Genomic DNA, 236,469 nt, shown 5'->3' with positions numbered 1-236,469 from the left:
AAAACAAGGGGTGAGACAATCTGGTTCTGATGCAGCTGTAGAAAACAACTCTCAGCCTTGTACATGTAACAAAAATAGTTCTTTTGGCGAGAGTTCACAAGCATTTCACATGATCAGCAGATGTTAACTTACAGTAATTTTCCACCACAACTTCAACATTTGATAGCAAATAACTCAGTTGTAGCTACTGTGTTTCCCGCATTGTACTCAAAGTGCAACACAATCTGACAATTTGTACTTTAAATACTGAAACTTATCAAAAATATCTAATATCTGATTACTCTATTTGCTCATGTAATGAGCAAATATGTTTTATGGTGAAAAACAAATATTTGAAGCTACAGAAGAGACAGTCACCCTACAGTCACAGTATCCTTTGATAGCAGTCTAACAAGACGAAAAATCGGCCAGTTCTTAGTTTTTCTTTATCAGGCGTTTTATTAATTTCAAACACAAAATGAAAATGAATCTAAAGTCACATTTCCTTTGGTCAGGTTTATTTTTCATGGTTTCTGATGAGAAACCAGAAACTAGACTCTTGTGTAGTGTATAAATCCTAGCCTGCATAAATCTATTTATGCAGGTCCCTAGCCTGGGGACCTGCATGAAGTCTACATTCTCCCTGTGCATGTCTGAGTTCTCTCCGTGTAGTCCAGCTTCCACCCACAGTCTAAAAACTACTCCACTAACAACATGTAAAATAAAAAAATAAAAAAATAAAGGTTTTGAAGCGTTATTCCGTGGTCAGATTTTTACTTCAACTAAAACTACTACTAGGTGGAAGAACAACAGCGCCTCTCTGGTGACTAAAGGTGTTGCAACAATTGCTGCGGTTGCCATGGCACAGCGTCAGCGGTTGCACTGAATCATGGGGATCGAAAGATAAAGGTTACGGTTTGGCGTCTGTGCTGTCGCTGTGTTTACGCGGATGATTAAAGGGAAATATATTTCAACGACCAGTCATTACAGCGTAGTTTCTGGGAGAGCGGAGAGAACATTTTCTGTTTTAATTACGGATAAGTCGGCTAAAGCTCGAACTAGCTTGCTACTCCTAGCTAACATTAGCGGTTTGAATCTACAATGAATCTGGTCCCAGCTATGAAGTTTGGTCGGAGCGAAACAGCAGAAAAATAGCGGAAATAAACGAGCAACAGGCAGGTGGGTACTACTAGCATCCCAGCGGTAAACGCAGCCTTCAGTTTTCACCTACCTGTTGAATGTAGGTGTATTTGTTTTAGTCCGGATACAAGGAGCAGCTCTGCCCCAACAAGCACTATTAGCTCTCTAAATAGGTTTACTAATGTTCTGCTGCTAATAATGTGTTATTTTTTTACTTCGTGTCTTTATGTAAATGTGTTTTATTTGATTTATTATACCTTTCTTGTAAGAAGGCCCCTTCAGTTATAGAGAAAATTTGTTTAGTTACTGTTACTTGGCATGGATTGTGTCAACAGTCCACCTGCCAATCACTCGAACTGCAATGATCCGATAATTTGGTGTCACGAAGAACTGTACTTAACTGCTGTTGTGTGTAAGATGATGCCTTTTAATTTTGTTTTGACCAATTTTTAAACACAAAAAGGGAATAAAAAGACAGCCCAGTATAATGGTTGTTAAAAAAGATAAAGGAAAGAAGAGGCTAAAAACAGCAGAAATGACCTGGATGTGACACATGGGGTGAGTGTAAAATCTCATTGTTATTTAAGAATATTGACTCTAGAGTGATTTCACATCTATTATGTTGCATATTGTATAAACATGCTTTATCATCAGAAAATCTGCTGGATAATAAGGCCTGTGCTTCATGTTGTAAACAAATAATTTCTTCTATTTATGTTTGTATGTTGCCATAGATACGTCTCTGTGCTTCTAAAGAACTAGAGAAGTGCATGACCTTTACATTTAATTAACACTGATTAGTTTTCCTAGGCACACATTATTAAGTGGTACATGTCAAGCAGTCATACAATTTGTACAGGTACACTTTATTCCACTAGAATTATATATTTTAAGATTTATTTTTCCTATTTATTTATTCATTACTGCATATGTTTTTTTTCTCTTTCTTTTTGTTTCTGCTTTAGAGCATTTTACCTAATATTCGTATTCTTTTTTTTAAATTTTTGTATTTGTATCTTTTTACTTTATGGTCACTTTGCTGTGGTTACACAATATTTTTCCTCTGTGGGATGAAAAACTTTTATTAAATAAAATATTATTCTATTCTATTCTATTTTATTCATTAATCTTGAATAAAATAATAGTTGGTGTTGGTCTCACTATTATAAAAAAATAGAGGGAAAATAGAAAATTGTCTGACTTGCATAACTATATTTGATGTCAATAAAATAATATGACTTAATGGGCTAAAATGTATTTTTTATTAAGTCTGACCTTGTTTTGTCTAAATTACTGCATGTAGGTACTTCCAGAAATTAATATTTACCTCTTAATTAACTCACTGAGGAGATGGGAGTAGTACAGTATTATTTGCTCCAAACATAGAGATGTTTATCCTTAAGCTTAATACAGTCTCATGGAAACTTTAATCTCATGTGTATTGTTGCTTAGTGATCAAGACACGTAATACTGAAAACACTAGTGAAACCAGTTGGCCTAGCAGTGCTTATTATAAACTTCAACTAAATGTAAGAGTGCGTAATTTAGTATTGCAATACAAGCGTTAAGGTTAGTTTTCCACTCTTATTTTTAACAAAGACTCTGCATCCTTTATTATTGCTACAGTTAAAATATTTCTAACAAAACGTTTTTGTTTTTTTTTCTCACTTAAGATTCAGCACACATTATCGAACAGACAGCATGGAAGAATCAGAAAAAGTCCCTGAAGCGATTGAGGACAACCGGATTCTAAGTCGCCAGTCCCGTCGGAGCACAAATAAAGAGTCTCGAGCATCATCGGGGCAGAGGCACAGAAAGAACCATCAGGGAAAAATTCACAGAGAAGACACGATGGTTGAAAGTGTCGGCAGCACATCAAAAACAGGAACCTGCCGATCCGATCCAGATCGAGACCGGATTTCAGATGGAGAGGGTCGGAGAAGTGACGGGTCACTATATTCTGAGGACTATGAGAACGCTACGCAGTCGGAACGCTCACTTTCACCTTTCTCCCAGTCACTCACTCCATCTCCAGTTCCACAGAGAGGGTGCCTGGCAAAGCAGATTTCTAGAAGTCCACTACACAAACTACGTACGTACATTGTTATTTTTTTCAATTTTGTATCCGTTAGTTGTCAGATACAGTACATTGTAAAACTATTGGAACACCATAATCTTTTAATGAAATTAAATTACACGCAGGTGGACTCTATTTACTAATTTGGGGACATTTAAGTGCAGATTGGTTGCACTCAATTTTATGTAGAGGTTTCAGAGTAGAGGAGGCTGAATAAAAATACAACAAATGTTTCAGAGTTTTCATTTTAAAAATGATGTAAAAGTTTTTTTTGTGTCCATTTTACAGTAATGCACTACTTTGTGTTGGCTTATTACATAAAATCCATCTAAGATTTGTTGAAGTCTGTGATTATAACGTGACAAAAATGTAGACTATGAAGACTTTTGCAAGACTCTTAAGTAAATAACACATACCAATTTATTCGTTTTTGTCCAGATGATGGCAGTGTAACCCCAATTTTAACATCTCAGTCTTCATCTGGAACAGAGCCAGTAATAAGTTGTTTTAATTGTAAATTAATGATTGTAATCATAATAATGCTGTTATTCAAGCCTCATTTGGACATTTAAAAAAAAATCTAAGTTCAAAGACGTTGCATTGATGAGTGGCGTTAAACTTCAACCAATTAGCATGCCTTTTATGTTGACAACCATCTGTTTGTTTTGTGTTTTTTGGCAGGTGGGGTTGGGCGCTGGAATGCATCTCGGCCACAGCGACCTGGAGGCCTTCCTGTCACACAGCACCACCGCAAGGGAAATCGGTCTCAAAGCAAAGAGTCTACACCGCCTAAAGACCTGGATCTGGTGACCAAGCGGATGCTTTCAGCCCGCCTACTGAAGATCAATGAATTGCGGAACTCTCTTGCTGAACTAAAGCAGCAGAATGATGAACTGAAGAAGGAAAATAGAACTCTCAGACAGGTAAACTTGCTTTCTGTTAAAGTTAACAGGTTTTTTTCTTAAGTAAATAATTTCATCGTGTAATAAGACTTCCTGTGACAGTGCCAATAAGTACCAGTAATCATAATGTTACATTTACAAGTTCATTTTTAAATCGTCCTTTTCTAACTTCAGCTTCAGGTACGTCAGGAGAAAGCCCTGCAGCGCTATGACGACACAGAAAGTGAGATTTCCCAGCTCCTGGCGCGCCACTCCAATGAGATCCATGTGCTACGGGAGCGACTGCGGCGCACTCAAGAGCGGGAACGGACAGCTGAGCGGCGGTTAAAGGAGAGCGAGGAGCAGTTGCATCGGAGCCAAGCCACGGTCACGCGACTAAAGAAGCTGGTGGACCAGCAAGAATTGGGGACCAGAGATAAGCTAAGTCGTAGCTTTGAAGAGGAGAAAACTCGGGCCCAAGAGGCACAACGTAAAGTCAAGGTAAATTCATCCATGGTTATTTTTTGTTAGATTTCTATTACTATCAAATAGTAACATATTTAAACTGCGCTGCAAACTGCACATAATGTATTAATGCATTCATGCCACTGTTCAAAGTTTCATTGTAATGTCAAGTTGGTTGCTTTGTTTTCTTTTGGCGAGGTTGGTGTGTAAAGTTTTTTTGTGTGTGTATTTCAAGGACTTGGAGCGCAGCATTGAGCTGAGCAACAACAGTTTTCAGAGGCAGTTTGCTGCAGAGAAGAAGAAGACTATGAATTCTCAGGAGGAGGTGAAGATTCTGCAGGAGGAGCTGGACCGACTGACCAGTAAACTCAAGGTACAGCATACAAGTATGCTTTATTCAGGTTCTTAAGCAGCCCTGAAGACTTTGAGCAAAGCTTTGTTGCATCTTGTGCACTGTGAGATTTTTTTTCTTCTTTGATCAGGAAAAGGAAAGAGAGCTAGATGCTAAAAATATTTACTCCAACCGTTTGGTAAAACCAGCATTACGGAAAGATGGTGAAAGTAGTACAAAGCAGAAACGTAAGTCACTGTTGCGCAAAAAGACAGATTAACAGAGGTGGTTTATGAGGGATTTCCTTTTAAATATGACCATCATTACATGATATCTGTTTTTATCTTGTTTAGTCACAGTACTTTACAGCACCAAGGCAGTACAAACTGAAGACAAAATGTCAAGTCAGGATTTCCCCTCTCCACCCCCTGCCATCAGTGACACCAATGAGTACAGCGGACAGTCAGCTGGCGAATACCTGTCTTTGAAGGTGCCTTGTTCATCCCTTACTTTTCTGTCAGGGTTACTGTTTGAGTGCAGTTATTTGGTTAAATTCACATCTTTCATTCTGTTTCTGACATTTTGTCATCCAGGATCTTAACAGGGTGGACAAACCAGCAGAGTCAAATAAGGTTTCTCAAAAAACCGATGAACACAAAACGAGAGGAAGGCATGAGGAGGAATTGGTGAGGGAACAGGAGACGCAGCAGAGAGAGGGACTCAACCAGGAGCTGAATGTCCTCAAAGAGAAGCTGAGCAGACTAAAAAATGGTAAAAAGAAACTAAACGGGAACAGGAACAGTCCACATATGTTGCTTTTATCTTTGCATAATCTATGTGAAATACTAAGTCATGGCTTTAATCTTAACCTGACACGTTATATCTGCAGACATAAAGAAAGAACAGGAAGAGGATGAGGATAGCAAGACGTCAAATTCCCTGTTCAGCCAGAAAGAAGAAGACAACTACTGGAAGCATGGCCACGTCCAGGAGGAGGTGGCGCGATGGAACAAAGAATCTACGTCCAGTCAGCAGGCGACAGAGGAAGCACGTCGAAAGAAAGAGCAGCTGTTGGCTAAGATGCGAGAAATAGATCGTCAAAACCAGGAAGCACAGGACTCTGTGTTCATTGAGTCACCTCTTTCTGAATCCAGAAAAATTAATAACGTCGCTTCTCCACATCCACCTGAGGATAGAAACCGTAACTTTTCGGTTTTCAACCACTCTGAGTCAGAGGAGACGAGATCGATGCTGGCTGGAGATAGAGAAGATGGAAGGAGGAGACAAAGTGTGGAGCATGGAGGTTTTACAGCTGGGAGGAGAGCATTGCGGCCCCATACCTCCAGTGATGACCTGGCATTTGGAAGGTACGCACCTTCGTTTGGACACTTAGCGTCCCGGGTTTCCCCTGGCTTCCCTCCAGCTCCGCCAAGCGACAGCAAAAACACTGCATTAGAAGCCATAGGACTTTTTAATGTTGGAATGATGGTAATGGAGAAGGAAACAGAAACGAAAACAGAGAAAGACAAGAAATCAAGCCTCATGGAGCAGCTGTTTGGTGCCCAGACCATTCCTGCTGGTGACAGTTTCAGTGCTTCCAATAAAATGAAGGTGCTTAATAGCCCTCCAACAACCAACGGGGTACGTTCAAGACGGGAAGGTTTACATCGCTTCAGCTCGGGTTCTTCTACACCTCCACCGTCTTCCAGTATCATCGACAAGGCTCTAAACGTTGCAGACAGTAAACCTGCCATCCGTGCCATCCCCTCCTTTGATGACGACATAGAGGAACTCACTTTATAAATAAATATTTCAGTGGCAGCCAGTGAGTGCATTCTTTAACCAGGATATAACTCAGGTTGAAATAATGATGAAGGGGAGTCTTTTGTTTCTCGTCAAATGATGCGCAAAACATTTTTCGTGCAGAACCAGCTCAAATACAACATGTCAAATATATTCACACTGTATTGACTGCCTACAGTGTCAATATAAGCAGTCAATAATGAAATATAACACTTCAACTTTGGGGTTACATATGGGATTTCCTTTTATTCTGTGTATTTACTGACATTATGAATTTTTAGTACACTTTTTCATCTTGGCAACCTGATATTTAGATCAGTTGTTTGGTTGAGGTGGGCCGGCCTTCACTCTGTCCCACTAGTGGATCTGAATGAGGTCTCCTAAACAAAATTATTTAATTTTATCATTATTATAATTATTATTATACATCTGTTCTATAGATGGATTTTTAGTCTTTTGATAGGTTAAAATATAAGAATATATATTTGAAATAGTTAGACAATCAGTATGTTTAGAGTGCTCATGAGCATCTATAAATGTTTTTAGTGTATTGGTGTTGTATGCCCAGCTGTAACAGAAACATTATGACTTGTGTTATGGCTTTCTTTATCCTGCACTGATTCCAAAGGCACAGACAACCAGCACTAACATTCTCATTTTGGGGGATTTTATTTTATTCGTTTGTATACTTAAAATTATTTTTGATCTTGCTATAATATAAACCTGTCAGGGACTACAGATGAAAATTAGCCTGTTGGCTAAATCTTGTCACATTTTCAGGGTCTGTCCATGGTAACGGATGTTCATATTTAAATAAATAAATAAAAATCCACCATTTATACAGCAACATTGCACACAAGTGTAAGCACTCTCAGCCTGTCTTTAATTTTAATTTAATTTTACTTCATTTGTCAGGTATTTATAGGCTATTTTTGTGAAATTGTTTATTCTTGTAGATTGTGATATATTTTTAAATAATTCCTGAACAATAAAAATGGCCTGACTTTTAATTTTGACATTGTTTTATTTATTCATTTTTTAAAGTTCATCCATAGGCTTTTGTTATATTACTTTACAATTTTGCCTGCTTATCGGACTGTGGCGCTCTTGGAACTTCATCCACGAAGCGGGAACCTGCGGTGTCTGGAGCGTCTCCGAGCAACCACGGCCTGACGCAACTATTCCCGCCCCTCTTCCGGTAGCTCCCGGATCGGATTCGGCTGCTCCAGTCAGAACAGCGGTTCTTGTGGGCTTCACCTCTGCAGTTAATGAGCCACTTATGCGATGACGAGCTGATATGCGGCTGCTCGGACTTTCAGACAAGGTAATTTCTGCACTTTTCGTATTGCGTTTGCATCTCTCAGTGTGGCAGAAAAGCAAAAAAAATAAAATAAAATAAAGAGTCAAGTTACTGCTCTCATATAAAATAGCCTTTGTGGAAATATTTTTTGGATCTTAGATTGGTGATGTTCCAATGTCTGCTGATGCACTAGACGTCAAATAGACGTTCAAAAAATAATCAAAATGAATTTTTATAATTTGTTAGTTTATTACCAAACTTTAAAATGAACAGTAAATTATGATTGTTATATATATGATGGAATTTGATTTACATACATCATGTAATACTGGTAGAGTTAAAGCAAAATATAAGTTTTTTTTTTGTGAATTGGCATTCCTCTGGAATTATGCTAAAACTGTTTCTCAAAGTAACAAAAATAACAATATATTTATTTCTAAACATTGGCATATTTGTCTCATTTATACAATTAGTACAATAAACTGAAAACACATATAATATCTATAAATTAAAGTGAGAGTCTCATGAAGTGTTTGTCATAGCAATGGTATAATTTGGTATACCATTGTTGTGGTAAGCTGACAATGGTATACCATGACAACCGTATACAATTGAGCTTGCCAATGCCGTTGGCATTGAGCTTTATAAAGAGCTTGCTTTTCTTATGTTTCTTTGAAAACATTCTCATGTTTTCATGTAGTATACGCTCTGAAATTTGAAACCTCTCGAGGACATAATAACAGGCAGGTTATGGAAAACATAACACGAAAGCCTGATTGGTTTCTGGCAGTGTTTGTTGTGTAGACATGACTGCAATGTTCCAGATACGGGAGCCAAACTTTACAAGCTGCTTAGTCAGGCCAGGTTTTTCCACAAAGTACAGTTAATAATATGGTAAAATAAATTTAAAACCAGAGTAACCAGTCTGATGGTTGATTATGACATTTGGCATAACAGTGGGTTTTCCAACCCATACACAGTATTTTATAATAAATCTGCAAAAAGGCTGTAATTTCTTACGGAGATCCCAATGTCTGTTCAAAAACTAGTAGAATTCAATAGATCATTTAAGATTTTTTTAAAAGTAATTTGAAACCTTTTGTTAGTATGAGCATGTTATGGACTATTTGGAAATCCTCCTTGCTCAGCACTTCCTGTTCAAATTTTTAATCAACTCATTAGCTTGCACTCACAGCCTTTACAAATGTTTCAAAAATGCATGCTTCCTGTTTTAGGACTCTTTTCTAACAGCGTTGTCTCAGGGGCCACATTGATTCCTGTCGAGACTAAGAAGCGGATCCATTTGTAGGTATTCATAAGTCAGCTGCTCTGCACAGTCAGAGGTCTAATCTGCCATGCAGGAAAGCCAAGTCGATCATTAGATACAAGGACAGTGACTTCACTGAAGGTTTGTTGTTAGAACATTTGAGACCACTTTGCAAGAAAACAAAAAAAGTGGGAGATCTGCTTTTGTGCTTTAATGTTTGCACCACAATGAAATGGGGAGTGTACATTGTTTGCTTCACTTAATTTTTGCTTTGGAGATAAATGACTGTAGCAATGCTATTCTCTTGTGTTGACTGTAGGATGCAGATTGCTCTGTAAAAAAGAATTGATCCTAAGATAGCCTTTTCCATTCTGATGATTATCGAAGTACTGATGTGTTTGATGAATCCGCTCAACCCTTTGCTGTAGGTTGTTTTTTATCTGCTATTCACAAAAACGTGTATTTGCAGTTCAGAGATTACTTTTGCATTTTAGATCGTAAAAACAATTCAGTCAGCAGCTATGAAACTTAAAAATTGAGCTTAAATTGAGCTTTCAGCATACAGAGTATGCATACGTATGTAGCTTTTACTGTTAATTTAGCCCCCCTAAAACCTAGATAATGGATGTATTTAAATATGACCAATTTAACAGATTCTGTTTGAGCTCTAATTAGCTAGTTTTTATGTGATCACATTGGTAAAAGCATTCACTGCCTTGTCCAATGCTAGTGCTAATAAGAAGACTTTATGCTTTAATGCTTGTTGGAAATACCAGGCAGCCCATAATGTACATACACTATTTTTCGACATGCTGTAAATTACTGCTGATTTACATTTCTTTGGGCTTTCTAAAAGTTATTAACAGAACCTCATCGTTTTCAGAAAAATGACTTTGAGAAACCAGAATTGTCTACAACAATAACGGAACGAAACATTAAATTGAATCTTTAGGCATCTTGTCTAGATCAGCAGCAAACTATGAAGAAATTAGAGATGATGCAGTTATTCCATTATCCTACATTAGATAACAGACCCCTTATTATGAGTTTGTGGATTTGTTTTTTTCTATCTTGCTGTATATGCCTGTAGGATTATATTACTTCTCTGACCACAGCATAATTGAGCTTTAACTGTTTCACTGTTGCATTAAAATCCCTTCAGGATCATCATCCCTACGTTTTAGACACGAGTGACTCTAAGGCCACCAGCCATAGCGCCCTAGTTCCCAGTAACCTGATAAGACTGGTTGATGCAATAAACATTGTGGACAGGAGGTGGAAAATTGCTGATTCATTAGAAGACTGTGTGGTTGCTTTGGAGATGACTTGTTTCTTGAAATTAAAATCCTGGTGGTCTGATACCCCAAGTGGACTTAGCCTTAGTTTATTCCTGTTATTAAGTAGCTGTTAGGCTTTAGGGTGATTAGCTCATCGGTTTTGTCTCCTGCCTGTGGCAGATAGTTGCCATTGGTTTTCAGAGTAAACGATGCATTTGTAATAAAACTCTAGCACCAATCAAGATGGTAGGGTTTTAGTTTTAACAGTTTATTGTGTTTTTTTTGTTGTTGTTTTTTTTGCATTCAGCAGACTGATGATGGACGCCACTTCGTCTCCACAGATCGTGGAGGAGGCAGAGTCTAGGAGCAGTGTAGATCTTCATGGAGATGACGATCTATTGACGCTAAAGGCTTTGACTGAAAAATTAAGACTGGAGACCAGGAGGCCATCTTATCTGGAGTGGAAAGCTCAACTGGAGGCAGAAAGCTTCAAAGATTCACAGACTGGAAAATTACAGGTTCAGGAGGACCGGGATGGGCAACCAGTCACGTACAAAGAGGCTGCATCAAACTCAGATAAAAGTCAGCGAAAGCCACCCTCAGGTGTGCTGAAGGGCTTTGAAAACATCGACGAAGCTCTCTCTTGGCTCAGAAAAGAACTGGTGAGCTGGTTTAATATTTTTGATCGTTGGACATTTTAGACATATTTGTTTTGATTCCACATTTCACAGAAGTACTGTGCAACATTTGAGATTCAAACGCAAACCTTTTCTTTTGCTACTTAGCCAATTAGAGGTTAACAAAGCTCACGCTGTCCAATTAGTGGCCAGAAAAATGCCATTCATGTCAGACAGTGTGATCGATTGTGAATCGGACAATAGAATTACAGATTTTTCTGCAAGTGTAATCATCTTTACTCTGCTCAATTACTCTGCATATTCAGCCACGGCTCATGAGCTCGGATCGAGCAAACAAAGAGGCACTTATGGAGGCCGACTTGCACAGTATGGGGCTGCAAACATATTGCGCAAGGACCCCAGCGGATTGTGATCTTTGTGCAGGAGGGAATGAGCAAAAAACGAGAAGTTTGTTTGTGGACGTCCCACCGTGAGCTTTCCTTTTAGATGCTGCTTCACAATAAGGACCACACACGGAGATCTGAGGTCAATAAAGTCCATATAAGCAATGAACATCTTGTTACATTTCAGTAAGTGCCCTAAAAGTGCCTTAAAGGAAGGCTTGTGCACTCTAAAACAGCTTTAATGCACTGTTGTGACAATGAAAACAACAGAAATGTCCAGTGTTCTGATAGAGTAATTGCTCTTGTCTCCTCTTGTTTAGACAGATATGCGCTTGCAAGACCAGCAGCTGGCCAGGCAGCTCATTCGACTCCGGAGCGACATCAACATGCTGAAGATCGAGCAGACGTGCCACCTGCACCGTCGCATGCTCAACGACGCCACCTTCGGCCTTGAGGAAAAGGACGAGCTGTCCGACCTGCTGTGCGAGTGCCCCGTCACCCCAGGGCTCGGGCTGTCGGACCCCCTGAGACTAATCGGGGTCACTAAGATGAACATTAACTCTCGAAGGTTCTCACTCTGCTAGGTCAAACTTTGTGAAAAGTGACTATAACAAATCCTTAAAAGCTTGCTGAGGACTAGGTTTGAGTCATGTAAGTCAACAGATAGTGTGTTTGCCATTAAAGTTCCTTGCAAAAGCATTGATGCCCCTTGACCTTTTACACATACACAAAATGCAGTGGGTGGAGAAACATGATTTGCATTAAAGTCATGGGAGATACTATGGAATTTATTAGTGATCTGTCCGACAGGGAGAATGTTGAGCAAAAACAGAAGTGGGCCCAATACAGAGCCTAGATGAATACAAGTGGAACCTGACATGATGGTGTTTATATGGACACCCAGGATTCTGTTTTCAAAAAGGTAATTTTTTAAAATAATTCAGAGGGCTCAACAATATAAAAATTAAAATTCTCCTTATTAGTCTTATTGTAATTTGTTGTCTTACTAGACGTAGCCTGTTTCTTGTAAATTTATTGATTTAATCATGTAATCAGCTAGAATAATTTCAATTATTTTGGGTAGGCATAGCTCTGGGAGGCTTTACTGTTGAGTTAGTGCTGCTATATATTCAGAAGTGAGCAAAATACAGGATAAGGAAGCTTTAATCAGGTGTCGTTAGTGCTTAAGTATTGATTCAAAAAACTGCAAACTGAAATACAGAAGTACAAAAGTACAGGTTGTTTTCATCTTTGATTTCTGGCTTTAAGCTATCTATTGATTTTTGAGTTACTAATCAGGATTTTGACTTACTAACTGGGATTTCCAGTCAGGAGACAGAGATGTTGCACAAAGCTGATGGGAAGTGATCAGAAATACAGTAAAGGACCTGAGACTGAGGCGAATAGTATCACATCAATTTCACAATGACGCTTATTCAAGAAAAACAGGGCTTACTTTTATCACAGGATTTTCAAAAATATATCATAAGCCTAGAGTTCATTTTTTAGCCAGTCCAGAAACTCTGATCTGTTTTCACAAACCTTAATTTATTCTGTTAAATTTCGGAGGGCTACATAAATTGCACCCTTTGTTCAGATAATCTTTGAATAACTGTCCTCTGTGCTTGCAGACTGAAAGCAGAATTAGGCAAGTGCAAAAGCAGCAACAAGTGGACACCATTCTCTAATCCTTGAATCTTTCTGTCCTAAAAGAGAATCCCATAAAGAATTTAGTAGGTGTAAAGATTTTCATGTATGACCGACACCTCTTTTTAAAGTTATTACTGCTAATAATACACCCGTTGTTTTAAAGAGAGACAACCAAATGTTTTAATATGTACTAGTGTCTGTGCAGTAAATGTTTAAGACCAATTCATCACTTGAAGTGAAGAATGTTTTCTTCACACTGCAGCTCTACCCACCAGCTGTCCTTTATGTTATTAATTTCATGCCTAAACAGATTCATTTGCATGATAAAATGGCAGCCTTGAAACTCATCACTATCTGCATGACAGCCATGAAATCTGACACAACACCCAAATAAAGAAAGACTGGATATTTTCTTTAAAAGTAGGTTAAATAAGTCTGTAATGATTTAAGCAGTTTCTACAAAATATGTCCTCTATTAAGTTTTCCCTGGCACTGATTTTTATGCTCCTGAAAGAGAAATGAATCCCACAGCTGCCGCCCGCTACCAGTAAAACAGCAGATGTGACACCACAGACAGAGTCACTTCTCACCAGGGCCAGGCTGCAAACTGTAGCGTGAACATGGCAGACAGAAACGCCACCGAGGTGAACCGCAGGGTGACATGGGCCAGATTCCCAGACTTCCTTCTCAGACTCACAGCGAGACTTTTGTGTGGGAGTGTTTTGGCACATCTCTCAGATATGAACTGCGAAGAAGAACTGCTTGGTGCCACGAACAGGAAAAAGAAGCTTGGTAATTTATATTTTGCCGACCACATTGGCTACCTTTTAGTTGCTGACTTGAATTATCTCAACTTTCCCTACTGAAAATATCTTTTGTTCATTTATTAGTGATTTACTTAAAGTCTTTGACAAGCAAAATAAAATGTTGCTGTTAAGTGGGGTGGACTTACAAACTTTATGTAAGAGGAAAATTTTAATCCGGTACTGGAATCATGTCCAAGAGTGGAAAAATAGCTTTAACATAGGAACGGTAATTTTAGAAAAACATTTTTTTTTTTTTTCCAGCCAGACAGTACACGTTATTTATGAACAGAAAAATAAGACTTTAACTTGTAGTTATTAGTCAATTGGTTTATCTTTTTTTAAAAGAGCTGCTGGTAACCAGTAACTTCAAAAGTAAGTTAAAAAAAAAAAAAAAAGCTAAAATATACATCAGGTGCTTTCTATCTGCTGCAGGTGGATTGAGCAGCTGTGAAAGTAAAAGTAAAAAATAATTGATATTTTCTTAACCAATAATTAAGACATTCTAGCAATGACTTGTTAGTTCAAAGATGTGACTGTATTCCAAACTTTAAGCTAATGCTGCCAAATCTGACTGTAAACTTTTCCAAAATTAGACATTTTTACCTGTTTTTGGAACAAGCTGAACCCATTTAATGGCTCCACAGGAAGAACACCCAGGCAGGTTCATACAGGCATAATAACAGGGGCTCTGGTCAGTACTAGAGGGGCAAACTCTAAAACAACACAATCTTCTCTTTTAATGGCTTCATCTGACAAGCTCTGCTATGTCGTAATTACTTGCTTCAAAGAGGTGCTCTGTTCATTCTAAAATTGGATTAAAGACGAGAAGTTACTGGAAACCAATTAGTGTTTCTTCCCATAATGTGAGAAAACATTTTGGTTGCACTGACGGCGTGTCATAATCATTTAGTCTCCTGCTGAAGCAAAGCAAATGAGGGACAATATCACTTGGTTCAAATAAAGTCATCCAGGAGAAGAAGCTCCGTTCTACAGTTCTGCTCTATTCCAATCCACATAACATGACCAAGGTAAAAAGAGTTGGGATCAAGTTAAAAGTTGTTAAGTGGGTGAAATCCTATGGAATTGGATGAGGAACAGGAAATGGAAACATGTTGAGAGGCATCAGAGAATGGAATGTGACTAAACCGAGCTTGTCGTGCCAATATCTCCATCCCCGAGACTCTAAAGTAATCCCCGACTGCGACAGCATTCAGCAGGACCACTTTGATGGAGCTGAATCAAGTTCCACGGCAGCTTAGGTGCATCCAAGCAAATGATCCGAGAATCATAATTAGATTGTAAAATCGTTCCCTGATGTAGGGAGTCAAACGCTGTTATTTCCACTTCAAACCGCACACTAAAACACCAGGACACAGTAATTAGGTGAGACACTGTCACACGTGTTTTTTTTATGCAACATCATGATGCTTGCAATTATGCAATACCAAAATATAAATCAATGTAATTGATTTGTTATGTAATAACCACAACTTGCTGCAGAACTGCTCTAAGAGTCACTAAGAACTTGCTGGCAGCAGTACTGCAGTGTTTAGGCACAACAACAAATTTAATGTAACACAAAAATGACCTGAATGTTGAAAACAATTTACATCAACCATCCATAAGCTGGCCTTGTCAAATAAAATACAGACCACACTGTGTGGCTTTAAAAGAATGTGACTGTTTTTACAGCATCTTCTAGGTCAGTTTGAATAAGGCAGAAACATATAAACTGAGTAAGCACTGATTAACAAAGTGTGAGGTAAAAGCAGAACTTACGACACTACACATAGCAAAATGTTACATCCTTACATCAAAACAAATGAAAAAAACCGAAGGTGGATGAAGCCGATTAATTTATGGTTAAATTAAGATACAAATCTCAGTCTTAACCTTCTAAAATGTGTGCACAGTCTACCGGTGGATTCTCCAGTCGCTGCTGCGCTGACTGGAGAGCTAAGCTTTATCACAGAGAGAAGTGGCAGATGCTGCCAATAAATGAGTACAAAACCAAAGATAAAGTTTAAAAATAACTCTGAGGTGAATCCAGCTGAAATGTAAAACAATAACTGCAAGTCCACTACAAGGTCTGCATAAGTGCGTAAGCCGACTCGACAGAAAGATTTTCCTTAAATGTGCAGGGCCAATAGAACGTCCTCTTGATAATTAGAGGAATAAACAAATAACCAAATCTTAGGTCAGTGCTATGGACCACCTTCATCTGATCCGCTTTAGTAAAGCCAACCGCCCGTCTGAGGCGTGGCCATGGTTTCACGTCAACAGGTCAGGGGGTCACCGCCTCCTGGTCCATACTGCAGCCAAGAGCTTCGATGTCGTTGCTGATGTCAGTAATCATACGGTCCCATTCGTCGCCCTCAGAGGCGTCCCGGCCCTCCTCCGACGCCGTGCTGTCGCCGCTTTCTCCCGCCGCTCCGTTGCCGTTGGTGGTGGAGTCGGAGGCAGAGCTGGCCGTGCGTTTGCAGCGGCCGAAGCTGTCCGTGATTATGCCGCGGCCGTCCTTCACTCCGATGGTCTCTAGGAAGTTTTCAAAGTGCTGGCTGTCCTTCTCGGGTATGAAGGGACGCAGGCCTTAACCGGAGGACAGAAATAATGCCAAACATCTCTTAGACATGAAAAAAATACAAAATGTTTATAAAGCATACAAAAAATGTGTAGGTTTTCTTGGTGCTTTATGTTCATGTCAAAACAAAATTGGCTTCTTCCATGTTCTTGAGTATATATTGGCCTATTAAATCATCATCAAATTGTAGTCTGATAAAACTTTGTGACGGTGAGATAAGGTGTTTGTACCAAGTAGGAGGAATTTCCTGCTGTCCCCGTAGAGCTGCCGCAGGTTGATGCAGAACTCGTGAATAGAGGAACCATTCCTGTATTCATGGAGCAGAGCTGCAAACTGCTGGATCTCCTGCGATGATAGCTTTGTTCGCAACTGTGCAGAAAAAAAACACAAGCCAGAAATCATTAACACATTAAAAAGTGTCTTAGAGAATGCCTTAGACATTTGTACTCCCTATGAGGCAAAGAAAATGATGAAATGCCATACTGTAGTCATGTAGTCCTGCAGAAGCTCTGCAGCAGTGGTGCTGAGTTCTCCTTCACTTGGGGCCTTTGTCTGAGGGGATACAGGGGTGGATGTAGATGGAGAACTTCCTTCTGTAGCCTGGAAAGGACTGAATAAATACACACCAATGTAAGCTGTAAGTGAACCAGTCTTTAAATTAAAAATGGTTGTGCCCAAATGTACATACAACGGGCTGGTTTCTCTCTCAAAAGCCTCCTTGACATCTACTTTGCTTGAAGAATCGTCTTTAAGATGACAAAATATTTACAACTTAAGGTTAGTGGCTTAATAAGAGCACAAAGCTTTGTGTAATTGATTATCAGTAAACAGCTTATGTAACATTATTTAGAGGGGTTGTGTTTCCTCACCACTGTACAAAGAAGGGTGTCTTGTAGGCGTTGTAGCTCCATCAAATATGGCTCTGTCTAGAAAGTCTATAGTTGATTCTGTGTAAACAATTTGAAAGACCTGGCTGAGCAAAAGACACAGTTCCTCCGCTGCTGCCTGCAAGAAAAAAGAAATATTAGAAATGTTCACTTCTGACCCTAATGAAATAAAAAATAACCCTGACAAATAAATACAAAGCGAGAAGCAGAATTCTGTTCATTCTTTGCCCCCCTGTTTTTTCCCCCGTTGGACATTTTTAAGCCAGTGAGGATGTAAAAAAATAGACTTATGAATGCGATTTTGATTTACAGGTTTGTATTTTTTTCCCCCCATATATCAGAAATTGCTGACATTGTCCCAAAACACCTTCAAAATTTGAGAGGAACTCTATGTAACTGTCATTAATTTTCGTTAACAGTGCAGGTGGCTTTAAAGTTGTCAGCAGCATCTTTGTTTACATTTCAGGAAACGTACCTTATTATCAACTGCTAGGACAAGAAGACAGCAGACCTCCACCAGCACAGCCCCGCTCTCTGACAGGGAGCTGAGAGTCTGAGATTTGTTTAGGTCGGGACATGAGCTGGGACAGGGAGAGCCTCCTGACTCTTGAGCTGAAAAAACAAAAACATAAAACCTTCAGTTCATCTGATTAAGAAAATATTGTTTATAGGCCAATACAAATTTAACTTCCTGTCAACAGAACTATTCCAGCTAAAACTGATAAACCCACATGATCAGGAATATTGATGTTAGGGTAGCAGTTATTGTGGGGCAAGTTTTGACCAAAGTGATGAAGTTCCTAAAGAAAATGTGCTTTGCACAATAAGACCAATAAAAACAGATTTGGGAAGTGCTTATGGTACCAAAAACGGATTTTTCTCACCTTCTTATTTGATCACGTAGTCTTCTGTCAATGATAGGGCATCAATCACATAGCATTTGTATGCATATAAGGACATTATAGATATCAGCGGTCAAAAATCACTTACCAGTCCATTTTAAGTTTTTGAAATAATATTTCAATATGGCAAATAATTTACTAGTGAGGGTAGAAGAATTACATAATGCCAACAGACCAGGGTCAAGAGGACACAAATGGTTTGTCACTTGGAATGTATGGTGAAAATAAAAGCTATCATAAAGGATTTTGAGATTTATTCACTTTTTAAAACTCACCATTATTTAAAAAAATAAATAATAATAATTTTATATATATATATATATATATATATATATATATATATATATATATTTATATATACACACATAGTGTGTGTGCAGAATTTTCTATGGCTGGAGCTGTTTAAAATATTATAACTTTAAAAAAATAAGTGAAAGTCACAAAAAAACTTTAACTATGCATTACTGCCATCTACTGGATAGATGTGCTGCCAGGAATTGTGTGTGTACTTTGACATACAGACAAATTCTATTGGTATTTCCATGGACAGTGTTATAGATCATCTCATACTGCTGCAACTTCAATGCATGGTGTTCTCCTTTTACCTGTTTTTATCACCACAAGGTGCAGAGAGTCGTCCCTGATGTATGAAACAGCAGCGATGTCGTGGATTGGCACTCTAAGGATGATGTCTTCTCCATCTCGCCAAACAAGTTTGATGTTGTACGCAGACAAGCTTACAACTGCGTCCTGATCAGATGTCAGCTGGCCCGCCAACTGATGGGATTTCTGAAAAATAGGAGGAGGAAAACATTACATCAGCAATTCTCAAAGTCCAGACTCTGATCTGCACTGGACCATAAGCCAATCGTGCTCCAGTCTTCAGGATCACGGTATCATCTGAAAACACAGATGATATTGTGGAAATGGACAAATAAAAGTGCAATAATCTTAACTCTCATGTTCACAGTGACAGAGCAAAACAAAAAGCCAGTTATTACTAAAAACTTCTAAAGCAAAACGAGAGAATAGGAACTGTCAGCTTTGTACTAGTAACCACCCAAATAAAGATCTAAGGAAATCATATTGATGGTCCAGGCTAACAATGTGCATATACTTACTCTTGCATTGTCAATGAGCTGCAGAACCTCTGTTCGACTCGATGGGTTCAAGTATCCTGGAACTGATGTCAGCTGCCCTAAATACTGACAGGACAGAACCGGTGAATATTTCACATTGAGAGTTTTTCCATGCTGGTTAAGATTCATCGCTACGACTAATGCCTCACTCAAGAAAAACCAACTTGTTAGATCACTTTAATATGTGTATGATCAAGAAACGAATACGTCAATAGCTAAACTCACTTTTACTTCCTTCTCAATGTAATCATTAAGCAGAATGTCAGGGTCAATGCGGTGGTCAGGCTGAGACAGGGAGAAGGTATGGAGGGCCCTGCGCTCCGTGGATTTCTCCTGAGCCTTCTTGTCTCTTCCCTTCTCTCCTTTCAGAAAGACCCGCTTGAACGGAGACACAATCCCCGGCTATAGAAAACAAAACAGAGAGGTGATGAGCAAAATAGATAAGCTGATGTGCATGTGCAAACATAGCAATGCTTTTACAAACATGCCCAAGTCGCATCATACATGCAGCAAAATAGGCCAAACTGTTCTATTTACGTCATATACCAAACTTACATAGCATAGCTCTCTATAATACTCCCACATAGTTTTAGTAGTCTGATTAAGTTATTGCTTAGATATACAAATAAATATACAAAGAGATGAAATAGTAAAGTGCTTTTGATGGCATTCCTGTTTCTCCTTACTGTTTTAACAAAAGGAACAATAATGATACTGAGAGTTTAGCTCAAATATAAACACATCAACATGTATAAATGTTGCATTTTGTAGAAGCGACAACAAAATCTGCTTGAAGATCTTGATATTTTAAGCCACCTCGTAAAAATCTATTCGGACCCTCAAGACTTTAAAAAAAAGCGTTACCTCACTCTCCATGATCCCACAAGCAAGCAGTCACACACACCTGTTCAATAGTAACTTTACAGCCCGGCAACGGGTGCAGCTACAATTACTAATCTATCCCCAGTTGGCCGATCTTACAAACTGACAGCTGCCAACTGACGAAAGGCACAGAGGCACCTGGGCGGTACGCATGAAGGGTGTGACCCCAAAAAAAGGAAGGAACGTGTCTTTGACTTCTACTCGCGCACAAGAACAGGAAAGGAACCGGCCACAACTTCCTGTGATGACACGCGATTTAAATGTTGTGACATTCATTTCTGCAGCAGACTGCTCGTGGTTTTTTGTTAGTTTGCTTTGCAGACAATGGCCAAAAAAAACAAAAAAACTCACTTGGTAAACCTTGTGCATTCACTCTTAAACCTACTAATATTCTGATGTCACAGCTTCTGCCCGACTCTTTCTGTAAGGACTTTGCAACCGAGTCTGTGCATAAGTCTGCAAAACCACGGACGGCATGCATTTCACTGTGCTAACCACACCAGTCACATCTCAAATATTAGTTACGTTCTAGATTTACAGAAGGGAAATGTAGAAACAAGATTTTCACATTCATGTCATGATTGGTGCTTTTTTCCTTATTATTTTTAGATTCAAGTTACATTTGTCAGACAAGTTACATATAAGCATCACTAGCATGCTGACTTTTGACTCTTCACGTAGATCGAAAAAGAGCCGCTCAATTTTCCTATTTGTTTTGTCACAGTAACTGTCATGTTTCTTGCCAGGTTGGTGAAAATAACACAAAAAGTTACATAAGACAAAAAACCTCCTCCAAGACAAAATTGTAAGATTGATTGCTGTGTCTCAAACCTCTAGTCCTACAAAATTCCAATATCTCCCATTATCTGTAATGTCCACCAGAAGCTTGGATGATTTTAAATCTCTTCTAAAACCTCATTTATTTTCCTAGTTTTTTAATTCTTGGGGGCTGGAGAATTAGGCTCCCTAATTCTATCCCTGCTTTTATTGCTTATTTTATTCTGGCTTTGTGTTCTTGTTTCTTTTGTTTCACTTTCTTTGCCTATTTTACAGATGAAGAACTTTGGTCACTTTATTGTGTGTGAGAGTGTTACACAAATAAAGACTGATTAATCAATGGATATTTTTAATCCACAACTCTCTTAGTCTGCCTGTAGGCTTTTCACTTTTTGAGTCGGGCATCATCACAAGAAATAAGGTGATGCTTTAAATATCTCGAAATGTTCCTGTTACACCCCTATCTATAAATATTTTCTGCAGTGTCTCCTGTACTTTTGACAAGCTTGAAGTAGAGCTACCTAATCTAGTTTTTAAGGTAGTATTTGTTTCAATTCACACTGAAAGGATCATTTGAAATATTTATTCAAAACTAATGAGACTTCCAAAATTGCCAGGAACTAAACATTGAATTTCTTTAAGATTAATGATACTTTCTCAACTAACCATATGTTGATGAACAAATCCCATTTGCAGTTCTGTTTGACAAAGCAAATATGTTTGAGTATAGCCTGAAAATAATTGTTTTAGCAGACAGATGACACTGATGATGTTTGGCTGCTTACAAAGTTATACTACAACACCATGGTAGTGCCATTGCATTATTTAACAGTATGCCACAGCTCAACACATTAACATTTTACGACTTCTGCCAGTGACATGTGATACAGCAGCCTTGGCAAGCAACTTTACTTGCTATTAACTTTTATATTTTCTTAACCGAGAGAACAGCAAGAGAGGAAGGCACTTTCAAGGAATATGTAAAGCAACACTTTTCAAGATTAACGACAGAGGCATGTAAATTCATGTCTTTGTATTATTCACTGAAAGCTAGACAGTGAATATATAGCTTTCAGCTGATACTGCTGATATGGTTGATTCAGCAGTAAAACATCTATATTTATAAATTGAGTTCTTTCACTTCTAAAATTCGGTTGGTAGCATTAGTTGAAAGAAATAGAAAAAGCTTCTACAGAAATAACATTTCTGTCAGTGTTTGGCGAAAATCATACATCAGCCATGATATTCCTCCAAATGAGATTTCAAACCTCAATGGTCCTGAATATATTTGCACTAGACCAAATATTGCATAACAAAATGAGTCAAGATAACTCTTGGTAAAATTAAAAGGAGCAATCTATCACGTCATTAAAGTGATTCTCTATCAGCACCATGCGGTAAAAATAGTAACTGCATTCGGTTGAGTTGCCCATGTACCAAAATAAACATTACAAAGAGGCATTAAACTCGTGCCATTAAGGATAAAAAATGTGATCACCGCTTTCTTCCAATGACAAACAATTATATAGTTGCTTGTTTGTTTTCTTCACCGTTTGTCCCATCCTGACATTTAAGAAAAAGACAGAAGGTACATTTGCAAATTAATTTACGTCTAGTATAGAAAGTAAATCCCACATCAGCTGGGAGTCATTGCATAGTATTGCAGGGTCCGTTTGTGAGGCGGAGATGGTAAATCTGCTCACTCTCTTGAACCAGAACAACTATCGAAAACAGTTTCTAGTACCAGCCGATGCCAAGCAAACGTGTTTTGTCTGTGTCTTAAACATAGGATACTGCGTTGAGGAATTACGATATGCACCTATTACATCAAGGAATAGGCTTATCTCTAATAATTAAATACAGTATTCTTAGCTATGCAATCATTCCTAAATGCTATTTTAAAAACTTGAAGCCGATAATTGCAGATGAGCAACAACTATAACGTGAAACAAAACAAAGTGAAGAGCGCCGACGTTTATAACATGGAAACCCACTGAAGAACAATCGTTCAAAAGTTTAATGCAGATCTGACTTGAAACAAAAACCTAACCCAAAGCACTAACCTCCACTAATCAGACACATTATTCAATATTCACGAGTATCCCCTCTTGTGAATAGCTTATTAAACATACTATCTACATGTTATTGTTGTAAAGTGGTGTGTTTGATTATGATTGCTTGTCAGCTAACACTAAACTTTTCTAATTAGCTAACAGTTAGCCTTACTCCCGGCAAGCTAACAAGTTAGCATGTAGTTAATGTGCAAAAAAAAAAAGTGCACCGCCACCCACCTTTTTTACTTTTTTCACATCTTCCTCCATCTCTAAGTTGTCTTCTTCATTCTCCCTTCAGCCCGGAGATCTATGTGAGACTGGGTAAGACCACAGGAGCTTTAAAACAGCACCTACCTAAGGGCGTTTAGCCTCCTAGGCTAATTTATTTTAGCACTGTGTATCTAAAGACATACCCAGTTAGGAGCTGATGGCAACTCGCCATCCCAGCTCCCCTCTTACGGCTTACCAGTTAGACAAAAACCCTGATTATCAGTGACTTTAAAGAAAAAAAAGACACGGCGCGTGCCTAGAGCAACTGCGGAAAAGGTCTGTTAAAAAGACAAACTCGATGGAACCAGCAAAAACTTTTCAATCGTGCCGCCATTTTGGGCGTTGAACTGTAGTCCAGCATGCTTTGCTTTGATCAAACCAAAACAGCCTGCTGGAGTTGTGCATTACTGAGATTACTGCACTTATACGGAGGACGAAAACGGCAAAAAAAAAAAAAAAAAAAAAATTACAAAACATTTTTAAAAATGGCATAAAAGATTTTAATATTTGTAAATTCACCACAAAATACCACATACCTGGCAATACCAGAAGGCAATTATGCTCTATTGCTTAATTTTATTAATTGCTTTAGTCATCAAAACAGAGAAAATAAACAATCAAATCATTAAACATAAACACAAAGTAATATAAAGGTGCAAGTTAAGTCAGTGCTAATTACATCTACTCTACTCTTTGTCTAATATAGTTTAAAGATTATATTCCAAGATAATAATTTCTGGAAGGAGATAGGCATGTGTTCTATATCAGTGGTTCCCAGTGCTTGGGTTTGGACCTGACTCATGAAAAATAAAGCAAAGAGATCTTCAAATTATATTGGGAAATCAATAAAAAAAATTATAGAAATGACAGTAAGTACAATATGTTTGCTATTGTGGTTAAATCTGACAAAAACAATTTTGTTAAATTAAATTTAAATTGCAGTTTCACAGGATAAACTTGTTTACATAATTAACACATCCATTTAAAATGTATTATTTTTCCCTATATTTATTTTTCCGTTATTTGCCAAGAACAATAATAGATGAATAGTTCTTATTTATTTATGTTTTCCCAGTATTTATCAGTTTTTTATTTGTTCATTTCCACTGATTGTTCTAATTTTCTTTTTTATAGTTACTCATTAAATTACTAGAATAATAAAAAGATTATTATTATTGATTATTTTTCCATCACACATTTTCTACCTATTTCAACACATTTAGTCTAATTTTGAAGAACTTGTCTCTTTTCTTTTCTTCTTAGTTTGGAATTGTGTAGACTCTGGCATGTAAAGTTGATTTCCAGCGACTTATTATAATTTCCACAAAAAAAAAACATCAGTGGGAATATTACTGTAAACATTTTAGAAGAGTGACTTGTGACTTACAGGCTATTATCCTTTATTGATAAATATTTTGTTATGTTTGCTGGGAAAATAGCAGAATGTGTAAATTCAGTTACATTTCATGTAGCTAATACATTATAATCATGCCATTCCTGTTGCTACCTTGACTGGTCAGAAAAAAGAGAGACTAATAGAAAATAAAAACACCACTGGTGTTGTCCACTTTCAAATACTATATTTATTTTTCTCTTCTGGGATGAACAGTCTGATATATGAATCTACAGTAAGGCTTAACATTACATTTTCAGCATAATATTTCTCTTTTCATCTAAAAACCAAAACATACAAAATAACTTTAGCACCATATGTTATTAATAATATTCATATTGTTCCCAAAAATAGGGTGTAAGTACAACACTGGACATCAGTTTTGCTTTTTTTTTTTCTTTTCAAAGAAATGGGGATTCATTAAAACAATTTACTTACATTTTATATTTAACAACAACAAAGAAATCCCTTTGTATATGTTTTTCTCTCACAACATAGGCTGCAATGTTTCCACAATCGTAAGACGCTACATTATGTAGCAGATTTAATGACAAAGTTTTGGAATACCCCAGAAAAATCATATACCCCTCAGGAGTATTCATGGAACACACCAACAAGCTAACACAATCAATAGGTTGGTTAAATATAAACACAGCCAAATTCCCAACACTTTTCAGAACAATTCCAAAAAATCAGCAGCAATATTAAGACATAGTTGCTCTGTCGGAATATCAAATTCATTTTTGAAGAAAATATTACAGCTGATTCTACAATTAGCAAAAGAATAAAAACAAAAATAGATACATACAGATAAAGGACATATAGGTGACAAGAATTTACAACACAGCAATCACGTTCTATATATATATATATATTAACCCAAAGTCCAATGGCAGATGTACACTTGTGCTCCTTTGCTTTTGCTGAAAGGATACACTTTGTCATCTGTTTCATTCTCTCAGAGCAAAAGAATTTAAATCCTAGTGCAGACAGATTTATTGCAAAATAAATCCCCACTGTATGCTGAACTCAATAGAATAAACATTATTCAAGCAGTAAGAAGTGTAGTCTTTTTTTTTTTTTGTGAAGGTTGAGAAATTAAAATGGCACCATTGAGAATTGAGTTCTGCTGTAAACTGTGTGGAGTTGAGGTGCTGGCTGCAGAGCATTCAAAGACTGCAATTTTGTGAGGGTGCAGGCTTTCTCGGTTTCACTGCAAGTGTATGCTCTCAGAAAGCCAAAAAGTGGACCCTGAAGTCCACCTTGGTAGCACCTTTTAAATGTGTGGTTTTTTTTCAGCACCAGGTTATTGACAAAAGATACAGAAGGAACAAAACAAACAAACAAAATCATAATTGCACTGATTTACTATCCCAACATCCTTCCCTTTTGTTAAAAACGATAGTTGTGACTTAAACCAGTCACAACTAGTGACACTACAATGGTCTGCTGCTACACATTAATGAGAAATCAAACTGACTTTTGAGCACTGACATGCTAAATGCTGAGGTTCACCTGACAATGAGACCTAAAATTCATGCTAGGAAGTGGAAGAAAATATGGGTATTTTAAAACAATATAGTAATCTACCTGTTTTATCATAAAAAAAATCCAACACAACACATTTTTTTTACACATTTTGTCATCAACCTCCTCCTATATGTACCACAGGCCTTGTTGTTTTGGCTGGAGGATGCTTTCACGAAACACCAAAAATGCTTGAAGTTCTCTTCTTGGCACAACAAAGTATTCATAACTGCAAGAAATAAGAAGATGTAAAGGCATCAACAAAAGTACTTAACAATCGTTGACCATATTGTTTTCAACATCGTGGCTGGTTTGTGTTGTAAATCGCCATCAAAAACAGTCCAAACGTTATGCTTCAGAGGCAAGTATAAGCTCACAGTTGCCATGTGCGAAATGGTCACAATACAGTGTCTTGCAAAGGTATTCATTCCACTTTTAATTTATGACTTTTGTCCCAACTGGAAACTTAGGAGTATTTAATGGGGATTTTATGAGACAAAGCAATTCAAAGTTGTTCATGTGAAATTCAAGGAAAATAATCTATTGTTTTCCAAATGATTGATGAATAAAGTAAGTAATTCAACTTAATATAATTTAATCTCAGTATAAATCCAAGACTTCTGTGAAGGTTTAAGAGATTTATTGGAAAAAAAACCCACAAAGAAAAGCCAATGAACAAAAGGCGCCATGGAGGCACACCTGAACTTGGTAGGTAAACAGAGCATTAGTCAGAGTGCAGCCCAAAAGCCCACGACCGCTAGAGGAGCTGCACAGATCAACAGCTTAGATGTGAGAATCTGTCAACAAGATAGATTCTGTTAGTCATCCACTTCACAAATCATTGCAGTTTTCTTCAGTTGGGGGAATTAACAAAGTGCTCTGGTTAAAAGAGACCAAATTTGACATGGTGGTGGCATCATCACACTGTGCGGATGTTTTCTGTGGCTGAAGCTCAATACAGGGCAACTGTGAAAGTGAATCTGTTAGAGCTTGCTGGGGTTTCTTACTCCAGTCCTCAAAATCTTCTATCCTGCAACATTTAGATGCATCCCTGCTTCTACACACGTGAATTAAATGAACGGCTTTTTACCAGAACTCGGCAGAGCTAGAAGATGGTGATGAGCCATTTGATTCAGGTGAGTTGGAGAAGGGAGAGGTGTAGGACCTGCAGGATGATAGATCTTGAGGACAAAGTACAGTCAGTGCTAAATAGTCTTGATCAAAGAAGGATTGAGTTAGGTTGGAATAATTACAGTGTAAACCAAAATAAAACTGAAAATCTGTGGCAAAACCTGAAAGTGGAAGCTCCCAGATGCGCGTCAGCCGGTCTAACTAAGTTTGAACTTTTTCACATGGGAGAATGAACAGACATATCAGTCTATTGTTAAAGTTGCCAAAAAGGCTTGCAGAGAAACAAATTGTCTAAAACAGACTGAATCTAAATATCTGAAGAACTTTTTAAAATTGTATTTGTAAATCATTTGAAATGCCATGTTTTCCTTCCATTTTACAATTACACAATACTTTCTGTCGGTCTATCAGATAAAAAAAAAATACAAATACAACTGAGTATATAGTTGGACTTGGGAAAATGTGAAATACTAGAAGAGGTATGGATACATTTGCACAACACTGTAAAAGTCAGCCCGTTTGTTCTTGTTAATCGTCTAGGTGAGTCTAGCATATGGGAAAAACAGAAGAAAGACGCTGGCATCACTGTTTGCGTGCCTGGTTGCCATGGCTGGGTTGAAGCACCCAAGGTAACAAGGCACAACAAGGACTGAGACGAACAAACTTGTTCATATGTTCTTGCTGTGTGCTGCGGCCATCAGGAGTTCTGGCATTGAAAAAGAAAAATCCTGACTGAGATCTCTGAAGAGGATTTTTTCATAAAGTCAGCTATGGTATAATATGTATCATCCTGAATCCTGTTTATTTTTTTCTTTACTGTGAATAAACATCCTTAACTTCCCTGTATCTACCTTAGCTCTTGAGACCTGTGTATATTTTAAAGATAATTGGAAAAATATAAAGAACAAATAAAACCCATATATTATCTGGCTAATCATTGGTTACAGAATGTGGCAGAACGGCGGTTGTTTGTTAGAAATACGTAAAATATACTATATGTTTCATAAAAATTTAGAGTTGTACATTTGCATTATAGTCTTTAAAATGATTTATTTTGCTGTTAATTTTATTTTAATGACACAGTTACACAAGCATAGATAATCTGCATTATACAACAAGCACCAGAAAATGAAATCCAGCCCAGTCTAACATAATCTTGTATGTGGAGCTATGTTAATACTGTTGTACAGCCCATCGCCATCCTTTATCGCCTTATCCCACCTAGACACAGACAGATAGGGGGGAAAATGAGTCACAGTGTATTTGCACCTGATTTGGACATGAGTCCACCTCTGGAAAAGGTCAGCAGTGTTTATTAAGGATGGACTGCCCGCCAGGCAGCCAACTACCACAAAATAGGGCCTTCCTCTAATTTAAAACAACAGTTCTTTTTGAAAGAAAAAGTGCAAACTGTAACTGAGAGGTATATTCCCAGCAGAAGAGGATGAAATATGCAAAGAAAATAAACAATGCAGACCGTAAAGGATATGCCTTGGGATGAGAACTGCATTGAGACACCCCTGAGTCAGCTTGGTCAGTTGTCTTGGTTGTTGGTCCTGAGGAACACCTCTATTGGCTATTTTTTTTTTTTTTATGTTTATTAATCACTCATCTACCTATTAACATGGCTGTTCCTCCACTAAGCAGAGAAACTACTCTAGTTGATATAATGAAAAAATGAAGAACTTAATTGTTTGCATACAGATGTGCATCAATCTGGTGTGCTGGCTGTTTGCTTCACCCTTGTACACCCAACAGTCCTCAATAATGCAGGGCTAAAGGGTGGAAGACCCCAGCCGCACATTGGAGCTTTTAGTCATGGCAGTGTACCTCATTGCAAGTTCTCATGTCAGGATCTCTGTTTGTTAAGCCTCAGCCCTGTTGTTCATTGACCAGAGAGTGTTTTGCAGGAGTGTGCCAAGGCCCTGAACAGTCAGGGAAGAGGGTGGAGCAGCAACCAAGGATGGAGTCAAACATTCGGCAATAGGACGGAACCGTGGGAAAAGTCTATGGACGGACAAGTGAACGCCCACAAACATATGATATCTAATCAGTCCCCTTACAGCATTCTGTCCTCATGTTCTTTTCCATCCCTGGCAAAAAAACCCCTCTTTGACCTTTATCCGGGACTTACAGGGCATCTGCTTTTTACAGTACAATGTTAGCAGGCACACAAGGCCACAGCTATGCCGAACGCCGGTAAGTCAGGAAACAGGGATCTCTGTGTTGTAAAGGGCTCTTGGGAAACCCCTGCTGGGTTTCATCAATACTGTGGTAAAATCATGCCAAACACTACAATGTAAAAGAAAACAAAAAAACACATCATAAATTCAAATGATTCATTGAGTTTATAAATGAAGTGAATTATGAAATGAATTCATTATTATGAATTTTTCAGTAGCCCTCTGCGGAAATTTTAGTCAAGCTCCTTTAACTTAGAAGGCATGGTATTATGTAGACATATATACATACTTTTTCATATATTTCTTTTCTTTTTTTGAGATAGAGGGAGGGTTGTGGTTGTCCCTGGGGGTATCAATAGTGATTCTTAATTGTAATTAAGAACGAAAATTATAACGTTTCTTAACGTTATAATTGCTGCACAGCATGCCAGTAAGATGGCACAGTTTCGCACAGACCCATTCATCTGGGGGTTGGGGTTAGGAACGAGGGGCAGTTAAATTACAAAGACAGTACTTTAAGATTTGGTTTGGCTTTGTTTCAACATGTCAGCTAGTACCAGAGCAGTCACACAGGGTACATACGGTTATTACCTCTTTTAAGGGCACACAGTTGGTGAGGAGTGTACCGTTTAACGCGATAGAATTGAGCTATGTCAAAACAGAAGGTTCTGGAAAATATAAAATGTTCTCAGTTACCATAAATGACGACAATAAAGTTTGATGGCACATAAATATCTCGGATGTGTGTTTTTTAAAGAAGTCTTTGCACCTGTCACTTGATTACTAGAACTACATAAAGAGCATTTTATAACAAAATAGGGAGGTTATACTTTCCAGTATTCAAACGGGAATGGTGGAGGATTCTCTGAAGGATGTCTTTGTACGGCACGCAAACATTTGCATATTAAAATGCATTTATGCCTTTTCACTCTTAATTAACTACCTAAAGACTATCTAAAAAGTCTTTGGAATGCTTATAATGTGTTGTGTGGTAATTAAATTGGAAAATGTGCTTCTTTTCTACAACTTTTTATTTCTAAATGGTTTATTCAAGATTTTGTGCTGATGCTTTGAGTCACACAAGGCAATTTGTTACTGCTCCCTTCCCACTAGAGGGCAGTCTACATTGTAGAAAAATTTTGCTTGCAAAACAAATTGAAGGTCAGTGTGCTTATGAATTTAAACGCATTTTGAATCTAAATAAAAAAAAAAAATACAGTTCACGTGAACAAAAAGGAAAAAATAAAACATATAACAAAGAAGATCTCAGAATTACCTCTTGAAGTATCACCCATGTTGTTTTTAAGCATATTTTATTAATAGGCTAAGGACTTAGTAAACATTATGTGTTTCATATATTTCAGTGAGTTACAAAGAAAATGGCAGTAAATTTAGGGGTATGCAAAGATCTGGCCCCTCTGAGACTCTCCTCCATCATTCCCATAAGGTTTTGCACCAGTCCCATGTCAGAGAGACACACAATATGCCCTTCACAAATATCCACAGGTTGAGTCACCAACACAGTATAACACATAAACACATTTCATAATGAAACATTCATATGTTATCTACACACTCATTTAGAAGCCTCCTATATCAGTATAGAGAGATTTATCTGAGACATATATATCTATATATGTATTATATTTATCAAATAGTATACTGTAACTTTTTCTCTCTGTACTATGTGTGTTTTTTTTTCTCCAAAAATAATTCTGCAACGTTTGTCTGTCAGGTTTTTGGTTGACAAAAAATATGTCCTGGAAAACTGGAAAACTTTCAGATTATCGAGGAGTGATGAAGAGAGCCCGAGAACACATGGAAAGATGCAACATCTGAGGAGAAACAAAATGCGTGTGCATCATCCTGTGTAAAAGGTGAGGATAGAATCATGAACAGGGCCTTCAGAGGGAGGATTCATACTGTAGAAGTTCATAGAGAAGTGGACCATCCCTATACCTGATGCCCGCCGCATTGGGGCTAATAAACTGCAGCACGTTTATGGTCCTGCGCAGTCGCCTATCAACAAAGTGTGCGTCCCAGGCTGGATAGCGTTTTCTGGGCATGTCTATTTTAATAAGCGGGCCCTCAGGCGGGATGGGCCTGCCTGCTGAGTCTACAGGTTCTGTAGACCTCACTTGGAAAACCGGAAGGCATGTGTCTGTAGCTGTTTCGTCTAACCCCATTTGTTCTCCTGCCACGCCTCGTGTAGGGGTAGCCTGGGAGCCTCGAGGCCCAGGTGTGGGAGCCATTGGCTCAGCTTCAGGTGGTAACGGGAGGCCCCATAACAGCTCAGCACAGCAGGAGGAAGCCAACATCCTCATTCGGGGGCCCATGGGGTGTAGGACCCCATAATAGAGAATCATGCAGGCCACACCTGAGGCAAAGCACAGGAAGACGCCACAGATGGCAAAAGAGGCATAGGCGTCAGTGGTGGCTGGGTCGCGGTATGCATACCAAAGTGAGGTCAGGATGGCATTCTCCAGCAACACAACGGTGTAGTAGACCACCATTCTGTACCGCGTCCGGCCCTCACGTACATTGAACCAACAGAAGACATAGACCACGCCCACCACCATGTTAAACAGTACTTCTTCCCATTTGGACATGCAAAAGTCAGTGCCGCCATGGATGACCCAAAAAGCCATGGCGCACCAATGGAGCACCACAAAAATGCCAAAGTAGATGTGGAAAACTGAGGCAAAAAGGGCAAAGGAGAGCACCCGTGAAGAGATGGTGAAAAGGCGCCAGAACAGATGCACCAGGGCACCTCGGTAACTCATGCTTTTCTTGTCATCACGCGAATCGCGGAGGAGCTTGTGGTAAGAGGCTAGCACCCAGGCCAAGGACGTTAGGGAGGACATGGCAGAAAGACCTGAAAGATACACACCCACACACAAGATCAAAACCAGAGAATCACCAATCAAAAAGAGACACACATAAGGACAAATTATATTTGTTAAACATCATAAATAAAAATAAAAAAATAAAAAAAACTTATGTGTATCTCTAAAAGGCTTATAGGTCTTTTAATTTTCAAATTAAAGATTTGGAGCTTTAGCTTTTGAATCTTTGAAGTCTAAAACTTTGCTGCTTTGGTTTAGTGTTCTGTCACATACTTTATTTTTTAATTGTATGACTACCAAAAGAATTCACCTACTGTGAACCTACAAGTCTGAAAACAGTTAAAAGTTTTAACTGTCTTATGGTTTCAAACTGCATTGGTTGTTCTTCCACTCTGAGAAAACAGATTTTATTTTGGCCAAAGCAATCCGTCACATCTTTGAAAGCACTGTTATTACTGAGATCATCACACATCATCCAGTCAACACAATCTCTATTTAGTGGACCAGTTCGGTTTTTCTGTGACATCTATAACGGTGAAGTCAGCAGAATGTCTGAGGAACAACCCTTTGAATGAAAAATGATTGAGGATTTACTGCAGAGCAGCGATATAGAACATTACAGCAAATGTCATGAAGGCATAGGCACCCAATCCACTACGGGTACCACATGCTATGATTGAGTTGCTTTTCTCTGGGAACAGCATTGAATGAGGAGACTGGAGTTGTAAAACCAGGTTCAACGTTGATGAAAGTTGGAAACTAGATAGAACACAGTGTAATTAAAGAGAAACACAGAGAACACATAATCATCTTTTGTCTTGGTTATAAAAGCATCACAGCTCTAAATGGAAACTAAAACTCATATTAGATATATTGTACAAACAAAAAAACATAGCTTGATTTACACAAATATAAAGTTTAAGAGTAATCATAAAATACACGTACACTGCAGCCACTCAGCCTTGTTGCTCTGGATCATGATGCAGAGCTGCAGCACCAACTGAGGGGCGCTCTCTAAGAAGGTCTCCAGCAGTCGCAGCATGTTGACATCAGCATACTCGTACATCATAGCCCAATAAAAGCGCCTCTGGTTCTCCTTCTGCCGGTGACTTTGTATCCCAAGATACATAGTGCGAATGTACCTAAAAAGAAAGAAATGGTCTAAAATTAGGCTTCTGTGCTTTTTAACCACAAACACTTTCCAAAATTACCACATAACCGAGCGCCATAAGTGGTGTGATATACTTTCTATGAGCACTTGTCTGAGTTTTCCCGTCTTTGGGAGGTATTCCTAGCAACAAGTTCAACATATAGTAGTAAAATTCACGTATGTTAACAGGAATTTAATTACATCGGAAGAATATGTAACAAAGAGAATTACTCCTTTATGACAAAATTGATGTTAATTATCACAAGATGCTCTAATAAAGATTTATTAAAGGTAGAAAAAGAAGAAAAATAAAAATGTCATTGTAAACAGTTGAGAAAATAGGGAAAAATAAATAGTGTGTATGTGTCCATGTATATTTCTTTAAAATGATTTTGATCCTACGATTAAAGGCAGTTCACCCAAATATCTGTGGCATTTGATAAAATCACGAGTTTCAAATTTGATAAAACTAATTAAAATAATAATATAATTGATCTGATAGTTATTACATATTTTGTAATCTCATGCAGGCCTATCAACGTGGTTTAAATGAAAACTTCTTTGTATTCTTCAAACAGTGACTGTTCAGACTGCTTTCTTGAGACTGTAAAAGACTGAAACATAAATGGCTGAAGTTGGCCAAAAATATTTTAGAGCTACTTGTGCAACTAAAAAAAACCCAATAAGCTTAATTTCCCTGTTCTGTCCTGTGAATAAAAAGGCAAACCAGCAAATTAATTTTCTTTTTCTTCCACAATACTCTCATTTTAGAACAGCAGTGAGGGGAAAAAAACACTTAGAAGCTAATTAAAACCTCAGTCACATCCTTTCAGTATTCATAAACTTGTTTCAGGATTAACAGCCACCTTGTGTATTATCTATTTTACCACCTTTTGATGTTTAATTGAGAGGTCATGAAGCAGAGTGCACACAGCTAATAGTATCACACTACTGGTGTAATTAAAATCCAACAATTTCTTCTTTTTATGTTAGAAGATAATCACAAAGCTTGTTGTGTGTGGCTAACAATCAGTTTAATGTATTGTGCGTGGTTAAAGCTAATTAAGATTATTATCCTCTTTGGGTGTGGAGTAAACTTTAAATTGAAGGATTCAAAAAGCGCCACATCCAGGGAATTAAAATTGAAACAGAAATGCAGCAGCGTCATGGCAAGCTCAACCCCCAATGTATCAAGCACATTTTTAGCTTCTCAAACACAGTGACAAAACTCTGGATGTGCAGAGAAAAAAATAAATTAAAATCAGAGTGACAGCTCTCATGCTTTGTAGTTATCTTAGCACTGACTTCAGCTAATGCACATTGGTTTGTAGCTGCAGGGTTTATGTGCCTGAGCTGGTAGAGTAGCCAAATAAATCCAACTCTTGATGTGAAGGCAGTCAACCGATGACAATAGAGCAGCAAGGACAGAAATAGGCCAGAAAGCAGCAGTCCACCTTTAAATTGGCAGAGGATCTAAATTCTGCACCTAAAGGCGAGACACAAGTTCCCCATGGGAACTAAAAGAAAGCCAAAATGCTTATGAGTGGTTTAATTCTATACATCTTCAGATATTAGATTTCTATTAGATGAAGAGTGTAGGACACCGAAGCGCTCTTTATTTTCCCCTCTGTCACAAAATATTTATAGCATTTTCCTGCATAAATAGGAAACCTTTTACATGTTTTGGGGGCAACCAGCTTCCAGAAATGTTAGTAATAACCAAGTGAATCAATCAACTTGTGCACACGGTAACATAAAACTGGAGTAACAAAAATGGGTATGGCACAAAGAATACCCACAATTCTCAAGTTTTGCCTGCCAATGCAGGATATGATTTTCACGAAGACTTTTCAACAAATCTCTTTGCTCCTCAATCAATATTTCAAATAAGGCCATTAAGAATGGATTGACGTTTCATATGGAATGAAATTTAAGAGCAATGTCCTGTCTTAGGAAAGCTGATATGATGAAGAACGCAGCAGGACAAGATGGAAAAAAAAAATGTTTTTTGGGGATCAATAGTTTCAGGCAATTTAAGATGCACCAATTTGTTCAGAGGTGAAATCTGGCATTCCAAGACATTTTCAGACAGATTGGTAAATGTAAAATGGAACAAGAGAACTCCATTTCCCCACCAATGTCCTGCCATAAACAAAATCTTTGTTTATACCAAGGAATTTCAGAGACCTTTCCATGAACTCTCACTGCTCTGTAAGGTTTCTAGTAAAACCAGTGTATCTTCACAACTTCCAAAGCTGTATTACTTTAAAAAAAAAAAAACTATTCCTCAGCCATGTTTGTAGCTCTTTTTGTCATGAATTGGTGGTGAGAGGTGGTGAGGCAGACGCTGTAGACCCAGGTAAGATGAATAAATGATTTTAATAACGAAAACACAGTCCAAGCAACGGGCAGCACGGCCGAGCGGAAGCCAGGGCTCGACGCCGGTAGCCACCGTTAACACGAATGGACAACTCGAAGGACTGAACGCACATTAGACAAGGACCCGACGGAGACGCAGAGACACAGGTGACACTAAATACACACGGGGTAATTAGGGAACGAGAAACACCTGGGGGTAATCGAGGGGAGAACAGGACAACACGGAGACACAGAGACACCGAAAACTCGAAATTAACACACAGAAAACACAGAACATGACACTTTTAAGCAGATATGACTTACAGATTCTACATGAATGAAGGTCTCTCTGTGGATCTACAAGGAAAAGCCAATTAGGAGTTCATTCCTTCTAATGACTTTCAGGATGTTTATTCTGGAAACGTTTTGCACAGCCTGTAATCTTTCTTACTGAAAAATCGTACTATGACTTTATTAAAACGAGTTACTCCATGTTTCATGTGCTTTTTCATCTACCTTAAAATTAAACCAAGGAGGACTCTGGCTAGTTGTACAAGAGCCTTATATGAAAACCGGCTTTAAGTGAAATGTACATTGCAAAACAGAATGTGCTGACACATTCAAACCTCATGTTATTCATTTTTAAAACGAAACCACTGGTTACGAGGTTGTCCTTTTACAGTATTCTTCTCTAATCATTAAAACCATTATAAGGCACTTTACTCACAAACCAGGCACAAATTATCTATGCCCTTTAAGGTTTTTATATAAAGCCCTGGTGTCACACAAAAATACAAAACTAAATAAAGTACAAGAATACAATTCGTAGAAAATTCCTTGATGTGCAGCTTTACATCTGCTCTGTGTATTTGTACAGTCTCCACTTAACCTTGCAAAGCTACCTATCAATCTTATCAGTCTGTGGATTCACATTAGAGTGGCTGGTTGAATAAGGCTCTATTTATTTTGTCATTTCAGTTCATTCCCAATTTCTTCTCAGCTTCAAGAAATTTTCACTTGGCTGATGACAGTTTACGTGGCCAGCGCTATCCAGTAAACTTCAGTGACAAAAGAAATAGCAACGTCTGAGTATGACGTTATTGTAGAATTACTGCACAGGTCTCTTTAGACATTTTTTTGACAGATGCACAATAAAACAATGTATCATTTAAGGTTGTCCCAGGGTTTGCTAGCCATGTTTCAGGTTAGCAACTGGAAATAACTCACTTGGCATACAGTCAGATCAGCTTTAGAGGTTAAACTGCTGGAACTGGAGCTGCTGTACTGACACATCTGCAGGAAAATTGTTTTTCAAGACTTTCAGCTGTTCAACCAAAGGTGCAGATACATACTAAAAATGTCAGGGAACATAAGAACAGCTAATTGTTTACTGGATCTTTTTTTTTTGCTGTGGGTTTACTATAGAATTTTATACTATCTGAGCAGTGTTGCTTCTTTTTTGTTCTCACATACACAAACACTGAAAAGGAATGGATGTCTTCTATTTGTTTTGCCTGTTGGATTACACATTTCACAGTTATTAATATAACTTCCACTGCACTGTTTGTGTGACATTTCACTCAATAAAAGAAACTACAGGAAGTCTTTATGGTTGCATTATGAGCTGCCTGCACCGAGTCACCAATAGGCTATGTGGTTTTGCTATCAATTAACCACATTGTAAAACCATATTGTAAAACACTGACAAACTTAGTGTCATGAGTGTTTTTGAAGTTAGTGCACAAAATGACTGCATTGATTAGAGAGTGCATGAATGAGGAGTTTTGGTGTTGTCTAGATCAGCAGTCTTCACAAATACCATCCACTTAATGCACGGTTATGAAAACAGGTATACCATGCAATGAGGTTGCAAAAATCAAACAGTGATTACATGACTTTCCGTTTAATGACTGCACTTTTGTCATTGCTAATACCAGTGGCTCTTTTTACATCGGATTTATTGCATAGACATGAGTTTTTCAGATGCGTGTACACCCACTTAAACAAGTCGATTAAATTCATTTCAGTCTGCCAGCAGAATGTTTACCCTGAGGGCGCTATGTTGGGCTCAACACACACTTGCAGAGCTAAATTTACATCCAGTCACTTTGAAATTACATTGCACACCACAGGATGTGATAGGCCATGGTTTCTGATAAGCACAACAATGAGATAATAAGACTAATGGAGTTTTATTTCCTTTTAGGAGAGCACAGACGTATGGAAAGGAAGTTGCCAAAGGAAGATTGGTAGAATCAGACAGCCTCTCCATTTTTTTGATGTGTCTAGTTTTTTAGACCCGAGACATACTGTACATTAGGGGAACATGTGTTTCCTGAAATCAAAAGCCATGCCTGGTGTGAGCTTTTTGTATCATAGCATATGCCTGAGCCCATGCACCTGGGTCACTGCTCACTAATCATGGATGGTCAGGCTGAAAAAGTAACAAAATCTGCATATTGATTTGTCTACACTTTTATACAGTGTAATAGGCATCAATGGTTGCAATCCCCAAATCACTTCTGACTAAAAACAACTCAAACACCCATTATACATCAACCAAGATACCTCTTGATGAATCCCAAGATTTTAGAGAAAATATTCTGTGGACGGAACAAAACAACCTTGGAACTGCTGACATGTCCTTCCCATTGCAAGTGGCATAAAGCTAAAACAGCATTTTATAAAAGAACTTCATACTGAACATGTCAAAAATGGTGGTGGTAATGTGATGGTTTGGATCTGCTGTAGCATTTAGATTGGTCCTAAAACATCCAAATTATTTAGAATGGCTACAACTGTTTCTTTCTCCAAATTGTGTTAAGGAAAGGCCCCTGGCTGCAGTCTGTAGCAGTACTGGAATGTGGGTGTTTTGCTTATGTGTGCTGGATACTGGAGTTGTCTTCAACTGTGGTCAATGGTTGTCTCTTTTTGATGCACAATTTCAAACCATTAATATTGGTGCAATCAGTATTACATCCTCGTTTTTAGGCTTTGAATCTGAGAAGATGACACCCAGGGTTTAATGATGAGTTGACAAAAAAACAAAATCACAACAGTTTTTTTCAGGCGTTAAATGCTCTTTGTGAAGTTGGCCATGTTTACCATCTGCTGCCATTTTCTGCAAAAAAAGAGTTTGAGGAAACATTCAGATAGCTATGCAAACTTTGACTTTGGTTAGCCAGATTGATTTTCCTATATCTCATGTAGTCACATTGACATGTGCTGCGTGGTGGAGCAGTCATAATTAGGACAAGTTATTTTCCCACAGCATTTGCACTCTTGAACTCCTATTTATTATTTTATTTACAGTTTAATCTCACCGTACTTGACATTTTGAGTATTTTTTGCGGTTTTCCTTTTTCTCTGTACCGAAAATATAATTGCTTGAAGTAGCAGTTCAGTAGTCCAAATCTCCCAGTAAAATAGTTCCCTAGAATAAGGTCCAGAACAGAGACCAGTCTTGAAATAAATGGAAAAAGAGGATGATAAAAAGTCTTCACAAAGTAATGTACAAATAAATACAATTCTACTTGAAATTTTATTAATTTTAATTACATTAAAACAAAACTCATGTCCATGTACATAGATATGACATATTTTGTTTGTTGTTATGATCAGGAACATATTTAGTTTGCTCTTTTTTATTCTTTGCGAATTTGTTGTGTATTTTGTGATATGCAATAAATATGAAAGTTTATTCTAAATAAACATATAAAATTAAATAATACTGTCCTGTTTGGAGAAAAAATAATTGCTTGGATTAATGGAATAAACAAAAAAAATTGGCTGGTAGATTAATGAATAAATAGTTCCACATAGCGGTGTTAATGTGTCCATTTTGTGCCTGATAAAACATTATGCTTACAGGTTCCTGATTTCAAAACAAAGTAAATAAATAAATAAAAGACTGGGATGGTTAAACATTAAGGGTTTTGGGGCTGTCAGAAAAATCTGAGCTCACTCCATCACATTTCAACACTGCGCCGCTTTTCTTAACAAGGATATCACACACATCCCGGGATTGTGATGTACACTGTTAAAGCTCCCACTGTGAATTTTCAGATGTAGTAACACAAATAGCTTCAGAAAAAAACAAGCACACACACAGACACACACACACACACACACACACACGAGTACAGACAACACACATGAATGCTCAAGCATACTTGTCAGCGCTGAAGGTAATAAGGGATTTCCCTCCTGTTCCAAAAACACATCTGTCAGATGAAACTCTCTCTGTGTTCAATTCCTCTCCTTCCACACACTCACGCAGACACGCACTCCACTTACGCTGTGGTTTTTGATGCTTTTCTCCCCCCACCCCCGCCTCTTCCCTTTAAGCTCCATAGCTCCTCCACAGGGCTCCTCATGAATTATTTGTGGCAAGATCATAGCAATCACTCATGGCTCGTTAGGCAGCGTACGCATGGCCTAACAGCTCGATGCGGTGCCAGGGTCATCTTCCAGGCACAACCGTCTGCCATTTCTGTTGAGAAGTGGGCAACCATTAACCTCCTGCCCCGCACCTCCACCACCATAAACTGACTAACTAAAGATAAGACATCTGTTGTGAGGCGCTGACACAGAAACGCAGCCGCAATATCAACGTTTGCATGAGTAGACATCTTGACCTCGGCATCTGAGAGGCAGAGAGAGACATCTGGAATGACAAACGCGGACCATGTGGACAACTTGGCCACGTTGTTCCTCGAGCTCCTCTAGAGTCACTGACCGGTGAATCATCCAAGCACTCTAACACTAATCCCTTGAGTAGGTGGCTAGATGGCTCACACACTCACGCCACTCTGCCATGTTCAGCAGCATCTGTCTCCTAAGTCATGATCGTGGGAAAGCTGAGTAGCTCAGGCTGTGCTCCTCGGGAAGATCCCAAGCACCGCTAAGGCAGAATGAGAGTTTTGTAGCAGGTGGAATGTGATGAAACATTAAACGTAGGGGTGGGCATGTAATATATTAAATGCCAGAGAGGCTATGAGAAAGTAAGCATGTGTGTGTGTTTCTGTGTAAAGATGGAGGCTGTACCAGATTCAGTGAATCATGCCCTGAGTCACTCTGAGGGACGCATGTCGACTCTTAATGAAGTTTAAACCTCCTTTATCAGGAAAATGTACTTTTCTGGCCATATTTCACTGATATATGCCACCTAAAACAGAAATCAATATCTTTGATTATTTGTGGGTCTTTTTAATTGATAATAGCCAAAATCTCCCTGTTTTCTTCTTTTAGTAATTTCTAAACTTAAGTATGAAAATGTCATGATTTACGGTGAAGAGGTGATGAGGATGATGCTGAGGACCCAGGTTGGAGTGAAACAATTATGATTTTAATGATGAAATGAGTATAAGTCCAAACATCCAGGCAGCACAGATTGAGTAGAAGGCTGAGGCTCAAAACTGGTAGTAACTGGAAAACAAGAGACGTCTGACAACAGACTAGACACAACAAAACAAGGACCCAACACAGGTGGGTTTAAATAGACAGGGACAATCAGGGGAAACAAGAGACAGGTGTAACCAATAAAGGGGCAGAGGGACAACACAGAGACTCCACAGAACACAGAAACCTAAATAAACACACAGAAAAACTCAAATCCTCACAGAAAATGTAAATTATGTGTTCCGCCAAATAAGCCCATTTGCCCAATGTGAGTTATTTGAATGTATTGTCTTTTATAATGTATTGGAATGGTGTTGCTAGTTAAACCACAATTGGGAACATGCAAAATGCTGGTCAGCAAATAAACAAAGGCATCGATTGTCTAGATCAACATAAAGTCCTTTATAATGAAATAAAATAAAAAACATGATCTTTCTTCCCCCACACATTGTATAATTGTTGTTTCACAAATTCCTGTCTCACATCCTGTCAGAAACAAACATGTTAGTAGAATTAAAAAAATTTAAAAAATCTTTGAACACCGTGATACTTTCACTGAAGGTTATCACACTGCTGGTTTCTCATTTTGGCCCATGCCTACACAGGGCTCAAGGCAATTGCTGACCTTTGCCTAATGGTGAAGTCCAACCCTGAATGTCAATTCTCAGCAGAATGAAGTGAGTACTGCTGATGTATGGATTAGGGAAGCACAGGAAACATATTTAATACTCTTCTCCTATGCAGTATTTTATTTACAACATTCAAACTGAGTAGGTGTGCGAAGCTGTCAGCTCTAGTTCTAACTATTGATCTTACTGTTACAGGGGCAAAGGTTACTGTCGCTCCGAGAACAGAGATGGCACCAGTCGACACCCACAACCTTTAATGAGTGGGTAGTACATGATTTTTGAAAGGGAACATAATCTTTTTTTTCAACTATGATGAGATGACCAGGATGGATGCAAAGACAAAAGGGAAGCTGGCTGGGATCCACCATCTTGTTTAAAGGCATTAATGTTAACTGCCTCAAAAATGGCATGGTTTTTTTTTTCCCAGTCAAAACAGTGTCAAAGATAGGTAAGAAGGTAACTTGTGTTTTCAAAAGTACAAATATTTCTGTGATTCTTTCTTTCCTGGACCACGTCATGGGTTAAGGTAGCACAGCAAAGCTTCAACTTACACAGCAATCCACTATCACTGTGTTTTTATCCTCCTTATGTTGGTAAAAAGCCCTGGAATAAAGGCAGACTGAGTGAAAAACCCTATACCTGCAGGCAAGTCAGATACACTCACAGAGAAACACACAGCGTCCTGTGACCAGCACCTTTGGGCGATAACTACAGAGAGGGTGGCTGGAATGTTGAACAGAGACCGAGCTGACAGGAAGCAAACAGAGAGATGAGGAGCGGCAGCCCGAGATGAAGTTGCAGTTGTCAGTGAGGCTCCGCCTTGTCAGTTTTATGAGTTTGCAGTAGTTAACCAGCTCTGGCAGCTTGAATAAATATTAGCTCTGTAAAATGACAGGTCTTGCAGTTGCTGTTTTGGCTTATTTTCAATTTGAAATGGATGTTGTGCAATTGGATTTCTATCGATTCTATCAAGTGATGGTCTGTGTAAATATTTATCAAATTGAATGGCCATTCAGGTTTAGTATAGGTTTTTTTCTTTTTTATTTGTTGAACAAATTGAAATATATGCTGCATATCAAAGACAAATTCAATCAGTGAATCTGTGTTTATTTCTTAAATACCCTTTCTCACGGAGACTTAGTTACATTTTCTACCCGGTCACTGGAAATTAAAGGCAATTAATTATTAAGGCCATAAATCACTCCATCGATTACATTTTGACATAAAGGTGTCTATATAGTCTCTCTAGCAACAGTCCACAGTCCCCAACTCACTGAACCGAGGTCACATGATCTCTGTGATCACAGAGAAGAGAAGCGTGGGGAGGAAGAGGTGACAAAGGTTCCCCTGCTTTCAGATGGAGGTGATTCATGCCACAGATTCCTGTTGATGCAAGATAAGGCCGAGTCAGTTTTCCATTGGACAATTAAAGCAGCACATGGATTAGAATCTGTGGATTTTGGTATTAGTTTCCAAGAGAGGACTGTTGCCTTACCGTTAAAATAGAGGGTATTGATCTCCTGTCAACAGCACAGGGGATGTGCTTTCACACATGATAGCACAGTGATCACAGTGGTGATCAAATGAAAAGCACGGCTTAATTAAATTGCCCTACCTCATTCAATAGGAAACGCGATGCCGATCTGACGAGAGATATCAGTTGGAGATTACTGCAAAACAGAGACTACTCACTGCCCATTCAGGTTGAAGAAGTGCTGGCATTTTCTACCTTTGACACTGTATAACATCTATCTTTTTTTGTAAATCTCACAATAAAAAAAACTTTTTGCTAATAAGGTTGTTAGACGATTGTCTTTTTGTTTTTCTTTTGCACGCAAAATAAAGTGTCATGCCATCTTTTATTCCTCAGGTTGAACGTTTTGCAAAAATATTCCATCCATTTGAACATTTTCACCTTTCATCGCGTTACAGCCACAAACCAGTATAGGTGATATATATTTTTGTTTTTCCATTTTTTTCTCCGAAGAGTTTTTGCAGCGCTAGTGGCTCGTATTTTTTCAACAGTAGGCAGACAGGAAGGAGGGTGAGGAGAGGGGAAGACATGCGGCAAAGGTCGTGGGACCAGGAGTCGAACCCGCGACGTCCGCGTCGAGGACTAAGGCCTCCAAACGTGGGGCGTGCTAACCCCCTGCGCCACCACAGCACGCCCCAGTGTAGGTGATATTTAACTGGAATGTCAAACGCAAAGTCGTGCATATCACATCTGTGGGCATTCATGGATTAAAATGATGCCTATTCTTATTTTCCAAAAACTTAAGCTCAATTCTTTCAGAACTGTCCTGTATCCATCTTCCCACCAACTGCGGAAACGTCCCCTCCACCCTCCTGAAGAGAAGCATCCGACAGCATGATGCCATCGTCACCATGTTTCACTTTGGGGATGCTGCGTTCTGGATAATGTGCAGTGTTAGTCTGTTATTACACATAACCTTTTACATGTAAGATAAAAATCTCCCCTTTGGTGTCATCTGATCTGACCACCTTCTGTTTTCTGTAATTTGCCTACATAATGTGGTAAATAGCAAAGGGGGCGGCATTTTTCTTGTTTCTCTTCCAGGCCGCTTCTCTGAATTTTTTGTTTTTTGCAAAGCTGCACCCCTAACATACAACAATCTCTGCTCTCTGTATTCCCTATGTTTCTCAGATTTTCTTACTCTATAACTTATTTGCTACTAAAAGGTTAAAATACTTGCTATATAGTTATTCTTCAAACATCCAAACCAGTAGCACTTTGCAGCTGGGTTCACAGCTTCTAATATCAAATACACAGTAGAATATTTGCTCCAGAAACATAAACTAAGCGGAGAGCTGCAGGCCTCCATCCTCTGCTGAGAAAATTTGACAGTTTGAGTTTAAATATTAGAATAGGGAGTAGAGGGCTCTTACAGTAAAAGCAATTTGTTACTCTGGTTTTCAGCTACCTTGGAAATCCTTTTTTTCTTTTTCCTTTTTTGAGGCAGAAAGAAAGAGACGGGGAGAGAAAACCTCTGACAGCCTAAAGTGAAATGCTCTTTCTCTCGTCTTTGTCTTCTATTCTGTGTCTTCCTGCCCCCTCCTGTGCTGTTTAGAGGCTGCTCTTCCACTAGAGGAAGGGCAAGATTATGTACGGATTAAGAAGAAAACACTTGACCCAATTCCTTTTCAAAGAGAGCTGTCCAAAAAGACCCATGTGGAGGCTGGCTTTCATTCAGAGTCAGCAGTTATGTTGCGAGACATTTGGTCCTCATGCTTATTGGCCCCAAGTTATAATTAGCAGGGTTGGCCTATAAGGCTAAGATGCTTCCTCGCTCACCTTCAGACAGGCTGAAGTGAGTCAATGACAAGCCGCTCTTCTGAAAATAACTTACTCACCTCATTTGACAATGGCTTTAGCAGTTTAGGTGACAGTTTGCATTATTTGAGCCCACGAGACAGCAGCACACGAATGGATGCTCGAGCCAAGTCAGCACACAAGAAAGAAAAAGTGCAGGAGGAGTGTGTGTGTGTGTGTGTGGTGGGGGGTGGGGGGGTGGCATGAACGTCGGGGAAGCTGAGACAGAGAACGGGAGAAGAGGCTGCGGAGATAACCACTGAGAAAGTGGGAGAGTGAGAGAGAGAGTGGGCAAGATGAGGGGAGAATTGAGAGCAGTGACAGAGTGATGTAGTGACAGAGAGGAAGAGGAAGAAGCAGAGGCTGCAAAAGTGGCAGCGAGACAAAGACGAAGAAAACATACAAGAGCGGCAGAGAGGAACCGGGAAGAGTGAGAGGAGGTGAGTGAGCGGGGGAGTGAGACCCAGGAGGTAAACTAATCACCCAACACGCAATGCAATTTTCTGGCTTTGTGCCTCCACCCCAACCTACTCCATCGTTCTCCTCTCTCTCTCTCTTTCTCTCTCTGGTGCACCCCCTCGCTGTCTGGGGGGCTCTTTTTACTATTCCGCTCACACACACTGTCTCTTCCTCCGTTATCTATCAGGACATACCATTTTCATGACCCCACCCCCCTTCCCTACTTCTGCTGTTTAGTTCTACTCTGTAATCCCCTCTGGCTTCCAAACATGGTCTGAGCCACTTTAGCCATCAGCATTTTACAAAAAAAAAAAAAAAATGTAGATGAAGGAAGTCAGAGGAGTAGGAAGAGGCGGGGGAGAGGTTCTGTGCATTAGAAGTGCTGAATATTTTTTCTTAGGTGTAATAAAGCACCGATATGACAGGGCAAACGGTGGGAAAATACTTCAGCTGATTAAAAAAAAAAAAGCATTTCCCTGCTTGCATCTCTTCATGAATCCACCCCCTAGGTGAGAGCATTTAGGAAACGTTTTATATTGCTTCTGTAAAGGTCTTAAAAAAAAAATGCTTAGAGATCAGCGGCGCAGCCTGCTTGCCTCCCTCGCTGCTTTGCAGCATCTTGATGATGATGATAGATGTTCACTCCAGACATGCAAATAAAGGAGGCATATGCACATGCTCTTTAAGAAGAAAAAAATACACGCTTTCTCTCCTTTCTACAGTAAACGTGTATGTTTAACTATGATCAAGTCATACAATGATATATTAAATTTCCCTCTTTGGGGCATATACCCGTGGGAAAGTAAAAAAAAAAAAAAAAAAAACAGCTCCCACACAGTAGTTTGCCCTATTTTCACAAGCACAGCGACTAAAGAGTAAAATTAGTCACACAGCATGCTATTTTGAAAAATCGGAACCCTTTTGTAAGCGACAGAGAGAGGTGTGAGCGCAGGAGAGGAAAGTGAGCTCATTATTGACATGCAAGGTGTCACCTCATCCATCATATGCAACACTGCTGTCACACAGCTCTGAGGGCCGCATACCATCCATGACACATCCACACACACGCACACACACGCCCCCCACGCTAAACGAAACAAACCGCAGGATCACTGTGCACCACAAATAGATTCAAATTAAGCTATTACACAGATCGTCATATCAGTGCCAAAAGCATGCCAGGAATCCTCTTGCAACACTTACAGAAACAGCTTTGGAGCAATGGAAATAAAAAGAAGAAGAAAAAAAGCCACTTAGATGAGACTTCACACCATCACACGGTGTTACAACGCGGAAGCCCCGAGCTGCATGCTAACCTGAGGGGATCTGGTGACACAAAGCATATGTGTGAATCCCCGACTGCTAGTCACTGACATGCCTGCTGAGAAAAATTTGTTGTGACAGATAAGAAAAATCAGCGGGGCAGAAGTGGCGATGGAGAGGGGCAGACAGCTGAACCACAGTAAATACTCCAAATATATTAATTATGTCGTTCTTTGTAAAAGCACTGAAATCAGGTGATAAACTGCAAAAAAAAAAAAAAAAACAATCTGGAAAATGTGATATAGATATGTCAGTATAGTCAATGTTTTGTAAAACCATATTTCACTGCACATTTTGGGCTAACTTTCTATATGGAGGCCTCCATCTCGATCAGATTGGACGATGGAGCGGATTTGCGACCATCAATTTTCAACTGTTGACACATATTATCAACTGGATTTAGATTGAAGTAAATCCAACACATGTAAATATTTCAAAAATATGTATATGCGTCTTTTTATTTGGTGTATGTAAATATCTGGTTTCAACTGTATAACGCTGTTTGCTTAGTCATTGTCCACCCCACTCTCAAGACTTTTCCAGCCTTTCTGCCAGTAACACTCATTAAACTCATTCATCTTCTCACCAACCCTGACCAGTTTTTCTGGCCTTGCTGACAAAAACCATCCCTACATCATGATGCTGCCACCACCATGTTTCATTGTAAGGGTGGTATGCAATGTTAACTTTGGCCAAACACTATATTTTGAAGGTAAGAGCAAAGAGTACTTCAGTTTTGGCATAGTCTTTCATGTGTTTACTGTCTCTCCTACCTATAGCAAACTGTCTCTGGGATTTGAGGGAGTTTCTTTGAGAAGTAGCTTTCTTTTTGACTCCCTTCAACAAAGAACAGATTTGTGGAGGGCAAGACTAATACTTGACCTGTTAATAGAATCTCCTGCCTTAGCTCTGCGTCCCTGCCACATCTCCACAGTGACAAAAGACTAATAATCTCCTTACCCGGCTTGTAAGTTCAAATAGACAGCCATGATTAATTTCTGCCATATTCTTTACATTTTCTGACGGACCAAACAGTGTTTCATGACGTGGTCAAAGCTTCAGAATATTGATTTATACCTAATGAAGAAGACCTGGGGTGTAAAACCGAATCCATATATTGGCCAGTTTAACACTTTCACTCACAAAAACAATATTGTCCCATAACTTAAACACTTTCTGGTATGATTTATAATACAATACCTCTAGCTCAGTAGAACCTAAATTCACAGGGTCGGCTTTTACAGCTCCAGAAAATTAATACACAGGATTGTAAAACACACACACACACCCCAGCAGACATAAAACACATGGCATCAAGAACTCCAGGGTCCTGCTTTGTATCGCTGGATACAGAGGCTGGGGGATGGGGCCAAGATCAATAAAGGTATCCTGCACAGTTTCCCTCTTTCTTCCATGCATCTACTGAAAGAGGACTAGATGCTGACAGGGCAAAGCCTCCCTGACAACAATGCTACTGTCCATCTTTCCTGCTTGATGATGCTTTCACTGAGTAGCGAAACTGACTGGCAAGTGTCTTTGTGCTCCACCGAGTTGTTTGTATGAGTGCGGCTGTATGTCTTGTGATGGCTGTTGTGTTGTAAGATATATGGAAAAACAAGGCAAAAATGGTGCAGAATGCTTTCATGATCGGCAAACATGATAAAAGAAACAGGTGCTTTAACAATTTCGGGTCAAAGTGCCCTCAGTGATTCAAAGAAAAACAAAGGCATAGGCAAAGGCTACATGTTAGCACACCCTTTGGGAAAGCATACATTAGGACCATTTAATTAGCTTCAGACTGCTAAGTCCTGTGGAAGCAGCAATGTTATGCTGTGTACACTTGGTAAACAGAAGCTACTTTACCAGGAGAGCTGAATATTGCAAGTCAGTGACTCGATGCAATTTGCTGGGTTTCCTTTGATAGTAAAGATCTTAAACCAATTTCAATAATGAACCAAACCTGACTGCATGGTTTAATAAGTAGGATCAATTTTAACGTAACTGACCTGTTTTGTCAAGTGTCTTCACACAACAAGTGTTGTGTATTGGCACTATATAAATAAACTGAATTGAATTCCTATCACAATATGAGTGTGCAATATGCAGATGCCTTGGTCACAACAGGTGTGAGCTAATTATCTAAGTATCAAGTAATCAAGCTCAAATATAACTTTAATATATTTGGTGACACTTATTTAATGAAGCCTATTTTTTTTTAAAGAGCTGATAAAGCCATCAGCTTAATAAGAAGCTACAACCAAGTTATTTTAACACCAACATAGCAGATGCTGACGAGAAGCAGCTTTTTCAATAAGACGTTGCTGTTGAGATAGAAATGTAGATATTTTTTTTGCCAGTAGCTGGATAGAGTACCCATTATCTGTGGTATTAATTTTTACTTATTTATTGCAAGTCATACTGTTATCACAACAGTGACCAATATTATTTCACATTACACATCTTCCTAACATTGTGCATCCCCAGTCCATGCTAGAATTTACTCAATCTTCCTTTAAACGAAAGCTGCAGTAAAACAGCAGGAGATGCATCCTGAAATAATCTAATCCAATCTAAACTAGCTCAGTCGTAGAAGCCATGAGGTGGTGTTCTGTGTGCTTTAGATAAAAATGCACTCAAACAAGCAATCAACATTATACAGATGCTACAATAATGAGCTAGGCCCGAGTCAGTTTCAAACAGCCCCTCATCATGAGCAAACAAGCTGGGAAAGAAAACATGTGGATGGAACTTGTCACACGGAAATCTATTCAATTGGTGTAAAATGTCTTCACAATATTGTTAAAATGCTATTTTCGTGATATAAACACGTGGTCATGATATTTTTCTCTTAAAAAAATGGAAAGATTTATCATGATTCAAAGAAGCAAAACAAACAGATCTGTTAGAGGGGAAAATATGAAAAGCAAAACTGATTCAGTCCGCATTCAGTATCTGGACATAGGTCAGAGGTCATCAGAGTCATTCACCTCAGTGGTCATATTATAATGCCTAATCTGTGTATATGAAAAATAAAATTAATAAAAAGGAGCCTTTTAATGTTATGTTTACATGTTCCGTTCCCATAACAATTCAGATACAGCACTGCTATTTTAAGACAAACTTAGAGCAAACTTGGGGGGGGGGGGAAGAAAAAATATGCAATTGAAACCAAGAAAGCACTGAAAGGAGCTGAAGAGCCCTAGGAGATGCTAAGTGAAGGTAACTGGATCCCAACATGTTGCAGTTTGGGAAGTCTCCTGATGAAAAGGAGGGGCAACAGAGGAGGGGCGGGAAGGGAGGCAGGAGAAAAGATTGCTGTGTAATGTATGGGCTCCATGCCAAAGGATCCATTTCATTCACAAAACCCCAAGCATGGCCAGCCTTTGGCTGAACGATCTGCTGCGGTAGCCTGAGGGGCAAAGGAAAGGAAAGTTCTCACTCCTACTACTCCTTGCTTGCTATCATCTGACTTCCTCCGGCCTTGTTCTTTTCCTCCTGCCTTTGTCCTTTTTCATAGACTTTCTTTTTCTTTTTGCGGAATTATCTCATTATTCAGTCTCTTTGAAGCAAACCAGCCAGACCAATTGATGACGCTCAGGGAATCCCTGGCTGATTTTATTCAAGTGTTTTCCAAGTTTGAAATGAGTCATCTGGCTCTCACTGTGCTCTATTTCAGATCTTTCAAATGAGTGAGAAATGTATCTAAACACTGACTTTTAGCCAAATAATTAAAGGTTAATCGCAGCAATATGAAACTGATGTGTTCAGCTGAACAAAATCACTGCAGTTTGTGTGCATTCTTCTTAGGTTACAGTGGACTCTTCAAAATGAAAAACTGTGGTTTTGTTTTTACTATCAAAAGCATCTCGTCTGTCATGAACCTGCTCAGTAATCACACTAGAGAAATTTGAGTCCCATCAGCCTTTTCTTGTCATCATTTTTGAAAAAAAAAGAAAAGACCTGCCAGGCATCACTGATCAGAGACCATAAATAAAAACCACCACAATCTTTGTAGAGATAAATTATAACAATGGTTTACTGGGCAATAAATATAGGAACAGAATATTTAATTTTGAGTAATATACTTGTAACTAAAGACTTGTTTTCTTAGCTGTAAATCTAATCATTAGAAATATTGTGTTGAGACATCGTTGTTGCTGATTCAAACCAGCCACTTTTTTTATTTTGTTTTGTTTTTATAATCAAAATCAGCAATGATTAAATGGAGTGCACTGATTGAGATTTGTCCACATTATGGCTGAAAAAAGGGGCACAATAAATAAATAGACTAAGATTAAGCATAATAGCTGGAGATGCATCAAGAAATCAGTTTGACCAACCCTGATTGGTGATTTTTCCCACCTGTGAATTCACTACAAATGACCACCACCAGGTCACACTAACAACAGACGTTGGTAGTGAGTGTAGAAGACTGAAAGATGTTACAGCTTCTTCCAGTGTCTGTTTGGTTTTTAAGATGAAATCAGAGGAAGTTTAAAAAAAAAGGTGTAAGAAGCTTCAGAAGAGAAAACTACTTATTTTTCTTTACAAAGGCATTCCCGCATGGGGAGTAAACAACTGTTAAGTCTTGGTCTTAAAGAAGTATCTGTCTATCAGTTGACCTGAAAAAAAAGAACAAAAAAACAAGAAGACAGTTTAAAATGTCACCCCTGTTTTCACCATGTGTTTGATTTGAAATATAAGTAAAATCCAATTTAACTGCAGAGCTGTATAACACTGACTGCTCTCTCTGACACGGAGATTATGTCACCTCTGCAACTCATATAAATAATTGATCACAAAAAGGTTTCCTAAGGCTCCTGCATACACGAAATTTATAAATAATGTAACAGTCAAAGTGTTTCTCTCTCAAACATAAATTCTGGACATAAACTTCGGAGGTACGGTAATATATTTTGAAATGATTTTGTACAAAACTTTTTTTTTTATATGACCACATTCCATTTTTAGTTTTCATTTTGCTGCTTTGTGTTATCATAAAAATGTTATTGTTACTATGGCTATGCTTTAAATGTATCTAAAAGTAAAGAAAAAAAATATTTTGCTGTTTTTTTTTTATCATAGTAAGGAATCCATACTGGGTGTTAAACTTACTGACTGGAAATGTGCCACACAATTCTTGGATGGTGCCTCTCTATTAGAAACATCGATTTCGCATTTCACCAGCAAAAAGTAGATGAGAAACTGTCACTACCTTGCTTGGATACACATGGCTCTTTGATCAAACACTAACATCACATTCCCCTCATTTGTTAGCTTAAGGCTCAAATATTTTAAAAAAAACATCTAGACACAAAAGAATCACTTTCAGAATTAATGTGACCCATCGGATCACAATAGTTGTTTACCCGTCATTCTGCTGTCATAAGCAAACTATAACTATGACTGTACAGCCAAGTATTTGTCAGATTAGATCATTGTGAAGGGATTTTGATTTCACATCAACTGGAACAGGCATATGTGTGTCTGATACCTCTGATGTGATGCTTTTACCTCTCATTCTGCTACTGAGGGTATCTTGCAACCTGTCAGACTTCGTCTTTCACCCTGTGAGAGGATCATGCCACTGAGGATGTCATTCCTTGTATGTTATTTCTTCAGAGCCACTTTCTGCCACCTACCTAAGCTCTTATCTACCCTCTTCAGCCTACCCACTGACTCCTTTTTATACTGACCCCAAATGGGTTGGTGTTATACTTAGAATTATTCATAAAGTTACATTTTTATGTATGGAAGTCATTAGGGATGTTCTTGACATAAATGGAGAATCCAGGTTTCCCCACACACTTTTCAAGAGCACAGTGTAGTCTTGATGTAGAGATGTAACAGATATCACCGTTAGCACGATCTGGAGTCGTGCAAGAAGCTACCAATCCCAAACATAGTTAATCTACAGGACAAGGTTTGAAAAAGAGAATAATGAATGTGTTGCGATGGTCTAGTCAAAATTGAGTTTTCAGCCTCACTGGTTTTCTTGGATCAACCAACTAGGCCTGTGAAATATCAGAAAATTATCTGAAATTGAATGTGCTTAAGCTTAAGCACACATACTGTTGGGGATATGGGTTCCTGGTGGGGTTTCTGGTGGTGCTCCTACAGCTTTCCACCAGATGGCGCCAGAGGTGGCTCCTCCTGGCGGGGCGTGCCGGTATCAGGCGCACCTGAACCACATCTTCTCATCATCTCGGGAGTTCAAGAGGAGCTGACTGCCGTTTCTCCGACGCCTGAGTGTTTGCCAACAATGGTAGTCAGACCCTCCTAGTATAGCTACTCCTGGATTCCTAAGAAATCTCGAGTGATTCCTGTTGTTGTTTTTTTTTCTTCTCTCCAGGTGTTTTCAGCCAGACGCTGAGTTTCCTCCGTGAGAGGTTTTTTCTCCCCTGGTTTTCCCTGTACCTACCTTCTCGTGACGCCGTGGAAGTTACCCACTGGTTGCCCGAGCTCCTTCCCTGTTTTCCTCAAGTGGACCAAGCCGTTTTCCTGAGGAATCTGACGTGCAGTCGAACCGCTCCTCTGTCTCCCACCGCCTGAACTTACCTGTCCGCCCTCCACCACAGCCTCTTCCGCGCCAGCTCACCCGAGCTACGGTCAAAGAAGAACCCCGTCCGATCGGAACCCAACCCGGCAGATTTCCCTCCCCAATCTGAACCGCCAACTCCACAAGTAAGACCAGTTCTGTTACGAATCTGTGTTTCCATTTTCCCACATCCTTGAACTCATCATCTCTCTCTCTACTGCCACCGTAGTGAGCCGCCTTTTTCCAGAGCTGCCTCCAGAGTGCCGTGTCCTTTCAAGACAACCCTTATCTGAATCTGCAATAAATATTATTACTGATCTTTTGTCTACTCTGTGGTGTTCTGCATGTGGGCAAAAAGAGTTGATTCCAACATGACAGAACACTCAGGCCAATCACCAAGCCCAGCAGACGCCATCAGAAGAACTCTTTCTGAACAACATTCACTCCTACAATCTCATGAAACGGCTTTACAAGAATTAAGTACCCGACAGGCCGAGACAAATCGGCGTCTAGGGGAACTAACAACTTTCCTTCAAAGCTCTGTTCCACAGCCACCCGCTCTCGAACCAGCCCGCGCTCCGGATCCAGGTCCACCGGTCCATTCCACGTTTTCGGAGATCCGTCCTCCTACCCCTGAAAGGTATTCTGGCGATATGGAGAAATGTAGGGGTTTCATTCTACAATGTTCCATCATTTTTAATCACTCCCCTCAAAGTTTTGGCCATGATGGTGCCAAAATTGCGTATGTTCTCTCCCTGTTGTCAGGCCGAGCATTACGCTGGGCTGAAGCCAGATTCCCGTCACCCGTCAATTACGGCTGCACCTTCGATGAATTTTTAAGGGAGTTTAAACAAGTATTCAGTCAAGAACATGACAAAACCTTTGATTCCCGAGAGTTATGGAGGATTAAGCAGGGGCAGCGGACAGTCGCTGACTTCGCAGTTGATTTCAGAATAAAAGCGGCAGCCTCCAACTGGAACGCCGCCGCACTAAAGAGTGCGTATTTTCACGCTTTAAGTGAATCGATAAAGGATGAACTAGCCACCTTAGATGAGCCAGAATCCTTAGAGGATCTAATCGCCATTACCATTCGTCTTGATAATAGAATTCGCTCCCGAACAAGGGAGAGGAGCCGTAGAGAACCACCAGTAAAATTTTTCACCTCTTCTCCACTATCTCCTCCTGTCACGTCTCCACAGAGTTCCACAGATCCAGAACCGATGCAGATTGGTCGAACCCGCCTAACCCCGGAGGAGCGACATAAGAGAATGACATCTCGTCTATGTCTTTATTGTGGGGCCCCTGGTCACTTTATAGCACTCTGCCCTGTGCGTTTAAACCCACAGGTCCGCCAGTAGAAGCGAGGAGGTTGGCGGACCACCTCCTGAATGAAAAGTCTCCTCGTTTGTTGGTACCTGTTACCCTGATTTACGGTAACCAGTCTCTACCTATGTCAGCCCTTGTCGATTCAGGCTGCGAACAGAACCTTATTGATTCAACTTTAGTTCAGCAGTTATCTATTGAAACCATTCCGTTATCGGTTCCCCTGCGGGTTGCAGCTATTGATGGTCAGACTCTCCCTCATATTACTCACCAAACCAAGCCGTTGCATCTAGTCACTTCTGGCAACCATAGAGAGCTAATTTCTTTTTTTTGTTTCCCCACTGCCAGTTCGTCCATAATCCTTGGTTTCAGTTGGCTACAACAGCATAACCCGCACATCAACTGGTCCGATAGTCTTATAGAATCATGGTCTATTTCCTGTCATCAATCCTGTCTCCGTTCCGCAGTCCCTCCAGGATACTCACCGGTCGCCTCTAAACAAGCAGATCCTCCCGACCTGTCTTCAGTTCCGCTCGAATACCACGACTTGGCCCCTGTGTTTAGTAAATCAAAGGCTCTCTCTCTTCCCCCTCACCGTCCCTATGATTGCGCCATTGATCTCCTCCCTGGGGCACCTCTTCCCTCCAGTCGCCTTTATAACATTTCTCGACCTGAGCGAGAAACAATGGAGAAATATATTAATGACTCTCTCGCTGCAGGAATCATCCGCCCATCCTCTTCTCCGTTAGGAGCAGGATTTTTTTTTGTGGGAAAGAAGGACGGCTCCCTCCGTCCCTGCATTGACTACCGGGGGTTGAACCAAATAACGGTTAAAAACAAGTATCCTTTGCCACTATTATCCTCAGCTTTTGAACCAGTACATGATGCCACAATTTTTTCTAAATTAGACCTTAGGAACGCTTACCACCTGCTCCGCATTCGTCAAGGTGACGAATGGAAGACAGCATTTAAGACCCCTATCGGTCATTTCGAGTATTTGGTTATGCCTTTCGGCTTATCGAACGCTCCAGCATTTTTCCAAGCCTTAGTTAACGATGTTTTGAGAGACTTTTTGAATGTTTTTGTGTTTGTGTATCTAGATGATATACTCATTTATTCCAAGACCCTCGCTGAACACCGACACCATGTCCGACTCGTTCTCCAGCGCCTCCTCGAGAACAAGCTGTTTGTGAAAGCAGAGAAGTGTGAATTTCATACCGCATCAGTCTCGTTTCTGGGGTTCATTCTTGAGGGCGGACAGGTAAGACCGACAGAGGAGAAGATTAAGGCTGTTTTAGACTGGCCAGTTCCTGAGACGCGAAAACAGCTGCAGAGATTTCTCGGGTTCGCAAACTTCTACCGCCGATTTATTCGCAATTACAGCCAGACTGCCTTACCTCTGACGGCTTTAACATCTTCCAAGGTGGTTTTCAGTTGGACCACACAAGCAGCTGAAGCCTTCAAAAAACTAAAAACCGTTTTTGCTAGTGCTCCTGTGCTCATTCAGCCGGACCACAAGAAACAGTTTATAGTTGAAGTGGATGCATCAGATACGGGTGTGGGGGCTGTCTTATCTCAAGTTTCAGGTTCTGACAATAAGACTCACCCGTGTGCCTTTTTTTCCCGTAGACTATCCCCGCCGGAGCGCAACTACGATGTGGGCGATCGGGAATTACTGGCCATTAAACTGGCTCTGGAAGAGTGGCGACACTGGCTGGAGGGGGCTGTACATCCCGTAATAGTGTGGACGGATCATAAGAATCTCGCTTATCTCAAATCCGCTAAGAGACTCAATCCCCGTCAGTCCCGCTGGTCACTATTCTTTTCTAGATTCAATCTCGCCATCTCTTTTCGCCCTGGTTCTCGTAATGTTAAACCCGACGCCTTATCCCGCATCTACTCTTCCGATGATGTGGTTAAAGCCCCCGATCCGATTCTGCCGCCCAGTTGCACTGTAGCTGCGGTCACATGGGAAATAGAAGATCTGATTAAACAAGCGCAACAATCCGAGCCGACCCCCGATTCCTGTCCACAGGATAAGATCTATGTTCCCACAACAGTCAGAGCCCGGTTTATATATTGGATTCATTCATCCAAGTTTTCTGCACACCCGGGCATTAGTCGCACTGTCGCCCTCATAAGCCGAAGATTTTGGTGGTCATCCATCCATAAGGACGTAAAAGAATACGTTTTAGCTTGCCCGGTTTGTTCGAGAAATAAGTCCTCTCACCGACCTCCCTCGGGTCTCCTCCAACCTCTCCACATTCCCGGACGTCCGTGGTCCCACATATCTGTCGACTTCATCACCGGCTTACCTCCGTCTAAGGGCATGACCGCCATCCTGACTATCATCGATCGTTTTTCGAAAGCCTGTCATTTAGTTCCCCTGAGAAAGTTACCCACCGCATTTCAGACAGCCCAGCTAATGGTTAAACATGTTTTCCGTTTACACGGCATCCCACAGGAAATTCTCTCGGACCGAGGGCCCCAGTTTATCTCCCAAGTTTGGAGAAATTTCTGTTCCGCGCTTGACGCTAAGGTTTCCCTCTCCTCAGGTTTCCACCCACAGACCAATGGCCAGACTGAACGCATGAACCAGGAACTGGAATCAACCCTTCGCTGCTTCACATCCACAAACCCATCCGAATGGAGCCAATTCCTTCCCTGGGCTGAGTATGCGCACAATAGTCATGTATCCACCGCTACTGGGTTATCACCATTCGAAATATCCCTAGGCTATCAACCACCGCTTTTCCCCTCAGAGGAGAAAGACATTACAGTGACTTCAGTACGACACCACATCCGTCGTTGTAAAAAGATCTGGAGTAACACTGTCCAGGCCCTCAGCCGCACAGCGGAGCAAAATAAACGCCAAGCAGACCGCAGGAGAATCCCCGCTCCAATCTACACTGCGGGTCAGAAAGTTTGGTTGTCCTCACATAATATCCCGTTAAAATCCATGTCTAAGAAACTGTCCCCCAGGTTTATTGGCCCTTTTGACATTGAATCCATTATCAGTCCGTCTGCGGTCCGCCTCCGTCTCCCTGCCTCCATGCGCATTCATCCCACCTTCCATGTTTCACAAATCAAACCCGTCCAGGCCAGTACTCTCTGCCCTCCTTCCGAGCCCCCTCCTCCCGCCCGTGATGTGGAGGGTGACCCGGTCTATGCTGTCCGCCGGATCGTGGACTCCCGTCGGCGTGGTCGTGGTTGGCAGTACCTCATCGACTGGGAGGGCTACGGTCCGGAGGATCGTTCTTGGGTTTCCGGGTCATTTATTTTGGACCCGTCTCTTATTGCTGATTATCGGCGCTCTCTTCCTTCTAGCTCTTCTCGGCCGCCAGGTGGCGACCGTTGAGGGGGGGGGTACTGTTGGGGATATGGGTTCCTGGTGGGGTTTCTGGTGGTGCTCCTACAGCTTTCCACCAGATGGCGCCAGAGGTGGCTCCTCCTGGCGGGGCGTGCCGGTATCAGGCGCACCTGAACCACATCTTCTCATCATCTCGGGAGTTCAAGAGGAGCTGACTGCCGTTTCTCCGACGCCTGAGTGTTTGCCAACAATGGTAGTCAGACCCTCCTAGTATAGCTACTCCTGGATTCCTAAGAAATCTCGAGTGATTCCTGTTGTTGTTTTTTTTTCTTCTCTCCAGGTGTTTTCAGCCAGACGCTGAGTTTCCTCCGTGAGAGGTTTTTTCTCCCCTGGTTTTCCCTGTACCTACCTTCTCGTGACGCCGTGGAAGTTACCCACTGGTTGCCCGAGCTCCTTCCCTGTTTTCCTCAAGTGGACCAAGCCGTTTTCCTGAGGAATCTGACGTGCAGTCGAACCGCTCCTCTGTCTCCCACCGCCTGAACTTACCTGTCCGCCCTCCACCACAGCCTCTTCCGCGCCAGCTCACCCGAGCTACGGTCAAAGAAGAACCCCGTCCGATCGGAACCCAACCCGGCAGATTTCCCTCCCCAATCTGAACCGCCAACTCCACAAGTAAGACCAGTTCTGTTACGAATCTGTGTTTCCATTTTCCCACATCCTTGAACTCATCATCTCTCTCTCTACTGCCACCGTAGTGAGCCGCCTTTTTCCAGAGCTGCCTCCAGAGTGCCGTGTCCTTTCAAGACAACCCTTATCTGAATCTGCAATAAATATTATTACTGATCTTTTGTCTACTCTGTGGTGTTCTGCATGTGGGCAAAAAGAGTTGATTCCAACATGACACATACAATGAATTATCAAAATACATATCGCACTGAATTTTGTTCTGTCAATTCAAACATCAACATCAAACGAGAATTGAAATGCGGCGCTAGAAAACTTGTGAAATGAAAAGCGAATTGGGGTTTTTATTCATAAAGACTGGTTGGAGCATGAATTCAGACGATGGGGGCTGAGGAGAAGATGAGGAGGATGAGAGGAAGAGAAAGTAGGACAGAGATGTGTGGGCTTGGCTCTGGAAGGACGATGGCTCTAATCAGGTCTGAGCAGCTGTTATTACTCTAGCACTCTCAGAGAGGGACGGCAAAACCCCACTCACGCTGAAACATCAAGGGAGAAAGTCTAAATCAAACAGTCAGAAGCAGCACATAACTAAAATTAGGAAGAGAGAACAGGCTTTTCTCCGATTTTTGCTATATCCACACAGTGGTATCCTTAAATTATTTACCATGATTGATTTTTGGGTAAAATCCACGAGCGGCTGAAAGCTTCAATCATTCAGACATCGTCAGAAAGACATGCGAGTTAGAAAACCCTCGTAGGCCTGTTTAATTTCTTTTGTCTTTTTTCTAGCACCACATGTGTACATTTATCTCTTTAGAAAGAGATAAAACCTATGGGGTTTTTTTTCCAGTTAACTAAGGCATTTGGCTTTAAAACATTTTCCTAACTGCATCCTGCTGGAGTAACAAGCAGCTACCAGAAATCACTTAACTGGAACCGGCGCCATTAACTTCCCAAGGACGGCCAGCTTTAGGATAAGCTTGGAGTAACAATTGTTCCCAGGATCCCGGTGGGAGGCAGAGAAGAGGAAGTTGGGCTGAAACCCATTTCATGTTACCCCGTCGCAACTAGGCCAACATCTACCCTTTGGCTCTTAATGTGAAGCCACAAAAAAGACTGTTACAAAATTTCTTTTAATGAAATGGATCAAGCTGTTCAAGAAGCTGATGTCTCAGCTGTTGCTGGCTACTTTAAGCATACCAGGTTTTTCTTAATGAGAGCATTTTAGCTGATATTAAACATAGCAACATCAGAACACATCAAAGTACTCTTTATATTGTTACAGCAGTTTGTTTAGTCTTTAAAAGTTAGCATGTGAAAGGAAAGCATATGTAGAACAATCCACTCAGACTTTGACTAGTCTTTGTGGTTCAGACTTTCAGATATGGATAATGAGACTGAAACCAGAATAATTTTTTAAAAAAACATCAAACTACTGAAACCCTTTACCCTCGGGTTGAATCTGAAGCAATACTTTGCAAAATGTGAAATGTTCATATTCTTTATTGAAAGATACATAAATGACAGAAAGCTTGTTTATGGCACCCAGAAAATATTGTGCCGCACTAAGCTATGAGCCATGTCACATATTAAAAACTACAACTGTGTTAAAACATACTGCTGTGTGGCCTGTCGATATAGAAAAATGAGGAAACCTCCCAACACTAACACATTTAACTTGTTCATTAAGTGGAATCTGATTACTGATTTAATAATCTGGTATTTTCATCATTTACCAACAACAAATAAGGTTGAATAAAAAGTAAAACAGTTCCTAAATGCAGTTTTCTTTTAATCTTTTAACATTTAATTCATCATACAAAAGATTTGAAAGAATTGCATTTTTGCCATTTTGGCACTTTCCCTCTCACTGGAGACCGACAGTTTTAAAATCATGATGCCGGTTGCCTTGCGAGACAAACTTACAAATGCTGCACATCGCAGAGAAGTTTACACAACTAGCTATTTATTGAGAACATGACACCGTGTTGCAGCTATCATCAAAAAATACTCTCTTTTTTTATTACAAAGCTTTTCACATCAATCTCTTTAAAGCACACATTTTTCAATCAAGTCGCCGAAGCTCGATTCCTGCAGCACACCCCGCAGCATCAACACCCAGAAAGCCTTCGCACTGAAATATTAAACGGCAAATGGGAAGCGACAGTCTCTCGAAAACTCAGCACTTTGTCGGGGAAAACAAGCTGTCAATATCTGTGCACAGGAAACTTAAAGGAGACAGAGCGACAGACATACTTGGGGCCAAGATGGAGAAACGACAGGGAACTACAGAGAAAGAGGAAGCCTCAACATCCCTGTTTCTCTTGTTGTGCTCCCATAGGTTTCTCTGTATAAACTTGGATGTTGATCTTTACCTGAAGTTGAAAGCTGAACTAAAAGAGTTACAATGGGTTGTGTTTAGGGGGCTGTGCGGGGTAAAAATGTAGTTACTGTCATTATGGAAATATATTTTTTAGTGCGAGTATGAAGCACATCAGTGCTGTGGCCTGACTGTGCTCCCTGAGTGATAAAACTCTGAACTTTCCTCTCTCCCCCACTTGTGTTTGTAAGTAAAATGAGGGGATTTCATCATAAATTTAAGGCTGTTGCGCTCAAAGGGGAGCAGTGCATCCAACCAGGGGATAAGCAGACTACGGATATTAAAGCTTGGCCATAAATCATGTTTAAAGACATTCACATTTACCTGCTTCTGTGTCTTGAAAAATTAAGAAGCACATCCTGAAGGCATTTAAAGCTTTGATGTCCTCTTGGACCCAAATCAGATGTATCAGTGTGTCTAAGGCAACATGTGCAGACATGGTTGTAAGCAGACTCCCTTTTGACCTTTTGTGTGCACACTGACGTCTGCAATCCTGTTTGTAGTAAATGATGCACTGCGAAACTATAGATGAGACAGATAAAAATGTTTTTCAGCACACTTCATGGGGTGAAAGAATTCAACTTGCTGTTCGGGTTTCATTATAGAATACAGACTTAAGTTATATTAAGATGACAAGCCAGTATCCTGAATTCCAATTCACAATTCATACAATAAAAAGCCTAATCATTCTGTTATTATTTATGTTTTTGCCCAAGCACAATGAATACCAGTTACATGACTTTTAAACATGTTTCACGACTATTTTTTTTTATAGCTGTGAAACATGTTGTTCATCAAGATTATCTCCATAGATTTTAGGACCAGACAAGTGCAGATTTCTTTCTTTAAACCTGTTCAATTACGTTTGAAGTAAAACAGATGGGGTTGTAAAAGATTCATTGCTAGTTATAGCAAATGCTTGATGACTGTTGTTGTCTTCAATAGTACACAGAGAGTTCAATTACTTTTTTACAAACGGCCCATCTGGTGTGTGTCAATATCAACAGCAACAGATGTTTTGTCAACACTTATGCTACAGTTTTCCACAAATTCATGCCTTGATCTTGTTGAACATGTTAGCCAAAGTGTCAAGCTAAGGTTATCATGTTTGTTTGTTTTTTTACATTTTTTATATACATTAAGAATGTAGCTTATGTTTTAGTTTGGACAAAAACATACAGGAAAGGTTTTACTGCTTCAAAAACTTAAACTAGATTTAGCTACTCTCTGTGCAGTTATCCCTGTACAGGCAGCAGTCTGAACATAACATGTAGAACCAAGAGACAACAAGTAACTGTTACTTTATAGGGTAAACGAAATTGAATAAATTGAACAGCTCTGATCTATTCAATAGGGACTTGCTTAACAATAATAATTATTATTTTAGGAAAGTCATGGTGTTGTATTGAGCAGATAGAGCAAATATAAACTGAATAAATTCTTGACTTAGTAAGACATAGTTAAAGAGGTTAAGACTAAATTCTTGCCATGATTGGATGGCTTGAGAGCTTAAATCAGAAACAAATGCATGGATATAAGTTCAAATCTTCACCCCGTCTGGACATTTTCTGTTTTTCAGGAGTCTTCGTTCAGCCTCACAGTCTTTCATGCTTCTGTTTTCAATAGAAAAGCAAAATCATACAATGGTCCTTGAAGTCCCTTTGTTATGGATTGCTTATTTGACAGGATTTCTCCTCAGCCCAAAAAGAAAACCCTAACATATGGGGGTGGGTAATTATACAATGTTCACATGCACATTTGTTTCTGCTCTCGCACAGGTCACTCACTCAATTCACATCAGACCAGATCAAACGGTCCAAGATCTCAGGTCTGTGACACACTTTCATCAAAGGCAGCACACAAGAGACACGGAGTGAAATCTTTTCAGAAGAGTTCAATATGTTCGAGCTACATTCCCAAAGCAAATTCACGCACATACACACACGCACGCACACCAACTCAACTACAAGTTTTTTTGAAGAGACGAATAGCACAGACAGTATCCAGTAAACAAGTCAAAAACAGATCTGGAAAAATTCAACAGAGGCAAGCTCAGGCAAAGTATAAACACAGCTCAAAATATGAGAATGCGACAGAATATTCAGCAAAAATGTGTCAGCGGCTTGCTCTCGCTCGGCTCCTACTCTGCTGCATTCTACAACGTTTCTGTCTGTGTCAGAATATAAGGAGAGATTGTTTCAAATGGTCTTGTCCCGTGTAACATCATGTCACAGTTCTGCCTTTATTTATTTATTTTTTTTACCTTGGAAGCATCCTGGACAGAGCATGCTCAGTGAGACACAGTCAATAAGTCATTAGTGGTGAGTTCAATAGCAGTTGCTCTCCCTGTGAGGCCAAGCAGTGACCCAGAGTCAGTGCAAGGATTACTGGTCCACCTCTCGCCACAGTTTCTAGAAAGATTTGTTGAATAGTGTCCACCTTCCACCTGTAGAAAGGTTTTCACTGACGACTGGACTTAAAAACAAAATGTATGCAATGCTCTGCTGTGTACCGCAACTTCTGTTCATATGGTTGCAAAGAATCAGCTATTAGATATGCAGCTCCAATGTCTTGAAAAAATGTTTACACTCCAAAAAATGCTCACACGTTTGCCTTGTGTGTTTACAATCACACACTTCAATGTGGGTTTTTATTAAATCGGCCAAAACAAAGAACAGAGATGTGAGGTGAAAAAAGATATTTTTCCAGGTAAAAGTTTCAAAAGTGTGGTGCACATTTGTGTTAATTATGCTTGAGTTCATATGTTGGCCAATCACCTTTGCTGCAATTACAGCTTCAAGCCATGTGGAGTACTTCTACCAGCTTTAAAAAACCTAGAGAGCGTTTTCTTGGCCAATTCTCTTAAAATAGCTGAAGCTCACTCAGGTCAGAAGGAGAATGTCTCCTTTCTTTGTCAGATTCTCCATTGAATTTAGAGTTGGAACCACTTCAACTCTGACTGTATGCTTAAGGTTGTTCTGCCAGAACGGTGAACTTCACCCCCAGTGTCGAGTCTTTTGCAGCACTAACCTAACCCTGTCTTCTATGATTTCGTAGTATAGCTCCATCCAACTTTTCATCAACTCTGACCACCTTCCCTGCCACCACTATTACGCTACCATGGGGATGATGTGTTTAGGAGCTTCTCTAATGTTAGCAATACTCCAAAATAAGCATTTTCAGTGGCACTCATCTGATCGGAACCCCTTGAATGTCTAATTTAAGCCTACAAAGACCTTGGGTAAATATGTTTTTACTGAAGTCGAGACCAGAATAGCTTTAACATGAATAGATCATAGTGTGTGTGTACTCTGCTGATAGATGTGATAAGATTTAAAAGGAAACACACCCAGGGAACGCAGTGGACATTGATGCGGAGTGGAGACGATCAAACCTTGAATGCATATTGCAGGGAGGCTTCAGAAAGTCTCTTTCATGGCTGCTGTGGCTGTGACCCACTCTAAGCATGTCTGCACTCTCACCTTCAACTATAATGACTTGTTTTCAACTCGCAGTCACTCGCCACATTTATGCTTATTATTTTTGCCTTGTGTGCTCCTTTCCTCTCTCACTGCTCTTTTAACTACAGCTTGTGGAGTTTCTATGTTAAACACAAATAATAATGCATATTCTGCTCTTTTTTTTTTTGACAACAGATTATAAATGTATTTATTTAGTAATTTATAGGAAAATCAGCTGATTGGCAGCTAATTAGCGCGTCAACCTCAAGAACCTGCAGAGGCAAATCTTGGCGAGACTAAATAAAAATTTATTAGAGTAACAATGCAAATAAAGCTTATTTTATCTTCAGTGAGACAAGTTGGCATCTGCCCACTTTACTTGGCAGCCATGTATGATGTTGTGCTTACAGCCAACATTTTTGTTGGCTGCTCAACTCAACTGTAGGGAGGCCAAGGAACTGATTGTTGATTAGTTTTTTCTTCCTTATTTACATCATTTTCTACAAAGGGATTCATTAATTTACAATAAAGAAACTCATTAGGCAACTCTAAAGCTGCATGTTGTTTTCAACTGAAAAAGTTTTCCCTCCCAGTTGTTTTGCCTTATATTGTATATTGGAATACAGTGCTTTGATCAAATGTTCACACCTACTGACATTTTCCACATTTTGTCAAGTTACTACTGTTGTTTAGATTTCAAGCAAAAGGCACAAGGTTGATGCATTGTTTTTCACACAGTTTGACCAAATTACAAAATCTGTAGGTTGCCCCTTTAACTCTGTTACCTGTAAAAACAACCCCCTTGCAACCAGTTACTTTTGGAAACCAAGTAGTCAGTAAGTTTGTTTCACTTATTTTTGTTTTAATCAACCATCCGGAATAAAGTTGCTGATAAATTTATTTCAGACTACCACCCTCTTATGCTGGAGATTTACCCAGACAAAAGGCTCACTTTGTTTCCATAAGTTTGTTTTTAATTAGACTTTCAGATCTTGAGACTGCATGACTGTCTTCGTGCCATGCTCTGCTGAATCTGGAGTTAGATTGACATATTTCCAAACCATGCAGGAACTTGACTGAGGACCACCGCGAACATTACTGAAAGAAATTGAAGTAACTCAAAGCATGGAAACACGAGTAAGACGAGCAAGGCAGCATGAAGAACAACATCTGCTTGAATCCTGCTTCGTGAGCTGAGAAGAGGTCATTGTCAGCTCCAGTTTTTATGTCACACAGGGCTCATTCCAGTATACATGGATGTACTTAAGAAATGAAAAAAATATTAATAATGCATCTTGCTTTCCTTCCTTTCTAAAATGTGTTATTAAGGCCCAAAGTTTGGTGTTAATGGAGAGTTTTGTTTTGTATTATCATTTCCTTATAAAATATTCTTGCCTCTCAATTCAAAATGAAATCAAGATCTGTTCGACACAAAAGTACAATTCATTTACTTGTTCTTAAGTGTTTTCTGACACTCGTGGCCTTTATTTGCAGCAGACAGGAAATGGGTAGACAGAGAGAGAATGGGGGAAGATGTGTTGCAAAGGTTCCAGAGTCAAAAATCAAACCCCTGACAGCTACACTGAGGAGTAATAATGTCCGTATACGGGGCGGCAACTCCATCTCTACACTACCCACCCTCCCGCTTCGCTCCCATTTATTTTTGACAAAAAACATGTGATGGTTTTTCTCTATAATCACTCTGTGCTGTCTTTAAATATGTTTCTGTTGAAAACAGCTTGCCTATTTGTTCCAGAGTTCTTTTTAAGTCCTTTTAACCCAAGACCATTAGGTCCCTAGACAAATTCCTCTCTGCCAAGCTCTCTGAGAGGGAGTGAAAGTCTGTTAAAGAAACTCAAATTTCCAGGGAGGAGCAGAGAGATAGTACATTGACAGCACAGCCTCGGGCATTAAGCTCAGCTCTTTTACCTAATTCTCAGAGGAGCAGCCTCTAAACAGAATGATACCTGACAGCTAAGAAAGAGAAGGGAGGTCTTGTAATCACTGCTAAGGCCAAAATCTCAAATGCAAAAACTTTGAAGCAATGTCATAGAGTTTATTATTACTGTCCATCAGTATCACAAGGAGCCCACGTTCCGCTTCTCAAAAAATACACAACAGAATTCATTTTGCATGATGGCACTCATGAAGACAAAGATTAAACAAATTACAATGCCTTGCAAAATATTCATACATTTTGTCATATTGCAACCACAAACTCCTGTACTGCATATGTTATTGGGATTTTACACTATAGACCCACACAAAGTACACCATATTTGTGAAGTTGGACAAAAAGTTACGTTCTTTTCAAAATATTTCTTAATAAAAATTGGAAGAGCATGGCATAAATCTGAAGACAGTTAATATTGCGTAATCTCTGAGTCAATACCTTGTAGAAATACCTTTTGCTGCGATACAACTCAAAGTCTTTTGAGGTACATTTCTACTTGCTATGTCAGAAACTGAAAATTCAGTCTTTTTCGTAAAATATTTCAAACTCAATCAAACTGTATGGAGAGTGTGTTGAGGCAGACAGTCCTGGTTTGGTAGATTTTCCAGATGTTTCATATTGATTGATCCATGTAATGATGGGCTGTTCAGAGCTTGGGATATTCTTCTCTATCTTTATCCTGCTTTAGACTTCCCAAGATCCTCATCACTGGCCTGCCTGATGTGTTCTTGTTTGTTTTTGTTTTTTAGGTTAAAAATCCGCTCAGGCCTTCACAGATTAGATGCATTTTGTGGTTATCACACAGGTGGACTTTGCTTATTACTATGAGTTCAGAACGTAATTAGTTTGACTGTCTTTTCTATATGGTTTCAGAGTATTGATGGCTGAATACAGGCTTTTCACAATTTTATTTATCAAAAATTATAAGAACCCTGTATAATTTTTTTTATTCTTTTTGTTGAGGCATCACATAGAAGCCTTGTGTTATAATCTGACAAAATGCAACAAAGCTCAACAGTTTTGCAAGGTGCTGTAGATAAATCCCACTAGAACTACTTTGCTTTATAATCTTTAGGAGATATCCATCTTCAGTGAAAATAGACTCTCTCTGTGAGAGGCTCATGGTTCTCATCAAACCGCACGATGAGCAGATTAAGATAAAACATCTTGTGCAAAAACTCCAAGTCAAATATCTTCCCACTCCGTTTCTTCAGTAAGTTTAGTGGACACCCTGCTGGAATGACACCATCTGCAGCAAGGACTCAAAAACACACCCACACTTGGGACTCAGCAGGAGACTTTATACTTACAAGAGATACTATGGTAACCAGAAATTGATTGCACAGCACGTTTTTAAGAGACCTGATGAGTTCAAATGGATTATATGAATTTGTGTGCAAAAAAAATACCTGATCAGGAAACCAGATGTTACATCGCACTCCACATTCTTAGGGGTGCCCCTCCATCTCTCACCACCTGCCCGCCTATTTCCATCCTTATTTAGCACACAAGCCTAAGACTGAGCATCCAGCTGCACAAGCTCAACAGCTGAAACTAATTCCACATCTTGAGCAAAGCTCAAGAAGACACGCTTCTGAGTGTGGTGAGAAAAATGCAGACAGTGACAACCAAGAAACGGGAAAGGTACAAGTCGTTGAGTCAGCACAACGCAGAACCAGATCACAATGCAAAGACAAACACCATCTGGAAGCGGGAGCGCATCACAGCATCATTCTGCCGCTCATCTAGAAGCTGAAATCTTAACGCAGATCGTTGTAATCAACACAAAGCCACTGGAATCCGAAGCCCCGCTGCGAGAGGAAGCAATTAGCGATGATTCTTAGAACCCTAAACACTGCAACAAACAGAAGCGCCACAATCAAACAAGCATGTGCTGATTGTCGCCTAACACTTAATGATGACTTGCTGTTAGACCGAAGCAGTGGGGTCAACAGCTGTGGGAATTTGGGATGGGGGCGGGGGAAAGGTGGGGATTCATGCGGGTATGTGCAGTAAACATCTGTGCATGCATTAATTTACAGGTACAAGGAACAGATCTCTTTGACTTGGTGGTGGGAAAAGCTCTCACATTCTCCTCTCAACGGAGCAGTCCCTTGAAGTGCTTGTTGCCATGACGATTAAATGTCAATCAAGACATCGCAAAGCTGTCTCGACTGGATTGTACACCCACATGTGCAGGCGCCGGGTCTTGCCCTTGCTTTTTTTTCCCTCAAACAGTAAGTGCGAGCATAAACATATGTAGGTGGAATGCACCAATTACGTTATAAAAAGCTTTTATTTTAGTCTGCGATTTGCAAATTATGTATTCATCTCATTGTACATCAGCGACTTTTTGTTTCTAATTTCACACTCGGATGCATAATTACATAATTACTTTTTCTATTTCTGCTTATCTTTCATGGTTTAAATCCAATACTCACAGCTTAAGGCCCTAATATGTGTGTGCTTATGTCTACAGTAGGTATATTCAATATTCTCCATTTACTACTGCGCAGGCTTTCAATTGCTTTGTTTCTTTGCCTCTGACAGTGTTACTAAGTCTCACTGGAGCGCGAGTGACCTCGAAATCGACTGCTAATACAACTGTCATCGCCTGCTGCCCGCCAAAGCCCACCAGGGTAGGTCTGGGGAGAGCAACGGCAGCAGCAAAAGAAGGAGCGGGAGAGGAAGAAAGAGACAGAGGAGGAGCGTGGGAGCAAAGCTGTGAGATGTGACAACAACATGGTAAAGGAGCCTTGTAGTAGAGGGACCGGTACAAACATAAGAGTGGAAGAACAAACAGACGAGTGGCAGACAGGCGTCGTGAGAGAGAATTTCTGTCTGAGGGCCGGGGGAGCAGCAGACGGCTTATGATGAAGACGTGTCACCGAGGTCACCCTGTGATAAGGCTGCACATTATAGTATTACGGTCAGCAGGTCAGACAGGTTGATGCCTGAACAGTGGATGTTGTCTACCTCACTGGATGCAACCTGATGCATGTGATTGCTTCTGCCACAGACGTTGCACGGAAAGCAATTTACACACATGCAAACGCGTAAAAAACAAATGCAATTTGTTATGAAACAGCTGACAAAATGACGAGGAGCAATAGCAGGGATGCACAAACAAATACAAACCATCTGATTAAATAAAAATTAGCAAACCTAACAGTCTTCTTTTCTACGTTTTCTCATTAGCGTCCTTCAGGGGTCCTTGAAGGCAACTGTCCTGCCGCTTTTGGGAACATCTCGCCACAACACAGTTGACTCAAATAATTGAATTACTGCTTCAGAATGCCATCAAGTTTGCCATAATGAGACATTCATTTGATTCAGATTTGAGCCTGGACTACAGATAAAGGTTGAGAGAACCATCTGGTTCAGGAAAAAAATTCCCAAAGACTTGAGAAAGAATGTGTCATGGTCTGATTGAACAAAACTTGAACTTTTGGGTCACACTTCCTTAAAGTAATGTCCAGCAGAGCACATCGTAGAAATACGCACAGTGAAACTAAGGTGCATCAACAGAGTATCTAGTTTAAAAACCAAGAATCCCCAAAAATCCATCACAGACGAGGAATCCCAAAGCTATTGGTTTCTCTGGGAAAGCCTTTACTGGCCAGTGCAGCAGGAATATGTTTTTAGTCACTGGTAAACTGGCTTTGCACACATCTTTTGAGGGATTCTGGCTGACTTGTCTTGACGGAGAATCTGTAATTCGCTTGGTTTCAGCTGCCTCCAAACTTTAAAAACGAGTCCAAACTTTATAAAGATAATTTCTCAATGATGGACTTTAGTTGCCTCTTTATTTCTGATGTTATTCTCAAATACACAGAGCAAGGGAGGCACGGATTATGCTTTCTCTAGATCTATCTTTTCTTCATCGTTGTAGCTGTTTCAAATAAAAGCAGAGTGCTGCTGAAGTTCAGCATCAATGGATTGATAGGTCAGTTATGTGCTCTGTCATGAAAGTAGGCCACAGTTTGCATAAGGACATTAACTAATTAACAATTCTTAGACAAATTTTTGTTTTGCCTTTCTGACCATGAGCTACATAGTAAAAAGCGAAGATAGGGAAAAAAGTAACTTCTCAGCTTTAGCAGAAAAAATATCATAATTTAAACATGATTAGTGTGTTACACCTCATTAAATTTGACTAATTTGAAATTAATTCATCTTAAATCAGTACAAAACAGCTTAAGTAAAATCAATGCCCAATTCAGAAATGAACAAATGAAATGAAAATAAAGTGCAGGACTTTTAAAAACCCTCAGCTGAACTTCCAGTGTGGAATTTTTCTACGACTACGGCTCTGTCTCTTCTTTCTCTCCTCGTTTCAATCACCCATACGTTCCTTTCCCAGCATTCGCCTCTGGCTTTGATGCAATGCATCTTAATCACTCCTTCGACATTTTGAGACGCCTTGAGCAAATTAATATCTTAGCTCAATTAATTTCGCAGAGTCTCTGGCAAGGACAGGTGTAAATGAATCCTGACACATCGCGTCAACATCACCAGTCCAAAACCAGGCGGGAAAGAACCACACAAGCCCACACAAACACTCACACAGTCACCGGAGGTGTAAAAAAATGACTGCGCAGCATTTACATGAGTAGTAATGTAGCAGGTAGAGAAGGCAACTGTGGAGAGGTTAGAGAGTGACTATTAAAATTGTTGGCTTTAAAACTATTTATCTACCCATTTATGCACCCATGCATGCACTGATCTGGAACTCAATTTGTAATAATTAAAAATAACATCCATTTGTGGCTTTCGGGCATTAATCTGTTTCATTTATTGATATCAAGTGATTGTCAATGACCTGACAACTTTTGACAAATATCAGATATTTTAACGTGAGAATTGAGCTCTTAAGGTCTGAACTTTATATCAAAACTAAGTTCTGAATGAGATAAGTGTGAGCACTTAGGGATATCTCAATCCAATTTTAAGCAATGAATCGGGATTCCAATAGAGGTATTTTTAAAGGATCACTTTCAGACTCCTTCCTTCAACTCAATTCCTAAAATCTGTCGTTTATGTGTTGCCTTTGGTTTTGTTGCAATCTTTCTGTTAGTCAGTCAGTCAGACGTGAGGTTATGCAAAACGTTAGTAGTTTTTAAACGTCATCTCCTATTTTCTTGCGCATGGCTGGCAAAATAATATCATTGGATAGGAGTCCTGCAAAACCTTCTCCAGGGAAAATTGGTTCCGTGGACAAAAAAAACGAAAAAAAACACTGGACAACCCTCTATAATGGCAATAATTGTAAAATATTCTTGGTTTGGAGTGTCTGTTAGCTGCTTCAGGGTCTCAAATTTGCATTTACATATCAGTAAAATATTCAACCTTTAGGATGTTTTATAGGCTAGGTATCTCAAAGATAATCCTTGCACTTTACAGATGATGGTACCCATAATAAAAATTTAAAAAAACATTACAAAAATAAATGATAAGAGTGAGAAAAATGTGGATTCGTAATATCAGCAACAATGTTGCAACTGCATGATTCCCTAAACCCTCTCCTCCCACTGTATCTCTGGAATTCATATTGTGTTTTGTTCTTCTATATTTACATATGAAAGGTATAGTTTAATGGGCAGATGAGAAAGTTTGGCCATTTCAAAAGAGACAAAACTTAGTTCAAGGTTTAAAATCCAAAATTGAAAAAAAAGATAATTATATTTTCTTTGAAGTTCCAAATGTTAAAAACCTCTGGGATCCGTTCTGGGTGGATAATTTTTTTGACACTCTCTTTTTTTTCCAAGGGATCTTTCTCCTCAGTGCAGACAAATGGAATTTCCAGGCTTCATTCCCCCCCCCAACTGCCTTGCACTCCGAATAACGTTAAGCTGATTAGGAAAGAGTTTACGGTTAAGCATCCTTCTGATCTTTGTGGCTTCTGCATAAAACTCCAGAGAGCTTTAATTCATGCCAGGAAACATATGGGCACACATAGACAGCAGGAATCCTGTTGCTTTTCACAATGAAACTGACAACAGTAAGTGTAAGAGCAATGAGCTCGCCTCCCACCACACAGGAAGGTTAAAACAAAAGTGTAAATTAGCCATATGGGTAATCAGTCTTGTGAATTTTCTAAATTTATGGCAAGAGCACGCACTTCCAGTCGGATTAAAATATTACTGGGTCGAGCACCAGGCACAATAATGGACATAAAATCTGATTAAATGTTGACTTCATGAGAGTTTATAGTTATAAGTACACTGCTAAATAAAAAGCATACTGAACTGAACATTAAAGCTAAGTGAGAGAGAGAGAGCAATCAATAAAGGACCTGACACAGACTCAGCTCACAGCCCAGCACAGAAGCTTTTTAATTAGCTCCTCTAACTGGACACATGAGCAGACACCATATGCAAAACTAAAACAGGACAGCAGCATCCAGAGCTGAGAACATGAAGTGCACACAGGACTAAAACGTGAGCCAAAACCATTGTGGTTTGTATTCATCAATTAACCTTAAACATGAACACAAATACAAACTGACTCAAATCGATTAAGACCAGTCATTTAAAAACAACTTTCCGTCTGTTGAAACAATGATCTTGCTTGTTCTTTTGATTGTTTGATATATTCTGTCTTTGGGCCACAAGCGCTGTTGTTTGTTCTTGCTCCTCAGGGCTCCATATTGCGTATGTGGTTCCTATCCCGAACCACAGAATAAAACAGGCAAGCCATATGATCCCTTTATAATCTAAACAGACTTTACAAAAACACTATGCACATTTACAGAAAATGTGTAAAAAGGCTTAAAATTTTAGTAAATGCCAAAAAATGCTCAGGAAAAAAATGGAGGAACTCAAGAGTGTGAATCAGTCTTCAGTTCATGCAGCAGCATCAAAACAATTTGCATGCTCACATGAGTACTTTATTTCTGAAACATGGAAAAGTTTCCAGGTTTCACTGTAATCCTCTAAACTCCCATATATTTGTTGTACTTATACTCGGGAAAACACAGCTGTGTCTCTTTACTTTTTTGTTCATATTTAATGTTCGAACTAAACAGGATCCCTAAGCAGCCTTGGTGGAGCAAAATAGGGGATACACAGAATGTCAGGATTATCTGAAATTTTACTGAAAGATTAATACAAGAAGCTTTACTCAAGAGCTGTATTGACTTCATCTCAATAGCCTGCAGGCATACAATGTCTAATGGATCCAATATTGCTGGTTGCAGTGTATTGAGAGCTTTTGACATTTTCTGATACATTTTTCCCACGATAAACTGTGTAAATAATATTTTAATCATAAGTTAAATAACTTGGCTCACTTTTTCCCTTATTTATAGATTTTTACAAGAACAAAAAAACACTACTCCTTTAAGCATGTTTTGAAAAGCTTTGTTGCATCAGCATATTTTCAAGACTTGCAAAACAGTTTCTGTTAAAAAAAAAACATACTTAACAAGGTTCTAATACAGCAATAATCCAGTTACCTATCATAAAACCTCCATTTTATGAGCAGGGAAATTCTCACCAGACTATCAGGTGTTTCACACCAAATCGTACGACATGAGTCACATGCATCTCAACAGTCATTGTAGCATAAGGCAAGAGAACATTCACACCTCCTATGCATGCAGCTCACGTGTTCGCATACTGATTTCTACACATGCAATGTATGAGTAATAAGCAGGAGGCCTGAGATATTTTTAAATATAGGGTTACTGAGGCATCAGTGGGTTCTGTTAGAATTATCATGTTTTGTTGTCTTTCTTACATTAGTAGTTTTATATTACTAGTTGGTTTTTTTTATTTTAAGGTTTAATGTTCTCACCCCAGAGAGGAAGAACTTGTTAAACTGTGTGTAAGACAACTAACCTTTCCTTGACCTCAAGCATGTTTTCGCAGGTGATTCTTTAGGAAAACTTCCTGAGATACTCCTTAGTTGCTTCTAATTGTCTGTGTGTATTTTCTGTTTCCCTTCCTTATCAGGGTAGCCCCCCGGTTTTGTTGAGATCATTCTCCCACTTTCCATCCACTCCCTTTCCCTGCTAATTAAAAAACAAGTTCTGCAGCAGAATGGCAGAACGCAAGGAGATCGGTTTGTAGGAGCTGATCCTCTGTGCCTTCTCAATTCTTGAAAGAATTTGGTTGAAAACTAAGTAACGTTGTCTGTGGTTCATTTTATATAGGCTGAAAAAATACCTTTCAGGTTCTTACAATGGAAAAAAAGAGCATTCAGGCTCCTGTTTTATTCTGACACACCTCAAAAATGAGGCATGAAAAAAAAAAACGTAACTGGTTGGAGCTTCAGCGTATGAAAGGGAACTTTAAACAGTCTATTTATGCCTCAATGATGGTGCTGGGTAACTCTAACTGATCAATGTTGGATTCCTAATTTGATCCTCCAACTTCCTCTTTGGGAACCAAATCAACACACACAGTGGTCACATGACCGAGAACAAGTCGTCCAGCAATAACCCTATGGAGGAAAATAAGGACACAGGAAGGACAGTGATGGACTGCTGAGCAGGAGACCTGAATATGTGCTGTTCTAAATATGAACCCAACATTATGTGGGCCAGATCAGAACGTTCTTACAGGAAACATCATATACGGACATGACAAATAAACTTACTGCACCAGGAAGGATTTAGGCTTAAAGAATAAAATGTTTAGAGGAGGGGTTTGACAGTCCACTAATGAATCTATTCAAAAGTGTTTGGAAAAATGAACTACCACCATTAAGGTGGCAGGTAGTGGGTTTTGGTTTAGTATAGGAACAACTGCTGAGATAGTGATCATTGTTTTTTGTATGTTTTAACATGATTTGTGCATTCCCATATTTGCACAAAGGCTCGATGCTTTTATGATCTGCAAAATAGGTTGCAGTAGATGTATCTACATCTTCCCAGTTTCTGAGTGAATGTATCTCTCTTCACAGATACATTCACCGTGCAAATACGAGGAGATGCCTGGAAAATCCCGCAAACGTTGGGCTGGGAGTAAGAGCACCAACACGGCTCTTCAATTATTTATGAGCAGAGATTGTCTGTTTATCAAACTGACGCCCAGAGCATCGTCCATGATTAGAGTCAAACAACGGTGGTCCGCGCTGAACGCTGCTGATGCAGCTTTCAGGAAACTATGAGATGAGAAAGGCACAGGCAGCTTCAAAGAGAGCTGAGGGAGCATGTGTGTGTGAGAGAGAAAAATTCTAAAGCTCTTTATATTTAAAGCAGAGTACATGTATGCAGGCTGAACTTTATCATAATTGAGACGTTTTAGGACGAGTTCATTTAAAGAATGTTATTTTTATTGAAGGAATATTTTGCAATTGTATATTTTAGGCCTGATCAGGGTTAAACCTGTTGGGGATCATATTATAAGACAATCCCTCACTCAAAAGAGAAATAAGTACGGTCCAAGCGAAAGCTCATATGGCCGTCCACTTAAAGCTGCCAGCTCAGTATTCTTCCGAGGAGCTTCTAAAAGCTGGGCGGCTTCTTGTGAATAACACAAATATTGCAAAAAGCTGCGATAAGAAAACAGCAAAAATAAGGAATAAACAACACTCCATATCACACTGAACACACATGGTGGTGGCAGCATCATGCTATGTAGATGTGTTTTGTCACCAGGCACCGTAATGTTGATCATCATAGATGATAAAATGAACGGCATACAAAAAAAGGTAAATAATCACTGAGCAAAAATAGAAAAGAACTTGTTAAAAACTGAAATAAGAAAGCCTACATCAGTGCCCAAATATCCAAAGCAGGACGATCCATTCTCCACAACGTGGTTCTATAAATTGACTCATTTGTGCAGATGTGCACCACACTGCTTGGATATTAATCGTCCAACTAAACTGAAAAGCATCTACCCTCCTTTTGTACATTCACAATTATAAACTGATTTGTGTTGGTCTCTTACTTAAAATAATAAAAGTAAGCTCGAGATTTATGAACACTTTTGAAAGGCCCTTTAATTGCTTTGTTGCGTTTCTACTAATGAGCTAAGGTTTAACATGGGGAACAATTGATAATTTCCCGCATTAAATTAAGATTGCAGTTTTATGTAGAAAAATTCATATGCTTTTCTTGCTCTTGTTGTACCACTGGGCAATATGAGAACAAAACCCCTTTGAGCCCTGCTGCTAGCTTCCTCTGCCATATATTCCTCTTAATGCCTATTTGTCTCACGTAACATAAGCAGTACTGCATGTGATATATGTTTTGCTTCATGCAGAACCTTCTTTTTACTGCTGATATCCTTATAAATCACTCATATTTAAACAATGCATCATGGAGGTGTCGTTTCCCCCACTGAGATCTGCATCACGTCAGACGTTACAATTATACATAAAACACTCCGTTTTTCTCTTGCTGAACTTACACTGATTCACTTGACTGTGTTTGCTCCTTTTGCCAGAGCACAAAAGAGTGCCAATGAACAGCTTCGAGTGTTAATGAATGGGATGCGGAATGAGAGGAGAGCCGTGAAGCCACAGGTTAAAACGTGAGCTGAAACGGAACAGGTTTCCTGCAGAAACGAGACGTTTTGTCAGAGCGTTAGCGAGCAGAAATGAGTGCGGAGCATGAGAGCTCTGAAAGCGGGGCTCTGCAGGGAGTAGAGAGGATGTGTGGCATAGCAGGATGAGGGAGACAGGAGAAGTTCAGTTGTAATGGGGCAGGAGCCAGATGCTCCACTTTCCTTGACAGAAATGGAGGTCAAGTGCAGCTTTACGTGGAGACACACACACACACACACACATAAAGGGAAAGATGGAGGGTTGGGAGGTAGCATGATGACTTTAAGTAGCAGTAAGGGACACAGTTTTGGAACTCACAGCACAGAGAGGCCCATTCTTCTAACTACAGCCAGTAAGCAGATAACAAAGAAGACACAGAGGAACACACAGCGTGGTGCCTCCACCCAAGATGGATGGAGGCTTTAGAGGAGCCTAAGAACATTAATAGGTGTAAGCGACAGGGAGGGATAAAAATAAAAACATATGTTAACTTTGCAGGGAAGACAGATGGTGATGCGGTGACTTGAGCTTATGAGCACCGCTAATGGATAGAGAGAGTATACACAGAGAGAGAACATGATCAGCCCAAATAGTGCATCTGGGAATGTAAGCCCCAACCTTTCCTCAGGAAAAAAAAAGGAGAAATATATTTATATTACAAAAGCAATATTAGGCTGAGGGGACTCCAGATGAAATATAGCCTTGGTGTGTGTGTGTGTGTGTGTGTGTGTGTGTTTGTGTGTGTGTGTGTGTGTGTGTATTTCAGCTCACAATAGATGTCCTCTGGGCCCAGGAAATAATGATATAAAGTACAGTTAAACAGAGATATAAACATCCCACAACAAAAGCTGCTTTAGGGGTTCTGGGAGAATTTAAAGGATTTGTGTTTTCAGAGCAGATTGAAATAACTGAGAGCTGTTGGAAGGCTTGAAAATTGAAGTGATGATTTGTTACAGCTGCCAAACAAAACAAGGCAGAGAAAACAAACAATAGACCTTAATGTCAATAAATCGTTAGTTGGTTACAATGACAGTTTCTAATAATTTTGCTGCAATTAGCTGCATTCATACATCCTGTCTCTCCTGGAAAAAGCATTATGCTGCCATCGTCTTGTGTTACAGCGAGGGTGATCTTCACAGTCATACATTATCCTCTGTTGGTCTGTCACATAAAGTCCCAATACATTATGATTAAAAATTAGAAAAGTTCAAGGAATGGGAATATATTTTCAGAAACTCTAAGTCTTTGTTGGGAACCCTTTTTCTCCATGCGAATCAGTTTCAGCATTAGACAAATATTACTTCTGCTTTACATTGGAAAGTCGATCATGACGTTGCACCCAGTTTGATCATGTTCTAGTTGCACATTGGCAGGCTGGTGGGATTTGCTACAATTTGGAACCCAAACCACCAACTACTACTACTACTACTACCAACTACTACTTCCAATTTTGGTTTCAAAGACTATTGTGCATTTCAGCCAAATGCAGCTGCTTTTGTCAACACAAACTGTTACACGTGTAAATAAACTGTTAATTTCTGCTACACTCACAATATTTTAAAAGGTTTCTTGACCCCTGCTGAATTTGATCATGAGGTGTGTGCCTCACGATCAAGGCTCTACTTGATTTCTGTGACTTAGAAATTCCAACTTTAAGTTAGAATTTACACCTATAGTCGTTTCTGGCTCATCATCTTGTGCAGGATTAAATGCTCACAATATTCAGAAATAACGTAAGATAAGTTTTTGCATAAAAATGTTGCTTCTTGAACTAACATTTGAACTAAATTAGTTGGTTACTAACATAGTTTCGACAAAGTTCTGACTTTTTAACTAACATTACTTAAACATAAAATCCATTTTGTCATGTTCCGAATGAAGATTAGAAGATCACTTTTTGCAAAAGGAGAATACAAAAAGACTGTTGGGGAGTTCGTTGTCCATAATATTTCTCTGATCTATCAGAAAATGCCAAAACATAGAATTCAGCTAAGATGTGTGTCTCTGTGTATCTGTAAAAAATACTAACCTTGAAATTGTATACAAAGAAGAACATAATACTAAAGAGATGCTCTCTTACTCCCCACCACTTGGGGTATAATATTCATACATACCACTGAGATACACACATATTTTTTTGTCAGGAAACCCATCTGGCAAAGTCCTTCGAATTCCTAGGTGTGTCTTTGGATGTTTTCCTGATCAGGGCAGGAAGGCAGCAGGAGTAGTGTGGCTTTCAAGTTAGCAGGGTAAAGCTGTTTTACTTATGAGGCAGGCTAAATCAGGCATCATCACAAGCCTTTTCATTCTTATTCATTCACCCTGCACTGACCGTAAGAGCTCTCTGCAGTGACAGAAGGTGTAGCTGCCCGAGAAATGAGAATGAAATGAGCTGAACACATTAAAGAGTCATTTATGCAGGATTTTACCCTGATGCACAGGCATTACTAAAAGACACATAGGTTGACTTTTGAGATGCAAAGCTTGAAATTCATGCAGAACAGTGAAAGCTGAACCAAACCTTTTCCCATAATGCTGGGAAATTCAAGAAGAAGAAGCCAGCCTGAACCCAAACCGAGATGACATAAAACCAAAACAGTAATTGAATTCCCCCTTTCAGATCTCTCTCTCTCTCTGTCTCTCTCTGCTTCTTGAGTAACTGAAGCCTGTATTTATCTGCCATTTATGGCTTTCCGTCTCTTTACCCCCAGCTGCGATACGCTCCTAGGAAAGCTGTCTTTTCTTACATTTCGATGTGCTCCTCTGTCACATAATTGGGGGTTTTCTTGGGGAGCCCGCTTTAAAGGTTTGCTCTCTGTTATCATCGCTAATGAGAAAACGAGTAGACGTATGCCGGTGGGCTCCGGAGCAACAACACAGTCTGTAAATAAGACTCAACAGAGCTGAATGAAAAACTTCATAAAGATAAGGTTTATTTTATTTTATTTTTTATTTTTTTTTGTGCTTGCATTCTCTGCTCATCTATTTTCTTGCTTGAGGAATAAAAAGCCTCTTTGCTGTGGGATTATACAACACATTCTTGGATTATATTCTACCAAATGGCAAACTGCAAAATTTGCAAACATCAGTGCACAGAATTCTCTTTTTGTGTAAGGCTTTGCAGAGCATTTGCAAAACAAATAGATGTTTTGCAAATGCAAAACATCTATTTTAAAGAGATTACACAGGTAATTTGTTCTGTTGACCACCAGGATAAGGAAATCAAGACATCTATGAGTCATCTCCCGTCTTCCAAAAATACCCAAGTGATGAGCGCGCAATGTTCATATCATTTTCTGTTTTTAGTTCTCACTACATGTGGATTATTGCCACTTCACCCATTTCTTTCCCCACTTTCACTCTCACAGCCATTTCCTTTGAAAAGTCAGATCGCTGCCATTGTATCATCTCACTAATCTTGCGGAACTGCTTCAGTAAAGCTTTCTTGGCAAACGCGAGCCAGCCGGCCGGCGAAAAGAGGCTTCTGTTGATTCCTTTGCACTCTTGAATTAATATTTGCACGACAAGAAAACTGAAGCAGATGTCAACCGTGAGGCGATTCTTCTCAAGTTTATCTGTGGTGAGCTGCTCTTATATGGGATTAAATGGTAATCCAACTAACCATATTTGCAGCGTCTCGATAGTCTGCACTACTGAAGGGGAATCCTTTCTGAAAATCAAATATGAGGGCTTGCATGCATAGATGATTGGGTGGATGTACACCTACTGTCAACGTAATTAAGGATATTAAAAAAAAATAAAAAATGAAATAATAATATTTTAAAACAATCCTATTGTAGCCACATAATCTCCAGTGTTTAATTGGGATATAATTTAGTGAGGAAAAAACTAAGTGCACAAGGTTGAAACATGTAGAAAGAAGGATTGTTGACCTTTTTCCCAATCTGTCAAGATTATCCAGAGTTCTGGTGAAACCTTTCTTTATTTTCTAAATTTTTCAGAGTGAGATTATGCTCACGTAATAAAATTATACACGGTGTACCTAAGGATCCTAATAAATGTGGAAGAGCTGTTTATATGTGCTTTCGTTCTCAGATACAGATGTAATTTTGCTTGAATTTTTTTATTTATGTATTTTTTGCCATAAAAAGGAAAAAAAAAAACATTTATATGCTTTCACCGAAGCAATAATGCAGACTTTTACTCTAGTTGTTAAGGCACAGCACAACATAATAAAATGAACTCACATCTTTCAAAATAGCCCATTTTGAAACCAAGTAACCTGATTATTTCTGATGAACACAGTAAATCAAATCCTACACACTCATTTCAGCAGCAGTTAACAGACAAATTGAAAAGAGATGAGTCATGGCATCATTTTTAGACAAGTGTTAGACTTGCTTAGGGGCCAGCAGATCCCAGTGCACACTTTAGTGTATAAAAAATGATAGTTGTGAATAAAACTTACATTACCTATTAATGTATTCCTACCCCTTGAACTTCTTAATATATTATTACAATACGACCACTAAGTAAACATTTGAATTGGATTTTATGCGATAAACCAATACAAAGTAGAATGATGTTGTGAAGTGTGAAAAGGGAATGTTTTACCAATAAAAATCTGAATTGTGGTATCCATATGTATACAGCAAGAACCTTTTTGCCAATTCTTCCTTGCATTCTTGGTTAGAGAGTTACACATATTGCAAATTTGCACCATTTTGTGTGGGTGTGTCGCATGAAAACAAAATTAAATACGCTGAGACAATTTTTAGAAATTGTTTTTCAAAAGTCAGTAATGAGGGGAAGAGTCCTTCAGAATCATTTAGAAACAACATTCACTGTTTCCAGTAAGCCTCAATAAGACAAAGTCAGTTTAACATTACGTTTCTGAAAACCTCAGCAGTTGCTGAAATACTCTGACCTTTTATTTCTTAAACTAGAGATCCAAAAACAATGCGCATAGCTGTGTTTGGCAGGGAATTCCCTATAATACAGAAATTCCAATTTTTTTGAAGAGGAGTGAGGAGATGGATGCATTCCCTCTCTCAGCGAGAAGCTAATTTGGGCTTACACTGATTAAGCTGTCCATCGTACCACCAGGAGACCTCTGTGTATGTCTGATCCAGTGTGTGCCTGAGCAGAATCCCTAACACCTTCAGCAGAGCCGCCAGTTCACAGCGAGGAGGGACATGAAAGAGCTGTAGTAACTGGTGACATAGCAGGATTACAGATGGGATTCTGTCAACAATTAACAAGGAGATAATTGCAAGACAAGCGCAGTGAATTCTGCCATCAGCCTGGTCCTCAGGTGCACAGGGGGGAGGAAGAAAAGTAGCTAATTGAACGAACTAAAAAGTAGAACTGACTAATGAGACATGATGGGGGGAAGCTTTTTTGACTTTTGTCAGCACTTTAGCCTGCTTTATGACATTGATGAAGGGAAAATATTTCACAAATTGAGGCTGTAGCAGCAGGTCTATTAAGCGCTTGTTTTTATAATCAGTCTTTTAAACTCAGGAACATGAACACCTAATTTGAAATATTCAAGTTTAAGTTTCAAGTGTATGCAACACAAAGCTAAATAAAAGCTTTTATGAAATCCCATAATGCATTGTAATATGATACAGCATTGGCAGGGTGGCCTGCCTTCTCTCTCTGTCGAATAATCCCCATATCAGCTGATATCCTAGAGGGTCTCAGAGGTTGTGAACACTAGTTAAGCTGACAGGAGCAGCTTTTGACACTTAACTCCAAACTAGTGGTCAGATGGCTTGTGTCCAGGGGGAGAAAGAGGATTGACAAGGATCCCTGATTACAGCCTCATAAGATTTCACCGCATTCACACCAACACATTATGTTTCCCTAAGATCCTGAAAAACATTTCACTGCTCAAACTTGTTCTTCTTCAACAAAACTGAATTTCACATTGTGTTTTCTTCAACTCCACTCCCAGTACAGCACTGTGCAAACGCCTTGGGTTATCCCTTATTTTGCTTCCAAGGAGTTAGATTTTGCTGTTGTCTAGAATTAAAAGTTTTTCCTGCTTTGTATATTCCTTTGGACTTTGTCTTCTTAATATGCATCAATACTAACACTTTGTTGCGTACTGCTGTACTTCCATTTTGTGTCAGTTCCAAAACCATTTTTGTTGAAATGCACTTACCAATTGCTAACAAGTTCCTTTTGCTTTAAATTCTGGAGGTTACCAGTTACCTCTAGTGCGAAAGAGTAAATAGCATTTCTGAGCAAGTAAAGGAATTAGCGCATTTAATTTTTTTCATTATTTGGTTTCTATTACCCTAAAACTCAGAAACACAAGTGTAGAACCAGTGGATGAGAAAATATGCATTTTGCTGCCTGTGGCATTTTACCCCTTTATAGGAAGATCATTGAGTGTGAGTTTCACTCCTGGACTCTGTGTGAATCATTTGGCCAGTGGCGCAAATGTTCTCATGCATCAGAATAAAACACAATCATGGTTTGCAAAAATCTATTTATCTGAAGAGGAGCATGGGGGCTGCTGTCAACAACACAAGTGGGGATCAATCCTGCTTTTCTGGCAGAACAGCACACTTTCCAATATCGAATTATTTAAATATAAAAAATAATAATAATAATTTTTTAAAAAACACGAAAGAGCAGGATTAAATCTTCTGACCCCTGCTTCTGGCTCTCATATCGTGCTGCTGTTTTAACGTGTTTCACGTTGCCCCCCCCCCTCCCTCCCTCGGGACAACCGTCATGCTTCACTCCCCCCCAGCCTCCTCCGGCTCCTCCCACCCCCCAACCCCCCATATTAAATGCCAGCCACTGCGTCTGTCTGCACCAAAAACAACTCGCTCCTCTCTGATCAGCATGGAGGAAGAAAAAAAAAAAGGAGAAAAAAAAACAGCGTGAAGCCTCGCCATCATATTTTACTACTGTGGCCGCTGCATGTCAGATTTTACGCGCAGAGGAAAAAGCGCCTCCGAGGTTCTCCGACGCATCATTTCGTTTATGAAAAACCTTTAAAAATCAGTTTGGTGGAGGGAGCGTTGGGGTGTTGGAGGGGGTGTCAGGTCTATGGAGCGCCGCAGAGGAGTCGATGACATCATGTCTGTAGGGAGAGATGTAGTTTTGCGAGCCGTGAAACCAGATGCTCGTCTGGCCTCTGGTTGGTGTATGCGGAGGGAGAGAGGGGGGCGAGGGGGTGAACCGAGGCGACTGTACACTGTGATGTGAACAGCGCGTTTCGCTCCCTCTCTTACACACACAGTACACGCCAACACACACACGCAAACGCACACATGCATTGCAAGCTTTCAGCTGGCCCTCTTTTTGAACAAATAGCCGCCTTCTCCCCTTCCTCACACAGCGCAATGGCGCATTCAGCAATCTCGGTGCAATTTCTATCCAGATGTGTGGGCACGTCGGCCTGAGAGCCCGAGAGGACGGTGAATTTGTAGCCGAGAGCGTTAAAATGCGAGGCGACGCATACATGAAACGAAATGCAGACATGTGCACAACAGTGGAGACTGGGAGGCGAGCGTAATGGGTTCACTACGGTGCTGATTTTCACCCAAGTCATGTACACAGGACCCGGGTTATACCAGGTGACAGCGGGGGAGACGGAGGTGGAGGATAGACGTATCTTTGAAGGAGTTAATGAGAATTTTTTTTTTTTTTTTTAAGTTTAAGCTAAAAGTTTGCCCTACCTCCACACTTGTCCCATCTGAAAGATGTGAATGACGGTCTGCCAGACCCAGACAGACAGGCGACAGCACCTGTCCCTCTGGAAACTAGCCGTAGCCCTCCGACTGCTGAGTCCCTCCACGGAGCCCAGTCCGCCGCCGGTGTAATCCTGCACAAACCACCTGAAGCTCAGGATCTGGACCAGGACCGAGGGCACCAGCACGAAGAACAGAGTCAGGCTGGACCACAAGAAGTTCCGTTTGTGGTAGTAGTCGGCGGCCAGACACAGATCGGTGCCCACGTCCCAGAAGAACACCAGCAGCGCCAGGACGATCCACAGGCAGTCCAGCCAGAGGCGCTCCTCCTGCGGTGGTCGCCCCGCATCCCTTCCCTTCCCTCTCCCCTTCCTCTTGAGGTAATGCAGGCAGGCGCTCCGGCAGCCCCAGTAGCACGACGAGGTGTTGCAGCAGTGGCAGATGTGGAAGGAGCTGCCGTCCCGCGCGTCGTCCTCTCCCGTCCCCACCACTTCGTCCAGGTTGTGCAGCTGGGCGAAACCGGTGACGACCCCGCGACCATCGGATTTCGCTGCCATCTTTCTCTCTGATGTTCCCACCTCCTCCTCCGGCTTCCGGGGTTCGTGACGACACTTCCCTGACACCTGTTTTGCTGCACCCCAAATGTTGGCTCCATCTAAAAGCGGGGTGTCAGCGCGTCGCCGCCGCGGACTCCGTTCCCAAACTGCGCGCCAGCGTCACGGGAGACGCAGCGCATCTTTTTTCTCTCTCTCCCCCCACCCCCACGCCCCCTTTTTCCTCTCCACTGCAGACCTATCCCCCACCTGGTCACGTTAATCTGTCTGTGTAAACACTTTCATTTGGAACCCCTCGCATCCAGCTGTGGTCCAACACCGTCTCTGCTCAGTTTTCTTCCATTCCGCTCGGTTATGTTGCTTTCCTTCTCTGCTGCTCGCCTCCAGCTGCAAGCTGCCATGAGCAGACCGTCAGTCCCTCCACTGTCCCACGCCGACGTAATTTATGCTCCCTACCTCTTCCCTATTCTCTTACACACAATCTCACACACACAGACACTCAGCACCTACCACCCAGCTTGGTTGCCATCTAGCGTCTCCTTTGAGGCTCCCAAACAGCTTCTGTCGGAGGACTGCGTGACGCAGAATCATCACGGTGACAGTTCGGAATGATTCTTTTGTGGGGAATCTTGGCGCTTGACGGGAATGCATTCTCCAAACAGTTTTCCTACGAGTCTACGTCCTTTTCATTGAAGAAACGTCTCAAGCGCAACTAAAAGCGAGTGAGAACCGAGTGTCAAAACAAAATCATAATAGTTTGACATGCCAGACTAGTGCGTACCTCTGGCTGTATGCAACATGTTTAGTTTGGTTGTATGAGTGCAACGTGAAGCTTCATCCGAATTTCTTTTGTGATCTACATCAGGTTTTCCTCTAGGATTTTTGTGCGTTTGCCCCTTTCCACTTATCATCCACTCTGCTCGCCTGTCATTGCTCACAGTAAGAATCCCCTCACAATACAGCTGCCCCCACCATGTTTCCTCATACTTGTGTATTAGTGTTACTGTTGTCAAATCATTCTTCCGCAGATCCTCCAGTGTTATCATGAGACTTTTGGTTGATTCTCTGATTAATGCTCGCTACTTGTACGCCATGGTGTTGGTGGAGTTTAGGTTGTGGCATACTGTGTCTGATTTTTGAATGATGGACTGAACAGTTCTCCACGAGCAGTTCAAAGGTTGGGGAGTTAAATGTCTCAACAAATGCATCCATGACATGTTTGCTGTGTTACTTGGTTATTCTGATGCTGCTTGTTGATTTATGTTCACTGAAAAACCTCTACGGCCTTAAAAAAAACATTGTATTTACACTGAGAATAAAACACACTCTAGTAAACTCTATTTATTAATAAACAGCGTTTATTAATAAAGTAATTATTAATAAAATGACTACTGAAGTCTGTTGTTGCACTAGATTTTATATGGGGGTTATCAAAGCAGCAGAGACTGAACATAAGGCTTGTTGGGAAACTTGCGTTTTTTATGTGTTGCTTTGTTTCTCAGTCTAACGCTAAATTTATATTTTATCTAATCAGAGACTATATATTCTGATTTGTTGAGATTTTTTTTCCTTTTTATCTCCAGCTTTTGCTGAGTAGTGCAGAAATGAGCGAAGAGGTTGTAAGCCTGTGATTAGACTGTGCCCACAGAGCTGCCATGAAGGGTCATATAAAGCATGAGACTGATTGGTTCACTCCCATTTCAGCCTCGCTGCAGCTCCGCTGTGCTCTGCTCAGCAGGCTCTGTTCTGCCTGTTTGAATGTGATGGGAGCTGTCCAGTGCTGAACCCTGACAGCTCTCCGTGTTTTCTGTATATCCTCGTTAGAAATACGTCTCGTTAAATTGTACTCGAGTTTTGTTTTAATCAGTAGAGTTTTGACTATTGATAACTTGGTTGATAATGCATTATAGAATTGACAATAAACTAGAAGCTCACAATCTATCTAGATCAGTGTTTCCCAACCCTGGTACTCAAAGCACATTGCCCTGCATGTTTTAGGTATTTCCTTGCTTCAGTCCAGCTGATTTCAATTGATGACTGATTAACAGGCGTTTGTTGAACTGCAATCAGTTGAATCAGGCACATTAAAGCAGGGAAACCTCTAAAACATGTAGGACAGTGTGCCTTGAGGACCAGGGTTGGGGAACCCTGATCTAGAATGATGTTGATCTTCGTATAGCAGTCAAAAACAAAAAACCTAATAGTAGTAGTAGAAAAAAAAATGTTTTTTTTCTACTACTGCATGAAGATAAAAATATTCCTTTATTTATTTATTTGCATTTATTTATGTTTCAGCTATGGGCACTGACCTATCTCCCTAGTCAACGCTGGACTAGGGAGAGCAAAATGTCAGCAGTAAATCAGTGTTGTTCCTATTTTCTAGATTGCTTACTGGATTTCTGTCTTCACTGTCTTTCTTCATCAGAACATCTATTTAATGCAAGTCTTCTGTTCAAAAAGCTGGAAAAAACACTTAGAATTTTGTTTCAAGAGTGTATTCAGGTTATTTGTCAAATGCTTGGCTGATTATGCTTGTCGACTTTTAAAATTATTTGGACAGCAATCCCACATATTTTTGCCAGCTAGCTCTTTGTTGCTTTTTTCTCTATGTGTTAAACACAAACTCTGTCTTTGCCTTGCAAAGTAGTAGGTTGTACACTGTTGTCTTAGTGTTGCAAGTATGTCATTTATGTTTCAATGTACAGATTCTTGAGAAATAAGATCGGAAGTCCTAGTATTCTTGTGAAAGATGTCTGCACTCCTTAAATGGCACAGCATTTCTGCCAAGTTTCCATCTTCCCAAAATAGTACTGATTTAACAATGAGACTGTGTAACCTTTTAGTTCTTGCATGCGCTTTATTTTTGCTGCCTAAAGCGGCATTTCACAAAGTAGAATTTACCCCAAGTTTGGCAGTTTCAGTAACTTCAGCTTTGAGTCCTTGTTTTTAAGCTCTGCTTGTTTTTGAACGTTTCCTGCAAGAGCAAAGCGTCTGTTTCAGTAGCTTTCACATCACCTGTACCAATCTGTTTTTGAAGTCCTTTTCTTTTCTTTTTTAAATCTCAGGACGTTGTCTCTCAAGCACATGATCCACACAATAGTTATCTTTTTAGTGGTTACCATTTTCAGAAGAGATGTAAAAAGGGATGTCAAAAAAAACACACACATATCACACCAAATAAGGAACCCATTGGCAGAGATTTCTTTAATCTCTCATGTATTTGTCAGAGGCAACATGGGTCTGATCTTGCTTTTGTGGCCGTGTCTTGTTTTTGCGGTAATCAATATGTCCCTGACTTTGCTTTGCAAAAGACTATTTGTACTCATCCATGTACCATGTACTAAACAAATAAACTTTAGCATGTCAATTAAGAACCTTTGCACTGTGACCTTCTACCAAGATAATTGTTAAAAAATAACTCAATAACTCCTGCTTTTAATATCTTCCATTGTAAGCCAATTGAGACATTTACAAGTGGAAGACGTTCAAAACAGCTAAAGACATGTCCAGGTTTCATCAGCTGGACAGTTTTATACCGAATAGAGCTAAATCCTAGAACTAAATCTGTTAGAGGCTGAAGACTGATGAGTCGGGTTAAGGTTTGCATCCTTAAACACAGAGATGTTCATGTTTTTTATGGCTGAGTCAAAGTCAACACCTAAATGCAATTGAGAATCTTTTGCAAGACTTTAAAAATTTCTGTTCATAGATGCTTTCTATCCAACCTCACTGATTTTCAAGTATTTTCCTAAGAACAGGCAACACTTATTGGTATTTAGATGTGTAAGCTTGGTAGAGACGTAGAATCCCAAAAGAATTTCAACTGTGAAACATCAGACCTGCTGAAACTAAACACCTGACAATCTCCATTACATTTTTAATGTAATTGTAAATCCTTATTTCACTGACATCCACTAAGTTTAAGAAATGATAGTATTATTGTTATAAATATTTTCAAAGTACGACGTAGATGGATTGCAAAATAAAATTGAGGCGTTCCCTTTGGTAGCTGTCACATTTTTCACTGGCTGGCCAGTTTCTCTGGTATCTCATTTTCAGAGCTGCATCACTTCACAGAGATGATCAGACATGGCTGCATGCTGTGAGTTGGGCAATAAGCACCAGCGCTTCTGGTTGGTAGTTAAATGGGGCAAAGCTTTGACCTCAGTCCTAACAGTCAGCAGAGGTGGCCTGTGTCTATTTGTTCCTGTGTAGATATTTACTCTGGTTTACTTGTCTGTTTTTTTGTTCTGACATTTCATCACTGGTCTCGGATTATTCTTGTCACCAGTTTCACAATCTATTGTATATCTCTAAATCTTAAAACAGGCTTAGGTTTTCTTTCTCACAAGTCATTCCCAGATAACACAAAATTAAAAGAGATTAACTAAACCTTTACAAACATTTGAACAATATTTAGTGTTTCTGTAGGCTGAATAGATGAAAAAAATTAACTCAGACCAAAGTTAATGCATGAAGACTACTGTAGGATACAAGAACTAGGTGCATCCTCTGTTCTAATCCATCCATCCATCCATCCGTGAAGCTCTTCATCTACCAGATGATGGAGCTCTTCACCTTCTCTCTACCCACCATACAGAAGCTCGTGCAGTTGCCTGTATCCAGAGTCCAAGACAGATTGGAGCAGCACCTGCATTACTACAGGCAACTCCCCAGCTCCATCTATCAACTTCATCTTCTCTTTCCTACCACTACTAGTTACATGTTAAGAAAACACCCAGACATTTTAATTCCTTTGCTTTAGGCAGAGACTGACCCCTGACATGGATTGCCAAGAGTTGACTTAGAGGAGCTGACTCTCATGCAGGTTGCTTTGCACTTGACAGCATACCTGTACAGTGAAGACTGAATGAAGGTAATAGCGTGAAGGTGCCAACAGAACCATATTGTCCAAAGAGCACAGATGAGATCATTCTCTTACCCTCCTCTCTACCCCCATTGTTGGAGCCCCTGTCCATGAGCGCCACAAACAAGCTTTGGAACAGGGGGCATCCCGGGTGGAGTCCAATCCATACTGGGAACAAGCTTGAGTGTGTCTATCTACAGTAGAATGTGGACATAGGTCTTCTTTTGAACAACAAAGGACCAGAAAGCAATTAAAAACAACTCAGGTAATCCATGCTCTCATATCATCTCCAATCAAAATACCATGAGAGACACAAACATTGGCTTTTTACAATTTTACAAAACATATTTGGCCCAGATAACTGAGCTTCCATGATTACCTCAGAAACTCTGGGAGGGTGAAGATCAAGTTTCTGTTCCCCGGCCAGGACAAAAGTCGCATTACTCCTTCTTAATCTGAGGTTCAACAGGTTCTGCAGTTCCCTCCCTTACTAACACACTATAGTAAACTTTCTGAGCGAGGCTAAGAAATCTGAACTCTTTATAGTTGGAACCCAATCCCAGGTCAAGCCCCCCTTTTTTTATTTAGACCATGAACTCATTCTGCCACTCTAGATGTGTTGTCCCAGTCCTTACATTGAAGCAACATGTCAACTATGACATTCCATCAATGTCCAGACTTCAACTTTTCAGACCAAATCTCATCCAAGCCTAAGTAACGCAAGTGTTTTATACAGTTTTCCACGGTGGCCACATCAACTTTGCCACACAATAAAGTACATTTTAATTCAAACTGTTTTAGCACACACGACTCAGCTCAAACATTAAAGACATTATGTGATCTGCCAGAATCCTGTGATTCAATGTGCCCAAAATATTTTCATATGAACAGGAATGCACACAAAAAATGTTTTGCCTGGTCAAACCAAGGGAGTGAATCATCACTGAGTTGGCCTTTATCTGAATCAGAACAAAACTCTTGCGTGAGTAATAATAGGTTTGGAGGGTGATTAAGAGTGATGAAAGTCAGTAGACAATGCTCAGAGCTAATCGGTAAATGTCAAACTGTCATCTGCAATGGGAACATTGAGAGACTGGTGTAAAACATCATCATGATAAATCTTTGTTGTTCATTGGTTTCTCTAAATGCAATTTGTACACAAAGTATAGTTTCTAACATACAAAGCTTGTAAAGTGTTTCACTCTTTATTGTTTAAAAAAAAATCAATTATGATCAACAAAATTTGGCTTTTTTGGCTAAAGTTATTACTAACATACATTTTAATGTTAAAGTGTGGAAAGCTATTTCAGACGAAACTAACTAACTAACTAACTAACTAACTAAATAAATAAATAAATAAATAAGTAGCTTATTTATTTATTTAATTTTGGCTTAAATGGCTTTCCATGCAACGTATGTTATATAAATAAATAACTTATAAAACAAGCACTGTAAAAACCGTAAAACTATATTCTGCATTTGTGTGTCGCCACCTGGTGTTCTTTCTTTAAGCTACAAGACGCAGTAAACATTTAATGCGAGTTATCGTTTCTCATGTTAAGTGTTTACGTTGCATATTCTTGTAATGTAAACACATAGGACTCTGACCTGACGCCTTTTTAGAACAAGAAGGCTACGCTCGTACCCGGTGCTCAATTTATCGAGTCAGTCGTTTCCGCACGGTGTGTTTTTGCCGACGTACTTGTCTCGACCAGCTGCTTAATAGGAGAATATCAGGTAACTGTGTTAAAAACATTTCTGTAGCATCGATGTAAAACGTCTGTCGTTGTTCTCTGTGTTTGCATAGCATCTAACGAAATCATTTTACCGTTTATATAGAGGTTGCGATCTTTATTTTTGGTTGAATTAAACTGGTTGTGTTATAATCAACCAGCTAGCTAATGTTAGCCACCTTACTTCCTGAGTCTTTCTAACCACCCAATTGACATAATGTCATTGATGTCTTGTCGACATCGACCAGGACACTTCCTATGTTTTTACCAGCTACTTTGATCAATGACATGAGCTCATCAGTGTAAATGTCTTATCCCTAATGTTGCCTCCGTATTCGTGACGTCTCTTGTGATATTTCTAATCATAGATCATGGAGTTTGCTGAACTGATAAAGACCCCCAGAGTGGACGGGGTGGTCCTGCACCGACCCTTTATGCCCACGGTGGAGGGAACTCTGTGTTTAACCGGCCACCATTTGATTCTCTCCTCTAGACAGGACAACACAGAAGAGCTTTGGCTGCTCCATTCAAACATAGACTCCATAGAGAAAAGGTGATATCCGTACTGCTGTTGGAGTTTATAGTTTTTCCGCATAGATGTTATGAACTGACTCTATAAAAAAAGGTTTCTTTGGGTTCATCAAACAATGATGAAATAAACAGGACTTCAAAATATTTTTACAAAACAAAATCTGGAAAGTTTGACACACGCTATTTGGAGACCTTTAACTAAAATCTTGTGCAGCCAATTGTCCTCAGGAGGTACTTAACTTGTAGAAATTTGTGTAATTGAAAACCAACACTGCATATCAATCTAAAAACACCATCCCCATGATGAAACATTGTGGTAAGAACATAATTCTGTGGGAATTATTTTAATCAGCAAGACAAGGAAAGCTGGTCAGAGTTAAATACAGGGTTATCCTGGGACAGAAGCTGTTAGAGACTGGAAAAAAGATGTGAAACTGTAGTAAATGTTCACCTTCCAGCAGGACAATGACCTAACGCAGGGGTCTCAAACTCCAGTCCTCGAGGGCCGCAGTCCTGCAACTTTTAGATGTGCCTCTGCTGCACCACACCTGAAAAGAATAATTAGGTCATTAGCAAGGCTGGGAGAACTGATCTACACAAGCAGAAGATAATTAAGCCATTTCATTCCAGCGTTTTGTATCTGTGGCACATCTAAAAACTGCAGGACTGCGGCCCTCAAGGACTGGAGTTTGAGACCCCTGACCTAACGCATACATCTAGAGCTACAATGAAATGTTTTAGATCACAGTATATTAATATGTTAGAATACTCCAGTCCTAGTCCATCGCTAAATCCAATAGTATCAGTGGACAGACTTGTAAATATGTACTGATGGTCTCCATCCTGTCTGACTGAACTTTAACTATTTTGCAAAAATTGGGCAGCATTTTTGTCTGTAGATGTGTAAAGCTGGTAGAGACATTCAGCAAAAGACCAGAAGCGCTAATGATGAAGGGGGGTGAGCATAAATTCACACCTTGTGTCAGATTTTGTTTTCTGTGCGTTTTTTTTTATCAATTTGATATAAGGCTGCAAAAAGGACCTCAATGCACTTGATTTTGCAGTGGTAAATATTGACAGAAGTTACCAATAATGGATGCTGTATTTCTTAAAAATAAGCAGAGCAGAGAGACTATTTTAAATCCTTCACGTCATATTTCTTTTGTTTTTTACTACTTTGGTCCATGCCTGGTTAAACGTTATCAGTATGATGGAAAATAAAAGCTCAAATACAGTACATAAGTATTCACACAAAGAAGAGTTTAAGGAATGGTTATCACCATGTACACTGAGACTATATGACACTAATTAGTCAGTGTAGACATCCAGGTGGTGACTCATCAATATCTATACTGGTTGGAGAACCTAAATTTGTTCGGACAGGATATTTTAGTCTAAGACCATCTTAACTGTTTGTCTTTTAGATTTGTTGGCTCTGTTGGAAACATCATTGTTAAATGCAAAGACCTGAGGGTGATCCAGCTCGACATTCCTGGCATGGATGAGTGTCTGAACATTGCCAGCTCTATTGAGGTAAAGGCTCCAGGACAGGGCATAGAGCTGTTGATAATTACCTTTTTTATTGGGTATAGAGAAATTCTGTGCATTCTTACTAATATTGTTTCATATGTTTGTTCTCTCTCTCAAGGCTCTGTCCACACTTGACTCTGTCTCTCTGATGTATCCTTTCTTCTACCGGCCCATGTTTGAAGTTATTGAAGACGGGTGGAATTCATTTCGTCCTCAGGATGCTTTTAAGGATTTAGAATCGATGGTATAATGATGATTAGTCAGAAGAATATTCACCATACTTGGATTTTAGGCCTGTAGCACTTATTTATATCTCCATATAACACAACACTATTCCTTCTCTCAGACAGATGAGTGGCGACTGAGTGAAGTTAACAAAGACTTCACCGTATGTTCGTCCTATCCCCCTCTAGTGGCAGTTCCTAAAAGCATTGACGATGACACGCTCAGGAAAGTAGCTTCATTCCGCCATGGCGGGCGTTTCCCATTGCTAAGCTACTACCACAAGAAGAACGGCATGGTCATGATGCGAGCGGGGCAGCCCCTCACTGGCACCAACGGGCGGCGCTGCAAAGAAGATGAGAAGCTCATCAACGCCACCCTGAGGCCAGGAAAACGGGGATACGTAATCGATACACGGACCATCAACGTCGCCCAGCAGGCCAAAGCTCGAGGCGGCGGGTTCGAGTCTGAGGGTAACTACCCACAGTGGAGGAGGATCCACAAAGCCATTGAAAGGTGAGCGGTTACGAAAGGATGCAGTGCCTTGTAAAAGCATAATATATTATCACGTTGCAAACATAAACTTCAAGGTGTTTTATTGGAATATTAAGTTGTAGACATACATAAAGTAATTGTGGGAATGGTTTTTCATCCCCACAATTAGTGCACAATCATTTACATCCACCTCTCTTGAGTTAATACAGTTTGATGCAATTAAGACTTTTAAGGTATGTTTCTACTGACTTTGCATGTAAGATTTTTTTTTCCATTCTTCTGTGCAAAATGGTTCAAGCTCAGTCAGATTGGATGGAAAACATCTGGCAACATTAGTGTTTAAGTCTTTCCGCTTCCTCTCAATTTTAAGGAACATTTTGCAAGCCACTACACATTATAGCAATATGTTACTGTTATTAAGCAATGTAGGTTTTTTCTTTAAATAAGTTGTTTTATGACATATGTTACATGTCAAAATATATAAGTTTATGAGGTAAAATATCTGTTCATTTTCAGGTACACCGTCCTCCAGGAAAGCCTGATTAAGCTGGTGGAGGCCTGCAGTGATCAGTCCCACAGCATGGACCGCTGGTTAAGCAAGCTGGAAGCCTCCAACTGGCAGACTCATATCAAGGAGATCCTCACCACTGCTTGCTTGGCTGCCCAGTGCATTGACAGGTCGGGATCTATCTTACGTTTGAAAGCTCTAATTGTTACACGGAGACATTCTGGGAAAAAAAAGCATGATCACGTGTGTGCTTCAGGGAGGGAGCGTCAGTGCTTGTTCACGGAACAGAGGGGACAGACTCCACCCTGCAGGTGACGTCCTTGGCTCAGATCATCTTGGATCCGGCCTGCAGGACCATTAAAGGTTTCCAGAGTCTGGTGGAGCGAGAGTGGCTCCAGGTTAGCCTTCAGGAGCGTTGATTCATTGTCTCTCATGGTCTTTTATGACTTGGGATGGAGTTTTAGTCATGGCAATATCTTCCTTTTTAAACCACCTATTCAGGCAGGTCACCCATTCCAGCATCGCTGCGCCCAGTCCGCCTACTCCAACAGCAAGCCGCGGCAAGAGGCTCCCGTCTTTCTGCTCTTCTTGGACTGCGTGTGGCAGATCCTTCGGCAGTTTCCCTGTTCTTTTGAGTTCAATGAGAGCTTCTTGGTGCTGCTCTTTGAACATGCCTATGCCTCCCAGTTTGGTACCTTCTTGGGCAGCTGTGCAGCGGACAGGTCAGGTCAAGTTACCATGTGCAGATGTACCAGATTATAAAAACCACCTGTTTGATTCTTTTTGCCTCATTTCTCTTTTTGGCAGAGGATGAATGTCAAGCTTTATTTTTCATATTTTTGTTCCCCTGTCACAGAGTCAGGCTGTCTCTTTCTGAGAAGACTGTGTCGCTGTGGTCATGGGTAAATCGACCTCAGGAGCTGGAGAATCTGACCAACCCACTTTACGAGGCCAACAGTCTTGTGATCTGGCCCTCCGTGGCTCCACAGAGTCTGCTGCTGTGGGAAGGTAAGTAAAGGCTGAAATCATATCTGGCACAGGGACAAAGCCACTGTCCTAGAATATATAGAAAATACATTAAACTGGTAACCATTCCAAAACCTTTTAGAATTATAAACACAGAACACTGATTTGACTTTTAAAGTCTCTGTTACACTGAAGCTGATGAAATGTAGCAACAATTAATAAGTAAGCATATTTGAATAAAGTAATAAAGCATAGCAGAATAAAGCAATCTAAAATGGTTGAAAAGCTGAAACAGGAAGTAGGAAAAATATCTGAGACCATCTGGCCACACAGTTGCATATGGGTTACGTTTTATTTCCAGGTTCCAAGTTGTTAGGATTTAACCACCTTTGAAAGACAAATACTCTTCTTACTTAAGAAAAAATATGTAAAAAAAATCTGGAACAACTTTTACTTAGTAAAAATGTACTTTGAAGATTGCGTTTGTTGGATTATATGTAAAATCTGTAACTGGGTGGAGGCTACATTGTTGACTGAATTCATTACCCACTAGTTTCTGTACAGTGTGTCTTTGACATAGTTTAGTTTAAATGCTGCTAAATGAAACCTGGCAAAGTCTGGTTGTGGTAAAGAAATATAATGCACCATAATGTGTCAATTGTTGCTGAAGATGATGCGATTGTATTTCCCTACAAACCTTACCAGAAGGGGGCACTAATGATCTCAGAAATTATAGCTTTCACAAGCTGAGTTCCCACTCACTCAGAAATGTATATTCAGTGCAACTTAGTCTTAATCACTTTGCATTGATTCACTGTATTATACATTAATGTATATTGCATATTAAGTTATGTTAAACTAAAAGCAAAAAAATAATGCAATTTTGTTTAAGAATTTATTTTGATAATCAGCAATTGAAATAATAGGTTCACTTAGCGAGTCTATCAACCAACAAAGTTTAATCTGTACAGCACTTTTAATACAAACAGGTTAATACAAACTTTAATACACAAAGTGCTCTGCTCAGGCTGAAAACAGACACGTAGGTATAAAATGATCACTGGACATTGTCAAAAAAGGAAGAAACGTTTCCCTAAAAAATCGGATGAGGATGAGGAACCGAGGAGAAAAAGATGTGAAGCAACACAGGAAATATTCTGAAACATTTATGGACTTTAAGTTCTGAAACATGGCATAAAAAAATACTGTAAAATATCAAAATATTTGAAATTTGAAATCTCAAATAATGGATGGCGAGAATAATAAATAAATAAACGAATGTATTAATGACCAAATTAATGATAAATAGCTAACAAAAAATCAGACTGAATAGATGTGCTTTTTGTAGGCTTTTGAAAACATTGACATCTTTATCTCACTGTGAAATCCTGTTTTTATTTGAACTAAAACTTGCACTGTGGAACAATGTCTGTTCCAAATGAATAGTGAAATGAATGAGACTGTTCATGCTTGAAAGCATAACATCTCTGATTTCTTTATTTGTGCTTGGATGCACATTTTGAGATAAACCTTCTGTGGAATTATTTAATGGAAAATAGCTAAACACTTTTAACTTTATGGCGTTACGGGCTGTGCTGTCACCTGAGCCTGCTGATCCTTCTCAACATATAACATCTTTATACCAGCTCAGTTAGTCATCATAAATCACATTAGGCTAATCTTAGTCCTGTAACTCTCTCATAGACATAGCAGTGAAGAGTCATAACCAGATAATAAGTGAAAGCTCATTAACGTTGGAACAAAAACCAGGAACCTGCGCTTTATTATCTCGTTAGTATTGAGCAGCAACCAATACCTTTGTATTTGTAATTTGTAATTGCTTGTCTAATATTTGAAATGTTTTTGTGAGATTTTATTAAAATCAAAACATTTAAGATTTATTGAAAGCTTCGTTAAGTTAACATTTTGAAAAGAGGGCATAAACATTTTGTAGTTAATTGAAGACATCGCCATGTTAGATGGTAAAACAAAAATGGTCAAATTTTGAATCCAAAGTATTTCAGAGCCGGTGAGGTTCAGATGCAAAATACATTTGGGAGTACAATTCAGAAATGTAACTTTGAATGTCTCTAGAGTAAATGATTTTCTGTTTCAAAATGAAAGTTCAGAACCAATGACAAGGACTTTCATAAAGAGATATTGGGGGAGGGGTAAACTGTGCAGGGGTCAAAGGATTCATTCTTTCTATGTAAAAGGCCTCCCCCACCTAAAGCTTTAAACTAACACCCTCATTCAAAATGAAGTTGAAGCAGATATTTTGCAATGGAAATTTCGTTGAATTCTGTTCAATGACAATAAATGCTATCTATCTATCTATCTATCTATATTTGAGAGCACACCGGAGCACATAAGATTCTGCTTACGGAGCGCTTTTACTTGAACATGATCCACAATTTTTGGGTCAGTTTGAAAGAACACTGGATGTCCAGCTGCTGATGTGGACACCGACGAGGACAAAAGGTTGATGTAAAGCTTTCACAGGATTGCTGATGCAATCTTGGCAGATTTTACTGCAGATTATTTTAAACGGAAACAACTGGGTGTCCTCAGTAATAAATGCAAATTACTCTGTCACATGTTTAGAATTGAAAAAAGGTTTAAATTAATTTTATTGTGATTAGTAAATATTGCTTCATGGAACAAACCAGTTCTAACTTTTTTTCACACAGACTGTGCATCTGTTTTTAACACTCATTAATGTTGAATTCTGGCTACATTTCACTAATTAAATTAGACAGAAATAAAGCAAATCAGACAAAAATGTCTTATTTGATTATGAAAAGGATCCAATACTCTGCTTGTAAGGCGCACACATATATCTGAACCTGTGCTTTCAGGAATTGCTTACGATTTTATATATTGAAACAACAATTTGCAGTCAGTCATAATCCAGTCTGGCACAAAGTTTTGGCAAAATATTTGCTTATGGATTTATTCATTACAGGTCCTTCAGCAACACGGTGATTGAGAACTGTTTGAGTTGTATTTTGTTCTTCCAGAAGACTTTCTGTTTTTCCTCTGCTAAATATTTACACCATGAAGTATTTAAACACCTTCAGGAGACCTTTTTTTTCTCTCTCTATTTTAAGATGAATCACAAAGCTTCTCCTGTTTTAGCTCAGTTACAACTGCCAACATTATTTCTATTTGCTAAAAGCCAGAGATTTTTATTTGTAACTTTCTTAGAATACATTTGGTTAGTATCAGGGATATGTTTTTTTTAAACTGCAGACAAGAAACGGTGGGTTCCAGGTGTAGCCCTAAAATACATCCACATGTGGGAATGAAATTAACTCAAATGTGTCATTTAACCTATGAGAGGTTTCGAAACCTCTCATAGGTTTTCATCCTCTGTTTTTTTCTCCCATTTATTAGAGACTGTAATCATTCATTCTGTATGTAAACTTCAAATTTTTAAAACACTCTGACAAATAATTTTCTCATTATTGTGACATTTAGCAAATAGAAATCACTTTTGTGAATCTAACAGACCTAAAACAGGAGACCTTTAGTCTGATTTAAGTTCAGACGGTGAGAAATAAATGTTTGTATTTGGAGCATGCAAATATCTGGTTTCAACTGTATATTATACATGCATTGATCAGGAGTTTTATAGCAATACATAATTGTGTGAGACCATGCCCGTTTTGGATTTTCTTTATTACTCACCCTGTCATCCTATTGTTCTGTTCCAGGAGTTTTCCTTCGCTGGAACCGCTCGTCCAAGTGTTTGGATGAGGCTTACGACGAAATGGTGCACATAATCGAATACAACAAGGAGCTTCAGAACAAAGTGAACAGTCTGCGCCGGCAGCTGGCTCAACTGGAAACAGACGATCCTCTGCTGAACACGCCATAGGGAGAGAAAGGTTGCAAGATGGTTTAAAGAAGGAGAAAATGTCAAAATAACTACAGAAAGGTCACATTCATCCTCTCCATAGGCTTTAACAAAGCTTAAGTTGGTTTCAGATATTTCAAGCTATACTCAAACTCAGTCTTTTTGATCTTTAAATGAATTTAGTTAATAATTGCGCGGTGATGATTCGTGGGGTTGATTCTTTAAAGCATGCAGTTCTGATAGGGGCTTCTAGCAAGATTTGAAGGAAAACATTTCACCTGATCGTAATCATATGTTGTAATATATGGAGCTTTGCACATGCAGAAAGGAAAATTCTTAATTATGCTCAAGCTTATCAGCTGAATTTACATTTGTAAAGCATCATCAAATGTAAATCTTACTTATTTTTGTCCATTTACATTTACATTTGTAATCACATCACACGTTAGTTATTTATTCATTTTTTTTCTAATTCTTTTTTTCCTGAGAAACTCTGTTCATGTTAATACAGGGTTCACATTCCTACCAAGCATGCTGCTATATGCAAGCGCCGTAAAAGCACTGCAGAGTTTCTATGGCAACATGCGTGGTGCTGTAAGGCGGTGTATGACTTTTTCAGCATGGTCAAGTAAAATGTGTAGGTTGGGTCAGCACCTTCTGTATCGTACAACAAGAGAGTTTTATGGAGATTTCCGACCAAATTATTTTGTATCTGCTATTAACAAATTATTCTCTGAAGTTCTGGTTAGTAGCAGTGCTCAAATATCAATTATCACATCCCTATGTAAAATGATTCTACTAAATCATCAGCTATGTTGCTGGAAGATTTTAACAATGGTACAATGTGCCTTGTGGCAAAAAAAGAGTCTGTTTCTGAGAGTTGATCACACTAACATTAATCTGCTTGAAAATATACTGAGGGAAAATGTTGCTTCAAACACTGATATGTATCTTGGCACCTATAATTGTGTAATAACTGTTAAGTTTGTGGGCAAAATACATGTTAAACATTAGGTACTGATGCACTTTTAAATTAGTTTTATTTTGTGTGTACAAAGCCATACTAAGTCTCAAAAATATACTTATGTTTTTTAGTTTCCAACAGCTGCACTGAAAAAAATCATGGTAATATTTAACATGGATGTTGACACGTACAACACATGTCATCCAATGTGAAAAAGTGGCTTCCAATGAAATCCCAAACATGGGAGTCATTAGTTGCATTTTCTTTCTTATGCTTCAAAATAGGTTTATTTCTTGGAAATATTTTTTCTTTTTCAATTGTTTATCGTTAAGATGCAGGTTTCTTTTCTCGATTTTTATGTTTGCCAAACTACCATGATCTTAGAATCGTCGAAATTTTTTTGAGAAAGTAGAACAAAGTCAGGGAAGAACCAGTGTTTTGTTTACATGTGGCAAAAAATGACCAAAACGACATTTTTCTTTCACCTTTAGTGAAAATTGTCCCTCTCAGATCTCTTTCACATTTCAGTTTAATTGCTTCGATTTAGCTAAGCACACTTAGCACTATCTTTGTGACCTTCAGCTGGTAATAAAACACTAAATGTTCCAGTTTAAAATTAGTTTTCCTCTTAAGTCATAAATTCCTGTGTTGGTTCTCGTTGTGCTGCCAAAGCAGGTCAGACGCATGAAATCAAAAATGTTATCAGACATTGGGGGTGTTTATTTTGGCCTTGATGGTTGTAGAGTGTGCTCTCTGTCGAGTATAGTTACTCCTCACGTACGCCATTGAATTTAATCTGACATGGAGATATGGGATATAGCAACCTTGAGAATCTCCCTCTAACCAGCTTTGCAGGGCAAGTTTTCCCATCAAACAGTGGTGCTTCTACCTGTTAGTCATAATGTGATGACCTATGTTTGTTCAGAACGCTTTATGTTGCTCTGCTTATTTGATCAAAACATGGGTTAGTGGGTAAGCATTAAAAGCACTGCGGTCCTATTTTAAATGTTTGTGTGTCAATAACTAAATGGATTAAATGTTTCTTTGTGTAAATGTAGTCTGCGCATTACAGTTGGACCGGATAATGTAACAGTCACACTAAAGTTCTTTAAATCGCATTGGAAAGAAACAGGGCTTCATTCAGCTATGCATTGTTTGTTGCCCTCTGCCAAAAGTACATTTTTTTGTTTGCAACAGTCGAAGGGCAGTGTAAGCCAAATCAGCGGTGTAGTGTGTAATTGTACAAACTTAAGCTTGCATTCATGTGTCTGTGATTTTGGCATCTGTAAAGAATCAATGAACTCTTAAAAAAAAAAAAATAGGATTAAGCTTTAGACAGATAATAGTTTTGTCTGTTCTGCTTACTGACTTTGTGCAATGCCTTACTGTAAAACCACAGTCCATCTCAATGTGTACTTTTATCACTGTTGATTACATTCTTAAGAAATCACCATTCAATTGTATTCAATGTTTTTGTTTTTGTTTTTTTTTTTAAGTTTGAAGACATTAAAATGTATAGTTTAAAGAAAAAAAAAATATTTGTCACTGTTTTGTTCTTGGGATTACAGGGTAAACCCTGGTTAGGTCATCAATTCTTCAAATATCTATTTAAAAAAAAAAACAGCAACACACACACTTAACCTTACAGTCATGTCTTTGGATTGTGCACTGAACAACCCACGCATGCACTGAGAGAACATGCAAACTCTATGCAGAAAGAATTAACTTATCTTTGTGCTTGTGGTAGAAGCCCTCCACTCTTAATGGCATTTCTGGTTAATATGAATGAGTTTTATTTATTCAGAAATAAGTTTTTTTTAAAAATCTAACCTTTGACTTGAATAAATGTATTCATTTGAAAAAAAAAATGGAAAGAAATGAGTGAGATTCTAATTTGTTTTTCACAAAACATTGGGAGGTCATTTACTGTCAGCTTCCCTGAAATGGTGGGTGTAGGGTTAAGGAAGAGTTCAACTAGATGTGATAAAATATGATTTTAATGCTCAAAACAATAGCGAAAGTTTACAGCTTATCTTGTCTTCAGTATGTCTTTGGACAGCCTCTGTTGGCCTCAAGCAACCTTGAAAGATAATCACAGGATATACGCTTCATATTGTTTTTTCACCTGTTTGAATTAAGTGAGATCGGCTGACTCAGTTCAGTCAATAGGACTGAATTGAGTCACTCCTATTGGCTGAAGCAATTTGCGATTTGCATAAACATTAAGGGAAGCATTTTAAGCTCTAATCCACTATCAAGCTGGTTAGTGTGGCTTTGCAAGGCTGCAGAAACATTGTCCCATTTCTCATTCAGCTTGGATACAACTAATATGCTGCAATCTGTTAGAATTGAAAGAATTTTGTATGATTCTTTTTTGTCAATTTGTACAAGTACAGATTTTTATTAGTAAGTTCATTGTTTTGACAAGCTCCAAAGGCTTATTTTATTTATCAAGTATCTTGCAGTAGTTCCTAGTTAAATTATGATTGTTGAACTTTATTTCCATCTTAGTTAACTGAGATAAGGATGAATATGTTCAAGATTATACACTGTTGTGTATAGTGGAGGATCTGTGATGCTGTGAGCCTACTTCACTTCCAAAAGTGCTCAGAACCTTAAGGTGCATGGTTTAATAAAATGTTTTAAATGTTAGGAGATTGATATTAAAATATCTGCCAGAACATTTAAATCGTGTTGCTGTAGGTTTCTTTCAGCAGGATGATGATCCAACACATTGTTTCTTACGGGAAAAAGAAAAAAGTGCCAGTTTTTCTCCTAATCAACATGGAAATGTGTCACCACACAAATGCAAAATCCCTTTTCACAGTCACCTTGGTCCTCAGATCAGTCCAACAGAAAAACTGAAGGGTGAGCTGAAGATAAAAACAAACATGAGGACTGTGGTCAAACTGAAGAGGTAGTGAAACAGAAATAGCTAAAAATTAATTTCCCTAAAATATGTTTTAACCTTAGGAAAGAAATTCTTCTCCTATTGGCAAAAAAGAACTGTACAAAATTTACTGGTAATTTTGGCACCGGTACATTTTGCTTGACAGTAATAAGAAGTGTGTTGTTATTGTTATTATGTATTTAACTAGCTTACATGAACAACCATGTTACGTGCGATAGAGGAGCAACTTTTTTAGTGTAGCTGTGGAGGGCATCAGTCTGGCCCTTCCCTTCCCCTTATAACTTGTTTCAAAGTGAGTAAACAGCAACCCAGGAAGGTCCCCACTGATGTTGCCATTGCTGTGACGAAGCAATCACTTGATGATGTGCCTCAAGAATAAATAGCTAACTGCTTTATACAGGCATGTATTGGCACATTGTTTATCGTTCAGCTGCTCCGTTTGCAGTCTGTTCTCCATTTTTTTTATGAAATTATCTTGAATCAAAATTCTCAAAATATTTTCTAAAATTGTATTAGTGCTAAGAAAATGTACATTTTGAAAACTTAAAAAAAAATCCTCAGTCCTATATATTATTAAAAAAATAAATATAACATTTTGCTGTTTCTCAAAATTATTGTTAAAATATTTTAGGAATAGATTATGAATAAAACATATAGTGATATTAACATGAGTTTTACTAGAGGTTTTGATTGGGTTGGGCAGGTTTTACAGGTTTAGTTTTACCCTGTGTTTGGGCTGGAATATTGCAAGTCCGGCAACAGTGGCGAATGGCAGCATTTTTATTAATGAGCGTGTTGCGCATGCACCATGCTGGATGAAAATATGACCCAGCTTCTACATGAGTGTTTTAAAAATACACAGACACAAAAGTGTCAGTCTGATATTTATGAACTTTGGGACATGGATTGAAAATGATGTTTTTTGATCTCCCAAGACACGGAATCCGAGTGGACGCCCAGCCCTATTACTGAAACTTTTGTGGATCCGATTGAAATCATGTCAGTGTTTATCGAGGCCTAGTTTGGCATCTTGTACTTGACCTACGAGTAGGCCACAGTAATGGCAAGTAGGCCACTGGAGCGCCGTGTTTGAAATTGCTGCCTTGGTTATTCTGTAAGTTATTTTTTGGAATCCTTATTCTAAGTTGTCATTTTTCACCAATGATGTTAGTGAAGCCATTTTTTGTGCCTAAAAAATGGCTGTGGTCTTGTGACCTGTGGAGATTTAGGTGTAAGTAGAATCTGATATCTAGAATCTGAAGTTCCTAGCTCAAAGTCAGTTGTGATGTGAAAGAAAGAAGGCTGCCAAGGATTTGGCAAATACATATATTTTAATTTATTTATTTATTTGGTACCTATTTAATATTTAGTTTGAAATTTAGGGTCCATACTTTAATAATTCAATAACTCAAACAAATTTAATTTACGTTCAATTTAAACATGAAAACCGATTAGTTTTTGTGCCGAAACAACACTTGACCTTGTGCAGTTTCGTCATTTCTTCACTTCATTTCTTCTGGACAACGACTGACAATGGAGAGATCTCCTGGAGCTGCAGGTCGGAGGTCACAGAGGTAATGTTCACACTGTAATCCACCATCTCTTATTTGCAGGTTTTCAGCTGAACTTCATGTTTTCCTTCTGGAGAGGATCGAGTGGGACCTGCGTTTAAGTTTGTTTTAACCCATTTTCTCTTATAGACTAAGCAACTGGCCGACCTTTTGTTGCAAATAACTTTTTTTTCTCATAGATAAAGTCACCAAAAGAGCTTCTACTGCAACTAACTCTTTTCTCCTATAGAAACACTCCTGGAGCAGCTCTTTTTCTTTTTCTGTCCTTTCAAATCCCCTGGGGGTAGTGACAGACAATGAGTGACCTCATTGGAGGGTATGTGTGAGGAAGGGAGGGTCTCAAGAAGGCTAGTTTAAAGTACAGTATTTTAAAAATACATTAACTAAAATAAAAAGTAAAGCTGTTTTTTACATTTTATTCTTTAAGTCATTAACATCTGCTCTATCTCATGACATCAATAGCTACCTCTCGCTGCAGTCAGAGGTGTGAAATTTATTAACATATAAAACTCCCCCTCACCTCCATCCACCCCTCTCATTCCCTCCTCTTTTGCCCCGCCTCCTATTTTTCATATTCATATTTTATAACCTGTCATAAATTTTGATTGAAGGGTGTACCTAATTTCTCTGTGGTTGCTTCCTGGAAAAGAGCACTGGCAGACGTGATGCTGCCATCACCTAAACGTTCTCCCTCTCCTTTTCATTTCCGCAAACATGGAAATTTCTCCTGATCAGTTGACTTGTTGTTGTGTCTCTGCTCTGTCTTTTCTCAGCTCCAGTGGGTCATGGCAGATGGCTGCTGATACTGAGCCCAGTTCTGTTTCTGCTGTTGGTTTGCTCCTGTTAGAGGGGAGTTCTTCCTCTCCACTGTCACAACATGCATGTCCTGTATGAGGGACTGCTGCAAAGTCAACAACTCAACACAAGCGATTTGCTGTCGCTCAGATGGAGTGAATGCTATAAGTAATGACTCCATACAATCTGCTGGGTTTCGTTTGGTACAAACTTTTTAAACTACTTTAAGAATCAACTGAGCTTATTGTACTAGCAAAAGTAGAGTATATGTAATTGAACTAAAATTACTTCACAGTGCCTTGAGATGACATTTGTTGTGAATTGGTAATATATAAAATTTAGCTTTCAAACTAACAAATGAGCCCCACCTATAAACAATATATATATAAAAAAAACCCAACAACCAATACAAGAAAGTTCAAAATCCCAAAAGTAGATATCAAAAGGTTCAAAGCTTATAACGTTAATTCACAACAATGTTGTTGTCATGGCATTTTACAAAAAGTAATTTCAATTTAGTCAGAATACTATTGATTCAAGTTTTCAATTCATTAGGTTTACTTAATTATAAAGTAGTTTAAAAAGTTTGTACCAAGTCAAATCCAACAGATTATGGAGTCATTACTTATGGCATTCACTCCCCCTGACCAGCAGGGGGCAACAGCAAATCGCTTGTGTTGAGTTATTGACTTTGCAGCAGTCCCTCATACAGGGCATGCATGTTGTGACAGTGGAGAGGAAGAACTCCCCTCTAACAGGAGTAAACCAACAACAGAACCAGAACCGGGCTCAGTACCAGCAGCCATCTGCCATGACCCACTGGAGGTGAGAGAAGACAGAGCAGAGGCACAACAACAGGTCAGCTGATCAGGAGAACTTTTCCATCTTCATGGAAATGAAAAGAAGAGGGAGAACCATTAGGTGATGGCAGCATCATGTCAGCCAATGCCCTCTTCCAGGAAGCAACCACAGCTAATCAACGCCAGACCGGGTGTAGTTTCTGTGAAGAGAAAAATAACTGAGAAAACAAAAAGCTTAGCTTCTAACTAAACTTTTTAGTTAGAAAGGGTTTTAGAAACTTTTCTGGAGATGAAATTTGACATCTGGTAAACATTGGCAATGATGTTAAACATCGAGGATAACGTTAAGCATTCTCCTTGATTAAATAAAAAATCGGGGACAACATTAAATATCCTGGATATTAAATACTAAACATCAGAGGTAAAGTTAAACATCCTGGATGGCATTAAACAGCCATGATAACACTGAATGTTAAACATCAGACATAATGATAACCATTGGTGGCTAAAGCTTAACATTGAGGATAATGTTAAACTTTGTAGATAAACACTGGGGGCAACTTTATTTTCACACAATTTAATTGGATTTCAAGTCTGCAAATCTTGGAGCCTTAAAGTGTTTTTAATTTTAAAAATCTACTCAAGTTCAGTAACAGAGTTCTTCCTTTTTCCTTTACAATTCTGAAATTAGGTAATTCAATTATACTGTAGTTACATATGTATTGTAGATATCCATACCAACTAGGGAAAATTGGCAGTTTATCCCAGAGTGTAATGGTTAAACATAAATTCAGGAGAATTTAGCTGCGTACATTGACAAGGAGTTGGTAATTATTATATGGCTATATGTCGATTGTTATTTAAATTGTCATTATTACTATAGATTTGTCTCATCTTATGAGTTAGTTTGTAACTATTTTCTCTATCTATTAAAGTATATTTGCTGGCTCTTCAGCACAGTATATCGAATAGGAACATGAATATTATAACATGATTTTAATTACAAGTTTTTGATAATCAGGGCATTGTAAGTAAGCCATTAAATTGAGATAAATGATAGGATTAAATAAGTGTTCTTCCTACTCCTTTTCAAACAGAAAAGGAGTGGTAAGCTAATTATTTTGTTCTTGGTTCTGTATGCATGATATTTTCTGTTCTGCAAATTGCCTGTTTTTAAAGACCTGTTTGAGATCAATTAAATATTTGTTACTTTGAGTAAGTTAGAAGCACTTACTGCTATAATTGTGTGGCAGTAGTGAGCTAAGGTGAAATAATTTGTTTGTGCCAGGTTGTAAATATTTATTTCGAAGAAGGTCAAAGAGAATTCAGTGCTGCAACGTGCTGAGATGCACGGTGACCTGCGCACATTGTGGCTACGCTGCATTTGTCAACAGACTGTCTTACAACGTATTAATGCGCAAGAAAGAGCTTGCGGTGATCTGTATTTGTAGATGTCTGTGTTTAAATGAATTTCAATAATAAAAAATAAAAAAATTCACCCGTCTGAAACTCTTTCATTCTTTCAAATACCTCTGTAGTTAAAATATGTTTTAAAAGGTAGAATATTCTCATATAAGGATTAGTGCAAACATCTGCGATAGCTTTTCATTTTTAAACGGATAGGATATTCTGATGAAGGAAGGGATATTTTTTGTGTTTTTGTCGTGTAGAAATTGTTCCAACGCTATGCCAAAGCTTCCACTTCAGTCTCGTCACTCAAAGAATGTTATCCAACGATTATATTTAACATGAACGCAGCTTTCGGATGGTAAACATCACGGCAGAAGTTTTAGACGCGTGGCACCGCTACTATAGGAAAATCTGATGAGGTAGCACAGCTGGTCAGAACGCCGCACCTCCGAGCCTCCACCAATCGGAGTCAAGCCCGGCCCGGCCCCCTGGACGCAGATGGCGGCTGATACATATATAGTAGAAGGCGAGGCTGATGCAACACGGAGCGGAGATAACACCCGAGCGTCACGTCAGCGCGCAGGAGGAGCAACTCGAAGCAGGAAACCGCATCACTTATCTCGCTCTCTTTTAAAACCTGGTCAGACATTTTTGTTTCTTCTGGGTTTTTTTTCCTCCCATCGATTCTCATAACCGGTGAGTATTTTTTTTTTTAAAAATAAAAATTTTTGTCCATTCAAACTGCATTTTTCCGTTTAATTTTAATTTATGCAGGCTTTTCAAAGAACTGTACGAATTAGCATATTCTCTACCACGTGTGTTTTTTTTCACAATGAGGTAAGCGTGCTCGCTCTGTACATATTTGTTTTCTTAAATGTCAAAAATAAATAAAACATAATCTTATTGGGGAAAAGCCTATCAGCCTAAGGTTTAGGATGACTCAGACATCTTCACCCGGCGTTTCGGCCTGCTTTTTATATTCATTGAGAAAAGGAAGAAAGAAATGTAAAATATTGTAACCCCACTATGTCTAATTAAACGCTGAATATTGTGATACATAATGTTTTAAAACTATTAGTAAGGTAGCGAACATTTATTAAACATATCAAAGATGAGGCGGAGGAGGAGGTCTCGGATATTACACAATTGGCTCTCCTGATGTCTACGTAAATTCCTGTGAACCTTACTGGAATGTGCGTAAAGAAAGTTCAAGAGCGAGTAAAAATATCTTGTTATCAATAGTGTTATTTCTTGGAAGGTTGTTTTTTTCCCCATCTTTTTTGTATCCTGTATTAGAGAGTCCCCTGTTTCGCTCTCAGGTGCTCAAGACAGAGTAGTTTAAGTGATTCCTAATGCGTTCCAAAAATATTTCTAAATCCGGTCATTGAGGTCGCCAACCTGTTCTTGGCACCGTTTTCCTCTGTCTCTGTATGTCGCTATACGCCCTCTCTCTATGATTGGCTCTCTCTGAAGGCAGGGCAGTATAAAAACTCTCAAGTTACGGTACATGCTTTCCAACTTTTCGGAAGCCCCCAGTTAGCGCCCTGAGGTAAGTTCACGTCTGTCACGTCGAGGATGCGTTGCGCAAAAGTCGGGTCGATTAAATATATGCAGAAACACGGGCTTGCAATGGTTTACGCCATGAGCCATGATCATTACATAATATATCTGATTAATAAACAAAAAAGTTATACAAATAAAGGAAGAAAAAAAGAGAGAAAGAAATAGGAAAGTTCCAGAGTGAAAGTAGTTTTCAACCCAGCTACATGCTGCTGGTCATCTGGCTGACAAGAAATAAAATTATGGTAAATAAAATTCAGGTATTTTGATGTTTGTGCTTTCTTAGGTCTGTGTTTGTAATAGAAATAAGCCAATCTATCCTATATTTAGCATTATAACTGCAAAAAACAAACGGGTATTTCAATTTCAATGCAGGTCATGTTATCAATTTTTACTTCACTCTGGTATTTTACTGAAGGCAATCTTCTGTAAAAGTCTTATATCATCTCATACCTACTTTTTTTTATTCTACAGGTTCCAACATGCCTGTTCTTAGAAACCTGACCAAAGTAGCCAAGCAAGCCCTGCTGAGCACCCCGGGGTGCTGCTGCCAGCCCCTGACGGTGGCTGTACGTACCATCAGCTTCTCTCCCCGGCAGGTTACATCGGATGCAAGCTTCCACTCTGTGTCTTTTTCAGAAACAGATCACCCCAAGGTGCTAATCACAGGTATGGGGCATCTATCTCATTTAGGCAGAATGTTGCTCTGTAATGTAAAGCGCCACAATGACTTCCTGAAAAGCAGTCTCCTTTTATTGCTCCTCAGTTAAGATGAGATTTGTGAATGTAACATGTGAGCTCGAACAAGCTGTGCTCTGAAGGGACCTAAACAGCGGCGGGATTTGTAAGGGGTTTGGCAAAGAAAGCTGGAAGCAGTTTCTGTTTAAGCACAAAGAGTTGAAGTCAAGTGCAGCAGGAGGGTTTTCTTATGGCCCTCTTTTGCAGTTGCTTAAGTCTCCATGGAAATAGGCTCTGGAGATCATTAGCTGCGCCTCATTGTCTCAGTGTCAAGTCCTCACATGACTCATGTATCATTTGCAGGTGGCCTTGGGCAACTTGGAGTCGGGCTGGCCAAACTGCTGAGGTCAGAACTTTCATTCGTTTTAACAATAAAATTCTCCAAATTGTTTCACAACTAGCTTCATGTGTTACGTAAGATGTAACAAAACAGTGCACCTGTTTGTAATGCATTTTATCTCTCCTAACTCTTAACTCCCTTGCAGGAAGAGATTTGGCAAGAACAATGTCATTCTGTCTGACATCAGGAAACCTCCCAATAATGTGTTTCACAGCGGTGAGTAAGCTTCAACTGTCTTCAGAGATGTTATCTCCTTAGTGTTGGGTCAATAGACAACCTCATGGTTCAACATAAAGTTCATCGAGTCAGTGTGTGTCTAATGCTGAAAACCTGAAGAAAGTCCTTTATTTCACAACATTTATCTTTGCAATTGTTACAACAGGCTTTTAGCTTCCTTTAAAATGTTCACATGTAGAAATGTTAAAACCATAAAAGCTCTTCTATGAAAACCACTAAGCGTAATCAATTATTGAAGTAATATTGATTTTTTACATTAATCTGCCGCCATCAGGTCCCTTTATCTACTCAGACATCCTAGACTACAAGAACTTAAGAGAAATTGTGGTGAACAACCGCATCACTTGGCTGGTTCACTACAGCGCCCTCCTCAGTGCAGTCGGAGAGGCTAACGTGGCCTTGGCACGCTCTGTGAATATCACTGGTGAGTAAACTAACATAACATACTTATGTGGTAGCTAAAGTGAAAAACTTTACTTTTCCAAACCCAATGAGGATAAGCTACAATGCTATAAGATTAGAAGAATGACATTTGAACCCAAATTATTGTACAAGTTAGATTGCTGAAAATACACACAATCCACTTTCTTGAAACATTCTGTTAGAATGAATTAAAATGACTTTATTTCAAATAATGATGGCATTCTCAATTTTTCCTATTTAGGGCTTCACAATATCCTGGACATTGCTGCAGAGCATGGCTTGCGGCTGTTTGTCCCAAGCACCATCGGAGCTTTTGGTCCCTCTTCGCCCCGTAACCCAACTCCAGATCTGTGTGTGCAGAGACCTCGCACTATCTATGGGGTGTCCAAAGTTCATGCAGAGTTAATGGGAGAGGTGAACGCTTTATTCTATATATCTGTTGCCAAATTATCATCAAATTGTAATGTCATTTCCTACCAATTCTAAACTTATTGAAGTGAGCACTTTCTAATACATTTGTTTTTGTCTTTTTAGTATTACCATCACCGCTATGGCCTGGACTTCCGGTGTCTCCGTTACCCAGGAATCATCTCTGCAGACTCCATGCCAGGAGGTGGCACAACAGGTAGGAATGATGAATGAATCTAAAATTAACTATGGGAGTTTCTTAATGTCATTATTTATCTCATCATTTATTTTTTCGTAAAACAAAAACAAAAGCTTTAAGCTCTATTAAGAGCTTAAAGAGATTTAAGCTCTTTTTGAGACTTCATAACAACTTGTGATATATTTAGTTTTCTGGAATGGGTTGCAGAATATAGAATGATGATCATCTTTAGATCATAAATTTGCTTGTTTAGTTCCTCTGTAAATCCTATTCCATGTGGCAAAGATTCATTGGGCAACATATCAGCACAATCCTGTTGTTCTATTAATGTAGCTGGAGAATGTTTGAGATGTAATGAAAGTGGTCTGCATATGTTATTAGATCCAACCTAGTCAGATTACAATCACAAGCTGTTGGGGAAAAGCAACAAGGGGTGTGTACCAAATGTGACAACATCACGTGGAGTTGTCACAAGGCTAATAAAAAGAAAGTACATCTGAGATAAGGGCCAATGTTGGTTTTGAATGGTTTTTATTGGTAACAAGTTAACAATTTAAATTGGATTTCAGAGTTTAAAAGAAGTGGCATGGATATTATATTAAAAAGTAGTAGTTACAAATGCTTCATACTCTGGGTTTTGCTAGATAAATCAATATGCAGATGACATGCTTGTATTCTTGAAAGAAAATCATGTAAATTTGTGGTAAAAGTCTGTAACTAATGAGTGAATTATTATTCAAAATAGTGGAACTAATGTTTGGGACAAAATTAAAGTGTCTCCTAGTGGGTGTACAAAAGGATTTTTTGGTTTTTGTCAGTGTACCAGGTGAACTTTAGTGACCTCATGTAAGCAACTCTAGTTGGTGGCAGTCAAAATGACATTTGGAAATGTGTTTAACATACTTCATGTTATTAAAACATCACAAGGAAGTGAAGCATGAGATGAATAATGACCTCAGTGGGTGTAATACCTTTCACATTTAATGAGGTCTATTTCTGTGTTCTAGTCCTTGTCAATGTTGCAAACTTCTTAGACAGCCAAATTCAGAGTTATTGCATTTTTATGGCTGCAATAATCTTCTTCTATCCTTGTCTGCATATTTCTTTTCACACAAATAGACAGCCACCGCAACCAAACTCTTTCTGTCAGCAGTTGGAGCTTTTATTTTTAAAGTGTCTTGGACTTTAATTTCATACATGTTTATTATTTCAAGATGACTAACATCAGATCTGCTAATATAATAATGAAAAAAACAATAATGATATTATTTTGTTCCTATCCAGACTATGCAGTTCAGATTTTTCATGATGCAATCAAGACGGGCAAGTTTGAGTGCAACTTGAGGCCTGACTCGCAGCTACCCATGATGTACATCGACGACTGCCTACGCGCCACCCTGGAGGTGTTGGAGGCACCTGCTGACACTTTGAGCATGAGGACATACAACATCAACGCCATGAGTTTCACACCTGAGGAACTGGCCCAGGAACTCAGGAAGCAGATGCCGGAGCTGGAGGTCACATACAACATCGACCCAGTACGACAGGCAATTGGTAAGAATCTTTAAACTAACATATTTTAGGAATTTTTGTGCAGATATTGATGTTTTTTGTCATTTTGGTAACAATAGATGTTCGTGTTCAAAACTCATCAACAAATTTTCTTTTTTATCTTGTAGCTGATAGCTGGCCCATGGACTTTGATGACTCCAACGCACGGAAGGACTGGGGATGGAAACACGACTACGATCTCCCAGAGCTGGTCCAGACAATGCTTAACTACTTAGGAGTGGAAAGGTGCATGGCTCATGCCAATTGAGATGCCCCATTAAAGTATATATATTTTTGTATATAATGTAAAATTTTACCCAAGAGAATGGAGAAACTTTGTCTGTACATAATTGTTCTCTCAATTCTCTGAGCAAAAAACAGAAGTAAAGGGCTGTGCTTGTCTGCTACATGGCTACCATCTCTACAGAATGTAAAGGTGCAGTACAAGAGAAAGATACCTTTCTGTTGAACATCTTGTTTGCTCGCCTTTCCCTTTTAATTCTTGAACATTTGGGTTACAAGTGAAAGGGTGTAGAGTCTGTGTCAGGTTGAACCGCTTGATCAGTAGAAATCGATTACTAGGAGATTGACCTGCATCTGGAAGGAGTTGCACAACATTTTGCAACATTTTCTAATGATGATTTTCAAAAATGCTGATTGTACTGTTTTATTGTTGTTTTTTTTACCTGGATCAGGTTTTTTTTTCCAGGAATGAAAATTAGAAATACAAGTTGTATTTTAGATTGTACTGTATGTGAGGTGACTGAACGTAAAGATCCGGGGAAATGATTAACTGATACTACTCAGTAATTAGTGTATTTTCCATATTCTGTTATTTATTCTTTCCCCGTTAAATGTTTGGAAGCTCTATTGCCCCAAATCATTTGATGCTCTGTTATGTGTTTCTCTTCAGTTTTTGTTATTTAATGTTTTTTTCACCAGCTTTGACATTATTTTGACAAAAAAAAAAAAAAAAGAAAATGGGAAATGTGACTCCACATGTCACATTCATGCTTGGAAATATTTAGGTAGTGTCTACAAAATATATGACTTATTTCTGTGTGTATGTGAGAAATTCTGCCAGTTCTTTCAGTCACAAAAGAAATTTCACAATAAATATTTTCCATATATCTTCTTGTCTATGTGTAGTCTTCATTGGGGAGGAAGGTCATGTGAAAAAAATTGTCAGAAGAACAACTATTAGTCGCACACTACATAAATCTCATTAAATAAAGAAGTCATTTGTGAAAGGTAAAGAGCTCATCTTTGCAATTTCCCTCAAGTCATGTGTCCAACATACAAAATACAGTGGCTGACAACTAACACTCCAAATACACCTACAGCATGGCATAACATGGTACCCAGGTCACACTGAAGGGATTCTTTTCTTCAATATGAATAGAGAAGTTGGTCATTATTGAGCTAAAAACAAGATAATACTGAAATGAAAATCCTGTTAAAAGACTGAGAAAAGTCTTGTGATTTGTGCAGAGGTTCAAACAGTTACCCTAATCTGCCAGAGCTGAAGTTAACTGGAGTCATTTTAACACATTTGTATGTTAGAATGACTCAATTAATGGCCAAACTCAAATTAAACAAAGGATCTGTGGCAAGATTTGAAAAACTAATGTTCACAGATACACCTTATGTAAACTAGGCTTGAACTGTTTTGCTGTTTTTAAAGAAATGATTTGGGTGTGTAAAATAAATGTAAAAATAAAAAAACAGTCAACATTTTCCTGTCACTTCACCAGGAAAATTAAAAAATATCAAAGGATCAAAGGATGTAAATACTTTTGCAAGAAAATGTGTTCCTCACATGTGTAGGCTGTACCATAATGTGCATGAATGCTGTTCTTACTGGCTGAAGTTTGTGTGGTCAAGGAAGCGAAATACGCCCACATGCAAATGCAGATTTGTTTGTCTTCAATGGAAATGTGAGTCAGCCTATGGGAATTGCATTTAAAGTTTTCTGAGACAAAGAATAGCAAACAAGGAAGCTTTTTAAAAATTTATTCTGTGGCTTAACCTGTTGAAACTTAGTTATGTAAGGCGTCTTTTAGAAGTATGTACACATACTTAGAATCTAGCTTCCCACTGAGCTCCTCCTTGTTCCCTGTGGGCCTGGTATTTTGTTTATGCATTGTTTAATAAAATTCCCACAGAGTGCTGCAGATTATGTTTTACTGCAGAAGAAAGTAAAGAACAGGACCACCATAACAGCTGATGTTCCCTGTGGGGTCCTGTCGCCATTGCAATGACGCCTGTCTCTTACCCCACACATTCATGTAGGGTTGATTTACTGGAAAGTGTAACACTTACAGTTAGAGTGACCAGGCTGCTGAGTCATTCAGGCTGGGATGACTGTGATACTTTTTTTTCTTAGACTGAACATCACAGATATTTTACCAATATATGCAATTTCATGACTGTATATCTAAATAATTAAATCTAACACCCGTGCGCTCGACAGTCTTGGTGTGTGAAGACAACAGCATTAACCAGTCAAGCTGTGTTATGCAACTTTGCTCTAATCCCAGGAAATGGTTTAGGTGTAGTTTTTGTATTAGATAAGAGTTTCACACAAATCCAATCCAATCCAGTTTGAACTGGTATGATCTGAAAATGATATTTGTTATTAGAACAACAGAAGAGGGGAATCATGTTTGTTTTAATCCAACAAGGGAGTCTGTGCAAGTTGGATAGGATTTTGCATCCAGAAAGAGTGCAATATATTGCAGTTTTAGATTTGCAATATGTCAAACTTTTTCTTTCAGAGTGAAGAAGTAACTTCAGGACTCTAAACAGCAGTTATCTCAAGCACATCTAAACAGATAGAGTGTATGTGTAAGTTAGATCGAAGTGATAGCCAAGTCCCACCACAGGGCGTGAGTGTAAAAGTTGTCTCCTGTTACTTTACAGACAGGAGTTATGTGTGTCTCACAGGAGTACAGGTTATGTAAGAGTGACTTTCATATTCAATCTGGGTGTTTACTCTGAACAAAAAGATTTTGTTGCAAAAAGAAAACTATAGCAGCGCAGCATCTTTTATGAAGCTGGTAAATGTTTCTATTTTATTTTGGAGTTGTTGATAAAAAAAATGAATATATTGCCATAAAAGTGTAAAAGAAAATACAACATAAAACAAGCAAACTAAAAAGATTTACCTAAACAGTTTGCTGTCTGAATTCTGATATTAATTTCTTCCATAAGATGTTGTTCATGCTTCATTCTATCACAGCTCTACCTAGCCCTTCGTAAGAAACAAATCCTCACACCATTAAGGATTTTGACACAATATTGTGTGTCTGCCATATTTTGACACAAGGTTAATGTGATGAGGATGTAGTGTTAGTTTTCTGTTACACATAGTGATTTGTATGTATTTTAAAAAGTTACATTTTGGTCTCATCTGACACCTTCTATATGTTACCATTGCATTAAGCCTCTCCACATGTCTACAGAATACTATTTCCTAGTGTTCTGTGAGAAACATGTGAGGCCTTCATAAATGAATTGCATTATAGCGAGTGTAAATAACAGAGTTGAACAGTTTATCTTCTCTGTTTTATTATTTAGCTGATTTCCTTTGTGTGAAACCAAGCACAAGTAGGTCTCATGACATAGTTTCTAGTAGTGATGGGATTTTCGGCTCCTTTTCGAGATGCGGCTCTAATGGCTCTTCTTACTGTGGAGAGCCGGCTCTTTCGGCTCCCCATATATATTTTTGACATTATTAATTAATTAATAGCTTAAACCTAATTTTATAATATTTTGTTTCATTATTGACATTGTTAAGCACTTATGATGAGTAAAAATGCCGCATAACAATGCTATAGCAATACCGATGCGTGTGATGTCTGCATGTGCCTGTGCAGGTTGTTTGTCGAGCCTGCACGATAGGAAATGCTGACTTTGCACAGTCTGCACTCTGCCCTGGAGCTTGATGTAGCATTAAAATGAGTCCAAATCTTGCTCCATTTTCTGTCACTCATTTATTTTCACCTATTCAGTTCTCACACTGACTCCCCTTCTTTCTGTGCTTCTTGACCGCTGAGTGAGTGTCTGTACATAAACACCTGCCGACGAACGCTATACAGCTTGGCCAAATTGCCTGCCGTTTCCACAAAAAAAGTGGAGATAAACTTTTTTTTCAGTGTTTTCTCGCCACATTATTAATTGAAACTATGTGTGATTGGTCAGATGTGTGGAGCACACGCTTGACATGAGGGCAGTGGACCGACCGAGGGGAAAAAAACTCTCCGCTCTAGCACTGGCAGAAGAGCAAAACGCGCAAGGAGAGGGAGAAGGAGGGGAGAGACAGCGAGGCACGGCAGGACAAAAAAAAAAAAACGATGTGCGGCTCTGGCTCTGGCACTTGCAGAGCACAAGCACAACGACAGGGAGGCGGAGAGACAGCGATGTACTGTAGAAAAAAACCGGCTCCCAAATAGGATCCTAAAACGGCTCCCATTGTGGAGCCGGTTCCAATCGTTCACTTCAAAGAGCCGGATCGTTCGCGAACGACACATCACTAGTTTCTAGCCTGGAGCGCCCTCTGCTGATAAGTGTTGATACAAATGAAACAGGAAAATAATAATATATATGAAAAATTGACTAAGTTGAATAACCTACCTCCTTGATCTCTTGGTTCTCTTATGTATCTTTAAAAAACGTTAATTATTTCCCCGTTACATGCTTACGGTGTCTTCAGGCACCGAAAGCATGTAACGGGAAAACATTGTCTTCAGGCATATTTCTGGGAGCCTTCCTTTGCGTCATCTGTTAAAGGACCCAGGATGTCCATGCTAGCCGAGCGTGCGTATATTTCTCCCAGTTTTGATACATTGTCAATGTTTTCTTTGTTTTTATGCTATCCTTTATGCCTTCTGTCGCTTCCGAAACCATTTCCACTCTTATAAATTGTTGGTCAGAAAATATTCGGTTTTTCTTCGAAAAGTATTCCAGTTAGCATTAGCATTTTACAGTCGGTGATTTAAACACGTGTGTGGTACTGTACTCTGACTCTCATTAATAACGTTTTTTCAGACTATTTACTAAGCTACAGTCTGTCTTTTAATATTAAACTATGACAGCCCAGTGAGGAGTTTTAACTGCTTCCTTTAGATCTCATTATCGGCTTGTTGACAAACACCTGTTATTTTTATTAAGCTGTATCGTTGAATAAAATTATTAATGCCATTATTAGTACACTGCCTGGCTAAACACATTGAAGCAAACCACACTTACAGGATGTTGAGTCCCAGTTAAGACATACAACTGTTTGATTGGATAGATGGACATTACCTGCAAGTCTCAAAATGAAAAACATCCATGCTGCACTTCGTCCAACAGTACTGACTACATGTTTTTGTCAAGGGTTGTATGTATGTGATTAGTGTTATAGTTTTAAGAAATACTTCTATAAATGGCACAGGGTATTTGACAAGGTGCAGCTGTGCTCTTACATAATTAAAACGTGATACTTCACAGCAGAGTTAACTTTAGCCTGTGGGCACCACACTGTGTATACACTTGCATGAGGAAGCTTGTTCTCATCTTTCATGCAAGCTCTTGTTGGCGGACTGTTATGTAATCACATTGCTGCTGCTCCCTCTTCAGCCCGCAAGAAACAGAAGTGGTCTGTAGACCCTAGGAACAGCGCCTGGAGCAATGATGACAACAAATTTGGCCAGAAAATGCTGGAGCAAATGGGCTGGTCCAAGGGCAAAGTGAGTGAGGTTTCTTCACATAGAATATGTAAAGCAATTAACTCTGCACTTTTCTGTTTGGGATGGGTTTTTGTACAGGAAAATACTTGTGTCATAGACCAACAATTGAAATATTGTTTATTTCTTGATATAAAGCTCAAAGTCTTGACTTGATTGTAGCTTCAGATTTATCATAATGAAGTTGCCTTGTTGTCTCACAACTTGCAATATAATAAGTTATGTGTAATTGTAAAGAAATATGCTAAGTTTGTACAGTTAGGAACATGTGTTAGTATTCTCTCTTTTTTTGTCATCCTGCTCAGGGACTGGGGAGGAGTCAGCAGGGATCGACGGATCACATAAAAGTCAAAGTTAAGAACAACAAACATGGACTCGGAGCAAACGCCAGCCATGAGGTCAGTTCTATTAGAAATAAAAATTGACTTTTGGACAAAAATTTGCATGTACTAGGCATTTATTTTTTAAATCAGAAAATTTATTAATTCTAGGGCAAGAAAGGACAATAGTTTCTTTTAAATGTAACGTTGCATTATGTCTTGACCCTGCTCAAATAAAAACTATTCATTTTTTCATGTAAGTGTGAAGCTTGAGTATATATTGATCTGTGGTTCTTTTTTTTCTCAGGATAACTGGATTGCTCACCAGGATGAATTCAATGAGCTTCTGGCTCAGCTGAACAATCACCATGGTCAAACCACAAGTAACGGTAAGCACAGGAAGCATGGTTACAACTTTCTACTGCAGTAAGTGGTTTGCAGCTACGTATGTGAGAATCCAATAGGAAATGTTACTCAGATTGAAAGGGCATTACACTACTGATATAAAATGCGGCTTATGTGTAACATATGCTACATTAATGTGTTTAGATTTAGTAGATATTGTCAACTGTGCATTTTTGTTTGGCAGTAAATCTGATCAAAATGGTCCTGTTTTAGGGAGGTCAACTAAAACTATTTCTGTTTGGTAAATACCTGGCTTTTACTTCTTATCTGATGTCTCAAGTATTTCCATATAATGTTCTTTGCTTCTGAAGTTATTTGTTATTTAAAGTCCAGCACTGCCTGCTGCAGAAAAACATCCCTTAACATAATGCTGCCACCCTCATACTCCAGAGGTGGGATACTTTTCTTAGGCTTGAAAGCTTCTCTATTTTTTCTAGAAATATAATTATGATCACCATGACGAATTACGTACTCAAATTTTAGTGTCATGAAACCACATGTTAAGTCCCATAAAATGATCATCTTTATCCCTGAATGCAACGTCTAATATTGCTTCTGTTGCCTTTGGAGTAATGTCTTCATCCTTGCTGAGTGACCTTTCAACCCATGTTAGTACAAGGCTTGCTTCACTGTGGTTAATGAAACTTACCAGCTTTCAGTCATCATTTTCTCAAGGTATTTTGCTCTTTTTCCTGGCTTTGATTCCCACATTTCACATCCAAACACATTCACGTTCATTCAGAATCCTTTCTCAATGGCATGGTGGCTTGACATTTCCAAGGTATTTATGCTCACATATAATTGCCAGCATCTGGAAAGTTTACTCACTCAAGGCTAAATCATCACTTGGGCTTTTACAAATTGTTTAGAGGCAAGGTAATATTTCTTTGTGTAAACATCTGAATGTGAAGAAACTTAAAACTAAAAAAGCATTATTCTGGTGCTCAGCAAATTAAAATAATTTTGGTAATCCTATTTGACTGCATTTAGTCTGATTTACTGTCATACACTAGGGTAATTTATACCTTGCATACAAGACTGTAGATGCATCCTTAGCTTTTTCAACAGCAGAGGGTGCTACACTGCAACATTTTATAAAGTTCAAGGATTTATGTGCTCACTTATCATATTTCAAACATTAGTACCACTTTGCTAGGAATCTTACATATATGAAATAACTTCTCACTTGTTGATTTATTAATTTTTTAGTGGGTTGATGTGCGTAACATAGTTTTTGTTTTGATATCTGTAGAAGTTCCTCCAGATGAGATGAAGAGCTTCAGTCTGGAAGAAAAATCAAAGATTTCTAAAAAGAGGGTTCATTACACAAAATTCACAAAAGGTGAGTATCTTCCTGTTAACCAGCTGTGTTTTTCGACTTTAAACAGTTTTAACTCGTCTTAAGCAATCTGTACCTGAAAGCCACACTCTGACATTCCTTTCTACATATTTAAAGCAAGACTTCATACCAGTAGCTGATTCAGAATGAGAGTGAAATGGTGCTGCTGCTTTCACGGTTTTCTGCCAGAGCCCCCCTGCAGTGTACACTTGACCTCTTATTAAAACTTATGCTGTCGTCTCAGACCACAGACGCTGATCAGAGTCCGGTCGGTATCTGCTGGGTCAGTTGACCCAGTGAGTGCTTTGGGAGGTTATTTATAGGCCTTCCCACTCCTTTCATTACCCTTTACACGTCAGGAAGTTAAGATTTGCTGGTCAAGGTCGGTACACTGATAGACTCGCAGAACGATGTGTGTTCAGAACCACTGGAAGGTAAAGCAGAAAACTATCATATTAAACTGCATAGTACCCTGATTACATGATTGATTAGTAAAATTTGCATGGTAAATAATGACCTGGAGTCCAGCATACACTTTACACTTTGAATGGGGGCATTTAGAGTTACATCAGTAATCTGCCATCCTAAAACGAAAAAAATATAACATTTTTTTTTTTTTTTGTCTTTGGACTTACTTGCTTGCGCTAATTAAAATGTTTTTAATTGTATACAGTATATATAGTATATATAATAGCGAGTCACTGAGTTCAAATCTGCCTCATCAGATCTGAACACTTGACAAAACAAACATCTCAGTTTTTACTTCACCTGGAAGAACCTTTAATATTTTACGTCATTCAAAAGCAACTTCCTGTTTCCTGTTTGGAGCATCTGGTATCTGCATTTACTCCCCCCCAGCAGAAACAGAACTCCTCTGACCCATTAGATGACCCTGCCTGATAGGACCTGGCCCCTGTCTCTCCCCCACTCGCAGCTTGTTTTTATGTTGCGAATGTGAAGCGAGTCAGAAAAAGGTGCACACTTGAGCATGACGATCTGACTGTTTCAATGTGTTTGTTTCTTTAATTTCTTCCAACATTTATATTCTGCTGCCATTTTTTAATTGCCAAGTTTTAGTCAGGTTAAGCTAATTCTGACTCACGCAATTGTATCATCACCTAATGTGACTTGGGGTGAGTATGTTTCTGTTTGCCAACTACAGGTGCATTCATGGCAGCTCCAATTAATATTTCTAATTATCATTCATGCAGCATAATGCATACATTGTTCTGCTTCTGCATGTCCACTCACTATTCATTTTTGGATATTTGCTTTCAGGGCCAACTGGGATGATTGGAAAATGTTATTCCAACAAATTTAAAGACTTGGCCTGTCACACTTTATATTACATAATTGCTCAATCATTTTTATGTGAACTAAGCAGATTCATGTTACACGATTTCAGTATTTTTTATTCACCTATATAAAAATATTGGGGACACTTAAAATTTAAGACCTGTTGTTTGATGTATGTTTTTTAACTGTAGTAAAAAAAATGCTACAGTTTTTTTTTTTTCTCCAGTACCAATAGTGTGCACAATAGAGTACACACTTGAGAGCTTGTTTAGATGTGAAATTATTTAGTTGAACAGCCAACTTTCACAGTTTTCTTTTTATCTTTTTTATCTTGGGTTTAAGCCAGACATGGAAAAAATACAAACTTTGGATTAAAATTATAAAATTTATTAAAATGTAGAGGTGCACAATATTGAAATACAATTATAGCAGTTCTAGTACAGTTGCAATATTTGGTTGGCTATTATTACACTCAATGTTCCCAGAATAGTTTGCTTATTCATTTTTGAATTCAGGTATTTCAACCACATCCGTGACTACAGTTGTATGAATCAAGCACCAGGCATGTAGATTGTTTTACAAACATTTGTAAATAAAGGGTTGGTTTCAGGATCTCAGTAATGTCCTGCATTGTATAATAGGATGCCACCTGGGCATTAATACCAGTGGTGCAGTTTTTTGCCATTTAAAATTTCATTTTGCACTCATAGTTCCATTTTTATAAAGTGGGAGCAAATGACAATGTCAACAAATTGGCCACAAAATGATAGGCCAGGTTACAAAAGAGGGGAATAGAAGTTGCTGCTTGTACAGACCTGACCTCAGCCTGATGAATTGAAGTTTTCAATGATTAGAGTGCTGCCTTTTAGCCAGGCTCTTTAGTCTTTGCTCGCACAAGAGATTCTGGTAAAAAAAATCTCTTTAAACACATTCCTAAAACTTATGGAAAGCTTTCCCATAATAATTGAAGTTGCTATAACTTCAAAGACAACTGATGTCAGATCATAGACCACATGGATTAAGATTTGGATGTCACCCAAATTCACATATCTATGAAAGCAGGCGAGTAAGTACAGCATGTACAGTTACAAGTTTCCTGCCTTATTGGCCAAGTTGCACTGAACCCTTTACTCATTGATGTTCGCATCCAACACAAACTTTGGTGACTAAGACACTGAAGCTCTCAGAGAGTAGAGCAGACATTGTTGTGATGGCAAATAACGAGGAAAGTGTTGAGGTTGTGAGCAGAAATTGAAGGGCAAATTTTTCTGTTTTGTTCACCATTAGAGATTTGTATTTAAGTAACCTGCTTTATGTAGAAAAACTGACAAATAAACTGAAGTTGGGTAGTGCTCACAAGGAAACATGAAAGGGGGCTTGATCCCTGGTTTTCCATCTTTGCAAGGGCCGTAACGCTGACTGCTTTGTGCCATCAAATCATTTCTTATGCATGAGGTAATCCAATCTCCATTTTTTTTCTATCAATGTTTTTGACATCTAGTTTTGGAGAAGTACTTTTGTTCTTTTTTAGTGATGACTCTAAGAAGGAACAGATTAGGAGGTACTGCATGCAGGAATGTTTACACTGCCAATCAGCCATTTAAGGCGTTGACAGATTTGGCACCAGTCTTAATAATTTAACTGTCATTTACAATGTGACTGGTATATGCTGTCCCTTCTCAGAAAGGGCTGAATTCTTTCCAAGCAACAACAAAGTCTCAAAGATTAGATTGGAAATTTGAGTGTTTGCATCTTTGGGCATATGTGTTGAGTTAATAAAAGGTTATATTTGTGTATTTGTGTTCCCCTAGGCGTCAGCCAGAGTAAAAAAACCACCCCAAAAAAACTTTTTTTCTTTTAATTTTCTCCCTAAGTGGAGGTGGACTGCCACTATAGTTGCCAGTAGCAATTTGTAATCACCTAAACAGAGCTGCAGGGTAACATGTAATCCGCCACGCCTCTTTGCATGCTTCTACAGACTTCTCCAACGCCAACTCCCCTTTTTGTGAGGTTGTTGCCAAGTAAAGGCTTGCTAATAGATTTACTGTTGTTAAGCTTGTTATATGAATGGCTGGTAAGGTCAGGTAATACTCTGATAGTTTTTAATTGTAAAAGAGGTCAACCAGTTTAGTAGATGATGCTATAAATTCATGTTATATCATGATTTGTTAGCTTCTAACTTTCAGTTAAAATGTTGTAGCTTAAGAAGCAGTAGCCTTCCTTCCTCTTCCTCTCAGTTCAGGCTCTCTGTTTACTGTCCTGCCTATTTTTTCTATTGATATCTCGTTTATGCTGGTTCGCTCTTTGCCAACACTGAGGATTGATGGCCTTTGTTTTCGGGGAAAGGCACCGAAATCTCCACTGCTTTGGTCCAGGCTCCACAGCATAAACCAGTAACCCAGTTTTAATTGCTGCCTCCATCTATCACTTGTCAGGACAGCCAGGGTGGTTGATGCAGAATTTAACTACAGTTCTTCATCCCCCCTCTCTGTGTGGTGGCTTCATTGCTGCTTTTGGGTTTTTAAAGAGTATCATTTTTTGTTGTTTTTAACAGATCTTGACCAATTAAAAATCACACAAAAAATTAATTCTGTTTTTTTTATTGTAGAGATACTTGGCAATACATATTATGCTTTGTGAAAGTCTGTTTATTTCCATTTAAATTACACCACATTGCAAGGAAAATAAATTTGTGGGTTGAACAGTATGTTAAGTTTAGTATGTGGGTTGCCCACATGAAAAACCTGCCAAGTCTTTTCTGCAAATAGCAAACATCATCTTCCTGACTGGAAAAACAGGGTTTGCCATCATCGTTGGCAGTGCAGAGATTTCAAGATGAGATTCAGCAGCTAGTGTCCATCCCACATCTCCACTCTTTGCAACCAGACAAAGATGTCAATGCAAATAAATACAGAGTTTGGAAGTAGAGAGGCTGAAACTGCCAACAATCCTGACCCCACTGAATTGGCTGGGTTGAACAGAGAATAGGATTCCATCCCACAGCATTGTGTGACCAAGTTGGTTACCAGCATAATGAGGAGGCTGTTGTGGTTGTATGGGGTACTACTAAGGCCCCTGTTTGTTATATAAATGAATTGTTAATTGCCAATAAGTCTTCTTTCTTTAAACTTTAATAATCCAAGCCAATAAACACCACCACATTGCAAACAGTTGCTGACTAAGCTGTTGGCAGGAAAAACTGGATAGTTTACTGTGGCCAGATAGTCAACTCTGTTGATGCATTTTCCTTACAGATGTGAGATCACTTGCAAAAAAATTAACTTTCTTTGCAACAAGAAGCATGCTTACAACAGAGAAATAGTTAAAACCAAGTTCTTTATAAGTTTAGTACAACGAAACTAAGAGCTTTGTCAGAAAATGGGACTGTTTACTTTAGTCTTAGCACTCAGTAATTTGATGTCAGATTTGCATATCAGTTAGTGCATTGTAAATCTTGTTTGACCAGTTATTTGATCTGATGATTTCCACCATTTTAAACAACTCTTTGCCCATTCACCTGAAAACCAGGAAATGTATACGTGTGCTCCCTTTTCCAAGCAGTGAGAAAATCAAATCCAGTATAATTTTTACGTCTGACCCAAGTCCAGTAGGTGACAAACACCAAATGACCTCCATCCCATTTGTTTTAGTTTTCAGCATACTTTCTTGGTTTTTACCTCTTAAGTGTGCCCTGTGCTGTGACTTTCAAAGTCAAAAGCAGGGAGATAGGGTCTTAAAAGCAATAAATAACCAAATGTTATCAGAGTCCCGCTGAAGGAAGAGGATGCAGCTGTTTGAACAGGACCCAGGCTCGAGACAGACGACTGCATGCTTCAGGAGCCTTTGAGGCCCAGTCTTGAGAACGGGAATCCGGAGACTTGGCGGACCTTGTCGTCAGTTTATTTTTCTTTGCTGTTTTATCCCTGCTGCATAAGTGGACCGTGCACAACTCCTCTTTTCTTTATCCAGCTACCACATTTTAAGCACACACATAAAATGTGTCATATGTTCTTTAGTCTTTTTAATCTGTTGATTTGTTTTTGATATATCAAATAAACTTTGCTAATAAATGCTGAGGTTGAGTCCAATAAACTGTTAAATGTTTTACTTTCTTGTTTTATTTTAGGCAAGGACTTATCTTCCCGTAGTGAAACAGACCTTAACTGCATCTTTGGGAAGAGGACCAAGTCTACCAAAGACCAAGAACAGGTAATGCATTGATCTTTGTTGTGTGAGTAAGAAAAATCTTTTAATTTTTGACTGACATCTGAGGATTTCTTGCTTCAAATATCATTGAGCATTTCTCAAAGTCTTCTCAGTTAATATTCCTAATTAATTACTTCGCTTATGCTGAAAAAAACTTGTCATCTGAATTGAGCAGGCTGATCCATGATCTTTCTGAGCCTAATCAATGTCAGGACTCAGGAGGAAGACCTCTAGCCAGGTGGCTCAGGCTTATCAGTCTCAGTAATTGCTGGTGACCATCAGTTCTGATGTCCTCAACATTTACTCTGGGACAGTGTGATCCCTGAGGTTTTGCAGGGCCCAGCTCCCAAGCTGCCTTTGGCTGAAGATTAGCCATGTCGCAGTGAACAGCTTTAACGCTGCCAAAGGGCCACTGATGGTGGCAAGAGCACTTAAATCCAGTTAAGAGATTTTCACTCTTACCTCTTCGTCCCCTCCTTCACACTTTCCCCTTTTTTTTACTTCTGTCTCAGACCATCACATCAGGTGGTTCTGCCTGCCAGAAGGTTTTATTAAAGTAAAAACCCAAATTGTGTTGAGGTTTGCAAAAATCTAAAGTGATGATGCTTACAAAAAAGTTCTTTTTTTGCTCTTGCCATCAGTGGTTGGCCCCTTCAGATGTCATTTTGCCATTTGACGCTACGGTAATAGTCTAATAGTTTTGAAACTTACAGGCTCAGGTGGGTCCAGCTTGCATTTTATTTACCTTTATAAATAAAAACAAAAAATGCATGAAATCTTCCTGTTTGTACATAACTTGCAGGAGTTATGATACATTTTAGGCCTATATTTGCTTTCATAAGTTCACATTACCTAATTTACAGATGGACCATGATACATTAGATTGCTAAAATATTTATGTATTAGTAAAAGGTCATTAAAAGGTAAAACATGTAGGTTCATTCACACACACATATTTTAAGTGTTTCTCCTTGTTTTGATGATAATTATTTTGTCACTAAAGATAACCCAGATTGTCTTTTTATGTACTAAATTAAAATATTCTGTCATGTATGGATTCCACACCCTAAACCAGTAACCCAGTTTTCATTGCTTACTCCATCTATCACTTGTCAGGACAGCCACAGTGTTTGATGCAGACTTTAACTACAATTCTTCATCCCCCCTCCTTTGTGTGGAGAGAAGCAATTATTCTATTACAGAAACTGCTAAAACCTGCATTTATTATATTTAAAATATTAACTATTTTTTATTTATTTTTACTCATCTTACTAAGAGCTATTGTGGAAAGTCAAAAAGCCATTTGCTGCTCCAAAGCCGCAAGTCGGAGACCCCTGCTCTATACAGCCAGGGGAAACTTGAATAACTTTGTCACTTTCCTTAGGATTTCATAAAATTAATTTTAAACCGTAAAACAGATATATAGACCATTTGGAATCATAACTTTAACATGTTCATATACCTTTATACCAATAAATGACCAATATCTGTCTCTTTGGATGAAATAGTTTTAAACACATAGCTTTATAATGAGAAAACACACAAGATAAAACTTTGCTCTGCAGCCAGAGGAATTACAACTAACAATTATTGCACCACTTTTACATTTGTATTTTATGGTGAAATAAGCATTTTCACCCATTGTGTTGTAATGAATTAATATATTTTCATGTTGCAAACCAGTTTTGCTTCCCCAAGTTTAATCGACCCAGTACAGAAAGCCAGTCAGATGGTAAAATATCTACCTTTTGGACAGCAATACACAAAAAAGCCTTTTGCTGGATTCCTTTGTTTATTTCAAGCACTTGGCTTGAAGAAATTGGCATCTTGAAAATCCATAAATTGTACACAAAAACCCTTCCTCTATTCCCCTGCAGGTGCTCTGCCATAACATGACAATAGGAGATGCTCCCTGGCTGATTAACATTGGAAATGCAAGCAATGCACACCATCATTTTTTCCCTAATCGTTTGGTTATGGGTTCTTATTTTTCAGCCAGGTGGGACACCATTGACTACATTGAAAGCACCAGCAACAATTACAATGGTTTCCCACGAGCCCTGTGTTAAAGCCCAGCAACATCTGAGGTTGCAGGGAATAAATAAGAACTGTGATTGACCAATCAGGATTTAGGCGATTTGCCTGATATTCTATGAATCTGTCTGTGACACTGGAATGGACCTTTGTCTCACACTCATCTTATATCAGTCATTTGACATGTTACACAGTGTCTATATTGAGTAATTTCACTGCTCCAAAACATTATACCGATACAGATATGGGAGTTTTGGTGTGTTTGATTACGGTATTACACAAATGTCCATCTTGATTAAGCTCGTCTGAAGCTTCATGGACGTCTCCAGGCTTGCCCTCTTTCCCACTCATGAATCTTCCAGCTCTTCAACCACCACCCACGGCTGTCTCTCCAGCATCCCTTCCACCAGTCCCCCCACAGCGGGTGTTTTCCTTCCTCCACAGTGATGTTTCCTGCTCGTCCCTTATCGCTGTGCGCAACGCTCCATGAAACAGACAAGTGCACGCACACACTCAACACACAGGCTTCTATTCATCAAAGGCAACTCTGGATATGAGAGCATGCAAATATTTTTATTTGTTTTTAATACATAGTTGCTGTTGCTCAACAATTATGACATTACACCACACCTGAATTACTATCTGAAATTAATAATTAACCTTTGAGCCATTCAACTAAATACACTCTGACTGACTGGTTGAAGCTTTACCCCTGACACCAAACATGTGAGGGGTAAAGTTTTGGAGCTATGTCTCAAACGTTGAACATCTTTTTGGAACATAGTCCAAACAGTCATCCCAAAAATAGTGTGGCACAACTTATAACCTACCAAGAATCCTAAACAGACAATAATCAGGGAAACCCATGATAACTGTAGAAGATCTGTAAATCTTTTAAGAGGACAGTGAAAGAAAGAAAACATGTTTTTAGATTATATATTCCAGTTAACAATTATTTGTTTACAAAATTAGCTGACAATTATTTCAATAATTATTAATTTGATAAATTGTTTCAGCGCTACTCTGGTCAAATGAGACTATGACCAGAATAAGTTTAATGTTTTAGCTTGAATCTTGGTCAAGATTTCAAAGAAGAGCTAAAAATATATTTTCATACAGTCTCCCTAAGTTTGAAATTTAAGTCTGTAGTTTACAAAGCTGTTGGAGACATACTCCAAAAGACCAAAAGGTGATTTTTATTTTAAAAAATATGTCATTTATCGTCTTCCTTTCACTTCGGAATATTACATCAATTAGGTTGATCACATAAAAATCCAATAATATACATTGGAATTTTTGGTTATAATCTAGTGTAAAACAAAATGTAAAATAAAAAAGGGGGTGTGAATACTTTTGCATTGCACTGCAAAATGGAAGAGTTACTTTCCCCCCAAAAATGAGATTTTAAGTATGTTTATCATACTTATTTATTGTAGACATTCAGCTTTGTTTTACTGGGGGAAAGCTATTTGCCATGTGCAAGTGACTAACTTAGCAAGATAAATTGCAGGCCACTGCTTCACCCACAGCTTCTCTTTTTATTGTCTAGCCACCTAAAAATGTAAGGTTGCAGCCATTATTTACGATGTGTGTTGGGGTATAGCACCTGTCCATCTATCTGGCTATCTGTTATCCATCATCTATCCTATACACACGAACCTCTTCCGTCTCCTGCCTCCTCTTGAGCTCCTCAACACAATTACTCACCACATGACAAATGACAGGCTCTCACTGCCGAGATATCAAAAAGCCCCGGCCATTTTTAAATGCAGGGACATTGGCACCCCCGTGCTCCCCGCGCTTATCGGCGGGCGAGCAGTGCCCCTGGCTGTCCTGCTCTCCTCTTTCCCCCTTTCTCCACCACCCCTGCTCCTCGTGCCCTCCTCAGGGGGTTTAGTTAGGGGAGCCACATGGAGGGCCAGCGCAGCTTGATTTATCTCCCTCGCCCCTCTGCCCAGCCACTCAGGCAGTCCGAAAGAGCCGACGAGGCTCCAACGGGCCTCGGCTCGAAAGCCCGGCATTAGCTGAAATAAACCATTCTGCCGCCCAGTGAAAAATGTCCTCTGATTGGCTAATTAATCAGTCAAAGGGGAGCGACGCGGCTTGTGGCTTGAGGGACCCAAGCGGGCGACCGCAGAGGGCCCGCTGATAAATAGACTCCCCGCCGATTCATACATCAACAAAAGTTAGTCATTTTTTATAGGCGCCAGCTCAGTTGAAAGGTGGAAACAAGCTGGAGTTTTATTTTTTTCACCTACATTTCATTCTTTTTTTTGTTTTTTTGGAAGGAGGAGTCAAAAAATAAAAGCTTTTAGGCTTTTCATTCAAATTACCTGCTTTTGTAATTGTGATTTTAATTTAATATTTAAAAGAAAATGAGGAAAATCTTTATTTTCCACATTTCAAATAACTCCAATTATGCACTAGTCTTAATTAACCATCACTCATTTTTATTTTAATTTGATTTCAGTAAGGGCGCATCCACAGTTTTAGTCTTATGTTGATTGCTTATTCTGTTTGACTTCAGCAAAACGTTAGAGGTGCTCCAACATTCACCCATTTATTATTTCTCTACTCCCTTGGTGTCAGAAAAGAAAAATGGTTCAGCTTAAATTGGTACCAGCCTTGTTTTGACGTTTGAACCTCCAGTCAGACGGTGGGTATGCTGCGCCCTGCTCTCGGGTCAGCGTGACCCCTGCGGCCTCTCCCACTCCCACTCTTGATCAGGCACAAAGAACGGGGGGATCAGGCCTCATCGGGTGGCACCTGTTGCAAGCATTGGCTGCCCACGCGTCGTCCACATGAAGGATAGCCCGTCGGCATGGGCTCCCCCGATACCGCTGTGTTAAGGAATATGGAGCAGGGGCGACACGGGTTGAGCATTTGGCAGACGCGTCACAGAAGGCGCCAGGGAGACGATGGGAGGAGTAAAGCTGTGGAAGTTTGCTGACAGTGCAGAAGCAAAATCAAATTTTTGCTACATAAATTGTCTCCAACCATACCCCAGGTGACAAAGGTGGCAATTGAGGCATGTGAAATGTTTTTGATAATTAGAAATGACAGAATGTTAAGAAAGTGTCATTTTCTGGAAAGTAGTTTTAAGATCAGTCTAAAAAAATGTGTGTCTAATTGTCAAGTTTATAACATGGAGTTTATTGTATTTGTTTGATAGGGAGGTTAAATTAGATCATTTCGTATTTATTCCAGACTGTATCCAACAATAATAAACATGAACAATGAACACATGGTGAAAACACACCCAAGACTCCAGTCAGTCATGCACAGTCTGAAAGATGTTGTTGGCTGAAGAATTAGCTTATAAATGCTAAACCTTCTCCAAGTCATCTGTATATCTTATATAGTAAAAGCCAAATATTCAGAATTAGGCCCTTTGAAAAATAATGTCACTATCTAAACTGGTGTTATCCAATCTGTGCCACACTTATTAAATATGTGTGGCACTCATCATGAGTAATAAGCCCCATAATAAGTTTGTTCCCTACCAAAATTCAGCAAAGGTGTTCAAAACTGATGGACACATATTTTAGGCTGACATTTTTGCTGATAGTCTCAACACAAAGTATTAATATTTAATTAAGCATTCTAATTTAAATTTATGTCAACCCTTCATCCCTCTAACAAATGAATCAATTTTAATAATTGACACTAGTCAGTTATTAAGATTGGTGCTGGTTTCTTTTTTTTTGGTAGGAAAAGTGACCCATGTCTTTTTTTGTTGTTGATGAAAATAAACTATTTTCCAGACTTAGATAATGGAAAACAATAGATCTTAACATTTCTCAAAAATGTGAGACATTTTTTTTAATTATACTTTGTTCATTCCATTAAGAAAATATTTCTAGATATGAAGAAAAAAGAAAGGCTAATTTTATCCCTTTAGACAACAATGCTGATCTGATGAAAAGGCCTAACAGTGTAAACGTGCGTCGCTGCAGTGTGGTGGCTGCTATTTGAATGCGCTCATACAGGCAGCTGCACTTATTGCGGGCTGTTCGTTCACAGATAGCATCTAATTGCCGAGGCCAAACCCGATCCCAGTCTTGATCATGTTTGTTGACAGACCCTTTTACTTTTACCGCTGAAAATACCAAGGCCACCAAGAACAACCCCTCCTCCTGTAAAATAAGCGCCGCACACAGTTGCCATTTACCTCTGTGGCAGTTCTGTGGACTGCTCCCGGCTGGCAGTGCCAGCTCGCTGACACTTAGAGATTAGTGCTGTACTCAAACAAACAAACAAACAAAAAAACAAAAACGAGGTGTCTGTCCCATAGTTACAGGCCTAAGCTACAATATGAGATCTGGATAATTACCTCCTAGTGAAGCCAACCGCCCAGACAATTTCAGACCCTCTTGGCTGTTTACAGTCAGACCACCGTTTAATCACTGACTCCTAAATCTAATGAATCACAGCTGAGAGAAATAATCACAGCCTCTTCCCTCCCTGGGGTCGGAGTGAGGAACCCCGGTGTTCATGAAGGCCTATTGTCGGCGAGTGTTTGCAGTGTTGAACAAGCTGCATGCATAATGTTGTCTTCATTTGTTATTTATGATTAACGTTCCCGCAGTGGGAACAAAATGCAATTTTTTAACCCATATTTATGTTTAAACTCCACACAGTGTCTGCTTTTAGCAAAGTTTATGATGTGTAGTATATAGTGGGCTTATGTGCTTAATTTGTTTCCGTTAAATTTGCGATTGGTAAACCTAATTTACAAAGGAAGGAGAAAAAAGATTGGAATTTGTTTAAAGGTGTAGACTTGCGTGTTGAACTGAGGCATTCACTTATTTGGATTAAGGCTTCCACCTGTTTTTCTGTCCACCCACGTCATGCTGATGAACGATGGGCTGCCGGACTTCTGCGCTCATCAGGGAGAGACAGCTGGCTAATCAGGCCCTGATCCATAGACCTCGAGTATCACCAAATTTATTATTGTGGCAGGACAATGAGGGCAACTCTCATGCAATTACCCACCCAGCCAATATCGGTGAGAAATTATTGAAAAAAAAGAAGAAAAAAAAAATAGCAAGCAATGCAAAGAGGCAGTTTTTCAGGAGATAAAAGGCCACGTGCTGCACAATCAAAGTTTAATTAACAAGATTAAAAAGGTGAGTTGTTGAAATGGTTTTTGGTTAAATTTACGTGTTTCAGATTGAAGGAACTTTAATACAAGTAAACTTGCTCTCGAATCTTGTGTTATAGTACAAAATAACACAAGTAAATGCAAGCTGCTCCCTTTTACGGAGTCACCTTTTAATCTTTCTCTCTACATGTTTCATATATTACTTGCTGTTGAATTAGACTGCAGCTAACTATTCTGCTTTACATCTCATTCTATTGTTGAATTTGTTTGCAGACATTAATTCAGCGTTTTGGCCTCCTAAAAGTATTTAGTTAGGGTTGAACAAATGGAAAGAATCGAGATGAGAACTAATGAATGCAAAAAGTTTGCATCCTGTAAGTTACATTTCTTTTGGTTTCTTTCATTGGATATATATTTTTGATGTAGATCAAGACACTACAGACATTAGCCTTAGTCTTTATTAAAAGCGCTGATGCTTCTGTATATGTAAAGAACTTAAATTGCCTTGTTGCTGAAATGTGCTGTACAAATAAACTTTCCTTGTCTGCATAGAATAAGTTTGAAAGTATTGACAGGCACCACCTACATCTTACAATATTAGCCACCAATCAGGCAAAGCTGGGTTGTTGTTTGGGACAGAGTTTTTGTCCCGCCTTGTAAGCTGCTGATGTGTGTTGTCTTTGATTTATTATTTTTTTGTAACATCTTGTCAAAAATATGCTTAATTGCCTTTTTTCCTTAAATGTTCAACTTTTTGAACTGGAAAATGTTTTTCCCATGTGCAAAGTAAACATAGATAGTACATTTTATCTTAGAAAGGTACGAAATATGTCTTTTTAAGGCATAGACATATTGCTACAAACTGACTTTGCAATTTTTTCCTAACCCTGTGATTTATAAGAAACATTTAATGTTTAAGAAAAATACAGGGATTTTTGACAGATGACTTAAATATTAGTATAAGTTATGCTGCACTGTTTCCATCTTGTTGACAATTAATTGCCACTGATCTGACCTCTTTTTTTCTGAATGTCACAAATATGGTTTTATTTGTATTTGGAAGTTATTGTTAGGGCTGCACCATAGAAAATCTTACGACAATCAGTTGCCATATATGCCTATGTTATTCTTTCTCATCTATTCCATCATCTGTGATCTTCAGCATTTTGAACAACATCATTGGCGTCCAGTGTGAGAATCTACTGCTGTAAAGCTGTCCAGCTGACTAAATATTATATTGGCACCAGAAAAGCAGGTTCACGACTCTTGAAATAGATTAGTCATATCACTATGTTCTGATATGTACATAGCACAAGCTGATTTTGTTATATATTGTTAAAAATCAGTCCTATTCTTTATTTGAGGCTTCATGTTCAGAACAAAAATATTTTTTTCAAAAGCCCCATTACTGCATTTTAGAACTTGTGTGAAACTGGCAATGTAAAACAGTTTGAGTTTAGTAAAACCACTGAAGAACCAGCATTTTACCTCAGTGTAAAAGCAATGGAAGGTTACCCACAAATATTTAATTTATTTTTGTATTGTAGGAACATTGATCTATCTTGGTGCCAATTAAGCTCTTTTGGTAAAAACAGTTTTTAGTCTAAAATACTTTAAAATTTCAATACCCGTCTTCATTTCAAAGCATTCTTGCTCAGCTTTGTATTTTAAATGCCAGGTGATATTATGCATCTTTACTCGGTTATATTGCACTCTTTTTGCTGTCATAATATTTAGATCAATGCCATACAAGGTAGCAGATCTTGTATTGTACAAAAAAAAAGGCTGGCTTAGATTTTTGCGCTCTTTTTAGATCACAATCAGTGTAAAGTAGGATTGCTTCCTCTGCAAAAGAGAAAAAGCCCAGGTTATTACAAATAAATGTAATAATATTCTAGGATATATATATATTTTTAATTCTAGGACTCACTGGAGAGAAAAGTTTCTCATGCACTGAAGTGAACCTTTTTCTTCATTTTTCCTGGCTTGATTGACTTCCCCTCTGAATACATTGGCCGTGCTATTTTGGCACCTTGGCACATGTTTTGCCATTGGCTTTCCATTGGTTACATTAGCGGGGAAGAGATTGAACTGGAGTGTCTTGAAGGAGGCGTCCTGTTGAATGTCTTCCCAACCTCTCCTTTTCTTCGGGACCCTCTGTGGACCCCTCCCTGTGTTCCCTGCCCAACCCTATCCCCCGCCAGGGGAGTGAGTGGATCAGGAAGGGCCCGATAGCCAGCCAGACCGCTCCTCTGCTGAAGGAGCCTTATCTCAGAGCTGCACACAGTGCATTGAGCGCATCCTTTTCCTGGGGTTCTGCGTCTGGGTGGAGAGAAGTAGATGATGTGGGAGGAGAAGTACACACGGCTTGATAAGAGGTGTGTTCTCCAACCCTGTGCTACTCAACTCTGCCATTTTTGCCATTCTTCCTAAATTTAGCAAGAAGCTGGACAGATTTTTGCAAAGTTAATAAAATATAAGACATTTAAAATTGTGTATTTTCACAAAAGAATATACAACATGAAGAAAACATCTATTCTCATAATGCATTCACAAGTGCTTTTTCTGCAATAGCTTAGTCAAATTAGCTGCTTGTATGTTTAAAGTTGTCAGTTTCACTTTATTTAATTTTTTTTTTTTTACCTTAGATGAAGATGGGATAATTTCTCTCCATTTTGCTTGAAATGACTAGACAGTAACCATTGCTGTGATTTTTTTTAATGGTGTAAATGTTTTAATATTTTTTAAAAGATCAAGAACATTTTTTTCAATATTTTTTTATTTACTTGCTTTAACCCACTAGGAACTGATGAAGTTATCAGGTTTTCATATTATTTTTCAACTTACATATTCAGTTGAATTAAAACATCAGCAGTTTGCCATTCATTTCATTGAGTTTGTCTATAAACATTTTTAATGCCCATAGGTTCAAAACCCAGCCTTTTGGTTGTAGGTATGAAAAGTGTTGACGTCTTGAATACATTTACTCTGGATGTATAAACTCTCTTTTCGCTTCTTACCTTTAGCCATGATGATATGCATTTTTACTTTCTTATGTCATGTTTTCTGTCACCCCAAATGCTCTGCTCCAGCTGGAGAATAATCTGCACAGTCAAATATGCATAATTTATTTAGGTATTACATTAAGTATTAACATATTTCACATAAAGCATGACAAAATTTTATTCAAGTACTTTTATGCAGTTTTTTTTCATTTAAGAATTTGTGAATTTCTTATCCGTTCATCAGATTTCAAATTAATAGGCTGCTTTTTTCCACATCTATTAATGTAACTGCAATTTTGAAACGCTGTCCATAGGTCAGTAGGGCTGTTCAAATTTGATTTGTCTATTAAAGTCAGTACTTGGGTTAAGTAATAAGTAGTGGGTCAGATATGTGGAAAAAATATATATAGTATCTGTATGTGTGTGACTTGCCTGTTTAATTCCCCTTAAATAGTGCCACAGTTGTTAGGAAAATACATTGTGGGTTAAGTAGAGTATATTGGTTGCATTGCACCTCTAAAGACCTTGCTAAATCCTTTCTGCCCATACTGAAAAACTTTGGTGATGAAAAATTATACTTGTCATCACTGGAGGCAGTTTTATTATAGAGATATTATGGGATTCTGCAACCAGTGGGAATCCTATGTCTTTGGGACAGAACGCTGGCCTTTCAAGATGTCAACACTTGCTCCCCACAGGAAGGGGTTTATCAGAAACTACCTCCACAATTTGGCAATTGAGAGGATGGAGTGATCTGCTTGCAGTTCTTACCTAAGACTCATTTGTGGGATCAGCCTTGGTATGTTGTTCCTGCCAAAATACTCAGCACAACCACATCAGTGGACTTGTGGTAAATGCTGGTTGAAGAATGGCATGCAATCCCAAACCAATGTGCGAGGATGAGGAAGAGCTGCCAGGCAGTTCTGGCGGAGTGTGATTTTTCCATGCATCATAGATACAATGAATAAATGAATAAGTAGTTAAATTTCTTTTTAATTCTTCACACCTCAATTATGCAATCCATTCAACAGCACTAAACAGGAGTTGATACCTAAATAAGGCTTTGGCAGAGAAGTTTTTAATGGGGGCATCCCACGTACTCACTATTGCTGCTTAAACCACAAATAAAAATTTTGAGAAATGGGAAATATTTTTACTTTCCAGCAGTATAAGATCTGTTGGCAAGAAGCATTGTTACTACATAGCAGAAGCGCATCAAACACCAATTTCCGTACTCTTTTTGATACTTTTGTTTTAAAAATGCAAACTTGAAACACAAATGAATCTGGTAATGCTTGCTGTCTGCTGGATACAAGACTATGACATTGCAAAGGATTATATGACTAACAAGTTTGAGCGAAAGACGCAACTGAAAATGGAGAAACCCCTCTAACGTTGCTGCCAAGTACCTTCCTATTAGCCTGCCACCCCCAATAGTTCATGCTAAAAAAATCTCCAGGGCTGCCAGTAATGCTGACTGGATCAGTATGTTTACATCCACTCTGTGTGTGTTTGTCCAGTCTGTGCACAGCACTTCTACCTGCTGTCATATCAGAGTCTAATGGAATCCCCAGGCAGTGAAGGAAGAACCACGCACCAAGCTCAAGCCACCTTTCCCTGATGATGATGTTTCTCTCAGTCTTTCTTCCCTTTGCTCATTCAGCCTGTCCCTCTCCTGAGAGTAATTTCACAGGCAGCTCTAAAGTGGCCCCCAGCCATCTTCCCAAATCCCAGTTACATGCTGTTTGGCGCTGTCAGCTCTAAGCCTCATCTTCACTCTCCCAAGCAGAGAGGACGCCATTGTGCAGTAACTGGGAGTATAGATTTTTAGTGGGAAGCTGGAAAGTTTTGTTTAATGGCACCTCACCTGAAGGGCTTTATATTCCCCTTGTTAGAAGTTGTGGTTATATCTGGACAAGGTCCTAGATGGTGGAAAACTTTCTTTAGCTTCCGTGTTGGGTTCACCTACATTGGAAACCACTTTTTTCTGTTTTTAAGATCTGCACAGATGTTATTGGAACCATTAATCTTGTTGATACTTATAAGCTTTCTTGGTCATGTTTGAATTTATTTGAGAATCATTCTGGCCAAACAGATCAGTATTTTTATCTTCATTACATTAACATTTTTGATGAAGGGACTTAACAAGAAAGCTTCATGTACATCTCTCAACTTGGCTCTGCATTTGAATGTAGATTTGGATAACTTGAGCCATCCTGTCTATCTCAAACTGTAATTGAACATAAAAGCTTTAAGGCCAAACAATGACATGATAGCATACAACTCAGTGTTTTCAGTTAATCTGTGTGGTGTGAAAAATGTCATCCACTTCACCATCTTAGCAGCGTCTGCATTGTTTAGTGCGACTCTCCAGAGGAGCTTCTGTATTCTTCACGACAAATCATTATGCATTGAGTAGGCCATTAGGAAAATGAAGACAAATGGGTCATAGGGGCGAGGTGACAAATTGTACATGCTGTGGAGGTAGAATCTGGACCACGTTGTGCCTAACAGTTTTAAAATAGGCCCCATTTAATGCCAAACCTAAAGGCTGCAGCGAGGATTTACAATCAGACTGAGTTTTCTCCTAAATATAGAACAGAAGATCATTGCATGCCATGTATGTATAAATTCATAAAAACTAAACAGCTTACAGAATTTTTGCTGTGCTGCTTTTTACATCTGAAATAAATGCAACAATCATCGATCCCTTTAACACAGACATTTATGGTCATAAAGTACATAACCATAAATGTGGGGTTGCAATTCAGTTTATCCTCAAACTGAATTGCGACCCCACAAATTCATACCAATAAGTTAGCATGAAGCTGTTGATTTCATATTCACAAGTTAAAAGTTAAGATGACTAAGAATGGTCCCTCTACTCTGTCAACGCAAAGCGATTGTGGAAAGTAAAGGTTGGAAATGGCCTGGCCATTGTTTTCCTATGAAATATTACTGGATTCATATGTCCCCTCAGTGCGCCTTCTGGAATTTCTCCCAATGACCTTGATTTCTCCAGTTTGTCCTGTCCTGTTTTGGAATTGTAGGTAGCCTATAAAGTTGTAGCTTGGCAGTGGCCAACACTTCTAAATATCGATCAATTAAAGTTTGAACAAAATTAATTTATAAGGCCTTTTATTGCTGGCAAAGATGCTGTGGGATTGTTTACAGTACACACGATTTCTGGTAAGCTGGCACATTACAAACAGCCGAACATTAGTGATTGGATAAAATCAGAGCCAATTATTTAAAACTTCAACAGAGTCCATGCCTCCAGTAAGCAATCCTTTCTCAGTAAGAGTCCAGGGGCCTCATGCATAAAGCGTGTGTGCGCACAAAAAATGTGCAGTGCCATATTTTATGCACAAGTCCGCATGTATAAAATTTAACTCTGCGCCAAAGTTTGCGTAAATATACGTACACTTTTTCGCTGGCGTGAAAATGTGCGGCAGCCATGAAACTTTTTCTGTGGACAATATCAAACTGTAAAGCGTCAAAACTCACCTAAATACACTACAATATCACTACATTCAGTGTTATTTAGACCAAGAAGCATCAAACCCGATGTTGTTTGGTTTTTTTCATGATTTTAATATATAAGTTAAAGTTACTTTACTTTAACTTATTTAAAGTAAAGAATGAAACTAAACCACATTTATCCTCAGACAATAAGCTAACACACACACACACAAAATAAAGAAAGCAAAAATAAAAGGATCCAAAAACCTCACTAGTAGGTACCGGGACCAGTCCAGCTGCAGTCATCCTTCAGTGGAGCCGTCAGCTTTGTGAATGTACCTTTCCGGACAGAAAGCATCTCTATTCTGTAAATATACAACTGATGCACATGATTCCACTATTTATGATAAACGTCCATTTTACCCACTCAAAGGACTCTCTGACTCTCTGTCTGGCTTTAAATCCCGGCTGAACGCTCTGCTGTTCAAACAGGCATTTGCATGATCTCTTTATTTTCTTTTTTTTATTTGTATTTTTTTCTTTCTTTAAAATGTATTATTTCTATTTTTGTGAGGTTACCTTATGTTCCCTGAAAGCACCTTTTAAATAATATATATAATAATAATAATAATAATAGTTATTATTATTATAAATACTTATACTGCTACAAACAAGGATGTTGCCATGGTTATTGCTTCAAGTGGTGGCAGACTTCCTGGTATTCATACTAATTTACATATGTATTTATGGAGGCGGCAGAGCAGACCAGCAGCTGAGCTCTATTTCCCGCAAATTTTGATGTATAAAGGAAAGGTGCGCGGCCACGTGCATGCACACGGCTTTATACATTCGAATTATTTTGTGCGCCGCACTTTGCTAAATCTTTCCGTACGCCAAGTTTTAGTGTGAAAACTGCGCACTCTTTTATGCATGAGGCGCCTGACCTTTTGTATGAAACAAAGCATAGTTTTTCCCAGTCTAGGTTGTAAAAGTGTTTTGCAACTTCATTCAGAGAAACCACACTTTTATAATACTCTGAATTATATTATTTTGTTAAGTTAACTAAGTAGCTTCTCTTTTGATGCACATGCCCTCTTCTTAGGAGAATAAAGTCGAATTTAAACTTCTGAAACATTTCTGTGGAATGAGAGATGACTTTCCTAAGAAAGTTCACGTGTTAGATTAGGTTGATTGCCAGCCCTGGTTTTCTTCTCTTTTCTTGCTCTGGTGGTAAGCCAACACAAACAGCAGATCTAGTTTCATTTTGATTTGACAGTCACAGTTCAGCTACAAGTTGTATCTCTATAACAGCTCCTCACCACTAAATATGGAGCTGTTACAGAGGGACGACAGCTTGGAGCTGACTGCGAACAAGCCCAGCTGGATGTCAGGAACAATAAAAAAAAAAAAGCGACTCTTTTGTTAACTGTGCTTATTTTAAGGTTCTAACACCTATTGTTGCTTCAACATCCTTCTTTGGGTTTTTCACTCACTTTACATCTTTGGAGTAATCATAGTCTGATGATTGACAATCACTTAAGCTCCTTTGTTCAAAATGGTGTACCAGGTCTGGATGTACAGATTCTCCAAATAACTCTCTTTTTATTTGTGTCTTTGTGGTGTAGGGGAGGAGCAGGAGCGAGTCTCCATCTGAATCAGAGGAAAGTGGGACTAAGGCTTCTTCTGAACTTGATACTGAGTCAATAACCAAGACTGTGACAAGTTCTCTGAGCATGCAGGAGTATTTTGCGCAGCGCATGGCACAGCTGAAGAAGGCTCGTAGCTCTGAAGGTTCAGCATCTTCTGTCAAAGCGGAGACTACTGAAACATCAAGCCCCGCTGAGGAGCTCAGTCCAGTTCATAGCAGCAACAATGATGCTGAAGAACCCAAGAAAAAGAAGAACAAAAAGCTAGAAGAGGAGCTAGTGGATGTAGAAGAGAAGTGCAGTGCCCCCATTCTACCAGAAGAAAAAGAAAACAAGGAGAAAGCGTGTTCAAGAAAGAAAAAGAAGAGAAAAACTGCAGAAATCATTGATGAAAATGAAAACTCTAGCTCTGCCAGTGTTCTGGAGATGAACTGTGAAAAACCAAGTTTCTCCAAGAAGAAAAAATCTAAACACATAGAAAAGCAGCTTATAAATGTTCATGAGGGCGAGGAAGACCACAATGGAGTAAAAGAGTGTGAGGAGGAACTAGTTACTAAAAAATCCAAGAAGAAGAAAAGGAAGAGAGAAAATCAAGAATAGGGTGGAGTTTAGGTTTTGGTTAAATTTGTCCAGCTTCCAAAAACGTTTTACTTCACTTGTGTTCTTGTCCTAATACCGACCTTTTTAAATATATTTGTAACCAAATGAAATCTCTAATACATGAACAACAGATGCCTTAGCAGCTGGCTTAAATTAAATGAGCTCTTCCTGATTCTTGTATCTCATGAGTCATTAAATATGATTCAGGAAAAAAAAGCTGTTTTCACATTTATTATTCTTTTACTATTTGCATGCATTACTATTTATGTATACAAAACTCCATATTCTCCATGTCGCCCAGTTTATCACTCGTTTCAAAAACTGAAAGGAAAGCGGTCATCAATGTGATACATGACATCTGGTACTTTGGCATGATGGGCTTTTTAAAACGAGTCAGTCTATGAAATGTTGACATTTTTCTAAATAAATATGGACACACATTTTGACTCTGGTATTTTATTGACTCTGGTATCTGTATTTTATGGCCTGAAATTAGGTTAATTTATGAATAGCATAACTCCTACAGAAAGAGAAAACAATATCCCATTGTGGAAGTTTATAAACTGTAGGGCCACGTTACAAAATCAGTGGAAGTATTCAGGTGTGTATTTTGTCACAGATGATTTGGCTGACAGTCACCATTTACCTTACAGATGTGACGCAGGATGTTCCGGTTTGTTTGACTTCACAAACTCTTAACAAACCCGCCTTGTTCCAGCTCCTGTGTGGGATGAGGAAAAGAAGATGCCAGTGGTGTCCAGTGTTGCGCATTGAAAATATTGTAGCATTCTTTGTCTCTATTTTAGGTTTGTCTGTGTTGAAATGATCTGAATGTGTGCTTTGTTTTCCCTGGACGAAAGAAAAGGTTGACTAACTTTGTAGGCACGTCAGGTGTGCTAATTCTTATTCCGTTCTCTTTCCATTTCCTGCTACAATCAGCTAAATCTTGTTGCACCCTCTAGCTTAGAAGGAAATATGACAAATCTTTACAAAAAATTGTCAGATTTAACATTATTGTTTGGTTTATGGTGCCTTGCAGAGCATCCCAGTTTTTTCCTTAATAAAAATCAAAAAAAGGATTGTGTACTTGAATATGCGTTCAGCCTTTCTGAACCAATATTTTGTAGAACCAACTTTTGCTATATTGTGGTTACAACTGCAACTCTGTCTTCATTATACTTTTTACTAATGTTCTTTGACAAACCTGTGAGGCCTCTTTCTCCCATGAGTTCAGTTCTGGCTATTATAGCCCATTTTATGTCTTTTTACATCTTTTTCAAAAAAATTACCTACAGAGCCGTATATCTTGTCAGCCATTTATCAGGCGTGTTAGACGTGTTTTTCAGGTTTTGATGTTGACCCAGAGCCATAAGGCACAGACTTGAGTTTTGACACCACTTGCATCACATGTCTTCCCAAAATACATTAGTTATGTTCAGGTTTGTAATTTTTGTGATTTGTATCTTTGTTTGAAAGGCAGCAAAGTTGCAACACACAAAGCACTGATTGTCGTCTTCCATGTTTTACTGTTTTGTTTTTCACACGAGCTTTGGTCAGTAATCTCAGCTTGAAATCTTAACCGGAATGTGTTTAACAGTCAAAACCCATTTTCACAAAACCCTTTGACTGACTTCAAGAAGTGTGATACTAATATGACAAAGTACAAACAGGAATCTTTAGAACTGCCTTTATGCTTTTTCCAGTATCTTTGATCCTCCAATCACTTTTTTTATCCTCACTGTTACAGGAAAATATTTTTTTATATCAGAAAATAATTTCTAGGTAAACACCTAGAAACCAGTCTCATTGGTTATTAAAAAATCCCAAATATATTTCTATTATTTATCCATGTATTCTAGTCTGAATGATGATTTACAAAGAAACTGAGGTTTCCTGCATTTTTCAATTTTCAAAATGCATCAAATTTAACAGATGTGTTTATGTTATTGAGGGAAATCATGTCCATTATGAGCTAATTAATTTCTACTCAATCTGAGACAATTCTGCTTCTGGTCTTCAAATGACTTATTAAAGAAGATTTAATAAAAACACAAAGGTTCTTTTTTGGACCTGTTTAAAGATTTCATGAAATGTATCAATAATGTGTTCTGCTCTTAGAAGTCAAAGGAAATTATTATGATTAGCTATTTCTGTATTTCTTTAACCTATTTTAATGTAAGAGGGGAAGATAAAGTGGGAAAATGGATTTTGAACCAATAGAGAATCCACCAGTATTTGCATAGGAATCCCCTCTATATCGAGGAAAGACGTTGTTCTGGGTCTGACACTTCAGTCATTTTAACAGATATGCACTTCCCTTTTTGACTCAGTGACACATCTGGGCAGAGATTGTAACATTACTTCATTTAAGATGGGAGAGCAGCATTGGTCTTGTTTCAGGTCTGGTCGTCTTAAAATTCTTTATTTACATACAAAAATGATATCCGCCAGAGTTTTAATCAGACAAATTTAGTGTACAAAGTAAAAGAAACTGTTCGCACAGCCATTTTTAGATTAACTAAATCATTGAACACACCATGACGGGAGCTTCCAGGACACGACCTATTATGAGGAGCTGGTGAGCCAAACTAAAGTGGACTTTTAGGCAACATTGGAGCTCAATCAAGTCATGTGGCCCATGAGTTAAAGAATAAAGTAAAAAGGTGAAATTTCACCCTGAATTGCTCCTCATAACTAAAGCAAAGTGTAGACATGATAAGAAATACTGTGGATTCATTTGCACATATGAGGATTTTGTAAACTAGCCTGATGAATAACAGTAGATTCACGTTAAAAATTGACATCATGAACATTTTTTTAATTTAATAATGGCATCTGACCTATTTTAATGAAAAATAAAATAAGGTGAATAATCATCATCTGTCTCAGTCCAAATCAGGGGCAGATGGGCTTAGTACCCTAGAAAGTAAAAAACAAATGAACTTCTATGGCCAACGTTTATTTTATCTAAATTATAAAATCCAGCTTTCTAGCTGACATGAGCAGCCGAGCAGAGATGAAAAGTCAAATTTCAAGACCTTATTATATTAAAAAGAAATTTGTCATTTCGTAAAGATCTTAAAAAACGTTTAAAACATTTTATTATATCTCTTCATATTATATATTTTCTGAGCAAACTTGTGTTATTTTACAATTTTAAAAAACGAAAATCTATTTCCAATAATTTATTTCTATTACAGCATATAGAGATAACCTATGTTGTCAGTGTAGCTGAGATGCCTCAACTGCCCAGCAATAATGGGTAAAACTTAGAGGCATTTGTCATTTCAGGACTCCCTGTCTCTGAGTTTGTAATTTAGCATTTAAAACACAAAAGCATTTTATCTCACATTAGCTGTCTAATGGGAAAGTTTAGTTTATACCTAAACTCACCATAACTTCACTCTCTGACTTTCACTGGTAACACAGCAGTATAGTCCAAGTCAGAACAGGGAGAGGAAGTGTGGCCCTATATATCACTGATGTGCCTGCATCGGGTCCAATCTGTGGCTTCAGGTGCCATATCCTTTTCCTGTGGGGGGTAAACTAAAAACTGACAGCTTACTTTGACAAGTAAGAAGCACGGATTCCGACCTGAGCTGCATGATAACTTTAACATGTCTTTGTAATCTGTGGTCAGGTTTCTCTCATCTCCAAAGATATTACCGATACGATCATTTGTGACCTGATGTTGGTGGCTGTGTTTTGAGCAATGAGAACAAGTGTGTGTGGGAGTGTGAGCTCCTAACCCTCTGCAGGCTGAGAGTATCCTGTCAACAGGAACTCCTGGATTTGATATGCACCCACTGTTGGCTGCAGAAGGAAACTGATTAGTCTGTGTGCGCTCAGTGGTTTTATTCATTTGCTCAGCCAGAAATGTGGCTCAGAATGACCATCACAGGGAGAGGAAAATTATTTTGAATCTTTAATGTTAATTGGTTAACATTAAGCAGGTTAACATTTACAGGTTATAATCCTGTAAAAATGAGAAGAACGTCACATTTTATGTACTTTGTTTTTGCATCTCTTTTTGCACACAAAAAAAAAAAAAAAAAGAACCTAGAAAACCTGACGCCTAAAGTGCAATGGAAATCTCAAAATGTCACTTAACAACTGAAGTTTTCTGAAAGATGAGAAGACTGCAAAACAGGTTTGTCAAGACGGTCATGCAAAGTGTTCCACAAAGACCAGAAAAGATAAAGTTCCAAAAATAAATAGCTAAAACAAAAAATATATGTATTTTCTGAGTTCAACGTGAATTCAACAACTTTTTTAAACTACGAAGCTTGAAATAACCTTGTGAATCTAATGTTATGAGTTCTTCTATTAGTTTAATTAATATTTGTGTTAATGACAAGAGTTGTTGTGTTGTCAGGCTAGTTTAAGGAGTTACTTGTGTTGAAATGTTGCATCCTATCCCTTCCCTTCCACTGGGTTTAACTTGCAATCAAGGAGGAGTCGAGAGTCCTGCGGGATCTCTCCTGGAACCTGCTCCTCAAATATAAAGCCTTCCCCCATCCACCAGGAAAGACAGAATCATAACCCACATGGAGGAGCAGCTGTAATTGCGCATCTGTGCGTTCTCCTGAAATCTGTTCAGGCATTCAGGTTGAGCTAGAGCTTAAAGCAACACTGGAATTTAATTAGAAAAGTCAATTTTTTTTTTCTTGTCTTTTTGTAGTTTTTCACAGCTTTAAGTCAGGCGACAGGCAGACAGAAAGCGCACAACTTCGTTAAGAGTCTCAGACGCGCTTCTTAAGTTTGGAGAGGAGAGAGCGCGCTTCAGATGGCTGCTCTCATCAGCGCGTACTTCGAGTCCTTCGATTGTCCTCCGGGAGACGGAGATGTCCCTGACGCGCATGTCTCGCACAGGACCCCCGTGGACAAGACGCCGGAGCCGCGGATCAGGCGGCCCATGAACGCGTTCATGGTCTGGGCCAAAGACGAGCGCAAACGGCTGGCGATTCAAAACCCAGACCTCCACAATGCAGAACTCAGCAAAATGTTGGGTAAGAAACAATTATTATTATTAATTTTATTATTATTATTATTATTATTATTATTATTATTATTATTATACATTTGACCTTCCTTTCTCTTGAGGCCTGTGTTGCTTTACAAAAGTTTTTTTTTCTGTCTCAACGCGACAAAAGTAGCAAATCAAAATAACTAAATAACTAATTATAACACTAGCTGTAAATTGCCTGTCATAGCAAAGTAATGCGTAAAAGCAAACTATTCCCAAGTTAAATTCACCTTGGATTCACATCCCTGTAATACAAATTAATTTTTAAAAAGTCGGATAATAATCAGACACTTGTTTTGCTAAGTAAACTGGCACAGTGCGAAATGGTAAACTGCAAATTTGGCACTTCTAGCACAAATCAAAATCCAGAACATTATTATTAATTGACTTCTAATTAATTCGATTTTTTTTACGGTTTTAAATTTAATTTTGTTAAATTGATTCTTCTATTTTAAAATGTGTGAAGAATATTTATTTGTAAATCTGCCATTTTCAGTTATGTTTTTTTGTTTTGTTTTTAGCTAAAGCAACAACCAAGTAGTGTTTTATCACCAACTTTATTTTCTCTCATTTAATTTAAAAATACCCTTGCAAAGTATCTATTATTATATATTTTAAATGCATTTAGCTTTTCTTCACTATTCAACATAATTGCTAGTTGTAAATATTTGTAGTTGTATTGTAAATGTAAAACCTAAATATCTTCGTAGAAGAATAAAATGTTTCAAGTAAGGTATGTAAAGTACATTAAAGTACATTAAAGTAAAGTACTTATGCTTCTACTTACATTGAAGTTATAGCAAATGTTAATTTAAAACCTTCTTAGTTATTTAAATTATTGTGCTTTGCTTTAAAAGAAAAGTTTTGCTTTATGTAATAATTAGACTGTTATCCAGACTTTAGTCCAAATAAAATTATTTCTTTTTTATCTTTTTAAATGCAGGAAAGTCGTGGAAGGCTCTGACTCCTCCACAGAAAAGGCCGTACGTGGAGGAAGCAGAGAGACTCCGAGTGCAGCACATGCAGGACTATCCCAACTACAAGTATCGTCCCCGCAGGAAGAAACAGCTAAAACGCATCTGCAAGAGAGTGGACCCCAGTTTTCTCCTGAGTGGGCTGGCTCCTGACCACGTTTCCCTGCCTGAGCAGCGAGCCCTCAGTCACCCGCTGGACAAAGACGAGGGCAGCTCTAATGGAGTCGGCGGCAGCTTCTCAAGCTCCAGCCCCGCTCTGCCCAGCGTGAGAACCTTCAGAGAGCCTGCTGGCTCCAGCAGCAGCTTTGACACCTACCCCTATGGCCTGCCCACACCTCCTGAGATGTCCCCCTTAGATGCCATGGACCATGAGCATATGCCCTCGACCTATTACTCAACGTCCGGTAGCTCTTCAGTCTCCTGCTCGTCCACGGTCTCCTGTCCAGATGAACACCATCAGAGCCAGACGCATATGGGCAGCCCACCTCCTTACCACACTGACTACACGCAGACCCAGATCCACTGTGGGAGCACACACTTAGGTCATATTTCTCACATACCCCAAACTGGAGGCACCAGTGGACTGATCCCTGGCCCGCCCCTGTCCTACTACAGCTCCTCGTCTTTCCCGCCAATTCACCATGGGCACCACCAGGGTCACCTGGGTCAACTTTCCCCCCCACCAGAGACTCAGGGTCACCTGGAGACTTTGGACCAGCTTAGCCAAGCTGAGCTTTTGGGCGAGGTGGATCGTAATGAGTTCGACCAGTACCTGAACTCCACTGGAGGTGGTTTCCACCCTGACCAAGCCAGTGGCATGACTGTAACTGGACACATCCAGGTGTCATCGACTACCGCCACCTCCGCCTCAGTGTGTCCCAGCAGCACCACAGAAACTAGCCTAATTTCCGTGCTCGCAGATGCAACGGCAGCCTACTACAACAACTATGGCATCTCATAAGCCCACTGGTTCACTTACAGATATAAGACTGATTAAAAGCACAGACTGTAGAGACAGTTTCAAAGATGAATGACAATGTTGCAGTTCTTAGCATCTATGAGCAACTTCTTCCTGTCCTAAAAAACTGAACTGATTACTGAGCAATATGTTTGTCTGGAGCCGAGTGTGAACAACAAGCAGTCTGAGAAACATGAAGATACGGAGATGGACACCTCAGGGACACAGACACAGACTACTATAGAATGCCACCGACAGTTGCTAGGAAATTTCTAACTTTTAGTGCAACGATCTTAAAAGGCTTGTTTATTCACCAATTAATGTAGCTGCGGAGGCATGTACAGATGCTCTTTAGAAGCTAATTTAAGTCTGTTGATGTTTTTGTTGCATAATTGTAACGCTGTTATCTATACTTTTCCATTTTGAATGTTGCCTTTTGTTTTGTCACTCTCATCAGTTTGGGAGTCTTACCTCAATAGTTGTAATTGAAAATGGTTTTAGCTGAACATTTCTTATGCAATTCAATTAAGTGGTGTATAATGAAGAAAGGAAGGCATATTTTAACAACTTCTCTAGTAATATAGTCATATAGTCAACCTCTTCATTGAAAGATAATGGTAAATTTAAGTGTATGCTAATTTAGACTAATGGAAGATTATGAAGATTAGATTTTTATATGATGACAATACCACTAGAGAACAAACCTTGTTCATTGTTATTTAAAGAAAATACTGGAAATAACTGATATATACTGAGATGCTGCCACATAGATTGACTAGATGCCTAGAATAAAAAATAAAACAATTAAACATTATAGAGCGTCTACTTTTTTGGGATCGTTTTGGGAGCTATTGTAAAGTCATCTACCCATGTTCAATACGGGCGTCACACCGTGTATCTTCTATTTTGGGTTCTTTTGAGGTTTAAGCAACACTCACTTGCTTTTTCCACCCTCTCCGTCATGTTTCCCATTGGCTCTCTTTTTCCTTCATATCATCCCGCTTCAGAGGATTACTGTAAAACAGATGCATTCATTGCCACCCACCTCCATCTCAGTCCTCCTTTTGTTTTTCTGGAGTCTTATTCTGGGCGTCGTTCTAACGTGCACCGATCCCCCCTTCCCAACCCATCGCCCCCACACCCACTTGCTCGCCCCATAGTGTATCTTGCTGATGCAGACCTTTTTGTGATCTGTTCAAAACAAAATAAAAAAACAATATAGTGTTTTAAACCCTTCTAATTCCTCCGTTTTTCTTTTGCCTACTCCTACTCTTCTTGCCCTCTCTGCGTTCTCTTGAAATTGTTTCTGTGTCAATAAAAGGAATTTGGGGGGGCTTTTGACAAATCCTGGAGTCTGGCTTGCTCTTCCTGCATTTTTTTGGGAATGGTTGAGTCGTGCTTCTTGTAAAGAGGATGTGGCGGAGGAGCAGTGTTTCCTGACTGATAAGGGAAAAGCTTCTCTCCGTCAGGATGTTTGGGCCTGGTTAGGCCCTGCATTAAAAGAGCCAGATTGAGAGAAGGGAACCCGCTGTTCAGAAGGCGGGAGGAAGGACTACCGGGCTGATTAACATCTTTACCTACTCGTCTTCCACCGTTTTTCATTGCGAGGTTTGTGACAACATGGCCTTTTGCATATTTAACACAAGCACATAGATACTTGTACTAAATCTGGCCATTTTAGGGACAATATCCAACCCAGATTTCATAGCTTTGTCACTTTGCTGCGAATGTGATCATACTGTGTGGAGTGACAACATTCATCATGTAGCAGTGTTTGCAGTTGGCTAGTGCTCTCATTTCTGTAAGGTTAGACCATTACCCCGCGTACCTCAGAGGGTTTTAAACTCTGCTGTGGGTCAGTTTGAGTGTTGTCAAATTCTGAATATGAGATTCAGGCAGAGACAGCCACAGGCATTTGTGTTTGTAAAAAATCAGTCTTTGACAAGCATCGGGCCCAAGAGCTGTCATTGTGTTAGCTAGGGGGTTGCAGTAGACTCCCTTGATGAAGAAAAAGTCCAATATCACAACAATCACAATCACATAACCTGAGGGTAGGACACGGTAACCCGGACAAGGACAAAAACTTAAGCATCAACTCTCCATCATCACATCAGACTCAGATTTAATTATAAGGTGCATTGATTAAGGATTAAAAGAAAGGGAAAACTAACGTCCTTTATCACTGTCTATTTCAGTGAATTGAAGTAAACGAAAAAGACAAGCTGTTTTATTAAAATATTTACCATATTTCAAATTATTACAATTTACTTAAACAGTACTGTTTTTAATTTAAAAATCATCATCATCATCATCATTATTATTATTATTATTATTATTATTATTATTATTAGTTGTCATCATCATCTGGTCTTTTAATACAGATCAAATAGTGATAAGAAAGTTAAAGAAGCAAAAACATTTACTCAGGAGTTTAAACACCAACTTACATGAGTGGACTTAATAAAATAAAACATAAAAATATTAACTTTTGGAATATTAGTTACTTTATAATGCCCCACATATTGAGACATTTGGAATCAAACTACTAGCTCAGTGTATGATCAGCCTAATTGCTCGAGCCAAAGATCATCAAAACACGTCTTCAGTGAGATTCCCAGGAGAGGTATATGGGCCTGTTTCAGGGCAATTTGTTCATCTTGAGAATATTACACTTTCGGGAAGTGAGGGCAAAACACTCAACTTGTCAAGCTCCGTTTTTTCCTAATTCAAAGTTGACTCATTGTCATATCAACCTGTAGACGGAGCTGGAAGCTGAAAGCCAGAGTCGGGCTTTAGTGCTGCTTCAGCAGCTATAAATCAGCAAGAATCCAAGGAGAGAGTAATGTGACAACAAGTAGTAGCACGACACTTCAGTGAACTGCAGAAACGTTAAAACTAGGAATTATTGCCATAGTCCCCGTTCCCCCATTACAATCACTACTAATTTGACAAAATGAATTCTTCACACATTTACAGATGATAGGGTTTACAATATTTGTGATTATGAGGATATAGGCTGAACAAACAAAAGAGGCTCTTCTTGTTATTTCTCTCTGATTGCTGCTTGGCTCAGCTCCATTCTCAGGTCAAGCCTGTGGAATGAGTCTGTCAGGTAGTCTGTTATGTTTCCTATTTCCTCCTCTGCCGTCATGTCACTTCCCTGGGCAAACAAACAAGACTGCTGGTCTAACACAACGCCAACGGTTCAAGTAGTAGCTTAGCATATGTTTGAGTCCTGTGTGTGTGTGTGTGCGGGCGTGGGCGTGTGTGTGTGTACACGACCTGCAGTCACCACAGCTGTGTAACGTATTAGCCATGTTGATGGGACAGAAGTGAGCGCTGACCACTGATCTTGTTCTCAGGAGGGACAGAGGAGGCTCACTGTCTGGTTGATGCAGAGTCCATTGTGTAGCCAGGGAGGGAGCGTCCAGTCACATCTTATTTGGAAGCAGGCTATTCCAACTATGTGACATTCTTAACGTAATAACTATAGGTCAAGAGGAAGTAGCTGAATCGAACTACGTGACTAAGGCATATGGCACTGATGGAGGCAGAGACTCCCCAAAAATAAATTTGGCCTGGTGTTTGAGTGATGTAACTTACAGCCTGTTCTTCTACCGGGGGAGGCATAATGTATTTTATTTTGATTTGATGTGCAAATAGAAGTGCATAATTGTGAAACAAAAACCCCCCAAAAAACCCAAAATTAGATTCAGGCCATTTTACTATAAATTTATCCGACCATCTGTCAATCCATATCCATCCACCCAACCATCCAACTGATTAATCTGATTAATCTGATCAGACTAATAGAGTTCAGTTGTGTTTAATTTAATCTCAGTGGAAATTAATGCTTTCTGTGAGGTCTGAGGAACATCAAGGATTGCGTGTGGCTGCAAAATACCTCTGTGTCACCCTGAAAACCACATTCTCAATATAAAACATTATGATCACAGTATCATGCTGTTGAATTTTTTACTTTCAGCAGGGGCAGGGAAGATTTTCAGAGTTGATGGAAAGATAAATGGAGTTAAATATCAAATAATTAAAGAAGACTGCAAAATATCAAGAAGTTCATCTTACAGCAGAAGAACAATCACTGATGTCCAGGCAGAGCTGCAACAGAATGGATATTATGAAAACATGACGTTGCGAAGCTGATGTAAAAATAATACTGATTACAATTAACCCATGATTTCCTCTCCACCTGTTTTTCCCCACTCCCCAGGCTTTCTGATCTTGGTGTCTAAGATATTTATCAGTTATTTGTATAAAGGACAGTGAAAGTCCTTCCAAAAGGTCAGATATTGGAATGCACAATTTAAAATCGTGGTGCCTGAAATATTCTAGTCTACCAATAGTAGCGACCATGAAGTCCTTTGTTATTGTTGTACAGACTGACATTGTAAAAATGTTGGGTATTCAGTTTAGGTAACATTGTATTCAAGTTAAAATAGCTTCTTCAAAGTCCAGAGGACTGGAGCAATAGTCCTCAAAACCTGTAGCAATAGTTAAAAGTTCACACACTCTCCATCCAATCTGACTAAGCATAAGATATTTCACAACGACATAAATAGGCAAAAAATTCACTTGTTAGATGCGTAAAACTTCAAGTTGCTTTTGAGGGAATTATCACAACAAAGCCATTTGGCATGCTAATCACGCTAAGTGCAGTGAACTTTGCACCAAATTAAACTACCCGGATAAACACCCTTCTATGTCTGCAAACACTAAATGCTGTTGGAGAGCATTTCCAGTAGGAGTGTGTTACAGCAGCATAATAACCTGTTTACAATTTGTACTTGGCCCTAAATGTGGCCAAAGGAGGAAAAGAAGGAAATCGCACACAGAGAAACACATTTCACAGCAAAGGGATTATGGGTGCAGCTATTCTTCATCTCATTGTGGCTCCAAACCAGGCGGAGTGTTTGGTGGCAGGCGCGTTAGTTGCCGGACGAAGAATGGACCAGACTCGTCGAGGGACAGGTGCCATGTGGCAGCGGATGTGCAGGGGACGCAGATGGGGACCCCTGGAAAACTTGGGGGACGGTGCAAGCGGCCAAGGGCCTCCCACCTCAACCTGCGCTGCGAATGCGGCAGCCGAACGAGATGCGGCACCTGTTCTGAGCAGATACAAGCGAGCAGCGAAAGCACAGAGCGAGGCCAGCACATGGCTGCCAATCCAGGAGAAGTAGAAGGCTAGATTTCTATTTAGCATTAAAGCTTTAGATGCAATTGGCAGAATGGCAGAAACACGTGCTGAGAAATGTACTTTAGCAGCTTTTAAACTGCTTTAAACCACACAACCTTTGTTGATGCATGTGTGCTGCATAGAAAAGTGCAGAACATGCCCTATTTGCACAGCCTGGCCTGCATTGCTCTCTCTCCACAGCATGTTGCGTTGGTCTATCGTGCGCATGCTGCAGCACTATGTGGTTGTTTTTGCGAGCTGCACATTCTCCCTGGGGCGGTGTAACTCTTCACCTCAATGTAGAGGAGGATGTTCCTATTGTGCTTCCTAATTGCAATGTGGTTGTTCCATTTAAGAGATAGCACATCCTTATGTGTTCCACGTGTGATCTCGGAGTGTGGGAATATTTGGAAGAGACATTCCGATACATGTTTTAATATGATTACCAACACATTTTATGAAGCAAAGCGTTCTTTATAGAACAGTCTGACTAAGAATAAAATTGTAAAGGACAGTTAAATTATTCGTATTTGGGTCATACTTTTAGAAGTTGTGAGTTAATTACGTGTTCAGTTATGAAAATACAAGTACATGGCTAAGCATTAAAGGAATTTGTAAAAGTTTGTTTATAATCTTAAGTCAGATTTTCAGGGTCAGCCTCCCATCTTTTGCACTGCAATGTGGCCACATAAGTCACACCGGCTCAGGGCTCGCAGGCGGAGTTTACGTAGCACGCATCCTGAAAAGCAGACGGTGTAATGATTTAGATGAGTGATGGTATAAGTTCAGCAGTGTGAGAGAGAGCCCCTTTTAACAGCTACTGTAGAGGATAGACAAAGCAAAGCAGTAGGCCACCTGATGACAGCTCGAGACATTGTGCCTCTAGTGTTTCAGCAAATATGATTCATAAAATAACTAGTGCCCTTGCAGTCGAGCCAAATATGCTTAGATTGGCCGAGTACCTTCACTCATTACTGCAAGCACATGATTAAATAATTTTTATGTTCATTTTTTTAAAGGTGATAGTATTTTTGTTTCAGATTCCGATTTGGAAATTATTATATAACAGTATAAAAATAGAATGAGGACGTTAGTCAGAGCCACTGAAATGCAGAAAAATGTCTCCTGTGACTTTTGCACTATTGCATAAATAAATTGCAATAACTCATTTAGAACTGAGTGGGAAATTATTTTATATAATATATAATATAATCTTTTGAATATGCATTGAATTATAGCTAACCTATAACCTCTCTGTTACTTGTACTTTAATTTTTTTGTTTGTTTATTTCTTAGTGCTATGAACAGATTAATTACTGTCAGATTGATAAGATATGGTAAAATGTACAATAAAACAAAACATTTTAATGAATCATAATTGCATATTCCCATGTTTAGCTTTATTTAGAAAAATGGTCTCTCCCTTTTGTCATTTTTGTTTATTTTGTGTTGCACCTAGTTTTAAACTGTGGTATCCATTGTGTCAGTAAAAAGTTAACCATAATTAAAGACTGATTAATTTATCTTACAAAAATATAACTATTGTTAATAAATGTATGGCAAAGAAAAGTGAGCATTTTGCTCGGAGCTTATGCACAGAATTGCAAGAAAACTATCTTCTTATATTCCTCTAAACAAATGTTTTTGTTTTAATCTAACAATTTTAGCATTTTATGTAAATACTTACTAAATTAAGTAGATCATAAAATAATTTATCACATCATTCATATGATCATATCATTGGATCAATGATCAGACATACAGTATATGACATACTGTATATCAGACATATACTTGCTATTTCTATCAAGTGTGTGAAACCTAAAATGTGTATTTATTAGGATTTCATTTATTTCACAAATTATTTCAAACATCTATGCAGAAGGTCAAATATAGTACTGAAATTCAGAATTTGGATGCATGGCACCTGAAATATAATATCCTAACAAGTAATATATCTAAATTGTCTTTTGCAATTGCAATAAACACTGATATTGCAATAATAACTGCAATTCACTAAATGGTACAAATTCAAACATGGATAAGTAATGCTCTCAAAAATAATTATCTTTAAAATTTGATTATTACTTTTCTTATTCCTTAGAAAAAGGCCACTAAACTTACAGTAATTTAATAACATGCATCCTGTCTTGGAAACATGTCTTAGACCGCTCTGAATGGGAGAAAGAGGTATATATTGTTTGATCAGCCAGTCGGGATCGAAGGCCTGATGTTTCTCAATCCAAAATTATTTCATACGCGTGTTTACAGTTTTTCATCCTTATAAAATCCACCTAATTTCAGAAATGTGGAATGGGTGTCTGTAAACCCTTTCAAAATTTCATCCTCCTTACCTGCATATGTTCTTAAAACAAGGTTCAAAGAGGCATCTGCAGTTCTACCAATTTAATTCAATTTCACTCAAAATTGTTCCTCCTCCTATTTACAAATATTTATTTAAATATTTTTAAATTTCCATAATGTCTTCATAATTACTCAGAGAACATTTTTCAGGAATTAAAACTTGGCATGGGTGTAAACGGTTTAGGTTGAGCTTTATACATATTCATGAATATTTGAAAAAAGGAACCGTTATAACCCTAAAAGCATTTTAAAAGGATCCCTGGAATTTAATTCTACCTTACTCATGGTATAAGAATATCTGTGTAAGATGACTGCTGAGTGATGCAAGTTCCTCCAGACATGAACAACAACCTTCATTTACTGCTGGTTAATCACAGATAAAGTACGTCAGTTATGACACACAGCATTTCCCGTGCCTTGATCTGAGCTGTTTACGCTCAGGGGTTCTCCATAAGACTCCTCCTGGGTGACCTTGGCAACAGTCAACCCTGGCATCATTTCCATTTCCTGCCACCCATTTCTCCAATCTTACGTTTTAGCTCTAATATTTGGGATGTTGTGAATGTCTGAGTGTGGAGGAATCCCTTCCTGCTGGATGTTCGGCCCTGTTTCCTTAAAGACTCGACATCAAAAACGAGACGCATGGAAATGACTCACATGGCAGTCCCAAGAGTTCAGATTCTTCAGCTAAAGTACCATGTTGACAGGTTCAAAACAGGATATGGGCTAGATAGGTCTATGTTTATTACAGATGGCAGGGTACTTAAAGAGCAGTGATAGCTGAAAGCTTAGATAAGCCAAAGTCACGTATCCCTCAGGGGCTTTTGAAGCCTGGAATTCCAAGTCACAGTTCAGATGTAAATTACAGTTTGATCATTTTTCACCAGGTTATTGAACCGATGTACGCTTAAATAACTGAATTTTTCAGCGTAACAACTGATATTATTGTTGTACCCAGAAAAATAGCTAATCAAAGAGATTGCTAAATTTTGCTCTACAAAATCTCATTGCATAATTCAGTGATACAGAATTGTCTTTGTGATTCTACAGTGCCTTTCAAGACTTTGAGAAAACACAATTTTTGCATGTGTTTTATTTAGATTTTTCAACAACAGCACAACATAAAGTACCACATAAATGTGGAAATGGAAAGTTACATTTTCCAAAAGGTTCATAATAAAGAAAATATGCAATATGTGGCCTTCTCATTTGATCAGTTCCCTTCAGAAGTCACCGAACTGCTCAAAAAAAGATCCCACTAGTAATTAAAAAAAGGCTATTTCCAATTATACTCAGTCCGAACTCACCATTCCCACAATAAAACATAGTGGCAGAAGCATCATGCTGGGGGGTTGGTCTTCTTCACTTAGGGCAGGAAAGACACTAACCCTTTCTCAGAGAGAGCTCAAACTACTTTGGAATGATAGATGGGTTGAAAATTTATCTCCAAATATGTTTAAATGTGGCTCTAAGTATTTTTACATTTTTAATATTTGTCTTTAAAATTATTTTTGAAAACGCAACTAGCCTTTTAATGTTATCAATACCTACCTTTTCACCAAAAGGTTAACTGGAACTGAAATTAAAGTAGAATAACATTAACACACTTTGAAGAGAAATATTTGAAACAATACGAATGTAAACTACAAGTATAAGAAATTGGTCAGATGTGCTTATTTCTAGTGTAGACACTTATTAGCTCCTCTCTCTTGACAAGAAATTCTTGTAATGGTACTTGTGGTTCAAGTTAGAAACTGATTCAATATAACAAGTACAATATTGTTTCTAAATCACACACTGAATTAAAGCTGAGTTGCTGTTGTCAAAAAAGAAGGTATGCGACTTAATAATTATCATAAGTTGCTAAATATATTTAACAAGCCTTCTGTGTTCTTCTCATTTTAATAGTATGCAATAAACTCTTTTCTCACTTCACGTGTCCAGCACCTAGTGGGCATTAAAGGTATAGCATCCAGGAAAAGGAAATGACAAGACTACTCAGCTGCAACTAACAATTTCCCTTCACATATTTCCGAGGAATCTTATTTGTGGATTCTTTTGCGAGACACAAATTTCGTCAAATCAGATATTGTCCAAGTTTTCAAACCTAGTAGCCTATCGATTTGTTTAGTTTTTTTATGTCTTATTTTAGCTTTAGGTACAGATCCTTGCAGGTGCTACAATTATTGCTGGAGTCATTTATACCATGAAGACGAATGCTTTCGTATACAGCCAATGAAAAAAATGAAAAAAGGTGACAGCGACCACTTTGTATACTTGATTATCCTTTGTCAACATTGTTGGGCAGCTTGTCAGGATGGCCGAGCGGTCTAAGGCGCTGCGTTCAGGTCGCAGTCTCCCCTGGAGGCGTGGGTTCGAATCCCACTTCTGACAACACAATTCTTTTCTTAATCAATGGTTTTTGATCACTTTGTACGTGTAGCTGCTTCATATATACACAGAAAATAAATTTATTTCATTGTCTCATAATACACTTAAGAATGTTTGACCTGTTTTTTTTTAGCTATTTGGGGGCAGCTATAGCTCAAGTAACATTGACCACATTTACTGCATTTTCAGTAGTAATTCAAAATTGTATTTAGTGTTCAATTTGGATTAAAAATTCTTAATGTGGTTTATTTTTAATTGCAATCATCTGAGTCATTTTCAGTTTCATAAATTAAATATTTTTGGGTACAACCGGATATTTGCTGTAGAACCTTTCAGTGGTAATTTTGCAGATTTTAGATGAACTATTTTAGATTATACTGGGTGTAACAGAAAATGCAATGTGAACAATATCAAATATTGTGCATTAAATATGCTGATATATGGTCATGGAACACAAACAAAGGGGATTAATAAATCCAACATGGACTGAGGCTCAACAGTGACTGGAAGGTAAAAAGGTGAGCTGAGCTAAAGCCTGTCTGGCCACACTGTCATAGATTGGATTGGTGTAGCTTTGTCACTGTAATTATTAAACCCTTCAAAACAAATGAAATTGCCTTGGGATGCACTTTCATTTGATTACACATTCTTGGTCAAATTCAGAAGATGACATCTCTGTTATGATGTTTAATTTAATCTAATTACATAATATTACAATATCGGACTGATGATGCAAGAGTGGTGTGTTTGCCTTGCTGGGACTCCGACTTAATGTACAAGGAGTCTTGCTGCACAGCGGGCTGCTCCTTAATTAGCCCTGATATTTAAACTAGAACCAGGAGGAGGGATTGCTAAGCTGGGGAGTCACTGCCCACGTGTGAACTCCAGGGCTGATAAGCTTTGTGGCGTCCTGCTGTGACTGTGATCTGAAATGCTTCCACACATCGGAGGGCAGACAACTGTCAGCACGAAAGATTACTCAGCATATTGAAGTTCCTCTTATAGGCTAATAGAAATCATTTTATTTAGTCGTTAATGGACTCAGACACTTTTTTTTCGACAAGTGTCAGAACAGTAGATATTTTTTCTATAAAGGCCTGACATCCAGTAAAAGTACAAGTCATGTTTGTCATAGTTAATTTGTTACATTCTGAGTTAACAGAAACTCATCAGTCATCTTATTGTAAAGAGTGACGGTGCCTTCCTCACAGCTAACACCATATCCTGCATTTCCTCTTGACTCAAAGGGACTAAAACTTGATGACTCAGCAGAGGGGGTCACTTTGTTTTTCCCAGGAAAACAAAGTGAATTAGAATTAACTCTGGGTGCACTAGTCAGAATTAACTGAGTAAAATCCCCCACCATTAACCAGTAATCTCCTTGGAAAACAACACAGATTGTATATACATTGGTTGGAGAATGGAGGCTTGTGTGATGAATCATTTCTCACAACAAGTGACATCATAAGCAACTGTTGACTGTAAGCAAGAGAAATATGTGACGTATTCTGCAGCATTTCCTTTCTCCTTGAAATGACTAACCAAAACTAAGTGTTTCCACTTTTAATATGACACATTGTGCTACTGAAAAACAATAACATCTGTTAGGAGAAAATATAACATTAAAAGTGATAACTTTAACTGTACACGCCATAAAATTGATACTTCACTGAAGCGTCTTTTAATTTAAGAATTTAATCTTCTTGAGTTCACAACTGCAGTCAATTTCAGATAAGCCAATTATTGATATCGTTCATCGTTAAGTTGATCTATGAGACAAAAAAAAAAAAATAGGCTTGACACAAAAATCACCAAAAGAACACCATACCCACAGTGACATAGCATCATGACAGCATTATGCTCTGGGCTTACTTTATGATGGAACTAGAGTGGATAAAATCATGAATAGTCCCCAAACTAAAATAATGCTGATTATAAGAACTTTTACTTTTCAGCATCACTGTCAGTCCAAACATGCATCCAGATCAGTAAGAGAAAGGCTTCTGCAGAAGAACATTTCAGAATAGCCAAATATCAGAAATGAATCAAACAAAATATCTGTGAGGTCACATGAAAAGAGTTATGGGGAAGATATTGTCAAAATCTTATAGATTTTGGGGGACATTTTGCAAGACTGGACCAATATTATCACGTCAATATGTGTCATGGTGATAGACTCCTAAAGGTAAATTACAGAAACTGAACCAATAGGTGTTTCGGCAAAGTTTCAGTTTGTATGTGCACAGCTCACAACCAGCTTGATGCAGCCTATTGTTTTTTTTATATTTTTTTCCTCTTCTTATAGATTTGTTTGTTAAGTTTTGACAGGTATATACACGAGTTGTGAAATAATTTATCATAGTTTCATACATCCCCCCAAAGCCCTGTTGTCATTTAAACAGGGCTATGTTGACATATTATATCCATGGATGTCAAGGGGAGACAGCTGAAATTCTTTCATTTAAAAAGCACAAGAAGGGAGCATCAAAAGAAACGAATCATTTGTCTTATTTTGCCTCCAATTTTTCCAATGAAGTAAGATTTCACCTAACCATATAGCGCTGCACGAGAAGGAATAAAAATACCACATCAATATCAATGGATAGCAAAAGGCAATTTAAACAATGTGATGTGATCAGAATTTTTTAAACAGCATATCAACAATTGCTCACTCTGTAAAGTAATAACCATTGTAGTTATATCATTCAATTTATTTAGTCATTCTGAAGTCTTGTTTATGTTTAGTTCACTGACAAATTACCCAAAAATGCTTCACTGGAGCAAATGATTTTCCATATAAATGTATGAAAAAGCCTTAAAAACTGCCCTCTTTCCCCTGTAACGTCTTTTGCTTCTTGGTTGTATAGCCAATAAGAGCAGAACTGATATTTGAATACAGTAATAGAATATAAAAGTTTATAATGAATGTTACAACACCCTAAGTGAAAATCATTTCAATATGACATAGACGGGGATTGTGAAAAAAGACATTTAGAGCATCCGGTATGCTGTTTTAAACGCATGTCAAAGCAGAAAACATTCATTTTTGTTTTAAAAAAAACAACATAGATATTTGCTTAGTCATTATGTGTTAGTGAGCATCCATCTTGATCCCTAAGCAAATGTTTAACTGTCTTTATGCAATGGTAAGGTCCAAGTCATGTGTCCAAAGCCTCAGCAGATTTCAGTTCAATCTCAGAGTGATTAGCAAGGCTTTTCAGTCTATCCTTAGTGTCCCTTGCATCTGATTAGCAGGCAGGCCAACGTCTGCAGGAAAGCTTTTGGACTGGTTTGCAGATGCTTGCAACACTCCTGGTGTTTCTTTAGGAACTTCCATCACACTTTCTACAGCTTTGGGACTATATTTCATTTTTGCCTTGTATAATTTACTGGATTATGGCTGTATGTAATGTAAGTATTCTTCTTATTAATATTCACCTTATTTTAGCTGAACTGCTCCATTGCTTTGATATTGCTATCAGTTTTTTTTTTCTTTGCAGGATGGTAGTTTAATTTTGCTGGTTAGAAATTTTTCCAGACCTTTTGACCAACACAAGACCTAAGATATATAACCCATTAATCAAGGAGTCCACAGCCTTGTATATTATTAAGTAAAGACAAAGGAAACTTTTACATTATTAATTCAGCGAATAGAAGAAGGCACTTTATTAGTTTTGCAACAGATAATTTACAAAAAAAATGTACTCTGCTCTTTTGTTTCTACCACCATTCAGAAATATGTAGATTTTTACGCATTTGAGGATTTGACTCCCATTAAATTCACAGACCAGGACAGTATTACCAAGGAATATTAATATTTATGTGGTAAAGATAATCCACTACTGTAGGTAATGATGTGGCATTGAAACATATGACAAAGTATATCCTGTGGACAAAAACAGGGCACATTTTATTTTTGATTTCTAAAATTCTGAATTAACAGAATAATAAGCCTTTTGTTCTAGATATATTTTAAATAAAATGCACGAGTTGCTTATAAATGTGAAAAATTCAAATAAAATGTTGAATGCATGATCTAAAGGCATTGTAGTAAATGACTTTTCCTGGCCATGTTTTTCCACAATGATTTTTTACTATAATAAAGCGTTGCTAATAGAAAAAAAAAAGAGGTTGACAGACACAGCAGTTCTTTATGAATGTCAGTCAAGCTTAGCCTATTTTACCACTTCCAAAATTTCTTGATTTCCATTTTATTGTTGACAAGAAGGCATTTCATTTCTTCAGAATTGTCCTCAACCCTCTAAGTACTGCCACAATAGGAATACATTGTGCTTAGTGATATTTTGACTATGGTTAGTAATCCCTGGATTTTTGTTGCAGGAGAATCTGGCAAACAGTCTATTTATGTCAGAGAAGGAGACAATCACCAAGGTAAAGTCCACTTTCACTGCTTGTACAGACGTAAGCGTGTTATTTAAAGTCATTCGGAGGATTTATTTGTGGCTTTATAGCTATTATCCGTGCCTTCATTTACCGTTTGATCTCCGCACCAGTCAGTACAATCCCTATGTAAGAACCATGTCCTTTGCATCCTGCTTAAAATGGGAACGATAATTGTAGATTACGACTATTTTTATCTGTCAGCGCTGCAAGCCAAGCCATTAAGGAGTCTGCTGTGCTTGAAAATTAACCAAAGTAGTCTGAGTCTGAGAGTTTACTTTATGATGTCATTATTATCATAGTGTACTGGTCTGGTAAATTTCTACTTTTCTGGTTGTCCACCAAGATTCTTAGTAGAGCAGTTGGCGATTTTTAACAAGAGCACCCAAAATGCTGCAAGTTTTCCCTCTCAATAGTCTTTGAAAACTTACAATTGTATCAAACTGATCCAGAAATGATCTTCCTGCGAGAACATTTCCGTACAGACCAGATATTTGGAAAAAAGAAGATAAATAAAAAGAAAAGTTGTGGCAGACTGTTGTTAAACTTATGAGATTGGTCATGGTACAATTTAAATAAGAAGGCTGTGTTAGTTTTTTTTTTTAATATATGTTAGACATAAAATGAGAAAATCATTTACAAATTTACATATTTGGACATGCTCGATTGCACTTTCTGGGTGCTTAATTTCCAGGAAGATTGTTATATTCAAAATTAATTTTCAACACATCTGCATCTACACCGTTGCCATATTCTACCTCCTTGGCATAAAATTCTGTGTGCATTAGTATTTTAGCTGAAATAATTGTGCCATTGTAACATTTTTAGTTAATATATCTCACCCCTTGCTGCCTTCGTAAGCATGTCTTCAAGTTTTTCATGACTTTCTCATCTTTCTTTTAGTGTTGGATTAAGGGGAGTCATGAAGAAAAGTTGCAGACTTCTCTAGGCTGCTTGTGAAAACCATGTCAAATATCCATCGGAGTTTATCCGACCACCTTCTCCTGCTCTTCTGACATCTCAGGCCCAATCATCAACGTCGCGATACGCCAAAATGTCCCGTCGCAAGTGCAACTTCCACTGCTTCAATGCAGTTGGAGGAGAAGGCTCCCACAAATCCTCTCACCCTTTAGATCATCACACCACCCGGCTACCAAAGATATCGCAGCATGGCATGGGGGACTATCATGAATTAGATCAGGAATGCTGTCTTTGCTCCGCATGTCGACACGCGCACACGTTAGACGATGTAGAGAACCAGCTGTTGCCTTTCTACCACGCACACCCACCATATTATCATCATCTCCCACACCAGTATGTTCTTAGTGGGCCAAGCAGACATGAAGAGACTCACTCAGCCTATGACTGTCACCTACATCACCAAAATAATAAAAAGATTGTGCTGGTGAAAAACAGCGACCCTTCATTTAGGAAGACCATAATATTGCATCGTAGGGGTCTGCGCAGCTTTGGTCTGTTCTTGGAAGAGGTTTCTGAACTCATGCAGTACCACATCAGGAAGCTGTACACTCAAGAGGGCTGTAAGGTAAGATGAACTAGATAGGGCGACTCCAAGTTAGTTTTACTCTTTGTTGTAGTTTTCTATTACTTTAATTTATTGTTGAAAGTTTTTTCTTTTATTTAATTTAGAAACAAAATGCTCAAATCAAATGATCATAGTTATGCTAGGAATATATTTTGCTTGCATTGTTTTGGTATCATAAAAATAAAAGAAAAAAATTATTTAATGTTACAACCATGTTTATGGGAAAGACTGAAAACTAGAGTGAAGCTAAGAGCTGCAGTGACAGAATAAGCACAGATCCAAATCCAAACTGCAGGCTAATCAGATCCACAGGTTAAGGCATGAGTGACGCAAGTCAATCATTATAATCCTACGTAACTTTTTATATTTTAAGGCTTAGTGAATATGTCAAAATATGCCATTAAGCAAAAAGGATAACATCTCAAATGAATTCAGATCAGTTTGAACACTTAAGATAACCTGAAATATTATCACATAACATCTTTCACTTACTTTAGGCAATGGATGAATATCTTATTATAGCTTACAGTAAATTACACAAGAACCATATTTTGATCCAGCTAAGTACTATTTTACTAGTACTAAAGAATATAGAAAGTAATTACACAATAAGCAGGTGTTTAATACTTCTAATTACATGAACAAAGGATTTTAAAAATCCCCCTGCTTATGAATTGACCCTGAAGTATAATTTGTGCTTTTAAGGAACATATTCAAAACAGCTCTTAATCTGGAGACAAAGCCTTTGTTAAATAGCAAATACTATCCTCCCCTGGTATGGGCATAATCCAATCCAGTTGACAGTGTTTACTTAAATTATGCTAGTAAATAAAATCTCATGCACAAGGAGAGAGGGTAGTTATCGGTGTGGCAAAATAGGCATAAGTGGCATTAATAACACCAGTGTCTTAAGAAGACATTGGTATTATTTATCACGTGAACTAAGTAGCTTTTATGAGTCAAGTGGGGTAGGGATTATTAGTGTGTGTGTATGAGGGAATGAAATGGGGATATTCCTTCACACAACCATTCAGATTGTGGATATCTCCCCAAAAGCCCATTAATCTTTGTCGAATCAGAGCTATTTTTGAGCGAGGAGAAACAGGTCAATGTTGAAACTTTGCTGCTTTGATACCAGAGGTGTTTCAGAAATGTGACTTCCAATTAATTATCTTCACCTGGGCTTTGTGTGACCACAGATGAAGCCATTCATCTACCTTCTCTGAGACTAGATTTAAAATTTGAAAGTGCAAAGTCATCAAAACCAAATACACATGAGCAAAATGAAAACAATTCAATATTTCAACCTGCTTGTTTTTTTTGTTTGTTTTTTGCCATTTCCCTGTTGCCAATATAAAACCTTGGCAGCAGTATTTAATGCTGAAAAGCGTACATGGAAAACTGGTGAAGTGCTATATGTGTGTTAGACATTGTACAGCTTCTACTTTCAAATATTAGATTGGTCAGTCAGTTTAAAAAACTATTAATCCAAAGTTGCACTCAGTTGAAATAAAAATAAATGTTACCAGAACCTATAAAAATATACTTATGTCTATTATAATTGCATATAATTGCATAATTATATCTATTATGCAATAAAATAACAAAGCAATACTTTTTAATGAAACAACACAATTCTAAGCCAGAATAAGGTTTTTGATTTGACGAATCATTTCTTAAGGAGAAGGTAACAGATGTAGTGACAGGAATCAAGCTAGATACCATTAAGTCAAAAATCACAATAATATATTAAAATCAATCTTAGTATGAACAGGAAGTCAGAACAGTTAAGGAAATATTGTGTGTATGAACACTAGTTTTCTAATTTCTGTTAAAAGGCATCTGAGAGCATTCTTTACGATATATCAGATCTACAACTCCTTAAAAGGCATTAGAATAAGTCAATTGTGATAAAAGCATCACAAGTTATTTTAGAAAATAAGCATTCAGCTTCATTATTAAAATTTACTAACCTGCAAAACTAGACATTTGTTATCAAAATATAAAAGATGTGTTGAAAATTTGAGTTTTCAAAGCTAATTTTAGGTATTAAGTAAAAGGTCTAAGAATATTGTTAACATTTTAAATACAACCTAATTGCACATATGCAACTTCTGTGTGGGTTTTATGTCTTTATTACAGTTCATTAAATTTTCTAATAATTTGGGGGTCTTATTCTCATGATCAAATAGATTGTGATATCATCTGGAAACAAGTGGAATAGCATCTTAAATTTACTAAACACACCTCAGGGGCAGCATGTACAATAAGGAGCTCCTAATTTAATTGGTGGATTGGTGTTGTCTGTTGAGTTTAAAATGAAACAATGCTTTTCTCTTGCAGATTGACAGCGTACAGAGCCTTCTGCAGTGCCCAGGTGTTCTCGTTTGTGTGGGACGGGAGCCTTCTCACCCATTAGTCATGGAGGATTTTGAGAAAACATCAAGCTGTAAACTTCCAAAGCTAAGTGGGAAGTCATGTCCCACAGAACGCACTGACAGAAATGAAAGTAAGTGAAACAATTTTGTTTGTTCACAGAATAATCTTTTGACCCAATAGGAGTTAAGTTAAAGGTCGAAGAATTGTCTTCATTGCCAGACACATTTTCATTTTATTATCTGTTAGATTCTATGCCATCAAAAGCAAGCAATTCTCTGACTTTTGGTAAATGACCACAGATGCAAAAGAGGACTAATTATTTTATTTGCTTCTTCCCTACTGCTGTTTGATTAATTAAGGACTCACCACAAAGACAAGTATCATTCTCCCAAAGCTGGGAGATGACAAGAGAGCCACCAAGCACTCAGTATCATCTGACAAATCTGTACCAGATGGAAGAGACTCTCCGGACTTCATTAATTCCTGCCCACCTAGTGGCAACAGTGTGAGAGAAGATGACATAGAAAAACGGGTTCGTGTTAATAAAGATGGAAGTTTATCCATGGAGATGAAAGTGTGCTTCAGACTACCAAATGACGAAATGTTACACTGGTCTACAACAGTAAAAAAGACAGCAGGGAGAACCCATGACCACATCAAAGCCCACAACGACCCTAATCTAGCACAAATTAGCGATATGAACTGTTCAGAATCAGAAATCATGTCTGCTGATGAGGCTTATTTCACGCAGCGCTATCAGGGGCACAAGGAGAAACCTCACTGTCCTTACAGCTGCAGCCACTGCCAGGGTCATGAGACATGGAAAAATTTACCAGGGGCACATGGTGCAAGACGGTGTAGTCATACTTCTAGTTCAAGTGCATCCTCACGTACAGTGGTTTCTAGAAAGACAGTGATTGAAAAACAAACCATGTCGAGATCAAGTGAAGAGCTTGCAGACCAAGTGGTGGAGACATGTATTATGGAAAGTATTGAGGCAGCTGAAATGGTGGAGTTTTGCACCAGAGGGAGAGGGAGGGAGACGTGTTCACCAAAGTGCAATGTGAAACTATCCACTGTGGAAAATGGTGAGACCACTGGTTTATATAAGTTTCCAAAGAACATTGATCTCAAAACTGCTCAAGAATCAAACCAAAAGGAGGAAGAAGAACCTGGATCTGCTACATGTGCAGGCGATGTTGATGATGGGTCATTTTCCCAAACTTGCAACCCTGACAGAAAAGAGACTAATGGAAGTGAAGTGTTGGATTCAGGGTTGCCTTTTCCAAATCCATCTCAAGTCCCAAAAGATAAAGCATCAAAAACATCAGAGAAACGTAGCAAGCCAAAAACTTCAAAACCTTCTCATATCTGCCACTGCGGAGAACCCGAAGGAGTTCAGATCGAACCAAAAGAAAAAAGTACAACCAAAGATTTAGAAGAAGGTCAGATGCAAAAAGTTGAATCGAATGCTATGTCTGTAAAGTCACATGCAGCTTGGAGTTCCTATAAATTAGAAGAAATTCAGAAAGTCGACTGTTCAGAAGAGGGGAGAGGATCCAAAAGTGCCATGTCAGTTAATTCAAATGCCTCAACAAACTGCAGTTCTGCTGTTCCAGATGGTTTAACTGAAGGATTTCAAGCATGTGACGACAAAGAAAAGAAAGAGAGAACGTCCAGTAGTCTATCTGTGAAATCCTTTAAGTCCACTAAATCTGTAAAGGCACCACCACCACAACATCAGCCAGAAGAGGATGTGGAAGAACAGGCTGAGGATGATTCAGAGCTGAGGACACAGAGTTCACTGTCAGCTTTATCCAGTGTGTCTGCTGAATTAAAAAATATAGTACAAGAAGAATCAGAGGAGGAGGACAATCAGGTTACAGCTGAAGAAAACAAGGACAATAGTACAATATCAAGGAAGTATAATCGTTCAAGAACTCCAGAAGATAAAACTGAGGAAAACCTAGAAGACAATCAAGTTGATGGAGGGACTAGATCAAGTTTAATGTCTGCTGCTTCTGGGAAGTCAATACTCAAGTCAGTATCTCCAACATCCAGGACATCTGTGAGAGCAAATAGTCCTTTGTCAGCAAAATCCAGAGAATCAAAGACCCCTGAGCTTTATGATACAAAAAAGGCAGACATCAAGAAAAATGATAACACTGAAGATGAGAATGAACAGAGACCACAAAGCAAGCTGTCAGTCAAATCTGAAAAGTCTGTCAAATCAAACATATCTGCAAAATCAAGCAAATTAAATCAAACAAAGGATTATTATTGCAACATTACAGAAATATCAGATACTTCTGAAGCAAGAGCATCAAGTGTGGCATCAGAAGCATCATCTGGGTCAAAATCTGTGATAACAACTGAACAAAACTCCTGTGGAGATAATGGGACAACTGAAAGAGCAGGGAGTGTCATGTCAGTAAAATCTGGCCAGTCACACACCTCTGTCGTATCTTTAAAATCAGAAACCTCTCAAGTTTCAACAACTCACTCTGGTCATTTGTGTGATGAAAGAAATGATCTGTATGCTACTGCGGGGAGATCAAGTTGCATGTCAGATAAATCCATTAAGTCAAACATTTCAGCAAGATCAAGTAACCTGAAAGTCAGTGACAAGTTGAATAAAGACAATGTGGCAGATGAGGAGCAGCAAGGATCTAGTGCTATGTCAGCAAAATCAAATGTGACAACCGAATCAACCTTCTCTAAAGCTTCAGAAAAATCTAATCTGTCAAAGCAAAGTGATGCTGTTGTTGAAGGAACCTCTGGAGATCATACTGAACAAAGAGAAAGAGCTCCAAGCAATATATCAACCTCATCTGCTCAATCCTCAAAATCACATGCTTCTGCAGCATGTATAGAGAAGGATGCCTCTGAAGTTTGTTCTAATCCCTCTGACAGAATATTTAATGAAGAAGAGGGGAGATCAGTGAGCTCAATATCGGTCCAGTCAGTTAAGTCAAATATCTCTTTAAAATCAGGTAGAACAAACTGTTCTACTTGTACTCAAGCTGCTGATGCCACTGAGTCATTTCTTCAAGATAGTGAGGAAACAAATTCTGAAAACAGAGCAGAAAATTGTACATCAACCAAATCAGTTGAGTCACAAACAGTGAGACCAGCAAGTGCTACATCCACAAAATCAAAAAATTCTACTAAATCTACCAAATCAAATACTTCCAACATATGTTCAAACAAAAGGCCTGGTGAAGACACCACTGAAGAGGCAATTCCAGAGAGAGCTCCGAGTGTACTTTCAGTCGGATCTACAAAGTCAGCTATTTCCATTGAATCTACAAAATCAAAATGTTCTACCCATGATTGGCAGGAGAAAAGCTCTGGTGAAGAAAATGACAAAGAGCTGCTTCAGGAAAGACCAACAAGCAAAGGGTCACATGTTTCTGAGAGGTCTGTAAAGTCTGCAGAAAGACCACATAGTGTTTTATCAGAGAAATCAAACGTTTCTGATATTGAGTCATGTGCATCTGTTGAAATTTCTGATAACAGAGATTGTGAAAATGCCACTGAACAGAGAGCTCAGAGTGCACAGTCAATGGAAACTGTAAGGTCAACTACATCTGCCAAATCTACTAAGGCACCAGAACATGATGAACTTCATGAAAACATAACTAATGATGATGAAATGGTGGAAAGAGCTGCAAGTAACATGTCTGCCAGATCAGAAAAATCAACCAAATCAAACATTTCAACAATTTCTAAACGGTCAAAGGTTGATACAGGTTGCTTGGAGGTTGTCTGCCCTAATGAAAGGGTTGTTGAAGGAGAGAATGAATGTAGATCAGTGTCACCACTGTCAGTTGACTCGATTGTTTCGACTAAATCAAATAAGTCGATGCACTCAGCTAGAGGAGAGGAAGATGGAAGACTTGTCAATGAAGAAGAGAGACACATGGTGCATGGTGAGGAAAGACCACCAAGTAGTATGTCAGCCAAATCCATCCAGTCATCTGTGTCGGAAATATCAATAAAGTCTGCAGGAAGAACACCAAGTTCTTTGTCAGCAAAATCTGTAAAAACTAGCACTACTGGGGCTTGTTCAGGAAAGTGCCCTAATGAAAGTAACACTGAAGAAGCACAAGCAAGAGCAGAGAGTGTGATGTCATCCAAAACTGAAAGGTCAACAAGCTCTGCCAAATCAAACAAATCAAAAGGACTGGGAAGTCGAGGAGATTATATGGTCGATGATAATGGACAATTGGAGAGATCCCCAAGCAATTTGTCAGTCAGATCAGAAAAATCAACAAAATCAAATGCCTCTAAAGGAAGCAAAAGATTAAAAGTTTCCAAACTCTGTTTGGAAAATGAGGCTCCAGATTCTGAAGAAAGAGCTGCAGGCAATGGACGTGAAGACAAACCTTTATCACCTCAGACAGTTAAATCAAATACATCTATAAAATCAATTAAATTAAAATGTTCTACTGATACTCCACTTGCAAAAAGGTCAGACAATTTTAATTCAGATATTGAAAATGACAAAGAGGCAAATATAGAAAGAGCACCAAGCAGAACGTCAACAATTTCAATCCAGTCAAGTGTCTCGGAAATTTCTACCAAGTCTGAAGAGAGAGCAGCAAGTGGTTTGTCAGAAAAATCACACGCTTCAGTGATATCAGACCTAAAAAATATTTCTGAAGTACCATCTGAAATACCTGCCCCTTTTGATGAGGTAGGCAGTGAAGATGAAGAGAGAACAAGTGTCATGTCAGTCAAATCAATTAATTCATCAGTTTCTGATAAATCAACCAAATCAGCAAGTCTGGATTGTGAGAAACACACAGAGAGATCATCCAGTAACCTGTCAGTCAAATCAGGGAGATCAGAGAAATCAAATGCATCAAAAAGATCAAAAGTTTACGAAGTTGATTTGGAGAACAGTGCTGACAACTCTGATGTAAGAATTGTCGAAGGGGAGAGTGAAGGAAGCACCATTAGTATGGTGTCTGCTCAGTCTGTAAAATCAGAATGTGAAAGGTGTGATGATGAACATGAAAATCCCAAAAGACCACCAAGCAGCACCTCAGCTAAATCCGTCGTCTCACATATATCTGAAAAATCTGTCAAGTCAGCAAACAGACCTACAAGTGCTTTGTCTGCAAAATCAGCAAAGTCAGACACTTCAGCAAAGTCTGTCAAATCAAATATATCTGATGCGATGTCTGGCAAAACTGTGGAAAGTCAAGAAAGAACAAACAGTGTTCTGTCATCTAAAACTGCAAAGTCAGCTACGTCAACAAAATCTTCCAAAGTAAAAAAACATACAAGCCCAACAGAAGAAGATGATTGGGAAAATGAAGACAGAAATCCGAGCAGTATGTCTGCCAGGTCAGTGACATCAGCAAAATCAAACATCTCTAAAGTGTCCAAGGAATCAAAAGCCTCTGCTGTTACTTGTGAGCTAAATGCTAAAAGTGATAATGAAGATGACTGTCAAGAAGAGCACAATGAAAGCAGATCACTGAGTTCAATGTCAATCCATTCTGTCATGTCAGATATTTCTACAAGATCAGGCACGTTGAAATGTTTAAGTGATAATCCAGTTCAAGAGCTCATCACACGATCAAATTCAGTTATTTCTATAAAGTCAAATAGCTCTGGAGTTTTTTCTGATACTAACCAAACTGGGGAGAGAACAGATAACAGATCAGAGAGTGCAATGTCTGCAACAGAAGAATGTGTATGTGGTCTTGATCAGGTAGAAAGACCAGCAAGCAGTTTATCAGTAAATTCTGCAAAATCAGCAATGTCAAATGTTAATGGGACATCTACAAAATCAAAAACGTCTAACATTCCCTCTGATCATGAACAGGAAATTACTGCTTCGGATATTGAAGAGGAAGGAAACTTGTCATCATCACAGGTGACCAAGTCAAATGATTCTGGTTGTTCAAAAAAGTCCAGATGCTCTGATGTTGCAGCTGCTCAGAGCATTGAGACCCCCAATGGAGACAACAGTGATGAAAAAATGCAAGACAGAGCTGAAAGCTGTACATCTGTTAAAACAGGTCGCTCCCATGTATCTGAAAGACGCATTGGATCTAAAGCCTCTAGTCAGGCTAATGAAGGGGTGGATGAACATGAAAAAAGAAAAGAGACTGCATCCCACACTTTAACGGTTGAACTGGCAAAATCACTGTCCACAGAGACAGAAACGTCTGTGAAATCTAGTGGCTCAAACACTGATGGTGTACTAGCTGAAGATTATGTTGCAGAAAGTGACAGCATTGTAGAGAGAGCAGGAAGTCAGGTGTCTGACAGATCTGCAAAGTCAAAATCTTCAACAAAATCCAAGAGATCAACAGGGGGAGATTTAGGTAAAGAAAACTCAAAAGAAGAGAGCTTTGAAAGACCACTGAGTTGCATGTCTACTAGCTCAGTAAAGGAGTCAGTTGAGCAAGCTGCAAGTACAAGGTCATCAAAACCAAACATTTCAAGAATTTCAGCAACTGTTTCTCAGGTTTCGGACACTACTCTCAATGATGAAAACACTAATGAAAGGTCATCAAGCAACATCTCAACAAATGTAAAAACTTCATCAAGAGTGACAACGCCATCTGACGTTACTTCAGTGGACGGCACTTCAAATGGAGAAGGAAAAACACAAAGACCTCCAAGCACTTTGTCAGCAAAATCTGCTAAATCTTCAAAGTCCAGTAAATCTACCAAATCTTCTAAGTTACAAATCTCTAATAAACCAGATGAAGAAATAAGTGTGGAAGACATGAAGCGTCCACCAAGTAATTCATCAATCAAATCAACAATATCAAGGCATTCAGATGGCGGATCAAATAATTCTGAATTCTTAGCCATTTCTCCTGAAAATGTTGCTGATGAGAACACAGACGACATTGAGATAAAAACGTTTAGTCCTGTTTCTGCTAAATCCCTTAAGACAAATGTATCATCTGTCTCCACAAAATCAAAAGCTTCACATTCACAAAAAGCCACAGAAGATCAGTCACAGAGGTCTCACAGTGTGTTGTCAATAAAGTCTGACACTTCTTCAAGAACCATACAGTCAAATGGATCTTGCATCACCCCTGGGCAGAAGACTGGGATGGATGAAGACAATGAGTCAGAAGCAAAATCAAGCAAATTAATAGATCCTGATATTCCTAAGGAAGAATCCAACCCCCACAATGATGAAAACGCTTCAGAGAAATCTGAGGGAACACAGAGTCGTACATCAACAAAATCCCGAAAATCCAAAAATTATTGTGTCCCAGTCGAAGAAAGTTCTACATATGTGGAAGAGAGAGCATTCAGTCCTGTGTCGACAAAATCAGCAAAATCTGATCCATCTGAAGCACTAAGCAGATCTGAAGTGCCCTCGGTAACAATTGAAGAGAGTGAAGACAGATCCCCTACTGGCACGTCGTCAAAGTCCAAGGCTTCAGGGCGTTCAAAAAAGTCAAGGACCTCAGAGATTCATGGATCAAAAAGTTCAAGAAAGTCACAAAGTTCTTTGAGTGTACACTCACATATGTCTGCTAAATCTAAAAAAAACAATGTAACAGATGTCTCCACTGCCAGCGTGGTTTCTGAGAATACAGAAGAAAGTGTGACTTCTTCAGAAGTCAAAGAAGGCCCAGCTGATAAAAGAAGTTCTAAGACCAATAGGTCAAGAGAGCAGGGTAAAGAAGATGCAGGCATTTACCTAAATAAACATCCAGTAATTTGCCATGCAGACTCAGATGAAAGTGACCTGTCACAAACCCTGTCTTGTTCAGATAAAGAGATTTGTGAAACTTCCTCCCCTGGAAAATCTAAATCTTATGTTTCTGACAGGATAGCAAATGGTTCAGTAGAAGCCACAGACACTGTCTCTGATAAAGGTGGTAGAGGCAGTAAACATAAGGAAAAGGATGATGCTGGTGACTTTGACCTGGTTCCATCTATCTTACCTAATGCATCCCCCACCGAAGTAGTAAATGAATGGCTTAAAACCTTACCAACAGAGAGAGTCCTTTATGAAATGGAAGAACTTAATGAAAACAGCAATGGAGTAAAAGACAATGTTGTAGCTGAGGAAACGGATACAGCAGAAAAAGCTGAAAAGAATGAGTCTGAAGCTGAAAATTCAAAAGAAGTAAATGGCGTGGACAATGTCCAAAATGACTATCAAACATGCTTAGAGACACCAACTGAAGGTAATATCTGTACTCAGAGAGAAGATGCAAGCTTCAACTCTTCCATACAAGTTATGAAAGTACTTTTAAACCCTAAGCTTGACAGATGCAACAGTTTACCAGAAATCTCACCTGTATATGGGCGTAAGCTAAGTACCTCAGCTCAAGGTCTTTTAGATTGCCTTGTAAAGTTGCAGTTAATAGACCATGACCCTAAGAATGCAAATGAAAAGAATGAAAGATATCAGGAGCTAATGAGTATTCTTCAGTCCCTTTGGCTTTCCAATCCCTCAGAAGAGGAACATTTACAAAATACTAGCGATCATCATTCTGTTGAGGGGGAGTACAATCACACCTCATCCTCTGGTGTGGATGTAAACAGTGGATCCACTGGTTCTGGGAAGAGTAGTGATGGAGTGAAGAACAGTAACAATGTAAACATTGATGGATCTCAACCTCAGAACAGTTTAATAGAGAAAACATACAATGAAACAGATGCCCAGTGGAAACCAGAAATAGAAGAAGTAAACCAAGAAGAGGAGGATCCAGCCACAGATGAAACGATAAGAAGTAATGATAGTCCAAGAGAACCACCTGAAACACCATCGTCCTCGAACAAAAGTTCTGGAGAATCCAGCAGTAATGATGAAAAACTCTCCAAGAAATTATCTCAAGATTCTGATCCCGTTTGGGTGCTAACTTTGCTAAATAAAATAGAGAAGCAGTTTATGACACATTATATCAGCGCAATGAAAGAGTTAAAAGTTCGATGGAGCCTCGGAGATACCGATCAGCTTGACACAATGATAGAAGAACTCAAAACTGAGGTGCACAACAAAATTCAAATAAGCATTGACAGAGAAGTGAGGAAAATTGAAGGCAGAGTAGGGTTACCAAGACCTCCAACAGAAGCAACATCCAGAACATCAAATAAACAAACAGAAGAAAGAAGACCGGGGGTGAAGCTCAAGCTCCAACAGTCAATGGATTCACAAGGTGAAAAAAGCGATTCAACAACAGGGACATTATACAGTGACCAGCGAGGTGAAAATATTGATGAATACTGTCCATGTGAAACATGTGTGGAGCAAAACCTTAATTCCATACCACCTCTCTCCGTGGAAGTAAGAAGAACTGCACCTGTTGTTACGGACTATGACCTGAAAAGGATTCCGCTGAAGAATACCGCAGTTGATTGTGCAGCTCCCTGTGGAAATGACGATGACACAATGACAGCGGAAACACTTGTTGAAAAAGTTATTATTGGAGCAATAAAGGAAGTAGAAATCAATAAAACGCAACAAGTTGGAGAGGAAGCCTTTGAATTTACAGCAGATGAAAAGGAAGGAGATGATGCCTGCCTAGACGATCAGACAACTACTGAAGAATCAGTTAAGGTCTTTGCTACAGACAATGAGGAGAAGACAGGCACAGAAGGCGTTGAAAGACCAGGAAGTGAGAGTGGAGCCATACATACTGAAGAAACTGCTTCAGAAGAAGTGACTGATGATGCAATCACACCAGGTGGAGAAAGTGGATTCAATGTGAATAGTGAAACAGCAGAGAAATATACAGATATGTTGAGCAGCGTGTCTGAGGATGAGGATGAAGAAGAAATAACTGCGGCAATGCCAGTTAAATATATCACTGCTTCTACTAAACAGTTTCCTAACCATGCAAATGAAGTACATGATGATACAGTTGCTTTTGCTAATGCTGATGTCCAAAGCAAAGAAGAAACAGAGAAAGATGTTTCAGTGGAAGCGTCATCGCCAACCAAACTGGAAGCTTCCCAGGAGGATGCAAAAATGGATTGGGTAAAGTTGAGGAGACAGTTGCTCCCATCAGTGCAAATAATTGTTCACATGAAAAATAAGAAACAATCAATGATGAATGCTAAGAATAATGATACAGTTACGATTAATGAAATGGTGAAGGATCAGACTGAAGAAGAAGAAGTAGAAGAAAGTGAAGCAGAAACTGATGTGGTACAAGACACTATAATCTTAAGTGAAAATGAGCCATCAGAAGAGATTGAATGTAGCGAGACTGAAAATAAAGAACCTGCAGTTGAGGTTAGTGTAGCACAAACATCTGATGTCAAATCCAGCGAAGAAGAGAATCAGGAGAGTTTCTTAGAGGTGGGATCTAATGCAACCTTGTCGGAAGATGAAAAACAAGCTATGGAAATATCCTCAGTAGCCACGAGTGAGCATACACCTGTGGCAATCTTAACTAACCACAAATATGACATAGAGGAAGTCAGGCAAGGTACCAGTACCACTAGTGACCAGGACTCTGCGGAGGAGTCAGGTGGCAGCAGCGATGAAGATGAAAGTGAAGATGAAAGGGAGGGCACAATTAATGAATTATCGAGTAAAGAAGAGGAAGAAACAACTGGCGATGAGCTTTCTGTTACAAGTGAAACAAAACTGCAAAAAAACCAAGTCTCTGCAGTTGGATATGAAGGCACAAAAAAACCCAATGAGGCAGAATCAGAGGTTCAAGCATCAGAAAAAGAAGAGTTTGAAGAGGACAGCACAGTTGATCAGGAAGAGACAATTTCTCCAGTCAATTCTAATGACTCTCCTGATGAGAGTGAAGCAGCCGTAGGTGAATCCTCTGGAGAATCAGACGAGGGCGCAACAACAGAAGATGAAACGGATGTTAAAAAACAAACTGCAGTCACAGGAGAAGATGAAACTGTAATAGCAGCCAGTCCTGATCAATCTGATTGTGAGGAAGCAGGGCAGGTCACTCCACAAGAGGATACAGATGCAGAGGCTCATAAGGGTTCTTCAACTAAAAGTGAAGATGAAAATGAAGAATCAGAGACAGCTATAAGTGAGCATAAATCAGAGAAAGATTCAGCAGAAGGAACCGACACAGATGAAGAGAAGCTTCCCGCTGTCAGTGCAGATGAGTTTGTAGATGAAAACAGGGATTCATCAACAGAAGATGAATCATCAGAAGAAGACAATGAAGAAGCAACCACCAAAGATGATATTTCTACTGATAAAGAGATTTTTCCGGCACAAAATGGTGAATCAAAAGTTGTGACTCCTAAAGAGGAAGCTACAGCAGAGAGGACGGAGAATGAAGAAGTAGAAACAGCTGACGATGAAGAAAGTGGCACTGCCAGTGAGAATGACTCTGCAGAAGACATAAACGGCACCACAAATGACGACGACAATGCAGAGGACAATGAAGACATGAGTAGTGAACTGTCAATTGAATATGCTGAAAATCAGACAAAAGGTGAGCAGACTGGGGAAGAAGCAACTGTAAAAAGTACAAGTGTGCACAAATTTGAAGAAGCAGAAGAGGAAGAAGCGGTTGACTGTAAAGAAGAAACGGATAAAGTAAAACATATACATGATCTTGGTCTCGCAAGTGAAGCTGAAGACGACCAAGAAGATGAGATTGATGAAGATACAACTGAAAATGAATCTGGTAAGGATGAAGTGGAAGAAACCACAAGCAGACAGGGATCTGACTCAGAAGATGAGACAAATGAAGAGAAAGAAGATAAGCTAAAAGAACAAAGTATTGAGGCCACTGATGCTGAAGAGGAAGATATGGTCAAAAGCAAGAGTGACTCTGTAGAGGGTAACGATGCTTCTTCAAGTGATGAAACTTCAGCTGCAGAAGCAGAACATGAAATCAACAAGGCCTATAATGTAGCAAACGAAAAAGAGTCAGAGCAAACCTCAGGTGGTGAAGAGTCTGATGTTTCCTCAGAGACTAATCCTGAATCTACATTCGAAGGAAGTTCCAAAGCTGTGAGTGAAAATGAATCTGAGGCAGAAGGCAGCAGCTCAGCAATAGATGACAAAAAGTCTGCAAACAACTTAAGAGCAGGCAAACGTGAAACCACAGCTCAGGAGGACACATCAACAGTTAAAGATGATGATGATGATGATGATGATGATAATGAGTCAGGAGAAGAGGAGTCTGAAGATGAGGTTGTAGATACAACTCCACAAGAATGTACTGATGAAAGTGAGTCTTTGAGTCAGGCTGAACCTGTTGAGCAACTTTTATTGGCCAAAGAACTTGAATCATCAGGAAAAATGGAAGAGAGCATTGAAGTTTTTCAAGAAGAAAAAAGCCAAGAAGATAAAACACCTCTTGAAGAATCTGAATCAGTCGAAAATGAAAGTGACTCTGAATCCAAATGTGAAGATTGCTCTGAAGCTGTCACGAAAGGACAAGAAGATTATAAACTAACAGATGAAGATGTGAGTGAAGTAGAAATGATTGGCAGCGAAATTACAAAGAGAGACAGTGGAGAAAAATCCAGATCTAAAGATCAGTGTGAAGAAGAGTGTGCATGTGAAGGATCTGCAGACGAAGCAGAAGATGAATCTGGAGAAGAGAAGGAGCCACAATTTACTGAAAACAAAAATGCCACAACAGCTGCTTTGAATGACAGTGTCAAGGATTCTGAAAAGGAAGATGAAGATACTGACACAGCCATTGATGGCTGGAGTGGAAGCTTAGGAGACTCGGCTGATGGAGAAGACGAAGCTGAGGAAGACTCAGAACCTGGAGAAGACACTGCTGATGGAGAGAAGCCTTTTGTTGCAGACAAGCTGGGGAGTTTAGATGCAACTAAGAAAACTGCCAAGAAAACATTACTAATCCCTCTTGATGCTTTGATGAAAGAGAGAGCTGAGTCGGAGGATGGTGCTTTTGCTGATATTGAAGATTCTGAGACTGAGACACATGGCCAAGACGATGTTACAAGCCTCGAGTCAAAGAGTTTGAAAAAGCTATAAGTTAAAAAAAAAAAAAAAATCAAGAGATTGCTTGATGAATGTGATTCTGTCTGGAAATTGCAAATTATCTCATTCATCAGTGAAGGGAAGAAAGTCCCTTTATAGATCTGCAAAGTCAGCAAAAGATAACAACAAAGTTTAGATTGCTCTTGTAACTTTGGATCTTCTATGTTATTAGTTTCAGATAACCATAAACTGGATGCACTTTTTTGAGAATTTTAAACAGTGAAATGCTATATCTGCACTGCTGGTCATACAATTGCATGAAAAGAGAATCTGAAATACTTGAATGTACAGTATGTACTGTATTTAGCAGGTTTCCATAAACAGGATATAATTGTAGTGCATTTATTCTGTTGTGGCGGAATATATTCTCTTTGTAGGACTAAAATATGTTCGACCGCAGTTTGTCTAAATAAGTTCTATTAAAAACAAAGTCATATATTTTTCTAGTCAATAAGACAATGATTATATATATTGTCATTTTTAGCCCACAACTGTGTGGGTTCAGGGCTCACCATGGCTGCATGACAGGTAATAACAGGGATGACAGTAAATATTCATTATTGTGATGCATAATATGGTTTTTGCTCTGTTTCGTAGCCCATGCAGATGTGTATCAAAATACATTCTTCTTAAGTAAGCTTTTGCTGAGTGTACTGCAGAAACTGTAACATCTTCAAAAATAAAAACGTAAAGTGATATCTTGGTTCATTTTTGTTATCATCCCAACAAATGTAACATTTGAAAAAGATATATGTGTTGGATAGTTCTCCTATAAAAAATGGACTTTGCTTTTCCTTTACAGTTTTAAGTGATTCATGCATAAATGCAAGATGCATATCAATGTCAAGCTAGATTGTTGTGGATTAAAAAAAACATGTGTAATAAAAAAAACAAAAAAAAAAGCAAACGAAAACTTACTACTAAAAGTCAAGTCAAAAATTTCCATAGGTAAAAATATACACAGCATATTTTGTGTAAATGGTTGTTTTCTAGTCCTATTGAGCTAATATTATAATTATGAATTCAATCTAGCACTGACTTTAACAGTGTACTTTGCTGATCATTATTTCTGACTATATAGGATATTATAAGCATAATTATTTAACATCTTTATGCAGCAGGGTGACTCAGAGAGCATCCCGACCTCCATGGAGAATTCTTTTATTGTCTTTCTGCAGTGAAACCCAGACAGAGTTGATGTATGTGCCCTTCCCACAGTTTCTTGCTACGGTCTCATGTGGTCATGTGACACAGATAATTGGTGTCAGTCTGACTGACTGCTTAACACAGTAGTGGGCAGTGTGTTCCTGGTTGGAGTTGGATTTAACACTTAACCTGTGCTTGCTAGGTGTTTAAATTAAAAATAATCTGATCACAGTAAATAGCTGTGAACTGAACTAAAGGATTGTTTTTTTTTACTATTTGGTAAGAAAAAAGACAAACTGAATATGAAGAAAAGTTGTACAAACCAGCGATTCTGAGTTTTGTCATACAGAGAAAATGGCTCAGCAATTGAGAGAGTTTTATTTACGCATTGTAAGATAACTATAAACCTTTAGAGTTCCCATTACAGCCAACATGAGAAGACTGTTCAGTCTCGCATTTAGTCGATAACAGTAAAGTTTAGTTTTATCCGATTATTAAGCAAATCCAGACCATCTGAAGATATTAAAAGTTGCAAATAAATGAAAACCCATCATGTCAGCATATCTGACACACGTGAGATTTAAAAATACAAAGCTTTAGATAGTGACGTTCCAACAATGCCTTTCTATGGAAGCACATAGCACATATTCAGTGACGCCAGGCTGAGGCACATTTTTTTTAAAAATCCAGCATTAACAGACAACATATGTATGTCACATATATATGATGTGATATGCAAATGTCTCATTTCAGGCAAACTAATACATGAATCCAGATGTGTTGGCCCAAATCAATTAAAATGTAAGTAATCTTTTCAAATGACTAGAACTTTAAAATTAAACTATCACCAGTATCATTACAAGCAGCTTGTGATGAATATGGATAGATAAAATAGAATTTGATCGCCGTCCAGACAATTTTTGTCAGCAACAATTCTGGCAAAACAGTTAATTTGACAAAACAGTTCATTATGAGAGAATAATGAACTTATCATCATGTTGTGTCATAAAGTTTCCAGCTGAAAGACAACATTTTTAGATGATGTATAACTAAGTTAAAATTTGCAATTTAAACAACTCGCACCAATTCCATGTCAGATCTCTACGTCAGTACGTCAGATGTGCTCTGCCCCCAAGTGGCCAAAACAAAAAAATCATCCAACAATCAATCCATTTTTTTATTACACCTCCATCACTCAGGTTTGTGGGGTGCAAGTCATATAACAACAAACAAACAACCTGTACAGCTTTTCAGCCCATTAGAAGTCTTTACAGAGACAAATAAATATATACTTACTCTTAAGTATGTGATATGAATTACTTAAATTACTTGATATTTTTGTTCATATATTTACTTCCCCATATAGATAGTTTTACAAAAAATAAATAAATACAATGAGAGTTTAAAGCATTTACTAAGTACATAAGTGAGGAACAGTAGCTTAAAACACTAAATAATTAAACTAGGAGGAATGATCTTGATTCCTATTTTGTAAAAAAAAAAAATCTAACCAGGTAAAACAAGCATAAAGAAAACCAATAGATAAAAGGAGTTGTGAACCCTGAAAAAAAAAGAAACATGATGCTGGCTAGCTTGACACTCAGAGATTAATTTAATCTTCAAATCTTTTGGATAAGCAACGAGTTTCTGAGGAAGCACCTGCTTGCTGGCCGTTGGCAGTAATTTCCACAGTAAACACTGGAAGAGTGAGGAACGTCATCCGGAGCACAATAATATGGGGCTTTCCCGCAGCCATGTTTACCTCAGAGCAACTTGCCTGCAGAGCAGCTGCAGAGACTTGCTTCCAGCTACAGCGCTGCAGAGTCCAACAGCATAAATGTTTCAAGCCAAGTTTCAACAGCTCTTTTCAACTTTGAAAGTATACTGTGGAGAAATGCAAAATACAAATTGGACATTAATCAGAATAGATGTCATGATCTTATAATGAATATTCTCAACGGCCTGTTGAGTAAAAATCAAACATACATGTCGGTAATAATCTAAATTGACAAAAATCAGTTCATAAATGAAATTATTTGCAATGAGGTGAAGTAAATGGAAGAAAATCATTTGAAATCATGAATAAGTGTAAATACAAAAAGACACTACAAATGTTTAGGAATGGCCCTGTTTAGATCATGTTATCATGGGATACCCTCGTCAAAAACATTCTTGGAGTGTTGATTTGGTTCATTCATGCATGTCTGAGGATTCATTGAATCCTCCATAGCCGCTATTTGAAGGTGCCTAAACGTTTGCTCCCACAAATCGCAGCCAAAGCTCCTCCTTGGAGCTGCCGTCTCCAGCCGAGCTTCCACCTCACAGAGCAAAATGGGTGGATTTTTCGGAAAGACAATGGGATGGCTCAAAATCACGCCAAAGCAACACATGCAACCAGATTTTCTATAGCAGACGCCTTGATTACTGTCGTTAGCAGGAAAAGCTTTAATGCCAGATTTTACAGAAAGATTATTATCTACATTTGTTTCTCTGAACATTCGTCTTCATTTCACATAACTTATTTCAATGACTGATTTGTGTTGCTTGCATATTGGTTGTGTTGTTTCCTAAATCTGGTATGAATTTCACATTGAAGCATGCTGCAAAACAGCTGCTGATATTATATTGAAGGACAATTAGGTTTGTCTGACTGTCTCTCTCTAGGGACAGCAATACTGTGTGTTCATTGAGCAGTGGAGGTGGATTGTTGCATTTATTGTTCATCACCTTGTCTTTTTATGGCAAATAGAAAAACAAGACTTCTCACTTCATGTGTGACAGAGGATAGAACTGGTTCCCACACAGACAGGAAGCCAAAAGGGGGCCTCTTGTGATATAGAGGGGGATACATAATTAAATATGTATCACGGTGTGTTTTTGTGTGTTTCCAAGAGTGTGTATGAATAAATCACATCTCGGATAAACTAAGCAACTGCATACCTTCCTTTAAATGTTTAATTTTGCACAATTTTGCATAACATGTGTGTGTTGTATGATGTCATGTCACACACATAAAAGTATGTCTTTCAATCTTCTTTGCTTTGACTTCCATTCATTTTTCATTCATTTCTATCACCTAACCATGACCTTTACCCTCAACCTAGCCATTACCATTACCAGTATTTATACTTATATTATTATAGTATAAGCCTAACCTTAGTCCTAAACTTAACCCTTAACCCACTAACAGCACCTCTTCTTATGGGGCCCAGAGCCAGGGGAGTCCTCACAACATAGTATTTGTTTGAAAAATGGTCCTTACACTGTATCAAATACAAGGCCACACACACACACACACACACCCCTGCACATAGTTGTTACCATGTAAACAAGAGCACACAAGAGACATTTTCATTTTCATACTATGCACACTCACAATAATAATGGGAACTGAAAGCAGCAGTTGGCAGAATGTATATGCTTTTGGCACAGAGCTGGTCAGAACTATATAACCAGAAAAGACCCACGCTCCCTTTCTTTCCCACTGTTGTTCAGGTTATCCTGTGGGGCCACTTATGACCCTTCTGCAGGCAGGATGCAATGTCTGGGGACCCCAACAGAGCCGTACACAAGCATCCGCCAAGCCCTGGGAAGAAAACAAGGGCTGATGGAAAAACTAGAAGAAAGGAGTTTAAAGAGGAACAACAGTTAAAAACCAGGACGCACTCAATAACACTCACCATGCACCTGCAGCCCCTGTGTGTGTCTGTGTTTTAGTGTATGTGTGTGTTGTTCCGTCAGAGAACTACAGCACTGCACGGTCCCCACGCACAGCACAGGTGGTCCAAACAAAAACCTGTGAAGTGTTGCCCAGATAGTAATATCTCCATGTTGCATGTTGCAATAAGCCCCCCCATAGGAAGCAAACACTTCCAGTGCTGTAAGATTTATTCACCCTTGCACTTACAGGTTACAGTATAATGTGAATGATATCTTCCTCACAAGGCTCTCTGAGTCACTCTCAACAACTTTCCACAGTAAGTTACCAATGATAAGCACATAACATGAGGACATGCTGGTGTTATGTATCAATGAAGAAGACGGGAGAATTCCCTCTGTGTATTGTGTGGTGAGAAAAGGAAAGAGCTGGTTAGCTACTATGGAGTGGGAAAACCAAAGCATTGTTACAGTTTGATAGATTGACCTCTCACCGGTTGGCATTTTTTGTCTATAATTTGACTGACTTTGCATCTACATTAACATCTGCACACTTCCGCCCTGCCCTCCCCGCCCCCGGCTCCTCTGTATACAGATGTAAAAGCAAAACACAATAAAAATCCCTAAAGACCAACACTCATAGAATCGTCTTTCTGTATGAGGTCACAGTAAAGGTTGGTTATGAATAGAAACTGAATGATTTCAGGAAGGACTTGTTGAAAGGAGATGAAAAAAGGCAATGGCCTTCGGGAGGGTCTTAGATTATAACACGAGTGTTTACACCCCCTGGTGTCAGAACTGAGCAACTACAGCAACTACAAACGAATACAGTAATTGACCTGTTCATCCCTCGCATAACACATTACGGTTGAGGAAAAAAGGTAGCCTTTTAAAATTAAGGCTCCTACCCTTTAAAATTAAAGGGTAGGAGGGATACATATTGTGTTCTGATTAGGTCTACAAAAAAGATCAATTCAACATCAGATGAACAGAATTGGACACTTTATAGTGTTTTACACCTCATTTACCAAAATCCAAGCCCAAACCTATCACCGACTTATTGCTCAAGTTATTTAGATGGTCAGCAGAATACAACTTACTGTGAAATCAGATTGCATTAAGTATTTTTTAAGCAAATGTCTGAATATTCAGCCTTGTTAACTCTGTCGGCTTTAACAAAAGAAGTGAAGCTAATTAACCTCAGAAGTTACCTAACTATTAAATAAAGTTCATCTGAGTGTGCATTACACTCAGTATAAATCCAGCAAAACTTAGAAATTTGTCAGAAAACCTAAGCAAAGAAGAAACATCATGAAGACCAGAGAAAGAAGCAGAGAGGTCAAGATTAAGTTGTGGAGGAATGTAAAGAATGGCTAGATTATACAGCAATATCTCACAGAGTCCTGTTAAATTAATGGTGGGTTAAACTTCAACCCACCAAGACATGATTGTCCACTAAATCTGGACTGGAGTGCCGTAATCATCCTTCATCATAGTAGTATAAAGGCGCGTGAAAAATCTGGAGGAGATGCACCAGTGATGCAGGAGAATCTGGTGACAAGACTATTTTTATGAACTCCTAAAATCTGGTCAATATGAAAGGATGGCGAGAAGAAAGCCATAATTAAAAGAAAGTCAAATGAAGTCCTATTCGCAGTTTGCGACGAGCCATGCAGGGGAAGGAGGTGCTCTGGACTTTCTGGTCTCTACACAAAACCAAGTATGAATGAAAACAAACACTGTACATCTGTCTCTCTGAACATCACGAAAATATGATGGTGGTGTGAGAATTTATTTCTTGAGCAGGCACAAGAAGGAAGAATGATGATGAATGTAAATCTAAGGCCACGGGACAATAGCCCTAAACATGCAACCAGAGATGGTATGCTTTGGATCTCAAGAAGTTAAAATTTTAGAATGGTCCAACTAAAAATCAAACCTTAATCTATTTGAGAATCTGTGGCAAGACTATTATTTGGTCTTCATTGACTTTCCATCCATTGTGACTGTTTTGCAAAACAGAATAAGCAAATGTTTCAGTCTCTAGTTACTGTTAAAGATGTTCACCTGTAAAAGGTGTTCCTGCAGTACGCTAACTCAGTAGGGACTGAATAGAAATGTGTGCCACACTTTTCAGATTTTTTTATTTTATACATTTTTTTTATTTGAAAACGATTTATTTACTTACACTTTACGGTTTATCGCACAAAGTCATATTTATTTAAAGCCAGAAGCTGTAAACAGAACAAAACACAAAAACACCAAACCACCAATTTCGTCCTGAAATGGAAGTGTGATGGTCAAGAAACTGTCTCAAGAGACCTGGGTGTGTTGCGACCACATATACCTCATCTGTACACCACAGTGTCCTCAAAAAATGTTTACAGCATGGCCAAATATCAATAATGAATCAGGACAGCAATCACAAACACACTCACTCAATCATATCAGAGAGGCTTAAACAGGGTTTCCAGTGAGTTGTATAAAATTGTTAGTTTTTCTTCACAGTGATATGAGAGATTTCTGAAGATCATTACTTTAAAACTGCTAAAGTGTTGTTTTTTTAATTTTGCACTAAATGTTTTCTGTTCAGGATCATGTTCCTCAATTACCAAAAAGTGAAAGAGGATTCACGACATAGTGCATATTTTTATAATTGCTATCGTCAGTGACGCCAAGTCTTTATTTCAATGATTCATGACTATTAATAGTGATAAAAAAAAAAATAAGCCAGTCAAATAAACACAGATCTACATCGCTATTTTCTCCCCAAACAAATAAAAAGTGGTAGCGTGTAAACATGAACGGTTCTTTTAGCAGTATGAGATGTGCTGTTGAGATAAAAAAAAAACACAGACCACTAGAGGAACTGAAAAATGTGTCATGGAAACCTTACAGCCTATTTTAGTCACCACACCTAAAGTTAAGACCAACTAGCTGTAAAGACACAGCAGGTCCAACACTTCTTTTTTTTCACAACAGATATAACATTTAGGTACAAGGACATTAAGATGATTTGGAGCAAAACTTGATATGCCTTGCTGAATAAAACTTTGTGAATGCTGTAACTGAGGATGAATACTGTTGTATTAATTTAGAGGCTAAAGTGCTAATAGATGTTTATACAAAGTAGGGAGATAATTACAAGCCAAGCTATGCCATTGCCTTTTTCCAGTAAACTCTGCACTACGAACCCTCAGGGAGGTCTGATCCCTCTGTATGAGAAAGAGAGAGAGAAACACAGAGAGAGTGAGAGAGAGAGACAGAGACAGAGACAGAGAGAGAGAAACACAGAGAGAACGAGAGAGAGACAGAGACAGAGAGAGCGAGAGACAGAGACAGAGAGAGAGAAACTTTCTAAACCAGGGTGAGTAAGTGAGTGAGAGTGACACACTGACAAGTATTCTGTTTTCACTAAGGAAACTCAAGACATTTTGCAACTGAGTTACTTCTGAGGACAAACTGAAGGTAAATACCTCCCGTGTTGTTATTTTCCTAAATTAAAAAGACATGTATATCATCTGTTAGAATTACTGTTAGATTTATTATTAAGAAGCGCACCACATGCATTTGTGTTGATAATTACAAGAGATGATGAAACAAAAATGTTTTTCTCAAGAATCAGAAATTGATAGCGATGGTCACATTATCTAATTATGGCAAGTAATATACAGCAAACATTTGAAAGGAAAATATATTGTTGAAGGTAAAATATTTGTATTAATGTTTGTATAAATGTTATACAAAGTTGTTGTAGTTCTTCCTATTAATTAGTGGTTTTACTCTAAAACTTAAGGAATCTATGTGCTGGTAGCAACCAAATTTAAGAAAAATATCTTTTTTGTCTAAGAACAAATTTAAAGTTATAATTTTTAAGGAAACGTTCATCAAAGATTTTATGATACAGCGGAGGCAGTAATGTTTAATGTTTAATGTTAATTGTCTGCTGGGCACAAATGTGGCTATTTATGCTCACTTGCATTTTAAGCTATAAAATTTTACTTCCGCGGCAAAGAGAGAATCTTTTCAGAAGACACGCTAGAAAGTTACACATGCAATTTAATGGAAATAAAACAATAGTTTGTTTGAATTTTTCAATTTTCGATGGTTTGAATAGCATACACTATAACTATAACTTTAATGTGTGGAACAAAATATGACCTTAGTGTAGATAAGGAGAGTTACATGTGGATTTCTGAATCAGCTTCTTGATCGGTTCTTTGCAATTGAACTTGTCTCTATTTTTATCGCAAACATGACAGATGTACATTGATAAAGTGCTACTTAGGAAAGATGCAGAAGTGTTGTCAACTTCCTCTTTCCAGAACTGTTTGGTTCCATTAGAAGACCATTTACTAAGAAATAAAATTGAAGATAGTTGGTACAAAAAGAAGAAGAAAAAAACCGGCAGCGGCTTCAAATGATTTGTTTATTTTTCAGACTGGGCATGAGGTCAAAGACGTGGGCCTGCAGTGGGAGGAGTGGAGACTGAAAATCAGAAAGCTCATCAGCTTAATCAGGTAAAGCAAAAGACGTTTCATCAGGTTTTGTTTTGTTTTTTGTTTTTTTTTTCTTTTTAATGCTGCTGTTACAGCACTAAGCAGTTATTGATGCATGCAATCTGTGCATGTTGTGGGTGGCATACAGCTCAGCTTATGTACTTTTCTTTTATATTCACAGGATGGGCTGCACTTGCAGTGGCCAGAAAGACGTAAAAGATGATAATTCATTTTACAAAGTAAAGAACCCCCAGACAGCCCACTCATCAAACCGCACAGTAAGTAAAATACTGAAGTGATAAATTTTATCTGCTCAGTACACCATCGATAGTTATAATAACTGCATGCATAAATATTGATGACAAAAACATAATTTTTCTCTGTTTTAGGAACACAACGCAAACACCTATTCATCTAACGGTAATCACTACAATTTTCCCCTGCAACTAACTTTCTGCATTTATGCAGTCAACAAAACATTAGTGTGTGTAAGACGAAGCTACTCTGTGTGATTAAAATCTCAGCTTAATTTCCTTCGTTCTCTTCTGGGATTAAGATAAGCAGGGCTGCATGCAAAAGAAAGTTTTAGCATCACGGCAGAATTGCACAAAGAGGGCGTGTATTACATAAGAAAAAGGAACAGACTCATATGACACTTAAAAAATTAATAATAATTGATTAATAATATAGAGCAGTGTCAAAAAGCGGGTAGTGAAATTAAACAAAGATTGACGGAGCGTGACGAGAAAGAAACAATTATCGCTATTTGTTTTTTCAGATGAAACCGTGTTTATAGCACTGCATGACTTCAAAGCGAACAATGACGGCGACCTTTCTTTCAAGAAAGGAGACAAGCTCAAAGTTATACAAGAGTAAGTGTCGTCCTGGTCTCGACATTCACAAAGTTTGCTGCTCCTCTTTTCCCCCAGTTAAACCAGAATGATATGTGTCGTATATTGTATTTGTAGGAGTGGAGAATGGTGGCTGGCTAAATCGCTTCTCACTGATCAAGAGGGCTTCATCCCATCTAATTATGTAGCCAGATCAGATACGCTGGAGGTGGAGAAGTATGGGAAAACATTCTAATCTAGACCAGAAAATAGCACTCTGTATTGGCGGCCCTGGTAAATATGTGTAGAAGGCATGAAATTAATTTATCTTTTAATACAGTTGCATAGCAAGAGTGACTAAAGGTTTATAAAATGCTACGAAATATTTATTTTTAGTCAAAACTACTGGAGGCACAATTATTAACACTCACAAATACATATAAAGTAAACATAGCTAAAGCACATTGTAAATTTTTTTTACTTTGCTTTTTAAGTTTATCGAAGTGTCTAGAAACCTTCCATTAGTCAATGACTTCCTGGGCTATAAATGCGATGTGACAGACATCCATTTCTATTCAAAGTCTCTGACCACGTAAGAATGACATGAGAGTATCCCATCAAACCAAGGCATATGTGTTCACCTTCATCTTGTTAGGACAGAAATTAACCACACCATTGAGATTTTGCTATTTTTAATCAACCAAGAAGTTAGTCTACGTTGAGAAAGGAGGTAGGTGTTTCAATGTATTAACTCAAAAAAATATAGAATAAAATTACATACATGTATGTTTTTACTTTAAATTTTTTTTAATCTTATTTTTTAAAAATCATGTCAGTTGATATATATATATATATATATATATGTAAATATATATATTCTCAGTACTCAATGGAATACTTTTACTGCTGTTGTAATAATCAATAGCAGCAGGTTTCACAGGCTTCCCCAGATATTTTTGATAATTTATTCTTCTCTTGAGCTCCAGGACTTTGAAAGACCCTCTTAACATCATGTATCTTCCTCCACTAATTCAAGTCAGGATCCTAACTGGGCCGATTCAAACAGTTTGCTTTTGAAAACTGGAAGCGTTAGGTTCACCATATAACTAAATCTGCTAGGGCAATTGGGCGAAACTGTAAATCTAAAAACACTCATATTTAAAGTGAGAGCAACACTTGTTTAACACAACTGCAACTGTGACTAACAAGTCTGTGGCATCTCAGGTTTTAACACTAATAATTTATTTTCATGCTTTTCTACATGTTTTATCAGGAGTGCCAATAATAGTAGATGGTGCTACGGTAGTTTATAGCACTCATATTTAAAGTGCAGTTGTTGTGATATTGCATTTTTGAAATGAAAGTAAAAAAAATACCAACTGTGTTGTGTCGTAGATGGTTTTTCAAAGATGTGAGTCGAAGAGAGACGGAACGGCTGCTTCTGGCTCCTGGAAATAAGCCAGGCTCCTTTCTTGTTCGAGAGAGTGAGACCTGTAAAGGTAAGAGCTTGCAAATTAAAAATATCAGTGCTCTATTAAAAACAACATACAATCATTGGCTTTGATTTAACAAAGAAAACTGTTTCCTCTCGGTTCTTGCTGTCAGGGTCGTACTCACTGTCGGTAAGAGACAATGATCAAGAACAAGGAGATGTGGTAAAACACTACAAGATTCGCTGTCTGGACAAAGGAGGTTACTATATCTCCCCCTCCAACACCTTCTCATCCTTACAAGAGCTGGTCAAGTACTATACCCGTAAGTTTACAACACAAGTACACACAAAGTTTTCTTTTTTGTCACAATTTCAAAGTTACATCACATAAAAATGGACACCTCGATGGACTTCAGAATTTACTAATCACAACGGATGTGTCGTTTTCACTGCTGTAAATTTTAACGTTGGTATCTGAATTTGAATAAAATGAGGAAACTAGACCCTCAAGATGCATTTTGCATTTCCTGTGAGTGTATTTAGATATGCCTACCTCCCCTGTGACTAAACCACAAGATAGACCTAGTAGATGTCTGCCAAAGCACAGCTGCTCCTGATAAAAGGCGCTCGTGCAAGCAAGCATACCTTTACTTTAGCTGTCACGGATGGAAACAAAAACATTTTCTCAGTAGTTATCATACATATATCACGCTTATATGCAGGGACTGCAGACGGGTTGTGTCTTCGACTGTATGCTCCTTGTAAACAAAAGGCCCCTCAGCAGCCGTGGGCTCAGGATGAGTGGGAGATTCCAAGAGAGACGCTGAAAATGGTGAAGAAACTCGGTGCTGGGCAGTTTGGAGAAGTTTGGATGGGTGAGAAAAAAACTACCTTTCACGCTCACAGGGGTCTGATAAGCTCGAAAAGGGGAGTGAATTAATCAATCTCCATGAACCTCCTTGGTAGGCTACTACAAGAACACCCAGAAGGTTGCCATCAAAACGCTGAAAGAAGGAACGATGGAGCCTGAGGCCTTTCTTCAGGAAGCTAACCTCATGAAACAGCTGCAGCATGACAGACTTGTACGACTCCATGCTGTCGTCACCAAGGAGCCTATTCTCATTGTGACCGAGTTCATGGTGAACGGTAAGCAATATAAAGAGGCTTGCAGATTAATATATTATGAATGCAGACGTACTCAGATGATTTCTCTTATCAAAATGGGTGTGTATCATAAAGAGAGTATGTTGAGCAGCAGCCATAATGCACTTTTGTAAAAAGACATAAATTACTTGTAATAATTTATCATTGATCTCAATTGGTAAATGTGGTTGTCTGGACTTTAACAAATCCAGACAACCCCAAAGCGCTTCACACTACACTCAATCATTCACCGCTTCATGCACACATTCACAAGCTGACGGTGGCAAGCTACTGGATAGTGGCCACAGCTGACTTGGGGCAGACAGAAGCAAAAGTGAGGCTGCCATGCGCAGGCGCCACCCGGCCCTCTGACCACCAGCAGCAGGTGGTCACAAAGACTGAGACAGACCTAGCAGAGATTTGAACTGTAACCCATCGGTTACAGGACAAACTCCTACCCCTGTCACCATCCTCGCCCCAAAGAGACTGAGAAAATATAAGTCTAGATCATTTATTGTGTACAAAAGACTTAGTCACATCACTTATAGGTGGAGGATGCCTCCACGAGTGTTATATTATCCTTAAAATGGGGGAATTATGCAACTTGAGGAGCATCAAAAACTACTATTAACATTGACCCTGACCATTTTGCAAAATCACTCAAAAGTAGAAAAAACAAATATAGTGTAGTTTTATTTTCATCTGACATTCTGTAGGTTGTTAGAGTTACAGTATATGAAACAATTTATTTGCAAGAATGCATACAATTTTGAAAGGATTTTAACAGAAGGGGATGAAAAATAAATAGATATAGAAACCAAAATGCAGTAGTATTCTAAAAAAATACATTGTGGATTTGAGTGCATTATTCAAAGACAAATTATTTTATTTAGTTTGAAAAGACATATTGAAGATTTAAAAATAAAAAATGTCTGAAAAATTAAAGCTTCCTACAAAATACACATTCAAGCCATTCTTTTTTTCTTCTTTTTTTTTTGCAATTTGCATTAACACACTCTGTTTGCTTGAGTTTCTTTCCTTTCTTTTTTTTAAAATCTGAATATTTATTTAGAGTGTGGTCAGCTATGGCAGACATGATAAACATTGCTTGTAAATGGGTTTGTATATAAGTTTGTATGAAAAGAAACACTGTTGGTAGTCACAAAAAACGCTCAAAGTTCAACAGGAAATACTGTGTGACACAGTAGCATAGGTAGCCTAGTCTGTGCCACATTCTCTATCAGTAGGTAGAAGATTAATTTACAAGAGGAAAGGCTCTCTGTTTGCCAACTATTTGATGCCGCTGCATTCAGGATTGTGGCAGTGTTGTCAAAAAATCTGAAACAAAACTTTAAAAAAGCCAATTTCGGAACTGCAATAAGACAAATTACAAGAATAATATTCGGATTAGTCCAATGTTCTCTTCCACAATAAATTAATTCTAAAGTAAAAATGTAGAAAATTGCTACTTTGTTTTATTGATAATCAGCTGATTAGATGAAAGAGCTGTAATCAGGACTATCTTGGGAGAAAAGCATAAATTTGCTTCTTTTCTCAATGTTATTTAATATTTAAAGGAAAATAGAATAAGCTTGTTACGTTTGTGCTAAAAAACTAATGTAGATTTAAATCTGCAGCTTCATTTGAAGTCATGGAGAGTGGTAATACACACCTTTCTAATTGAATATTAGAAAAGAACAGGTGCGGACAAACAGTTTTAATTTTTATTATTTAATGGATTTTGAAGATTATTATGCCATGTTGACAAAAAATGTATTTTGTCAAATAGCATGAAATTTTGCTTGGTAGAATGTTGACGGTTAACTCAGAGCCTCGGGATCTTGAATTGTGTACGGTGTCTCACTAAAGCAGAGTACATTGTATGTATTGCACTCTAGTGTCTCACATCATGTAAAAGATCATAAATTAACATTTCTACAAAATGGTGATTGGGTGACATTTTAATCTGCTGAGGTTTTTTTCTGATAGTATCATGTCCCTTTTCTCTCTTACAGGCTGCCTTCTTGACTTTCTAAAAGGCGATGAAGGAAAAAATCTCAAGATGAACAAATTGATTGATATGTCAGCCCAGGTGGGAAACTGCTTTAATTACACAATCTCAAAGTTTTATCCTAGAATGCAACATTTCCTTGATAACACATGAGCGGTTCTGTCATTGCTACTCTAACACTGGTGTAGTTTTTGTCTGTAACTACATGTCATTAATATTTAGGTGTTTGATTTCTGCAGTTGCCATCCAACTAAAAAATATTATGTTTTATTTTTTACCTCAAAGCCTATTTATACTCTCACTGTTCTACGGTAAAGCTTTGAACGTTTTTAAAACTGTAGTATAATCTTTGACACCAGTTATGATGTGAACACACATGGAAACTGTCAGCAGTGGCTGTGTGGTTTCTGTGGCGGGGCTTTTTGCTCAACTGGCTTGAAAGCATCGCACTACGTCAAATATTAACATCCGGACAGGAAGTTGTGCTATTTTTCCATCTACAATAAGCCCCCCCCCTTCCCCTGTCAACCCCACACAAAAGTATTTTTCCCTCAAACTTTCAACTTCCTTATAGTTATCACATCCTATTAAACCCTCTTACTACCCAACTGTTGAACCCAGAACACATCCTCCAAAGTTGCCAAGAGAGAACAAACATTCACAGTGTACAAAACTGCTGTCCATTTATCCGGATGGCTGTAAATAAATATTTGTGATGTGTCTAGTCATATATTAGACACATAAATTTGCATTAGAGCACACAGCTCCAATGACACTTCTCTGTCTCCTTTATGACAGATAGCCGAGGGTATGGCATACATTGAAAAGAAGAACTATATTCATCGTGACCTTCGCGCGGCTAACATACTGGTCAGTGAGACGCTCCACTGCAAGATAGCTGACTTTGGCCTTGCCAGGATCATTGAGACTGAATACACAGCACAAGAAGGTAAAGTACAGGTAGAAACTGATCACAACTGCATCTTTATGTATTGTACAATCAAATTAAATATGCTGCACAATTTGTTTTGTGGTTAAATGAGGAATTTTACAACTTTTAAATTAGTATTTTTTTTAGACTTATTTTATGTGCTGTGCAAAAGTCTTGATCCCGTTCTCATTTCTTTATACTGTGCTTCAAAGGAAAAATACTTAGAATCCTCTAACCAGCTTAGTTTCCTAAAAAAGTTTTAGAAAGAACTCAAATATGTTATCTCTCAAATTCAACACTTCTCAGATTACTGCTATGGGCTAATTTGAAACAATACATCAGTAAATACGCACTTGCATGACAACTATGAACTAAAAATGATCCTCACGCTGACGAGATGTGACGTTTGTATTACACATTTCTGCTTGCTAGAAAATGGTCTTGTGGAAACCTCGTTTCTGTGCTGACTGGGTGAATCTTAAAATAAGAATAAAGTGTTACAGGATCTTTCGAGCTACTTGTCAGCAACATGTTTATCATTTTCTTTTTTCAATATTCAGGTGCAAAGTTCCCCATTAAATGGACAGCTCCAGAGGCTATCAACTATGGCACGTTTAGCATCAAATCAGACATCTGGTCCTTTGGGATCCTACTGACAGAAATGGTCACATATGGAAGAATACCATACCCCGGTAAGAAACAACTATTTTTGAGGTTTAGAAACCACAACGTTTTGAGATACTGATAATTTCCCATGACTATTTATGCTACGACACATATTATAATATATATGAATAATTGCAAAATAATTTTGAGTTTAATTTGGCTTTTCTTGGCTCCAACCAGGAATGACCAACCCAGAGGTGATCAGGAACCTGGACAAGTTTTACAGGATGCCACAGCCAGAAGGCTGCCCTGAGGAACTTTACGAGATTATGATGGTGTGCTGGAAACAAAAGCCTGAGGAACGGCCCACTTTTGATTTTTTACAGAGCACTCTCAACGATTTCTTTATTGCCACAGAAGGACAATATGAGATGCATCCATAGATGGCAAAAAAAGAGAAGCGCTTCTTGTCAAAAATGGCTGTACCCACCTAGCATCTCCACTGTGACTCATACAAAAGATTTATATAAAATAATTCCTCTTAGTGAATGTCGAAGTTATTTTTGGCTTCTATTATCTACAACGGAAACAAGCGTCAGAAACATATCAAAGTCAAGAACTTCAACACGGTTTCGTTACGTTGACTTTGTTTCAGTTATAGATGCCTCTTGTTCTTGATTGAAGCATTGGAATGTGAGTAGGTATCACTAGTGATGATATATATGTATGTATATAATATGATTAACAAGGGACTGGAAATACAACGGGGTCATGCACATGATGAACAGCTTTTATACCTGGGGAACGCAACGGAGGTAAAGCTGGAGGTGAAACATTTGCATGGTACTGAAAGTAACAACCTGAGATTACATGCACAATACTTTGCACATTTTTTCTTCATTTATTTGTATTTGAAAATAAAAAAGCTTAGAAAAGAGAGATTGATGGTTTTTACATAATTGTCGGCATTTATATAGCTGTAAGCCGACACATCTGCATTCAACACGGATCAACTTCATCACATAACCTTTGAAGACTCAGAATGCAACGGTTTCTTTGTGATATCTTAAATAGTAATTGCAAAGGCTTTCTCTACAATCTACATTCAAAATATTTCAAAAGGAGAACTTTCAAAGGATTCTTTCAGGATTTACGAGAGCAAGTTGTGTTTCTATGCTCAGGATCCCACGCTTAGATAAAATCAATTTTTAAAAAGGTTGCATCATCACTTATACAATTTGACTGAATTTAGTTTTATTGTTGCTGATGGTAAGTGTCAGATAAAGGCAACACTAAATGATTGTGCAACTAACTTCATCTACTTTCTGAATGTAAAAAGCTGGTAAAGCTCAATCCGCAGGAAGACTTCAAAACTAACAAATTACACTAAATTGCTGCAGTTTGGATCCTTTTAGCTAAAACTCTCCCTTGGGGTTACTGACAGTATCGCAAAGATATGAGAATGGAATGGCCAAGGCAGCTAGGGGTTAAACCCTGCCATTTCCTGAATGGACAGGAAACAGGAAGTGTGAGTCAGCATTCCTCAAATGCCATGCAGAGAAAAGGGCCTCAGTTACCAAATTGGGTGACATCTTGACATTTTGTGTCCACTAAACCTTGGTTGGTGATACTGACAAAAAAAACAACAAGGAAAAACAAGGGACAATAAATACTCATTTCTGTTGCTTTATGAAATGAACAATTCGCAATTAGGATATTCTATTAACTACATTTATTATTATTACTACTACTATTATTATTATTATTGTTATTTGACTTTGCTGAACACTGACAAAACAAAACAAATGTAAAGCAATAAGGAACAGTAAAATTCAAAAGTACAAAACAGAAAGTCACAAAATTTGCAGGAATTGTGTTATCCTGCAGGGGTCAGTGTCATACAACGTTAAATAATGTCTCCATGTCTGAGAGTAACTTGTAAAACAGATGAGACTTTTAGAGTAAAAGAGGTAATTTGAACATATTAATATACCTTGATACCTTTTGAAATGGGCTTTATTGGGTTAAATTTGAATTAATTCAGAAAGTCCGTCTTTTTCTGAATATGATAGTTTTTTTCTTTCTGTAAACTAAACTTTTTTGATTAAGTGAACTGTATCGTAAATGGACTTAAATGCTTTTATCTGACCACAATTAAAATCAACAGATTTCAAGATGGGTATTGTTAACTCTACCCAAATGAAACTCAATGGAACTTAACTGAACACAAACTATGAGTTTAGAGAATATTAACACTAGTTGCAACTTTCAATAAGAAGATCCTGTATTTATTCTGCCTGTGGAGTTGCACGTTCTCTTCGTGTGTGCATAGATTCCTTTCCTTCGTACTCTGGTTTCCTGCTAATGTCTGAGTCTGAGTGGTTAATTGGAGGTACAAAATGAGATGTACAAGAGTAGGTGGATGTTTGTGTGTCTCCTGTAATGGAATATTAACATCAGGGTCAAATGCTGACTGATGGTGATCCATTCTTGTCTCATTACCGCAAGGAGTTGATCACAATTGGTCTTCTGGTTATCCATCTGGCTTTATGGCAATTGATCACATGTTATCAATGGGTTTAGGATCTAAGGGGTTTCTTATCAAACTTCAATTATTTTAAGTTGAAGTTTAAAGTAAACTTCAACTTAAAATAGTTTAAGTTTATTTTAAACTTAAGAAGTTTAAAGAGCATTGTGCATGTGATCTCACATACACAATGCTCCATAGAGAGGTGAAATACCCAGAGCATAACCAGTCAAAACTGACTGGTTATGCTCAGTCAGTTGTGGTGATAAGTTGCTCTTTGAATCTTTTTTTACTTCTCTCTTCACTCTTTACTCAGAACATGTCGTTTGGACAGAGGTTTTACTTAGTTCACACCCTCGGATGAAAAGAAACAAGCAATAATAGAGTGAATCACTGTTGTCATGGCTTAAGACTTTCCAAGAGGAATAAATAAATATTCTTGGCAACTGTTTCTAACATCTGAGTACTGGCATAATTGACTATGGAAAAGGTAAAAATTGCTAACACAAGCAGACAATGATTTCAAACACGTTGTCTTGTATCAATCAGACTGTCAAGTACGAAGTATTACATTTGTTCATATAACTGAACTGAAGTTAATGACAATGGGCTGATTATTTAAATGCTGACACTGAAGACTAAAGTAAACAACCTTGCCTTGTTCATTAAAGATATAAACAAAAGTGTGTTTGGTTGTTGAAGAAAAGGTTAGGAGACCTTACTCCAATAGGTAATGTTACCCTAATGTTAGCTAAAATAACGTCTTAAAGCAATATACAAGTCTCTGGTCATGACCAGATGAAGCCAGCTCTTGCTGGAGCGGTTCGCAGCCGAGTGTGAAGCGGCCGGGATGAAGATCAGTGCCTCCAAATCTGAGGCCATGGCCTTAACCGGAAAAGGGTATAATGCCTTCTCCGGGCCGGGGGCGAGGGGTGTCCTGCCCCAATTGGAGGAGTTTAAGTATCTCGGGATCTTGTGCACAAATGAGGGAAGAAGGGAGCGGGAGATCGACAAGCGGATTGGCGCAGTATCTGCAGTGAAGTGGGCGCTGTCATGGTGAAGAGAGAGCTGAGCCAAAAAGTGAAGCTCTTGATTTACCAGTCCATCTACGTTCCTACCCTCATCTATGGTCATGAGCTTTGGGTCATGACCGAAAGAACGAGGTTGCGGATACAAGCGGCCGAAATGGGTTTTCTCTGTAGGGTGTCTGGGCTCTCCTTTAGAGATAGGGTGAGAAGCTCGGTCATCCGGAAGGAACACAGAGTAGAGCCGCTGCTCCTCCACATCAAGAGGAGCCAGTTGAGGTGGCTCGGGCATCTGGTTAGGTTGCCTCCTGGACGCCTCCCTGGTGAGGTGTTCCGGGCACGTCCCACCGGGAGGAGGCCCTGGGGAAGACCCAGGACACGCTGGAGGGACTATGTCTCCCGGCTGGCCTGGGAACGCTTTGGGATTCCCCCAGAGGAGCTGGAACAAGTGGCTGGGGGGAGAAAAGTCTGGGCCTCCCTTCTGAAGCTGCTACCCCCGCAACCCGACCCCGGATAAGCGGAAGAAAATGGATGGATGGATGGATGTCTCTGGTATGAGTCTGAGGAAAGTTTGCCCCACTCCTCACTTTCAGTTGTGAGACGTTTACAAAGAAATCTTAATCCAACATTTCAATTGGATTAAGATCTGAGTTTGTCAAAATACAATAGATATTTTACTCATATATTTTTAACATTGCCTTAAAAATCACCCAAGTTGACTGAGTGATCAGACCCTCCAGTTTGAAATAAGCCATGATGTTAACATAACATGATGAGACATTTAAGTTAAGACCACCCCGTCCTTTCTCCTCCCTCTGTGCATTGCAGGTGCCTAGCAGGGAATAATGATGGCTTCCACACCAATTAATGACTGATCCCTGCAGAAGGCAACACATCGTTAGCATTTGTTCAGGATAACCCCGCTCCCTTCTCTGAGAAGAAACAAGCACGTCGCCACAGATGAAAAGAGACGGGCTTTCATCTTCCAATGATGTTTTCAATTGTGTTCACTTTGAATTGTGCTCCTTGTGAACATGTTATCTCTCCTGGGCTTTGATGTCATTAAATTAATGGAGTCCATCAATCACAAGTGTGTGCTCTAGAAAGAGTGAGGGCCCTTGAAATGTAGACAACAGATGTCTCTGAAACATTTTGCAAAATGTGTGTATATATTTCATGGATAGAGGGGAAAGAAGAAACGTAATTCATCCATGTGCTCTGATTAAAACTACAGAAGAAAAGCAAAACTAATCCATCCCTTAGTATGTGTCTGTCAGTGGATATAAGGAAATCTTTAAAATTCTGCTTTAAAGTAGAGAAGTTGTGATTGTGATTTCCAAATATTTGGAAAGTTGTATTTCCTTTATATGTATGTAACCCAGGAAATATCATCTACTATCATCTACTTAAAATATCAAATGTTATGCACACTGGAACAATTTTTGAACAGATTAGAGAGCAAAGTAGCAGTTTAAATTCAAATAGAAGTTGTTTTGCTTAGTCATAATGATTTCCTTTCATGTCTGGGTAACGGTTCGGGTCAAATGACTGGAACATGGACACAACTGGGTGTTCAAAATTTCCAATGATCAAAAGCCCACATCAAAATTTGCTTTATGAAAGGCTTACATTAAATTATACAGAATTATGCCAACAGCAAGTCTGTAAGAACTTTTCTAAAAAATAAATAAAAAAGGATAAAAACCAAGTGTGCAGAAAGTAGATTTTACTTATTAGCTGACATCTTTACTTCAGATTAATCTTTGATTAAGATGAATTTCCCTCAAATTCTGTTGTATTAGCCTTTAGTGGAAATCTTTAGTAATCCAGGTGCCAGACAGGTGTTTCATCTTTATTTACCTTATCAAAAAGTTAAACTTTAGGTGATAATAAGCCCCAAATGTGTCCTAAATATGTTTGGTAATTGATCGCCTCACCTGTGCTCTATATGAATTAAGGACATTGCTGGCAAGGAAAAATTTAATTATATGCACATGTGGGAAAAAGTGCTGGAGGTTACTGCTGGCCTATGCAATAACCACCTAAAAACCACCTGAAAATTGTGATAGATTTTCTATTTGTAATGTTAATGTTGAGCACTGCAGGACAGCTTGTTTCAGAAATTACCACATCTAATTAACCGGGATGAGTGGGAGTCCAAACCTCTCAGTTAAAATGATATAAAGCTTCATTCCACTGCTGCAGACTTGCCCAGCATGCTATGTCTTGTTTCCCAAATGCTATAAATTGCTGTATTTTTGCTCAAAAGAAAGTCTCTGATCTGCATGCAGTGTTCAGTTTTCCGAAACATATTCTTTAGAAGGTTAATATGTCTAATACAAGTACTCAGAGCTGCTTACATGTTCAGAGCAATGCAGAATGCAATGAAAAATTAAGAAGTTGTATGTTTCCATATGCATTTATAGTGAAAAAAAACAAACACATTTTTAAATAATTGTTTATATTATGCATATTAGCTTACTAACCACTGTATCCTAAAGTATGAAGTAGACATTGTAGGCCAACGTTATAGCCAACCTTCATCTCTTCATATTTTGTTTCCAAGGAGTTGAGGCTGCTTGAACTACTAAACAATGCTACAGGTCTTCTGAAGGTCTTACAGTTTTTTCCAACAATTTCTTTGAGAAAAATCTGCCTCCTGTGAAGCAGCACACTGAGAAATGAAAGCTGGCTCATGATTCTTGCACAGGTCTGCACAACTGCAGCCAATATCTTTCAGAAATGTAATTAAAATGAATACTTTAAAATGTGAATTATAACTACATAAGGGTAACAGAGGACTTCTGTGAATAATTTTTGTCATTTATTAAATCCTTGACATTTTGTTCACTCTAGTTATGAAGATCTTCTCTTGGTATACTCAACACAAAGCAATTAACATTTGAGGTCATCCTCGTGCCAGGTGAAAGTATTTTTTGAGCGTCCCTCATTTGTTCTTCACAAATCTCGTCTAAAACTTTTCACTTTAAAGGCTGATTACGGCTTAAAGCCAAAAATAGAATATTTCTGGTACTACAAAGGTCTTGAGTAAGTCTTTTGCTCCATTTTTCATAAAAATCAGCTTGATTCAAATTACTTCTATGTAACATTACAACATTTATTTGGATCTTTCTCTTCTGCAGAATCTGACATGCAAGACTATTAGAATTTATTACAGATTAACTTGAAGCTTTTCAGAGCTCAGATAAACGTTCTAAGTTTTGAAGTCTGTACTGGCAAAGCATTTGTTGTGTGAGTTTAATGTTTACAATCATGCAATAGTTGTATGCTTCTTTTCCAACACTGTCCTGCTGTACATCAAACTTTCATCAGACTGGCACCCAAACAGAATAAAAAAAAATCCTCTTTAATATACTCTGTTTCAACTAATAACTGTAAGAAGATTGGACCTAGAATTTAAGAACATTAATTGATGGGGGAAAAAACTTTACTTGGTGAAATAATAGTTACCGGACATTATTACATGTATAGGTACTTAAATGTTTGTGCAGCATTTGTCAAAGATATTAAAAAAATCTCACAAACTGCTGCACAGCATAGTTTGAAAGACATAACACAGAAGTTTACATAAAATGTTTAAAACATAGTTTAAAAAGTTTCCAGCCTTCCAGTTTTAAAGGGAACTTACAATGCAAAATTCACTTTTTGCATATTTTTGTACTTTCATTTGGGTTTCTATTATTTCTATAAAAAAAAAATAAAAAAGCTATGTGTTTCAAAAACCTTCCAGTCACCCACCCTTCACTTAGCAACCCATCTGAACCAGGATTTGTTCAGATGGTTTGCACTGTAAGACGGCTGCTAGAAAACAAAAGTGTTTTGCTGTTGACTTACCATCCTCAATGGTTTGCAGGATGCTGTACTTCTTCTAAGTCTGACAGGATCAAAGATACCTCTGTCCAATTGTAAATATGTTTGCAGCCATTTTCACCTGTATAAAGTGTAAACGTTGAGTTGGTGGGGGCGTGGCCAGCAGCAACTTCTATGCATTTAAAGTGACAGGAGGCTCTAAATCAACTTATTCTGACAGTTGATTTAGTTCTCCCTGCTCAAAACAGGGAGAACTAAGCAGGTGAAATGTCATGATTTAGTAATTGTTTTGTTCAAAAATTGTAATCAATATGTTCTCTATAGCCCATAGACCTAACTTAACTTAAATTTAGTAATCTATGATTTCCTGCTACACTGGGGGTAAAAACATTAAATTTTGTTTAGTTTTCAAATTTGGAAAGATGACAGAACATGGTCTCAAGTGAGGGAAGTGGTATTGATTATTCTATGCTTTTCAATTCCTGAAAGCATATTGGTTGCATATTTTACAATTTGTAAGTTGTAATTTTCTGCTGTAGGTTGAGAAATGGACGAGGATGGGCAGACTGGGATGATTTACTGATTTATGATTTGCCACTGATCCTTATGGGATGTAATCACTTTATTCATTATTTCTGAAACCAAAAAACAATCTTGATCTGCTGTCAGTAGTGCTTATAATGCTTCTCTTTGATGGTTTGTTAGCCCAAGCAGCGTGATAAGGACTTTCACTATCCCTCAGTTTTACTTCACAAGTGAAATGAGCTGCAGGACTTTTGGTGGTGGCATGGAATTTAAATACAACGCATATTCTTTTTAAATTTATTTCTTATCTGTTTATAACCAATGGAAAATAATCCACTAGTAGCAGGCATAATTAAACTTTTTTTTTCTGAGCAGCGAACAGAACAATGTCCAAACTTTGCAGGAACATGACCATAGCTGTGTGACTGACATAACAGACAAAAAGGAGAACATCAGCTGAGCTGTCTTCCAATTAACTCAAAAACACAGCTTGCTACAATTGGATAGATTCCAAAATAAATAGTTTTGATGCAGCTGCCATTTGTCCAACCAGCATAATCAATCCCACAGCTGCACTGCCAGAAATAAGGCGAATGAGATACAATTATTATACTTCACTGTGTCTGTCTGGTTTGTTTGATTTGATTCATTTTATTTTTAACTAAACTCAATTTAACTGCAATAAATTAAACCAGTTGATTTAATATTCCATGTCAAAGAATAACAAAATGTCAACGTCTCTGTATCAGAGGAGGAAACTGAGTGAAAGTCAGTATTTCATGCAGTTTCGTCAGGCAGATGTGATTCGGTGCTTGTCCTCATTAAATAAACATGAATCTTTCGAAGTCGATACATCTTTAAATATAACTTTATATTTAACCTTATTGGATAGTTGCTGATGCTGGGAATAAGTAATTCAGACTGACAGGGAAACACTGAGATAAAATAATTTTGAATATAACGCAGGCTATATTTATTTTATTATTATTTTATCATTATTTATTTTTAACTATCTGCTAAATAAAAAAATAAATGCAAGCAACATCTAAGACATCATATAAGATTTAATCTTTGTACAAAATAACTCACATGAACTGAAAAGTATTTATTTTGGGGGAATTGTTAAACCAAGAGTAAAAGGTTCATCTGGTTCAAAGTTTTTCAGTCAAGTTTGACAAAGAAGCAAGAGAAATGGAACTCTGTGCACAAACGGAAAAAGGAAACGAATCAGAACAAAATGAGAAATAACTTAATAATGACAATTATACTTTTTATTCCTCTGATATTTACAGAAGAAAATCGCTCAACTTTCAAAGCTGTTGCCAAGCTCTATTTCAGAGATGAACACCATAGAGTCTTAGCTAGAGGTTGACAGAGGTCATGGCAAATCAAGCTCACATCTTTTTTCTTTCTTTCTTTTTTTTTTTCCAAATCTGCCTGTGTCAGACACATCAAGAGCAGATATGCATCCACCAGTCATCTAAAACCTCAAATTGTTAAAGGTAGCAATAATTTCTCAACCAATAAGCAGCTGAGTGATCACGCTGATAGACACATGTGATCTGATTTTACTAAGTTTATAATGAGACTTCATTTGTGGCATAAAACGTAAAGCTTTCATACAAAACCACTGAGGGATTTGATAGCCTTTTTTTTTTAAACGAGCAATTTGCTTTCAAACGATGCTCCCACGAGGCAATGCACTCAGCTTATCAGCATGATTCCTCTTCCTGATTACATGGCGTGTCTTAGGGCCCTGCGCACCGAAGGGTGAGAGGCGCATCGACCTGCTGCTGCTTGTGCACAAAGCGAATAATACGTATAGTATATATATAAAATTTTTATCCCTTGGGTTTAGTAAATGTAGAAGTGCATTGCTTATATTTAAATTGGATACAGTTTAATTCAATGAGAATTTGCTCTATGTTAGTTGTCTAGCAACATGTCCATGTACGTAGTGCTGTCTCCCCACATTGGGCAATAGTAAAAAAAAAGCAGCTGGACATGTGCAACGTGGCCGCAGTGTCAGTGGCAAGCGAATCGATGCAAACAATCTCCGCTTGTAACACGTGGATGATAAATCGGTGCGTCCTGCGTGTGCGCTGGAGTTAGGTACCTGTGACGTTACTGGCTTGTTAGGGTTCAACAGAAAGTACCGCAGAAGGACCAGCGCCGTGAATGAACGCGCTCAGATGCGAGAGACAGAGACGGTGAGAGGAAAGGAGGGTGGACAATCTGCAAACTTATAGGCGCTGTCCGTGGTTCTGGATCCCAGTCTGCCATGCAGGTCCATTTTTCCTCTTGTCCATCTATTTTTTGCCACGACTTTCTCGCACCTGTGCGCACCGATGGTCGATGACCTCAAGGATGATGGAGCTCCGCAGCCGGATTTAGACGAACGAACCCTCCCACGTTGTTCAGCTGTTTGAGATCATAGAAGAAGGAGCCGCTGGATTGTTAAAGGCTGAGTGAGAAAAAAAAAAAAACATGTTTCTGAAGGCATCGTGCGTTACGTTGTTTCACAGGTTATCTACCGACTGACCAGCTCCAGCCAGATTCAGCCGGGGACCGTTCATCCCCTGAGGATTTTCAACACCTTTATGTGTCTAAAAACAAAATGAACAGTTGAGGTTTTGCTGCACTTTAAAGATAGGTGATTCATCCCCTTTTGTTATCTAAGAAGAACAACCACCTCTTACCGAGGCATGGGTCGTCTGATTGTTTTGGTCAACTCCATGCTCCTGTTGCTTTTTGGCAGCGACATCTTCTTGGTAGGAGCTAGTAAGTATTACAAACCCTCTGTGTTTGTGTGCACCTTATTACATAAAAATGCAACCCAGTCATAATTGTAAGTTATGACTTAAATATATTAAGGATGAGGTTTTATACTCCTTATTGGCACCTGAAACATTCTTTTATGCAAAATCTGTCTTTGTATTGGTTACTTTAAACTATAAAAGGACAAAACTAAAGTGAATTTAGGCTTTATTTTATGTCTTTCTTATATCTTTGAACAAAATCGCTTGTGACACAATTAGTACGGTTTCTCCTTTGTCCTAAATGATCTCCTTTAACATTTCACTCTGTTCATGCTGACAGAGAGACGGGCATTTGACCTCTTTGCACAATCTCACAGTCCAAGGGCTTCCCATATGCTCTCATCTTTTCAGCTCAGTGCCACAAATTTTCTACACAATTTCCATCTGGACAATGAGGTGGCCATGAAAGGATATTTGTTTTGTGCCTTCTGTTAAGGAAAATGATTTTTTAAGTGCTAAAATACTTACAACATGTGTAAAGGAATATTAAGCACTCTTATTGGAAAAACAGGCTTTGTGTGACCCTTTGAGATGGCCCGATCGAGACAAGCAGGCGCCTATACAAGGGCCATAAAATTAGCATCTCCATGGAAATGGCGCTGGAATGTGGGGGATAGACGTTAGAGTTATCTGGGAAATCTCAAAACAGGGACTCTTCCGCCCGAGATCGCCCGTGCCAGACAGAGATGAGCACGAAGTGGTCCGCCCTCTTACTTAGATAAAAACCAGACATCTGAGCTGCAATGAGGGGAGTTTCCAAGGTTCTCTGGGGGGCCGAAACAGGTCTCTGATTGGTTGAACAACGGAACGCCTTCGTTGCATAAATTAAAATACGGAAACACCTCTTTGTATAAGATGATGTGTAAAGAGAAAGAGAGAGAGTTTTTTTCCATCTTTTCTCCACGTGGGCGCCTTTGTCTGTCTGTGTGTTTCGTGTTTGTCTTTGTCTGTTGTTATTTTGTGATAAAATGCATATCTCTGTACCTCTGCAGGTTTGTTAACTGATTCATGCGTTGCTTTGTATGAATTAAACTCTGTGAGCTGTGACGTCAACACGCCTTGTTTAGTTTCGTTTTACAGCTGCCCGCTGCTTGCCGAGAGGATCCGGCTGTTAAAGGAAGATACGAGCCAAACGTTTTGTTCAAAGTTTTAATAAAATAAATTCTTCCTTTACACTTCCAAGTAATTTCCGTGTTCTAGACATGTTTTAGATAGTTATTTTACTGAAAACCCCAAGCATGACCCTTATCTTTCCAGTTGAAAAAGTCAACCAGATAATTATCTAAATTGTCCTGCTATTTCGACTGTTTCAAACAGATTCAAAACGTCACAAATTCTCCACCAAGTTCAACAGTAGGAGTGATGTGGTTTTCCACATACTCATCTGTTGTTGTGTAACAAATCTAAAATGTTTCTTTTAGGTTTGAACTTAGTATATTTTATATATGAAGCATAATGCTTACCTATGTTATGATAAAAAATAACACAAACGCCTGTCCTTCTGTTGCATCAAATAAAACATCAAAGGAGGTGCATCATAACTATTGAGTCATTTTTTCTTTAGACAATATTAAAGGCAACATATTTGACTAAAAATACACAAATGAACAGATAAAGGTAATTTTGAGAAGCCTGTTTACATAAAAGATGAGAAATACCACACAAACAATTGCAGGAGAGGAAAAAAAATCCTAAACCTTATCTATTTGGTTGCTCATTTGGAAAGTTTAGAATGACAAACTGTATATTTTCACCTTTTCTCAGCTATCTTTAAATCTGAATTGTATTTTTAAGCCATTTCCTGTAACTACGCTTGCTTGCCTACAACAGCATATTTGCCTTTGTATATCTCTGTCTACCTTTATGTCATCCTTCTTTGCCTCTCGGTGGAACCGTGTGCAACCTGTGAAAGAATCAGCCTTGGCACGTCACTGTTTCTGTGCGGGGGTGTTTTGCTGGCAATCTCAAAAAAACATTTTTCTAATATTCTGCTCTGACACATGATATTAGAAGCATCTCTGATCAGTTTCCTACGCTGCTGTCAGCAGGGAAAGCAGCTCTTTAAATCACAAACATGACATTCAGAAGTGTATTCACTTGGCATAGCGTTCAAAGGTAACCTTTGAAAGCAAATCAACTGAATTTTAACATACATGTCCTGAAACGTACGTATTCATAGTGACATGCCATGCAGGATGAGATCTGGATTTGAAATATTTAGTTAAAAGCAACAGAGAAAGAAAAAAAATGACACGGAGGTTTTAGTGTTGGATTTATGTGGGGGTGTGCGTGGGTGTGTGTGTGCGTGTGTATGGTTGTTTGTCCTGTCTGTCTCTGTGTTGTCCTGCGACAGACTGGCGACCTGTCCTGGGTGAACCCCGCCTCTCGCCCAGAACGTTAGCTGGAGATAGGCACCAGCTCCCCTCCTGACCCCACTAGGGACAAGGGTGCTAGAAAATGGATGGATGGATGAAAGGCAGCATTTGTTGATGTTGCCATAATTTTATTTCCTGTCACATGAGAACATGAGATACATTTTAAACACATGTTGTGGTTGATGGTTACAATAAGGTTATAGACCCCGGTTGTAAGAAACCTGCTTATGAATCTGCAATGTTACTGCATGCTCCACGGTGCAGTTTTGGGGTGAGTGAGGTGTTGACTTTCATCTGAGGGAGCCACAGACTTGAATTGGGAGAAAATGCACACATTAGACAGGCACATAAATCCAGCTGGTTGTACTGCTGTTTGATAGCGTCTGGATCAGTGAAGAGAAAGTTTGGCTCTGCAAACACAAATGACAGTAAGCGCACCTATTCCTGTCAGGATTATAAACACACAGCAAAAAATCTTAGCAATTAGTAATGCCATACAGAGAAAATATAACCCGCTATTGCTTAATGTTGCTTTGGTTTCTTCTCTCTGGATTAGAGTAAGCCATTTACACACCGATCCCATTAGTTCACCTTGTTTCTCATATAAAGTCTGGAAGTGCGATGGATTTAGAGAAGTAGCGTTCAAAGGTAACACTTGGGGAGGCAGCGCTGCAGATGAGATTAAACCAGCGTGATATTACCTGAGCCTCACTGCCAGGTGATTTGCAACAGTGGGGCTTGCGAGCAGCTGCAAGGCAACCTCCGGCAGTGGAGAGCGGAACATTTTGACTTTCCACCACAGAATATGAGAAAATACAGATGGAGGACTGGGACACACCAGCCACCTTATAATATTGGAAAAGGATTGGTTTTTAAACAGTCCTTTAAACTATCTCAGAAGCAATTGGAATCAGATTTTTTTATTCAGTGGCATAAGATCCTTCTTCTGTTAAAAATATATATATATATATATATATATATTGTTAAGGAAATATGGATATTGTTGAGTGTTTAATATGGCTAATCTCATGACATGTGCGTTTAAGAGATAAACATTCCTATTTGGACAAATGTTAAGCAGAGATAAACATTCTCCTGGCAAGGCTGTAACTTAGAGCAGCCATAAAATACTATGCTCTTGAAAGGCTTTAAATTAGCAGGCCATAAAGAATATCTTCCCCTGCCTAGAGGTCGGAGGTTGGGGGGTTTCCCAGGGGCTCTGAGCTGCATCTGGAGTTGATCACAGATTTCGAATCTTGGAAACATCTATGTTTAATTTCGGATACACCTTTTAAATATTGTTCGTGATAAGGCAAAGATTCAAATCTTGGGAGATGCTGAGTCCAAAGGAGTAAAATAGGTTTTGTGAAATTAACTTATAATTTTAACAACTAAAATGACTCTTGAGTTTTGTCATTAAAACTTAGGGGAAGGTTTACGTTTTTCCAAGGTGGCTCTCGGTTGGTTAACAGGAGGAACGCCTTCTTTGCATATATTAAAGTGAGGAAACGCCTACTCAGTATAAAGTACATGTAACGCTAATATAGACAGAGTTTTTTCCATTTTTCTCCACGTGGGCGCCTTTGTCTGTCTCTGTGTTTCGTGTTTGTCTTTGTCTGTTGTTATTTTGTGATAAAATGCATATCTCTGTACCTCTGCAGCTTTGTTAACTGATTCATGCGTTGCTTTGTATGAATTAAACTCTGTGAGCTGTGACGTCAACACGCCTTGTTTAGTTTCGTTTTACAGCTGCCCGCTGCTTGCCGAGAGGATCCAGGGCTTTTAAGGAAGATACGAGCCAAACGTTTTGTTCAAAGTTTTAATAAATAATTCTTCCTTTACAATATATATATATATATACATACTTTGCCTTTTAAATGGAGTTTAAGCAACATGAGTTATGTAACTGAGAGTTTTATTGTGTTGTTACTGAACTCATTCAAATGGTCCCTTTATGGGCACTGAATAACGAGCAAAGTATTAATTCATGTCAGACTTGATTTTCAGTTTGAAGCAGAAGCAGTTTCAGCCTTTAACACATTGCAACAGCAGTGGAGGAAAAAATCCCAGATGTGCAGAACAAGACCAATTCTGTTGTTAAAGGAAAATGTGATGCACTAAAATAGAAGCCTCAAATGTTCAAAAACATGTTTCTAGCAATAGATTTAAGCTTTTTCCAGACGCTTACAGTTAAAAGTTTTAAAGTTAAAAACTTTTCTTTGCCTATTAAAGTCACTGTGTTGGTTTTCAGGGGTGCCAATGATTGGCACCACTGGCTACGATGAATTTAAAATACTTACATTTTGTTTCGAAGACTTAATGGCCCTAAAATTCCCTTCCATGCATATGCATATTTTGGCTTGATTGCCACACGTCTAGTTGTTTTTAATAATTGATTATCTAGAGCTTGGAGTAATTTAAAGCCTTTCTTGTAGGGCACTAGTGATTGTGATCGAAGCAACTATTTGTAATGTTTTCAACAATTATTAAAAGTTTTTAAATGAAAAGGTTAGAATCTTCATACATTTCAGAGAGAGAAAATCCTACTTGATATTTTTATCCCATTGTCTCAGTCGTACATCATCGAAAATCTGCCAAAGCTGTCCCTTTGCTATAAATGAAAGCGTCTACTATCTGACCATAAAAACATATCCTGTCAGTCTCAATCTGAACGTATATGCAGTCGATAAACTAACAGTCCACTGTGCTTTGCAAGCAAACGTAGAGGTCAGAAATATAAGATGACACAGCTTATATTTTACTCCAACAAATTCCTCCTGGGCTCCCTTCCACAGGGCTCTGCGGTCGTCCAAAGATCCGGCAGCACTTTCACAATTTCTCCATGTGCACTCTAGTTAATGCACTGGGCTTTCGCTATACGCTGTGATTCATCCTGGCAGCGTTCCCGCATCCCTGGTGGGTCGTACCATTTATTTCGCACCGACACAGACCGTGTCCTCTGTGACATATTGCTCTTTAATTTCAGATCTTACATAACACGGTGTGCGTTGTGGGGCTTAGTCGGTGCCAGAAAAACATCAGCATCCCGCTAACATAGGTGTCTGCCGTGACAAGTTTCTCTGCTGCAAGACTAAACAGGATAGGGTGAAGTGGGGAAAAAACTGTTGACAAGCAGACCAAAAATTCATAAAATTTATAAACCTCTTTACGAACAATTTACGTTTTGAAAAATACTACTGTGAATACTAAAAATACTTTACATCCAAGTATGCCAACAAACCTTAATTTTGTAGAAGAATTCTTGAGTATTTGCTCTGGAATAAACTAATATGAGAACAGTGAGTTTATAGGATAATGTTAGCGATAACTATTCACCTTTCTTTTACTGAGCAATTACTTCTTTCATCACCACTGAGTGACCAGCAGGCAATGAATCACGGATAGCAGCTGCGATTTCACGTATGTCTAGCTGACTGCAACTCTCATTATCTAAAGGACAGCGAGCTAAAAGATAAATGAACGTGTCCTCCTCTAAATAAATGTTACACCTGTTCCTGCTGAGGGCTCGCTTTCAGACAAGTACCGATGGCAATTAGGGCATGATGGTGTTTGTTCACAAAAGAAAAAAACTGTAGCATTACCAAAGAAAGGAAGGAGTGTGGTTCTTAGTGTTTAGCTGGAAAGCTACATGATAAATATAAACACCTATGAGGAAGAAAGTTGACGTACTGCTCCATATTCAGAACTCGTTATTGTTCCTGTAGTACTCCTCGCAGTCTGTCTTAATGAGCAGATCTATAGCATGTAAATATGCCACCATATTTGCAGGTTTGCCTCATTAGAAGCAAAAGAAAATATTATCATAAAAATAAACTGCGGCCTCAAAGACGCAAATGCCGACAATTTTTCTTCTTTTACATGAGCAAAAGTGTTTGCAGTCAATTGAATATTTTGTACATTAAAAATATGTGGTGCATAGCATAACATACTGATGATTTTCCTATTTTATTTCTTTATTAGCAGTTTATTGCTGTTGCTGCCATAGTTTCACTAAAGGAACTGTTTTCTGTCTGGATTTAGTTGCCAAACAAATGTGTTAGATAGATTCCACTGCAATTCAGTGAAATATAAAAATGCAGAAATTAATTATTTCTGCATTTGTGGCAAATACTCTTCACTAGATTATAATACAAATATTAAGCTTTAGTCATGACTCTAACACCACTGTGCCTCATAGATGGCATTAAGTTTTGGGGTAGGAATGCTGCTTGCAGATAATTCAAAAATACAACTTATTTCCAAACTTTTATTTTACGTTACCCATATGTTTAATACAGCTGTGGGTAACATGTTGTATTTAGTAAAAGTGAGGTCTTTGTCCCTGGATTCCTGACACTAAGCTTGGTATTACACTGTGAGGGAAATATATTAGATGCGTAGAAGACACTGTGCCCTGATCTGACCTGAGTAGATTCAAATTAGCATCGATTGCATCTTTTGGCCTGATTAACATGATTATTTCCAAGATAAAATAGACAAAAGAACAACAACCAAAAGGGGAAATAGAATGACATTAAATAGTTTTGTTGCTAAGTTATTTTTTTTTATCTGTTATTCACAAAATTGACTGGACAAAATATTCTCTGTTCACAAAAAGTGACAATATTTTAAATGTGTCTACCATTCGATTCAAAGTGTTAGTCATTAATATTTGGCTTCTTGTCATTTCTTCCCATTTGTAGGATTTCTACAGGCTTAAGCCTCTAAATAGAATTCCACGACTTAATTTGACAGCTCACTAACTTGATAAGACACACAGTAAACACAAAAGCCCTGACCAAAACCTCTGCTGGTTACAGCCAATCCCATCTTTCCTATCCATCTGACCTGTGCGATCGCTCAGAGACAACATTGCTGCACAGACTCCTCTGTTAAAACTGTCACCCCTTTTACCTTTGGCTCGTTTCTTCCCAGGCTTTTGTTCCCCTCTTTGCAGCATGCATGTTTGCTGCCAACCAAACTGTGATAGATGACGACAAAGTGATAAAGGGGAAAGGAAAATCATCCTGTCTGAGGCATATGGACTTGAAGTAGACCATTAGTTGTGAGCCAAGTTAAAATTGAAGGCTAAACAGATATTTGCTTAATTTATCAATGGCTTCTGTAGTTCTTTCACACATTTTAGCACACTCAGATTGGAATGCCATAAGTGCCTGAAACACACTCACACACACACTCAGAAATAGTTGTACCTCCTCAATTCAGTACAGCTTATTAGATTTGATGGCTAAGGTAATGTATATTGAAGTCAGAAATCATGTTAAGTGTGTATCCCAGAGAAAGAAGGAGATCTTAAATTTAAAACATGAAGCTGAGATCTTAAAATCCCAGCTGCAACAAAGTTAGAGACTTTGTGAGACTTCTAGTCCAAATAAAAGACTCTTTTCCCATTGCAGCATTACGAACCAAAATTAGTCAGATCTATTGTAATATTGCCAAAAATAATCTTTTTGTGTCCACATTTTGTCCAGCTGACCGATCTTACCATATTTCCCATAGTTTGAATATTTGACTCTTATCGTCTGTGAAATGCAGATATAAAATATGAACCTTTTCTAACTTTTATCGTGTTTTGACGAATCAACAACTATTTCCTGATTTCATTACGCTCTTCTTCGTAGATTATTTTAAGTGATAGATCTACGTCTTTGTATTGTTTGACTGTTTACAATTAAGATTCTTTCTTACTGTCTGCTTTCCTGCAGACCGGCCCCCGGCCCCGGTCAACGTGTCTGTCATGCACTTACGAGCCGACTCAGCAACCGTGTCCTGGGAGGTTCCGGAGGGGGACATAATAATAGGATTCTCCATATCTCAACAGGTAATGGTTCAAATTTAATTATTAACCAGATTCTCCTCAAAAATATGTTGATAACCTTTAAACCTTTTCACTTTTTTGTCATGTCACAAGTACATACTTCATTGTATTTTATTGGGATTTTATGTGATAGACCAAAACAGATTTGTACATCACTGTGAAAAAGCATAAAAATGGTTTTCAAATTACTTTTTATGAAAAAATATCTGAAAGGAGCATTATTGTATTCAACCCCCTCTGCTCTGATACCCCCAAATAAACTTTTGTGCAACCAACTATCCTCAGAAGCCACCAACCGCGTGCAACTTCACTTCAGTCTAAATTAGAGCTTACTTAAAGCAGATTAGTAAAGGTCAGTTAAATACATATAATATATGTGATATTGGTAAATGTCAAATTAAGAAATTGATTATATATTGACATTTAGCTACAGTCAGATGAATATTTAGTCCAGACGCTTATAGACTGCATGACAAAGCCAATTTGGAATCAATTTTATTTTATTTTATTTATTTTATTTATTTATTTATTTCGAACAGACTTTAAAACAATCAAAAAGAAAATAAAATAAAATGGAATGAAACAACTTAAGAAATAAAATATGAAACAAATTATTATGCCCATGTGACATGCAAAATTTTTCTGTTCGAAAAGGAGCAGGTAGAAGATACATCTTATAATGTCCTGCCCCTTTCCTGCTTGTCAATGTATTTACAATGAACTGTCATAACATCAAAAAGAAAATTTTTTCCATTTTTCCATCATGTATAACTATACAAAATTATTTTAGGTACTATTTATATCATCAATTACATTATAGCCTATTGGATATTAAACATCTTATACAGCATATTTTGAAATGAGCTCTGCTTTAATCAGCTTTTTAAATTGGTTTACATTTGTAATTTGTTTTAACTCATCATTCAATCCATTCCAGACATTTACTCCACACACAGATAAACAAAAACTCTTCCTTGTTGTTCTAATATGTTGTTTTTTAAAATATCCTTCACCTCTTAGATAATACCCACCCTCTCTGTCAGCAAACATTTCCTGTATACTGTGTGGAAGTTTTTGATGTCTGACCTTAAACATGAATTGTGTCGTTTTAAATGTTACCAGGTCCCAGAATTTCAGTATATTTGATTTAATAAATAACTGGTTTGTGTGTTCCCAGTGTCCCACTTTATGTAATATTCGGATGGATTGTTTTTGTAAGAGGTATAATTGCTGTAAATTTGTTTTGTATGTATTCCCCCAGACTTCCACACAATATGTCAGGTGTGGTGCAATGAGTGTATTATATAGAATAAACAAAGATTTATAGTCTAGTACGAAGTTAATTCTTCTTATAACAGCAACACTCTTGGCTATTTTAGATTTTACTTGTCCGATGTGTGGTTTCCAGCTGAATTTATTATCTAATGTGACACCCAAGAATTTTATTTCATGTACTTCTTCTAAATTAACACTGTCAATTGATATTTTAATTGGATAAGTTTCCTGTTTTTTATTGTTTCCGAATATCATAAATTTGGTTTTATCTAAATTTACAAATAATTTATTGTTTTTGAGCCAATGCTGTAATTTTTCTATTTCTGTGTTGATCACTTTAGAGAGTTGTTGAATGTTTTCTCCGGTACAGAAGATACTTGTATCATCTGCAAATATAATATATTTTATAAGATTTGATATTTTAACTATGTCATTTATATACAAAATGAACAATTTGGGTCCCAAAACTGATCCCTGCGGAACTCCACAGGTTATGTTGAGTACATCTGATTTCTGACCATCTAATTCTACAAATTGTTTCCTATCTCCAATGTAGCTCCTAATCCAGTTTAATGGCACCCCTCTAATGCCATACCTTTCCAGTTTTTTTAATAACATGTCATGATTAATGGTATCAAAAGCTTTTTTGAGATCCAGAAATACACCAATTGCACATTTCTTTTTATCCATATTGTCTATAATTTCTTCTGTTAATGCCATCAGTGCCATCGAAGTTGATCTTTTTTCTCTAAAACCATACTGACAATCAGTCAGAATGTTTTGCTTTTCAATGAAATTATCCAACCTTTTACTAAAAACTTTTTCTAGTATTTTTGAAAATTGACAGAGAAGTGACACTGGTCTATAGTTGCTAATTATATTCTTATCTCCAGATTTAAATAGAGGAATAACCTTCGCTATTTTCATTGCATTTGGAAATGTTCCAGAAATGAATGACAAGTTGCAGATGTAAGTTAGAGGATCTGCCACATCATCAATTATCTGTTTTATAAGTGACATGTTAATGTCCTTCCAGTCCATTGATTTTTTATTGTTACATTGATTAACTATTTCCTTAATTTCAATTTTGTCTACTGGTTTCAGGTACATAGATGATGTATTTTGCTTAATACATATTTCCGATGAATCCCCATCCAGTGGGTTTAATTTATTTATTTGTTCTGCTAACGTAGACCCTACATTTACAAAATATTCATTAAATCCATTTACTATCCCAACTTTTTCATTCAGGGTTTTATCATTATAAATAATATATTTAGGGTGAGTAGTATTAGAAGAATTTTTTCTTATCAAGCTATGTAAAGTTTTCCAAATTCCTTTAATGTTTAGTTTATTATTTTCTAATATTTTAGAATAATAATCTGTTTTGCATTTTCTCATAATAATAGTTAATTTATTTTTATAAGATTTATATTTTTGTTCTGCTTCAACCGTTTTATATTTTATAAATTGTTTATATAGATTATTCTTTTTCTTACATGCCTTATGTATGCCTTTTGTAATCCAAGGCTTATGTTTGTTTTTGTGCCTGTAATTACAAGTTACGATTGGACAGTTTTTATCATAAAATGCTTTAAATATTTCGGTGAATATGTCAAAAGCCTTATCAATATTTCTTTCTTCATACAACACTTTCCAGTTCTGTGATTGAAGATCTTTTCTTAATGCTCTTATTGAGTCCTCTGATATTATTCTTTTGTAAGTGATGTTTGTGACCTTGTTTATTTTTCTGCAAACATCTTCAAGTATAACAAACACTGGTAGATGGTCACTGATATCATTTATAAGAAGTCCACTTCTCAATTCACTTTCCATATAATTAGTAAATATATTGTCAATCAGGGTTGAACTCTGTGTTGTTATTCTGCTTGGTTTAGTAATTAGTGGATATAAACCTAAACTATGTATAGAATCAATAAAGTTAGATGTACTTTTAACCATATGTGGATTCAGCATATCAATATTAAAGTCTCCACAGATGAAAATTACCTTTTGATGCATCTTAGCAAACAATGTTTCCATGTAATTTGTAAAGATGTCAGTATCAGATGCCGGTGCTCTGTACACACAGCTGACCATTATATTTTTCTGCTTCTCAAATTGGATTTCAATAGTAATACATTCCATAACTTCATCAATTGGCATTGACATTTTTTCTAGCATCTTATATTTTAGATCATTCTTAATGTACAAAGCAACACCTCCACCTTTTTTATTCTTTCTGTTAACGTAATTGAACTCATACCCCTCCAGTGGGAAATCTACTCCCTTCTCAGAGGTGAGCCAGGTTTCTGTTATTGCTATAACGCTAAATGACCTTTTTAGTTGATGTAAATATTCTTTTATTTTGTCATAATTTGCATAAAGGCTACGGCTATTGAAGTGAATAATTGACATTTCTTGATCCGAATTATAGCATTGGCTATAGTTCTCATCAGTATAGTAATGGCAGTTGTCATTCAAATAATCAAGAAAATTGTTGTCGGGGTCAATATCTGTGTCTATGTTCATATATATATTTTCTTATCATCACTGGTTTTCAGAAAGTTGATCATGGTTACCCGGTTATCATGTTTCACTGATATTTGTCCAACTCTTCAATTTTTCTGATGAACAGTATCTTAGCTTCTTCCGGTGAACCGTTCAATTTGATATAGACTCTGCAGTTTGAGGTCCATGTTGATTGTATTTTCTTTTGTTTCCTGAGAAAACGTGCTTGTCTTGCTATATCTGCGTTTAGTTTGGTTAGATGCTCATTTATATAAACATTGGTTCCCTTTAATTTCCTTCCTTGTTTTAAGAGTTCATTTTTGTGTTTCCTGTTTGTAAATCTCATTACAATAGCTGGTTTAAGTCCTTTGTTTTTTTGTGGAATTGGATGGCAAGCTTCAATGCCATTATTATCAATGCTGATTCCCTTATTGCTGAAGAATGATATTATCTGTTTTTCAAAAGTTCCTTGCTCTTCATCCCTTTCTTCGGTATTGTTTGCTTCTGTAACAGCCCGGGCATATGATCGTGGCTTCATTTCCAACCCACTAATTATAACATCATTCATTCGACTGTACTGTTCCAAATCAGCCACACGATGTTCCAGGAAGGCTATTTGCTTGTCTTTCTCTACATTCTGTCTCTTCAATTCTTTAACCTCCCCCATTAAGTTCATTATTAGTTTTTGTTGTTGTGAGATTGTTGCTATCTCACCAGACATGAAATCCAAGGATTTCTTTATCTCCTCAAACTCCTCCTCTGTCGTGGATCGACTTTGCTTCGTATTTCTTTTCGACATTTCCGTTTACTCTGAACAATTTGATGGTCCGGCGTTGGAGTTCCAGCTCAGGAGTTGCAGCAGCTACCCTGCTTTGTTGCCGCCAGTCAGATACTGTAGTGGGAACCCAGCGTAGTCGCAGCCGCTAGGTGTTATCTCAGCAATAGCAGCCCAGCATTGTAGCCGTAGCTCAGGTATGGAGACCCACCTCAGATGTTGTAGCCGCCTACCATGTGTTGCCGCCACAGCAGCCTCTCAGCGTTGTAGCCGCCGGTCAGGTGTTGTCGCCGCCGGTCAGGTGTTACCGCCACAGCAGCCTCAGTGTAAAATCCCAAGCCACGGTTCTCCGTGTGGCTACAATAGACAGGTGGGGATTTGGCCTGTCTGAAACGGCTTCGTCCTTGGAGATATGAGCTCAGCTGACTTTAGCAGAAGGTCAAAGCCAGCTTGGTCTCAGGGTGTTAGCAGCGTTAGCTGCTATCCGGCAGATTCCCGAACCTTCAGAGCCACATTCCTCTCCGATACCTCCTTCATGATTTGCAGACTGCAGTGTCAGGATATCTGCTTTAAAATGAAGCCTCTTTTCTTTGCCTTTCTCCCCGGATGGCCTCGCTCCCCGACGCTGTGCCGTCCAGTCCAGTCAGTCTCAATGTAATGCTTCATTGAAAATCTTTAATCTAAGAAGAATACCTCTGTACGATATGCTGAAGCCTAAAGTCGAAATGAAACTAAAGAAAAGTCAGGTGAGTTATTTCATATGTGTTTATGCCATGAATGCACATACATCTGTAAACCTGACAAGCTTCATTTTCTAAAAGATAAAAGCATTTTGAAATCTTAAAATAAGAAAACTGATTATTCGTGCCACTAACTGATGCAATGCAACATGACTTCCTGCAACCGTGAACATGTATTGTGCGACTCAAAACATAATGCAGTAATTTGAGTTAACTTTCTACTGAGGTGAGAAAAGCCTCTCTCTCCCCGGGGTTTTTTTTTTTATCATTTTTTGGCAGCAGGGTCTGAACACCTCTCATAATTGCCTTAAGCATACATAGGAGTTTAAGCATTGCATTATTCATTATTTTTTATACGTGGATACTTTCTTAACAACACATCCTGCCCAAATACAAGAACAGAAGCCTGACTAGCAGAAAAAGTTGAATATTTTCAAAAGCTTTTTCTCATGATATTTATGCAGTCTTAATTAATCCTAATTTTGACTCTCACAGTGAAATAGTTTGCTGTTCTCCAAACTATTTTTAGTTGGGCAGCTTTATTCTTAGAGTGTGCACTCTAAGAAAGGTCTGTGATTGTTTCCATGCCTTTGCAACATGACACTTTATTGATTCTAACATTATCCCATCAAATTTAATGAAGCGAAGCGATGACACTTCCAAGAGAAGACAATGGCTCTCTGGGAGACTCGTTCTGCAGGGCTGTGTGGTCACCCTGATCACCTAATTTCCCTCATTATCGATCATCGCTGGAATTGCTCAATAGCTTAATGTATTTGGTTGCCCTCTACCTTTTTTTTTTTAACTTTCAGAGGCAGGATGGACACATGCAGCGATTCATTCGTGAGGTCAACACCACCAGTCGTTCTTGTGTTCTTTGGGACCTGGAGGAGGAGACGGACTACATCATCCAGGTCCAGTCCATTGGGCTATACGGGGAAAGCCAAGCCAGCAAGAAAGTTCATTTTTGCACGCTCAAGAAAACTGACCGGTACTCTTCTAACAGCTCTAACCAAGGTATGCTGCTTAAGCATTCTGTAGTATTGTAGACAGTAAACTCATTACTTTGATTTCTTTATTTTTATGCCTCTTTTTTATATGTTTGTATTTAGAAAGTGTTCACTAGGCTTAGAGTGTAACCAAAGTCAAATTCCTTCTTCGTGTGGGCAAACGTGATGAATAAAACTGATTTTGATTCTGCTGTAAATATTTAACTAACTACCTGAATAGTTAATTTTTGCTTACATATATGCTAACAATGGTTAATGTAGTACCTCTGAACAAATTGAACAGGAAGTTCTTAAATGTTTGAAGAACCTGCACAGTCTGCAGCTATGCTAGCTTAACAAGAAGAGTGTAAGAAGTTGGAGAAAAGTTTGATTGATTTTGTTCTGAAACAAACTAAGAGGTGTCTCACAATGGACATGTTGTTATTAATCCTTAAAAGTCTGTCCCTCAACAAAAAACCAAAGCATTCATGACAATGTTATGACAACCAGGTATTTATGTATTCAGAAAGGATAGTTAATGATTCATTCAAATGATCTTCTAGAGCATCAAACTCATGGACTCGGTTTTTAGTGCACCAGTCTATGTCACATCAATGCATTCCAGGCTTTTATAGAAGCAGCTGAAATAAGTTTCCTCTGTAAGGGAACTGGGCGTGGCATTAGAGACTGAGGGTGAGTGAGGACTGAGAACACAGGTGCAGCATGACACTCCAATTCCTCTGAATCATAAGGATTCAGCGGAGGTTCAGGTGTCTGATCTCCTTATGGAGACTTTCTGGGTGCTTCCCACAAGGAAAAGCTTTCCTGTTCCTGCTAAAGAAAAGCATCCTCATAAAGTCCCGACTCAGCTTTCACAAAGTGCATTTCTGCTTGATGAAGGCAAGGATTTTCTTGAGATGCAAAAGAGAGCTGTTGCTTTGCCATCTTACAGTGAGATTCTTAAACTTTTTTTGTGTTTGCATTAAAAACAGAAAGAGCTCCACAATTAAATGACCTAAACCAGATTAAACACTGAGCTGATATTCCAGAAACTGAGAACTGAGCTGCTGCCTAACACCTTCCGTCTAATTCACCATGAATCCCAACTCACAGACAGACGTGGCCCACTGCTGACACTTCTCCCACTGCTGTGCTGAAGTCTCTTTTTTTTCTCTCCACTCTATCCCTTTAAAGCAAGCTGACATTGAAAATCAGACAAAGTGAAGGCAAGTGTTGTCGAGTGTAACAACATGAAGGCTTCTTGTCAGAACCTCGCAGTGGGATCTGGGGTGGTGATGAAGGGAGAATGCTTTTCTCTCAGACACCAGTACATTATTGACAGACTCTTCGGGCATGGCAAGCTGCTCTGAATTTATGCAGCATTACGTAACGTGTGGTGATTCTCTACAGACCCCAAAACATTTAAAATTCAGTAGATGGGCTCTGCTCAGGAACTGGTGGAAAGAAGAAGACCATGACCAATGGAGAGTATATTATGCAGCTGTTTTTTTCAGCTTGGAGTAAAAATAATAAAAAAAACAGATTCTCTAAACCCCTCTGCATTAGCTAAAGCATGTCTATATGATGAGCCAAATGTATTCAGTCTCGAAATGCTGAAGCCTCACTTGACACTTGTTTGTGAGCAGGTCTGACACACTCAGCTGATTTTTCCTAATGATATCACACACAGGTTGGAGGTTGTGAAAACTGGAAACGCTGATACGAGGGAATCATAAATGTTCCTCTTTAGCTGACTCAGAATTGGTTTAATTTGTTAAGCAAGCAAGACTGTCCACGGAGGAAAAAAAAAAAGTAACAAATAGCAGCTAATCGGAAGAGCCTGTGCACTATAAATCAAGATAACAAGGGCAGTGATGTACCGAGTTACTTTACTTAACAAATCCATTGAATTACCTGTGTTGCTTTTTTGTTTATGTTTATTTGAGTTCAAATAATTTTAGACAATTACACTACTATAAACATATCTCATTAAACTGATGCGCACACACAGGTTTATTGCCAGTGTCGACTATTGGAGAGATTTCCAGTGAAGCATTAATCAAGGTTTGTAGCCTCTCCAGGTCTTCCAACTGGGTCAGAAAAACAGCCCATTCAGTAAAATGAGATTCATTTTTTTAGGAGCTTGTTTTGGCGTCTTAAAGCAATCACTGCCTGCATGTCATAAATCTAACGCCAGCGGTGCTGACTCCTCACACCCCGTTTTTAAAGTCCAGCGACATCAGTTTTAATTATGCAGCTTTTCTGAACCTCATAACTCAATGTTTATCATCATGCTTTTTGATTACATTTAATGCTCTTTTTGTTTGGTGTTTACTACAGAATAAACTCCCATAATACATACATAATTATATTACGATTTTATGTTTTAAATGCTTGAGTAGTTTCTAAAGCTATAGGATTGGGGTTTTGAATCCTATATAAGATACTGTTTTCTGTCTTTTGTGTGAAAAAAATAAGCAAGAGTAAATACAGTATAGCTCTAAATCAATCTTTGTTCTGAAAATTGGCTTATTTTCACCTAGCATTTATAGAATGCTGCCCATAACTATTGTGTAAAGTGATTAGTTATAAATCAAAATATTTTAGAAAAGCCAGAAGATTGGGAATGTTAATTACACTGCCTAAAAATATTCTGTTCAATTAAACAGCAGAAAGAGTTCCAAAGATAAAAATTTAAATAAATGTAATAAATAAAAAATGTAAAGTTGGATGAGGCCTCTCCGTAATGACTGGTTGGGACGTTCCGCAGTGCATTTGCACAAGTCCATTTCTTAACACACTGCTATGTCCAGGAGGTTATGTAATAATGGGTGTGAGACATACACACCCAAGCGGGCATGTTATCACTAAAAGTAAACAACAAAATTTTAACACATGCTGTCTGGTTCTTCTATAGTAGTACCAAATAAAGTAAGGAGATTTATGAGTTTTATATGCTTTGAAGATTAATAGTTTCAAGTTATTTATTTGTTGAGTCTTTTAGTCGTTTGCTTTTGTTTATTTTAAAAGCCTTTTTGATCAAGCTAACTCTGACCTGAAAGAGCAATTTCAGAGCTCCTTTGTTATGGTTAAGTGCTTCTTACTAAAGCCATATCGATTTCTGCTACACAGTATGGTCGACGGTTATGAATCTGATCCTCATCAATCAATGAGGTTCTTTAAAATAACATGAATGGATACTAAGCATAGTCGGACCTGAACAGAATCTATGTAAAAAAAAAAACAACATATATATAGTATGTTTTTTCTGTTGATACTAGCTCTCAAATTTTTGTACCTTCTTTTAAATAAAATGTCAGCTGTGAGACAGTTTGGATGTATTTCTATAAATGAGTAAATTAGCATTGTTAGCATGAACTGAGGATCAATAGCAGGTGTAAAAATGTTTCATTGGTGTAATAAAAATCACCCCCAAAAGAGAGGCTTATTAACTCCCGCCAATCTACTTTACAGCTTAAATTAAAAGATAATCTTTTTGACATGGTTCTTTGAGCACAAACTAACCAAGGACGTGGTCCCCATAGGCATAATTACTGTACAGTACTTCAAAGAGATGCTCAGCCCCCTCCTGTGAGGCAGCAGTTTCACTTAGACTCTATCATCAAAAGCACTGACATAGAGACTTGCTTCACTGAGTCAGATATATGTGGAGTTTCCCAACCATGTACAGTATTTTATATACAGATAAACCTGTGGATAAGTGTAAAGCAGGGACAGGTTAAAAATAACATCCCAAACTCTCAGCATCACATGAGGCACTGTTTAGAGCATCAAGTTAAAATAGAAACAGTGTTGCACAAACACAAACCTATGAAGACATGGCTGTCCACCTGAACCAACGGGTGAAATAAGGAGTATGAAAGATGCAGCCAAGAGCCCTACGGTATCTCTGGAGGAAGTGCAGAGGTCAACAGCTCAGGTGGTGGTATCTGTCGGCAGAAAAACTATTAGTTTTCACAAATTTGGCTTTACTAGAGGAATTGACCAAAAAGGCTTTGTTGAAATCAAATCTGGTTTTCAGTTTGCCACAGGCCATGCAGGCAACACACCAAATGTGGAAGAAGGTTCAGATGAAATGAGTCCAAATTTGAGCTTCTTGGTCTATTTGCAAAATGCCACAAAGCGAAAAACTGACAATGAACATATATCAATATAAACATGGTGGTGTGGTTGCTGAAGGAAAACCTGTTAGAGGTTGCAAAAGGCTTAACACTGGAGCAGAGACTCATATCCAGTAAGACAATCTTACTGGATATCCCAGAGATACAAAAATGCTGTGAATCACTGTGCAGACCTTAAATCAACCTTGAAAACTTGAAAATCTATTTCAACCTATGCTCTCCCCCAGCTTGCAAAAAACAAAAGGACAAAACCTTTTGTCTCTAGATGTTCAAAGCTGGCAGAGACATTTCCCCAAACATATGCAACAATAATTGCAGGATAAGATGCTCTACAACGTATCGAGTTGAGGAAACTTTTTGCATTTTTTATTTTGACAATTACACAGCACTTTGCGTTGATATAGCACTGAAATCCATGTAAAATACATTTGACATTTTTGGTTTTTAAACATGTAAGAAACTTCAAGGGGTATGAACATTTTGGCAAGCTGCTATGCACCAGCACAACTGCTCTATGTACAGGAGATGTCATAAAAGAAATAATCAGTAGAAGCATAGTCATGACTCCTGTATTAAATCCGTAGTGGGTTGTTAAACATCTCCTCGTCACAGTTCTGAGCTACAATCGGCATCGTGGGATTAGGGGTGAGCAGAAGGAATTTCAAGTAATCATCTCAGCACAGACTGTTCTGTGTATCAAAGGCTCAGAAGTCCTCTTGTTCTGCGTTAGCAAAGAATCACACAACAATATGAGAGTGGAGCAAACAGCACTGCAATGTTATTTAGGTCATCCAGAAATGTGGTTTCTGTGTTCGTTGTATGAAACCTACAACCTCTCAGATCCACATGTCTATCTTTATGATATATGATACAAATCTAAAACAATATCACTGCTCAGATGAGGGTAAAAGAGAAAAGGTGTGCAAAATTACAGCATTTTTTAGTGAGTCATGTACCTCTTTAGAGTTTGTGGTCTCCCGGTAATCAGTGGAGAGTCCCTTTTAAAAACAGCACAAGATAAGTGATAGGAAAACATGAGCAACTGTCAGGATGTCGGGGGATGTGATGGAATAACTGATCCAGCGGAGCTTTAAAGGCTCCAGAGACTAAAAGGCCGTGCTGCTAATGTCTCGGTGTGGGTTTTGGTAAAAATGCACGTACTTCTTCCCATGCTGGAAAGATGGAAATTAATTAGAAAGAACCAATTGCTGAATGGTAATTGGTGAGTGGGTTCAGGTAGCTTGAGGACATGTGGGAGTAATAAACTGGATAACAGCTCTCTGAGAAAGCCATCAAGCAATGACCTCAGTCCTGACCTGACACTTTAATGTTCCTTCTGATTTCTACGCAGAGCTTAATGCACAACATCTACATGGAGATTTTAAAAAAACGTAAATTATTCCATAAAAGAAATACAAAAAATACTATTAATATTACATATATTTTTTAAAAAACACATTTTAAAAATGGGGTAAAAAATGTATCTTTTTTTGACAAATTAACAAATTAAGAGACAAGGAGGAAAGCCAAGTCTTTTATACTCACAATTCTTAGTTTACTATTAACAAATCTTCACTTATCTTTTTTAATCCCCTCCCCAAATGTTTAAACTTGTTGAACAGCTTGTTGGATAATTGACTATAAGCTTCTTATTTGCAAAGACTTTCGATTTAATTTCCTTTAGCAGGACAAAGCTGTCAAATGGCTGGCTTCATTGAAAACACTGCTACCTCATTGGTATCCGCTGTCAGGGTAATTTAGTTAGTCTGCTCTTAGACATTATAAGGGAGAAGAGATATTCCAACATACACATTCATCTTGTTTATCTTAATCTAGATTATAAATGACAATATGTTTGCAAGCTATCACAATACTGTATGCTCTTTATTTTTTGGTGAACTCTGGCTCCCTTCCTCTGTCTACTTACAAAGTCATCCCATAATATATCTAAAGAAATTTGGAAGCACAACTGAGCACTACTAAAATGTGAAAAGAGCTGACCGTCACTTTTGGGGCAGTTCCCTGACAAGTTGATTCACTAAAGGAGCCAATTAGGAAGAGTGGTGCACTGGAACATGTCCATCCAGCCAAGTTAGGAGACAGGACAAGGTCTAGTTGATACAGTTAGAGTAGGATTAATTTTGTAGACTGGTTTGTTGTTCATCTCATTCACTGAAAGCTACTGCTAATAACAGTCACGAGCTACAGAAAAGATACAAGTTTTTCACAATCAATGCAGGCACAGTGTGCATAAATCAAAAATTATGTTAATTTTAAGATATTTCATTTCACTCAACTGGATTCTTAAACACTCAAGGATCAAATTGTCAGAATCGGTATTCATGGACTCAAAACTTTATATTTACTGCAATGGGCTCATAAATATTCATATTTGCCTTCTGCACTGTGCTTTATCCTAGATGACCCAACAGTGCAGGGCCTGGACAAGTCTCGGCATCTTCAAACGGGGGAGATGATCATCATTGTTGTCGTCTTAGTCATGTGGGCAGGTACGTTTGTGAATGTGAAAAGTGTAAGTTTTTGATTTGGAAAAAAAAAAAAAAAGGTAAAAGTAGGAAAAAAACATTTAAAGTAGTTTCTTGTATTTGTATTTTACTGGTTGAGAATAAGAGAAAAAAAAGACGCATATTGAGTTATTTAGAAAAAGTTTATTTGAAAAATGTCATCCGTCAAGGATCCTGTTAGTAAAATTATTATTATTTAATGAAATTAAAGGCACCAGTTTATTTCTATTAAACACAATTTCTACTTCAGAATTATTACATGTTACAAAGAACATAAGATAGTCGTTGTTGTTGTAGTTTATTTTTATTGCCGAGTGCTTTTACAGTCCGGTTAAACTGTAAATAAAGTAAGAAAAAACAAAACATCAATACTTAGTATTGCAGAATTCAATCAACACAAACTTAAACATAGATTTATTAGCTAGGCTTGACCAACCAGTTATAAGACAGTTTATTCTTAGAACACTTCGTCATATAATAAACATCGGCATTCAACAATCACAGCGCAGCAAACACAGCTAGCATTGGGCTAATTAGCGCTAGCAAATTCAGCAAGCTCACGCTTAAAACAGATAACAAAAACTCATCTCCCCACAGCTTACAGCATTAAAAACTCACCACGTTGGGCAACACTCATGAACGCCAGTAGAATATGATTTTATTGTAGCTTCAGCTTGTTAGCTTCAGCTAACGGCAAGCCGTAAGTTTTTTCTCGTTTCACCTCCCCTCCACTACCAATGCAAAACAACTACAGAGCCCCCTAGCGGAATGGGAGGAGTGAATCCAACATTACAATTATGATAACAATTTTCTAACAAACTTACCCAAAATGTATTGATAGTATATGGGATGTTCATTATCAAAAATAATGAAGGTTTCTGTCTTATGGCTACATCATCATTCTGACATAGTAATTATCAATAAAGAAGCCACTGGAAAAAGATCAGTGGAATCCCAGGAGAGTCTATCTAAAAATAAAATAACAAAAACAGACAGGTAGGAAAATAAAAGATTTTTTACTTGACACCGTTTAACAACAGTGACGCTTCTTTCGCTTTCGGAAAAATTGTGTACTTTTAACTCAGTTTGTCCGAATTGCAAAAAATAAATCAAAAATTAAAAATAAGCTAATTACAAAGCATGAGAATTGCTCTCATCTTTGATATGCCGCCTGAGTTTAAATAAATAACAATTTTTATCATTTGATACAAGTAAGTTGTGCGCAGCACTTACATTTAATGACCTTGCTTCAATATTCATGTTACGTCTGCAAAATGCACTTGTAAAATTAATATTTTTTTCTGCAGAACTTTGCATTATTATGTATGAACAGTATTGTATAACAAGAACAAGAAATAGATATAGATACAATCAAGTAATTTACCCATTATAAAGTCATTTAAACAATATTCTTAATTAATTATTTCTTACTTAATTATACTTGTTTCATTTTTCAAATTTCAAGACCAAAATCTTCTTTTAATTTCAAACTAACTTTCATTCATAGCTTTTGGCTCAAGTTCACCCCCATAAACATTTAACCTTAACACAGTACTCATCTGACTATCTCTGCCTCAGCAGAGTTCAAAAAAAAAAACACATTCAGGGCTCACACATTAATTTTATGTAATGTAACCAAGACGTACATCAATGCGATCAGCATTATCAACAACATCAACGTCTCTTTGCTAATTAGTCAGCAGCTGCACCACTGTATGAGGCTTTGATATTAATGTCAAGCCAATGAAAGAGTGTCATGAAGATATCATTACCAGATCTCCGTATTCATTTTTGAAAATGTGACAGCAGTGCCCTTACAGAAATTCCCTGCCTTAGTGTTTTCAGGAAGTTAACTCTGAATTTACAATGCTATTCAGACAGGAAGCACAGCTGCACCGAAAAGGCTGCAGAACACAAAAAAGGCAAGCTGTGTCATCTTTCCATCTTTAAAAATGAAAGCGCAGCTATCAAACTCCCCGGGGAGCCAAGTTCCATTATCCACACGGCATTTTAGTGCGCAGGGATGCAGGAAGTGTGAATGACAGTGGCTTCCTTGTGACTGAGTTCCTGTTTGTTGTGTGAGTGCGCTTTTCACGTGTGGCTTCCTCTGTCCTCCTGGCAGCTGTTATAGCCCTGTTCTGCCGGCAGTATGACATCATAAAGGACAACGATTCCAGCAACAATAAGGAAAAGGTCAAGCCGTTGTCAGAGAGGAGCACGCCGGAGCACCACAGTGGAGGACTCCTAAGAAGCAAGGTGAACATGGAGAAATATTATAGCTTAGAGATTTTGGCAAAATGAATTTAAAACTATGACTTTAAAACATTACCTCCAGTATCTCTGTTGGACTTGGAATATAATAACCTCGCAGTATGTAAAAGTAACTTTGTGGATTTTTCCACTTACCACTGTAGTGTCCTCCATGATTCATGTATGAGGGAAGACATCTAGAGTGTAGGAAGCCCTACAAATCAGTAATGTACATTTAGCCATGTTTGCAAAGGAGGATAGCAAATCCTACTTACTCTCCCATATTTACACTACCTATGTTTTTTTTTCTTGTCTTTTGCAGTTTCATCCCTCTGTGCCATCTATAAACATTATTGAAGTCTGATGAGAAGATGGCCAAACTTGGACTATTGCGTCTTCAACTGTTAATGCTTTTTTGTTTCTCTCTAAGTTGGAAAAAACATTCAGAGAAAAGCAGAGATGATATGAGCTACTTAAAAAACATTGATTGATGAAAGAGTGTTAACAGAAGACTGATATGCATTAGTGCTTTTTGGGGGGCAGGGGAAGAAAACACATACATTTGTGTTCTGACACATTTACTCCTTGCAATTGCTGAAAAACTATTCCTCTGCAGATTAGTAGGACTTAATTTAATGTTAATCCACGGTGCAGAAAACACTGATGTCTTTGCTGGGTGCTTGCATTAAAGCTGCAATATGAAACAGTAATTTATCATCTCTGGGAGGCATATCTTTGTGACGCTAAACACGCAGCGTATTTTTGATATTGGCATGTGCAGTTACACGCTGTTTACCTCTTATAGACAAGTGCGAGTAGTGTTCATATGCTGCCTGAACATTAAAATGCTATGTGATAACTGTGCGTAGGATCTGAATAGGATCGAAGGAAGTTTGTGTTAAAAACCTCTCTCTGAAAATAACATCAATACAACATTTCCTTTTTTTTTTGGTTCAAACTAAACTGCCAATTTTTGGATAACACTGTGTGTTTTCATATTTCACATATAAGAAACACATTTTAGTTTGCTGAAATAAAGTTGCATGCAGGGTGTGTAGAAAACCATTCGAACTTAGAAACTCAAAATGGAGAAATAAATACATTTACATGTGCCAAGAAGCTTTATTGTATATTTAGTTAGTATGCTTTTAGAGAAGGTTGCTACATCTTAACGTGCAGTGCATATTTATTGTAATTTCCTGAACACATTTTTTCCTGATATATATAATAAAGCTTGTTTGGAAATGTCTCATTAATAAAATAAAGCTGATATAATAAAGGTAATTGAACTGGAAGCCACAAAGTACTTCAATTGTTTGCAAAAATACTTGTACATAAAACATCTTCAGGGTTGTTCATTGCTAGCGAGGGTTTAAGACAATAGCATTTCAGTAAGAAAGTCCCTTTGAAGACTCATGAATATGCACTTTAAGGTAGTTCAGTCCTTAGTAGGAAAATAAATGTGAATTACAAGTAAAATTGTGAGTAAATGTTCTTATATTGAAGGACAAAATGCCAGACTGCTTTAAATCAGACTTCCTACACTTCTTAACATACATCATTTTCATCCTATTCTGTACCAGCATTCATTGTTTTAATGGATAATTTTGAGACAAAAACAGAGTTTTATGTTTTTGTCAAAGAAGATTTGACGGTAGTGGTTGTTATTCACAATAGTCTGACAAGAATGCTACACCATTCACAGCATTGCAGATTTTAGCAAATGTTTAATAATACTTTAACTTGAGCGTCGCCACTTAGGATACGGTACACTACTGGCCGGAATTTTAAACAAAAGACCAATACAGTCAAACTGTAGAATCAACTTCAATGTCTTTCTTTCAAGACTATTTGAATTCTAGAGAGTTTGGTATATTTAAAGGCAGGACCATTGTTTTGCTTTGGCAGAACAATAAGTCATTTGCCACCTAATCAAGTAACATATTAGGTGGCAGTTTCCAATTCTGATCATGACATAATGGAACTCAACTTTGCAATATTTCTGGAGTATTAAATTTTTAAATTACTAAACCAGAGATTGGATATGGATACTATACATCTTCACTGCATAGCCAAAGTATTCTACAAGGCTCCTATAGAAGATGTTGCATAAGACGCTAAAGGGCCAAATACCCTCTTTTTTTCTTGTTTGAGCTACAGAATATTTTCTAGCCATCTAGTTTTTAAAACAGTCTGGACACTTAAGAAAGATATTGAGCTTAGAAACGTAATGGAGTAAAAATATGTAAAACTGAATGTAATATGTGTAGCAGTGATAAATGTATTTAAATAAAATCTAAATCTGCAATAAAAACCGCAAGGTTCCCCAATACAGAACTGTGAGGTAAAACATAATGGAGCAAAAGACCTTTAGTTTGAATCGCTTTCAGAAAATAATAATGCATTTAAATAAACTTTTTCACAAGTTATTCTAATACCTTCACCCAATTCCTCAGTCTATTGATGGTGATCTGATGGCTCAGGTCAGAGTCAACACAAGCAGGAGAGTCAATTCTGCCTGCATCATTCAACAAAAGTAATACATCTAATTCCCCATAGGCAGAGATGATTCAATCTTTGCTTATTTACTTTTCTGAATAAATAAATAAATCCCTCAAGTCACTGCCAGCCAACACCAGTTAATTAACTCACCAACAGGTGTTAAATTTATTCTCCATGAGCTAGGACCGTCTGCTGCAGCTCTGAACAAGACAAATTCACCGAAGCACTTTATTAAGCCTTTAAACTGGAACGTTCCTGATCCGAAATGTAATTACAGTGAAGTACCTTAAAGAGAGAAAGAGATTACATTACAGTATAAATTACTAGGTGTCTAGCTAACTCTGTTGCAGTGCAACGCAAGCGGCCAACTTCCATTAGTTCAGATGATTTATAGCCAAGATGAGTCTCGATTACATTGTGATTCAGAGATTAAAGCATGAAGAGTTTCTATATATAAAATATAAATGCACTTCACCTTCTTTTAATAGGATTTGGACCAGAGCATATTTTCTCTGTTGCAGAATTGTCCCCTTTTCTTCAGATCACGCAGTGTTTTTCTGAAAACCTGTGAGCAAATGGGATATGTGTTTTACACTTTTACCAATACTCTTTAAAACTGAAATCAAACTGAAATACAAAGTCATATTTTTCAGACTATTAAATTAGGTTTTTCAGTAGTAAAAGATGGGAGATAACCTCTGAATTTCCTCACCTTTAATACTAAAACCCCTCACTGGGAGGCTCTTTAGTAAAGACTATGTATGAAGAAGAGCTTTATTTTGTAAATACTGACTTGTCTGACACAATGTTCTCAGTAGTTAACACTTTAGTGCATTTGACCTCTAAAAGTCAGTAACAATAGGTTGTCGGAGTCAAATAGTACAACCGTTATCAGCACAATATTAATTGATTAGGGCATTTGGAACACCTTATCAGTCTTTAATTAGCCGTTTCAAAATGTGTTGGATAGCCTATTATCCAACCAATTACACGCTCATGAATACTAAATGAGCTGTTCATCTGCAGATGGTGATACAGAGGGTATCCCAGACTTTGGTTAGGACTAAAATACTCTTAGGTTAATGAATAATTATTAATGCTGTGGTATATTTGTATTTTTAGGAAGAAATGCCATCTTGTTGTAATTTTGCATTTTTCTCTCCATGATATGTATGCTGACAAATAATGGTTTCAAATTAGGAAAACAAAACTGTGACAGAAACGATTTAGGAAGAATTTATTTAATATAACTTGTCAGCAATTATTGCTTATTCATCATGTTACAAAGTGTTTTGTTTTTTACTTTAACAAATATGCAACTGCATGCTGCTTTCGTGTCGTGCAGGTAGTATCTCAGTTGTCAAGTCAAAGAGGTGCAAAGTGGGTTGAGAGTATCTGAAGTAAGGAGATGCTTGAATATTCATATAAATCGTTTTTGATCAAAAGAAATAGAGACCGCATTCAGTGCAAACTGTTGAATGATTCCAACTAGAAGTAATAACCCTGCAGTTATTTATTCAGCACAGAATATAATTGAAAGGTTGCTGCAAGTCTCAAGAGGGCTTCTCTGAAAATATGAAAGTGTTTTAAGCTTAAAGCTGGATAGCCTTCTTTGAAGGCGAGCCAAGCGCTCCACAGAGGGTTTGGTCTTCAACAGTTAGTGGTTTTGGAAAGAAGCTGCCATATTTATTTTTTATGATGTTCAGCTTGTACTTTTAATTCTCCATTATACTCCGCCCTGGCATATTAAAGTAGATGGCAAGTCATATTCTATGTTATAAATTAACTGATTGTTCAGCATTTACTTCCACATTTTGGAAGCATTTATAGTGAGTGTTAGAAATGACTGTTTTAGCCCTGAAAGAAGTGAAACTATGCATAGCTTACATTTGAAATTGACTTTCTGATATGGCTGCGTATATTTCCTTTTTCTACAGCATTTCGTATGAATTTCTAAGAGCTTATTTATATCTGGCAAATTACACTTCCAAATGTCCGCATACCTCTGATAGCCATCTGACATAGCAATCA

At 38.4% G+C, this 236,469-nt stretch overlaps 11 protein-coding genes and 1 non-coding gene across 19 annotated transcripts; 10 read left to right on the top strand and 2 right to left on the bottom strand.

Annotated features, from left to right (window-relative positions):
• The first annotated feature begins 824 nt into the window (after positions 1–824).
• Positions 825–6,694, top strand: lca5 (lebercilin LCA5). 2 transcript variants are annotated; one of them, XM_028041207.1, is made up of 10 exons: positions 825–1,158; positions 1,583–1,677; positions 2,793–3,211; positions 3,878–4,119; positions 4,273–4,578; positions 4,778–4,915; positions 5,025–5,121; positions 5,227–5,363; positions 5,467–5,644; positions 5,763–6,694. In XM_028041207.1, exons 2-10 carry the CDS (start codon positions 1,673–1,675, stop codon positions 6,674–6,676), a joined length of 2,436 nt encoding a protein of 811 aa, XP_027897008.1. In that variant the 5' UTR covers positions 825–1,158; positions 1,583–1,672; the 3' UTR covers positions 6,677–6,694. The 2 variants fall into 2 exon arrangements, with proteins under 2 accessions (XP_027897008.1, XP_027897007.1); XM_028041206.1 differs by having other exon boundaries at positions 825–1,677.
• Positions 6,695–7,844: 1,150 nt separating this feature from the next.
• fam167ab (family with sequence similarity 167 member Ab) lies at positions 7,845–15,785 on the top strand. Of its 4 annotated transcripts, XR_003598497.1 has the most exons (4): positions 7,852–8,000; positions 10,828–11,182; positions 11,464–11,727; positions 11,862–11,988. XR_003598497.1 is itself a non-coding variant. In XM_028040833.1 (3 exons), exons 1-3 carry the CDS (start codon positions 7,945–7,947, stop codon positions 12,123–12,125), a joined length of 672 nt encoding a protein of 223 aa, XP_027896634.1. In that variant the 5' UTR covers positions 7,845–7,944; the 3' UTR covers positions 12,126–15,785. The 4 variants fall into 4 exon arrangements, 3 of the variants coding, with proteins under 3 accessions (XP_027896634.1, XP_027896633.1, XP_027896635.1); XM_028040833.1 differs by lacking the exon at positions 11,464–11,727 and having other exon boundaries at positions 7,845–8,000; positions 10,831–11,182; positions 11,862–15,785; XM_028040832.1 differs by lacking the exon at positions 11,464–11,727 and having other exon boundaries at positions 7,861–8,000; positions 11,862–15,785.
• ccm2 (CCM2 scaffold protein) lies at positions 15,392–23,854 on the bottom strand. Of its 2 annotated transcripts, none has more exons than XM_028040830.1 (10): positions 23,457–23,854; positions 19,732–19,908; positions 19,489–19,572; positions 18,973–19,156; positions 17,941–18,077; positions 17,448–17,583; positions 17,267–17,324; positions 17,062–17,188; positions 16,809–16,947; positions 15,392–16,586 (listed from the first exon to the last, which is right to left on the bottom strand). In XM_028040830.1, exons 1-10 carry the CDS (start codon positions 23,484–23,486, stop codon positions 16,282–16,284), a joined length of 1,377 nt encoding a protein of 458 aa, XP_027896631.1. In that variant the 5' UTR covers positions 23,487–23,854; the 3' UTR covers positions 15,392–16,281. The 2 variants fall into 2 exon arrangements, with proteins under 2 accessions (XP_027896631.1, XP_027896632.1); XM_028040831.1 differs by lacking the exon at positions 23,457–23,854 and adding an exon at positions 20,371–20,508.
• Positions 23,855–25,049: 1,195 nt separating this feature from the next.
• Positions 25,050–87,620, bottom strand: xkr6b (XK, Kell blood group complex subunit-related family, member 6b). The gene is made up of 3 exons (XM_028041026.1): positions 85,028–87,620; positions 33,515–33,711; positions 25,050–32,598 (listed from the first exon to the last, which is right to left on the bottom strand). The coding sequence occupies exons 1-3, from the start codon at positions 85,594–85,596 to the stop codon at positions 31,628–31,630; spliced, it is 1,737 nt and encodes a 578-aa protein (XP_027896827.1). The 5' UTR covers positions 85,597–87,620; the 3' UTR covers positions 25,050–31,627.
• A 4,360-nt stretch (positions 87,621–91,980) lies between these two features.
• mtmr9 (myotubularin related protein 9) lies at positions 91,981–102,573 on the top strand. The gene is made up of 10 exons (XM_028040608.1): positions 91,981–92,197; positions 92,562–92,746; positions 94,149–94,257; positions 94,373–94,498; positions 94,601–94,992; positions 95,488–95,649; positions 95,736–95,877; positions 95,981–96,201; positions 96,336–96,487; positions 100,162–102,573. The coding sequence occupies exons 2-10, from the start codon at positions 92,565–92,567 to the stop codon at positions 100,323–100,325; spliced, it is 1,650 nt and encodes a 549-aa protein (XP_027896409.1). The 5' UTR covers positions 91,981–92,197; positions 92,562–92,564; the 3' UTR covers positions 100,326–102,573.
• A 6,710-nt stretch (positions 102,574–109,283) lies between these two features.
• On the top strand, positions 109,284–115,341 carry tdh (L-threonine dehydrogenase). Of its 2 annotated transcripts, none has more exons than XM_028040843.1 (9): positions 109,284–109,451; positions 110,790–110,984; positions 111,357–111,399; positions 111,539–111,609; positions 111,905–112,054; positions 112,295–112,467; positions 112,588–112,678; positions 113,945–114,214; positions 114,340–115,341. In XM_028040843.1, the coding sequence occupies exons 2-9, from the start codon at positions 110,798–110,800 to the stop codon at positions 114,477–114,479; spliced, it is 1,125 nt and encodes a 374-aa protein (XP_027896644.1). In that variant the 5' UTR covers positions 109,284–109,451; positions 110,790–110,797; the 3' UTR covers positions 114,480–115,341. The 2 variants fall into 2 exon arrangements, with proteins under 2 accessions (XP_027896644.1, XP_027896645.1); XM_028040844.1 differs by lacking the exon at positions 109,284–109,451 and adding an exon at positions 109,515–110,304.
• Positions 115,342–118,901: 3,560 nt separating this feature from the next.
• pinx1 (PIN2 (TERF1) interacting telomerase inhibitor 1) lies at positions 118,902–143,803 on the top strand. Of its 2 annotated transcripts, XM_028040363.1 has the most exons (8): positions 118,902–119,029; positions 119,834–119,943; positions 120,246–120,338; positions 120,568–120,649; positions 121,918–122,007; positions 127,427–127,509; positions 129,903–130,064; positions 142,737–143,803. In XM_028040363.1, exons 1-8 carry the CDS (start codon positions 119,011–119,013, stop codon positions 143,355–143,357), a joined length of 1,260 nt encoding a protein of 419 aa, XP_027896164.1. In that variant the 5' UTR covers positions 118,902–119,010; the 3' UTR covers positions 143,358–143,803. The 2 variants fall into 2 exon arrangements, with proteins under 2 accessions (XP_027896164.1, XP_027896165.1); XM_028040364.1 differs by lacking the exon at positions 129,903–130,064 and having other exon boundaries at positions 142,737–143,357.
• Positions 143,804–147,864: 4,061 nt separating this feature from the next.
• sox7 (SRY-box transcription factor 7) lies at positions 147,865–151,129 on the top strand. Its single transcript, XM_028041179.1, has 2 exons — positions 147,865–148,366; positions 149,327–151,129. The coding sequence occupies exons 1-2, from the start codon at positions 148,144–148,146 to the stop codon at positions 150,316–150,318; spliced, it is 1,215 nt and encodes a 404-aa protein (XP_027896980.1). The 5' UTR covers positions 147,865–148,143; the 3' UTR covers positions 150,319–151,129.
• Positions 151,130–160,181: 9,052 nt separating this feature from the next.
• trnal-cag (transfer RNA leucine (anticodon CAG)) lies at positions 160,182–160,264 on the top strand. Its single transcript has one exon. It is a non-coding gene; the product is annotated as a tRNA-Leu (tRNA).
• Positions 160,265–169,905: 9,641 nt separating this feature from the next.
• rp1l1b (rp1 like 1b) lies at positions 169,906–182,231 on the top strand. Its single transcript, XM_028039585.1, has one exon. The coding sequence runs from the start codon at positions 170,038–170,040 to the stop codon at positions 181,525–181,527; it is 11,490 nt and encodes a 3,829-aa protein (XP_027895386.1). The 5' UTR covers positions 169,906–170,037; the 3' UTR covers positions 181,528–182,231.
• A 7,529-nt stretch (positions 182,232–189,760) lies between these two features.
• Positions 189,761–198,727, top strand: blk (BLK proto-oncogene, Src family tyrosine kinase). Its single transcript, XM_028039438.1, has 14 exons — positions 189,761–189,804; positions 190,777–190,856; positions 191,017–191,113; positions 191,225–191,255; positions 191,614–191,707; positions 191,804–191,902; positions 193,061–193,164; positions 193,271–193,420; positions 193,820–193,972; positions 194,064–194,243; positions 196,256–196,332; positions 197,050–197,200; positions 197,743–197,874; positions 198,029–198,727. The coding sequence occupies exons 3-14, from the start codon at positions 191,018–191,020 to the stop codon at positions 198,229–198,231; spliced, it is 1,470 nt and encodes a 489-aa protein (XP_027895239.1). The 5' UTR covers positions 189,761–189,804; positions 190,777–190,856; position 191,017; the 3' UTR covers positions 198,232–198,727.
• An 8,827-nt stretch (positions 198,728–207,554) lies between these two features.
• Positions 207,555–233,232, top strand: fndc4a (fibronectin type III domain containing 4a). The gene is made up of 6 exons (XM_028041103.1): positions 207,555–208,477; positions 216,617–216,732; positions 222,843–223,047; positions 229,582–229,671; positions 231,809–231,942; positions 232,259–233,232. Exons 1-6 carry the CDS (start codon positions 208,402–208,404, stop codon positions 232,298–232,300), a joined length of 663 nt encoding a protein of 220 aa, XP_027896904.1. The 5' UTR covers positions 207,555–208,401; the 3' UTR covers positions 232,301–233,232.
• The last annotated feature ends 3,237 nt before the right edge of the window (positions 233,233–236,469 follow it).

Source organism: Xiphophorus couchianus, chromosome 15 (assembly GCF_001444195.1).
Source record: "Xiphophorus couchianus chromosome 15, X_couchianus-1.0, whole genome shotgun sequence".
Classification (NCBI taxonomy): Eukaryota; Metazoa; Chordata; class Actinopteri; order Cyprinodontiformes; family Poeciliidae; genus Xiphophorus; species Xiphophorus couchianus.
This window is presented reverse-complemented; position numbering and strand designations above follow the sequence as displayed.

Excerpts from the sequence above, each read along its gene's own strand:
- lca5 (XM_028041207.1), top strand. Across the intron at positions 4,579-4,777 it reads AGGCACAACGTAAAGTCAAG|GACTTGGAGCGCAGCATTGA; the intron begins GTAAATTCATCC and ends GTGTATTTCAAG. Across the intron at positions 4,916-5,024 it reads GACTGACCAGTAAACTCAAG|GAAAAGGAAAGAGAGCTAGA; the intron begins GTACAGCATACA and ends TTCTTTGATCAG.
- fam167ab (XM_028040832.1), top strand. The coding sequence starts at position 7,945 with ATGAGCCACTTATGCGATGACGAGCTGATATGCGGCTGCTCGGACTTT. Across the intron at positions 8,001-10,827 it reads TGCTCGGACTTTCAGACAAG|CAGACTGATGATGGACGCCA; the intron begins GTAATTTCTGCA and ends TTTTGCATTCAG. Across the intron at positions 11,183-11,861 it reads CTTGGCTCAGAAAAGAACTG|ACAGATATGCGCTTGCAAGA; the intron begins GTGAGCTGGTTT and ends CCTCTTGTTTAG.
- ccm2 (XM_028040830.1), bottom strand. The coding sequence starts at position 23,486 with ATGGAGGAAGATGTGAAAAAAGTAAAAAAG. Across the intron at positions 19,573-19,731 it reads ACATTGAGAAGGAAGTAAAA|TATTTAGGGCAGCTGACATC; the intron begins GTGAGTTTAGCT and ends CTGTCCTGTCAG. Across the intron at positions 16,948-17,061 it reads TGCAGGACTACATGACTACA|TTGCGAACAAAGCTATCATC; the intron begins GTATGGCATTTC and ends TTTTCTGCACAG.
- xkr6b (XM_028041026.1), bottom strand. The coding sequence starts at position 85,596 with ATGGCAGCGAAATCCGATGGTCGCGGGGTCGTCACCGGTTTCGCCCAG. Across the intron at positions 33,712-85,027 it reads CAGATGGGACAAGTGTGGAG|GTACATTCGCACTATGTATC; the intron begins GTAGGGCAAACT and ends CTTTCTTTTTAG. Across the intron at positions 32,599-33,514 it reads CAAGGCTGAGTGGCTGCAGT|GTCTTTCTGCCATGTCCTCC; the intron begins GTACGTGTATTT and ends TGTATCTTTCAG.
- mtmr9 (XM_028040608.1), top strand. The coding sequence starts at position 92,565 with ATGGAGTTTGCTGAACTGATAAAGACCCCCAGAGTGGACGGGGTGGTC. Across the intron at positions 94,258-94,372 it reads ACATTGCCAGCTCTATTGAG|GCTCTGTCCACACTTGACTC; the intron begins GTAAAGGCTCCA and ends CTCTCTCTCAAG. Across the intron at positions 95,878-95,980 it reads TGGAGCGAGAGTGGCTCCAG|GCAGGTCACCCATTCCAGCA; the intron begins GTTAGCCTTCAG and ends CCACCTATTCAG.
- tdh (XM_028040843.1), top strand. The coding sequence starts at position 110,798 with ATGCCTGTTCTTAGAAACCTGACCAAAGTAGCCAAGCAAGCCCTGCTG. Across the intron at positions 110,985-111,356 it reads CCCCAAGGTGCTAATCACAG|GTGGCCTTGGGCAACTTGGA; the intron begins GTATGGGGCATC and ends TATCATTTGCAG. Across the intron at positions 112,055-112,294 it reads ACGCTCTGTGAATATCACTG|GGCTTCACAATATCCTGGAC; the intron begins GTGAGTAAACTA and ends TTTCCTATTTAG.
- pinx1 (XM_028040363.1), top strand. Across the intron at positions 127,510-129,902 it reads CTACCAAAGACCAAGAACAG|CTCTTCAACCACCACCCACG; the intron begins GTAATGCATTGA and ends TGAATCTTCCAG. Across the intron at positions 130,065-142,736 it reads CGCACACACTCAACACACAG|GGGAGGAGCAGGAGCGAGTC; the intron begins GCTTCTATTCAT and ends TTTGTGGTGTAG.
- sox7 (XM_028041179.1), top strand. The coding sequence starts at position 148,144 with ATGGCTGCTCTCATCAGCGCGTACTTCGAGTCCTTCGATTGTCCTCCG. Across the intron at positions 148,367-149,326 it reads AGAACTCAGCAAAATGTTGG|GAAAGTCGTGGAAGGCTCTG; the intron begins GTAAGAAACAAT and ends TTTTAAATGCAG.
- rp1l1b (XM_028039585.1), top strand. The coding sequence starts at position 170,038 with ATGCAAAAAGTTGAATCGAATGCTATGTCTGTAAAGTCACATGCAGCT.
- blk (XM_028039438.1), top strand. The coding sequence starts at position 191,018 with ATGGGCTGCACTTGCAGTGGCCAGAAAGACGTAAAAGATGATAATTCA. Across the intron at positions 191,256-191,613 it reads AAACACCTATTCATCTAACG|ATGAAACCGTGTTTATAGCA; the intron begins GTAATCACTACA and ends TTGTTTTTTCAG. Across the intron at positions 191,708-191,803 it reads AAGCTCAAAGTTATACAAGA|GAGTGGAGAATGGTGGCTGG; the intron begins GTAAGTGTCGTC and ends TTGTATTTGTAG.
- fndc4a (XM_028041103.1), top strand. The coding sequence starts at position 208,402 with ATGGGTCGTCTGATTGTTTTGGTCAACTCCATGCTCCTGTTGCTTTTT. Across the intron at positions 229,672-231,808 it reads CGTCTTAGTCATGTGGGCAG|CTGTTATAGCCCTGTTCTGC; the intron begins GTACGTTTGTGA and ends TCCTCCTGGCAG. Across the intron at positions 231,943-232,258 it reads GAGGACTCCTAAGAAGCAAG|TTTCATCCCTCTGTGCCATC; the intron begins GTGAACATGGAG and ends TGTCTTTTGCAG.